We start from the raw sequence: 238,611 nt of genomic DNA, 5'->3' as shown, positions 1-238,611 counted from the left end.
TCATTATCCAGGTTACAAAAGTAAAGTTTGAAGGAAATAATGGCCATTTTCTGTACTTTTACAACATAATCAATTAAGAAATAACTTACACTATCCAGGAACAAACTTGTGTTACATAGTGTAATAAACAAACGATGCTCTGAGTCACACAATAGTTTATTCGCTTTAAGATGTGGATGCGTTATAACGGTAACTGCCCTGCCCCTTGGTGTGGATTGTGGGGTGTTGCTGACTGGCTGTCTTCCTTCTTTCAGTAGGTTTAAAATTAAGATCAACGACAGATTACTTTAGTAGCTTTACCATAAATTACACAACACAAATACTGTACATCTGTGTCGATATCTTTGTTTGATCACACCTGACACTAATTAAATGTGACTTTCATGTTCAGTTAATATTACTAACCGATTTCCAGTGGCATCAGTGCATAGATCCACGTGTGAAGTATTCATGACGTCACATTTGCATCCTGAGAATGGAGAAAATTAAAACTTATCCGTGACGGGAAAGGGAGTAAAAACGGGAAAATCGTGACCCCTGTTGTAAAGCTACATGCACACAATATAAAAATTTCTCGAAGTTTGGGGTTGCACATAGCCTAATAAAAAAGTTTTTCCAGTATCATTCATGCAAGCAAGAGTTTCATTATTGTATGATGACGATCATTACTGTGTCTTTTGTTGTTATAGTGATTTATAACAACCTTTAATTATTAAAAGTCTATGGTAGCTTATGGTGGATAGTTGGAAATACTGTAGTAAGTGTGGTCCTTTTCAAGTACAAACGCCGAACAAATTAAACTGAAACATCGTTATGTGAATAGCAAGGTAGACGAGTCATTTGTGTAAAATTAAAAGTGAAAACAAATTGTGAAATATCCTGTATTGAGGTGATAGTGAATCCAAGTTAGTCTTATAAGTTACAGAAATGGTAGACAGTTGATCCTAAATGTTTCTAAATTTTGGGTTTATGTGTTTTAGTTAATAAGGTTTCAATTATTTGTTTATTCTACATGTTAGGTTTGTGGTTCTGAAAATGTGTCGCGGTTTTCCTGTGACGAGTGTTTTTGTGTTCTTTAAGTAGTTTGTTAATGTCTAGTTTCGCCAATATATTGTGTTTTTATATGGTTTCTGGTTGTGGAGATTTGTCATATATATAAATATATATTTCACGTCATTTCTTTGATTTTTGTTTCTGGGATAAAAAGGAATTCGATATGAATATTTATATTTCTTTAAGGGGAGTGCTTAAATTACCTATGAATGGAATTGTGCCAGTGGTTATTGTATGATTGTTTTTGTGTATTATTATTTTGGGTGTTAAATTGGTTACGGTTATAATTAGTTTTCATATGAAACTGACTTGTTATTAGGTGAACTGTTCTAATGGTGAACTTTTTCATTGGTATAAAACATTTGGTTAGGTGTATGATTATCCCATCACGCTAAACACTGTAGGCCAAACAAAATAAACCTTTTGGTATGCCTAGTTTACGGTGTACTGTGTAACTAGAGAGCTAATTTATTTTTCATACGTGTGTCTTTTGTGTATATCTTTGCGTTGAAACCATAGGATAATCGGATCATGGTAACATTTAGAAAGTTAATGGAGCATTTTATGTTTTCTGCAGTTAATGTCTGTGGGTGTTGTTTGAGTAGTGTATAAATCGTGTTTGTTTTCCGTTCGAAGTGAAACCACAGCAAACGTTCACGTCATTTTAGCCAGTATATTGGTTTGTTCATTGCTTGTTGTTCGATGTTGTTAATGGAAATAGTGGCTGTAATTCTAGATATAATGTTTCTTAGGTACAACTTCACGTATTTGAATAATGTATGATATGTGATATTGGAAACATACCGTTATACTTAGTCTGCTATATATAATTACAGTTACTCATTATAAACTATGTTAAATTTATCATTGTCTACTATTTAAGTAGTTTTTTATATATACATATATTTGGAGATAAGCACATTTTTTGGGGTTCATTCTTTCATTAATTATTTTATGTTTAGAGACAGATAATTTGTTTTTATTTCAATTTTTTATTAGTTGTTGATTTGGAGACATTTAGGGGAATTGAATTCTGTGTTTATTGTGTTTCAGGAGGTTTCTTTATTTTGATTAAGTTTATAAGTACCTGCTTTCGTTCTCTTAGCTGACGATACACGATGAGAAATATTGAATAAAAAATGTTCAATCTTGCTATTTTAGTGATACGTTAACACAAAACCGCCATATGGCGTTCGACGTAAAGCCCACTTGACTGACGTCACAGTTCTGCAGCTGTGAGTGTTTTACGTACAGATGCCATCAAGTTTTAGTATTAATATTGCGTATTTCTTGTTACTCATTAGTACTGACAATTGTATCAAGAAAATACAAATCTTTAAATTGAACACGTTTTTCAGTATTTTGCTTCCTTATCTCTGTCGATTAAGATATAAATCTAAGAATGTATACATGTTACTCCTGTGTATGAAGCTGACATAAAATACAAACTGTGAAAACAGACGTAACTCGCAAGTGTCTAGAGAGCATTGTAGTTCTAAGGTTATTTTAGAAATTGGCTTTCGCTGTCAGTACAACAACAATTTATTGAGTTTTTTTTTTAATTTAAGACTTTAAGTGTTAATAAAATTGAAAGCGTCCGTTTTTCTAGACAAATCCTTCCTTATTCATGGATAGCTGGCATAAGTAAAAAAAACAGAAACTGATAGAAATATGTTATAAACCAAATACTACTTGACCAGTCTTACTATAAATTCGTATAATCTAACGGAAACCAGTTTGATCACATTCAAGATTAAGTTCTACAATTAACGAGTTAATGTATTCTTTTTAATATACTTTTTTTTACCTCGTTTAATTATCTTGTATAATCTGACGATTCTTCCGTGTATTGTCTTAAATTATGTATGAAGCTGTTCAGTACTTTTATTTAACAAAGAAATTTCCGAGATGTATTATAGAATTTCCTACCAATCTCCAAATTGTTCGTTATCAATATTTAACACATTTAACTTAATTGTGTATTAAAATTGTGGCAAATTATTTTTATATAAACACAGAAAGACATCAATAATGGTGGATAATGTATTTAAAGTTTTAATAAGGGAGAGTTAATTATGGAAAGTGTAATACAAAAACATTTAATAAGGGCACGTTAATAACAGCAGGTACAATATTGAAACTTTAAATAAGGGTACAATAAGGTATTAGTCATGAAAATAGATTTTAGTGTATAAATTAACACTTTTCTTCCAATTCGGAACTGAAATACATTTTATGATTACGTCTAAGAGCTTTCGTGAAACTGCATGCGTCCCGGTAGCTCAGTGATAAGTTGTGCAGTTTACGACTAAAATTCGGGTTTTGATATTCCTATCAGACAGAACACAGGTAGCCCGTTGTGCAACTTTGTGCTTAATAATAAATTTCAGAAGAAGACTATCTATCATGTGTTTAAATAATGGTCTGTATATTCTACGTGACGTCATACGTTTGGATAACATTACATAGTTTCTTAAACGTACTGGCTTCAACGGTGTTTTCGTGTTAAAACTTAAATAGAGGCAGAAGTGAATCACTTACTCTGAAACTTTACGTGCATGTACAAACAAGCTGGTTTATTTAAACCGAGAAAGTCACCAAATGAAGTTTTGAAGCAAGTAATTTTGACGTCTTATACTCTTCCAAGTTTATTGTATGTCATCTTATTAGCTGTTGCCATTTGATGTCAGTTTTTTATACAAGTATTTGATAAAATCAGTATAAAATTAACGTGAATATTACGCGTGGAGTGCAATACTTGGTATCCAACAATCTTTGCTTAACATGCATACCCTAACTCTAATTGTAACAATATTTTACCAAACGTTGAAGTAACAGAATCATTAGACAATACTTGTAGTTGGCACATACTATCAATAGGTGGTTGAGGCACTCGACTGCTAATCTGAGGGTTGCGGGTTCGAATCCCCGTCACAAAAACATGCTCGCCCTTTTAGCCGTGCGGGCGTTATATAGTTACGGTCAATCCTACTATTCGTTGGTAAAAGAGTAGCCCAAACGTTGGCGGTTGGTGGTGATGAATAACCACCTTCCCTCTAGTCCAACACTGCAAAATTAGGGACAGCTAGCGCAGATGGCCCTCGTGTAGCTTTGCACGTAATTAAAAACCAAACAAACTATCAACAGTGCAGCTCCTAAACCTTTTCTGGCAGGCTGCTATTAAAAAAATCTCTCATGTATACAATTCAGCCTACAAAAGCGAATCTGTGAGTCATAGTTGGGTGAATATGAATTATGTGGAGTTGACAAAACAAAACTAGATGAAGTGCGTTTCGATTTTTTTCTTTCATTTTATCTAAACTTCATGTAAGCAAGATACCCAAAAAATGAAAATTCATTGTCGGAACAGTACGGAAAAATGAAGGCATTACAAACATTATGTATCAGATTATCTTATACGGTATTGAATACGTTATAACGAGTTTCGGTTTTCATCTTGATGGCCTACATGATAACCCTGATCTTGAAAATATTCCATTGTAAAGGCTTTCATGTTCATAGTTCACCATTCTTCCCTACGTGGTTTTCAATGATGTATCTAGCATACAAGAGCAACGGTTTTCCAACGCCCGCTTCAACAGTTCGATTGCGCAATGTTCTAAAACTTTACCGATATGGTTTCGTATGTCATGGTAGCAACACCAGTTTCGTTCTAGAGCTGCTGAAAGCATGCGACGATTGAATTGGAGGTATGGTTGGAAGACTTACCTTAGTGTGCCCTTCGGTGGGATAGCGGTAAGTCATCGGATTTACAACACTAAAATGAGTCTCCTCACTGGGCACAGCAAATACCCTGATGCCATTTTGCTATAAGAAAAAAACACGCACACATAACAACTCCTTGGTCAACAGTGAACCCGTGTCCTGCTGCTATAGTATCCAGTGGAGATCCTTTTTAATTGTGTCGTATATTGTTTCCTGGTGCACGTGGGAAACTTTTGCAACTACGTTTTGTATTCGTGAATTTTTACTTGTCGCAAGACGTTGCACTTTTCTTTACCAAAATTTGTTACAGTTCTCTTTTTAGGTGGTCCTGGTACCACAAGTTGACTCGAACTCTTTTTGCCTTCGAATGCTGTTAAGTACAAGAGATATTTTGGTCTTATAAATTTTAAAATCTCGATGTGAACGCATCTTTATAATTGATTCTGTGAATCTGTTCCGACGGAAAGATTGTAACATATCCCTCCAAAAAGTGACCAGTTTTCGGTGGTATCACACGATCTGCGAAACGCTAAACAGCATCAAAAAGTCGTCTCTATATATCTCGTTCCACAGCTAATTTGGCCTGGCATGTCGGAGGCGTTATTATGTGATGGTCAATCCACTATTTAATTATAGTAGCCGAAGAGAGTTGGTGATGAATGGTGCTGACTAGCTACCTTCTATTTGGTTTATAACTTTTAAATTTGTGAGAGCAAGTATATATAGTTCTTGAGTAACTTCACGTGAAGTTAAAAAGAAAGATAAAAACCGCCGCAACTTTATATTGGCTGTGATCAGGGGGGTAGCGAAGGGGAGGGGGTTTGGGGGATAAACCCCCCGCCATGGACCCAAACCTTTTAGACAAGTTCAGTTCCCACCTGTGAAGTTTCATAAAGATCTGTGATTGCATGGCAGATAATTTCACCACAACAAATGCAACAAATGGTCGAATGGAAATTTCTGATTGAACACTTTTAATATAGCAAGTTTTGTCAGAACCAGAGAAATACAATCGAATATCTATGAAAGTCTCAAACGTCTGTTCGTTCTTGCCAGGACATCTACAACACAGTTTGGTTCAACTTTAATATCACGGTGAATGTATAATGAGGCCAGGACATTCAATCGATCTTCAATGGTGGTATTTCTCAAATACGTTTTGAGTCTTCTGAGAGTTGAAAATGAACGCTCCACTGAGCTGGTTGACACAGGCAGCGTGGCAAATACTTTCAACAGTCTAGAAATGACTGGGAACATTTCTGCATTGCACATTGCATATGCATCTATAACATTTTTGGTCTGTTGTTTACAAGTGATTTGTACCAAACCCTAAGTTCACCTACTGCAGCTAGTAAAGTGCTGTCAGTGTCAGCCTTGTGTATATTGACCAACTCTTTAATTTGATCACATTGTTGTGCTGTAGGTTTTGACCGTTCTGTGGTAGATCCTGATGATAGTAAACACATGAAGTTTGTAAGGAGAGTTTTGTGACTGGACAGTCGGTCACATATTCGTGAAAGAAAGTGATCAACAAGTGGTACAAATACAACAATACGAAAATACTCCTCAGAGCTAGTGGTTTGTGGGTTAGCACGGTACATCTGTCTTTTAGCCTGCCTTGGCATTATGATGTCAATTTGAAGCTCACTACACAGAGTTTTAGTCTCACAGAAAATGTTTTTAAATTCATTCACAGTATTATTTTTGAGTGAACGCATTAAATCTTCCACTATTTCTGAGTGATGCATCGCAGCACCTAAATCAATCTTCTGTTGCTGCAGTAAGTTGCACAGAGGTAAACTAAAGGAAAACAATTTAGAAATGGTAAGTAGAGTGATGATGAATTCTGGCTGTGTTATAGAACACAACAATTGATTGGCTTGCGTGGCAGAATCCTTGTCTTGCCAACCCGATATGGTCTCAAGGGCATCTGCAACTGCATGGATTAATTCTAGAAAGACAATGACTGAGTCATGCCTTTCAACCCATCGGGTGGGGCAGAGACCTTTCAAACATTTTTTTTTCGATTCAGGTGCTTTATTCTCCACCGAAAGAGCCAAAACGTGCTTTCGTTTGGGTGTATTGAGAAAGTTTTCAATGCTAGAAATTACTCCCATGCAATTTCGCACAGGAACTTCTTTATAAGCATCAGAAATTGCCAAATTGTCCCAGTGTACATAGGGTGCAAGTGGGAATTTATCAGTTATGTGTCTCTGGACACTACTGAATTTCCCACTCATAGAGGCAGCACCGTCGTACCTTTGTCCTGGCAGGTAAGCCATGTCAATACCATATTTTGTCACATTGGTTATGAAAGCATCAGCCAAGTTTCTGCCTGTCGCATCATAAACAGGTATAAATTGCAAAAAATCTTCTCTCTTTGCAACAGAGTTGTCATTGGCATCCAAATATCTAACACAGCGAAACTGTTCAATGCCTAAAATATCTGTTGTTTCATCAGCTATTATTGAGAAACACTTTGCAGCATTAACCCTGTTGACCAAAGCATCAAGAACATGAGTATTACAGGCATTGATGATTTCATTTTGAATTTGAGGACTCAGATACGTAGCATTCCTCTTTGTTCTCTTAAGGCTTGCTGAAAGCTTGACATCACCCTTTGCCCTGTAGTGCAAAATTCCTCGAAAATTCCCATTATTATTGATGGGTTCCTCATCAGTTTCACCAACAAACATTGGACCAGAATCATATTTTTCCCTCAAAGCTAAATCCTGTGAATAATACTGTCAATACAGTATCAATAATAGGCATTAAATATTGCCGGTTCTGTTCAATTTCTTGCTTGTAAGTTGCATCAAGCTACAAGTGCACAGATGAACTTGTGTTTACGATCTGTAGAAAATTGTTAGTTTTTTCCATTGCTGTCTTGGTGGTACTGTTTCAATTCATGTGCCTTGAAGTCTTCAACAGCCTTCTTCCAGTTTGTGTATGGAAATTTAACTAGTTGTTCCAATTTATGGCTTCCAACACCAACACCATCAGGACCAAAAAGACAGCAGTACTTGCAGAAAGCACCTTTTGCATGTTGACTGTAGAGTAGCCATCTCCACTGTGAAAGCCAACGATGCTGAAAACGCAGCTTTCTTGGACCACACTGGGGGAAAACATAATCACTCCCTGGCTTCCAGGCATTCTCAAGGAGGCATTTTTTGGTTTCAGCGTTTATCTAAAAGAGACAGAAAGACATGGTTCTGATTAAGTTATTTTGCACACAGGAAAGTTTGTTATGAGAGTACAATAACCTCGAAGAGAAAGGCTTAGAGCTGTACTTCACAGAGCAGGCCTAACATCCTGTGGCTGTAGGCCTACAATCACTAGCAATGAATATATTCAGTCTAAAACTCATCAGAGTGTTTGCATGATTTTTAATACAAAATTAATATAATGAGAAGTCGACTTACCTGTTTACCAATGCTGACATCATCAGAAATGTAATTTCCAATGTCCCAGACTGGACCTGAGGTGGTAGTGGCAGCACTGGTAGAAGGCCACTGTGATGACTCTGACAATTCAGTTGACAATTCTGATTCAACTTGATTGGCTGCAGCAGATTGCTGAGGTTCAGCCTCATGAATGGGTTTAAAGAACCCATGCAGTGTCTTTTGGTTTTTCAGGCTTGACATAGTGAATAATTGTTTATCGCAACTTCTGTTTGTCAACGTCACATTCACAGTACCATTGACTCTATCAATAGTGAATTATTCACTATAGATGGCGCCAAAGGCACTAGGTTAGTGCCATGATGCTGCCAGCCTGCCACGGTGCCACCCACTGTTTATTTGTGAAGTTAATTCTTGAAATCCAGGGAATCTGAACATACACTGTCCATGATATTTGAATACAGATTATAAACACTATACATATATTTTGCACTCTCCTGAGTGACTCTATATTTTATATGTTGATGACAGGACTGTAGGCCTACTTTGCTGGGCTTGATAATTTAAGTTATATATATAGGCCTATATATTTATTTATGATTGAAAAAATAAGACAAACACCTCAGTGTGGCATTCTGAAATTTGCCAAAAAGGTGGTCTCAGAATGCATAATTCAGGCTTTTCTTTTATGTTTTTATTAAAAAAAATTTCGGAGGCGCATGCCCCCGGCCCCTCTAGCATGGCTCTGAGCCTTGGGGCGCTTGCATTAAGCACTCAAACGACTACTACTCAAATGGCCATTTCTGGCTACGCCCCTGGCTGTGATTATCATGTGACTTGCTGATTTTCATATTCAAAATTGTTTTTATACAAAGTTATCAATCGTATAGTGAAATAAGATGCTTAAATATTAAGTTTACTTCTATTTAAAAATAAAACATGAAGATATCTCTGAAGAAGCAGTCGTTTGTGACATGTAATACATTCATTTTCTTTATCGCATAACACGGTATATTGAGCAAAGTTATAACAACAACAAAGTTAAACTAAATAATCTCCTCAAACATAAAACGTTTTACAGTATCTCTTTGTAAGAATATTTAGTTTGTTTGTGTGGTTTAAGCACAAACCTACACAATAGGCTATCCGTGCTCTGTCCATCAGGAGCACCAAAACCTGGATTCTAGTGTTGTAAGTTACAGACACATCGCTGTGCTGCTGGTTGGTTAGAACATTTTGTTTCGTAACTATATGATAATTTCAGTGTTGACAGAAAACTCTTTCGTAGCAACCAGCTTGTAATATTTTACTAGGTTATTTACAGGATATAATTTTACTGAATACAAACTTAGAACCCTACCCTGCATATATTTACTTTATTTGTAGAGGCTTTTCTCACTTATAGTAAGCTTTAAGTTCAAGTTCATATTAAAAAAAAAAGAAGTAGTTATTCTTTACTGTTTTTTGAACACACGTCTCTTACATTTAACATTTTCTTTTATGACTTAATTGTTTTACATATGTTTACATTGGACCAGGTTGGTCAAGGCGTTCGATTCGGAGGCCCGGCATGGCCAAGCGTGTTAAGGCGTGCGACTCGTAATCTGAGGGTCGCGGGTTCGCATCCCCGTCGCGCCAAACATGTTCGCCCTCCCAGCCGTGGGGGCGTTATAACGTTACGGTCAATCCCACTATTCGTTGGTAAAAGAGTAGCCCAAGAGTTGGCGGTGGGTGGTGATGACTAGCTGCCTTCCCTCTAGTCTTACACTGCTAAATTAGGGACGTCCAGCACAGATTACCCTCGAGTAGCTTTGTGCGAAATTCAAAAACAAACAAACAAACAAACGTTCGACTCGTAATCTGAGGGTCGCGGGTTCGAATCCCCTTCACACCAAACATGATCGCTCTTTCAGCCGTGGGGGCGTTATAATGTGACACACATTCTCACTATTCGTTGGATGAAAGAGTAGCCCAAATGCCTAGCTGCCTTCCTTGTCTTACGCTGCTAAATTAGGGACGGCCAGCGCAGACAGCCCTCGAGTAGCTCTGCGAGAAATTTAAAACAAACAATGTTCACATTATTCCTTGAAAGATTTGTGTTTTTTCAATATAACTTATTTTTAACGATTTCTCAATTCGAATATTATTCTAGTCTATCAGGTCGAAATATTGGATGGCTCTACGAAAAACAAAACAAAAAGTGAAACAAAGTTACTTCGTATTTTTTCTGACCGTTTTAAAAGTTCTACATCGTGTTTATTAACGTGATTTTATGGCTGACTTAACATTTACAATCCCGCTAACAGGATTTGTTTTTGTTTAATTAGGTGTTCGTTACGTTTCCAACATCTCACAATCTTAGAGTTTCTGTAATTGGATCAATGTTTCGTTACAGGGTTACCTATCTGTCGTCTCCAACTGCTGCCGTGCCCTAATTATGCTCATTTTAGGATAAGATGCAAGTTCAATCACACTAGGATTAACATTAGCAAAATTTGAGATGTAAAATAATTGATTTCAAACTTGATTATACGAACGTTTTTTCCTCATATTTTTGCCCGGCGTGGCCAGATGGTTAAGGCACTCGACTCGTAATCTGAGGGTCGCGGGTTCGAGTCCCCGTCGCACCAAACATGCTCGCCCTTTCAGCCGTGAGAACGTTATAATATGACAGTCAATCCCACTATTCGTTGGTAAACGAGTAGCCCAAGAGTTGGCGGTGGGTGGCGATGACTAACTGTCTTCCCTCTAGTCTTTCCCTGCTAAATTAGAGACGGCAAGTGAAGATAGCCCTCGCGTAGCTTTGCACGAAATTCAGAAAACAACAACCAACCACACCAAACACGATCCCCCTTTCAGCTGTGGGGGCGTTAGGATGTGACGGTCAATTTCACTGTTCGTTGGTAAAAGAGTAGCCCAAGAGTTGGTGGTGATGACCAGTTGCCTTCTCTCTAGTCTTTCCCTGCTAAATTAGGGACTGCCAGCGCAGATAGCCGTTCTGTGGCTATGCGCGAAATTAAAAAAACAAACCATTTTCGTTAAAATTATCACTAAATATTTTATCATTGTAAATAATCACAAATTGGGTTAACTCGATAAAGAGAATAATGCGAGAAGAAATAATAATAACTGACGTCATCGTACTTGTTGGTATAGCAATACTGATATTCCATCTTTAAATTATTTTGTTTAAAAAATTTCCAGTTAATCTGTTACATGAAAGTTGTGAGAAAAAGTTGTACCAGTTGGAAGTTGTTTTTTGTCTAAGGGAACCATTCATCAATAAATAATACATCTTTGATGGTTAGCTGTAACTGAGTGAAATATCAACAACACTAATTTACCATTAATACAAATATAATATAATCAATCATAGATGTAATCGCATTGCACTAAATAAATATCCCTTCCCAAAGAAAATAGCGGAACAGTCATGAAAAGGCTATATTTGGAGCAAAATAACTGGGAATAGGACAACTAAAGTTCAGGGAGTTTCACGTATCTTGCAGATCACATAATGAGTTTATGGACGTTTCCTACTGCCTGTATTACAAATATTATGGCTTGGTGTGGACAGGTGGTTAGGGCGCTCGTCTCGCACAATCTGAGAGTTGCGGGTTTAAGCCCCCGTCCCATCACATATGCTCGTCTTTTCAGTTGTGGGGGCGGTATGATGTGACGGTTAATTCGACTGTTTGTTGGTGAACGATAAGCCTAAGAGTTGAGGGTGGGAGGGGATGAGGAGATGCCTACACTCCAGTCTTACACCGCTAAATTAGGGACGGTTAGCGCAGATAGCCCTCGTATAGCTCTGTGCGAAATTCAGAGTAAACGAACAAAAATTAGCGTGCCTTTATTATAAGCTTCGATATTGTACCTGCCATAAATAATGTGTTCTTATTGAAAGTTTCGTTATTACACATTCCATAATTAATGCGCCGTCATTAAAAGTTTCCATATTGTACATGCCATAATTAATGCGCCCTCATTAAAAGTTTCCATATTGTACATGCCATAATTAATGCGCCCTCATTAAAAGTTTCAATATTGTACTTGACATAATTAATGCGCCCTCATTAAAAGTTTTAGTATTGTATATGCCATAATTAATGCGCCCTCATTAAAAGTTTTAGTATTGTACATGCCATAATTAATGCGCCCTCATTAAAAGTTTCAGTATTGTATATGCCATAATTAATGCGCCCTCATTAAAAGTTTCCATATTGTACATGCCATAATTAATGCGCCATCATTAAAAGTTTAAATATCGTACCTGCTCATTTATTTTATTTATAGAGAACTTTCTTACTAATAGTGCGGTCGATGTTAATGTTTTATTTACTGTTACGTTTTTACAAGTAATATATATTTCACATCGCAGTCATTTGTAGGTTAATGTGAAAAACAATTTTATTCAATTTGTTTTTGGAAAAACGGCAAGTGAGTGACTTGCCAATAAACAGCTAACTGAAACATAAAAGAACATACAAAGCTAATTTCTTCATCGACGTATGGGAATATTTTCAGAATTAATAATAAGACACTGTGCTTCCTTGTTCTTAGAACAAAAAGTAACATCATTCTCATAGGAAGTATTGTGTTATATATATATTTCCCAGTCGTTTGTTTCTGACTTCTGACAAAGCAAAATTAGAACATGTGCAAACATAACCTACAATTGAGTTATATAGCTTCAAATGTTTCGTTCTTTCGCCTTCAGTACGTGGTTTCTAACGTAGTTCATTAATATATATATATATGGGACTCCACGGAGAGAGGAAACGTATATTCAACAACGAAACTCTAGGTATAAGGTAAATAATAACAATAAACACAAACTATCGCCTGTTCTTAAGTAATATAAATCAATTTACGTTAACAAAAGTATGACACAAAATATTTTAAACATTTACCTAGTTACTATTGTAACTCATGCAGATTGGTCATTTGCGGTAAAACACTCTATTTTGGAGATGTCGAGCCGGATTCGAATCCGTGTGATAACGCAAATATTCCTCGTACTTTAACTTATGTGTGCGTTACAAGAGTCAGTCTTTTTCCCACGTGTTAACGATACGGAGTTACTGACTGGCTAATTTATAAAGGCCTTCAACCCTAGTTTTGGTCCCCCTCTGGTACAGCGGTAAGTCTGAAGATTTACAACGCTAAAATCAAGGGTTCGATTCCTCTCGGTGAACTCGGCAGGTAGCCCGATGTGGCTTAGCTATAATGAAACATACAAACCCTAGTTTTGAATTATTAACGTTGATATTCATAACGCTAGTCGTAATGTTATTCTATCGGAAGGTAAAGGTAGTTCACTTTATCATTAGAAGAACGAATTCTTTTTTTAACATGTTTGTACGCAAATAAGTTATGGAAAATAAATGTTCTTGTTTTTTATTTTATTTTTGAGAAATATGACATTTACGAAAATCCCAACTGAATAAAGCCAATTAATTCTACCTAAACCAACGTAATTAGAAGAAAAAAAACGTTATTTAATTTCTCCTGCATTCGGTATTAATGACTGCATTTATAATTATATTTCAAATCACTAATCGCGAATATTTATTAAAACACAAACTAAAATTAAATAGATTAACAACAGTAGGAAAGAAAATCTGGCTGTTCTGTACCTTCCGAAATGGGCTTGGCTATGCCAACCCTCAGATTACGAGTCGCGGGTTCGCATCCCGGTTCGCGCCAAACATGCTCGCCTTCCCAGTCGTGGGGGCGTTGTAATGTGACGGTCAATCCCACTATTCGTTGGTAAAAGAGTAGCCTAAGAGTTGGCGGTGGGTGGTGATGATTAGCTGCCTTCCCTCTAGTCTTACACTGCTAAATTAGGGACGGCTAGCACAGCTAGCCCTCGAGGAGCTTTGTGCGAAATTCAAAAACAAACAAACCTTCCGGAATCTATAGACGTAAAACATGTAGCTAAACTCGTTTCCAGTTCTCTAAAAATGGCCAATCAGCAGCGAGTTAATAAATTTTTATAGAATGTTTGTTCGGTGCTCTATGCTGTTGTATCTGGCCGTGTTCTGTTGGTTGATTAGGCTTTCTCGATCACTCTTGGGGTTAATAAGAAAACTGATTGTCCCAAGAGTGAATAAGCTCGTTACATAAAACCTTAAATAAAGAGTTAAAATAAAATCAAAAGTTAAGTCAAACCAAGCTGCTCAATGGATTTAACTTAATCCTCTTGAGACATTATCCTGAAATGTAATAAAGTGTCTTAATTTTAACCGTGTAAAATGTTTTTGTTTAGAATTTTAATGGACTCCACACATATAATTATCAACTGATGAACAGAATCTGCAATGATGATCAGTCGGGCCAAGTTTAAAGCTGTTTTTTAACTCAAAGTGATACACGTTCTTTATGTCCCATTATGGCCAGGTTGTTAGGGGCGCTGCCTCGTTATCTGAGGGTCGCGAGTTCGAATCCCCGTCGCACCAAACATGCTCGTCCTTTCAGCCGTGTGGGCGTTATAATGTGATGGTAAATCCCACTATTTGTTGGTAAAAGAGTAGCCCAAAAGTTGGTGGTGGGTGGCGATGACTAGCTAGCTGCCTTCCCTCTATTCTTACACTGCTAAATTAGGGACGGCTAGCGCAGATAGCCCTCGTGTAGCTTTGCGCGAAATTCAAAAATCCCAATATTCATATCAAGATGTGCTATCACGTCCAATGATGCGCAGGTTTTAATCGGTGTTTAACAGAATGTTACGTTTAGAGATATTTGAGATAATAGGTGTAGACAGTTCTCTGACGTAAAACAAACGGACTAAGACAAAGGAAGATTCGACCAATGTTATCAAAGCATAAAGAAAAAAACTTCTTACGAAACGTATCTAATTTTAGTAGGAAGTAGCCAAGATAGTTTCGAAGTTTTAATAATTCTCAACTAATACTGATTATAATATCTGATAGAATGGATTATCGAGATTGGTTTTGATTCACAGCTCGGCTGAAACAGTAAACAAACAAACTTTATTAATTTGGTTTTTATGTAAGAAGCAATCACTGAAAAGAAAGACCTCTTCGAATATCAATAAATAATAATCGAATATCAATCACTGAAAAGAAAGACCGTTTCGAATATCAATGAATAATAATATAATTTTATTAAAGCGACAGTAACTTCGCTGAGATTACAACAAATATTTTATTAACAGTGCAGCTAATGATTTATCAGAATGCTTAAACTTTTCACCAGATATGAAAAGAATTTTTTATTTTTAAATTGAAATTGCACATATATGTAAACAGTTTTTTTTAGATTAACCCTAGAGTGGATAAGGGAAAGCTCCACGAAAAATGTGTCATTAGGTCTGAATTTCGCGCAAAGCTACACGAGGGCTATCTGCGCTAGCCGTCCCTAATTTAGCAGTGTAAGACTAGAGGGAAGGCAGCTGGTCATCACCACCCACCGCCAACTCTTAGGTTACTCTTTCACCAACGAATTGTGGGATTGACTGTCACATTATAATGCCCCCACGGCTGAGAGGGCGAGCATGTTTTGTACGACGGGGATTCGAACCCTCGACCCTCAAATTACTACCTGGTCATGCCAAGCCTTGTCACAAAGAAAATCTGAAATTCACCTTAGTGTTAATCACAGTAATAAAAGACAATGCTAGTTACAATGTTTTCTAATACCCTATTTGGACTTGATTATACAGCAAAGAAAACCAATAACAAGACGTTGAAAAATGTTTACTGTCAAATATTTCTAACATCAATAATCGAATTTCAATAAAATATTGTTGTTTAATCTCTTATATAGGGGGAAAAAATCGAGCTATGCAATTACTAATTATGCATATGTTTCACGTTTGCGAACTTTGAACCTGACATTGATGGCTCGAGTTTTGTTGCCTTAAAGATGCCCTCCGCACTATGGAGCCTTGGTTACGCTAGAAAAATGATGAAGAGAAATCTAGAGGTCTGAAGGTTTCGATTTGGTTGACAAGCTGTTCTCCATCCGCCCCCCGCTAGTACAGCGGTGATGTCTCCGGATTTACAACGCTAAAATCAGGGGTTCGATTCCCTTCGGTGGGCTGAGCAGATAGCCCGATGTGGCTTTGCTATAAAAAAAAACAAAACACGAACTGTTCTCCCTCTAGTGTTTAGTTTATCAGTTCAAAATTAAGGACGGGCATGCGCAGGCCATCTTTGTGTAATTTTGAGAATAAATTCTAGAACAAACAAATAAAGTTATTTCAATAAAGGGTGTGGGCTGGTCCCGTGGTGACCACGGGAAATTTGGAGCTGGTGAGTTGGGTTCGAATCCTTTCTATACAACATTTTAAGGTGTCAGTTCCTTAGTATTGAATGGTAGACTACTATTGAATGGCTGCATTTCCTTTGGTTAATTGTGTAAAATTAGATAGCTTTAGTAATTAATTCATAAATACAAACTACCATGTGAGATGACTTTGATGATAAACGATTTTTGTTTGTATATTTGTTTCCTGCTAGCTTTCCTGAGGGCTAGAATTCAGGGATCTAATCTCTCCAGCGGACACTGTAAATAGCTCATTGCGTAGATGCGCAGTAAAACAGGTTGTCTATATACTGAAGTGCTTCTTTGTTTGTATTAAGCACAAAGCTACACAAAGGACTGTTTGTGCTCTGCCCACCATGGGTGTCAAAAGTCGTTTCTAGCGGTACAAGTCCACAGACGTTTCGTTGTACCAATGGGGGCGAGGGACATATTGAAGTATAAACAATACCGTAAAGAATGACCATTCTATTTGCGTTTTGAATTAAATTTTCAACACTTAAATAGGAAGAAGAAATTCTCGAATATGTTACTGACAATACGTAACGTTTTTCTTAATAATTTTTACGACTGTTTTAATCAGAATTTTGTTATCCAATAAATGGAAGTTAATCGCGTAGATAGAAGTTTACAACGAGAGTGATATTTATTCTTTTGTTGTATATATTTACTCACATTTAGAGGTAATGAAAACATGAAATGCCGGACTTCAGAATCTCGATTTCTTTAATAGAAAACTTGTATTGGATCTGAGGAACACACAAGGAAAATTTGTGTTACAAGCCACTTCATCGGTTACACAAATTAAAAATTGGAACATTCTTAACAAGACGACAGAAAAAACTGTGAACCAAAGATAAACTTTGTTTGTTTTGTTGGACTCTAGGGTTAACGTGGGCGTTCGTCGTGAACTCACTGTTCTCACAGAACGCGATATTCTGTACTCCTTAGTTATTTTTCTTGAAGAGTATTTTTTAGAATTAAATCTGCACGTTGGGTAACCCTATACAGTCTACTTATAATTTTGAGTTGGAATCTTACCCAACTTTTAATACTAGAGTTTTGAATGGTTTCCACATCGGTCGGTTTTGTCAATTTGGTTTATTACTTCCCTGCAGAACAGCGGTAACTCCAAAGATTAACAATGCTAAAATCAGGGGTTCATTTCCCCTCGGTGGACACAGCAGATATCCCGTTGTGGCTTTGTTATAAGTAAAACGCACACACCCGTGTAGAACATGCCTTGAAAGTGACGATTCGTTTTCAAGTGTGCTGTTCGTAGTCTCTTGTTTGATCGTGTAGGTTTTTGTATTTTTATTAGATTACGGTTTTTAAAATAATATTATGTTTTGATTTGAGATGTAGAAATCGTTTCATACTTTATTTGCACAGTGTTCACTTTTGTGTTGTTGTTTTTAGGACAAATATTAATTAGTGTTTTACTCACGAAATCTCAGCCGCTTTCCAATTAGAGATATATTGTAACAATGCCTCTTCCACTATACGATAACTAACAAAACTTCCAGGCGGCTCTTAAGAAAACCCGATTTTTTTTTCGCCATGAATATGGGCCCGGCATGGCCAGGTGGTTAAGGTGCTCGATTCGCAATCTGAGGGTCATGGGTTCGAATTCCCGTTGCACCAAACATGCTTGCCCTTTCAGCTGCGGATACGTTATAATGTGACGGTCAATCCCGCTATTCATTGGTAAAAGAGTAGCCCAAGAGTTGGCGGTGGGTGGTGAGAACTAGCTGCCTTCCCTCTAGTCTTACTGCTAAATTAGGGACGGCTAGCGCAGATAGCCCTTGTGTAGTTTTGCGTGAAATTGAAAAACAAACAAACCACCAATGTGTAACAGTTGTTCATTGTAGTGTTAAGTGATTTTAAAATGTAGAATTCAGTTTATATATACATATATATAATGGCAGTGACTTTGCGGTAAGTCTCACAGCTTAGTTTGTTTGTTTGTTTGTTTTTTGGAATTTCGCACAAAGCTACTCGAGGGCTATCTGTGCTAGCCGTCCCTAATTTAGCAGTGTAAGACTAGAGGGAAGGCAGCTAGTCATCACCACCCACCGCCAACTCTTGGGCTACTCTTTTACCAACGAATAGTGGGATTGACCGTCACATTATACACCCCCACGGCTGGGAGGGCGAGCATGTTTAGCGCGACGCGGGCGCGAACCCGCGACCCTCGGATTACGAGTCGCACGCCTTACGCGCTAGGCCATGCCAGGCCCTCACAGCTTAGAACGCAAACTATTATTCGGGTTTCGATACCCGCAATGGGTAAAGCACTGATAACCTTTTTAATTAACTTTGTACTTAACGAGAAACAGGGATAAGCATAAATTGTTTAAGGCATTAAAACCTATTTTGTAGAGAGCACGTGTTTCCCATGTATCCCTACTCGTGTATCTCAGAACAAATTCCATACAAGCAACTATCTACCATTTTTTTTAAAGAAAGAAACTTTTTATTTTAATTATTCGTGTGCATCAAATTGTTTGTGAATCTTATTAACATATGTGTCACTCCCCCCTTCAGGAGCACGGAGGTATGTTTGCGGACTAACAACGCTAGAAACCAGGTTTCAATACCCGTGGTGGACAGAGCATAGATAGCCCTATGCGTAGCTTTGTCCTAAAACACAAATAACACCAACAACAATGTACGACTAATTGACAAAATAAACAAAAAGTGCCACATCCGGCATGGCCACGTTATTAGGGGCGCTAGGCTCGTTATCTGATGATCTCGGGTTCCAATCCCCGTCATACCAAAACATGCTCGCTCTCTCAGCCGTGGTAGCGTTATAGTGTCATGATCAATCCCACTATTCGTTGGTAAAATAGTATCCCGAGAGTTGGTGGTTGGTAGTGATGACTAGCTGCTTTCCATCTAGTCTTACACTGCTAAATTGGAAACAGCTAGCGCAGATAGCCTTTGTGTAACTTAATGTTACACTTATGTGTAACATAAATGCCATCCAGATCGCTATTAGTGTTACTGGTGACTTTAGAGTTCTCCATGTATTTAAAAAAATAAACCAACAAAATGCTGTAACAGGCAAAAGCATTATTTTTCAGTACGACGCAGTATTACTTACTATAAGCATATGCATCTGTATTTATTATTTTAAAGAAGACATTTCATTTTGCCCTTAGATAAAGTATCGTGATGACATCTGAAAAACAGATCAGTATTCGTACACTGATGACTGCGTGGGCAGTTTTCAGAAACATTATATTTAGCTATTTATATGTCAAGCTATATATGGATACGGATGAACCTAATTACTGTATTTCAACGCGTTGGTTAGGACCTACTTTACAGATATATTTAAATGAGTTTCGTCATTCAATATGTACGTCAACATAGTGTTTATCAATCGTTAATTTTACCGTTCACGACGACACAGTACTTCCGTTCATCCGTGATGTATTAAAGGATGTCGTTGTAGTAGAACACACTCCTAATAGGAGAGTTTTGACAAACGATATACTCTATTCTTCTATTTACCGATTTAACTGGAATAACTATGAGACCGCCCACACTTAGTGCACAGTTCACTTATTGGGTGGATAAATTAATCATCATTGTTAATTTCTGTAAACAAACCGCAATGATGAGAGTATCGAACGCCGAATCTTGGCATTGTGTGTCAGTGAAAAGTGGAAAGTCCATTATTTTCTCTAGTCATAAACGGCTCTCACCAAAAGTTCTCGCCCTTTCTGCCGTGGGGGCGTTATAATGTGAGTCGATCCCACTATTCGTTTGTAAAGAGTAACCCAAGAGTTGGCGGTGGATGGTGATGAATAGCTGTCTTCCCTTTAGTCTTTTACTGCTAAATTATGGCGGCTAGCGCAGATAATCCTCTTGTAGCTTTGCGCGAAATTCACAACAAAACTATATGAACTGCTGGTGGACAAATACTTGTGGATTAAAATGTGTTATTAAAGTGCAAACGACAGCAATAATTATAATTATTATGGCGCCTAGGATAGACCCCCTAGTGGCTCAACTGTAAGTTTGGCTTGGTTTGGTTTGAATTTCGCGCAAAGCTACACCAGGGCCATCTGCGTTAGCCGTTCCTACTTTAGCAGTGTAAGACTAGAGGGAAAGCAGCTAGTCATCACCACCCACCGCTAACTCTTGGGTTATTCTTTTACCACCGAATAATGGGCTTGACCATCACATTATAATACACCACGGCTGAATAGGCCCGGCATGGTCAGGTGGGTTAAGGCGTTTGACTCGTAATCTGAGGATCGCGAGTACGAATCCCCGTCGCAACAAACATGCTTATCCTTTCAGCTGTGGGGGCATTATAATGTTAGGGTTAATCCCACTAATCCTTGGTGAAAGAATAGCCCAAGAGTTGGTGGTGGGTGGTGATGACTAGCTACCTTCCCTCTAGTCTTACACTACTAAATTAGGGATTGCTAGCGCAGATAGCCCTCGTGAAGCTTTGCGCGAAATTCAAAAACAAACAAATTACGGCTGAAAGGGTCAGCATGTTTGGTGTGACAGGGATTCGAACCCGCGACCCTCGGATTATCAGTCGAGCGCCTTAATCACCTGCCCATGCCTTCAAGGGTAAGTCAGCGGGCTTTGCCCAGATAGCTCATTGTGTAACTTGATATTGGGCTTTATAACAGAAAATCAAAGAAATGTAGGTTTGTTGCAAAAGTCGTTATTTTTACAGTTTTTGCCACGAGATGGAGGTTATACATTTAGCTGAAGATAATTTTACTTAATTCACACGTAAACAAATTCTTCTTCTTTAAAGTATGTTTTATTTCTTTTTTGTTTTGCTCTGCAGATAAATATTCCTGAAAACTGCAAAATGTTTTAAACTGTGAAGTATAAGTTAGTTTTTGAGACGTAATGTGTTGTGTTTGGTTTACAAACTAATTATTCAAGTACTATAATTAGAAACTCCTTCTGTGGCCAAACATTATTACACGTGTGTTCGTTATCAAGCTAGTGTAACTTATGAAAGAACGGTTCAGTTCTATTAAAATAAACATCTGTAATTTCTTATATTATGAGTCATGGCTTATTTAAATTTAATCGTATGTTTAGGTTTAATATCAGAACAACGTAAGGGGTCGCCTGTGTTGTGCTTATCACGGGTAATGAAACAAATATTTTAGTGATATCGTTTGTTTTGAATTTCGCGCAAAGCTACACGAGGGTTATCTGTCTTAGCCGTCCCTAATTAGCAGCGTAAGACTAGCGGGAAGGCAGCTAGTCATCACCATCCACCGCCAACTGTTGGACTACTCTTTTACCAACGAACAGTGGGATTGACCGTCATATTATAATGCTCACATGGCTGAAAGGGTGAGCGTGTTTGTTGTGACGGGAATTCAAACCCGCGACCCTGGGATTACGAGCGGAGTGTCTTAACCACCTGGCCATGCCGGGCCTAGCGATATCGTGTAAGTAACCACAGGAGAAGTTATTAATTTGAAAAGCTGCAGGTAGCAACTATTGGATTTGAGTAATGTTTGAACGATTATGCATGCACATTTGTTTTATTTTCGTGGTTTAGATATAATTCTCCAACGTTGCCCTGTTAACTCTTTATTATACATGCGCACAAAGCTAAAACATGAAAAACGTGTAATGACGAAAATAAACAAGTGATTCCTCAAATGAAATATCTTTTGGTCAGACTGCAGCGTAAATGTTTCTCCACGTCTGAATCTTTCCCATGGTAACGAAGTCGCAGTACGAACACACGCAAACTTCGCAAACTCAAATCGTTTGTGGTTAAACAGCCAATACAGGCGACAGTTAGAACTAACACTGGAATCATGTTATGTGACAATTTTATACAGCAGATCAGTGTGTTGAGAATATTTTATTTACTATTTGGTTCAGCACCTGCTCTAAGTAAATCTGTATTTCAGCCACGAAAAGTAAACATTCCTGGATTACTTCCGTTGTGGACCAATATCTAATCCACCCAGTAAAGAGTTAATAAAACCTGCAGCGCTTTTCGTATTCTAAGAGGTTGTATAGTGAATATTATAGTCAAAGAGAAGTCGCTTTGACACGGTAATGCATTAGATCTACTGTTACCAAGGTGAAGGTAAGATTCTCTGTTTAAATGCTTTCCATAAATGGTAACTTTTACTACAGAACAGGAGAAGAGATAAAGTTGACAGTGTAATTATAAGTATGTTTGAAATACATAGGATAAAGAAACTGTTCCTTATCCGATGTCTTAATTGGTTTTTCTTTGGTTCATTTATGATGGCTGAAAGACGAATTTACTTTACATTTTAGTTCAAAAGAACAGCGCCACCTACATTAAAGACAAAGTTTTTGTTTTTTTTAAACCTGTTTTCCACTGACCTGGTGTGGGTTTACAGCATAAATAATATTAGTTCAGTTTTACTTTATTCGTTGCAGGCCGCTTCGGATGAAACATTTCGGATTGACTAATATGTTGTACAGGTTCACCGAGCATGGCTCTGATTTAAAAAAAAAACCAAAAAACACTTCTATTGAAGTGCTACATCTTCTGTTTTTGTTTAGTAACAAATTTATGAGCACTTAACGATATATGCAAGTCCAAATAAATGAAGCTTATATATGGTCTTGTGACATCGCATTTCTTTAAAAATCAAGTCCCTAAAATCCAGAAGGTTACTGACGATGTCTCTCTAAAATTGAGAGCCGAGGGGGGACCAGTGGTCATCACGTTGGACTTTTGGGTCATTGTGTGTTCTAAGAGTGACGATAAAGGCGAGACGAAGAGTTGAGTGGTGTTGACTAGCTGCTATCCATCTTGTCTATCATTTAGTTGCTTCGAGAGTTATGAACCTTGGATGCTGCCTGTACTCAGAATTGCTTCTGATGGGTGTCAGGTGTGTTTATGAAGATGTTTACCAGAACAAATAAAATAAAACATTTTGACGAAAATGTGAAAAGAAAGAAGGCAATATATACAGTGTCTCGAACAAAATAACGCCGGTTTCATGGCTGGTTAAAACATATACATCTAATGCTAATATTAAAGAACGTTGAACATATATATGCTTATTTCGCTTCTTATTAATAAATGTGTCAGAGAAGAATCGGCGGTAATCATTAGTTTCTTATTGTATCAATGTATAGTTAAGGGTTTGTTTGTTTGTTTTGGAATTTCGCACAAAGCTACTCAAGGGCTATCTGTGCTAGCTATCCCTAATTTAGCAGTGTAAGACTAGAGGGAAGGCAGCTAGTCATCACCACCCACCGCCAACTCTTGGGCTACTCTTTTACCAACGAATAGTGGGATTGTTCGTAACATTGTAACGCCCACACGGCTGAAAGGGCGAGCATGTTTGGCGCGACCGGGATGCGAACCCGCGATCCTCAGATTACGAGTCGCATGCCTTAACACGCTTGGCCATGCCGGGCCGTATAGTTAAGGGAAAACGAGAAAGCGAAATAAAAAAAAACACCACCAAAATGGGCAAAATACAGCACAGAAGTGGACGAGCGCCCAGCTTCGCTATTTCAGAAGTAATTAGATTCTCGTCCACGTGTAACTTAGTGTATCGACTTTGATTTAAACTGTTCACAGAGATAGTTCTACATTATTTTAAATTCTCGACATACAGTGTTTACTACTTCTTTACAAGTCTAAGTATTATTCGAGGAAGTGTTTAAAGCAGCAGATGTTCGAAGTTCGATTCTGGCGAACGAGTCACAACGCCCTCTATAATAATGAAAGCGGTTATTAAGCAGCCAGTTATTAGTTTTAGGTTTAACGTAATGTAGTTTCTGTGAAGAACGTAAGACTTCATGCTGTACCAAGTGATCAATCTTGAAAGTCTAGTGAGATAAACGTTTCACGCAAAGAATCAAATTATGGATTGTTAGAAAGCTTCATTGTAATTTTCCAAAGGTTTGAGCGAATATTAGATATGTTGTGAAAACAAAAGCATTTCAATTAAATACGTTTTATTATTCATTTCACAGCACACGTTGTTTTGTGTAATGTTTTTGGTTTGGTTTGTTTTGAATTTTGCGCAAAGCTACACGAGGGCTGTCTGTGTTAGCCGTTCTTAATTTAGCAGTGTAAGACTAGAAGGAAGGCATCTAGTCATCACCACCTACCGCCAACTCTTGGGTTACTCTTTTACAAACGAATAGTAGGATTGACTGTCATATTATAACGCCCCCACGGCTGAAAGGACGAGCATATTTGGTGCGACGGTGATTCGAACCCGCGACCCTCGAATTACGAGTCGAATGCATTAACCACCTGGCCATGCCGGGGCCTATAATCGTTCTTTTATATCATTTATTGGAAACGAAACACTAATTTACTCGAAGGCTACATCATGTTATGGATTAAGCGCCGTACGTGACGGTTATCAGTTTAAAATAATTGTTTGACGAACTTCACTTCGATAATTCTGAGAATGAATTTAATAATAATAAAAGCCTTCCGTTTCGTGGAATTCGAATTTTGTAGTATTAATATTCTAAACATAAAAACCAGTGTTCGACCTCTGTACATAGATCTGTTTCTTGTTTTGTACAGTCTGTGTAAAAAATGAACTGTAACAAACAGGATGAAAGTTAACTGGTGATATGAACTACTCATTACAAAAGTTTACCTAGCGTCCCATCTGGGGCTGAGATTATGTATGTAAATAAAATTCTGGAATTAGATATTTTTTTTAGACACAATGAACTTTAACGCGATTAGTTTCCATTACTGGTGATTATTTTCAATTAGAAATAGGGATAATCATAGCCGTTAAAGTTGTGTCTTGGAATAAACTGATTATTAAATGTTCACTAGAAATGAAAAATTCCCACGAAAACAGAAGATATGACTAGTGATACAATCTTGCTACGCCCCTCGTTTGTTGGTCCATTAAGGCTTCATATGAAACCACACCTTCACACACGCACACAGATATATATTACAGATAATATGCTTTCATCGGCAGACTGCTCGGACATGCGCAAATGAAACTGAAACTACATGCCAAACTCGCACGTTTACCTCCGCGAGCAGTCAAACGACGGGTCCATGTATAAAACAACAATTATCCTGTTCTGTGTCAGTTAAGCAGCAACATCCAGATTCTAGTCCCAGTTAAATACGATCTAATCCTTTCGATATATATTTCATTTACACGTGGAAACGACAGAAACGCACAGACGTTAAACGAAAGCAGCTTTTCACCAGTAAATAGACGTTGGTAACCACCTTCACAGTTCCTCACGATTACTTTAAGGTAAGTGAACGCTGAGAGGGAAGGAAACATTCGGTTTATTTGACGGACTTGGCTGCGCTATTGTGATATAAATGCAGTTTGTTAACTTCGATAAAGTTTTACTGTAGAATTTGAAATTATCAGTGTTGCTCTTTTACTTCTTAAACGTTAAGAAATGATATCTGTCTATCTATCGCTCTATCCGTCTATCAGTAACATCAAATGTTTTAAAATTAAGCGCAAAGCATCACTGTGGGCTATCTGTGCTCTGCACACCGCGAGTATCAAACTCCGGTTTTTAACGTTATAAGTTAGCAAATATACCGCTGTGCTACTAGGGGGAAACGTCTGTTTATTTGTTTGTTTTGAATTTCGCGCAAAGCTACTAGAGGACTATCTGCGCTAGCCGTCCTAAATTTAGCAGTGTAAGACTAGAGGGAAGACAGCTAGTCCCCACAGCCAACTCTTGGGCTACTCTTTTACCAACGAATAGTGAGATTGACCGTCACATTTATAACGCCCCCACGACTGAAAGGGCGAGCATGTTTGGTGCAATGGGGATTCGAACCTGCGACCCTCAGATTACGAGTCGAACGCCTTAACACATTTAGCCATGCCGGGCCCGGGGCAGCATCAAATGAGTTATTATTATTCTGTTATATCATTACGTGTTAGGGAACTTTGCGTTTGATACCGGCACGTGATATATTTGTTTGAAAACAAAGCCATTTTAGGCTATCTGATGTGCCCGCCGCGGGGAATAGAAACCCAGATTTTAGCATTCTAAAAGTGTGAATGTAAACTTATCACCGTACCATCGAAGGAGGGGGTGGGTGGGCGAACGTGATCCGAAACGTCTAATGTGTTGAAAGTAATACACACCATGAAACATAAAGTTTATCACCGGATAATATGGTCCAACTTAAATAGTGGAATTTCACTGTCACTTTTTTTAACGCATCAACGGCCTTAAAGTGAGAAACATGTTTTCTCAACAAGAAGTTATGAACCGCGAATTCTCGGATTCACAGTGCGGGCACGCCAGTCAGTAGGCCACCTTAATCCTGCTACAATAATACCATTATTTTCTAAGTGTTTCAATTGTTGCTAAAAGTCACTAACATAAAAGTGATTTGAAAAATTATATACGTAGCTAATCCTATCTTATTTTAATGCTGTACCGGTACCAAGGGTTATGCTGTGTCAAAGCCTTGAATAGTTTGTTTTTTGAATCTTGCGCAAAGCCACACGAGGGCTATCTGCGCTAGCCGTCCCTAATTTAGCAGTGTAAAACTACAGGAAAGGCAGCTAGTGTTCACCACCCACCGCCAACTCTTGGGCTACTCTTTAACCAACGAATAGTGGGATTGACCGTCACATTATAACGCCCCCACGACTGAAAGGGCGAACATGTTTGGTGCAATGGGGATTCGAACCTGCGACCCTCAGATTAGGAGTTGAACGCCTTAACCCACCTGGCCACGACGGGCATTTCTTTGAAGAGATGATACTGACAGTTGTAGTAGTTTTTATTTTGTTAGGCATAAGGGTTAGGTTCAGTGAAAGGTTGAATACTTTTATTTAAAAAACGTTCACTTTGTGCTAAAGTTCATTTATATTTGTATGTTGAAGTAATTCAAATTATTTGTCCTTTGAGAAATATAAATTTTCTCTGAATAACCAATGGCTTAGATTAAGTCACACGTTTTTAGTTCTTAAAACTATATAGAGACATCCCTTAGTCGGTAGTAAATACAATTTTTATAACACAGCGAAAAATTGTACGTCAAAACAACAGTATCGGAAAGTTAGGAAAGAAACGACCTTCACCCTCCAGATAAGTATAAAAATATATTTTTATTTAAATCAGTGTTTTGCTTCTGCGACTTCTTCAGGGCTAATGTGCATACATAACTGTTTTGTATATTAACAGTTATCTTAAGAAGCTGTAGAGATCGTTTTTTTTATCAAAGTGTGTAAATATATCCAGTATCCACTACAAAGTTTGAACGACATCTGAAATAAATACTAAATATTTCTAAATGTCTTGTAACATTTTCAAAAATCAATAAATGCAAGTTTCACTGAAGTAAAATTATTTCGCCATTTTCCGTATTCAGTTTTAATGAGTTCCTTTTGAGTTCGTAAACGTAACTCTTACAACTAAAAAATCAAGTGTCTTTTGAGCTGTAGTTCTGTTACGACGTGACTTAATACGTGGTAGTAGCTGTGGCTGGGGAAAGTGGGATATAAGATATAATCATACCAGTGGGTCATCTTCCCCTAGTTTGTTTGTTGTTTAGCAGATTTGTATGCTCATCCCCTAAACCTTGACTGGTGTGGCCTACTGGCTAGAGTGCCGAAGTGTGAATTCCTGCATTTATGGTTCACGTCCCGTTCCTGTTAAATTGTGCTCCATACAGTGACAGTGAAAAAAAAACACACACTATTAGAGTAGAGTATCCCAGGATTGGATGGTAGGTGCTGTTTACTGTTTGACTTCTTTCTGGTCTATCAGCTCAAAATTAAAGACAGCTAGTACAGATAGCCCTTGTTTAGCTGTACTCGAGCATCCGAAACAAACGGATGTATTATATACCATCTAATGATGTCAGTGGTTGTCGTATTAACAAAGACAACCGATTTGATACATAATACATTTCAAGGTTATGTTTCTGGAAGCATGTTCTGCTATTTGCATGCTGTTTAGCATAACTTATGTGGCTTATAAAATTACATGTCATTTGAAACGTTCAACATCGTTTCAATATAACCTTTCTCAAAGAAATGTTTAAATTGAACACGTGTAGTGAAGTTCTTCAGGGAGAATTAAAACCTTCATTGGTTTAATCTTTAAACGTGAAGTTTGTTTTAACCCAAACCTACAAAACAGTAGTCAAACAAAAAAACTGCACAGTGGGCTATATGTGCTGTGCCCATCACGGATATCAGAACCGGGTTTCAAGCGTTATAAGCCCGTAGACTTACCTCTGTTCCACTGTGAGTCTAAATTGAGGGTTTTTTATTGGCAGGTCATTAGAGTATTTACTATGAAGGTGATAGACGATATTTAGTTCATTTGGTTTCAGTTTTCTTATCTTGTACACGTGTTCGTGTTTTAATAACTTTTTTCGTCTTGAAATTTGAAACTCAAAACTTTGACGTTTTTACTTAGGAAATGTTTGGAACCAATAAGTGTTTATTGAAATTCACTGTATTCTATAAGCCTATGCAACTTAAAATATTTAACATAGGAAGCTGCACCTCTAACGTGAAGGTCAATCTTTGTTTTAATAATAATTTGTGAACAAGGTAAATTAACTACACACATTACAGCGAAACATACGCCAAAAATTAATTAGCGTATCGAACTTCATATAAGAAAGTAACTAACTACAAGTACTTAATGTCATAAAACCAACGAAAAATATGATAATTAATGTATCGACTTTTACTCTTATGGAATATATTACATGTACATTTATTTAAGATAGGTTTGTTTTGAATTTCGCGCAAAGCTGCAAGAGGGCTATCTGCGCTAGCCCTTCATAATTTGGCACTGTAAGACAAGAGGAGAGGCAGTTAGTCATCATCACCCACCGCCAACTCTCGGGCTACTCTTTTACCAACGAATAGTGGGATTGACCGTGACATTATAACGCTCCGATGGCTGAAAGGGCGAGCATGTTTGGTGTGACGGGGATTCGAACCCGTGGCCCTTGGATTACCAATCGAGTGCCTTAACCACCTGGCCATGCCGGGGCTTTTTATTTAAAATATCTCTTGTTTTACTTTGTGTTTTCATATTCAAGAATATCGTTTTATTTCATTTCTAACCCTAAATCAATATGTTTTGATTGTATACACACATCAAATGAAATTACTTAATGTTTTTACTTTGAAGACAATTATTTAGGTCACAGTAATGTTTGTAATGAGGTTGGCTTATTTGTATCTTATTTGAATGGTATTCATATCTCAAATAAATTTATTTTTGGTACTCTCATACTGAAATAAATCGGTATCGTATTTGTGTACATATATCAGTTGACGTTAAATTGTATAAATCGTAACACTAATGAACAATATTGTAATCGTTAAATTGTAACAGTAATGTAAAATATTGTAATCTTTGAATCGTAACACTAATATAACATATTTTAATCGTGTTTGGAATTATTAAAACTTTATGTTCATTTATTTGTGTTTAGTTTGAACTTTATATCTGTCAAAGCCAATATGTAAATAATTTATACATAATTGAGTGTTGCTATACAAAACTCTAGCGTCTTATTACACATTTATTTTCTCATAAGTTGTCGTTAAGTCCAATGGAAATGATAAAAATAAAAAAATGGACCACCATTTATTACATAGAAAACTAAAGCGAAAAATAAAATATCCATGGTTACTCTAGTTTTATTGTTTCGAGCGCACGAATAATTTCAACGCACATATTTGACGTAAGAAAATAAAGTGTTTTACGATACAGTATTTTGTAAGAGTTGTCATAAAGCCAACGAGACGTCACAACCAGTAGCAGATGAACACGCGAATGTTAACTATGACGTAATCTGACAACATCACAGCGTACGGGCAACTGGAGACAGTTGGAATCGTAACGAAAATCAAATAAAAACTAAACTTTGTTTTTATAGATTCGTTAAGTCTGAATAAAGCGAATGAAAGCATAACACATTGTTAAAGAACAGTAGCATATGTGTTGTAAACGGGTTTACATGATTCATTATTAATACCTTCGAAACAAAATAATAATAACATTTAGAATACCAAATTAAATTATGTGTAATTCTATTTTTATTTTGGAGTTGTATCTTTCATGTTCTGAATTATATTTAAAACTTACAAGGTTTCTTCTTGTGTAGTGTTGATTCAATCAAAACATTTCAATGTTTCCTATTTCCAAGTAGGTTCATAATATTCCAGACCGTTATCGTTAGTCGAAGTTTATTTCAAATGTAATAGAAGATAATCTCAAATGAAGCCTTGGAAGACAAGGTTTTCTCAGAGTAGATTTTTATGGAGTTTTCTTACATGACAGTTGTGTTTGAAATTACTTTGAAAAACAACACAATAAACTATCATATTAAACCTTGGAAAGCTGGATTTTTCTTAGAGTGAATTGTTCAGTTTTCTTACATGCCAGGTTTGTGTGAAAGTACAGTGAGAAACAATACAAAGTGAAGATGAATCCCGAAGATAGTTTTCTTGCAATAGGCTGTATTTTGAAGGTTTGAACCAAGCTGTACAATGGGCTTTGTTGTGAAGGTCCAAACATTACTAGAAATGTAACATTATTTGATATCAATATGGATATTAGGAACTACTGAACGCTAGACGTGTATCTGATTATGCTTATTAACTTTTACAATAGGTAAAAGTTATTTTTGCATTGTTAGTTCAGTACATAGGTTTAGATTAACATAACTGTTGGTTTGTGGCATTAATGTTCGATTAGTCAGTTTCCTATATGGAGTTAGCTTCATTAACTTTTCATATTTTTTCTGATTTAAAGAATTAGTCTACGTTTCTTATTTGTATGAAGAATGTGTTTCCTGTTGGAGAAACGTACACACACACACACACATATATATATGTATATGTATATGTTCAAAAATAATTAGTTTTTGTAATCATATAATCAATCGAAGAAGGAAGACAGAGTGTAAGTGAGGAAGTCAATAGAGTCCAATGTTATGGCACTAAAATATTAAACAGTAAAATATGAAGTTCCAATAGAACATTCGATTTTCCATTTGTCACTGAGGTATATCGGTTACTGGGAATTCTACTTTCACCATCAGTAATTAAAGGAAAGGTCTTGCTTAACACGTCTTCTGAGTTGATGAAGGAAATGCTGTGGATTTGGTTTACCTCGATTTTCAGATAGTGTTTGATAAGACGCATCACAAAATAATTGTTACAAGATTTTTGGGATGATTAACTGTATCAAAGATACTGCAGTCTTACAGGGAGATTTAGATCATTTGATGTATTGGATCAATACATGACGTATGATGGTTAACTTTCCAAAAGGTAAGCTGATGCATGTGGGTTTTGACAGTTCAAATGGGAATACGTTTAATATTGTGGTTGAAGAAAACGATCCTGCTGTTGGGATAGAAACATCTGTATGTCATCTAAACAGTGTATTGTAGCTACCAATAGGGCAAGGATTTTGGTTAGTGTATATAGAAATATTGAATACAAGACAATATATATTGTTATTTTACTGTACTGATCAAGTGTAAGGCTTCATTTAGAATACTGTGTACAGTTTTGGACTCCTTTCCTCAAGAAGGTTTGTTTGTTTGTTTTTGATTTTCGGGCAATGCTACACGAGGGTTATTTGCGCTAGTTGTCCTTAATTTAGCAGTGTAAGACTGCTACTAGTCATCACCACTCACCCGCCAACTCTTGGGCTATTCTTTTACCAACGAATAGTGGGATTGATAGTAACATTATAATGCCCCCACGGCTGAAAGGGCGAGCATGTTTGGTGCTACCGGGATTCGAACCCGCGACCCTCGTATAACGAGTCGAACGCCTTAACTGGGCTGGTATCACCCGAAATTACAGTTCCAGCTGGTGGCATGGTTTCGTTGCTATGTTACCGTAATCAATAGGAATGTGTTTACATTTTAATGTGTTTCGAACACATCTACCCCTACTATGTATATCAATATAGACAATATGGAAGTGTATGTAAAGTGTATTAAGGGAAAACTAAAAAGAAAGATCTAGAAATAAAGGGAAGAATCATAAGCAGTTTCTTGTCCAGAATAATAAAATCCTTATGAATGACAACGTTTCACACTTGTGGCTGCAAATTCAATAAAGTAAGCTTCATGTTGAATTCACTTGGTGAAATGAATTGAAGAAAGACATTGAATTGTTTTTGAATGTTCAAAGAAAAGCCACTAGGATAATACTTGGGATTATCCTGTGAGAAGAGACTGAAATCTTTAAACTTGGTTTCTCTGGAGAGAAGAGTGAGATGAGATTTGATTGAGGTGTTTAAGATTATTAAGGGCATTGACGATCAAACTATTTTTTATATATCAGTGAAATCAAGGAGTCATAAATTCAAATTTTGGCAGCGTAAGAGCCATCTGCAGTTTAGACAGTTTTACTTTTTAAACAAGGTAATTGGCTTTTGGAATGAATTGCACAAGGATAGAGGAGGCAGAAAATTCGAGTTCACTGAAAGATTGCATGAATACCTGAGTAGCAACAGATGGTTACAGTTGGGAGGGACACTTTTTATGGACTAATAAGTTCCTTTTTTTGTTACTTTTAAAGTTATAAAATTACAGACAGGGCATATCGATTTGAAATAATTCATAAGAATAAACTAATAACATCTTATAGAACTCCATATTGAAATATATAAGATCACTGCGTGAGGTTCCTCGCTGGTACAGTGGTAAATCTACGGATTCACACACACACGCATTACAATTAGGGGTTCGATGTGGAAACACACACTCAGTATGCGAGTACTATACATCTTAGTGTATTTCAGAATGGCTGGTACGGGTATTAACACTTTTATTGATAAGCAGGGAAAATATTTCAACGTTCCTAGGTCATCTTCAGGTTAACAAAGGACTATACATATCAATACTCCATATTTACATACATTGGCATATTGATTAAACCTAATTTATATTGGTCAAACGTCGAGCGATCAAAAGTCAGTTGTTGTTTTTTTTTGCCTAACTGACCACGTAATGAATCTAGTAATTTAATAACCTTACAAATGATGTAGACAATAACGTTTGTGCTTAATTAGCTGATGAAAGCGACACAGCTGTAATTTGAGTTGTTGTTATTGTAGCAAAGAAAATCAATTATTCTTTAAAGTTGTTCTTGTAAAATCGATGTAAAGAATTATTTCAACAAACCCTTGAATAATCTAGCAGTTGGAAAGTTTGTTTGTTTGTTTTTGAATTTCGCACAAAGCTACTCGAGGGCTGTCTGTGCTATCCGTCCCTAATTTAGCAGTGTAAGACTAGAGGGAAGGCAGCTAGTCATCACCACCCACCGCCAACTCTTGGGCTACTCTTTTACCAACGAATAGTGGGATTTACCGTCACATTATAACGCCCCCACGGTGAAAATGTTTGGGGCGACAGGGATTTGAGCCCACGACCTTCAGATTACGAGTCGTACGCCTTAACATGCTTGGCCATGCCGGGCCCCAGTTGGAAAGTGATTGAAAGTTTTGTTTTAACTCTTTGAACTTCCTTTGTGCCTCTGGATACTTCGTGCTCTTCTTCCTCTGTATTTGATATTTTACATCGTGATTGGCTATCATCCAACCAATCATGCAGTGCCCATTGAGCGTAACGTCTAAAAGTACGAACTGTTATACAATTCGTATCAGTATTAGTGTGGCGAATGCGTTTATGGCTCCCAAGAGGGAAATGCCACGTAACAACTTGTAGAAATCAACGAGCAGTAACACGCATAATGGAACGAAATGGCTTTAAAAGATGTGTAACTTCACAAAAATCACTTCTCAGGAGAGATAACCAAACCGGAAGAGTAAAATCAAAATTCAAGCAATGGGATGAGAAAAGGCAAAGGATGGCGCTCGTTACCGTTGTAATGAAAATTGTTTAGGAAAGGAACGTTTAACAACAATGGCCTGTTTGAAGGAAGAGATATCATGGTCAGTGAAGCATGCTGGGACATCATAAGACATGTATCCCAGCCAATGGTGTTGAGAATCTATATAAAACTAACACGCAATTTGCTATCAATCACGTCGTTTATTGAGGAAAAGAACCTGCTGGGCAGATATTTGTCTTCCAAGAAGACATTTATTCTAAACATACACCAAATAGCCCACTTGTTTCGCTTTATACTGAGCAACGAACAGAGGCCTAGCATGGTCAGATGGGTTAAGGCGTTTGACTCGTAATCCGAGGGTCGCGGGTTCGAATCCGCATCACACCAAACATGCTCGCTCTTTCAGCCGTTGGGGCAATATAATGTGACGGTCAATCCCACTCTTCGTTAGTAAAAGAGTAGCCCAAGAGTTGGCGGTGGGTGGTGATGACTAGCTGCCTTTCTTCTAGTCTTACACTGCTAAATTAGGGACGGCTAGCGCAGATAGTCCTCGTGTAGCTTTGCGCGAAATTCAAAACAAACAAACATGTAACACAATACGTAGTTAACCGCGTATTTTGTGCTCAGTGGTTACATGAGGGAACAGTTAAGTATCTGAAAACAGTACTATAATTTCCATCAGGATGGTACTTTGTATAATATGGTTGCATTATTCTCCGTTTTTAATGAGGAAACGACCATCGACCAGGATTTGATTGTTCAGATCCTGTGGCCGTCTAGTTAAAGTTAATAATGTGAAATCATTCTTCTTAAATGTGTTATATTAGAATCTAGCTTTCCGCGAAATTAAAAAACGAACAAACAAACAAGCAACGAATAATAAAATGAATGATAAGTTGCAGCGACTCATTGTGACACATGTGTATACTTGTGCAGCGACTCATTGTGACACATGTGTATACTTGTGCAGCGACTCATTGTGACACATGTGTATACTTGTGCAGCGACTCATTGTGACACATGTGTTTACTTGTGCAGCGACTCATTGTGACTCATACATGTGTATACTTGTGCAGCGACTCATTGTGACTCCTACATGTGTATACTTGTGGAGCGACTCATTGTGACGCCCCCCGCTAGTACAGCGGTATGTCTCCGGATTTACAACGCTAAAATCAGCGGTTCGATTCCCCTCGGTGGGCTGAGCAGATAGCCCTTTGTGGCTTTGCTATACGAAAAAAAAACACACTCATTGTGACTCTTACATGTGTATACTTGAGTATTTCCATAATCATATTCGACACTGCAATGACTTATTATAACTCCTATATGTTTGTACATGTGCGTTTATGTTATTTTTTTCAACACTGTATGTCCTACCTTTTTTATTTTACCCCCCCACTTTTTAATCACTTTTATTTTGGTGTTTCTTTTTACTTTTAACGGTGTTTACCCCTCACTCTCACTTTAGTTATCCTTCGTTTTAAAAAAAATATTTCTTACGTTTTGCGATGTAACTTTCTTTCAATATATTTTTTTATTAGAACATGTGAGACTCGGTACATAATTCTATAACAGTCTCTCAGGGCTGTAAACTTTAACTGTTTTTCATTTGCATACCTCCACATGTTTCTTTTGTTAAGTGTTTAGCACAGATGAAGCTAAGTGTGTCTATTAATTTCTATCTTATAACCCCGTCCGTGTTATTCATGTATAAATATTTAATAACATTAAAACACTCAAGGAAGTCTTTGGTTGTTTTTTATATAGAACGTTTTAGGTTTATTTAACAAGACGGTAAGTTGTTCAGTTTCGAAAAATAATATGCAAATTATTAAATATCTTATTGCAAAGTAATATTCAAACAAAAACATACTTGGGAAATGTACATATACTTACCATTACCTAAACCGTGGGTTATAAATACTAGACTTCTTACCTACAAATGTTCGTGGTTTCGATTAGAGTTTAGATTGTCTACAGTACCACTTGAATTGCAAACAAAGAAAACACTAGTAAGAATAACATCTTACACCAGATATGACTGTATGAAAACTCCTTATAGGCGCGTTCATTGGACTTCAATGGCATTTGTACGTATATTTGCTGTTGGATGTTTGCTTTTTTCTGTAAACAGTAAAATTTTGTAATTAAAGTTTTTAGTGACGCTTTCGATAAACGAAATAAATTATTGACGTTTTGATGACTGTCATTACTCCAATAAACACAGAGTGTAACAACAGTATCTTTAGATCGAAAACAAAAGGAATGCTTGGACGATTTTGCCAATTGCTTTATTAAAAAAATGTCCAACTACAATAACTTCAATTATAACTTTTTAAAACCTTTATTTCTATTTCCTTGTAAACATTACGGATTTTCCCCCTTTTATTCATTCTCAATAAGATACGGTTTGAAGGATGTGATAAGTATCTTGCTGTTGAAATCAACAATCCAATAGGAAAGGCCTTGGTGATCACAGCTCTTATCTCACAGTCCGCGGAGGACGAGTTGAAATCCCCTTCGCCAAACATGCTTGCTCTTACAGCTTTGGGGCGTTATAAAGTAAGCCCATTTGTTGGTAAAAGAGTAGCCAAAGAGTTCACAGTGGGTGGTTTTAACTAGTCAGCAACCTCCCTTCTAGTCTGAGAGTCGCGGGTTCGAATCCTCGTCACACCAAACATGCTTGCTCTTTCAGCTAAGGGGGCGTCATAATGTACGGTCAATTCCACATTTCTTTGGTTAAAGAGTAGCCCAAGAGTTGGCGGTGGGAGGTGATGACTAGCTGCCTTCCTTCTAGTCTTAGTACTAAATTAGGGACGGCTAATGCAGATAATCCTCGTGTAGCTTGGCGCGAAATTCAAAAACAGACAAATAAACAATCTTTCTAGTATCTCACTGCTCAATTAGGGACGGCTGGTGCAGCTTTATTCGTAGTTCAAATCAATTAACAGAAAAATATAAACGTTTGAATGAAGCATATAGAAAGTTTGTTTGGTGAGACTGGGATTCGAACCTGCAACACTCAGATTACGAGTCAAGTACCTTAACTACTTGGCCATGCCCGGTCCTATAATGTAATGTTCTAAGGAGAAAAGGATTTCAAGTTTAAAAAATAACCTTTTGTGATTAAGCTCATGAAAAGATAAAAACATTAGAGCCGGTAATGACAAAAGAACTGAAATAAATAGACAATTAAAAACCTACAAATAATTTAAATCAAATTAACTATTATTAAAAATAAATATTTGAATGAAAACAATTTCGTCTAATTCAGAGATTGAAATAAATTTTCAATAAGTTATTCTTGCCGTATCTTCTGAGGGAATCGAACCTAAAATTACGGTTATAAATTTTCAAGTTTATCGTTTAACTACCGGGAAGCCCGGCATGGCCAGGTAGTTAAGGTAGTCGACTCGTAATCCGAGGGTCGTGGGTTCGAATCGCCGTCACACCAAACATGCTCGCCCTTTCAGCCGTGAGGGCGTATAATGTGACGGTCAATCCCACTATTAGTTGGTAAAAGAGTAGCCCAAGAGTTGGCGGAGGGTGGTGATGATTACGTGCCTTCCGTATAGTCTTACACTGCTAAATTGGGGACGGCTAACGCTGATAGCCTTCGTGCAGCTTTGCGCGAAATTCAAAACAAACCAAACCAAACTGTGATGAAGGAAGCCAGTATTAATTTGATCTTAAAATTTTCGATGAGTTGTTTTTCATAACTCAGGCTTCCCCACTGATTTAGCGGTAAGTCTGCAGACGTACGACGCTAAAAATCGGGTTTCGATATCCGTGGTGACTAGAGCTATCTGCATATAGTGTTGTGCTTTATAACAACCGAACTCATAAACTACTTTTGTTTTTTTTTTTTTTTCTGAAGAAGGAAAGTCGAATCAGTGTAATAAAAATATATACATATTTAATACTATGGTTTGATAGTATGAAATAACCTTTACAATGTTAAACGACTGTTGTAGCAGGAAAACGCATTTTGGACATATAAATACACACGCACGATGGTGAAGTTTACGCATTAAAGGTAGTTAATTAACTTGCTAATTACTGTTAGTCAGTAATTTCTAAGACAGGTTTATAAGCGCGTCTTTTGAAGCGTGCCAAATAGACTTGAACTTAAAAAAGTTCCAGTTAATTTCGATTTGCATATTAATATGACGCTAGGAACAGGAATACATCATTTCAAGATATTACGTGCGTATGGTAAGAAATATGTTTAGACTTAGTAAGCTTATAATTTATGTGGGTATTTAATACAGTTAATTTGCAAAGAGTTACTCTTCTATCTATAACGACATTCACCTTTTTAACTTACAAAAATATTAAAATTTATCTCTACATGTGTAGCTAATATTTCATCTACCTTGTTTTTTTCTTTGTTTTTAAATAAATTTCTGTCCAGTTTGGAAGGGTTTAGCTGTGATAAAATTGCAGTGTAGAAAAATGACTTATTTTATTTAACATTTTACGATAAAATATAAACAAAAATCAATAGCACGAAAAAAACAAAAACAAACTTATTATTTATCTTCCCCAAACTTCAGAAATGGTGGAATGAGGACCACCTTAGTTGCTAAGGGCCAGGATGTGAGTTTATCTGATGAGTAGGTCAGGACCACCTTAGTTGCTAAGGGCCAGGATGTGAGTTTATCTGATGAGTAGGTCAGGATCACCTTAGTTGCTAAGGGCCAGGATGTGAGTTTATCTGATGAGTAGGTCAGGACCACCTTAGTTGCTAAGGGCCAGGATGTGAGTTTATCTGATGAGTAGGTCAGGACCACCTTAGTTGCTAAGGGCCAGGATGTGAGTTTATCTGATGAGTAGGTCAGGATCACCTCAGTTGCTAAGGGCCAGGATGTGAGTTTATCTGATGAGTAGGTCAGGACCACCTTAGTTGCTAAGGGCCAGGATGTGAGTTTATCTGATGAGTAGGTCAGGACCACCTCAGTTGCTAAGGGTCAGGATGTGAGTTTATCTGATGAGTAGGTCAGGACCACCTCAGTTGCTAAGGGTCAGGATGTGAGTTTATCTGATGAGTAGGTCAGGACCACCTCAGTTGCTAAGGGCCAGGATGTGAGTTTATCTAATGAGTAGGTCAGGATCACCTCAGTTGCTAAGGGTCAGGATGTGAGTTTATCTGATGAGTAGGTCAGGACCACCTCAGTTGCTTAGGGCCAAGATGTGAGTTTATCTGATGAGTAGGTCAGGACCACCTCAGTTGCTAAGGGCCAGGATGTGAGTTTATCTGATGAGTAGGTCAGGATCACCTCAGATGCTAAGGGTCGAGATGTGAGTTTATCTGATGAGTAGGTCAGGACCACCTCAGTTGCTAAGGGCCAGGATGTGAGTTTATCTGATGAGTAGGTCAGGAGCACCTCAGTTGCTAAGGGTCAGGATGTGAGTTTATCTGATGAGTAGATCAGGACCACCTCAGTTGCTAAGGGCCAGGATGTGAGTTTATCTGATGAGTAGGTCAGGATTACCTCAGTTGCTTAGGGCCAGGATGTGAGTTTATCTGATGAATAGGCCAGGACCACCTCAGTTGCTAAGGGCCAGGATATGAGTTTATTTGATAAGTAGGTCAAATATTTTTTTCTCTACATGACTATTTTATTTTAATTAAAACATTAACAAATAAAAAAATACATTGAACGTAATAGTATATTCCTTGCTGAAACTGACATACACTTTTGTTAAATAAATATTAACTGACATACACTTTTATTAAAGGAGGATTAACTGGCATACACTTTTGTTAAATAAAGATTAACTGGCATAAACTTTTGTTAAATAAAGATTAACTGTCAGACACTTTTGTTAATTAAAGATTAACTGGCGTACACTTTTGTTAAATAAAGATTAACTGGCATACACTTTTGTTAAATAAAGATTAACTGGCGTACACTTTTGTTAAATAAAGATTAACTGGCATACACTTTTGTTAATTAAAGATTAACTGGCGTACACTTTTGTTAAATAAAGATTAACTGGCATACACTTTTGTTAATTAAAGATTAACTGGCATACACTTTTGTTAAATAAAGAGTAACTGGCGTACACTTTTGTTAAATAAAGATTAGCTGGCATACACTTTTGTTAAATAAAGATTATCTGGCGTACACTTTTGTTAAATAAAGATTAACTGGCATACACTTTTGTTAATTAAAGATTAACTGGCATACACTTTTGTTAAATAAAGATTAACTGACATACACTTTTGTTAAATAAAGATTAACTGGCATACACTTTTGTTAAATAAAGATTAACTGACAAAGTATTGTAAACCAATAAGTTTAATGATATTTTAAAGAGCTCTGTTTTGATGTCTGAAACCTAATTTACAAATTAAAAGAAATGTGAAATAAAAAATGTAAAATTATAACGTGGATTTTATCATAATATTGGCATTAATGTTTCATCTAGTTTTATGGCAAACGCATTGAATTAAAAACAACAAACAAACAATATGTTGGATATTACTTAGCAGTTTTATTACAAAATTTTACTATTTTCTCCTGATACTTTTTAACAGTTTTATAAACACTCGAATTTGATGCTTCACAGTTTATCTACAACACTCGTCAGTGTGTTTTTATTGTAGTCTATAAAATTAACATAAGCTTTATGCAGTTACGCTTAGGACTGTGACTTATTTATATAATTTTGATATATATACTTCTGTTTGATATGTTTATTCGTTTATTCTGTTACTTAGAAGGCTTTTAGGCATAGTTAATATATATACATGTATGTATACACCCAACAATACTTTCGCGATAGCTGTTACGATGGTCAGGTGGGTTAAGGCGTACGACGTGTAATCTGAGGGTAGCGGGTTCGAATCCCCATCGTACCAAATATGCTCGTTATTTCAAGCATGGGGTGTTATAGCGGTACGGTCAATACCACTCTGCGTTGGTAAAACAGTAGCCCAAGAGTGGGCGGTGGGTGGTTATGACTAGCTGCCTTCGTTCTAGTTTTACACTGCGAACTTAGGGATGGTTAGCGAAGATAGCCCTCGTGTAGCCTTGCACGAAATTCAAAACAAACGAAACGATAAACTTACCATCACTTCCAGTTGTTGTCCGTGCATCTGTGATAAAGAAAAATCAACGGTGGATATTAATCATTATAGTTTCGTTGATTGCAACGTTCAGAAAGTTTGAATTTACATGGAAACTGTATCACAGCGAATTTGTTGAGAAATATCATAATACATCAAAATGATTACCTATGTTGAACAATCAAATACGGGTGTTTTCGTCACAACTTTGATGAGTCATACGGTCGTAACTCAAGAAAAGATCTTGGAAGCAAGTATTTTATTATTATTTCTATCGAGTAGCGATGGATGTTCTATGCAATACACTGTCTTAGTTAGAACTTGGTTATAGTTATCAGTATTTCATGTTTTACTGTCTTTGGTTAACCAACTCCACAGTGCTTGGAATCTTTATTAGTATTTCATGTTTTACTGTCTTTGGTTAACCAACTCTACAGTGCTTGGAATCTTTATTAGTATTTCATGTTTTACTGTCTTTGGTTAACCAACTCTACAGTGCTTAGAATCTGTAGGTTTAATGGTTAGGTTGAATAACTGGTTCGGTTAAGTATTACTTTATATAAGTAATTTATTTCATCAAACGCTATTTTCAGAATAGTTTAACTACAATGTTTGTCCTTCCTTTATTACACCTTTATAACTAAACTTTGTTAGATTAACAAGAGTTAACAAAATTCAGTACACGAGCTGTTGTTATATTATCTGTACTTTGAACAATATCCAAACTTAAACTGTCAGTCAAAGGTCAGTGCGCTTGTTGATTTTTAAGCTTGGCTACTTTGGACAAATCAAAAGCTTCCTCTTCGCCATTAGCATAGTCTAGTTCTTAGGTTTACTTTGGATAGGAAACCACGTCATATTCATTGCCTAATTTTCAGGTTTATCTTGGATAGGAGACCACATCACATTCATAGCCTAGTTTTCAAGTTTACCTGGGACAGGGGACCACATCACATTCACAGCCTAGTTTTCAGGTTTACCTGGGATAGGGAACCACATCACATTCATAGCCTAGTTTCAGGTTTACCTTGGATAGAAGACCATATTACAATCATAGCCTAGTGTTTTTGGTTTCCGTTAGGTTGAAGGTCACATTACATTCATATCCTAGTTTTTAGGTTTACCTGGGATAAGGGACCACATGACAGTCATCTAGTACAAGCGAACAAAGTTGGAGCTATCTCTAAAACTAGGATTAGAATCGTGTTTTCATTCTAATACTTTTGTGTTTGTCAGAGAAGACAGTCGTACAGGGTTACCTTTACATGAAAAATATACCTCTGGAGATCGTTCCTTGCAGTCCACTAGTGACACAGCGGTATGTTTGCTGACTTATACTGCCAAAAACCTGGTTTCGATACCCGTTGAATAGTTTTGTGCTTAATAACAAATGACAATAGTGTTCTTCCATTGCTCTCTCCAATGTTTCGATACCTATGGTGGGCAAAGCACAGATAGCCCATTGTGTAGCTTTGTGCTTAATTATAAACAAGTAAACAAGGCTTTGCATTGAATTAAAAGTAATTAAGACTAAACTAAATATAAAACAGAATTCTCAATATGTCTGTCTGGTGTTACAAAGTGTTGTTAAGAACTGCCTAAGTTCATTTAGATGAAATTTCTAGACGGACTCAGGTGAACTATTCGAAGATCGAATTTAAAATGATGAAAAAGAGGAGGAACGAATCGAGTTTTGCAGCATTTAAATGTTATCATCTTAATATTAGGAATGAGGACTCAGCTAAGAGACGAGGTCGTTACCAAAATACCTGAACCAATCACAAGGAAGATGATTACATGTATAGCTTTTTTTTTTTTTGATGAACGGTTTATGTGTTACGGCTCAAAATAGTGGAAGAGGACATCCCACATCCTTATCTATAATATTACATTTTAAGTAGATACTGTGTGTTTCTGACCGCTCCTGCCAAGGATCAAGTAGATATTGTCGGATACTGCCAATAGTTGTTAATGTTTTAACAGTCGTATTTATTCATGTCAAATTGAAGGCCCCGGCATGGCCAAGTGGTTAAGGCACTCGACTCGTGATCCGAGGGTCGCGAGTTCAAATCCCCCTCACACCAAACATGCTCGCCCATTCAGCCGTGGGAGCGTCATAATGTGGTTGTCAATCCCACTATTCGTTGGTAAAAGAGTAGTCCAAGAGTTGGCGGTGGGCGGTGATGACTAGCTGCCTTCCCTCTAGTCTTACACTGATAAATTAGGGACGGCTAGCGCAGATAGTTTTCGTGTAGCTTTGCGCGAAATTCAAAACAAACAAACCAAACTTAGCCAAGTTGAAATCAGGCTGGGAAGTCCCCCGTTTAAGTGTAGTTGTTCTAGGTAGCTATATAAATTAGTTTTAAAATGGACCAACGAACATTTTTGGTGCTGAACTGTGGACGTTTTGTATTTTTTTTAAAGAATAATTAATTCATAACAAATTATTTGTTATTAAAGTATGTAATACTTTAATCACTTTATTCACTTGTTAATAATAAACACAAAAAGAAAGACGACATATCACATTTGTGGTACAGTGATCGCCCTGGCAAATATTTACGACTAGTATATATTAGCGCGTGGAACGATCCGTAAATGTCCACGTTTGTGTTAGCACGTGACATGATTAACTCAGAAATTTTTATGTAGATTTTCACTCCATCACAGAGAACGTGCTATAGAGAATAACGAGCGTGGAGTTATATGGGATGTGGTGATCCTAAGCTATGAGATTCTACGTAATCCAAATTTGACTCTTATGGGATTAATAGGTAAAACAATACTATAAGCGTCTAAACACAAACTCTTTAGATTTTATTTATTGTTATACTGCCAACCGCTGCATGTTATGAACTATCCTGGAACACGCAACATCCCAAACTGCATTTAAAGAACTTAAAGGATAACAACATACACACAAAACAAAAAAAGGGTGGAAATATGAAAGAGTAATACGGTTTCATGTCAATGTGTTGAACCTTGAATAACATACTAATCATGGGTCTATTTGCATACATGATGGATGTTCCTTCCAGTATAGTTTATTGTGCACGTTATCAAGGGATTAAAGTAAGACCATAGGATATTAGGCACAGAACTTTATTAACGTATATTAACGAGAAATGTGTCCATATATATGCTATGTAACTGTGAAAGGAACACCAAGTTTTAGTTATTTTATAGTCTACGACGGTTAGCTTTATCGTTTTTAATTTCATTACGGTACGCTAACTTAGCAGTTTGTGAGATAAGTGGAGTTAGGGGAGTTTCTCAGGAAGTCGTTATGGAAGTGCTTCATGTTAGATGTCGATGCGAGAAACTTCCAACAGTATTAAATAAAGGAAGTTGTAATGATGTAATTTAAGGCCTTTGACAGATAGTTTATAGTGACAGTATGAATACCTGATAAAGTTTAGACAACATTCGGTCAATGAACTGTATTAATTATCAATGTTCTTCTTTGGTGCTTGTTCGTGAACCTGAGAAAGTTGTAAATATATATTTTGTGACCCCTGTAAACTTTATAAAATAAAGCAAAAAAAAAAACAACATTTTACAGGATAATCCAGTGATAATTTTAACTTTTAAAATTACATAACTTTGTTCATTTTCATCTGTTAAACATTCATATATCCTCTAGTGACACAGTGGTATTGTTGCTGACTTACAACATCAGAAACCGGGTTTCCACATCTGTGGTTGGCAGTGCACAGACAGTCCATTGTGTAGCTTTGTGCTTTACTGGAAATAAACAAATGAAATCTCTCGTATTTTCACACGCAAAGGTTGTACAAATGTATATTCGTGTAAGACCTTAAAATTCATGACCTTTAATAAACGTTACCAATACTATGATTTCCATAGCATCATTAAAGCGTCACAGAAAGAATATATTTATTGATTTGTGTAGCCGGTTTTAGGAAAGAATAACGTAGTTTATTGAAATGGTATCCAAGCGACCGAGGTAGATACTTCTAGTCGTCTTTATTCAACTTCTTAAGATATCAGCAACCATTCTCGTCACGTAGGGTTTACTAACACTATTTCATAAAGTTATGTGGAAAAGCTCGCTTATAAGTTGATCATAAAAATAATATAGAGGTCTGCTCTCTTTATTGTTCGATTGGATATATATGTATATACTGCTGGCCAAATTCTTAAGGCCAATGAACATAAAGAAAAAATATGCATTTTGCTTTGTTAGACTCAACCACTTATTGAGTAGAGCTTCGAAAGATGAAAATAAGAAAAAAGAAAATAAAAATAAACTTTTTTAGCATTTTATCGGGAAAATGTGAACACTATGAAATTAGCCTAGATACCAGCTGGTCAAAAGTTTAAGACCATACCAAAAAGAAGTCCTAAACAGGGTAGGAAATACCCAACAAGAGGTCTCAGTAGTGAGTTTCACGGCTGTCATTGCGAATAACTTTCGCTTTGGCGTGGTCGATATAAGTGTTTGCAGAAGGCTGGCTGGAATGTTATTCCAAGTGGTGAAGATGGCTTCACGAAGGTCATGCACTGTTTGGAATTGACGTCCATTTCTGTAGACTTCAATTGCCATTCACCCCTAAATATTTTTAGTGGGGTTCAGTTCGGGCGAAAACGATGGATGGTCCAAAAGAATCACGTTATTCACCATGAAAAAGTCCTTTGTCCTGCGAACATTGTAGATTGCAGCGTTGTTCTGCTGAAAGATCCGGTCATTTCCACACAAGTGAGGGCCTTTAGTTAAAAAAGATGTTCTCTCAAACATGCCAATGTAGCCAGCTGCTGTTTGACGCCCTTGTATAACCTGAAGCTCCATTGTTCCATGGAAGGAGAGAGCATACCAGATCATGATGGAACCTCTTCCACTGTGTCGTGTAGAAAATGTCTCCGGTGGGGTATCCTTATCGTGCCAATAACGTTGGAAGCCATCTGGTCATCCAGGTTAATTTTTTTCTCATCAGAGAACAAAACCTTCGTCCACTTTTCTACGTCCCATGTTTGGTGCTTATCAGTAAAGTTTAACCGAGCTGTTTCGTGCTGTGGAAGGAGACGTGACCTTTGAAAACATTTACGGTTTTTAAAGCCTTTTTCCCGTAGATGCCGTCTTATTGTTCTTGAGCAGAATTCTGCGTCTGTAAGGACCTTAATCTGGTTCGACGATCGGCTGGTGCCTTGCCGGACAACCCGTCGAATCTTGCTGCTCAACGTCGGCGAAATTTTCTTGGGCCGACCACTTGAAATCCTCGTTCCGTATCCCTTAGGGTCTTTTAAGAAATTTGCAATAGTACTTTTACTACGCCTAATCTCTGGGTGGCACGTTGAGAGATACCTTGCTTTTGCAGCTCGACAATTCTGCCACGTTCAAACTCTGTCAACGTTTTAGCCTTTGCCATGTTTTTACCCAATGTAACACAGGAGATGTCAGAGGGAGATGTTGACAACGCTAATGTTTGAACACAAATGACTAAATTTCGTTACGTGTTTACCGATTAACGCTTCGTTTCGGTATGGTCTTAAACTTTTGACCATCTAGTATTTAGGCTAATTTCGTAGTGTTCATTTTTTCCCTATTAAATACTAAAAAGTATTTTATTTTTATTTTCTCTTTTCTTAATTTCATCTTTCGAAGCTCTACTCAAATAAGTGGTTGAGTCTAACAACGCAAAATGCATATTTTTTTTATGTTCATTGGCCTTAAGATTTGGGCCAGCAGTGTATATACCTAAAATATCTATATATACCTAAAATTTAGAGTGGTAGAATTTATTCCCTTTTGTTAAGTTTAGAGAAGCCAAGAAAAAAAAATGGTGTTATAGAATTTGTTCAAGTCTTATAATAAAACATAATGTGTCATAGAGGCAAGTCATATGATCTAATTACATCATGACTGAGTAGGATATAATTTATATATGGTTTAGTATGATCTAACTACCTTATGGCTGAGCTGGATATTACCTATAACTGGTTTAGTATGATCTAACTACCTTATGGCTGAGCAGGATAGAACCTATAACTGGTTTAGTATGATCTAACTACCTTATGGCTGAGCAGGATAGAACCTATGACTGGTTTAGTATGATCCAACTACCTTATGATTGAGCAAGATATAACCTATAACTGGTTTAGTATGATCCAACTGCGTTATGGCTGAGCAGGATAGAACCTATGACTGGTTTAGTGTGATCCAACTGCCTTATGGCTGAGCATGATAGAACCTATAACTGGTTTAGTTTGATCTAACTACCTTTTTTTTGCAAAAGCTGGCTTAAAATATTGGTTAACATATAATTAAGTATAACATTCCAGAAAATTTGGTAAAAAGGACCCTGCCATCATTTGGTTGAATAGATAACGTAAGAGAATAGGGTAAAAGGAACGTTTTCATTTTGTGCTCGAGTGCAAATGAATATTAAAAACGTTAATGAGATTAGGTATCTGTGAATCACAGTGACAAGAGATAATACAAAAAATAAATAGAACTGCAAGCAGATGTAAAGAATTCTTGAACTTAAAATATTTTTCAAGTAAATGAGAAGTCACCAGAAAAAACTAAAATAAGAAACATATTTTTAGAACCAGCTGTCCTATGTAGACTGAAGTATGGTAATTTCAATAACTCCTATTACTGATATCGTAAAATTAAGAACAATGAGATGAGCTGGGCATGTTGCCAGGATGGAATACAATGTACTTCCAAAGACTGCTATGTTTGGAGGACCATATGGTAGGTGACTTAAGGAAGATAAAAAAAGATGGCGAGATAATGTCGCAAAATATGCTTTTCATATTGGTAAAGAAGATGACAAATGGTCAGAGGCTGCACAGTACAGGGAGAGATTTCACATGAAAGAGGCCAAAGGACTGACAGACATGAGTGCCATTAGAGTGAGTGAGCAGTAGAGTGCAAAATAACACAGAAATAGGTTTAAAATGACATATAACGGAGAAGTGATTATAGATGACGTATTTACTTTGTAGTGGAGTAGAATATGTGATGGAAGTGGTTAAAAAGGACATATTTACCGTATGTTGGAATACAACATACAAAGGACATATTTACCTTCTGTTGGAGTTGGACGTACGAGGGACGCGGTTAGAGAAGAAATATTTACTGTGTTTTACCTTTTGTAATCAGAAATTTCTCAAGTAATATATGTATATATACAGTTTAAAAGGATTATATTCTGTTTCGCAAATTAAAAAAAATTATATATTATTTCCAAATAATAATTCAGTGGTCATGTTAGAAAACAACCAGAATATAAATCAGTCCACTCGTAGAACTTTTGTCTATGAAGCGTATTTACAATGCCTGTTCATATGAGTAAATGGGTTACATAAAATAGTACGGTGGGATTTACAGAATAGTACTATTTTGTGAAACCAAAATTGCCTACCTGAAGTTTCAGACAACCTCCTTTTTCGAAAGGTCAGTTTATTAAATATTTCATGGAGTTAACATAAAAATTTTCAAGTTAATGATAATTAATTAACGTGCCCAAAAAATGTTCAAAGTTGTGGAATTTCTATTGTGTGTAACAGTCTTCTTTTGGCGTAGGGATTTTTGGAAGGATTACAAGGACCAGCTCTCCTTTATTTGTTTTTACGAATAAGTCTTGCATAAATGTGACATATCATTAAGGAGATTAGTAGCTTGAAAGTCTCTTAACATGTAAGCACATTTCGAATTAACTTCACATTCAATAACTTACTCATTGTTACTTTTGCAAAACGTATGCGGAGTAAAGGTTATTTATTCAGTTGGACTTTAACTGTTGTCTGGATGTATATGTTGATCAAATGTCAAGAAAAAGACAATTATTTTCAACTTAACATTGTCATATTAAACGTCATTTACTTTCCAAAACTTGAAATCTTTAGCCTAAAAGTAAACAGCAAAAAAAACAACAAAAAAAGCAAAAAAAAACGATAGATGTCATAACTCGAAATCACATTTCTTGTGCACGTTCCAAGGTTACGTGTAATAGGACTTTCGTGTATAGCACTTACATAATGCAATAGTAATCAGATATTGGCAGTCGTTTCATGTTTAGAGGATGTAAACCACGCGTGAGAAGTCAGTCTTTTTCAAGAAATTATTGGTAATACCATAAACAAATGATACACGATATATCAGTCACGTGTTAAAAAGCACGAGTTACTCAATAACGTAGTGGGTCTAATTCGTCTTCTTTAAAAGCCTTCTTTTGTTATTGTTGCTGTTAAAGTGCAATGGTACGCATTTGGTCTCTGCTCATAACGGGTATCTAAATCCGATTTTTAGCATTAAAACTCACGGACCTACCGTAAAACCACAGGGTAGATTAACTTTAAAAGCCTTAAAAATAGGAGAAAGAGGCCCAGCATGGCTAAGTGTGTTAAGGCGTTCGACTTGTAAACCGAGGGTCGCGGGTTCGAATTCGGGTCGCACCGAACATGTTCGCCCTTTCAGTCGTGGGGGCGTTATAATATGACGGTCAATCCCACTATTCGTTGATAAAAAGAGTAGCCCAAGAGTTGGCGGTGGGTGGTGATGACTAGCTGCCTTCCTTCTAGTCTTACACTGCCAAAGTAGGGACGGCTGGCGCAGATAGCCATCGAGTAGCTTTGCGCGAAATTTAAAACAAATAATAAGAGAAAGAAGTGATATAAAGGATCCTAGTTAGTTGAGGGTTAAAACTAATCCAAAGCTCACGGAAAAAATACAAAGAAGCTACTTTTACAGAATTTCACACAGAGAAAGTAATAGTTTCCTATCATCTTCGGTGCCGTAGACGAGATAACTCGTCCAAGCAGATCGGTAACACAGTGCCACGGACGAGTTAATTCTTTCTCAATAATATTTAACTTCAACGCTAGATGTCAGCACCATACATACATTTGACCTACTTACAAATTGTTTCACTTTCGATCCAAAATGGCATCACGAAAAAGTTACAAAATGAAGAAGCATTAAAATTGTATTGTAGCAGTCAACAGGCTATAATTATTTTCATCTTTTGGTAGAAGTTACTTTGCAAGGTAGAAACAGGGTGATATTTTTACAGTGGTTTAAAGTTGAAATGTGTGTGAGTTTGATTTGTTTTGAATTTCGCGCAAAGCTATACGAGGGGCTGTCTGCGCTAGCCGTTTTTAATTTAGCAGTGTAAGATTAGAGGGAAGACAGCTAGTCATCACCACCTAACGCCAACGTTTTTGGTACTCTTTTACCAACGAATAGTGGGATTGACCGTCACTTTATAACGCCCCCCACGGCTGAAAGGGCAAGCATGTGTGGTGCGACTGGGATTCGAACCCGCGACCCTCGGATTACGAGTCGAGTGCCTTAACCACCTGTCCATGCCGAGCCAGAATATTCGTAAGAGGAGAAACACTAGGCTATTTCTATTAGAAAACTTTGACAAATCAGTTGTCCACTACAATATTTTATTATGTATATATTTTATGTTAGAGAATTAAGACCACCTCAGTTGTGATACGTACGACCTTGGACGACTTTGCTCGTAAAAAGTAAACATTCCGCCACGCCCTTTGTTCCATCGTTGCTCTTAATTGTGGAAAGCTAGTCCCAGATTCAATGTTAGGCTGTGAAAATCATTTTCATGTATAAATGTATAATACTTTTTATAGTTTCTCACCTACAAACCATTATTTTTTCTATAATATTGTTTCATACAGGAGGGGTGCTAGTCCCCCTCAGCAGAATTTTTTACTCCCTCAACTATCCCATGAAAAATATATTATTGCAATATTCCCATAGATACACCAACATAACACAAACAAATACACTTGATACTTTTTTAAAATGATGCGCACTATGTGTGTATTGCACTTAGCAACCAATCAGCGCAGTTACACCGCATGTTCCAAATAGCTCGGGAACTCCCTTTAGCGATTTTCTTGCCCAAGGCAGGAGGCTGGACCAATTGAAACGAGATGAATTCAATATGATAGGAATGTCGAAACCTTGGAGACCAAAAAAAAGGCTAACGAACGCGTTAGTTGATACATGTACATAAAACTGTATTCAGCATCAACAAGCATTATCTATTTTATTTTTACAAACAATCTAATTGATTGCAGTCCATAATAATGTAACGAATTGACGCCATGTAGTGGTACAGCGGCATGTTTGTGAACTCACAGTACTGGAAACCGGGTTTCGATACCCGTGGTTGGCAGATCACAAATAATTCATTGTGTAGCTTTGTGCTTGATTCTAAACAAATAAAGAAAGAATCTAAATGAACAATACAACTGTTCAGATTTACTCAAGAAAGTATGTGCGCTGCGTCCACAAATGGGATAGAACATCGAATTATAGTGTTTTCAGATTTTAATAAAGAAAAGCTTGGGATGGTCAGGTGGGTTAAGGCGTTCGACTCGTAATTTGAGGCTCGCGGGTTTCGAATCCCGGTCGCACCACACATGCTCGCCCTTTCAGCCGTGGGGCGTTATAAAGTTACGGTCAATCTCAATATTAGTTGGTAAAATAGTAGCCCAAGAGTTGGCGGTGGGTGGTATGACTAGCTGCCTCCCAGTCTTACTAATTAGGGATGGCTATTAGACCTCGTGTGGCTTTGCGCGAAAGTAAAGAACAAATAAACCATAAAGAAAAATCAAAGGTTACAATCTTCATTTTTTCTGATAAGGTAATGTGGAAAGATAGCAACTTCTCACGTGGAAGAAAGGCTGAGCTGTTCAAGACGTCATGCATACCACTGTCTATCGATATAAAAGTAACTTCCTTTCAATCCGAGTATCAGATATAAATTGTTGTTATTTTCGTTAATATTTCATATACCACTCGCAATTTAATGAATTTACCCAAGAACGTACACACGCGTTCCATGGAAACTTATATTACTGCATCACTTTAAATCTTCTCAACTGCCCGCATAACAACAACTGAATTCACTGTAATAATAAGGTCTTTATCCTATCAGACCTTTTACTGCTCTTTCGTTCTAGACGATTTGTTCAGACATAACCTGAAGTCCGTTACTGCTCATATAGTAATAAAGATCCCAAGTAGTTCTGACTATGAAAAATAAGGCTTAAAGAAAGTTGTTCTGTTTCAGACCTTGTGGATATATTTGAAACACGTTTCTGGATGTTACACCTTTAAGAAGTGAGTGTATCATTTTAAACTTATAGAAAATGTTTAATTTGTTGGAAGCAACAAACGTTATTATATGATGTAACATATTTGGAATATTAGTAACTAAAGTACCTAATGAAAGATAATAATGTTTACTTATTGACTCATTAAGGGTTTTACTAAATAAATATATATATATGCGTAACATCATTTCATTTTCACACATTCTCTGCTTATGATACTAACGACAAAGCCTTTGGTTTAATAACAGAGCTTACTTGACTTGCTGGGTTAAAACGTATAACGCTGTTTATATTAGTCGTTTAGAAGATATAAGTTTCTAAATGGGTAATATGTGTTATGACGTAGAAATACTTTGAAGAGGATCCCGAGAGTTGGTGGTGGGTGATGATGACTAGCTGCCTTCTTTAAGTTCTATCACCTCAAATTTAGAAATTAGCTTGCGTAGCTTTGAAGCTTTGCACAAAATTCAACAAAGTCTTTTATTTGTCTCAAGGACCCCACTTTTAAAGTTAAAACAAAAAAGATTTATTGAAATAAAATTTTTAAACATATTTTAAAAGCAAGAGATTTTTGTTGTTTTTACACGTAGAATGACGAAACGTTCTTTTAATTATATTTGTAAAAACGGTTTGTTTAGGTTGAGAAAATTTTTTACGTAGAGGAGCGAACAACGTTTCGACATTCTTCGGCCATCGTCAGGTTCGATAGCTGTCCAAATCGCTTGTTACTAGACTCCAAAGTTACTGCGATATTGCATTGTTGTAAGCATAATCTATATGAACAAAAGACTTTAAGTGCAAATTCATTGTATTCAGCAACAACAACAAAAAAATTAATTCCAGGAGATTATGTTTTTTTCTTGGAACTTTCGCGCTCACCGACATCCCTACTTTCAACTTTCAGATTGGATAGAACCCAATAAAAACTTTAACTTTCTAAGTATATCCACGACTCCAGATTACAGTGCGCAGTTTTTTCTAACTCCAACGGCATGCGAACCGTGGATCTTTGAATTCAAAATTTAAGGACGCTTGCCACTAGACCACGCCCACTACTTATAACTTTGGCAATACCATGATGACTAAATAAAACTATATCTATGCGATGATTGCAAGTTAAATGTAGTTAGCTGCTAATTGAATAGAGTTTTATCTATAAAAAATATTCTAGTGTTTATTTCAGTCTTAGTTTGTTTTGAATTTCGCGCAAAGCTACTCGAAGGCTATCTGCGCTAGCTGTCCCTAGTTTAGCAGTGCAAGACTAGAGGGAAGGCAGCTAGTTATCACCACCCACCGCCAACTCTTGGGCTACTCTTTTCCCAACGAATAGTGGGATTGACCGTCATATTATAACGCCCCCACGGCTGAAAGGGCAAGCATGTTTGATGCGACCGGGATTCGAACCCGCGACCCTCAGGTTACTAGTCGAGCGCCTCACAAACCTGTCCATGCCGGGACCAATGAGATATTTGCTCGTTTTGAGATGTTTCGAGTCTAACGCCTTAACACACTTGGCCATGCCGGGCCTTATTTCAGTCTCAATCGTACGCTTTACTTTGATCGTATTTAGTTCCTGAATTATGTAGAGGGTCGCGGGTTCGAATCCCCGTCGTACCAAACATGCCCACCCTTTCAGCCGTGAGGGCGTTGTAATGTTTTAGATGTCACTCAGATTTCTACTATCACGTATGTAGTAGTTAAAGAAACATTGAACGAAAAATGTTACATTTTAAAGTAGCTCTACTTACAGTTATGTCTCGGACAAACAGAGGTGTGGGTTTTTTTAGCACTTGGTTTTACTTTTTTACGCTATTACCAGTCTTCTGTTTTGATGAAATACTCACGTATTTCAGAGTATGAGATTTTATTAATAATGCTAACTGTCAGTGTGGCAAGTATCTGGTCATAAAGTTGATGGAAGTGAAGCCTCGCAGTAAATACTCCCATATAAGTAATTACAGCAGACCTTACAAAATATTTAACTCTACGAATAACAGAAAAACAGACATTTTATCGTAACTGTAGATACGTAACTCACAGTTAGAGCTGTTTTTGGGTGAAATTGAGCGTTTTTGAAAAGAACGAACGGTCTTCATCAGAATAAATACGGAACTCACTGTTAACCAAAGCTTTCTGTTTATGAGCCGCTTTGTTGTCTGTTGCAGTTTGTGTGTTTTATTGAGCACAAAGCTACACAAACGGCTATCTGTGCTCTTCCAACCACGGGTATCAAAACCCGGTTTCTATCGTTGTAAGTCCACAGACGTACCGCTGTGCCACTGATGGAAGAGCGCCTGTTATAGAACTTGACGATGTTACGGAACTAAACCGGTACAGGATGACATATGAAAATACACGTTTTTAAACAAATATACACACACGCACACGCATCTAATTTAATCATCACAAATGTATGGTTGTTTGTAACTTGTTTTTAATAAAACTAACTACGTCTGTAGAACGATTTTCATCAATTTTAACTAGTGGGAAAATTTCCAAGAACATTAGAATTTTTGTGTGAGGAAAAATTAACAACGTGTAGGTAGAGAGGCGTTTGTATAGATTTCAGTGAAATATAGCTTGAAACGATTTTCATGTGAAAATACCCTTTAACAAAACGATGGAAAAATTTGTTAAACTTTGAACTTAAATTTAAGTTTGCTGTACGTTAAGTCCTCCGATGAGAAAACGGTAAGTTACGAACATACAACGCAAAACCTGAGGTTTGATTCCTCGCGGTGGACACAGCAGATAGTCCAATGTGGCGTTTTTCCTGTCTTAGAATTACACAAGGGCTGTTTGCGCACAGCTGTCCCTAATTTTGCATTGATAGTTTCGTTTGTGGTTTTGGATCAAAACTACACGATCGGCTATTTGTGCTTTATTCATTCAAGATTTTAAGGTTAAAGGCCATAAACTTAAAGCTGACCTCCCGGGAGACTTGAACTGATAGAGTAAAAGGGTTTCTTCTTTTGTTTACTTTTGAAATTTGCGCAAAGCTACACGAGGGCTATCTGCGCTAGCCGTCCCTAATTAGCACTAGAGGAAGGCAGTTAGTCATCACCACCTACCGGCAAATCTTGGGCTACTCTTTTATCAACGAATATTGGGATTGACCGTCACGTTATAATGTACCCATGGCTAAAAAAGGGGAGCATATTTACTGTGACGGGATTCGAACTCGCTACCCTCAGATTGCACTCGAGCGCCTTAACCATCTGGCCATTCAGGGCTGACTAAAAGGAGGGTCTATACCACCAATCACCATCTCTTAGGCTACTCTTGTTTGACCATCACTGTCTTAGTGTGACTGTTGGTTCTTTATTTATCGCCCTTTCAGCCGTGGGGTGGTTGTAATACACGGTCAATCCCACTATTCGTTGGTAAAATAGTAGCCCAACAATTGGCGGTGGGTGGTTATGACTAACTGCCTTGTCTTTAGTCTTACACTGCTAAAGTAGTGACGGCTAGCGCAGATAGCCCTCTTGTAGCTTTGCGCAAAATTCCAAAAACAAATAAAAATATTTATTTATCCGTACATTACTGTTCTGAAAATTCTGTAACATTTTTTTTGTAAACACGGGGACAAAAAGAGAAAATGTAAAGCGGTAATTAAATTTCTTCTTCTTTAAAAGCTGCAATTTACGAAGAAATTTTACGTAAGTTTATTAGTTTAGTGCTTTGGTTGTTGTTGAACGATTAAAATACTCTTAGCCTCAGAGATGTTTGCCTCCTTGGCCAATCAGATTATTTTAAAAGACGAATGTACTTCCCAGTTCAGCAAACTAATGTGTGTTAACATTCTTGCTTTTAATTATCAAATCTTAATAATAAACAAATTAAGTTAGTACTTTTGAGTCCATTTAATCTATAAAAATAATACAACTTAAACGTAACTCGAATGTTTAGGAATATTTGGTCGTCTAGTTCGCTCTGCGTTAATGATAAGCGAAATAAGACAGTAATAAAAATAAGAAGGAAATAAACTCGGGTTTTCAATTAAAGTGGTGAATGACGAAAATAATTACTTTTAGAAACTTCAGAAGAATCAGTAAAACATTAAATAAATATTCAGAAATCGGAGTGAAAATGTCAGATAAGGTCTCTATAAATGTAATTGTTTTCACATTGACCAATTCAGCAGTCTTTCTAGCAGAGAACATTGACCTGCAACACGAGCTTAAGATAACACAAATGTAGATCATATGGATATACGTGGAACATATTCTAAAGCAGTTGTTAGTGTCATATGAAAGGGCCTGGCATGGCAAGGTGGCTAGAACGCTTGACTTGAGGATGGCGTTCGAATCCTTTCAGACGTGTGGGCGTTGTAATGTTAGGTCAGTCCCACTACTCGCTGGGAAAAGAGTAGCCTAAGAGTTGGCGGTGAGTGGTGATGACTAGCTGCCTTTCTTCTAGCCTTACATTGCTAAATCAGGGACGGCTAGCGCAGATAGCCCTCTTGTAATTTTGCGCGAAATTCAAAACAAACCAAACATGTAACGATCTCACCAGTAATTAGTGAACTTTTATCAGCACTGACGACATTTCTGTTTAATTTGTTGTGAGACATATTATTAGGGATTCCGTAAACCAGCAAAAATTATGAACCTACAAACAACTGGTTACATAAATAGTTTAAATTAAAAAGCCGAGGGGTATACTTTAACCGGTATTTTAGTGTTAGTGTTGTAAAGAATGAACCTGTTGTAGGTGAAATACATGGATGTTTCATGTAAATAATAATTACCAAAGTAGTAACATATTAAATTCTAGGGTTTAACATACTTAATCTGTTTTGATTTCACTATCTGTGTAAGATTATCTTTTAGGTTTCGAGTATGCCTATCTTCCTCATGTCCAAGTTTCTGAATCGTAGTAAGCTACTAGAAACTAGATTCAGTGATTTTAAATGGCTATTAAACGTATACATGCTATCTCTCTCTATATGTATGTATGAATAGGAATTATTCTTAATATAGTTTCTTAATGTTAGGTTATAAAATATATTTTGTAATTGAGAAACGAAATGCCTTCATAAAGGTATACAAAAGTATAATCTGTGTTTCCCTCTAATTTTTACACCCAGAAACACTTAAAATATTTGAGATTAACATAGAACTCTCAGATGTCGCTGTTTTGAGTGTTTCTTGTGACGAAACCATGACCAACTTGTACAATATCGATCTGCTGTTTGTTTGTTATTCCTTATACACACAGAAAGTCATTCTTTAGACAGAAAGACGTAATGTTATTGGAGACACATCTTTACAAAACTTACCATGTAAATTGGAAGAAAACGTAATAACTTGTCTGTTGGTTTTTCTTCCAGCGATTCTACAGATATTCGAAATTGCTACCGCACGTTCTAGTATTGGTTTACTTTGTTGTTGTTTTTTTCGTTTTTATTTAAGATTTTACTTTTCTTTCAAACTAATGAAACCGGGAACTACCAGTGCTTTACTGAAAGATAAAGCGCCCGTTACTTGGTAACTCTGTCACGTTAAAGTCTTAGAAAAATGAAAATAAAACACTAAACGAAACGTTTATTTGCAAAGCGTTTATTATTTGTTCAATTAAACGATATTTTACACACACAATGGGCTAAGTGGTTAGGTGAGAGACCCTCTGTGGTTCGGGCAAAGCCATCCCTGATTTTAAACTGCAACCCAGAAGGAAGGCAACCATTCGGCAAGACTTGTCGTCCAAAGCACATTACAGATCATAAGTCTTGTTCAGGAAAATACGGATGTGGCGAAGGGAAGTCTTGTTCAGGAAAATACGGATGTGGTGAAGGGAAGTCTTGTTCAAGAAAATACAGATGTGGCGAAGGATGTTTACGAACTTCTACAAAGTGAACTTTCCTTCATCCTTCATCATCCGGGGGGGGGGCGACGAAGTAGTGTGAAATGGTAATGTGAATAAAAAAATTCTTATAGTTATGGTGAATGAATAAAAAAAAAGAATGTATTGTACCCCACCCTCCCGGCGGATCCTCATGTTGTCCATCAAGTTTATTCCCACATGCAGACTCTAGGCATTATCCGTGTTAACTGATCTTTGTAACACTCTGCTCGTTGATACATATTTCACTGATATAACCTATCTCGTTTTGCTTAAACAGAAAAAAGAAGGAAAAGAGATAAACTCAGTACTTATTTAGTATACTATGATTTTCAAACACTATTTATCACGTTGAAACTCTCTTAAATAAATCCAGTGATTTTCAACGTGTCTCAAGCAAAACTTTTGTTTATTACAAACCTCACACCCTGTCTTTCTTTAAACACAAGAATACGCTTATTAGAAAATGATAGTTTACCAGGAAACCTTTAACTTTGATATATATGTAGTTTTGTCTTTTGAATTTCGCGCAAAGCCACTGGAGGGCTATCTGCGCCAGCTGTCCCTAATTTTAGAAGTGTAAGACTAAAGGGAAGGCAGCTAATCATCACCACCCACAGCCAACTCTTGGGCTACTCTTTTACCAACGAATAGTGGGACTGATCGAAACATTATAACGCCCCCATGGCTGAAAGGGCGATCATGTTTGGTGCGACCGGGATTCGAACCCGCAACCCTCAGATCACGATTCGAACTCCTTAACCCACTTGACCATGCCGGACCATATATATATATATATGCTTATAACGATATTGATGGATACTGTATGATAGTTAGTGTAAATGGTACTGTATTGTGTGATATAAAATATCCTCTTTTGATAGCTCGATTTTAAACTTGGAAGGCTAAAGCATTTAAAAAGATCTTTTAAGATTTCTTGATCTTTCGTTTACAAGAGACTTAATGAAGGGAAATGTAAGGAGAAACTGAACAAATGAGACCAAGTGTACTGCTCAAGTCATCAGTTTACATACAATGCACATCCAGATTGATCTGAAACGTTTCGGTTCCAGATCTCTGAGCAATACTGATGAAACTTATTTGGCAAATTTGAAAAGGAGTGTTGTTTAATCCAACTAGACGAAAGTCTTTGAATTTGATCCGCTATAAAGCTTTATTATACTGCTATTTCCTAGCTCAATACCCCTATTACAGGTTTTATAGATACAGCTTGAGAACTCGATAGACTGACCAATCAAGCTTAGTTTATGTGTATTTTTCATACGTGGCGTTACGAGTATTATTCCTTCTTATTTGATGATATTAACGAGCGAACGTTTTGTTTTGACTGTTTTGATTGTTGAAGCGAAGATGTGTATTTCTAGTAGGGCCAAAAAACAACTGATTCAATCATTATTAGAACAGAGGTTTTGCAGTGAAGACTCTGTAATGTATGCAGTTCGAGTACAGAACCAATTTATCTAGAAATTCACCTGCTTTTAGGAAGGATAAATAGAGAAATAAGAATATCTGGGCATGTTAAGCAAAGGATAACCAGGATAACCGAAAACTAACTGAATGAAGTTATAACATATTTGTCAGACGATGTATGCAGTAAGACATTGCTGGTCATCATGATAAGTTAAACTAACTCTTAAACAATGGCATGTCCTCACTTCTAGGTGTGTTAACTAAAAGACAACCGTTTTTCAATCGACAGCGTATAGAGGCTCTCACGTCGCTCATTACTAAGAAATATTTTTTATATAATAACAGAAAAAGACGATTAGCGTACGAAAGGTTTAAGATGGAAACAACTATTACATCCCTAACCAATGATGCCACAGTAAAGACGTACATAACAAACCTGACTACGCTGTTATTTGAAACAACCAACATATCTGTGAATATCATGCATACAGCTGAAACCCTCTGCTATTCTGGCTACGCTGGTTTTGTGTTTTGTATTTTTAACAGAGGTTTTTAATAACAATAAGCAAAAAAACTAAACCAACGGTAATAAGGTAGGCTGCCTAAGGTAAGTTTGGTTTGTTTGGAATTTCACGCAAAGCTACATGAGGGCCATCTGCGCTAGCCGTCCATAACTTAGCAGTGTAAGACCAGAGGAAAGGCAGATAGTCATCACCACCCACAGCCAACTCTTGGGCTACTTTTTTTACCAATGAATAGTGGGATTGACCTTAGAAATTTAACGCCCTCATGGCTGAAAGGGCGAGCATGTTTGGTGTGAGGAGGATTCGAACTCGCGACCCTCGGATAACGAGTCGAGTGCCTTAACCACCTGGCCATGCCGGGGCCTGCCAAAGGTAAGTTTAAACAATTTTCGGGTAAAGATAATTATGGCCAAGCGTGTTAAGGCGTTCGACTCGTGACGGTCGATCCCAATATTCGTTGGTAAAAGAGTAGCCCAAGAGTTGGCGGTGGGTGGTGATGACTAGCTACCTTTCCTCTAGTCTTACACTGCTAAATTAGGGACGGCTAGCACAGATAGCCCTCGAGTAGCTTTGTGCGAAATTCAAAACAAACAAACAATTAAGCTCTTCAGAACCACGTAGACTTTTGAACTATCCATAATTTTCCATGTTACTGTGCAAGCATCGAACAAATCTATATGGCAGCTTTAATAATCATTTCGATTTCGTCGCTTATACTTCTAATTTAGATCTTAGCTTTAAATATTTCTAAACCTTGTACCGTGTAGCTCTGTGTAGATTTTTTCCACCCATTCCATGAGCTAGTGATAAGTTTCCAGACTTAAAACTCTAAAATCGAAGTTTGATTCCCTACCGTATACAGTGTGAATATGGTTTATTTTGTAGCTTTAGGCTTAAAAACTAAAATAAAAAATAATAAATAACACGGTTTAATGATTCCTCAGTATTATTGAATAATAAGAAAATATGTCCGCTGACCAGTGACCAATAAACACTGGAGTGAATCTATACATAGGTTAAACAATTTGTTGTTGTTTTTTAATTTTCGCACAAAGCTACTCGAGGGCTATCTGTGCTAGCCGTTCCTAATTTAGCAGTGTAAGACTAGAGGAAAGGCAGCTAGTCATCACCACCCACCGCCAACTCTTGGGCTACTCTTTACTAATGCATAGTGGGATTGACCGTCACATTATAACGCCCCACGACGGCTGAAAGGGCGAGCATGTTTGGCGTAGGGGGGATGCGAACCCGCGACCCTCAGATTACGAGTCGCACGCCTTAACACGCTTGGCCATGGCGGGCCTAGGTTAAACAATAAAAAAAAACAATGAAACGTAAGTATTGGGCTAGTATTATAATATATATCGTCAAAGTTAGGAAATATCCAACTGAACGGTCTGTTTCTTGACCATATAAAGTTACTTTTAATTCGTTGACCGACACATTGATCAAAAGAGAGAGAACATCAGTGGTTCAATAGAAAAAAATGTGCCATTGTTTACTATACGTTCTAGATAAGGTAAGCCTGCTTTCTTTCCAAGATTGGTAAGCTATTACTCATAATCTAGGTACGTACCTCTTCTAACCCTAAACAATTAGATGTGAAAGCAATCAATCGATAATTATATTAGCGAGGAAATGTAGGTGCTTTCGTATTCATGTAGATTAATATGAAACAAAGTTTTAGTGTATGTTATTAAAGCCCCTTGCGCTCAAGAGCTCCAGGTAAACGAGTTATAGTTTTATTGTGAGTAAAATGCATAGAGTGTAGAACAAATAGTAACGCAGAGCACCTAAAAACATTAGGGTTATCAATAATGCATTACATATGTTTAAGTGCATATTTGTTCTGCGTATTACAAAGTAAATAACATAATACACGTTTATAACATTTTCGGTATCGTTCAGTATACTAAATTACAGGCTTTTTTCTTACACAATATATTTTTCATAGACGTTTTGGGTTATACATATATATATATTCTTATAGTAATATAGTTGTTTTGTCTATAGATACGAAATATTTTTTTCACGAAAGCACAGCTCTTCTGTCATATTAATATGTTCTTCTTTTTGTATTTTAACAAGAAAGCCTGAAAGAAAATCACCATGTTCAAGACGGTTACAAACAGCAAGCTTCACACAGCTTGTAAGAATAGCTTTATTGTGATACACTGGTGCCAGTTAGTGTGTAATTTAAATCGTAACGAAGCTTCGACGTGTTGTCTTACAAGCTAAACACAGTAGATGTTTGTATTTAATTTAACACTGGGTTTACACAAATAATATAGATAGTGGTTAGCAATATTCATTGAAAAATAATTTAATGGAAAAACTCTTGGAATGTGGAAACCATTCAAACATCTATTAAGTCTAAATCTGTAGATTTGACAGCTAATTTGTAGGCTATAACGGACGACTGTGAAAAAAGTAAACCAAAACCAAAACGTGTATTACAGAGTTCTGAGTTTTCATTTCTTAACAGTTTATTTAATCCACGAGTTTATATAAATGTGTCAACCATTAAACAATGAAATCCGTTTGGTCATCCTGGAGAACATAACTTGAATTAAAAGAAATATGGCACTTAACTTAAACACAATTCCTGGTTTGTAACTCTTTGTTAACCTTATTGGTTAACTTCACATCAGTACATCATCGTTCACTTTCTCCTTCAGTTGTGTGATGCGGTGTTAACATGTCGTAAAATATTGTTTTTGACCGTGAGATGTCTGTGAAACAGGTTCGATCCATGATTGTCTCATTATCTTTTCTTGACAGGAAAAAAAAACAACAACAAAAACGATCGAGATGAAAAACTTACTAAACTTTAAATTTTAATGGTTTTGTATTGTGATGTTAGCTGTTTGATCTCAAATCCTCTTGAAATTTAACATGAAGATGAAACTTGAATGATGAATATTACTGTAAAGGACGTAGCGCATATATCAATATCCATGTATGTAACCAAAATTACACTGTTATCTGTTTAATGGCAACACAAAGAATAATCCATAAACGAATTCCAAACTGGGTATTTAAGATTTAGACAATTAGAGAAATAACTGTGATATGCGGAACAACCAATTCTTTATAATTTAACAGAATTTTAAATAAAAGTACTTACCTCACAGTAAGAACACGACTTTCAATAGGATTGTATGTGAGGGTTTGATTATATCATATCATGATGGAATTCTTGCTTGAATGATACTTGAAAAATGTTTTTATTACGCAATGTACAACCTTCAAGATCGCGAAATTTTTATTCTGTGTACATGTAGATTTGCAACAGGAGTCACGATTTTCTCGTTTCGCCTCCGTTTCCTGTCACGGAGAACCTTATGTTTCTCCCTTCTCAGGGAGCAGATATAATGTCAAGAGTACATTACACGCAGATCTAATGTACTGGCGCCTTCTATATAAATATAATAGTATTGCCAGTCGTATGTCCATTTAAATACGTCACATGGTGTGGATGGATCTTCATTCACCAAATTTGGTATGGAGGTCTATTAGGTCCATGGGGAGATACAAATTTTTAATTTTGCATTTTGTTGTTTTTGGAGAAACAAATGTTAATGAATGCTCACCAAATTTGGCATGAATGTTTGTTGGGCCCAAGAGGAGATACATTCAAACTTACGGTTTCACATTTTGTGTTTTGGGTTCTTTTTAAATTATACATAAATGAAACAACTTTTCATGTTCTAAGATAACCTTTCATTAATCATGAATTTATATAACTTCCGTCCAGGATACGGGTACTTCAGCGAGTCTTCATAATTATAATTTTTAAATTTGGTACCGAGAAACTGGAGTTCTTATGAATTATTTTTTCCAATAATTGTCATTGTGTGTGGCTTTTAGCAAAGCCACATTAAACTATCTGCTGGGTCCACCAAGGAGAATCGAACTCCCCGATTTTAACATTGTAAGTCCGACTACTTACCGCTGTCCCACCGGGGGACACTTTTTCAATCAACTGTTAATATTTTCAGTTTATATCAGTAAAATGTATTAGTTTTGAGCTCTGTACATTGGGTCTTGATTTATCTTTCATTTATTTTAATTAAAACCCATCTGCCATTTATCTGCCCAACTCACTAAATGATCTAAATCCTTTGTAAACCAGCAGCATCTTTTTTACAGCCAGCAACACCCAAGACATTAATATCATCTGGAAATATAAGTAGTTTATTGGCCATTCCTTCATCTATGTTATTGTTGTAAGTAAAATAGAGTAAAGGTCCTAAGACTGAACCTTGAGGTACCCTACTTGTGACATTAATCCAGTTCGACTAAACTCCATTTCAAAGGAAATAATTATATATCAGAAATTAGATATTGTTTTGCCATTTCATATATCGACAGAGATAAATAGTTTCTAAGAATATCGTTAAAAATTGTTAAATTTGTAGGTGAAATTCAGTGAAAATAAATATATAAATATATTAGACTCTGGTGGTTGGCTTTTTTGTTGGGCTGCTTTATTTATTATTATTATGTATTTTAGTATTTTACTGTTTTGTTTGTTTGTTTGTAGTTAAGCGCAGAGTTATACAATGGGTTATCTGTGTTGTCCTCACTACGAGTACCGAAACCCATGCAGTGAGTTTCTTATGACAGTCCCCCGCTGGTACAGCGGTAAGTCTATGGATTTACAACGTTAAAATCAGGGGTTTAATTTCCCTCGGTGGACTCAGCGGATAGCCCGATGTGTCTTTGCTGTAAGAAAACACACACACTCCTTATGATAGCGGTATGTCTGCGGACTCAAACCGCTAGAAACCGAGTTCCGATACCCGTGGTGGACAGAGCACAGACATCACGTTGTGTAGCTTTGTGCTTAATTCTAAATAAACAATCTCCATGACCGAAGAACATAAACCGAACACACTTACCACACCGTACTTTCCAGAGAGGAAAAAGGATCCTTTTAATGAAAATGTTCATTTTTCCCCAATTAGATATGAACACTGCGATCAGTAATTACCAACACAAACAGCAGGCTCTAGGGCGTCGTTTCTGCTAGTATAGAAATTATCGTACTTATCATTAGAAAACTATGCAATAAGTTGTTTTATTCTTTCGGACAAACATACGCTAAAGCAATCTGCACGTAACAATCTCCAGTTTTGAAATGATAGGTTCATTTGAGACAGAAGGGAACCTACGAAATAATAAGCGTGCATATTTGTTCTGTGATTAGGGGCGTCATTTGAGGGAACGAAAGGTTCCCCTGGGAGATTAGCAGGGAGTCATAAATGGATTTCGGTTAAAACATTTTTAATTAGGCCAAATTATCATGTGTATGTGAATTATGCCATAATATAGGGCTTCACCAGGATTGAGAGGCCCACGTGATCTCTTCCCAGGTCTTTTCGAAATGACGCTCCTGTTTGTCATAGCTAATGTTCTGTAAAACGTATTTACACACACACACACACACACATATATATAGAACTTCAAAGTTCACTCTTCAGGAAGTTAATACAGGAAGGAATAAGTCTTATACTCTACAGTTTTCTTATATATATATATATAAGATACATACTATTGATTTTGTTGTGTGCTGTATTATATTTAACGAAAATCAATATCAGAGGCTATTGTATCCGCTCACTAGATGGCGTTTGTAAATTGTTACTTTTGTTTTGAATTGCGCGCAAAGTTACACATTAGCCGTCTCTAATTTAGCAGTGTAAGACTAGAAGGAAGGCAGCTAGTCATCACCACCCACCGCCAACTCTTGGGCTGTTCTTTTACCAACAAATAGTGGGATTGACTCTCACATTATAACGCCCCCCTCGAGCTTAAAAGTGCGAACATGTTTGGTAGGGCGGGGATTCGAACCCGCGATTCTCGGATTGCGAGCCGAGCGCCCTCACTACCTGGCCATGCCGAGGCCCGTTTGTAAATAGAAAGCTTCTATAGTGGGCGCAGCTTCATATTTGTTATTGTTATGTCTAATTCTCATGAAGGCTCCTACATCTTTCAGCGACATCACTGCAATGTCAATTAGGACAGCAGCCTTATATTAAATATGCATATTTCGCGTAATGATTCTGTATATTGTTTATGGTGTGGAAACAATGAGATAACAACATAACTTCTTGCTTCGGTCTATCTCTCACTTTGTCAGAAAATTTAATTAAACACTGCTGGCTCAGAAATTGCGAGAAAATATTTTCTACCCATGTAGTTACGGTTCCTTCTATCTTTAACCCTTAAACAGACTGAATGTTGCAGGTAGCAGCAGTAACTTATGATAGCCGCCATTTAGGGGTTAATGAATTCAAATTTAACCCTATTGTACATCTTAACTAACATCGTAAGTCACACAGAAGTGCTGTTTCTGAATACTCTTACGTCCAAGTAACAGTCTAAATAAAACATGAAGTAAATATTTTCGGTTCCTCATATTTCGTAAAAAGTAAAGTTTTGTACAACATAGAATTATTTAAATACGAAACTGAAATAAAACTTTTTCCCACCGTATTTTTTTATAATGTGCGCAATAGAGCGTTAACTTCATTAAAGACATCAGACGCCTCAGTTGTCACGATGCAGACCCCAGTGACACAAGAAAATGTCCGCAGACTTGTGACGCTAGAAACCGTGTTTCGATACCCTTGATGGGCAGAGCCCAGATAACTTAGCGCTTAACTTCAAAACAAACAGATTCACCGTACTTTTGCGATAAGCCTCGAGACTTATAAATTCCAAATTTCGAGGCTCAATACCTGCAGTGGGCACAGCGTAGATGACTCATTAAAACAGCGTTGTAGTAAGAGAGACAGTATGACTGATACTGTTGATTTGAAGTAGATAAGTATTGAAAAGCTATATGTTTAATATTATATCGTAGGATAAACTGTGCACTTTACGATTGAGCTTTCTGTTTCCTATATAACCTAAGCCTTTTTTGTATTTTAAATCTCCACTCGTGAACATTCACTGAATTAGACAATATATATATATATATTTGTAAGAGTTCTGTTGCTTATTATTTCCGATTTCCAAGGAACTTCAGTAGGCTATCAAACGGTTTAAAGTTTTGTAATGAAATCTGTTTAGTAGTCAATGTTCACTTCACGTAGTACGATTCATTACTTGAGAAATAGCTTTTCACGCCAGTGATATTTTTAAATATGTAATGTTTTACATACCTTTAAGTTTCAAATAGAAGAAAGAAAATCATCATTTAGGATGTCCAATCCTTTGACACTTACATATAAACGACCTTAAACTGATATTTTGTAATGCATAAATGGAGTAAATAATAAACAGTAGGTCACATAGGTGGCTCTGTGGTTCAGAAAACGTCTCTTAATTTGTGTGAAGCGATAACAACTTGATATTTAGAGCATAACTTCGATTAGTTGAGGACATAAAAATCTGCGCTTGCGTGAACGGATGTAAATCTTGGCTCTAAAAACACCACCTAGTTTCTTAGATCTACCGCTGAGGCGCGAACTTCGTCGTAATGCACGTTTATCGTTTTCGAAGAGCAGAGCGAAATAATTCTTCGCATTTCGAGCGTAAAACATTTATTTACGAACACAAACAAATCTTTATTACGAAAACTACGTTTCGTTCTTGAACCCGGGAAGGCAAGGGCCTATGGTGAGTTTTCAAAATTGTTTTTTTCTGTGTACTCTAGAATGTTTTCGCGATTATTTAGCACATTTGCACTTGTAAACGATAGTCGTAACTGTTTATTTGTTTGTAGTTAAGCACAATGTTGCATACTGAACTGTCTGTGGGTATCAAAATTCGATTGTTAGTGTGAAAAGGCTTTAAACTTAAATGAGTCACCAGAGGGCTCTGATAATTGTACTTTTTAATATACGTCATAAATAGTAATCTAATGACTCACAAGTAATATTGGTTGGTTTTGAATTTCGCGCAAAGCTAAACAAGGGCTATCTGCGCTAGCCGTCCCTAATTGTACAGTGTAAGACTGAAGGGAAGGCAGCTAGTCATTACCACCTACCGCCAACTCTTGAGCTACTCTTTTACTAACGAATAGTGGGATTGACCGTCACTATATAACGTCCACTCGTCTGAAAGAACGAGCATGTTTGGTGTGACCGGGATTCGAACACGTGACCCTCAGATTACGAGTCGAGTGCCTTAACCACCTGGCCATGCCGGGGCCTCACAAGTAAGAATAGAATATGATAAAGATATTACCAGTATATCTAATACATTTTTTATTTATCAGAGTAAACAAAGTTCAGACTTCTGACATTTTAATTTATTCTTATCGGAAATTGATTCATTGTAAATATAGAAGTTCGATATTAAGCCTTATCTCAGCTTCAGCGGTACTGCTGTATTATTTTACTTCATAACATTATAGATATTTAAGATACATTATTTTACGTTAATTTAAATATCTTGTTATTTTTTCTAGTAACAAATAACTATCTTGTTGAGAGTATGTGTAGTTATTTCCGATGTGAAGCGAGTACTTCAAAAAGTTTGTTTGTAGTTAAGGACAAAGCTACACATTAGACATTATGCTCTTTCCACTAGGGGTACCGAAACCCGGTTTCTAGTACTATAAACCCATAAACATACCGTTGTATTATGGGGGGAGGGGCTTAAATAGATTTCAATGACTGTAATTAGTTTTTAACTTTATATATAAGACTATTAAAGAAATGATTACACATATTAAAAAAAACAAACTACAAATACACTTACACGAATTACACAGACTTGTTTATGTAATTTACACACATTCTGTGCTTCAATAACGGGAATTTAGCTTTAACTCGTTCTGTTACTTGAACTCACACTGCATGTTGGAATCAGTAAAACGTTTCTAACCGCCTTCGAATAATGATACATAAAACAGCAGGTAGTGAGTGTATAAATAACACTGTTTTCGGTAATTTCACCGTACGATATTATAGTGTAGTACAAATTATCTTCATCTACATTGTCGAGAATAAAGCGTGTGACTTACTTTGACGTTATACAGGGTGTTCGGAAAGTCACTGTGCAGTTTTGTAATCATATTCAGTCTGTTTCTTTGTTTGTTTTTTTGGAATTTCGCACAAAGCTACTCGAGGGCTATCTGTGCTAGCTGTCCCTAATTTAGCAGTGTAAAACAAGAGGGAAGGCAGCTAGTCTTCACCACCCACCGCCAACTCTTGGGCTACTCTTTTATCAACGAATAGTGGGATTGACCGTCACATTATAACGCCCCCACGGCTGAAAGGGCAAGCATGTTTTGGCGCGACTGGGATGCGAACCCGCGACCCTCGGATTACGAGTCGCACGCCTTAACACGCTTGGCCATGCCGGGCCCACAGTCTGTTTCAAGCCAGCAACTGATAGCGGTTTTTAGAAACAAAATACGCGTATTGATGCCAACGGGGGTAATTTTCAACATTGTTTATAATTGTCATTCATATTCATTCTATATTGCACAGAATATGTGTAAATTACAAAAACAAGTCAGTGTAATTGGTGTAGGTGTATTCTATATTGAAACATGTCTGTTAATAAATATATAAGTGCACAGTGACTATCCGAACACCCTGTATAATCCATCGATAAGATTGGTCTTGGAATTTAAACTAGTAGAAACATTTGGAACCTTAAGCCTAAAGTTAAAGAATAAACTGCAACTTGTATTTCAGAACGCATAGAAATAGCAATACAGTGTTGGCTTTCAGCTGAGCTATCACAACGTTTAGTTTCATTGTCAGATACTGTCTTTTGTTCTCCTTTCCTTTCTCTGTTATTGTATACTTTGTTCTTTTTGATGTTTTAAAAAAAATATTTTCTTCCGTTTATTTCTCATAGTTTTAGTTTATGATTCTTCTTCTGGTTTCCCTTAAATATTGTATTTTACGGTTTTTTTACAATGGCCGCAAAACATTTTTATGACCTCTTGGAAAGTGTTTTTTTATCTCTCACTCTTTATTTCTTATTTATTCTTCTTTCTTGTGATACTACTATTTGTAAACGTAGATATTTCGTCAAATACAGTTTTTCAGTCCAGCTTTAGTAATCAACTCTCTCTCTCAAAAAAAACCTTAATCAAAAATGAAAAAACAACAAAAACAGTTTTCATATCTTGTGATAGTAGGTTATTAAATTTCTTTTATACGGCAGGTTATACTTTCGTTAAGGTTTGGTTATTTAGAATTAAACACAAGGGTACACAATGGGCTATTCATGTTCTGCCCATTCACGGGTATCGAAGTCTGATCTCTAGTTATCTGACTAAATTAATTAGAGCGCCCCCCGCTAGTACAGCGGTATGTCTACGGATTTACAACGCTAAAATCAGGGGTTCGATTCCCCTCGGTGGGCTCAGCAGATAGCCGGATGTTTGTTATAAGAAAACACAGTGATTTCTAGCAGTGAGAATCGGGATCTATTCCGCTGTGTTACTGAGGGGGCGTTCACAAATGCATGACGTATAAAAAAACATTCTTTCTCTGTCTCTACCTTATTAAAGTTGTTTTAAGGTTTGATTATTTAATTTTTTCTTTAATGTTTTTTCTTCCCTTTTCTATAAATATTTTTTTAAAGCTTTGAAGTTTTCTATACAGTAGAGAACATTTTGTTTTAAACGATTCAAACCTAATTCACTTATTGTATATGAGCGGCGTAGTGTTAATAAAATAGGTATGGCCAAGTGGTTAAGGCGCTCGATTCGTAATCTTAGGATGTCGGGTTCGAATCCCTGTCACATCAAACGTGCTCGCCCTTTCAGCCGTGGGGACGTTATATACTGACGGTTAATCCTACTATTCGTTGGTAAAAGAGTATCCCAAGAGTTGGCGGTGGGTGGTGATGACTATCTGCCTTTCATCTAGTCTTACACTGCTAAATTAGGGACGGCTAGCGCAGATAGCCCTCGTGTAGCTTTGCGCGAAATTCAAAACAAACAAACGAATAAGATGTTAACTATTTTGAAACACTGACACTTGGTTTAAAGATATTCGAAAGTATAATTCTGTTTTATTCTTCGGTACGCACATAAAATAAATATTTCAATGACATTTATAATACTAAAACTGTTCATTAAAATTTTTATTATTAGAAGTTTTACCGGATTCGTATTTTGGTTCTTTGCTTGCGTTTATTCTATTACACTACACGTTATTATGTTTTCAATTTTCTAAAATTGTTTTCATTTAGGATTATTTTCATTCTGCTTACGTTAATTCTTCTTGGGTCTTTATATTTTATTATTATTATATTATGCTATATTATATATATTATTATTATATCATATTATTATAATAATATAATAATAATATTATTATATTATATTATATTATATTATATTATATTATATTATATTATATTATATTATATTATATTATATTATATTATATTATATTATATAGTATATATTATTATTATATTATATTGTATATATTATTATTATATCATATTATTATTATATTATATAATATTATATTATATATATATTATATTATATTATATATATATTATATTATATTATATTATATTATATATATTATTATATTATATTATATATATTATTATTATATTATATTATATATATTATTATTATATTATATTATATGTATTATTATTATATTATATATATTATATGTATTATTATTATATTATATTATATTATATATATTATTATATTATATTATATATATTATTATTATATTATATTATTCTTGTGAAACAAATTCTGCGTCTAACTTGACAGCTCTCAGCTTTACTTCTTTTATCTTTTTGAAAATCTAATTTTTCGCTGGAAGAGCAGTAAGCCTTCGGATTTACAACACTAAATTCAGGGATTTCGTTCCTCTCGGTGGACACAACAGATAGCCCGATGTTACAAGAAACACACACACGAAACTAACATTTTCCTCATTCCATTTTCTCTGAATTTCAAAGCTTCGTTTTCTAACACAGTATATTTATCCTCTTGTTTATTTTATCCACTTCCACGTTCTGAATCACTGAGTAGAATTTCTATTTGTTTCACACGTCTCTTTATCAATCAGATGTTTTTGTTTACTAAACGATTAGACCCGACATGGACAGGTGGTTAAGGCACTTGACTCGTAATCTGAGGGTTGCGTGTTCGCATCCCGGTTGCGCCAAACATGCTCACCCTTTCAGCCGTGGGGGCGTATAATGTGACGGTCAATCCCATTATTTGTTGCTACAAGAGTAGCCCAACAGTTGGCGGTGGGTGGTGATGATTAGCTGCCTTCTCTCTAGTCTGACACTGCTAAATTAGGGACGTTTAGCGCAGATAGCCCTTGTGTAGCTTTGTGTGAGATTCAAAACAAACTGAACCAATCATTTAATGTTTTGATTTCATTACATTTTTTGTACAGGGATATACGAAAACAATGTGGATACATTTGCCATGTTTGTGTTTAAGTTGATGTATTCATATTTACAATTTTTATAGGATATAATGAACACATTTCAAGATTATAGATCCATGTTACGTCTCTCTTTATCTGTTTATGGATCATTCGATTATTTGTCATAAAAATGGTAATGAATCCCGTGATGAATTTATTGTGTTCATCCGCTCAAAGAGCCGCGAAACTGTATTTACTTGCACGAAAAGTGTGCCTGGAGATAAGCTGTCATAACCAAAGACAAACAGAATGTACCAGTCTTGTTGCGTAATTAGAGTGATCAAGTTGCTCGAAATTGAACCTTGTAGTGTAATGTTGATAGCAGGGTTATATCTGATGATTCGCACGTTACTGACATCTAGATACGACATGTAAACTGCCAGAATTTCATCACTAGAGTAATTTGAACCACGGAGTGATACAGGCTAGAAACTGTAATTGCTGATTGTTTTTACGATATAATAGACATAAGTTGACACAACTTTCAAGTTTTGTATATTAAATTCCTCAAACAAATTCTACCATATATTAATTAGTGATGTTAGTTTGAGAAAAATAATAAACATACCAGCTAATTTTATTTATTAGATTTACATAATACGAATATTCTAAAGCACAAAGTCACAGATTTGATATATTCGAACTAAATTAAATAGATATTGTATTAGAAAGTGACTTTCAATTCTCGGTGGACATTGTTAAAAATAATAACTTTTTTTTTTGTCCTCCGTCCAGATTTACAAAGGTAAATGCAGGGGGCTCGATTCTCATCGGTTGACACAGCTGATAGACCGATGTGGCGGCCCGGCATGGCCAGATGGTTAGGACACTCGACTCGTAATCCGAGGGTCGGGGGTTCAAATTCCCGTCACACCAAACATGTTCGCCTTTTCAGCCGTGTGGGGCGTTATAATGTGACGGTCAATCCTACTATTCGTTGATAAAAGAGTAGCCCAAGAGTTAGCGGTGGGTGGTGGTGACTAGCTGCCTTCCCTCTAGTGTTACACTGCTAAATTAGGGACGCGGCTAGCGCAGATAGCCCTCTTGTAGCTTTGCGCGAAATTGAAACCAAACCAAACCGATGTGGCTTTGCTATAAAAAAGAAAACACTTTAAAAATAACAACCGTGATGTCCTAAGTTTAAACAGTAGTCCGAAATTAGTTTTAAATTAAGCTAAATATGTTTTGTTTGTATTTTGGTATTAAATTTTTTCCACCTGCATGGATTTTATTTATTTAATGAATCACTTTAAAATTAGCATAAATACCAAATTTGTATCTCTTAGGTATAAAATGAAAGAACATCTAAAACTCTTGATTAAAAAAACGGCTAAGACAGTGTAATTGTGAAAAGTTTCTATCGTCTATCAATCTTCTTTTGTTTTCATTTGTAACAGAAGCTACGATCATCAAACTACATTTTTCTCAAAGAACATTCGGGAAAAATATTAATTGCTAATTGTGTAATACGTATGCACACAAGTTCAGGATACTTTTTTTGTATCTCAGAACGGCTGGTATGGGCATTAATACTTTTACTGATAAGGAATGAACAACGTTCCGAGTTGCATTTAAACATAAAGTTACATAAAGGGATATCAGTGCTCTGCCCAACACGGGTATCGAAAGTCCACAGATTTATCTCCGTGCTACTGAGGGGGGAAGTTCGCATGGGTTCAGGTTTGGTTTGGTTTATTTTGAATTTCACGCACACGAAGACTATTTGCGCTAGCTGACCCTAATTTAGCAGTGTAAGATTAGAGAGAAGGCAGCTAGTCACTACCACCCACCGCCAACTTTTGGGCTGCTTTTTTACCGACGAATAGTGGGATTGACCGTAATATTATAACACCCCCACAGCTGAAAGAACGAGCGTATTTGGTGTGACGGGGATTCGAACCCGTGAATTTCAGATTACGAGTCAAGTGCCTTAATCACCTGGCCATGTCGGGTCACAAATGGATTAAGACTTAACCAGAAGATATGATCTCTTAAATTTATAAATCTGCTCGAGTGAAAAAACAAAGCACCAACTAAACAACGTTCTAGGAAATGTGGAAATGCAGAAAACCTCATTTATTCCTCTATGATGATTGTTTAAGAAGAACTTAGCATTTTTGCCCCACAGTTACGACAGCCGATATACTGTCGTCATTTATTTACAGGGAGAGATAAGCTAGTTCCAGCATTTTTTTTATTTCTGCGGTACTTTTCTTTGCACAGTAAGTTAAAAGCCGATTCTAAATATATATATGTAAAGCAAATGAGGAAGATAACGTCGAGTAATCCCGTAAATTAAGACGTAAAGCTACGCTTTTCAACTTATAGAGACCCCCTCGAGACAGAAATTCTACGTGCAATACATTTATTGGTATTGTTTGAGGCCCCCTAGTTAATGTGAGACCCTGGGCTTCAGCGCGGTAAGCCAATGCCTCAGTCTAGGATTGGTATTTGGATTGGAATTCCAAGAATATGGTATAATTTAATGACAAATGTAACCGAATCAGAGCCGTAAGAAGCGATTCATGGTATATATAGCTGTAAGTTATGTATTAAAACTTGTTTCTTTTAAAATCAATACATTACTTTCCGTGTATGCAGTATTTACTGTTAAAAATGACTCAAGATTCAATCTCATAGTTTCAAACTTTCAGTATCTTCTGAGGGTATGACCTCTAACCCCTCTAAAAATAATATTATGGCAATGGTTTGATCACTCTAGAAATGCTTTCAGTGAATGACAGATTAGGTTTATACGAGGGCTGTTCAAAAAATACGCGGACTGACGTCATAAAACAAAATGTACTTTATTTAGAAGTTACATGTCTGGGACCCCTTCAAAGTACTCTCCTCCCGAACACACACACTTATCGCAACGGTGTTTCCACTTGTTGAAACAATTCTGGTACGCATTTTTGTAATGTCCTCCAGCTCCTTCGTCGCATTTGCCTTAATCTCGGGAATCGTCTCAAATCTTCTTCCTTTCAAGGGTCTTTTGAGTTTGGGGAACAAGAAAAAATCGCAAGGAACAAGGTCAGGTGAGTAGGGGGGGTGGGGAAGAACAGTGATCGAGTGTTTGGCCAAAAACTCACGAGTTCTGAGGCACATATTTCGCGGCAACGCGGTGCATCTTCAATTTTTCGGTCAAAATCTCGTAACAAGATCCAACTGATATCCCACACTCTTCAGCAAGCTTCCTGACAGTCAGACGTCGATTTGCCCGCACCAGGGTGTTGATTTTGTCGACGTGTGGGTCGTCAGTTGACGTGGAAGGACGTCCAGGACGCTCATCATCTTCAATGGACTGTCGACCATCCTTAAAACGTTCATGCCACTTGAAACATGCCGTACGATTCATAGCAACATCACCGTAAGCCGTGTTAAGCATAGCAAAAGTTTTATTCGCAGATTTTCCAAGTTTAACACAAAATTTCACAGCAAGTCGTTGCTCCTTCAGGTCATTCATTCTGAAATCTGCCAAACGAAAAAATCGCACTTCACTTAAAACCGCGTAGCTGATACACAAATGAAGATATCTGCAATCGGGAAATGGCGTCGTAATCAGCTGATCTGTGCGAACCTAGCGACGCCAAGCGGATTCCCCTGGAACTAACTGGACCCGCGCAATTCAAACAAACCTCGTATGTACTTTTAATATTACAAAATACCCCAGTCAACGCAGATGTCTGACTTACACGTGTACAGAGTTTAAATATTTCATAAAACTAGCCAAAAGTACAAACGTTCTTGTCCTGTCGCCACCTAGTAAACATTTCAAATATCAGATAAACAGAGAGATAAAATGGTTTAAGCAAAATGATTGTTTTTGTTGACAAAATAACAGAATACAACGATGTATGCATATATGTTTCACAATTACGTGATTTCGTTTCAGCAACAACTGTTTTTATTATTCAGAAAATCTAGTTTTCAGTCATTTACAGTTAGTCAGATGAATTATCATGAAAACTGAAAGAAAACGTACCGCTTTTTATATTTTAAAGAACGTTAAATAACTTTATTTTGTCTTCCAAAAAATCGGATTTAGTAAGACTCGCCAAATCCGGTCTGGTGGTTAGGGAGCTTGATTCGAATCTCGTCACCGAACGAGTTCGCCCTTTTAGCTGTGGGGCTTTATAATGTGATGGTTAATCTAATTTTTCGATGGTAAAAGAGTAGTCCAAGAGCTGGTGATATATGGTGTTGACTAGTTGCCTTCCTTCTTATCTATTATTTTAAAATTAGGGAAGGCTACCAAAGACATCACTCGAGTAGTTTTGCGCGAAATTCAGGTCTGCAAAAATATAGAGCTTCATGACGAATGAACGAATCCTTTCTTTAGAACATCGAGTTTGATCAAAAACCATAAACATAGAAGCCAAGGCAACCATCCAGATAACATATTATTTTTGGTTAAATTAAATCGAGGCATTAACGTCTAAAAGTTAAAGTTATATAAATGTTGCCATATTTTTGCTTAATCATCAAATATGTTAAAAACCCTAATTCAAATGATATAGATTTTCCATTTTATAGGGCAATACATTTAAATTTGTGATAGAACGTTAGGTTTTTTGTTGTTTTTTTAAAGTGCATTCAGCAGACAGAAACGATTAGGTGACTATTATGCAAGTTAGCAAAAACAGCTAAATCAGCTCTAATGAATACTTATCAAGGTAATTGTAAATAATATGAGTTTTTATTTCCTGAAGTTTCTGATTTCTGTTCGCAGATGTTTTTATAACAGTTTTATTTTATTGTCTTTTGAGTATACCGTGTTTTTCATCACATTACATTGTTACAAAGACGTGACATTTTCTTAAGGTAACACGTCACATGAAAGTGTGAAAATTGTGGATGTGAAAACTAATATATATTTTTTTTTTTACAGGGTAGCTTTCAAGTTGGAATACAATCATTTGTTCATTATTTTATAATCACTTTATAGACAAATAAAGTGTTTTACATCCTGTTTTAAAACAACAAAATCTCTCTTAAGGGAAAAACGTGAGGAATTGAGAGTCATATTAATAGTTTACTAAAAAACCAACAACTGATTAAAACAGATTGCTGTGATCCCTGTTTATTATGCTAGCTGTTCCAAAAAATGTATTCAGCTTCATTACAATGTGTTTAGGGGTCAGAGTGTTCTCTTTCGTAACCATAAATTGCACTTTGCAATTTCGTTGAAGGTGTAGTTTCGAAGCCCGTTGTTGTTTTAAATGTTTTGCTATGGAGGATATACAAAGTTTTCTTTTACGAAATATTGTTTTTTTTAGCTCTGTATTTGTTAAAAACTTCGTTTACCAATACTCTTTCTTGGAAAAGGCTGTAACATATACCTCCAGCCATAAGTCTACCCAAGGCAGCATTGTGCATTAAAATATCAAAAATTCATCGTGAAACAAATATATAGGTGTTACATATTTCGCCCGTATTGCCATGTATTAGCATATACAAACTATTCTTATAAAGTTCGATTAACTCTGTTCATTATACTTTGTTCAGAACTACCTAAAATTGATGCTGTATTGTAAAAAAAAACAACAACACACAAATCAAAAGAAAAATAGTTGGTTAAAAGTGTTCATTGTAAGTAAAATATATAATTGGTAACATTAGTGATCGTAACGGTATCAAATAGGCAAAAAATCTAATTTTTGTTGAGGTTAAAAACTTCTGTTAAGATATTTGTTCGTAATGTACACGTGATTTTGTGAAGTAAACACTGTTGTTAGATAACAGTAGCGTGGGAATTCTGGAGTACACAGTGTTGCTGATCGGTTATCACTTCTGTTATTCAATTTGATATTTGTAAATAATCATGATTAGATTACGATTACTTTAGTTGGATCATTTTTAGAAGAAGAAAGCGCGAAGAATGAATGATTAAATCTTTGCAGAAATCAGAGTTTTGAATGAGATGTTATACCAATACATAAGCCTAATACAACTAAACTGTAATTAGATGTTATATCAATACATAAGCCTAATACAACTAAACTGTGATTAGGTGTTATACCAATACATAAGCCTAATACAACTAAACTGTAATTAGATGTTATATCAATACATAAGCCTAATACAACTAAACTGTGATTAGGTGTTATACCAATACATAAGCCTAATACAACTATAATGTGATTAGATGTTATACCAATACATAAGCCTAATACAACTAAACTGTGATTAGATGTTATACCAATACATAAGCCTAATACAATAAACTGTGATTAGGTGTTATACCAATACATAAGCCTAATACAACTATAATGTGATTAGATGTTATACCAATACATAAGCCTAATACAACTATAATGTGATTAGATGTTACACCAGTACATAAGCCTAATACAACTATAATGTGATTAGATGTTATACCAATACATAAGCCTAATACAACTATAATGTGATTAGATGTTATACCAATACATAAGCCTAATACAACTAAACTGTGATTAGATGTTATACCAATACGTAAGCCTAATACAACTAAACTGTGATTAGATGTTATACCATTACATAAGCCTAATACAACTAAACTATGATTTCAAACCAGTTATTGTACGAGTAGAAACACAATAAACAAGATTTGGGTTTTAGATATTAATCTGTTTCAAAACTCATTACAACAGTTTCTTTCTTAAGCCTGAACTTTTCTTACATACCAGTATAAGTCTAATAAAGCTGGGCTGTGTTTTAAGTATTATTTTAACAATAAAAAACCCCTGAGGAACGAGGGTTTGTTTCAAGCATCGTCGTGTTTTAAGTATATTACGAAACCGAACAAGGCTTAGCGGGAATTCTCCGTACGTTATGTTATACAACTAAATCATAGTCTTAAACATTATTAACTAAAGATTCAATTTTGCAAGCTGAACGAACCTGCAGAAAGTTTTTATAGTAACACAGAATATAGTTTATTGAATATTTTGCCCGGCATGGCCAAGCGTGTTAAGGCGTGCGACTCGTAATCTGAGGGTCGCGGGTTCGCATCCCGGTCGCGCCAAACATGCACGCCCTTTTAGCCGTGAGGGCGTTATAATGTGACGGTCAATACCACTATTCGTTGGTAAAAGAGTAGCCCAAGAGTTGGCGGTGGGTGGTGATGACTAGCTGCTTTCCCTCTAGTCTTACACTGCCAAATTAGGGACGGCTAGCACAGATAGCCCTCGAGTAGCTTTGTGCGAAATTCCAAAACAAACAAACTTGAATTTTTCTGCGCATAACTGTTTTAAAGTTAGTCATAAAGTGCGTTTCATTTGCACTAGATCCACATTATGGAGAGTTATCTAGTTTTTATCGTGTTATATATGTAAAAGCTTATACACGTAAATCTCGCTTTAATATATCAATTAGCCTATCAGTGGCTCGGCATAAAGTCTCAAGGCTTATGGCGCTGAAAATCGGGTTTCGATAGGAGATCGTGGTGGGCACAGCACAGATAACCTAGTTGAATTTCATGCTGAACTACAAACAAACATACGGAGGTACTTCAGTGGACAAAACTAGTGCTTGTGAATATAAAACTATGCCTAAAAGAGGCACATTTAAGCGTATAGATGTGCTTTAAAATTATATCTTAAAACGTGATATTTTTATCATCACAAGTATAAATGATTTAAGTCGTGTCGGCATAATCCTAAATATATTGAACGTGTTCAGAGAAGTGGCTTAATTTCTGCATTTGGAATCAAACTCATGAGTTTATATTACAAAATTTCGTCAAACTTACCAGGTTAATTTTGGTACTAAAAAGTATTTTACAAACAACAAAGTTCAAACTTATATTTTAATGTCTAAGATACCTCATGATATACATTGTACAGAAGAAACACATTGACACTGTGTAATGGCTTTTTAGGCCTAGTCTAGTTGATCGAGCGCTCGACTCAAAATCCGTGTGTCACCGAACATTCTCGTCCTTTCAGTCGTGGGATCATTATATTGTGACAGTCAATTCCACTATTTGCTGGTGAAACGGTAGCCCAAGTTTTGGCGTTGGGTGTTGCTGACTACTTGCGTTCCCTCTAGCCTATCACTGTTAAAATACGGACGACAAGCGCAGAAAGCCCTCTAGTGGCTTTGCGCAAAATTTAAAACAAAACAAACAAACGTAAAAGTGTAATGTTTTAAAGAAGTAATTTTCTATTAGTAAAATTTTTATGTCACATTTCTCTCTTTCTAGATTAATAGAATTCAATAGCGTGAGATCGCGTAATAAATCTACCATATTTATATGTTATTATTCTCACGTACCAAAAATTATATTTTGTTATCTTTTTGTATTTTTTTTACGATCATCGTGATAGGTAAAAGTCCAATAAAAAACTGTGTTTCTTTAAACTGCGTATTCTTACTGAAATAGCCTTGTCCAAAACGGTTTAGCTGAGTGTACAATATTATAGGGCTTACTTTACTTGTCATTTGAGTTGATTCTGTTTTGTACAATGAACTAAGGCTATCTTGGGCTTAGAAACTCTTCTGAAAATAATAAAACGGCAGAAGAACACCAGAGTGGGAGTATAATAAACTGTGAAGAAATTCAATTTTGTATTTTGTTTTTAATTTAAAAAAAATCCAAAAGCTACATAGAAATAGTAGTGAATATATATATAACTACTGCAGACCATTGAAGAAAGCTTTTAGAGAAACATTTAGAAATGCTTTTAGAGCGGAGTCAGAAATTTAGTGTATTTATACAAACTGTTAAGGCTTACGTTTTAATTTGAAAGTTTCACTTCGCATGCCAATAACATAAAGAAATATAACGAACGCAAATAATTAGGCTTAGCTTGGTAATATGAAAATAATACTTTCGAATATTATTATCACTGTGTTAAATGACGTAACCTATTTGTTACTACTTTGGCTGGCTTTTCCTCTTTCTTTTTTTTTTGTTTCGAGAAAGCTTTCTCATGTTTCTGTATGGTTTTGATGATAGAAAGGAGGAAGCAGTGAAAATCATCTTATAGGAAAGTTTTTGATTATCTCCCCCTGCCACGAAGGGAAGTCAACTAATCAACATCACGTGCCACTATCTCTTGGGTTTTTCTTGTTCTGAACGTGTAGTGGAGGTTTATTAGCCTCAAGGAGTCCAAAATATACAACACTTTTTTTTTCGACAACGGCTGCGAACCACGAGCCTTCGGATTCAAGTCTGATTATCTAACCATCGGGTCACGTTCAGCCCGTATCTTAGACGTAAAATCAATTTAGTCTCTCTTAAAAACTAAGCGTATATGCAACACACAGTATAGAATGGAATAGTAAATTTATTCTAATTTTATCTGAATTCAGTCTGTGACATTTTTACAGGAACACATGTTCATCTGGAAGAAACTTTATTAATTCATTGACTAGGTCGCTTTTCAGTGGGTATTATAGTTTAGACATTTTTAACGAAGCTTGTGTTTTTTCTGTTTGAAAAATAACTTTCCGAACAACCTAACGTAACATGGAAGATGGGTAATAAATTTTTCTTTGTATGAAAATCTAGTTTCAAAGCTGTAAAAGTAATGACACTAATAATATTTTCGAATATTATGATAAATGCTTCATACTTGCCAAATACGTTACAACGCACTAATTCTGCCAAGCTAAACGTTACGGCTAATTAAACGTATTTTATTTAAATACTAGTAACGTTCTCCAAATATGTTGTTTGTGTTTGTTTTACTAAGCAAAGCGACATTGGACTATCTGCTGTGCCCACCGCGGAGAATCGAACCCCGGATTTTAGTGTGTCCTTAAACTTACCGCTGTCCCAACATAGACTTTCTGTATCGTTGTAACTATCACCTCCTTTTTACATGATTCAGGATAATTTCATTGCTTATTGTAATTAAAACTTTAGTTGTTCCTAATAATTGCCATAAGGGAAAACCTTTTTCTTTTTATAAAGAATTTCTATCTTTAATATGTTTCATATGTATATATATTGATATGTTAAACGAAAACAGTCGTTTTGATCTTTTGACTTTCTTGACTTAAATCGTGTATAAAAACATGTTCTGCCATATTCATGAGCATTCTTTTGGCAAGCCATTACGCACTGTTTCTCTTCCTGGAAAACATCACGTGTCTCATTACTTCCTGTTGAAAGTTTTCTCGCTGACGCTGATGGTGCTATTAAATAAAGATTTATCTAACAGATACCTTAGTCAGTGTAACTATCTATCTTGAACATCAGAAAGCCAAATAGAATTACTGTGATGAGATAGAAAAAAGAACTATTGAACATTTAAGACTTATTAGCTGTCTGTTGTAAAATATTTTGTGCTATTAGAGATGTTAAATAACATATGTTTCTTACTGAAAAAAGGTATTATATACAAAAATTATACTAAAATTCTACCTGACTCGGTATGACCAGGTGGTTGAGGCGCTTGATTCGCAATCTGAGGGTGGTGGGTTCGAATTTTCTTTTTCCCAAACATGCTAGCCTGTCAACCGTGTGACAGTTAACCCCATTATTCGTTGGTTAAAGAGTAACCCAAGAGCTGGAGGTGGGTGGTGGTGACTAGTCTTACATTGATTAGTTAAGGACGGCTAGCGCAGATAGCCCTCGTGTAGATTTGCGCGAATTTCAAAACAAACAAACAAAACACTTGCCGCCATCTTTATTTTAATACTTAGTGAATCGCTGATTAGAATGATAAGTCATCTTTAGGGACTAAAGATATATTTCGTGGAAGTAGATATTAAAACACATCGTTACAGTTACCGATGTTCACATTGGTGATTGTGAATTTTGATTTTTCTATATTATAGGAAATGAACGTTACAAACAAAACAAACCAACAGACCATCCCTAATAATTCCTTCTAATACTTGTTGACCCAGCCAAGAAGAAAATAAATGACCTCGATGCCATCGTGGCGATTAGAAGTAACGTGTGACGATGACCAAATGTCATCTGAAGATCAGATTGCTGTTCTTTGTGACGAGAAACGTCCAGCGCCCAGATGCAACGTAAGTAATTTATCATTCACAGAAGTAGAAGAATGGTTGGATAGACATCATGAAATCGCAGCTGATTACTTCCTTCAGAAAGTGGATATTACTTTTATCAACCGATGGCTGATGACGCATGGTTTTTTATCCATTCGCGAATACATCAGCTCACGACGGAACTCCGACACACTAGTCATTAGTGACGAACAGTCGCCCGTGGAAAAAACTTCCGGTTATTTCAGTGACGGACCAGAACTAATGACAAGTCGACGTTCGAAGTCAAAAAAGTTCCTTCGCCAGAATTTCGCTCGCTCAAAGAAGAAAAACGTATTTCGGAACTCCGAGCCAATCAGCCAGAGTGCCGATAGCCCAACCCACGCGAGGAGAAACAGTCTCAGAGATTTCAGGAGGTTTCTTTCTCTACCTTCTCGATCTATTCATATTCTAAATCTCCTCATTGAATCCAAAGTTCGAATACCTAGATTACCATCGAAAGGGGTGGAATCAAAACGCGAACTTCGATTTTTAAATGAAAGACAGTTCTTCTTGGAAAGTGTTCAAGAAATAGCCCATGACCTAGACGTTAAGAGTCTGACCCAGAAAATTATTACCAACTTGGCTGTACTTTTGGACAGTGACTGTGCGTCTTTATATGTTATTGAAGGACCGAAAAACAGGAAAATGCTGGTCTCTAAGGTATTCGATGTGCACTGTGGAACAGGCATTTTTTTACCTGGTTCAGGAAAGGACGATGAAATCAAAGTCCCATGGGGCACTGGAATCATAGGTCACGTGGCAAACACGGGGGAGACAGTGAATCTAACGAATACTAATGAGGTAATGTCGTGATTTAACTTTTTTAACCTAGAAATTATTAAAATAGTTTACTTTACTGCATTACTTTTCTTGGGATTATTTTGTTAAAAGCAGATAGTCCTAAGAAGTGAAGGTTATATTGAGTTTAATAACGCACTCATTGAGTTTAGACCGTAGAAGAAATATTTTATTAAAGTAATCAGATTACTTATTCAAGGAAATTCTAAAAATATTTTTAACAACGGCTAATGTAGTTAAAAGAATTATTACTTATTATTAACATTGTATTGCAGTATGCATTAGACGATTAATTAGTTTAACCATTAATGTAGAATATATTGTTTCATTTTCTTTACTCGAGAATACGTACACCTGTTGTCAAGAGTATTTTATAAAACATTACCATGACAATAACAGGCTAAATCTGCTCTAACTGTAGGATCCAAGGTATAATGACGAGGTTGATAAGATACGTGGCTACACAACAGACACGTTACTTTGTATGCCCATCAGAAATGCTGATGACGAGATTATTGGCGTTGCCCAAGCTCTAAACAAAAATCTTCAAAATGGCGAGCAACAGTTCACTGAAGAAGACGAAAAGGTAGGATTACTAAACGTTTGATCCGCAGTTCACTGAAGAAGACGAAAAGGTAGGATTACTAAACGTTTGATCCGCAGTTCACTGAAGAAGACGAAAAGGTAGGATTATTAAACTTTGATCCACAGTTCACTGAAGAAGACGAAAAGGTAGGATTACTAAACGTTTGATCCATAGTTCACTGAAGAAGACGAAAAGGTAGGATTACTAAACGTTTGATCCGCAGTTCACTGAAGAAGACGAAAAGGTAGGATTACTAAACGTTTGATCCGCAGTTCACTGAAGAAGACGAAAAGGTAGGATTACTAAACGTTTGATCCATAGTTCACTGAAGAAGACGAAAAGGTAGGATTACTAAACGTTTGATCCATAGTTCACTGAAGAAGACGAAAAGGTAGGATTACTAAACGTTTGATCCACAGTTCACTGCAGAAGACGAAAAGGTAGGATTACTAAACGTTTGATCCGCAGTTCACTGAAGAAGACGAAAAGGTAGGATTATTAAACGTTTGATCCACAGTTCACTGAAGAAGACGAAAAGGTAGGATTACTAAACGTTTGATCCGCAGTTCACTGAAGAAGACGAAAAGGTAGGATTATTAAACGTTTGATCCACAGTTCACTGAAGAAGACGAAAAGGTAGGATTACTAAACGTTTGATCCGCAGTTCACTGAAGAAGACGAAAAGGTAGGATTATTAAACGTTTGATCCGCAGTTCACTGAAGAAGACGAAAAGGTAGGATTATTAAACGTTTGATCCACAGTTCACTGCAGAAGACGAAAAGGTAGGATTACTAAACGTTTGATCCACAGTTCACTGAAGAAGACGAAAAGGTAGGATTACTAAACGTTTGATCCATAGTTCACTGAAGAAGACGAAAAGGTAGGATTACTAAACGTTTGATCCGCAGTTCACTGAAGAAGACGAAAAGGTAGGATTACTAAACGTTTGATCCACAGTTCACTGAAGAATACGAAAAGGTAGGATTACTAAACGTTTGATCCATAGTTCACTGAAGAAGACGAAAAGGTAGGATTACTAAACGTTTGATCCGCAGTTCACTGAAGAAGACGAAAAGGTAGGATTACTAAACGTTTGATCCACAGTTCACTGAAGAAAACGAAAAGGTAGGATTACTAAACGTTTGATCCATAGTTCACTGAAGAAGACGAAAAGGTAGGATTACTAAACGTTTGATCCATAGTTCACTGAAGAAGACGAAAAGGTAGGATTACTAAACGTTTGATCCATAGTTCACTGAAGAAGACGAAAAGGTAGGATTATTAAACGTTTGATCCACAGTTCACTGCAGAAGACGAAAAGGTAGGATTACTAAACGTTTGATCCGCAGTTCACTGAAGAAGACGAAAAGGTAGGATTACTAAACGTTTGATCCATAGTTCACTGAAGAAGACGAAGAGGTAGGATTACTAAACGTTTGATCCACAGTTCACTGAAGAAGACGAAAAGGTAGGATTATTAAACGTTTGATCTGCAGTTCACTGAAGAAGACGAAAAGGTAGGATTACTAAACGTTTGATCCACAGTTCACTGAAGAAAACGAAAAGGTAGGATTACTAAACGTTTGATCCATAGTTCACTGAAGAAGACGAAAAGGTAGGATTACTAAACGTTTGATCCATAGTTCACTGAAGAAGACGAAAAGGTAGGATTATTAAACGTTTGATCCACAGTTCACTGCAGAAGACGAAAAGGTAGGATTACTAAACGTTTGATCCGCAGTTCACTGAAGAAGACGAAAAGGTAGGATTACTAAACGTTTGATCCATAGTTCACTGAAGAAGACGAAGAGGTAGGATTACTAAACGTTTGATCCACAGTTCACTGAAGAAGACGAAAAGGTAGGATTATTAAACGTTTGATCTGCAGTTCACTGAAGAAGACGAAAAGGTAGGATTACTAAACGTTTGATCCATAGTTCACTGAAGAAGACGAAAAGGTAGGATTACTAAACGTTTGATCCACAGTTCACTGAAGAAGACGAAAAGGTAGGATTACTAAACGTTTGATCCACAGTTCACTGAAGAAGACAAAAAGATAGGATTATTAAACGTTTGATCCATCCTAAAAATACTGAACTTAAGATGTAGTATCGCCTGTTTTGATTTTTTCGTGTGTGTGTGTGGAAGTAGGTGTATTTGCTTAAATGTTTGGATTCCATATTGATTAAACACACTTTGGAGCAGTTTGCTTTGTACATGGCCATAGTTCTTTTATTACATGAATGAGAAAAATTGAAAGATATAAAATACAAAGAAGCCCTTGACTGAATGACATCCATCTTTGGCTTAGAGCATACTATTTAAGGAAGTAGATATTAAAGCACATCATTACATTCTCACGGCCCCGGCATGGCCAAGTGTGTTAAGGCATTCGACTCGTAATCCCAGGGTCGTCGCGGATTCGAATCCCCGTCACACCAAACATGCTCGCCTTTTCAGCAGTGGGGGCGTTATAATGTGACAGCCAATCCCACTATGCGTTGGTAACAGAGTAGCCCAAGCGTTTGCGGTGGGTGGTGATGAGTAGCTGCCTTCCCTCTAGTCTTACACTGCTAAATTGGGGACGATTAGCGCAGATAGCCCTCGAGTAGCTTTGCGCGAAATTAAAAAACAAACAAACAAATATATCTCATATTTGACAGCTGCATCCCAGGATTATTAGATGTCGATCCCCTTTTACCATCCTCGCGAAGATATTTTAACTTTAGTTACAAATATTCCAATATGAGTGAAGACGATGTATCTACTTTTATCGTTTGTTTGTTTCTAAATTTCGCGCAAAGCTACGCGAGGGCGATCTGTACTGGCTGTCCCTAATTTAGCATTGCAAGACTAGAAGGAAGGCAACTAGTCATCACTACCCACCGCTAACTCTTGGGATGCTCTTTTATCAACGAATGGTCGGATTAAGCGTCACATTATAATGCCCCATGGCTGAAAAGGCGAGCATGTTTGGTGTGACGGGGATTAGAACCCTTGACCTTCAGGTTACAAGTCGAGTGTCTTAACACCTGGTCATGCCGGGCCTATCTACTTTTATTTATGTTAGCCGACACACGTGCTTCTACTTTCTTTAATTTAAATTTTTTGATAATTATTTATTTTTATATTATTCCTGCTACTATAGCTAACGGATGTCAGAGGACATGTCATCACATTCATTGACTTACAGCCAACATTTTAATGACATACTATTATAGGAATATGCGTCAATAACCTCAGCATTAAATCGTAGTTTATAATTCAGATTATAGTATTATACATTATTTCATTTCTTGGTGGTCATGGGCTGGGTGCAATGTACCCAGGTCGTAATTAAAGAGTTAAGGAGCAATGAGTTAAAATACAGGTTGGTTACAAGGACATTTGGACTCGGCAGGTCAAAATTATATTAAAAACCTATTGTTACTGTCCTTTAGCAAAATTTACTATTCTAATACGTAAAATGTGGCACGTTAATATTGGTGGCCATTTTGAAGGTCAAAGGGTTAAAATATGGATTAGTAACAAAAATATTTAAATTTAATGCACCTAAATTACCTTTTACCAATTTTTTATGTCTTACAAATTTGTCTTTTCTGATAATCTAATTATTCTATGATCATATTTCAAGTGGGTATCTCGAAAAGGTATACTTAGAAATATGAAATAAAACACTTCATATCTATAATTGGTATATGTCATGACAGGAAGTATGGCGAATGAATATACCCCAGGGATCCTAGCGACAATGGTGTTAGAAGTCGAATATTAAGCTGTATTGTGAGCATTTTTGTTTGTCTATATACATTTTTTTTTATATAATACTTTCTTGTAGCTTATTATGACATTACTTTGTGCTGCTAAATAAAGATTCGAGTATTCATTTTGTAAATAAATGGTTATTGTTATCACATTTAACCCTTTGAGAAAGTTACGTCGCTGTTATACACTCTTCAGACGACGAGTGCAGATTGCTAAAGCAATGATAAACTCTACAACTGAAACTGTTGGATATATATATTTCAGCTCGCCAAGGCGTATTTAGAGTTTTGTGGAATTGCCCTAACCAATGCTCGTCTTTTTGAACTGTCCCAGAAGGAGTACGAAAGAAACAGGGTAAGATAATAAATTATTACTTTCTTTGACGTCAAGACGTACTTCTAAACTGTTTTTCCTTTATTCGAAGCTTTTAAGATATTAAAAAAGAGCTGTTTCGAATCCCAAAGTACCAGAGTCGATAAGACCAAACGACTGAAAAACGTACTTTGTGAAAACAAAATAAAATATTAAGGGTTGATTTACTTATAAGTCTCTATGCTATCAAAAACTGGATGAAAAACATTATATTATAATAAATTTCCGACTTATCTTTGTCGTTTCGGATTTATGTGACGAAACTCCGGAACGATCAAATATATTCAATTAAACAAAATGTTTTTGTAATTTTTGTTAGTCGCTGTTGGAGGTCGTCCATGATTTGTTTGAAGAGCAGACATCTCCAGAAAAAGTAATTCTCAAAATTATGCAGAGGGCGCAACGGTTGGTGAAATGTGAAAGAGCAGCCGTTTTACTTCTTCACGAGGGAGCTGATGGCGAGGTTTGCAAGAAGTTTTCTTAATTTCTTGAGAGAAAAGCACATGACTAAACTTTTTTCTCATCTTTGTATCGCCGTACTATACGGCATGCATTAGTAATTATTGTAAGTATTAAATACAGACAATAAGCAAAAGTCCCCAGTGACGTGACAAATTTAAGTTAATCTAACAAAAGTACCCATCCATACTGATGAGAAAAGTGTCAGTTAATCTACTAATTTATATTATTTCATGGACTTTAAGAGGTTAATTGTGTTGGACTCTTGGTTTCACTCACAACTATGGGCTACTTGTACAACTCACTACGAAGAAATAGCTGTTAGCATTTCAGTCATGCTAAGAGCCGCTACACAATAACATAGGGTAAATCTACACTTTTATTTTTGACTTATCTCACACTTTGAAATGTGAATGATAGTGTAATTAATTCCTAACAGTATAGTGTAGAATATACTGTTTGTTAAATAAAATTTGTCGTAAACGCCATTTCAAAAGTGAATGTTGAGTTTTCCTGTGTGCACAGCTTTTCAAACGGGAGACAGACGAACGTTCTGACAGATACCAGATTTAAGATTTATATATATAGATATATATGTGCGTTTGTGTGTCGCAATACTGTATTTAAAAAAATATATATATTTAGTAAACTGTCTGTACTGACATAACTAGAACTATTTATTTACGGCTAGCTTCAGAAAATACACTTGTTTGACTTTTAACATAAGTAGTCATGGATATTTGATAAAAAAAATAATTGTGTATGCATATCACGTTTCATGCCTTAGACTAACAAATGACTATTCTGTAATGACAACCCAGTTTTGCAACATGTTATCATGACTACGATAAAAACATTATATTCGGGGTTAGATCTGATGAAGTCAAGGGTCGAATATTTCTTGAAGTATAATATATAGTCAAACATAAAAGTCAAATATTCTAATTGAGGTGTTATTTCACTCAAAAAAATACTGAAAAATATCCGATCCCCACAGAATGAAATACGATATATTTTAGTGATATTTATTTAAATATTATTTAAAAGGTTCTGACATTTCTTTTTTATATACGACTTTAGCTGTTTTCCAGATGAGTAATTTTACATCTTCCATTTTTCTGTTAATTACGTGCTGATTTTTGTATTAACATAACTAGTCTGTGTTTTAATATTTTAACATTTCTTGCAGGACGTGAAATTTTCAAGGACATTTGAGTTATCTTCTTCTCCTTTTATACCATTCTCGTCGGAGATGAGGTTAGTTAGAAATCATACTAGTATGGAATTCTTGCTTATATGATACTGGAAAAACGTTTTTATTAAGCAATATGCAACCTCATACTTTGCGAATTTTTTATTTTGGGTGTAGTCGGGGTTACGAGTTTCCCATTTTGCTTTCGTTTTCTGTCACGGAAAGCTTCATTTTTCTTCATTTTCAGGGTGGAGATATGACGTCATGAATACGTTACACGCGGATCTAATGCACTGGAGCCACGAGTAATTGGCTAGTTATAATAAAATGAATTCTAACTCCTTGGGTGTGTTATGAAGACTTCAGCAGACTGATTCGTGTTTAAACTGATTTGATGTGTCACAGAGAATTAAGTTTAATATCTCTAGTGTTAGACTCCCGCATAAATTAGTAAGTGAACTGTGTGGAATCACTGAATACCGTGATAAAATAGCAAAATTCAAACCTTCCAAAAAACTTAATGTTCAAGAGTATTGCGGATAATAGTATGAAATATGGAGTTTTTCCCCATAAAATAGCGATTTGACGGCGTCCACTGTTCTAAAAGGGGGTGGACTGTGTCCACCCTTGAATCTAACACCGAATGTCTTTTTTTTTTCACGATACGATTTTAGATCTTATGAACCATTGGCTTAGCGCTTCATGGTTCTGATAAATTTTTGTTAGATCGCAAGAATAAGGAAATTTCAAACAAAATAAAACAATAATAATTTATTTTACGTTGTATTGTGCTACTATGTTAAGATAGAAACGAATGAAACGTAAGATTTTGGTAAAACGAAAGGTTGAAATCTCTTATCTTACAGCCAGCTAGTTTCAATGATCCTGATGGTGGTAATTGTGTTATCGAAACCAGTTGACTAATAATAAATATCTTACCTTTCATTGTGCCCCAAAACGTCAGTTCTTGTGTTTGTTTTCACTCTTAAAATAAAACAATGTTAAATAACAGTTACAACACTTTGTGATTTCCAAAGAATAAATACACGCACAGAAAGGATACTGAGTTCTTCGTATAATACGATAACATAAATCACATCTCACACGTGTATGGCAGATCTTTGCTTCAGGCTACAGTAACAGTTTGCTGTTTAAATGTCATGCGAATTTTTGTGATAAAAGGCAAAAGACGTCGTGATTTTACACTTTATAGTCGAGGAAATGATTTATGTTTATGTTTAGAGACGTCGAGGACGATTCACTGTAACCTTTTTTGTTTTTATTGTGTTTTATATATTTACGTCACTAAATATATATCGTCGAATATAAAATATTTCGTCATGTTTGCTACTCTAGTTCTGTATCGTCGACGAAACCCGAGATTTCTTCGGCTCTTCTTCGATTTGCCAAACGAGTTGCTGCCACAGGAGAAGTACTTAACCTCACTGATCCTAGAAAGGTAAGTGTATCGGTGTCAAGGGTTGAATTCTTTGACAGCCCCTACGCCCTAATATTTCAGGTTGACTCTGTGACATTTGTTATTGACATAAACGTTAACATTTCTAGTTGTTAACTTTATGAAGAATCGTGGAGAAGTACAACTTTTAGGTTGTACTTATAAATCTATGACAAATCCTAGACAGTAAAATATTTCGGGTTGACTTTGTTACATTTATTATTGAAATAAACATTAAAGTTTCTGGCTGTTAACTTTATGAGTATCTTGGAGAAGTAAAACATTTCGGTTTCTAGAGATGTAACGTATTTTGAATTCTAAGTGTTTATGACATTTATTATAGAGAATAAACATGAACGTTTCTAACTGCTAACTTAATGACATATTCTAGGGAGTTAAAACGTTTCGGTTTCTATTGGTTGCCCCCCGCTAGTACAGCGGTATGTCTCCGGATTTACAACGCTAAAATCAGGTGTTCGATTCCCCTCGGTGGGCTGAGCAGATAGCCCTTTGTGGCTTTGCTATACGAAAAACACCCACACATTTCTATTGGTTAAGTCTGTGATAGAGAAGTAAAGTGATTTTTTACTTGTAAATGTAACTTATAGAGTGTAAAAAGTGCGCGTTCCGGAGAGATATATTAGTGTTAGTGGTGGTTTGTAAGTTTCTATGTTAAACACTTGATATTTCGTCCATTTCTTTGAAATGGCTTTGATAGCAACGTTATAAAACAACAACAACTAAATAGCACGAGCTATATATATAAAAATATCATGGTCGATCTGAGGATCGCGGGTTCGCATCCCCGTCGCGCTAAACATGCTCGCCCTTTCAGCCGTGGGGGCGTTATAATGTTACGGTCAATCCCACTAGCTGCCTTCTCTCTAGTCTCACGCTGCTAAATTATGGACGGCTAGCACATATAGCCCTCGAGTAGCTTTGCACGAAATTTAAAACAAACAAACAAATTAAATGGAACATTGATCGGGAAGAGGGTATTCGTGTCAAACACATTTGTAAAGCGAGACTCTTTCCTTCCCAAGCTGGTGTAACGATTCACATAAAACACCTCTTAAGTAATTCACGAAGAAATGTCTGAGCTACAACTTGTTTAAACATCTAAAGTATAATTTTAATCTATATTTTTGAAATACACACAAAAATAAAAACTAATATAATTCTGTTTACACAACGGTAACAAATCTTATTTTTTTACGATTTCAGTAGCATTTTTCGTTATATTTTTCTTTTGTGTGCGTGTGTGTTTTCTTAAAGGAAAGCCACATCGGGCTATTTACTAAGTCCACCGAAGGGAATTGAACCTCTGATTTTAGTGGTTTTTTTTCTCCTATTACTACACGTGAAAATGTTGAGGGTGGGAAACGTTTTCTTATAATGTGTATTATTTAACGGGAAGCTAAGACCAATAGATGGAACAGATATGTGTAGCTTTATTACTTGTTCACCGCTGGTACAACGGTAAGTCTACGGATTTACAACGCTAAAATCAGGGGACCGATTCCCCTCGGTGGACTCACTCCCCTGGTGTGGCTTTGTTATAAGAAACACACACACGCTTTATCACTTTACATACAACACTTACTAGCAATGTATCGATATATAAAAAGGAAAATGCTGGTGTTGAAAAGAGTTTTTCTTTAAATAACTCATGAAAATTAGTGCAAACCGAAGACAAGCGGATTTTGTTACCATCCGACTGCTATCCTATTTAAGAAGTAAAATTAAATGTGAATGTTCTGCACTGTGTTCCTATCCTATATTGATGGTTTCATCATCATCTCGTGTTAGTCATAAAGATGAGTAATGATGTCTGCATTAGTTAGTTTTCTATTGTGATGTTGTGGAAGTCGTAGGAGTAAAAACTGGCTACGGTAGGTTTCCACAAATACGCCCGGCACGGCCACGTGGTTAAGGCACTCGTGATAAACGAAATAAATTATTGACGTTTTGATGACTGTCATTACTCGAATAAACACAGAGTGTGACAACAGTATCTTTAGATCGAAAACAAAAGGAATGCTTGGACGATTTTGCCAATTGCTTTATTAAAAAAATGTCCAACTACAATAACTTCAATTATAACTTTTTAAAACCTTTATTTCTATTTCCTTGTAAACATTATTGATTTTCCCCCTTTTATTCATTCTCAATAAGATACGGTTTGAAGGATGTGATAAGTATCTTGGTGTTGAAATCAACAATCCAATAGGAAAGGCCTTGGTGATCACAGCTCTTATCTCACAGTCCGCGGAGGACGAGTTGAAATCCCCTTCGCCAAACATGCTTGCTCTTACAGCTTTGGGGCGTTATAAAGTAAGCCCATTTGTTGGTAAAAGAGTAGCCCAAGAGTTCACAGTGTGTGGTTTTAACTAGTCAGCAACCTCCCTTCTAGTCCGAGTGTCGCGGGTTCGAATCCCCGTCACACCAAATATGCTCGCCCTTTCAGCTGTGGGGGCATTATAATTTTACTGTTAACCCCACTCTTCGTTGGAAAAATAGTAGCCCAAGAGATGGCGGTGGGTGGTGATGACTAGCTCCCTTCCCTCTAGTCTTACATTGCTAAATTAGGGACGGCTAGCGCAGATAGTCCTCTTGTAGCTTTGCGCGAAATTCCAAAAACAAACAAAAATCCGCTAACATTCTATATAGAACTTTAGGAAGCGAATGAAAGTGAGTGGTTATTGATTTTTTTAGCCAATTTTATAAAAGTGTATATAACTAAAACCTGACTATACTGAATTATTTGATTGGCTCTTTAAACCTCAATAAGTTGCATGCTCTCCCAGTTGATATGTGGGTTTTTACTTCGCTTCTTTTAAAATAACTCTCCGAATAATCTGACGCATCTTGGAATTATAGTTTCATAGTTTTAGAAATGAGGAAAATAATATGTTTGACTATTGTGAAAAGTATTTAATATTTGCGACATACAGTACAAGGCACTGATTTCGTAAGCGGAGTCAAAATGAGGGCTAATTACATCTATTTTAATTTGTTTTAATCGGACAGCTACATTGAAATATCTGCCATGTTTACCGCAGAGAATCAAACCACATATTACAGCATTACACGTGCACAGAGTTATCGCTGTTCTTCCAAGAACACACTTGAAATAAATGTCTCAAAGGCTCCAGTAGAGTTTGAAAATTGTAATAACTTCAATTACTACCTACCATGGTGATCATTATGGTGTTGGGTACTGGAGATGGAAGAGCCGGAGTGCTTGCGAATGTAAAAAACAAAATCATTCTCTAAATAACCGTATTATGGTCATAATCAATCCGGTTATTATAATAATATTTTGTAAACCTTTCTATTCTTATCCGAGTAAAGAGTTTTATGAGATAAGAGAAATCGACTTTTCATATTTTTTACGGTGAACTTTTTACGTCTAAACATTCCTTCTTTAAATTTGAAGAGACCTCTCAACAATAGCTTTTGTATCTCGTTAGAAGGGATTTACACTTCGTGCTGTCTTCTCAGGGGGCGTTTTATTCCTGAGCGGATTTCAGAGGAGCGTTGACGATTTCTCTTGACAAGTAAGAGAACAGACATACGGAAGAGAAAGGCATTTCTAGATGCTGCAGAAGCTTGATAACTTTTGAGCTAACAAATTGATTATTTCGAATGGAGGACACATTCGAATATAAGATTTTCATATTTATTCTTCATTATTAGTAACCTCTAAGGAAATCAATGTTTCCTTCCAGTTAGGGTTGTTGTTTTTTTATGAGCGTAAAGTGCACGAGAGTAAATAAAAATTAAATCATTGATTAATTAATTTGTTTTCACAGTTGTGTGCGCTTATATTTTAATTTATTTGGTAATAAACACTTCATTCGTTTAACGTTGAAATTTGTAATAAGAGAAAACACTGACGCAAAACATTAAAAAAAACCCAATAAAATCGGAATGGTTTTGGAACTTGAAGGGAATTTTGTACAAGTGTACTCGACGGCTATCTGCGACACCAGTCTTTAATTGTGGAAGGCTAGCTGGTCAACTCCACCCACAGCCAACTGATGGGCTACGTGTTAATAACGAATGGTGCGATTGATTGTTACATGGAACGCCCTTCCCTCGTGGATGAAATGGCAAGTATGTTCGGTGACGGTGTTCGGATCTGTTACTCGCAGATTGTGAGTGGAATGTTATAACCATCAGGCTTTGCTATGTTCCAATCTTTAATGTTGAAGTACCAACCAAAGGAAAGAAAGATTTGGTTATTTCCTTTCATACATATACCTACGCACAGCCGGGAAGAGTCGAAAGCATTACTGTGTGTGTTTCTTATAGCAAAGCCACATTGAGCTATCTGCTGAGTCCACTGACGGGAATTCAAACCCTGATTTTAGCGTTGTAAATCTGTAGACGTACCGATGTATCAGCGGGAAACCAAAAGCATTAAAGACAGTTTTGTTTATATTGTATTTTATATTTATGGTAAGGCTATATCCCGTTGTTCTGAAGTTTAAGTTACCGACCATAGGGAAAACAGCCACTCAGCAGTACCCTAACATCCATCATCCACGTTAAGGGTTAACTGTCGTTTTTATAACGCATCAACAGCTTAAAGTGCGGAGACTATTTTGTGGCATCGCAAAAATTCGAGCAGAGCTCGTCAGCTCCAAACCCCAACTGTATTACATGGGGCAACACGCGCTTCTATCAGTTTTAAACCCCAAGTCAACCCCAAGGTTACGGCAGTCATGCCTGATTTAGAACAACTGACCAGAGAATGGAACCAGTTACTAATACCTGCCGCCTAGCAGGATTCATTGCCATATGTCCACCTTATCAGTGATAAGTCTAAGAACTATCAACGCACAGATCCGAGGTTCAATTCCTCGTGTTGCGCAGAGTGCAGATAGTCATTTGTGTAGCTTTATACTAAGACAACAACACTGTCATATTTGTGACGCTTGTAGAACTAAAAGTACGAACTACATTGAGCGGAATACCACAGTTTAAACCTCCCTTTTCGCAGCCTAGTAACAGATTTTATGGTCAGAAGTATCATTTATATTACAACACTATCGATAAATTAGTTTCACTTCTTATCTCTAGGTTACTTTTATCAAATCAGGAGTATTGGCAGATCAGCAGTATTGGCTATTATACTTAAGATAATTCTTGTTAATTTCAGATTTTTAATTCGGCTTATTGGTTTAGAACTAACCTCAATCTACTAAAGTGGCCAAGCAAAGTACAACTTGCAATGGTGCGGGAATTTTTACTTGGACATTGACCTAGAAAAGTGATAATTTTCCAGATTTTTAGTTATAACATTTAATATATCTACTTTTATCTTGTGTTATCTCTGATTCAACTGTTTGTCTGTTATTTTATTACAATGACATTTCTGCGCTGTTAGCTCAGTATATAGACTTAGGACTAACTTAAGCCTCGTGGGATGGCTAATCCTCATAAGATGTTATTGGTTTTACGGTTGAAAATATTATGAGCAGCGAAGGTACCCAACTGATGAAACACCCTGGACATTATATTAAACAGCAATGTTAATTACTAGGTATATATTTGTAGTTGTCATCTGTGTAAGTGACTTACTTTGATGAGAAGTTAATATTAAACTAGGAAACAGTAACAAAACACTTGATTAACGTAAAAAAAAACGAATATAAATTGAGATTTTCAACATTTTTAAACTTACACTGGTAGATCATATAATCTCGATCATTAACAATTTATTATCACGAAAAGTGTACGTTCAAGTTATTGTAAATAGTAACTGGTTTAATTCTACCCTTTTGTATTTTGTATATTCCTGTATATATGTCGAATCCTTATCCAGATACCTGAAGGATCTGGTCGTCACATCCGGTCACTCTTATGCATGCCTATCAGAGACAGGGATTACAGGATAATAGGTATGCACGTGGTTCGTAATTTCCGGGTGATTTTGTGATAATTATCCTTTCTTAGACTTTCAGAATATATTTAATTTTTAGAATATCACATTTTCATTTAAAAGCAGCAGCATTCTGTTGTGTAAAACAGTATTAAAAATATATGAAATAAATATTAAATCAAAACAGTTTGAATAAAAGATGAACAACAAGTTGTGACACCGTATTGCAGCGTAACCGAGTTTAGAATGTTACTATAACAAATATATTTGCTATATAGGGGTCGCTACGATAATCAATCGAACTGATGGTCTTGTTTTCGATGAAAATGATGAACAACTTTTCAAGGTAAGAAATTAATTTTAATTATGAATTGAATAATTTAATTAATTATACTTCAGAGTTTTAAGAAAGCCTTGTTGTCTCAACCACTTAAAAATCTGTGTTTCACGTTCTCAGCCATTAGCTATAATGTTAAGACGTAAGGAAAGAATCATATAGGAAATTATTTTATTTTTTAAAAGTGTAAAACTTGATATGAAGAGTAAAATTCTGAGTTATAAATTAAAATACTGTGGATATATATGAACGCTGTTTTCACCGAAAGCTACACAAGGGCTATCTACACATACTTATGTTTGATTTGGGTCTAATAAACTAGAGTATTTGTTTGTTTGTTTTTGAATTTCGCGCAAAGCTACACGAGGGCTATCTGCGCTACCTGTCCCTAATTTAGCAGTGCAAGACTAGAAGGAAGGCAACTAGTCGTCATTACCCACCACTAACTCTTGGGATGCTCTTTCATCAAGGAATGGTGGAATTGATCGCACATTATAACGCCCCACGGCTGAAAAGGCGAGCGTGTTTGGTGTGACGGGGATTCGAACCTTTGACATTCAGGTTACAAGTCGAGTGTCTTAACACCTGGCCATGCCGGGCCTCAACTAGAGGGAAGGAAGATAATTAGGCAAACCCACCGACAACCCTTTGACTAATGTTATCTTTTTGAATAGTGGGATTCAACTACTATAGTTATAACGAACACTCAATCTTAAAGTACAGAATACGTAGAAATTCAAAAAACAAACAAACCAGGGAAGTTGCTTTTAAACCAAAGTTCTAAACTTTAAATGATTGACGTGTAACAAACCATTGCATGATTAAGTCTGATTATATTGGCCATTTTCCTACGTTATTAACTTACAAATCATATTCAAGGGGGCGTGGTAAAATTTTACTCACAAATGTTTTTGTTAAAGCACGAAAAGTCTACAATGGTCCGTCTATTCTCTGCCAACCGCGTATTTCGGAACCCGATTCTAATCAGTATGAGCCGTTAGACTTTTCCGCTGATCCGCCAGGTGGCTCTGCACAGACAAGTAGATAATTATAGAAATAATTTATAGTTTGATCATTGAGTAATTAATTATTAATCCCTACAACCGAATTAATTAATCAGAAAATATTATTTATGTACGTGATTTGGTGAACAGCGATGACACAAAAGGTTCACTCTACGATAATTACTAAAGATCACACCTGAGCAGGTGATTCACGTTTCTGTGATTACAACTGCTAGTAAGTACGGCCTTTTGATAATGAAATGGTTTACTATAAACTTAGTCATCTGATTAAGGGCCATTGTTTAATTTGTATTATAAGTTCCAAGCGTATTTTCTATGTTTTCGATAACAGTGCGTTTAATATACGCTACTAATATAGCGACTGTTTCTCTTGTACGTTCGTTTCAAGAGTTATTTTTAGTACCAAAAATAGTTTGAAGTGAAACCTAATGTCGAGTTGTTTTGCATTTATATTTGTTTGCTTTGTTTTTTTTTGTTGTTTTTTTTAATTTTGCGCAAAGTTACACTAGGGTTATCTGCGCTAGTCGTCCTTAATTTAGCAGTGTAAGACAAGAGGGAAGACAGCTAGTCATCACCACCCACCGCCAACTCTTGGGCTACTCTTTTACCAACAAATAGTGGGATTGACCGTCACATTATAACATACCCACGGCTGAAAGGACGAGCATGTTTGGTGCGACGGGGATTCGAACCCGTAACCCTCAGATTACGAGTCGAAAGCCTTAACCCATCTGGCCATGTCGGACCTATTTGTTTACAAACTAGAATAAGTCACATAACACCAGGGTTCTAATAAAAACAAAAGTAAATGTTTATTTCGGAGGAACACTTTCTGATTACAAACAGCTGCTATCTTAGGAATCACTGTAGCAACAGTGTAATCACATTACACAGTTGCACCCCTTCCCCGATGGCACAGAGGTATGCCTGCGAACTTCTACTGCTAGATACCCGTAGCGGGCAGGACACAGATAGTTTGTTTGTTTTGGAATTTCGCACAAAGCTACTCGAGGGCTATCTGTGCTAGCCGTCCCTAATTTAGCAGTGTAAGACTAGAGGGAAGGCAGCTAGTCATAACCATCCACCGCCACCTCTTGGGCTACTCTTTTACCAACGAATAGTGGGATTGACCGTCACATTATACGCCCCCATAAACGGCTGGGAGGGCGAGCATGTTTAGCGCGACGCGGGCGCGAACCCGCGACCCTCGGACTACGAGTCGCACGCCTTACGCGCTTGGCCATGCCAGGCCAACCACAGATAGTTCTTCATGTAACTTTGTGCTTAATAATAAACGACAACAATATATTACATAGTCCACTAACTGGCTGTACGCCAGTGGATGGCTTTAGAGGAAATTGTTTACAATCGTATTTTAAATCAAATGTCTTAATGTTGTTTTAAATTGCTAACCATTGTTACTGCTCTTTTGCGAGAGTTGAAACTAATTAATTTCAAGGGTTGTACCTGACTCGTCGGCACGAGGCCCCAGGCAATGGCTCGTGCTTAAGGGAAGGACTGATTATAAGATGAGAGACCCTACTCGAATGTACGGTTCATGTTTTCGTGCATGTAGTTTGCTCAAGTAGTGTCGTGTCATTTCTTCGATGGAATGTTTACTGAAGTAAAGGAATAATTAGTTCAATATTTCCTTTCAAGTTCTAGCTGTATTCTTTCTCTCCTAGGCTTTCACGTTATTTTGTGGACTTGGAATCAACAATACTTTGATGTACAGTGAACTGGAAAAAGCTATGGCTCGCCAGAAAGTGGCAATCGAGGTACGTTCTTTGATAAACCTGTAGTAATTAGGCTGACGAAATACACAGAAAGTTTTGATTTTTTCATACTGTAAACATATTATTGATGCTTGTAATTAAACAGAAAGATACACAATGGGCTATGTGTGCCGTGCCCACCACGGGTATCGAACACTGGTTTTTACCATCATAAACCCTCAGGCATCCCTCTGATCCATTAGAGAAGTTGTAACAACTAACGAAAACGTTCTTAAAGAAAAACCATAAACAATCCTAAAGAACGAACTGTTTGGTGTGTGTTGTGTGATTAGATACTTTACAAAGTGTTATAACACTTTCATTAGTGTTAAACTTTTCAAATTAGTTGTATGAATTATGACGTAATCAACATAACATGACACTTTGACGAGTTATTTTCGCACATAATTTAGATGAGCAAGAATGAATGAACTCAATGACGATCGTACACTGAGTTTTCGAGTATCTGGATTCACGTGCAATTAACACGTAAGCAAGTTGTTTTCGTGTCTGTTTTTTCTCGTGTAGGTAATACCGTCTCTTGTACTGTTTCAGGTGATTTCGTATCACGCTACGGCATCTCCAAAAGATATGAAGAAACTTCTAGTAAGTTATTATTTTGATGGTTGCTATTGTACTTTTATTTTCATGACAATATTTCCACACTTCATCCGTACTTTAGACTGTGCGGATTTCATATGAAACCAGAACTGTTTAAAAACAGCGTAGAATTCTGGCACGAACTTTAAATGTCCTGTTATGAGAGTCAATTTTGGTATCTGATACGCGTATCAAACACCAGATTTTAAAATCATCAGAATCGTATCTACAACACTGTTGTTTTTTCCATATATATATACTGATATTTATGAGTTTAAGGCTGTAGGTGGCTCTGATGTATCACTCCTGTCACTTGATAGAGGATCTAACGGCTGCAGAGCAGATGCGAAACGCGGAAGAAAATCAGCTGTCACGTGCGGTCCAAATTGACGTTATGCGCAACATCTGTCACTTGTTACGGTTGATGAGAAGGTAGTTTTAAATACTATATATAATATTTTCCCATGAAAGACAGGAATGAATAACATTAGAGCAGTTGGGTTTTTTGTTAAAGAGTAAAGCCACATTGGGCTATCTGCTGTGTCCACCGCGGGTAATGAAACCAAGTATTTTGGCGTTGTAAGTTTGTAGGTTTACTACTGACCCACCTGGGACGACTTATTTGTACCTTTACGTATTACATGCGATTGTAAACAAGTTAAATATAAAGATATATACCTAGGTTAATGACTCCAGACAATTCTTAAAACGTTATGAGGTACACAGATGTTATATAAACAGATAAATCTAATAAAACCTAGAACTCTATTAAATATAGAACTTTTAGAGTCAGTTAAGTTCGTGAGCTTATACAGAAATGTAAGGGCCCACTTTGGAAGGAAATCTGAGTGTCACAATTACTAAAAGTCTGGTTTTATATATGAAGAGATATCTAACCATTTGACAGATTTCTGCGCTAGAGTATTCGAATATCATGAGTATAATTTTTAACATATGTTTTCTGCAGTTTCTAGTCGCACATACCGTTAATTTAAATTTGAGTGACACATGCGTATGCAGTGTAAAAAATTATATGCAGTCTCGTCGTTTATGTAATAAAAGTACTTGTGGAAAAGCGTTACACGTAAAAGATGGATATTAAACTGTGTTTACAAACTGGTTATCTCGAAGGATTAAAAGTCTGAGTTTTTAAATTACATTTTGCGTAACGTAAAACTAATAGATGTTAAGACGGGTAAATAACTTTGAGATCAATCTAAAAATAACATTTGTGAACAAATAATCATTTGTGGTTGTTGAATAACAGCTGTCGTAGCTTTGGATACTGTTACCATAGCGTATTTAGCACGTGTTTTAAGTAAAGATTGCCTTCAAATGCTTATAAATACATCATAATTTTAAACAAAATTATCGCTGTTTGTTAAGAACAGAGGGTAATGTAAGTCTGCAGAAATACCACTGTGGGGGCTGAAAATGATTGCATTACCCAGTTAATTTTAACAATTATTTTATTTCAATACTTCCCAGAGTCGCCATCTTTCGGAAGCTAAAGTTTTGCAGCTGACGAGTTTGAAGTTTGATGACTTCTCTTTGACATCGGATGAAATGATAATAGCATCTATCCAAATGTTTCGTGATTTAGGGCTTTTGTCACGTTTCAAGATAGATGAAACTGTGAGTAACGTTTGTTATAATACTAAAATGAATATAATTACGTAATGTCGAATCATGTATAAGATTAGATTCTCAACTAATTTACATTTATATCAAGTGTTGCAGGTACCTTACAGCTTTGTGTTGCAAAGAATGTAATTAAACTAGACAGGGGCGTTAGCCGTTGCTAAGAGATTAATTAGTAACATGGAACGTACAATACGTAGGCGTTATTCGATAGGAAATTGACACTAAAATGGAGAAATAGACGAGATTTGATTTTATTTAAAAATACTTTGTCGGAAACAATAAATTATTTATTTTCATTTTAGGACTTCTTTGAAAGGAAACACTAGGTGTCTCTGGATGTACGAAAACCGACACAATAGTGATATTTTATAAAACTTACATTCATAAAACATTCACCAGTCGGATATTTTTTACTTTACTTTGTTCCATTATTTCAAGTTATCAGATTTGAATAATTTAGTTTTACCTTCCAGTTTTATGATAATAATTTGTTTTTTTTAGGTGCTTTGTCTTTTTCTGGCGACAGTGAGAAAAAACTACAGAAATATTTCATACCACAACTGGCGGCACGCATTCAGTGTTGCCCAAGTCATGTTTGCAATCCTTATGGTGCGTTATTATGTATTAACTTCTTAATTAATTAAACAATCAATAAAAGTTTGTAAATATTGTATAAATCACTCGATAATTTCATTTTACTTTGTTATTATGTCTGTAATAAAAGTGGTATTGGCTAAAATACAAATATTTAATTAATAAATCTGTTCTAAAGGTTACCAACTCGAGCGTGTTAAAGTGTGTTAACTATTAGTATTTCTTAAAGCTGCATCTTTCTTTATTGTTTTATATATATATATATATATTAATTGAAGACGTACCACCAACACTAAACTGAAATGTATCAAACTCTATGGCCCGGTCAAAGACAATTACGGTTCAGTCGTTATTAATTCTGAGCAACTTAATAAAGAGAAAGCAGCTAACCAGTAGCACCTGCTATTACAGAGTCTTTTTTTGTCTCTTTGAACCGAATATATTGATTGCCACTTCTATAACGCGCTCACAGCTGAAAGCACGCCTCTAACCCTAACACAACGACAAGTTAAATAGGAGGTCACGCCCGTTTTATACCATGAGTCATTAAATATAAAATTTCCTTGCCGATGCAGTGTGGTCACGTAATAATACATTAGGCCTAACTTACCAAAGACTGCAGCTTTCCAGGTTTTTATTACTCAACGCTGTAATACAAGATATGTGTTATGCCATGTTTGAACAGAATGGAAGCATCGAACAGTCCATACTGTGAACTTGATCTTTATGAGATTCTTCAAGAAACGAACAAAAACAAAACAAACAGAAACATCGTTAGCTATAATCTTAGATAAAAAGACTAAACTCATCTCACAACAGAGTTGCAACAGGTTAGTAACAACATGGTATAAGAAAGTATTTAACGAAGTTTTGTTATGGTTTATTTAGTTAAAAAAGCCTAAAAAATGTATCTTTTATATTGTTTATAGACAAACTTTCTCTAACTTTTATATTGTTGATAGTTACGGATATTAAAATTAATCTAATTTTTAAAACAATGTTCATAACTTTTACTTTATTTATTCATAGGTTTTGCAAATTAACTTTTTATATTCATTTTTTTTATTTGCGTTGCAGTTAGTGTGGATGTTTTGTTTGTTTGTTTGTTTTGAATTTCGCGCAAAGCTACTCGAGGGCTATCTGCGCTAGCCGTCCCTAATTTAGCAGGGTAAGACTAGAGGGAAGGCAGCTAGTCATCACCACCCACCGCCAACTCTTGGGTTACTCTTTTACCAACGAATAGTGGGATTGACCGTCACATTATAGCACCCCCACGACTCAAAGGGCGAGCATTTTGGTGCGACGGAGATTCGGACCCGCGACCTTCAGATTACGAGTCGAATGCCTTAACCACCTGGCCATGCCGGGGCCTACTTTGTTTGACCGAATAGTGGGAACTTACTGTCTCCCTACGCTCCAATGTGTGGAGCATGTTTTTTGGTGTGTTTTTTTTTCGGTATTGAATGTCGGATTATAAATCGACGGGTTCATAGTTCGGATATGCTAACCTTACGACCAATGTGCGATCTTTACAAGTTTCCTCTTATAAATAAAGTTGTTACTGAATTTGAATGTATGTCTTTAACAGAAATGTTGTATAATTTTGGACGAGTTTTCAAGAGACACGATCATGGTTTTTCAGTAGAGAATGGTTGACGAGACAAGGAAGGTACTCTGTTATCAGAGTCAGGGGCGTAGATTTTGGGAGGATGGGGATATGTATCCCCCCTTCATTTTAGGTGGGGGGTATGGTGCATACAATCACTCCCCCTACAGTTTGGTCTGTTGAATTGTTTTATTGAATCACAGGTCTACAAATTGTGTGTTTGTTCTTGTGATTCTCGTGTTCTTACCAATCGAATTACATAATTAGGCCTAGATGTAGGCTTTTTCAGTAGCCGAAATGTACATCTTTAATATAGGCGTGCTTCTAAGCTTTTCGATCTAAGCGATAGTTCGTAAGTATCAGTCAGTAGGCCTAAGTATGCATGCAAGTATCGTGGCAACAAGATTACTCTGTGACTGCATGTTTACAGCTTTCAGATTCACCTAATAAGAGATTACCAATTTGCAAATTGAACAGTACACATAAGTGGTTATAAAAATCATCCCCCCCATCAGGTGTAAAAAATCTACACCCCTGATCAGAGTAGACACTTTTGGAATAATGCAACTAACCTTTGATTTCAGAACTGTGGTCTCAAGTCTATCCTGGCAGATCTGGAAATTCTGGGAATGATGGTAGGATGCCTGTGCCACGATCTCGACCACAGAGGAACAAATAATGCATTTCAACAAAAGTAAGTGTGGTAATAAGTCAATCTTTGCTGCTTAAATCCACCGTCTTAGTTTCTCACTATCTATATTGTAGGTTGACTGATATATTAGGGTTTTACCGTGATCGAACACTTACAGTTCACTTATTTTGCTTCCATAGAAGTGGCTCAGCGTTGGCGCTGCTGTATGGAAACAAAGCTACCATGGAACAACATCACTTTAACCACGCTGTTATGATTCTGTCCAGTGAAGTAAGTTACCAATAAAATTTATCAAATAGTGCCTAGTTAACATATAATACTTTGTTATACGCTAAATATACTTTAGCGCAAGAATGGCTGTTGCAGTTGAAGATGTTTAATGCTATGAAAGATATGTATACCAAGAATTTAATAAATTTATTAGTTTGTTCGTTTTCTTTTATAGCAAAGCCACGTTAAGCTATCTGCAGCGGGAATCAAACCCCTTGTTTGAGCGTTCCGTAGACTTACCACTGTGAACCTGGGGGACTTAATAAACGTATATTTATATAACGGTTTACTAAATCTGTAAAACTTGTGTACCCTAAAAGTTTATTTGAGACACAAATTACGGTGTCTTACCAGTAAGGGGGGATCTATAAATCTAGAAAAGTACTGGCAGTATATATTAATAGATGTTAGTAAACCTATATAATTTCAACTAGAACTGAACACAAGTATTTGAAACAGGGCTTTGTATTAATCTGTTTTTCTCTTATGTTTGTTTTAGGTTTTAATTTCTTATGAAACAAAGACGTCACAAACAATATAGATTTATTTTACCCTAAATACATTTTGATCAAATATAGCTAAGCACAAGGTTACATAACGGGCTATCTCTGATGTGCCAACCGCGAGTAGATATGCCAACCATTATGATTAGAGCGTAATCATTACGATTTTGGTGTATACATTACGACTATACGCTCATACAGACAAATATTACGACTTGTTGCAACTCCCAAATTATTATATATTCTATAGATCTATACAATAAAGTGATAAATTGTTCTTCCAGGGTTTGAAAGGGGCGAAAAGAAAATTTCTAGGGAGAAACAAATAAATTTTGATAATAAATAAAAGACACAGTCCAAATGGCTACTTGCGATAATCATGTTTGTGCTTGAAATAATAAAAAAATATTTGTATCTCCGACGTCTATCAATAGTTTGAGTGCGGTGCTTCTCCATAGTGGGTACGTGGGGAATCTATAGTTACGTCATCAGTGCTTGTCAGCCAATCAGCGCTCGCGTAGATGGGTATTTCTCGTTTTCTAAGCGGCATAGAAACACCAATGCATCTTTCACAAGATGGAAAAAAAAAGAGGCCTCGTTCACCAGATTGTCTTGTTTCTGTCAAATCTAAAAGGACTAAAACTGTGAATCAAAAATTTAGGAAAGAGTATAGTGCAAAATATCCGGTCATTGCATCAAAAGTCAGTGACAGTCATGCGTTTTGTACAGTTTGTCACATCGATTTTTCTGTGGCGCATGGCGGGATAAACGATTGTTCCAGACATATAAAATCAGCATCTCACCAACAAAAGGCTGAGGCGAAGACAAAAACGATGCAGATAACGACATTTATGAGTAAGAATTCAGAATATGAAACCATAAATGTGATGTTCACGCAATTCGTCATTGTTCATAATTTACCCCTAGCTGTAGCCGATCATGGAGGACATCTATTGAGAAAAATGTTCCCAGACTCTGATATAGCGAAAAAACATGGCTGTGCTAGAACCAAAACTACAGTCATTGTACAAATGTTGGGTTGTGAAGATGACAAAATGATTTCAAGCATACTTACTAACAATGTTTACAGTTTCGCCACGGATGGATTCACAGACATGGATGACTCAAAACTGTATCCAGTGGTTGTACGATATCTGTACGGGCTCTGTCTACAATCATTACGCTCAGTCATTTGAAATAGTTGGCATCTCTGCACGAGTATTGAAACCCGGTTTTTAGCATTAAAAACCTCGGATTCACCAGTGAGCTAATGGAATGGGGAGGGGTAAATACATTAAAAAAGTCTTTAATGACTATTTTTATGGTGTTAAGTTTGGAATGTTAGCTGAAGAATACGACCCTTAATAATCAATGTTCTTCTAGAGATGATAATTTATGTTGATCTGTTTATCCTGTACAGGGTCACAACATTTTCGCCACACTTATCCCTGATGAGTACAGCCGAGTTATGAATATCCTGAAAAACTCTATTCTTGCCACTGATCTCTCTACATATTTTCAGTGAGTTTTTATAACTATTTTTCCATAACTGTCATTAGTTACTTTCAGTTATTTTAAACCATTCCATTGTTGTGTTGCTGTACACTTGAATTTAGACTAATTTTAGGAATCTTTTAATGGACACAAACTTTATGGAAACAGTTAAAGATTCCGTGACATCAGTTGTTCTGTCCTCTCTCATTGGTTAGCATATGATCTTTGTTTTTTACTTGTTCTTCAATTTGAATTGAACAGGCTTCGAAGCAGGTTCTTCACACTGGTAGACAATGTAGAATATAGATGGGAAGAAGAGGAACATCGAGAGGTTCTGAAGAGCATGCTGATGACCGCCTGTGATCTGGGAGCTTGTACAAAACCGTGGCCAATTCAGCAAAAGGTAAGAACCTCTTGGACTATAGTGATCTCATACGTTACAAGATCATTTTGGCTATGATTAGTTCAAGAAACGGAAAAAAAGCCTCTGAAACCTCGCCAGGTCATAAGTTACAAGATCATTTTGGCTATGGTTAGTTCAAGAATAGGAAAAAAAGCCTCTGAGACCTAGCCGGGTCATAAGTTACAAGATCATTTTGGCTATGGTTAGTTCAAGAATAGTAAAAAAAGCCTCTGAGACCTAGCCGGGTCATAAGTTACAAGATCATTTTGGCTATGGTTAATTCAAGAAAGGGAATAAAAGTCTCTGAGACCTAGCCGGGTCATAAGTTACAAGATCATTTTGGCTATGGTTAATTCAAGAAAGGGAATAAAAGCCTCTGAGACCTAGCCGGGTCATAAGTTACAAGATCATTTTGGCTGTGGTTAATTCGAGAAAAAGGTAAAAACCTTTGATATCTAACCAGGTTATAAGTTCCAAGTTAATTTGTCTAATACTTTAGTACACGTTCATTCAGTCATACTTGAGATATTTTTATACATGTCACAGGGAACTTGAAAGCTGTCCTAATTTAACATGTTATGTTGATATTATGAAAATCGTTTTCAGTCTTTTAGGTATATGCAGAAGAAAATCTTGTATTGTTTATTTGTGGTCCAGCATGGTCAGGTGGGTTAAGGCGTGCGACTCGTAACCTGAGGGTCGCGGGTTCGCATCCCCGTCACGCCAAACATGCTCGCCCTCCCAGCCGTTGGAGCGTTATAATGTTACGGTTAATCCCATTATTCGTTCATAAAAGAACAGCCCAAGAGTTGGCGGTGGGTGGTGATGACTAGCTGCCTTCCCTCTAGTCTTACACTGCTAAATTAGGGACGGCTAGCACAGATAGCCCTCGTGTAGCTTTGCGCGAAATTCAAAAACTAACAAACAATTGTTTATTTGTAGAATATATAAGGTACTTTTGTAACTTTTTTGTGGATAGTAATATCATTTAGAAAAAAAGAAATTTCAAGAGTTTATGTTGTCCTTATAATTATTAAAATGCTTTCAAATAGTTATTTACTTTTTTCATTAGGTAAAGTAAAAATACATTTTATAAATGCCCTTTTTTTAAATAAGGAAAGGTAGGTTTAACCATTAATCCAATTTGGACTGTTTGAAGTATTTCTTACCTGTAAGATAACCCAGGTTGCTTTGCGCCATGAAACGCCAAAAACCTTCCTGTACGGAACTTCATTGTTTGAAAAACTTTTACTTAAAGTATAATTAGGCTTAGCTGGGACCGACTAACTTAACGTGTTTTGTAAAGTATTCACGAAAAACGATCCGAAGGGAAGTTTGATCAAATTATTGTTTCCTCATAAAACTTTCTAATCAATAATTCAAGCACTGTGTCTACTTTGATATTGGTTTTAAATATAACTGTAATTCGAATATTCATTCAGAACAAAGCCCAATACTCTTAACAACTAATCTAACGTAACTGGAATCGTTTGTAAAAAAAAAAAAAAGGAACATAACTGTAAATTTTGACGACATGGAGAAATGAAAAAAACAAATAGTTTATCACTTACATTATTAACAAGATAATTATTTTAACTTTTAGGTTGCCAAACTTGTAACTGACGAATTTTTTGATCAAGGTGACAAGGAAAAGCTGCAGTTAAAAATCCAACCACAGGTTTGTTTATTGGAATATTAATAAGTAGTTTTTTACTGTATACACATCATAAATTTGATGTGTATACCGAGTCTTACCAGACTCATACAAAATAACAATTAAATCGGTTTGCCCCAGGTTTTATAACTTTAACAAGTTAGTGGTTTGTTTATCATTCAGTGAGTTTATCTAAACAGCGTCTAAACCATTGGTGGGTCTATCATGTCGCATTTGGCGTAATGAACCCTGATAAGGAAGGGGTAAAAGGTCCACCGTGCACTGAATACAGAAAGGCTTATAACGTGATTGACATATTTGTATATTCTTTACATAGAATTGTATACCCTTTATTTAAATACGGTTTATACTGCTTTAACTTTGTGGAAATTAAAATGTAAAAGCGCATCGAAATAACTGCTACATACTTTGCAAGTGTAAATAAACAATAAACACTAAGTTTTTTCGAATAGTTGCTGTTTATGAACGTGTTTTCTGAAGCGAAGATTTCTTCCCATTTTTCCAGGCTTTGATGGATAGAGAAAAGAAACACGAACTTCCTCAGATGCAGGTGACCTGGATTGATACAATATGCCTCCCGTTGTACAAGGTAGGACAAGACACAACACTCATATGTAACTGTATTCACAAACATCAACAATCATGAATCCACTACTCTTATGTTTAAAATTTACGAATAGCAAGAATTGTTGTCCTTGAATGTAATTGTTTTAGTAAATAACTATAATTACATTTACATATATTTTACAATATTTAGTGGTAATAAATTGAGTATTGTAAATGAATTAGTTTATGTCAACTGATAGCCAATTAATTAATTATTATTTCACAAAGTTTTCAGTTATCTTCGGTGTACAAAGTTATATTATTTTTCTTCATTTCTATGCCATAACGCTTTTAAGTATCTCGTGCCATTAGCATGTTATACGGCCTGGCATGGCCTAGCGCGTTAAGGCGTGCGCTTCGTAATCTGAGGGTCGCAGGTTCGCGCCCGAGTCGCGCTAAACATGCTCGCCCTTCCAGCCGTGGGGGTGTATAATGTGACGGTCTATCCCACTATTCGTTGGTAAAAGAGTAGCCCAAGAGTTGGCGGTGGGTGGTGATGACTAGCTGCCTTCCCTCTAGTCTTACACTGCTAAATTAGGGACGGCTAGCATAGATAGCCCTCGAGTAGCTTTGTGCGAAATTCCAAAACAAACAAACAAGCATGTTATATAAGTGGAACAATATAAAGAATCAGTGTGATTATTCAATCAGTTTTAGAGCCAAGGGCGTAAATGAATATAGAACACTTAATGACCTAATAAGAAAGCTCCCCTTAGTTAAACAGCAAGTGGTATTATATTCAGAACTTACTTAACATTACCTCGAGAGTCGTTAGTTTCGAGGTACAAAAGTATATTCTCATGATCCAGTGAAGTCTTGTCAACACCATCCATTATCGAGCATTACGAATTTCTTTGTGTCAATAGACAGTGCTCTCCATAAAAAGTAAAATAATATATCTTTATTTATTATAGTTTTAGATACTTTGAAAACTTCCATGTAGATTTTCTCTCGTTTTATCTGTAGAATTTTTCATAGTGAGAGTTGTTTGTGAAACACTTGGTTTATACGAGGGCTGTTCAAAAAATACGCGGACTGACGTCATAAAACAAAATGTACTTTATTTAGAAGTTACAGGTCTGGGATCCCTTCGAAGTACTCTCCTCCCCAACGCACACACTTATCCCAACGGTGTTTCCACTTGTTGAAACAGTCCTGGTACGCTTCTTTTGTAATGTCCTCCAGCTCCTTCGTCTCATTTGCCTTAATCTCGGGAATCGTCTCAAATCTTCTTCCTTTCAAGGGTCTTTTGAGTTTGGGGAACAAAAAAAAAATCGCAAGGAGCAAGATCAGGTGGGTAGGGTGGGTGGGGAAGAACAGTGATCGAGTGTTTGGCCAAAAACTCACGAGTTCTGAGGCACACATTTCGCAGAAATGCGGTGCATCTTCAATTTTTCGGTCAAAATCTCGTAACAAGATCCAACTGATATCCCACACTCTTCAGCAAGCTCCCTGACAATCAGACGTCGATTTGCCCACACCAGGGTGTTGATTTTGTCGACGTGTGGGTCGTCAGTTGACGTGGAAGGACGTCCAGGACGCTCATCATCTTCAATGGACTGTCGACCATCCTTAAAACGTTCATGCCACTTGAAACATGCCGTACGCTTCATAGCAACATCACCGTAAGCCGTGTTAAGCATAGCAAAAGTTTCAGTCGCAGATTTTCCAAGTTTAACACAAAATTTCACAGCAAATCGTTGCTCCTTCAGGTCATTCATTCTGAAATCCGCCAAACGAAAAAATCGCACTTCACTTAAAACCGCGTAGCTAATACACAAATGAAGATATCTGCAATCGGGAAATGGCGTCGTAATCAGCTGATCTGTGCGAACCTAGCGACACCAAGCGGATTCCCTTGGAGCCAACTGGAGCCGCGCAATTCAAACAGTCCGCGTATTTTTTGAACAGACCTCGTAGACTTTTGAGTGATATTAAAGGTTTTACTTTTTAGAAATATTTGTAAACCGTTCTTTTATATAGCTTGAAATTCCAAATTTAAAAGATAATATGTACAAGCACAGAATATAATATTATTTTTGTTTGTTAACACTATTTTTACTTAAGGCCTTGTCTAAAGTCAACGCCGGTTTTGTGGAGATGGTAGAGGGAGCTGTGGACAATCGGGATAAATGGAAAAGTCTTGCTTCACAAAGAACCAGCCTGACTAACGGAAATACGAATATATACAACAAGGACACTGCTGTATAACTAACTACAGAAAACTTTCATTGTAATTTTGGTGTTTAATGCCACATTACTTCTTTTTAATTTGTTGTTGTTGGTATTCTCGGCACATTGAGACGTTACCCTGAATGGGCCAAACTTATCTGACACCCTCCCTCAGAATTAAACACGTAAATTCACGTGAACTATACATTAAGTAGGCCTATTATTTACTAAGTTGAAATGCGTTTTCAACCAACTGTGAGAAAAGTACTTGAATATATATTTATTATTATCCGCAGTGACTTTTGGTAGAAGGCTTGCATATATATATATATATATAGGTCATTACGAAAATTTTTAGTTCTTCTGCAATAATCGAACATAAAAATGAAACTCAAAATAACAGAAATCAGTTTCACAAGTTAATGTTTAATCCGTATTCCCTTGACACAAATCAGTTTCACGAGTTAATATTTAATCGGTATTCCCTTGACACAAACCAGTTTCACAAGTTAATGTTTAATCCGTATTCCCTTGACACAAACCAGTTTCACAAGTTAATGTTTAATCCGTATTCCCTTGACACAAACCAGTTTCACGAGTTAATATTTAATCCGTATTCCCTTGACACAAACCAGTTTCACAAGTTAATATTTAATCGGTATTCCCTTGACACAAACCAGTTTCACAAGTTAATATTTAATCGGTATTCCCTTGACACAAACCAGTTTCACAAGTTAATATTTAATCCGTATTCCCTTGACACAAACCAGTTTCACGAATTAATATTTAATCCGTATTCCCTTGACACAAATCAGTTTCACAAGTTAATGTTTAATCCGTATTCCCTTGACACAAACCAGTTTCACAAGTTAATATTTAATCGGTATTCCCTTGACACAAACCAGTTTCACGAGTTAATATTTAATCCGTATTCCCTTGACACAAACCAGTTTCACAAGTTAATATTTAATCGGTATTCCCTTGACACAAACCAGTTTCACAAGTTAATATTTAATCGGTATTCCCTTGACACAAACCAGTTTCACAAGTTAATATTTAATCCGTATTCCCTTGACACAAACCAGTTTCACAAGTTAATATTTAATCGGTATTCCCTTGGATTTCAGTACTGCTTCACATCAACGTGGCATACTTTCAATGAGTTTGTACAGATACTCCTGAATGATTGACAGCCATCCTTCTTTGAGTACTTCAAAACGTTCATATTCTGTGTTTGGTTTACGCTCTTTTGTTCAACTCAGCCCATACATTTTCAATCAGATTGATATCAGGTGATTGACATTCTATAACATCAATTCATTTATTTCTTAGATATCTTTTAACGACTCTACAACTACAGATAAACTTGTTTGATCATTTTGTAGGCTAATTTGTAAGAAGACGCTCTAAGAAACGTCAGCAGGTACACAACACTTTTAATGACAAAATGTAACTAAACTCATGAAAAGTTCAGGTACTTAACAAAACACAGTGTTAGAATTAGGGTTAGAGATCATATTTGAACAGATTTCGTCGAGTACGATCTAAAACCATATAGTTTTACATATTTCTCTGTTATCTAAAAACAATTAACAATATTTTCAAAGAGGCCACTTTTTTGTCCACCCTTTGTATATATAACAAAATACTGTAATATTCAGGTTTTCCTCTTCATTATTAAATTCTTCAACCAGTTATAAAGGGAAGGTCTCTCTTCCCTTTATAAATTTACTGAAAATTTTATTGTCTTCCCTGAAATCACGAAACATATTAAAGAAACTAATAGGGAACTGATATTCCAGTGTTTTGTTATTGTAACCACGTGTGAACCTTACTGGTGTTATATATATATATATAATACAGAGAAACAGTGGATTTACTGAGATATTAATTACCTTCCTTAAAAACAACAATAACCAATAAACCGAAACTTAAGCAGTCATTGGATTACAGATTGTTCCGCTATAAATGAAATCATTGTGTCTGTGTCAGTTTGATTTCAAATGTAAGAAACAACTGTTTCGTAATTCACGGCAGGGTTAAACAGCTTCATTTATCATTTATAAACATCAGGCAACACGAATTTAACTGTGCTGATTATCTCGTGACCCACATTTCTTTAAAATACATCTAAGGTTAAGTAAGAAGACAAACTTTTATATTTGTTTATTATTCCTACCCAGTAATCTTGAAGTAAGGCTGTATTTATCGAGGGTTCAACACCACGCATGAGTTCGCTGTTACCAAATATCCAAAACTTATTTCAATCAAAGTAACGTACCGACTCGAAAGTTCATAAAGATAATGAGTTATTTCAAACCTAATTTTATATCTTTTCTCACAGATCTGTTGTGAGTAATTCTTGATTTGTTTAAATTATTTCATTTTTATTGGTATCGTTTTTGCGTAAAGACGACATAATCAGTGTTGACGAGAGTGCAGAATAGAAGATGGATTTGTAATTATCAAAATTATGAACTAGTTTATTATATTAAGTAGTTAATGAAACCATGTATCACTCGTGCTGCATGTCCAGTTATTTACTTTGAAATTATAAACTATGGTAACTTATTCCAATGTCTTTGTTACAGAACATAAGATAAATCTTGTAGAATTTATTACATCACGATTTCCATTTTGGCACTTTATCGAAACACTAACATAATATGACATTCTTCATACAGCTTGTTGGCCTCTCAAAAATCATTTAACATTAAATCACAAAACACTTCTATTTTATAATGCAACTCGTGCGACATTACAAAATATTCCGCACACTATAAGCCATGGGAACGTTAGAAGAATGACAGTCAGTCCCTTAGTGTAAATGGTGGGTGGTAGGGTCCCACTGACTGACTGCCTTCTCTCTGGGCCATTTGTCCGCAATTAAGAACGAAAGTAGATAACCTAGGTAGCTTTGATGAATAATAAAAAAAAATTCTTATATTCTTATGACTTAAGGAAACCTCAGTTGATTAATTTCCCAATTTCTTTATCACGTGAATGAAAATAAACCAATTATGGTACAATAATGGAACATGTCCAGTAAATATATAAAGAGTACATGTACTTGGTTAGAACAACTCCTATGATAAATTATTTAACTGAATGTTATCTAACCATTTACGAATCACAATAAGAAATTTAATGACTATTAAACCTATAGAATAAAATTAATACGGATATTAAATGTAATCCTCCAGAACACATCTTTTGTCGAAATGGCGCAGGTAACTGTGAAACTATAAGTTTGTATTAAGTCTTGAATATTGAGTAACTAATTAAGAAAGGTATGAATTCAACATTGTTATCGTAAAAGATGCATAACTAGTGAAGTCAGGATATTTAAAAGGTATAATCTTAGTTTTTACCACAGATAATGTTGAATAAATTATTTGGTTGTAATTTATATATATTAGTAAAATCTGCATATATATTTATCATTAAATGGAAATATGAACTTTCTTTACAAGTTTGTTTTCAAAATGCATGTAAAATATGCTACAATAGGGAAATAAAACTATTCTTAAGCCTAAATGCCTATTGTTTGTTTATTTTTTGGAATTTCTCGCAAAGCTACACGAGGGCTATTTGCGCTAGCCGTCCCTAATTTAGCAGTGTAAGACTAGAGGGAAGGCAACTAGTGATTACCACCCACCGCCAACTCTTGGACTACTCTTTTACCAACGAATAGTGGGATGGATCGCCACACGACTGACAGGGCGAGCATGTTTGGTGTGACGGGGATTCAAACCTGCGACACTCAGATTACGAATCGAACGGCCCGGCATGGCCTAGCGCGTAAGGCGTGCGACTCGTAATCCGAGGGTCGCGGGTTCTTGCCCGCGTCGCGCTAAACATGCTCGCCCTCCCAGCCGTGGGGGTGTATAATGTGACGGTCAATCCCACTATTCGTTGGTAAAGAGTAGCCCAAGAGTTGGCGGTGGTGGTGATGACTAGCTGCCTTCCCTCTAGTCTTACACTGCTAAATTAGGGACGGCTAGCACAGATAGCCCTCGAGTAGCTTTGTGCGAAATTCCCAAATAAACAAACAAACAAACAAATACGAATCGAACGCCTTAACCCACCTGGCCATGCCGGGCCAAATTTCTACTGAAACTGACGTTAAAATGTTACGAAACAACAATAAATTATTGAACACGTAATTACACAGTTACACAAAAGCGAAGTACAAATGGTAAAATATGGAATTACAATACAGTGTTTTACTGAAGAGTATTAGTTGTTGAATTATACGATATTTTTAGTAAGGTTTCGTTTTATTTTTATGCTTTAATTTTGTTAATTAGTTCACCCCCTAGTGCGAACTCACACCACTAGAAGTCACGTTTCTGATACCGTAGCGGGCAAACTATGTAGCTTTGTGGTTACTTCTAAACAAACATCCATAATCAATCCCAAGAAACTTGATGGATTTGCGCTAAAGTGGCGAGACATCCAAGGATTATCATACGCTAATAAAAATATTTTGTGCGCATCTTTCACAGATTATTAACCACAAAATGTACCTAACACATCTTTTTTTTAAACGTTTCACTAAAATTTTATTGAAAACATGATGTGGAGTTAAAATATTAGATTGATTAATTTCAAACACAAATTCGTATGAAATGTTTTGTTAGAGGAAAAACAACAACAAATTCTTGATAAATTAATTAAGACAAAAAATAATTTAAATTACTACAACTTATGTTTGTGAGCACAAGTTTATACAATAGGCTATCTGTGTTGTGCCCACTCAACTCGCAATGTGAGGGTCGCGAATTCTCGTTCCTCCAAACATGCTCATCCTTTCAGCTTTGGGGGCGTTATAATGTGACGGTCAATTCCACTATTCGTTGGTAAAAGAGTAGCCCAAGAGTTGGCGGTGGGTGGTGATGACTAGCTGCCTTCCCTCTAGTCTTACACTGCTAAATTAGGGACGGCTAGCACAGATAGCCCTCGAGTAGCTTTGTGCGAAATTTCCAAACAAACAAACAAAACAAACTACTAGCGCAGACAGCCCTCATGCAGCTTTGCGCGAAATTCAAAACAAATCAAACAATGTTGTGCCCACCGGTGGCTGAGTAACAAGTCTTAATGGCTACAACGCTAAAATGTAGTTATCAATACCCATGGTGTGCAAAATACAGATTGCTGTATAGGTTTGTTATTAATTACAAGGGTTAACTACAATATAGCACCTGTTAAACACGTAATGCAATAAATTGTGACAAAACATTCGGCTAAATATCATACACACAAATCTTGGATTGATTTTCTTTCTTTTCAGGAACTATGGGTAGGATCTTCTTATTAAATAAACTCTGTTAGATTTACCAAGATGATGTAAAACACGTGCCCTTTTTTTACAAAAGTGTTTTTCAGTAACAATAAACCAAGTAAAAAATTATACGTATTGTAAATTATAAGTTGAATAATAATAAGAGGTACAAAAGTTTGATGTAAGAAAAATAAAAGATCAATGAATAGTTAGAGGTAGAAACCATGATGTTTAAATGGTAAGAGATGAATGAATAGAGATAGAAAGTATGATTTAAAAATGGTAAGATAACAAACTGGCTATGATACGAAATACTAACACAACAATGTTTTTTTTTTTCGTATATTTAACCTCACATGTGGTCTTACAATGTTTATGAGAAAACAGTAGAACTAACTATTTACAAACAAATTCTAAAATCTTGATTTTTCTTTTGCACAACTACTCACGTTTGTCATAAGCGAGTTTAGAATAATCTTTAGTAGATATTTAACTTTATCTCTGGTCGTTCATTTCTGCAGTTATTTATGATCTGTTGAAAGTAACATATCAGACTTAAAATATCCACTCACATTTTTGAAAGAAGTTCCTTACTTGAAAACAACAACACTAATAACAACAAAAACATCGTAAACAGAAAGTTGGGTATGAAGTTGAGATTCAAAAATTCAAATTTGAGTTTCTATCAAAATTTCAGAGAATACATTAAAGAACAGGCAAACATATAGTTTTATTTCACTTATTAAAGATTATTTCATAGTTTTACACGTTTAAAAATAATTTTATTAAATTATATTATTGATTTTTACTTTTGGAATAAATTTTATGTTATTTTCTATTGTGTCCAGTGTTCTATTGCGTATAGTAATGTTTTAAGTTGTGACGTATTTCTAATTTCCTCAAAAGATGACACTAGTGACATGAAAATAATTCTTGTAATCCAAGACTTAGTGAGCAAAATTATATAAATCAATTTTTTTTGCTTTATAAAACTAAAAGGTTTAACTAGCCATACACGTTAACTGTATATTGTTATTTACTTATACAATAAAAGATATATTTTTATGTTTCAAATACATCGAAAATTAATATAAAACAAAAGCAATATTAACTTAATTTCGATCAGAAAAAGTTATGTACTTGGATCGAACACAAAATTCAACATGGCACTTGGCGTAGCTAATTAATATACTTTTCTTATCTTTCTTCTATAAATGATGTTTCGTTAACTGGATACCATTACAGTTCCCGATGATTTTTATTTTAATCATGAATGAAATAATTTGTTCAATCTTTATTTATTTGTTTTTTCAATATTCAAATAGCACCACCTTTCAAATAAAACAAATTTAGTGAAAATAATTTACCGGTGAGCTATGAATATTTTAGATCAATTGATATTAAATGAAATACATTTGTATAGTTCATATTAATTTTTCATCAAAGTATTTAACAATTTTTCAAAACTGGTGTTTTCACGAAGATCTTACACCAACGGCAATAGATTGTAAACCTTAAAAAAACACACTAAGATATATAATAGAAGTGATTTAAAATTATCAAAAACAATGCCAAACAATTTAATGCTAGGCGAATAATTAATGATCAGAAAATAGTAGAAATAAATGCAAACAAATATGTTCTGCATTTTCAGGTAAAAATTTATAGGTAAAAATAATTTAATCGCATAAGATATCTGCTAAAAGTTGAAAAAATAGCGAGTAGGGAAATTACTTATTTATATTCTATTTCCAGTTATTTGAATCATTCTATTGGGATATTTTCACCACGTTAAAATAATCCAAATAACCTGAAGTGATATATTTTTCAAAAATATTTCCGTGTAGATTCCATTTTTTTTTCACTTAATGAAAAAATCTTGAAGGGATTTAAAAAACTCTGGCAGGCATACAAATTACTCGCCAAATTTCACTTAACATAACATTTAAAAATGCTTATTACACTCAAAACGAATTTCAAATATTTATAAACACAAATTTCCCAAATATTGGAAGTTGAAATTAATTTCCAACACAAAATAGCATCCACTTATTTTACTAAAAATTAACGTTTTTCAAATGGCAAAATTTAATTTAAAAGGTTTTGGAATTTTATATTCATTTTAAAAATTTCTTAAAATTTATTTTTTATATATGTGGATTTTAAAGGATATCACAGATGGAAGTAAAAGACATGGTTGAACTGTTACGAAAACGATGAAAATAATACATTGGGAATATTTCTAGTTATCCCTTCAGAAGTACTAGCTGGGGTACCTGTACCCTAGATGGAAGTTTTGTAAATTCATGATTAATGAAAGATTAGCTTATAACATGAAAAGTTGTTTCCTTTATATATACATAAATTAAAACGCCCATAAAAACAGCAGAACACAACATGCGAAACCGTAAATTTGAATGTATCTCCTCATAAACCCAACAAACCTTCACGCCAAATTTGGTGAAGATCCATCAACATGGGCAGAGTAATGGTAAGAAAAAACCCCAAAAAACACTTGTAAAAACCGCAAAATGCAAAATTAAAAATTTGTTTTTATTTCTCCATGGACCTAATGAGCCGCCATACCAATTTCAGTGAAGGTCCATTCACACCCTGTGAAGTATTTAGATGGACATATAACAGATAGTACTATTATATTTAATTGATGGCACCAGTGTATTAGATCCGCATGTGATGTATTCATGATGTCATTTGTGCACCCTGAGAATGGAAAAAAATAAAGTTTTCCGTGACAGGAAACGGAGGCGAAATGGGAAAATAGTATCCCTATTACAAATCTACATGCACACAGGATACAAATTTCATAAAGTTGGGGGTTGCACTTCACGTAATAAAAACGTTTTTCAGTATCATATAAGCAATACTTTTATATTGCTGGTATAATGATTAGATTCACAACAAAAATACCAAAACGACCTATTCCTTCAGAAGAGCATGTTTCTTTTAAGCTGACGCTTTAGATTCTAGCCTTCGTAAAGAGTTATACCACGTAAAGACACTTATAAAGGCATATAAACTCTTTACCAACTGAGGTTACAATTTCTAGCATTATTCTAAGCTTGCAGCGTACGAACGTAACATAACGTTTCAGGATTAACAAAGGGCTTAATTCGCAAACGAATTCTTTCTGGCAAAATCTAACATCTGTATCCTCCGGTCCTACCGTTCTCACCATTAAACAAGAAAAGACAGGATTACCAAACCCATATATTCCCATTACAATATAGGCCTGGCATGGCCAAGCGTGTTAAGGCATGCGACTCGTAATCTGACGGTCGCGGGTTCGCATCCCCATCGCGCCAAACATGCTCGCCCTTTCAGCCGTGGGGGCGCTATAATGTGACGGTCAATCCCACTATTCGTTGGTAAAAGAATAGCCCAAGAGTTGGCGGTGGGTGGTGATGACTAGTTGCCTTCCCTCTAGTCTTACACTGCTAAATTAGGGACGGCTAGCACAGATAGCCCTCGAGTAGCTTTGTGCTAAATTCAAAAACAAAAAACCCAACAACAATCCATTACAATATTAAACATTTCATTAAGATCCTCTTCGATTTATCCTTTCTCAACAGAAAATAATTTTAAAGATTTTAACTTGTCCGAATGTGACAGCTCTCCATTTTGAGAATAATCCTAGTTGCACTCCTTTGTGGAGCACTTTTCAACAACTGATATTCTTCTTAAAGTTAGAAAGGAGCTCAAGACTGAACACAATACTATAAAAGAGGCCTAACCAATGATGTGTGAAACGAAATTATAACAATCTTATATTTTTGTAGGTATAACCCAATATACTATTTGCTTTCCAACTGGCAAGAGCACACTGTCTGGAAGGCTTAGATACTAGTCGACTAAAACACCAAGATAACTGTTACCATAACATTGTTTAGAGAATTTCTAAAAGGTGGTAGTTATGGTAGCTCACATACATGACCTTGCACTTACCATAATTAAATGTCATATATTATTTATATGCCAATTCGCCAAATGGTTCCAATCATTCTCATAAAAAAATAGCAGCATCCTCACAGCAAATTATAGCGAACGTTTTAATATCATCAACAGACTCGATCATTTTGTTTATCAATTCCTTATCAATATTGTTAATGTATATTAAAAAGTTTAGTTCTTGTTAAACGCAAAGTTACCTAATTGGATATTTGTGCTGTTCCATCTCCCAGTGGCTAAGTGGTAAGTTTGAAATATTATAACTCTAAAAAAAAAAAAAGTGTGTTTCGATGCCCATGATAGGCACATGAAGATAGCCCATTGTGTGGCTCTGTGCTATTTTTTAACACCAAACAAACAAAAATCGATGGTGTGCCCACCACAGGCACTATGCACACGGTTTTAAGAGTTATATGTCTTCAGACTTACTGCTTAATCACTGGGGGCATATTAAAAGAGTGAAGCTTTCCAGCGCTAAGCTCTTAAGTACTCAAATTGTATTTACAATCGTTTTATTAGACTCCATTAAGTATACGGGCTTACATCGCCAAAATTCAAAATTCAATCCTCCGAGTAAACATAGCAGATAGCCAAGAGTGAATTTGCTCTGGAACAAACAAACAAACAATATATATAAAGATGTATATTATATACATGCACATATAGGTCAGCGAAGATTATCTATAAAAAATAAATTCGTAATTTATGAAACGAAATTACTGTCATCTGGTGATATTTTTAGCCCGCCTGCATAAATTTGACGTGTTGAACGCATTTTATAGGCTTAAAACTAACTCGTGAGAACTTAGTTGACTTTTATTTAACTTAAGGTTTAATAATCTAACATATTGGTGTTGTAACTTTTCTTGTCTCACAATGCTGGAGTTTTTGGATGATATAAAGCGTATGAATAAACGACAAGTAAATAAATTAATTATTAAATTAGTTAAAACTAACAGTAATAATATCGCTTTACCTTAATCATATGTATTCGCCGATTACGTTTCTGTGCGTCTCAATTCTTTGATTTTTTGTCTATTTTTTGTACTGCTAATACCATTACGACTAGTAGTAATAGTATTACTGTAATGTAACTAATTTTACTGGGTTGGCATTCCTGCTTTGTAATTGTATAATTTTGTTATATTAGGCCTAAATCATTCTAAAATCTTACCCCATATTTTATAGTATGTGGGGGAAGGTTACCTTGCTCACAAACATTTTGTAGAAAAAAGGAACAAAACTCGTATATACATATTAAAATGAGTTTAGCTCACGTTTGTTTCTTTTTAAGTACACCTATAAAATTTATAATTCTTGTTGTAGTAATACTATTGTTGATTCCATATTGTCAATGTCTCAATGAATTTAGTTATTTTATGGAATTACACACGTTTTTGGTATAAATTAAGTTTTGATTTTTTAAATTCTCTAAATATTCTTTGAATATTAATATAAAAATGAATTATTTCTTAATTTTCGTGAACATGTTTTTTCAATATTGAACTTGAAGTGTTCATTTTTCATCTTTAAAAAGTCATTACTGTCGTTGAATAATTTTTCTGAATGTCTAAGAATGTTAGAGCATTCTGAGTGATTAGGGTAGACACAAAATATTTTCTGACAGTAGTTAAATGTTAAAAAAAAAGTACATCTGTTGAAGCTAAGTGGTTGTAGTTGACGAAAAAATTAACATTCACAGACAACATATATAATAATTTCTTTTTTTTTGTAAGATGTTTGAATACAATATAATGAAAAATTTGTTTTTTTTCAGAGAAAATAACTTATGACAGTACAGTTGTATCAATGTTACATTAAGTGAAATGGTTAAATATTTGAATAGAGTTGTGTGATTAGTGGAATTTGCTAATCAGATTAATAACTTCATTAAATGATTTCACCAAGCTAGTTTTTCTCAGAGGAAAGTTAATTGTTGAAATAATTGAAGGTGATAATTGGAAACCCTAATTGCAAGCAACTTAACAATTAAAACTTTATTTGTAAATTTTAGCAAATATGTAATGTATCAGTTTCCATGTTGACAGAAACCCAATATAGGTAGAGTTATTAAATTCTGCGTGTAAGAATAAATAGATCCGGTTCTTACTTTTTGTATTTTAGATAAGTGCCGTAGCATAAGCATATGTAAGGAATGTTGAAATGAAGTTTTTTCAGTTTTATATGGTCGTCCAAGAGTAGTTCAACAGGTACTGTCCTGATGTGCTAAGGAATACATATAAAGTTCCTGTTCTATAGTATTTATTCTATGAAAGATGTGTACTAAACCTTTACATGGTATTGTCAAATTATTTGTATAATAGTAATAATTGAATGTGAAATGTTTGATCAAAATGCTTTCTGAAACTTCCAAGAATTATAATATACCACAGTGGTAGAGAATGATTAAACAAACATTTTTTAAAGGTTCAAATAAATATAGAAATATTCGCATATTCTGCCAACACGAAATTGTTTGGAATACAGAGTTAGTAATATTGTTAAATGGTACTTTGTTTTAGCAAGCTGGTACACTAAAGGTGATTGTTAGAATAGTAAGGAAACATTTTGATATGACATAAAAATGAATGCTGATAGGTAGATTTTGTTTGTTTTTTGAAGAGAAAGCTGCATTTAATAAATAATGTATTATCATATTTGATTATTTGTCATTAACTGGTTTTGTTAATGTGATTAAAACACTATTATTCTTTGTGCTGTTGAAGGCTGAAGTTTTTATGTACACCACACTTTTTATAGTATCATAAGAATTTCACTGGTGGCCTTTGTGAACTGATTTGACACTCAAACCTAGCTTTAATTTATTTATTACAGGTATTGAATGTTTATGAAAAAAAAAAGGTACAAAATACTTTATATAAATCCAAAATATGTGTAGCTAATGGTATTAGGATACCAGGATGTGTTAGTATGAAATATTTGTTATTTTTCTAATTAGGGTGATTAGAATGAGTAGATTCCATTTTACTTAAGATTTATTTCATTTTTTGTTTTATAGCTTATTTATCAGGTATTAAACTTTGGAATGATCGTATCTTCAGCGTTAATGATATGGAAGGGTTTGATGGTTGTTACAGGGAGTGAAAGCCCCATTGTTGTGGTACTGAGGTAATGTAGTGGAAATTTTATGTATTAAGGTTGTTGCAATGGTTAGTTTATGTTTTGAGTTTGTACTTAGAAGTTAGTACTTTCAATGGTTATAATTGTCTTAGAATGTTGCACACACAGAGTAAATAATTTAGAAATTTAAACATTAATTTAATATATAAATTTTTATATGTGTACAGTTCCAGAATTTGTATCATGGCAAACAGGTAATAGAATAGCAAGTGGTTGTAGTAGACATAGATAGCCTGTCTCTCTTAACACTGAAATACATGGATAGCCTGTCTCTCTTAACCCTGAAATACATGGATAGCCCGTCTCTCTTAACACTGAAATACATGGATAGCCCGTCTCTCTTAACACTGAAATACACTGATAGCCCGTCTCTCTTAACACTGAAATACACGGATAGCCCGTCTCTCTTAACACTGAAATACACTGATAGCCCGTCTCTCTTAACACTGAAATACACGGATAGCCCGTCTCTCTTAACACTGAAATACACGGATAGCCCGTCTCTCTTAACACTGAAATACACGGATAGCCCGTCTCTCTTAACACTGAAATACACGGATAGCCCGTCTCTCTTAACACTGAAATACACGGATAGCCCGTCTCTCTTAACCCTGAAATACACGGATAGCCCGTCTCTCTTAACCCTGAAATATTGGTTTTAGATGTTTAATTCTCAGATAACTTATTTTTAAGGATTTGTAAAATTTGTCCAGGTCTAGAAACTGCATTGTTATAGTGCTACTTTTAGCATAATATACTATAACAGATCACAAGACTGGATTAACATGAATATCAAATTGTTATATGATTCTGCTTCTATGATAATTTTTTTTGTCAGCACTGAAATTATAATTATGATTTTATCCTGTGCACTTTTCATCAGGCTCTCACAGTGTTTCTAATAACATTGAAATGTTTAGTTTTCTCAATTTTTATTAACTACACAAAATTGTCTGAAAATTAAATGAGTGTGTGTACATCATTAATATTTTGCTATTTTCTATTAATTTTGAATTAATGTGTCATAAACAACTCTATGGAGAAATAATTTTTTGTTCTAATAAAAACTTGTTGAATATTAATTTTATAGAATTCTTAATGTATAAAGAATGTATGTGCTTGGTTTTCAATATTAAGTGGAAGTATGGAACCTGCTTTTCATCGAGGGGATCTGTTGTTTTTAACTAACCACAAGGAGGATCCTGTCAGAGTTGGAGACATTGTGGTTTTTAAAGTTGAAGGTAGAGACATTCCCATTGTTCACAGGGTATTAAAGCTACATGAAAAGTAAGTTTTATTGAAAGGTAAGACTTAGAACCTTGAATAAAATTATAAAATTGCATGAATTTGTTGCAACTATATTTATTGTTGGGGGAGGGGTATTGTTGTAATATTGTTATAAGGTAAGACTTAGAACCTTGAATAAAATTGCATGAATTTGTTGCAACTATATTTATTGTTGGGGAGGGTATTGTTGTAATATTGTTATAAGGTAAGACTTAGAACCTTGAATAAAATTGCATGAATTTGTTGCAACTATATTTATTGTTGGGGGAGGGGTATTGTTGTAATATTGTTATAAGGTAAGACTTAGAACCTTGAATAAAATTGCATGAATTTGTTGCAACTATATTTATTGTTGGGGGAGGGGTATTGTTGTAATATTGTTATAAGGTAAGACTTAGAACCTTGAATAAAATTGCATGAATTTGTTGCAACTATGTTTATTGTTGTAATATTGTTATTTTATTGGTGGGCTCTTTCCAAGTATCTGATAAAAATGATCCAGTGTTGAGTTCATGTGATGATGAAAAATTGTTTTCTATTTATCTTTTTCCACAGTCTTAAACCTTATGGTAAATTGTAGACCATGTTTGCAGCCCCACTAAGTGTACTACACTAATTACACAAAATAACTTGATAAGCATGATAGCTAACGGATCAAAATAATTAATTAAAACCACACAAGCTTATTAAATCTATTAGCAAGAAACAACTACCTTTTAACTGTCATATTTGTAAATGACCATCAAATTTACTAGAGAACTTGAAATAAAATCTTTTAGATCTAAGTGTTCTAGGCCTGTCTGGTCTTAAAGATGTCATCACGACCTACGATTCCCTCTGTTAACAAAAATATAAGATCTTAAGAATGTGGATTTCAACACTGTCATTAGAGAGAGAGAGAGAGAGAGAATTAAAATAGAAAATGATATTGGACTGGAGATTGGTCATAACTGATAAAAGCAAGCAATGAATATTTTGCAGATCCATTTGTTAGGTTTTTAACATAAACTAACTTAATTATTCTCCTTACCAGTGTTTAAATTGGTATTCTTCATTATGATAAAATTATTTCATAAATACGTCTTTTAAAAATTGCCTTTTCAGGTTATATACTTGACATTTTAAGACAGATTTTGTTGTGTTACTGGAATGTGAACATGTTTGCAGCATTTTAGTTTGTAAGAGAAGTGAGTTATGAGTTTCTCAAAGGTAAACATTTTTAGTAGTTCTATAAATATTTTTAAGAGATGACATTATAAGTCAGGTTTTGTTTACTGGTACGAGAACAAGTTCGTGGTATTTTAGTTTGTTAAAGAAATGAGTTATGAGTTCTTCAAAGGTAAACATTTTTGTTTTAGAAATGTTTTTAAGATGGATTATATTAGAATATGTGTTCTCAGATACTAACTTTTCTGTGGTTGCGTTATTTTTTCTGCAATACGTCACCGTTATGATTTCTACACATCTGTACTTGTTTGGTATGGTTCACAGCTAAGGTATATTTATGTGCAACAAATAAAATATTTTTAATAAATCTTAGTATAAAAGTTGTGCATTTTATTCTATAACATGTGGGCTCTATTGTTAATTTTTTTATTGTTACCTGGTTACTCAATTGACAGTTTTGTGATTCTAAATGACTGTTTATTTATGATTATTGACTAAAAAGAGTAAAAATAAACTTCCTCACTAGAGAAGTTGTAAATCAAGTAAACAATAAAAACCTGAAACTGATAAAGGTGGGAAAAAAAATGAAAACGTGCTAAAAACTTTTGATTGTTAAATTATTTCGGAAATGTTTGTTTTTCTCAAAGTTTTGGTTGTTGTTTTATAGTTGAAGCTTTTCATACAGTAATCTGTTCTCTGGTTGATATTTCTCACGAAGTAATTTATATCTTGTGATTGATATTTCTCATGAAGTAATTTAACTTTTGGATCTTGATTTTCAAGCAGTAATTTAGGTTCAGGTTGATGGTTTTTCATGTAGAAGTTGCAAATGCCTCTGGTTGAAAACGTATTATTAAGTTGAAAGTAACAGTAGTGATTGATAGCACGAAGGAAATTTACTGAATGTTGTTTAGGGTTGGCTTATCTCTTATATTTAGTGTAAGGGGCTCTTTCTTGTTGTTGAGTTTGACCTTATTTGTGGGTAAGACTAACAAGTTACCAACATGAGAAAATTTATGTAAAGAACAAAAAAATGACTTGGAGAGCAGGTAATACAAAATGGATATTAAATTGAACAAATTCCAACAGTTTATATTTACGTTGCTCTCCATATTGAGATGTCTCACTAACAATTCTTCTGCTATACTTAACATCTTCATTCTTCATAATATTCAGTAAATCATTAAACAACTTGATTCGTAATAAACCCTCTATCATGAGATGCTGCGTAACATATACGTTACTAGACAGAGTAGGGAAAACATTTAGATGTGGATGAAAGTTCTCCACAGATGCTAAGGCTGACATTTTCTCGGAGGATTTACTGAAGAGTGGAAGGGCTATCTTCTTTTTTCTGGTTTTATTCTCTCTCTTAAACAATAGCTTTTTATATTTAATTAATAGGATGTTTGTGTCTTTCTAGGCAGAACCAAAATCTTAACCATAGCATGTGTTTCTTGGCTTCTGATTGTTCGTTAATGATGTTCTAAAATGAACCAAAACCATAACTACTGTTCCTATGTTCTGAGTTGTTGTTATTTCACAGTTCCAATAAGACATCACATCAGCATCAGAATATACTATCAACTTGTATATTTTCTTCCTCAGTTGTCGTAGAGTTTAACTTCTTACATGTACATCCTAGAATCTGGGTTACTCGGCCTCCGTCTTTTATGTGTTTTTTTTCCATACAATCCTTCTCTGGAGAAATCAAATTTAGTGTTTTTTATTTTGTTATAACATTAACCCTGAAGCCCCTTCTGAATGTTTTGTAAGATACTCACTGATATCTTGATAGTAAACCTTAACACTCCTACGAAAAGTGGGACCTAATAGGCCCCAGAGCAACTTGAAAGGTTATTAATATTAGGCTAATAATTTTGTATTTAAATGAAATTGCCATTTAAATCCATTAATGAATGGATTAACGAGATTCCCACTGTCCCTATCTACTATCTAGCGAAACCACAGCTAGGGGAACGGGCTTGGAGAAATCAGGACTAGAAACGTCTTTTCGTAGGAGTGTTAAATATCTTGTCATCCTATTAATTTAATGGCTTGTGCTTCCTGCTGTTAAAATAAATTGCTAATTTTGCTCTCTCTCTCTTTCTTTATTTGATGATGCAGGTTTTGAATGTATTTTCCAATTAAATGTGTTCTGTTGCTCAGAGTTTCTTCCTAGCTGTATTTGACAAGCCAGTTCAATTAGTTGCATAAGCTTTAGAGTGTTTTTCGTTACTTTGTTTGGTTAACTAATGCATACCATAATTTTCTAGGGCATTTCATTCTCTGCAAGTATTATCACTGAAATTTTATACTAAACGTTTGTGAATAAGCAATTGTTTTATTAGTGGAGTCTGTTAAGTGCATCATAGTATGTTAAACTGACTACTATGTCAAAAATATTGTGAGAAATATGAATGACAAAATACGTTCTCACCATAAGGATTTGTTAGAGCAAATTATATCTGATTGAACTCTGTATTAAAGTGGAATTTCATGACTGAAAGGACAAATTAATAACTTTAAGACTATTTACCTTTAAGTGGTGACATGACTGACTTTTGGTGGTGATTCCAAAAGGTACATAGGCATAAAGGCAAAACAAGTGGAAATATAAGATTTGAAGTCGATCAGGGAGTGTAAAAAGAAAAAAAAATGATAATAAAAAAGATTTGCTGATATAATTCAAACAGTTTGTTAAAATGTAATGCTATCAAATGCTGATATAATTCAAACAGTTGGTTAAAATGTAACGCTATCAAACTGTAGAAAGAACAGATACAAATCTTTTGTATAACTTTTATGTTGAAAATATGAAAGTGAAAAAGAAACACAGATAAATAAGAAGAAATGATAAAAATTAGTGTAGAAGTGTAATAAAAAAGAATAAAAACAGGTACAAGTATTCATATTTTATTTTTCATAGACACAATAAACAATACTATTCATAAACAGTATTTCTCTTTCAGTTTCTACAAGGGATATCTATTTATATTTCTTATTAATCTGTTTATTGCATCTTTTAGGGAAGACGGCTCTGTTAAGATTTTGACAAAAGGTGACAATAATTCAGTAGATGATCGTGGATTATACGCACCTGGTCAACTGTGGCTGAACAAGAATGACATAGTGGGACGTGCAAGAGGGTACGGGTCAAAGTGTTTTCAGACATGTTTAAAATTGACAGATTGGCATATAATTTAATTTCATTCATTATAGGAACAATTATTCTTCGATGTTAACCATATAACTGACACAATAATTGCTATTTAGTGTTGAAGTATGTAACCCTGTTTGTAGTATTGACAAATATAAATTGTTCATTGAGTGTTTAATGGTGTTTTTTCAAAAATATGGATATTATTCATAACTTCATTTTAAACTCGTAAAAGTTATCCACGTTATACATAACCTTGCCAGTTTACTAAGTCAATCAATGCTAGGCCAGTTTGTAGATGTACCAGTTGTGAAGGACGTGGACATGTAGTCATGCAAAAGCTATAAATTTAATGGATGGTTAGTAGATTAACCAACAAAGCTAGGCCTAATCAGTGCTGTGAAATATTAACACTGCAAGTACCAACTCTTATTTGATGAGCAGCTTTCAAATCATCGTTTCATTCCTATTTATACGAATGGTTTGAAATCAGGTGATTCTGTGGGCTCTTTGGTGTGGGTTGGTGGTTGCACACAGGATCCCTCTTTAGTTTCTGTGTTTGCTGCTGGACTGTACTCCATTTTTCTTGCCCTGGATCATGTAGAAGTTGTGCAGTATGTAAATTGTACTATTTATACTGACTCATTTAGCTCTCTCCTGACCCTGGAATTTCTGTGTCAGTTCTCACACTATTCTCTTCGATATTCAAAATTGACTGACCCATTTCTCTTCCCCTCGGTGTAGATTTCTGTACGTGGTGAGGGAACCTACCAGGGGAGGTTCTGTTCTTTCAGTTTACCTTCTCAGGTTGCCGTGTGTGGCAACCCATGAAGGGGAGGAGAGGATCCTGGTGGTTGAGGGGTCCAACCCTAACACACTACTTTGGGCTTAAATTCCTGTAAATGGGTGGCCTTGCAGTGGTCCCCCTTGGGTCAGTCAGCTGGTCCACTTGGGCTAGGGTCAGCCAAGTACCAGTGTTGGATGTTCTCAACTGGTGTTGTGGACATTGTATCTGATGCTGTTGTTTGGGTATTGTGCTCACGAAACCCTGGTATTGCTGCAGTGTCCTTGTTTGACATTATGGTGCAACTCATCGTAGGGCTCTATGGTGGGTGGGTGCAGTGGGCACTGAAATTTTCCCATTTTCATTATGGATATTTCAATTAAAAATATTAATAAAATAGTGTAAAAACAGTCTATAGGTAAACAACTACGTCTTGAAGATTCTGAGCAGCAATCCACACCATCTGTACCACCTGTTGTACCAAAATTTCTTATATTGCATTCACTTTCAGACAAACCTTTAGGGCAGATGTCTCCCTTTTTCATTCAGAAGGGACTAAAGGGACTTGCTGGCTCTCCAGAGTCAGTAAAGAAGCTTCAATCTGGTGATATATTGGTGGAAACATCTACATCTCAACACAGTGAGCTCCTCTTGCATTCCAAGGCAATTGGGGATATACCTATTGAGGTTACGTTTCATGCTACTTTAAATTCATCATGAGGAGTTATTGTTGAGAGAGATTTGAAGAACATTCCCAAATCAGAGATTCTCACTGGTTTCTCCACCCAAGGAGTTTCTGCAGTGAGACTGTCTCTGCTCGCAAAGATGGAATTATGGTGCCGACCAATGTACATTTATGTCACCATGTCCACCTGCCACCATCAAGGCAGGTTATCTTAATTGTAGAGTTCTCTTCCAACAGCAAAGACCTGCCCACTCGACCTAGGGCATGATCCATGGCAGTCAATCGACCTCCCTCGAATAAAGACAGTAAAAAAAAAAAAAGACATAGTTGTAAACAGAAGGGTTTTCCACCCAGTTCACCTACATATAAATAAAAATAGCCACCTTGATACAGTGGAACTGTCGAGGTTTACGTTCTAATCTGGATGACATCAAAACACTGTGTCCTACCATCCTGTATATGTCTTCTTACAGGAAACATTTCTGAAACCTTCAATACAGTCACCTTTTGGAAGTTCTTTTTGTACAGAAATGACAGGCTGTGTGATGGAGGGGTGGCACTGTTGGTTGATCAGCATGTGCCCACCCTGTCTTCGCCACTTGACTCACCCTTGGAGGCCGTAGCAATCTGTGTTTCCTTGGGTCGTACCATTACTATTTGTTCTCTCTATCTGTTGCCTGGAGAGACATATGATCAATCAGACCTTGATGCTCTCATTGAACAGTTGTTGTCTCCATTTTTAATCCTGGAGGACTTTAATGGACATCATCCCCTGTGGGAAAGTGCTGATATTGATAGAAGGGGTCACTCTGTAGAGTGTATGCTCTCTGATCACAATCTTTCTCTTTTCAATACTGGTTCTTCTACTTATTTTCATGCACCTAGTCAGTCCTTTACTGCTATTGATCTCTCAGTTGGCTCCCCTTCATTATTCTCCCATTTTTCTTTGAGGGTTGACAATAATCCATGTGGCAGTGATCATTTTCCTATAATTTTGAAAGAGATTGGCTGTGGTTGATGCCACCAAACTTGCGTGCCCTGGTGGAAGCTGGATCAAGCAAAACTGGCCCTCTTTCACTTCTCTTGCAGATATTGATTCTGCCATTGTCTGTCAGCCATCAGTAGATGGCTGTGTGGCAGTGGGAACTGACTGTATTATACAAGCAGATGCTTGGTGTATTCCTAAAACCTTGACACGTTTTTCACAGTATCCTCATCTGTGATGGAATCCTGTCTGCCACATGGCACGGAAGGCTCAAAAATGGGCCTGGGATACTTTTCGTAGGTATCCCATGCTCTCGCACCACATCGCTTTCTAGCAGGCCTGTGCACATGCTCGGTAGGTAAGATGTCAAAGCCAGAAGGAATCTAGAATTGCAGTATAATTTCGTCCTCCTTTTGATCTTACTCTCTGATGGCCAGGAAGTAGCTGATACCTGAGGCATCACTGACACACTAGGTGATAGCTTTTGCCAGATATCTAGCACTTCTGCTTCTTCCATCACCTTCTTAGCCATCAAGGTTCAGGCAGAGCAGACACCTCTGTCCTTTCAAGCTGATTGTCTCTATGACTATAATTGTCCCTTTACACTGGTGGAACTCAAACTGGCCCTTCATCGGTCTGACAGTACATTGGTTGGACCTGATGATATAGAGTATGAGATGCTGCACCATCTATCTCCCGCTTCTCTTACTATTCTTCTGCTTCTTTTTAACCAAATTTAGCAGGAAAATGTTTTTCCTGGTGCCAGGATATTGTCCTACTTTTTGTCTAGGCCTAGGAAGGATCCAACGATTCCCTCAAACTACCGTCCAATTGCTTTGACGAGCTGTCTCTATAAGACCTTAGAGAGGATGGTTAATGCTTCTCTCATTTGGTTCCTTGAATCAAACAACCTCCTCTCACCCACCCAGTGTGGGTTCCATCAACAGTGCTTCACCGTGGACTATCCGACTTGAAAGCCCATGAGAGAAGCTTTTTCTCAAACAACGTCTTGTATCAGTGTTCTTTGACGTTGAGAAGACTTATACAACTTGGAGGTATGGCATTTTGCAAGATCTCTATATATAGGTTACATGGCCATTTGCCCATTTTTATTAAAACATTTTTAAAGGACAGGAGATTCCAAGTTCATGTGGGTTCAACACTTTCCCATTCTTTTCTACAGGAACTTGGAGTCCTTCAGGGCTGTGTTTTGAGTGACACATTTTTCAGTATAAAGATTAATGCCATCACTGAACTACTCCCTCTTACTGTTGCATACGGTCTCTATGTCAATGACTTTCACATCACCTGTCAGTTGTTGAACATGAGGTATGTTGAGCAGCAGCTACAGACCGCCCTCAATCATTTACTGAAGTGGACCACGGCAAATGGTTTTTACTTCTCTCTCTCTGAAACCGTTTGCATGCACTTTTGTCGCTGACGGGATATTCACCCTGATCCCAAACTCCATATCAGCAATATTGTGCTGCCTGTGGTCCCTGAGACAAAGCTGACCTTTATACCACACATTAAGCAGCTATGGGTCAAATGTATAAGAGCACTGAACATCCTCTGTGTCCTCTCTTCCATCACCTGGGGCGCAGATCGATGTACTATGCTAAAGATATATCGTACTCTTGTTTGTTTGAAACTCAACTATGGATCACTGGTCTATGGCTCTGCCAGGACTTTGGCCTTAAAGATGCTGGACCCTATTTATCTTTAAGGACTTTGGTCCTGCACTGGGGCTTTCATCATTTCCCCAGTTCAGAGCTTATACGTAGTCTCATGACCCTTTTTTGCACCTTTCTTGTTTGCAGTCTTTACTATATGCTTCGAAATTTTGTTCCTTACCAAAGCAGCACATCTGGGAGTGTGTTTTTCTTCCTCAGTGGGCCAAACTTTTTCAGAATAGACGATCTGCCATTGCTCCTTTTGACCTTCATATTCAGGTGTAGTTGGATGAATTGGATCTATTTTTGGATAACATTGCTGTATCCACTGGTCAGCCCATCCCACCATGGCTTCTTACAGTCCCCCAATGTGACCTATCTTTCAGTCATCTGAGAAAAGCAGACACTCCTGATTGGAAATGGTTCGAAATCAGGTGACTGTGTGAACTCTGCCATGGTTTGTTGCGGTTTGGTGGTTGCATGCCGAATCCCCTCCATGGCTTCTGTGTTCACTGCTGAACTGTATGCCGTTTCTCTTGCCCTGGATTGCATAGAAGCTAAGCAGCATTCAAACTGCACTATTTATACTGACTTGCCATAGTTCTTTACTGGCCCTGGAATCACTTCATGTTAGTTCACGGCCTGTTCTTGCTGATATTCAAAATTGACTGGCTCAATTATCTTTAACACCTACCTCTATCCAGTTTTCTGGATACCGGACCATATCGGTATTCATGGGGCAAGCTCGCTGACACTGCAAGTAAGTCTGTTGGCTCTGGTGCTGGTGCTGCCATACCTGCTCCATACAGGGACTACGGCCCTGTCTTCAAGGCTCAGCTCTGTGCCAGTTGGCAGTCGACTTGAAGTGAGTAATGGGATAACAAGCTTTTTCAGATAAAACCTTCTATTACACTTTGGGTGTCTTGTTTTTATAAGGATTAGAGGAAATTGTCATAACTTGGCTATGCATTGGACACAGTTTTTAACTCATCATTTTCTTTTATCTGGGGCAAATGCAGCAGTGTGTTTTGTGTGACTCAAGTCACAATAGCCCACATTTTGTTGTCATGCCATTGTTACAATGATGAGCTATGTCATTATTTTGGACATGCTTTTACTATGGCTTTTACCCCTGACATTGGACATGACCATTTGTGATGGTGACACTGTCTATCTTAGTTGTGTTTTTAAATTTTTAAGTGCCATTGGCCTTTTTAATTCTATTTAATTATTTTGAATTAAAAATTGGTCTTTGTTTTGTTTTAACATGATTCCTGTTTACATATTTTAATAATTTTACTTTAATTTTTAATTTTTTTACCAGTTGTATAGTATAGTTTCCTTGCATCAATAAATGCCAAACAACAACAACACAAGCACTAATTGGGTCCACATGGACATCGTTGGCTTTTTAAATTATTTATGCACCATATTTCTTGATTGGTTAATGATCTTGTGCATGACGGTATTATTAACAATGCAGACAGAACTTCCATCAGTATTGTAATTATTTCATTACTTACTGCAGAGAATACCTAGGTGGACCCTCAGTAACTGTTTTTGTTGTCAGTTCTTTAAAGTGGAATGTGTAAAAGGGAAGAACTCTAAAATTACTCATTATGCAGTGTGTTAGCTTCGCTAGTAGTGAATAATTTAAAAGTAAATTGACAATTCAAGGAGTAATTTGTAGTCTTTATGTTTCATACTCTTTGTCTGATGGTGAGTCAGATGTATAATGTGTTTGTAATTCAATATATTGTGAACAATTAAATTACAGTTTTTACTGTAGTAGCAGATGATTAAGAAAATTTTATGATGTAATAATATCTCAAACATCTTACTTTAAGTATTCCAAAGTTTTCAAAGTGTACTTTAGTAATATTTAAAGACATCTTACTTTAAGTATTCCAAAGTTTTCAAAGTGTACTTTAGTAATATTTAAAGACATCTTGCTTTGAATATTCCAGAGTTTTGAAATTATAGTTTTGTATACTAAAAGACATCTTACTTTAAGTATTCCAGAGTTTTCTAAACTGCAAAAATTTAGACACAACGGCACCTCTCTGTTGTTTTTCTGATGTGTAGAATTTATTCCAGAACAATTTCAGGCAGTTTTAATTTCTTTTCTACTATATAAAGACCATTTAGTAAATTTATTAAGTATGAAATCTTATTGTTTTATGTTAACAATGAAAATATCTTTGAAATGTTTCTTTGTACTGTCACATGAGTTTTGTATGATTTTTAGAAAATTAGATATAACGTATCTGTTCAGAACAGATTGAATTGTTTTGCAGGTTTGTCCCATACGTAGGAATAGTTACAATATTAATGAATGACTATCCAAAATTGAAGGTAAGTTGCTCAAATATATTTTATTCTACAATGAATTTGACTGAATAATTGGGTTTATAAGTTAAATATTATTGTTTTGAGATAACTAATTCAAGCTTACATGTAATTAACTCATTTTGAATACTTCACTTTTGCATAGAAATGAGAATCTGTAAATTAGTCTTAAAAGACACAAAAATTTAGTAGATGATGATGAAGTTCAGTAGACTTGTTTATTGTTGCAACTTGTTCATGAAGAGAGTTTAAGAGTCTTGAAACAAAATGATTCAAACAAACTTTTGATACCTTACAGAATGTAGTAAAGATGTTGAATAATTAAGTCACATAGGTAGTTTGGGTTGTATTGTAAAGTTATGCAAACAGATTGGTTTGTATTATTAAGTTGTAGACATATTTCTTTAAATTTATGTAGACAGGATGGTTTGTATTATTAAGTTTTATAGATAGCTTGTCTGTATTTATTCATACCACTTGTTAATTTTAACAACACTAGTCAGTGTTTAATTTATGTTGACAGGATGGTTTGTATTATTAAGTTTTATAGATAGCTTGTCTGTATTTATTCATACCACTTGTTAATTTTAACAACACTAGTCAGTGTTTAATTTATGTAGACAGGATGGTTTGTTTTATAGATAGCTTGTCTGTATTTATTCAAACCACTTGTTAATTTTAACAACACTAGTCAGTAGCTGGTAGTGAGAAGATGTGTATTTATATAAAGTTTAAAACATTTTGTATTTCATGTTGAATTTCTTCATGTGTAAAAATGTGTATTTTATAAAACTTCCTTGTTAGTTCTTTTTTTTATGTGACCTCTCGTATACTCTGTAGCAGCCATGAAGTTAATGGAATCCACAACTGTGACGTGTTCACATTGAGAAAGCTTCACAATACTCTTTAATCAAGAAAAACACTTTGAAATACATTTTTATGTAAATGCAAAAGAATCTAAAAGTTTTAGTTACCAGCTATATTTTGGTGTTTTTGATTCTTATTTGAAGGATTTTCAGTATCACTACTGTTTAGAGTGTGTGTCATGGATTGTACGCTCTGCTCACTAGCTAAACATAAACACTTAGCTGGAACAAGTAAAGACATTTCAACATATTCAACCTGTATTTAAAATTAAAAACAGATGTAAATGTAATTGGAAAAGTAATGGATATTGTGATACTTTAAAAAACATTGTGTATTTAAGATTACTATTGAAAGAGAATTAATGTATAATGAAAGTCGGCTATGTTAGAATGTGCCTCGGGCATTTAAAAAGATAGATTTTAATTATATTCTTCAACGTTTCTTGAATTTGTTTAAAAAGAATTTAACACTATATTTTGTTTTATAAGTCTCAGATTATTATATTCTATCTATTAGTTTAAATGCAATTTTTTTTAGTTATCGATATTTACCAGTTGTCTCAGCTACGTTTGATGGTTCCAGTACCTTAATGTTTCATCTTTTGCTCATTTTATGTAAGAGATGTTATGTTTATGATTTGGTGTCTTTTTTTTTTTTCAGTATGCAGTACTAGGCTGTCTCGGACTGTTTGTTCTGGTCCATCGAGAGTGAAAGGAACAGAAGTTCAATACTGGAAGATGTTTCGTTGTGACTGTTCAGTATTCTCTTGATGAAAAGACAATTTGTTCCAAATTAGAAAAATATTAATACATTGATTCAAAATTTTGATCACAAGCATCTTACTGTTGCTTTCGGTTATGATTAATGTGATAGTCTAATTAATTTGTTGGTTTAGTTTTATTTTATGTCTGTCTGTACAAATTCTTTAGCTCAATCTTGACATCAGATGAAGGTTTGAATATTACACACACAAATTACAATTATCAGTTTATGTGCAGGTACAGCATCTTGTCATCAGTGTTTATCAAAGACATCTGCAGGGTTGTCCTTACTTGCTGACATGCTTTCTAAGATGGTCAGGGACAATGTGGCATTTGGGAGGACCTAAGTTTTACCTCACTTTTTATACCTCTTCCAACAACTATACATGTGCTGGATTTGTCAATGATGATACTTGTGTCTAAATAATTATTGACGTTTGTGGTCTAGGACGTGAATGAAGGTGTGTAATTATCCATTTTGTATTCTACTTTCTCTATAGGAAGTAGCTTGAACTCTTCATGTTTTAGAATTAAATCCTTTAGTTATGTTTTAGTAAATCGTTTCACAATATGTCGCTTTGGTCACAGCTACATTTCTACATATACTGTGCTCTATAAAAAAAAAAACAAAAAAAAAAAAAACAAAGCCTAAATTGTTTGGGTTGAAAAGGCTTAGTAATTTTAAAATATAATTTGATCAGAAAATAAATAAATAAATGTGGTTTATAGGTTTCTTAATTGTTTGTGAAGTGACATACCATATATGCTCTGGTACGTTGCTTATGAATTGGGTGAGTACATTAATTGGAACAGATACGTGATTTCTTATAAACCATACATAAATGATGTTTCCTTGGAGGTAATGGTTACTAGGTTAAACCAGTCTGTTAGGAATATTACTTTTTTTATTTATGTTTATATGAAGCTGTTAGAAGAACAGTATTGTAACAGTTGTCAATATTTGCATATATAACTGTATGTTAGATATTTCATTACAACTTTATTCAGGGATCTGGAACATGAGAACTGTTTTCTGAATGTGTATGCTACAGTGAAATGTGCTACTGTAAACAACTTAGGTGTTATTGTTTTAGTGAATAAACATTTTTTGGTATTTTTCCCAAGTTTAAAAGTTTATCCAATGTCTTATGATGGACAAACTAGTTCTTTAACTGGTTCCTGCATTATTTTCCATGTAATACTCTTACATTCTGTAACATACCAAAGGTTCGTATATATCATAAAGGTGAGACTTATTTTTGCTCACAAGCAAGTTATCAGTAAAAAAAAGTGTGTTTTAAGATTAAACTTGCTAGTTTTTAATGTGTTTTTGAATTAATTGTTTTCATTCTAAGAATAACATCATTGTTGCAGTTGTCATATAAGGGTGTAAACGTTATTTTGAAACTGTTTAAAGGTTTATTTCTAGTGAAACTAGGGTCTGGTTTCAGTTTATATATAAAATACTTAAGTGTTTCTTGTGTTTGTTTTTTTATAAGAGACTGATAAAATACTGACAATAGTTAAACATGGATTAATGTTACAAAAACATTACTTACTAAGCTTGGATAAACTATATTGTAATGGTATTTTAGTGGTAGATCTAACTATTTGTAATGTGTTAACAGCACTGGAACACTAGAAATTGCCAGAGATAATTAAAACCCTCCCATCATCATAATAATAACAATGGTGGTTCTTTAGATAAATTATACATGATTAAATTTCAAGATTGTTATCAGTGCTCACTTCTACTTTCCTAGAATTACTGATAATTTTGATTATTGTAAATCATTTTCTTTGTAATAAACTATGTGATGATTAAGACATTAAACTGGGCGGGTTATAATAATTCTATTTATCTACTGCTGGTGTACAACAGTTGTAACAACTGAGGAATTTCACATAATGTAGTAAAAATTATGAATTTCATGAACGTTTTTCATGCGTTTATTTTGTCGAAGTGTATAAGTAAGTAATAAAATTCTGTTGTGTTTATTCTGTTCGTTAAGTGTAAAAATTATTAACAAAATTCTGTTTTAATGACAACTTGTAGAGCAAATTTTTTTAACACCGCTAAACATGCTCGCCCTCCCAGCCGTGGGGGTGTATAATGTGACGGTCAATCCCACTATTCGTTGGTAAAAGAGTAGCCCAAGAGGTGGCGGTGGGTGGTGATGACTAGCTGCCTTCCCTCTAGTCTTACACTGCTAAATTAGGGACGGCTAGCACAGATAGCCCTCGAGGAGCTTTGTGCGAAATTCAAAAACAAAAAAAAACCAACACTAATAATTACATTATTAGAGAAACATTTATTTTCCTTCTTAGTGAAAGAGGTTGCGAATATAAGATTATGACGTCAGGTTCGGCATTTTTCAGCATTAGATAAAATTATTTGTAATCAAAATCCACTTTAGTTTCAAAGGAGGATAGGAGCGTCATATAGGAGTCCAAAATATCAGCTTCTGTGAAATAATTCTCATCAGCATGAGTTACCACATATACGAAATTTACGCCATGAGGAAGTACCCGAGATGAGTTGTTAATATGGTCAGGTGGTTAAGGCATTTGACTCGTAATCCAAGGGTTGCGGGTTCCAATCTCACATGAAACGCCCTTTCAGCTGTGGGGGCATTATAATGTTACGGTCAATCCCACTATTCGTTGGTAAGAGTTGGCGGTGAATGGTAGTGCCTTCCCTCTATTCTCACACTGCTAAATTAGGGACTGCTATCGCACATAGCCCGTGAGTAGCTTTGCGCGAAATTCAAAACAAACGAATGGTTAACACGCGTGTAGTCAGCCTTTATCTCCTGCAAAGTAACACAACAAAGGTGAAATCAAGACTGGGAACGCTGGTCACTGCTATAGTAACAGAGCAAACGGCACATAAGCTTAATTTAGTATATAATTTTACAGTTCAGTAAATTGATCAAAGTTAAACACTATATTCCAAAATAATTCGGAATTAATTTCTAATAAAGTATAAAGAATATTAATTGTTATTGGACTTAATAAAATAGAAAAAAGTTACGTGAATATAAAAAAAACATATTTCTCAAGTTCATAATAACGTAATTATGACTCTTATCTGAGCTGCCTACATGATTTTTAGCTTGTTATGTATAAAATTAGAAAACGCAACTGTATTAAATATAAGCCATGTATCGGATTTACTGTTGTGTATTCATTTTGATATCGAAGTTTGTTTTAGTTAAATATATATTTGGAAACGCATGTAACTTGTACTGTTAAATGTGCATTTCGAAATTCCCTCCTCTTCCCTAAATTTGTAAAAAGTTCTCAGTATAAAAATCAACAATATGTTATATATAAAAGCAGAAAATATTGTTGGGCCAACTGAAGTTTCGAGAACTTCGCCTTTACATTTATAAATGGGCGTGCCTATAGAAAGTGTATAATATATATTGCTGGTTTGCTACAGTTAGTATAAAATAAACCTCGGAAGCTATAACTGTGGTAAACACTTATTAGTCGGGAGACTACAGGTATCGAACCAAGAACGCTTGTAGATTTCTCACGTTATAAATCGTTTAACTTTAGTGAATTTTCTTCGGACATTATATAACTTCTGTTATGAAAAAAAAATAAAAAAATCGCGTCAGACCAGCCAAGAATAGAGCTAACTGTACTGATATGAACTCGAAACTACTTCGCTCGTTGTGAACCGTCGATAAAATGTTTAGTTCCAGATCAGATAGAAGACTCAATACTGTTTGCAAAACTTTTATATATAAAATCATGATTTGTAATAAACATTATTATAAATTGTATTATCTGCGTATTAAAATAGATTTGTGTTAAGAAAGACAAGAGTGTGTATCCATCTTGTTGACAAATATTCAATTAACTTTTAAATTAGATAAAAATTTCAGACTGTCTGAAACTACGATACGTAACAATCATCTGGAGACTCTGAGATAAATTTTAATATGTAATAGCCATAGCTCGTGTTTAAGAGCTATATAGAAAATAAAAAAGTTAAGATAATGAAATATGTCCGTACATCCTTCACTACCTTAGAGATAAACCGTTATTTTTTACTTGTGCAACAAGCATTGTTTGTCGTATCGAAGTATCTTCAAATCAGTAATTGAATATTTTACAATCAGACTTGCGTTAAAACTAAACTTTACCAGAAATGAATATTAGGGTCTTTAGTAATAAAAGGAAAAAAGAACGATACATATCTTATATCCATGATTAGAGCTCATAATAATATCTGAACGTTTATAAGAGTATTAATTTTGAGGATGAAATCACAAAACTCAGAGAAACGATCATTAACATCTGTTGAACAACTACTTCAGCCTAGCGCGTTAAGGCGTGCGCTTCGTAATCTGAGGGTTGCGGGTTCGCGACCGAGTCGCGCCAAACATGCTCGCCCTCCCAGCCGTGGGGTCATTATAATGTTACGGTCAATTCCACTATTCGTTGGTAAAAGAGTAGCCCAAGAGTTGGCGGTGGGTGGTGATGACTAGCTGCCTTCCCTCTAGTCTTACACTGCTAAATTAGGGACGGCTAGCACAGATAGCCCTCGAGTAGCTTTGTGCGAAATTCCAAAACAAACAACTACTTAACATCACGAACGCGGTAAATTTAAAAGACTTACCCTAAAATCCGGAGCTCCATTTCCTGTAATGAACACGAAAGATAACTCAATGTGGTTTTATTCTAAAAGAAAAACATCAACAAACAATTGCACGTCAACTATGCTTACTATTACTGGAAATAACCAGAAAAATACAAACATGGTTGGGCGTTCATTTTAAAATATCATTGCTACATTAATTAAAAGTCGATTAAAAAAAAAAAAAAAGTCATAGACGTTAAACCTCAATGCTTCTGAGGTGTAGTTTTATATTTTTCCAAACGACTTTATTTTGATGATAATGTTAGGAAAAAACGACCTTTGCACTCCCGTTAATTATTAAAGTACTTTTTATTTTAACCAACATTTCACCTCTTCGGTTTCTGCAAGGCTAGTATAATGTTTGAAAGACCTTATTAACATTTGCACTTGCTTCTGTATTTGGCAGAAAAATATAAAATAACGAAATAAAAGTAAATACAATTGCAAACTAATTATAGTTAGTTGCTGGAACGTGGGAAAAATAAAGAAAAGATTAAGCAATGTTTAACTCACTGGTTTAATTTGACATTTTAGCTTTTTTTTATAACTCACTATTTATTCATAAGAGGGCAGCACTAAATACGTCGAAAGCGATAGATATTTTAAGTTTAATATTATATTTAGTTTACTTTAGCAAGTAAAAATTCAAACTGCTTATGATTTGATGATTGAAATATTAAGAAAACAAAAGGGATATTTTTCTTTCATTTCTTTAATTTTTTGTTATCGATTCTTTGACATTTTATGCGTGGTAGATGTGTTTCCCTTATTTTTTTTGTTAAATTACGAATTTGTTTTTAAATACAAGATACAACTGCGATTGAAAGCGAAAGTAATTAATAACATGTTTCTAAGTTGTTTGCGATTGTGAATCTAAAAGATTAAGTGAAGCCCGTTAGAATGGGCGTGGTTAAGCAACACTGCACGTTGCAGTCAGTACCCATAGTCCCATAGTCCTAATTCTTTCTGTGCACCATGATCGCGCAGGCTCAGTAGTGAACCTAACCTCATAATACCTTCACTGCTTGTATTCTATCTCCTGTAACCTAGGTTCTTCTTTGGTCGACCACTTTCTGAATTGGAAATTCGACTACAGCAACAAATCAAACAAATTGATGACCGGATGCTGAGAGCTTGTTTATGGAGAAGTTGTGTTAGCTGCAATTAGTTTTTATTTTTGTAAGTGCTGCAAGCTGGAGACAATGTGGTAATAATAAAACAATCAAAGAACTGTCTTTACACTACAATTTCTCTTCTTGATCTTGAAACGTCACTGGTTTTATAACCGCCATACCAGCTGCAATATCACCGCGTTAGTACGATAGAACATCAACAGTAAGGTGGCTGAAGCGATAACGGGACTTGGAGGACACCGAGTTATGTGACTGACGAACTATCTGTTGTTCACAAAAAGAGAGAAAAAAAACGTTGTGGGAGAAGACTGGTACTTCTGTGCAAGCCACGTGATTGCGAACTCCCAATAAAAAATTATAATAATATAAATCATGAAATTTCTACTTACATTGTGTCTTTTCTGCTGTTGGAAGGTTCTGACATTTGCAGAGTCAATTTACGAGGAACTTGAAAACGATCCACATTTTTCTAGGGTAAGTGAAACTTCACTTGTTCTGCATTGGTGAAATTATTCGCATGAATCTATTAAACTGTTTTAAGTTGAGTTTTCCACGTGTAACGTATATGTTTTATTAAGAAGTGAATTAAGATAATATATATACAGCAGCTTCGAACTGCGTAACAGAAGATGAAACTGATACTCAAGTAGTGATTTACCCTTAATTAAAATTTGCCCAAGAAAAGTACGAGAACGTACTGAGCTCTGAGGAAATACGTTTAATGTGTCTTAATAAGATCAGACCTGGAAACAGCTGTCTTAGCGACTTTCTGAGTGTGACAGTGAATCGTTACAATTACAAAACCTTTAACTAAACATACACACCCTTTCAACTAGGCAGCAAAAATACTAACGTTATTCTGTATTTGAAAGAATTCACGAGAAGTATGTGTTATAAAGCTGAAAATTATGAAGACATGCGAGATATGACGTCATTTTTAATAAAAGCATTTAAACACCAATAGCATAACAAAATATATTCACTGATTTACATATCGTATCTCTGTATGTATATTTGTCTATTTTTATAGCCTGGCACGTAATTAAGTAGTTTAGAATGAATCACATAGATGATTATGATATATTGATCGATAGGAGGTGGTCAGTAATGAATCGCTAGAGGACGTAGCAGCCTCGTGACCACTAGCTACGCCCTAACATATTCCTACAGAGAGTTCCTATTATACATATTGATCAATATACGTCTCTCGCTTAGAGACGTCATTAAAGATACGAGATACAAAACAAACGGTTTGATTTTATTACATTTGCATTCTGTTTGTGTTGTTATCGTATCTTCCAACAATTCTGTTAATTTAATGACGGAACTATATGTGTTTATTAATTTTAATTATTAATTAATAGCCAGATTCACATGTAATTAATTCTCCTTTCTGGTCTTCAAACGAAAGTTTCTCTACAACATTTATTCCCCCGTGAAGAAAACAATTAACTATGTTCAAATTAAGGCTTTTATAAAGATTAGAGAAACTGATTGTTTAATCTCCGAGAGTTGCATGTTTAAAAGAGTAAATTTATCCTGGTGATTATAATATATACTTCTATACAACTGTCATCATACTGCACCACACTAAAGGGAAAATATTGATAATGTATATCGGATTAATTCTACCACAGTTGGCAAAGTGGTATATTTTATTCACTATCTTATAGAAGACTTGGTTCGATACAAACAGGTAATGTACAAAGTGACCATCTTTCAAAAAACAAGCCTTTACTGCTATTTTGTGATTTTATATGTGTGAAGGAAGAAATCACGATGCATTTGGAAAATAATACGTATATGAATCATTGTTTTAGATTCTAGGTGAGCCCGGCATGACCAGGGTGGTTAGGGCACTCAACTCATAATCTAAGTGACGCGGGCTCAAAACCCCATCCCACCAAACATGCTTGTCCTTTCAGCCATGGAGGCGTTATAATGTGACGGTCAATCCTACTATTCGTTGATAAAATGTAGCACAAGAGTTAGCAGTGGGTGGTGATGACTAGCTGCCCTTCCATCTGGTCTTACACTGCTAAATTAGGAACGCCTAGCGCAGATAATTCTCGTGTAGCTTTGCGCGAAAACAAAGAAACCTTTTAAGTATTAACAGTTAGGCATCAACGTTTGAGTGAAGATGCCACAACTATTCTGGTAGAAGTTCTTACATAATTTAGTTGTAGTCTCTTTCCGCTGCGGCTGTGTGTTCTTAACTTACTTTGAGAACATCAAGACCAGTTCGCTGTTCTTCCAGCTCTTTTATACAACGAATGGTTACGCTGCGTTACATCATTAGCAACAATTCTGGCACTATGAGTTTGAAAACAACGAGAACACAGTTCAGCCTGTATTTATAATCCAGATAGATAAAAAGCACTGGACATTTCACTGCAAAGAAATTATCCCAACTGCCCAAAATTGGTCACTTTTCAGCTCTTGTAAGCTTTGAGACATTTTGTGAAATGAAATATTTATAGATTAATCAGTCAGAACCTTAACAATGGTTCATGACTACAGGTCATGTACAACTGTGCTAATGTGTTTCACAGACAGACTTCCCACATAAGCCATAGTTGTCAATGCAAGGTTTCTGTCCTCGTGGTACTTTATGTAACGAATTCAATGTTTAATTGACATGGTCATATTTGGTCAGATGTTAGCTTGGAGGATGTTTGGATCTGATTACTTCATAAAATACTTGTAACAAAGGACTATTCGTACCTTCAAGATTGACTTTTCACATCTACAACAGAGAAAAGTTAAGATTAAATTCCCCACCTTTCATTATTTTATTTTATTTTCAGGAAAATATCGAATCTCTGAAAGTTTGACCTCCAATGTTGCCGGTGACAACGTTTTCAATAAGCCAATCACCGTTTTATGTGGAGCCTCACTTGTACTTTTCAAGTCTTAAACTTGTGTTCTCTCGTGCTGTTGTTTTCAGAATACAACTTCAAGACCTCTTCTTGATCGTATGGAAAATCTTTTAGAGTTCAACAAAACACGATAAGAGATGTTATTAAACTAACGCTATGAGATTGTTTGTTTGTTTTCAATTTCGAGCATAGCTACACCAGAGCTTTCTTCGCTAGCCGTCCCTAATTTAGCAGTGTACGACTAGAGGGAAGGCAGCTAGTTATCACCACCCACCGCCAAATTTTGGGCTGCTCTTTTGCCAACGAATAATGGGATTGACCATCACATTATAACAACCCCACGGCTAAAAAAAGCGAGCAGGTTTAGTGTGACGGGATTCGATAAGATAACCTTCCCAATTCCAGAATCATCTCAATAACCATTTTCTGAACCTAAAACAATAAATCAGTATTTTTTCTTAGCCAAGGAGAACAAAACTTTACACATTATTACAAGTGAGCCCTAACTAGTGTTTTGTACAGAGAAATGGTGACCTATTTTTACTTGGATTTCATGTTTAAAACTTGTTACTCTGCGCACTTGTATCAAAGTTTCTTCGTCATCTATTCCAACCATCTCTTAACTTTATCAGTCTCAAATTGGGTTCTTCATCATCAAATTTTAACATTTTATTTAATTTACCCACCACTGTGCCAAGATCTTCTCCAATCACGATATTCAGTAGGTTCTTATTTATATTAAACGTGTGATCCAATTTATGATAAACCATATACTTAGTACAATTACAGCTTCTTTCTTATCGACTAATCTAAGTCGTTCTGTAATACCACGACATCCCAAATACGATTACAAATACCCAATAATTTAATGTAATTGGCAAACCTTACTAAATTATTAATGAAATTCCTATCAATGTTATTCATGTAAAAGACTCAACAATGACCACTGAGGCACAACGGTCAGGCCTGAATCTACACGCCATTGATGGCAATATTTTGATTTTTTTCCATCAATAGTCCTATAATCCAATTAAATAGTTTCTCCTCCAACCACTACTGTAATAATTGTTTAGCTAATCTTCTGTTTGGCATCTAATAAAAAAACTTTTGAAAACCTAAGTATGACAAGTCTACACCCTTTCATTTATACAGATAATAAGACACGTAAAAAACAACAACAACATAAGTTAGTAGATCAAGGTTTATCTTTGAAGAATCTATTTGAACTTCATTTTATGATTTCTTATTTCATCAAGTGCTTTTGACAAGATTACATTTTCAGAGATTATAGAGTTTTTTGTTAGTGTCTAATAAAACAATAACAATAAATGACTTATAACTTCTGTGGCAATCCTTTTTTAAACAGGAGTAACAGTAGGAACTCTAGAATCCTATTAATATCATAACACTGAGTCATGGCTGTACATCTTTATAATCCTATTAATATCATAACACTGAGTCATGGCTGTACATCTTTATAATCCTATTAATATCATAACACTGAGTCATGGCTGTACTCTTTGGATTTATAACGTCATTATAGCACTAAATCAATACGACCTATTTCTCTTGAAGTAAATCGATATTTTGGTATAATGTTAGAACACAGTTTAGATCTGTTTGAAGTGTGTCGAAACAGTAAATGACTTTACTACTAACGTTGTTTGGATATGAATATTAGTATTTATTTTCCATGTTGGTTCAACTACTAATTTACTTTATTTCGTTACGTATGTAGACTTTATAAACGTTAATCTTTTTATTACGTACATAGGTATATGAACATCCAGATGTAATACATGTTGAATATATAATATTTAATTATATAATATATAATTTGTGCACAGTAGAAAAACAAACACAACAACATTCATTTCATTGGAAAGCGAAATATTAGTTTCCTCGTACTCAACTTTATGTGTTTTACTATTTTCCTAGGCCCGGCATGGCTAGGTGGTAAAGACGCTCGACTCGTAATCCGAGAGTCGTGGGTTTGAATCTCCGTTGCACCAAACATGCTCACCCTTTCAGCCATGGGGGCGTTATAATGTGACGGTCAATCCCACTATTCGTTGGTAAAAGAGTAGCCCAAGAGTTGGCGGTGGGTGGTGATAACTAGCTGCCTTCCCTCTAGTCTTACACTGCTAAATTAGGAACGGCTAGCGCAGATAGCCCTCGAGTAGCTTTGTGCGAAATTCCCAAACAAACAAACAAACAAACTCGCTCATAACTGTCCTGAACTGAATTCACTATGACGTTAAATATAATTTTACTCTGTCTTCTCAAAATTTTAATGGTTAATTGTTTGTTTGTTTTTTAAACAGTATCGAACGAAGATTATTATACAAAAGCAAGAGTCTTTCTAATTAATATTGTTTAATCTTGAATTTTCGTATACCAAGGCACTCTCAGCAAATCCGTGTAATAAGTTTTAAAATCATGACAATTTTTATTCGTGTGGATTATCTTCTACCGATGGCTCCTTTCTTCAAGTTACGTTGTGCTCTAATCTCAAACGCTCGTTTTCATTGGCGAAAGTAATGAATTAATTTGATTCTGGGGACCGTAGGAAGATCGAAAGAAAACTTCGTAATTATAACTCACGGAATATTTCTAACCGCAAACGTGAGTGAATAAAAATTGTAACAATATTTACTGGATATTTCTTTGTACTTAAATTAGGTATCTAACTTAAAAGCCAAGTATTTGTTTTTCAACTAATAAATTACAAAATATTTTCATAGACATTAAAGAGAGTAGATTGAACTATAACCTTTACTGCTTAAATTAACGACCCTTCAAAGTCACTCGACGTTACCAATGTAGTATTATTAAAAAGTAAATATACACACGGGTTTGTGCTGGTCGAATAGAGTAAGTTCGTAGGTTGTTTATTATTAAGCCTAAAGCTACATAATGGATTATCTGTTTCTGCCAACCACGAGCATCGAAATCTGATTTTTAACGTCATAAGGCAACAGATCAGTCACTGAGCCACTGGGGAAGAGGGTTGAAAGTGTGAGTGACTGAACAATTCCTTTGACATGAGAACACTTGATTTACTTGAACCTGTATGACTGTATTTTTAATTTAAAAACTTACTAATGGTAACACCTTTTGTGACACAGTTATTGTAAAAGGGAGGGAAGTGGTGGGCTAAAGTTTTGGGTGATTAAAAAAAAACTATTTAATATAAGTAGCGATAAAGTTACCCCCCCTTCCCCAATCCCCTCAAATCTTTGGACAATATTTTAAACTGTACAGGGATTGTAGAATCCAGTAACTGTGCTGCCATCTATTTAATTAATTTCTTATTGTTTTATTTTAATTTCCCTTAAGTTCATATCTAATATTTTTCTAAGCGGAGAAGTAATGATATATCTTGTAGTACGTTGACAGAGATGTCTTTTAGATGAAGCCAAACGTGTAAACTTTATGTATAAGGCTTCACGGCGACATTGCCCTAAATTATTAGGTCACGTGAGCTACCAGGGGTCTGCACGTACTATATATGTATCCATGGTTACATTTTCATCGATCGTTTCAGATGAAATATATGACCCACCATTCCTGTAATGCGACATCACTGACTATGCGGCTCCAGGGTTGTTTGGTTGGTTGATTTAGTGTTTTATGGCACAAAGTAGCTAGGCTATCTGCGCCAGGGTGACGACAACTTACAAAAGCAAATTTAGAACTCCTCCTGGATAGTGTTAATCGATAATAATCCGATATGGCCGAAATATAGAGATTTATACATATTAAAAGAGATTAAAATCCCTTTACACAATTCAACCAGCAATATAAGGTCAGTGGTTTATTTTATGTATGTACTAATATTTATTTATTCTGTTATTGTATAGCATGCATGGGTACATTTATGCATATAGAGATTACAAACAGATAAACTATCGATTTTCTGTGGACATCACCCAATAAAAAACAATTATAGTTACTCACATTATCAACTCGGCCCGGCATAGCCAAGCGGTTAGGGCTTGCCCTGTCAGCCGTGAGGGCGTTATAATGTGATTGTCAATCCCACTATTCGTTGGTAAAAGAGTAGCACAAGAGTTAGCGGTGGGTGGTGATAACTAGCTGCCTTCCCTCTGGTCTTACACTGCAAAATTAGGGACGGCTAGCACTGATAGCCCTCGTGTAGCTTTGTGTGAAATTATAAAAAACAACAAACATACATTATCAACTCACAGCTTCAACACCTACGTTAAAATGATGACTACAATGTAGTTATATAAAGATAAGTGGATTTATTACAAATGAAATCCATAGTTAAATCAAAATAACTAAAACGAGATATTATTAAAAATAATTATTAGAACAAACACTAACACAAGGTTTATATAACGTTCAACCTTGTCAACAAACACCAACACAAAGTTTATATAACGTTAAATGTTGTCAACAGACACCAACACAAGGTTTATATAACGTTAAATGTTGTCAACAAACACCAACACAAGGTTTATATAACGTTAAATCTTGTCAACAAACACCAACACAAGGTTTATATAACGTTAAATCTTGTCAACAAACACCAACACAAGGTTTATATAACGTTAAATGTTGTCAACAAACACTAAAACAAGGTTTATATAACGTTGAATCTTGTCAACAGACACCAACACAAGGTTTACATAACGTTAAATGTTGTCAACAGACACTAACACAAGGTTTATATAACGTTGAATCTTGTCAACAAACACTAACACAAGGTTTATATAACGTTGAATCTTGTCAACAAACACTAACACAAGGTTTATATAACGTTGAATCTTGTCAACAAACACCAACACAAGGTTTATATAACGTTAAATCTTGTCAACAGACACCAACACAAGGTTTATATAACGTTGAATCTTGTCAACAAACACCAACACAAAGTTTATATAACGTTAAATGTTGTCAACAAACACTAACACAAAGTTTATATAACGTTAAATGTTGTCAACAGACACCAACACAAGGTTTATATAACGTTGAATCTTGTCAACAAACACCAACACAAAGTTTATATAACGTTAAATGTTGTCAACAGACACCAACACAAGGTTTATATAACGTTGAATCTTGTCAACAAACACTAACACAAGGTTTATATAACGTTAAATCTTGTCAACAAACACTAACACAAGGTTTATATAACGTTGAATCTTGTCAACAGACACCAACACAAGGTTTATATAACGTTAAATGTTGTCAACAGACACCAACACAAGGTTTATATAACGATAAATCTTGTCAACAGACACTAACACAAGGTTTATATAACGTTAAATGTTGTCAACAGACACCAACACAAGGTTTATATAACGTTGAATCTTGTCAACAGACACCAACACAAGGTTCATATAACGTTAAATGTTGTCAACAAACACTAACACAAGGTTTATATAACGTTGAATCTTGTCAACAGACACCAACACAAAGTTTATATAACGTTGAATCTTGTCAACAAACACCAACACAAAGTTTATATAACGTTAAATGTTGTCAACAAACACTAACACAAAGTTTATATAACGTTAAATGTTGTCAACAGACACTAACACAAGGTTTATATAACGTTGAATCTTGTCAACAAACACTAACACAAGGTTTATATAACGTTAAATCTTGTCAACAAACACTAACACAAGGTTTATATAACGTTGAATCTTGTCAACAGACACCAACACAAGGTTTATATAACGTTAAATGTTGTCAACAGACACCAACACAAGGTTTATATAACGATAAATCTTGTCAACAGACACTAACACAAGGTTTATATAACGTTAAATGTTGTCAACAGACACCAACACAAGGTTTATATAACGTTGAATCTTGTCAACAGACACCAACACAAGGTTCATATAACGTTAAATGTTGTCAACAAACACTAACACAAGGTTTATATAACGTTGAATCTTGTCAACAGACACCAACACAAAGTTTATATAACGTTGAATCTTGTCAACAAACACCAACACAAAGTTTATATAACGTTAAATGTTGTCAACAAACACTAACACAAAGTTTATATAACGTTAAATGTTGTCAACAGACACTAACACAAGGTTTATATAACGTTGAATCTTGTCAACAAACACTAACACAAGGTTTATATAACGTTAAATCTTGTCAACAAACACTAACACAAGGTTTATATAACGTTGAATCTTGTCAACAGACACCAACACAAGGTTTATATAACGTTAAATGTTGTCAACAGACACCAACACAAGGTTTATATAACGATAAATCTTGTCAACAGACACTAACACAAGGTTTATATAACGTTAAATGTTGTCAACAGACACCAACACAAGGTTTATATAACGTTGAATCTTGTCAACAGACACCAACACAAGGTTCATATAACGTTAAATGTTGTCAACAGACACCAACACAAGGTTCATATAACGTTAAATGTTGTCAACAAACACTAACACAAGGTTTATATAACGTTGAATCTTGTCAACAGACACCAACACAAAGTTTATATAACGTTGAATCTTGTCAACAAACACCAACACAAAGTTTATATAACGTTAAATGTTGTCAACAAACACTAACACAAAGTTTATATAACGTTAAATGTTGTCAACAGACACTAACACAAGGTTTATATAACGTTGAATCTTGTCAACAAACACTAACACAAGGTTTATATAACGTTAAATCTTGTCAACAAACACTAACACAAGGTTTATATAACGTTGAATCTTGTCAACAGACACCAACACAAGGTTTATATAACGTTAAATGTTGTCAACAGACACCAACACAAGGTTTATATAACGATAAATCTTGTCAACAGACACTAACACAAGGTTTATATAACGTTAAATGTTGTCAACAGACACCAACACAAGGTTTATATAACGTTGAATCTTGTCAACAGACACCAACACAAGGTTCATATAACGTTAAATGTTGTCAACAAACACTAACACAAGGTTTATATAACGTTGAATCTTGTCAACAGACACCAACACAAAGTTTATATAACGTTGAATCTTGTCAACAAACACCAACACAAAGTTTATATAACGTTAAATGTTGTCAACAAACACTAACACAAAGTTTATATAACGTTAAATGTTGTCAACAGACACTAACACAAGGTTTATATAACGTTGAATCTTGTCAACAAACACTAACACAAGGTTTATATAACGTTAAATCTTGTCAACAAACACTAACACAAGGTTTATATAACGTTGAATCTTGTCAACAGACACCAACACAAGGTTTATATAACGTTAAATGTTGTCAACAGACACCAACACAAGGTTTATATAACGATAAATCTTGTCAACAGACACTAACACAAGGTTTATATAACGTTAAATGTTGTCAACAGACACCAACACAAGGTTTATATAACGTTGAATCTTGTCAACAGACACCTACACAAGGTTCATATAACGTTGAATGTTGTCAACAAACACTAACACAAGGTTTATATAACGTTCAACCTTGTCAACAAACACCAACACAAAGTTTATATAACGTTAAATGTTGTCAACAGACACCAACACAAGGTTTATATAACGTTAAATGTTGTCAACAAACACCAACACAAGGTTTATATAACGTTAAATCTTGTCAACAAACACCAACACAAGGTTTATATAACGTTAAATCTTGTCAACAAACACCAACACAAGGTTTATATAACGTTAAATGTTGTCAACAAACACTAAAACAAGGTTTATATAACGTTGAATCTTGTCAACAGACACCAACACAAGGTTTACATAACGTTAAATGTTGTCAACAGACACTAACACAAGGTTTATATAACGTTGAATCTCGTCAACAAACACTAACACAAGGTTTATATAACGTTGAATCTTGTCAACAAACACTAACACAAGGTTTATATAACGTTGAATCTTGTCAACAAACACCAACACAAGGTTTATATAACGTTAAATCTTGTCAACAGACACCAACACAAGGTTTATATAACGTTGAATCTTGTCAACAAACACCAACACAAAGTTTATATAACGTTAAATGTTGTCAACAAACACTAACACAAAGTTTATATAACGTTAAATGTTGTCAACAGACACCAACACAAGGTTTATATAACGTTGAATCTTGTCAACAAACACCAACACAAAGTTTATATAACGTTAAATGTTGTCAACAGACACCAACACAAGGTTTATATAACGTTGAATCTTGTCAACAAACACTAACACAAGGTTTATATAACGTTAAATCTTGTCAACAAACACTAACACAAGGTTTATATAACGTTGAATCTTGTCAACAGACACCAACACAAGGTTTATATAACGTTAAATGTTGTCAACAGACACCAACACAAGGTTTATATAACGATAAATCTTGTCAACAGACACTAACACAAGGTTTATATAACGTTAAATGTTGTCAACAGACACCAACACAAGGTTTATATAACGTTGAATCTTGTCAACAGACACCAACACAAGGTTCATATAACGTTAAATGTTGTCAACAAACACTAACACAAGGTTTATATAACGTTGAATCTTGTCAACAGACACCAACACAAAGTTTATATAACGTTGAATCTTGTCAACAAACACCAACACAAAGTTTATATAACGTTAAATGTTGTCAACAAACACTAACACAAAGTTTATATAACGTTAAATGTTGTCAACAGACACCAACACAAGGTTTATATAACGTTGAATCTTGTCAACAAACACCAACACAAAGTTTATATAACGTTAAATGTTGTCAACAGACACCAACACAAGGTTTATATAACGTTGAATCTTGTCAACAAACACTAACACAAGGTTTATATAACGTTAAATCTTGTCAACAAACACTAACACAAGGTTTATATAACGTTGAATCTTGTCAACAGACACCAACACAAGGTTTATATAACGTTAAATGTTGTCAACAGACACCAACACAAGGTTTATATAACGATAAATCTTGTCAACAGACACTAACACAAGGTTTATATAACGTTAAATGTTGTCAACAGACACCAACACAAGGTTTATATAACGTTGAATCTTGTCAACAGACACCAACACAAGGTTCATATAACGTTAAATGTTGTCAACAAACACTAACACAAGGTTTATATAACGTTGAATCTTGTCAACAGACACCAACACAAAGTTTATATAACGTTGAATCTTGTCAACAAACACCAACACAAAGTTTATATAACGTTAAATGTTGTCAACAAACACTAACACAAAGTTTATATAACGTTAAATGTTGTCAACAGACACTAACACAAGGTTTATATAACGTTGAATCTTGTCAACAAACACTAACACAAGGTTTATATAACGTTAAATCTTGTCAACAAACACTAACACAAGGTTTATATAACGTTGAATCTTGTCAACAGACACCAACACAAGGTTTATATAACGTTAAATGTTGTCAACAGACACCAACACAAGGTTTATATAACGATAAATCTTGTCAACAGACACTAACACAAGGTTTATATAACGTTAAATGTTGTCAACAGACACCAACACAAGGTTTATATAACGTTGAATCTTGTCAACAGACACCAACACAAGGTTCATATAACGTTAAATGTTGTCAACAAACACTAACACAAGGTTTATATAACGTTGAATCTTGTCAACAGACACCAACACAAAGTTTATATAACGTTGAATCTTGTCAACAAACACCAACACAAAGTTTATATAACGTTAAATGTTGTCAACAAACACTAACACAAAGTTTATATAACGTTAAATGTTGTCAACAGACACTAACACAAGGTTTATATAACGTTGAATCTTGTCAACAAACACTAACACAAGGTTTATATAACGTTAAATCTTGTCAACAAACACTAACACAAGGTTTATATAACGTTGAATCTTGTCAACAGACACCAACACAAGGTTTATATAACGTTAAATGTTGTCAACAGACACCAACACAAGGTTTATATAACGATAAATCTTGTCAACAGACACTAACACAAGGTTTATATAACGTTAAATGTTGTCAACAGACACCAACACAAGGTTTATATAACGTTGAATCTTGTCAACAGACACCAACACAAGGTTCATATAACGTTGAATGTTGTCAACAAACACTAACACAAGGTTTATATAACGTTCAACCTTGTCAACAAACACCAACACAAAGTTTATATAACGTTAAATGTTGTCAACAGACACCAACACAAGGTTTATATAACGTTAAATGTTGTCAACAAACACCAACACAAGGTTTATATAACGTTAAATCTTGTCAACAAACACCAACACAAGGTTTATATAACGTTAAATCTTGTCAACAGACACCAACACAAGGTTTATATAACGTTGAATCTTGTCAACAAACACCAACACAAAGTTTATATAACGTTAAATGTTGTCAACAAACACTAACACAAAGTTTATATAACGTTAAATGTTGTCAACAGACACCAACACAAGGTTTATATAACGTTGAATCTTGTCAACAAACACCAACACAAAGTTTATATAACGTTAAATGTTGTCAACAGACACCAACACAAGGTTTATATAACGTTGAATCTTGTCAACAAACACTAACACAAGGTTTATATAACGTTAAATCTTGTCAACAAACACTAACACAAGGTTTATATAACGTTGAATCTTGTCAACAGACACCAACACAAGGTTTATATAACGTTAAATGTTGTCAACAGACACCAACACAAGGTTTATATAACGATAAATCTTGTCAACAGACACTAACACAAGGTTTATATAACGTTAAATGTTGTCAACAGACACCAACACAAGGTTTATATAACGTTGAATCTTGTCAACAGACACCAACACAAGGTTCATATAACGTTAAATGTTGTCAACAGACACCAACACAAGGTTCATATAACGTTAAATGTTGTCAACAAACACTAACACAAGGTTTATATAACGTTGAATCTTGTCAACAGACACCAACACAAAGTTTATATAACGTTGAATCTTGTCAACAAACACCAACACAAAGTTTATATAACGTTAAATGTTGTCAACAAACACTAACACAAAGTTTATATAACGTTAAATGTTGTCAACAGACACTAACACAAGGTTTATATAACGTTGAATCTTGTCAACAAACACTAACACAAGGTTTATATAACGTTAAATCTTGTCAACAAACACTAACACAAGGTTTATATAACGTTGAATCTTGTCAACAGACACCAACACAAGGTTTATATAACGTTAAATGTTGTCAACAGACACCAACACAAGGTTTATATAACGATAAATCTTGTCAACAGACACTAACACAAGGTTTATATAACGTTAAATGTTGTCAACAGACACCAACACAAGGTTTATATAACGTTGAATCTTGTCAACAGACACCAACACAAGGTTCATATAACGTTAAATGTTGTCAACAAACACTAACACAAGGTTTATATAACGTTGAATCTTGTCAACAGACACCAACACAAAGTTTATATAACGTTGAATCTTGTCAACAAACACCAACACAAAGTTTATATAACGTTAAATGTTGTCAACAAACACTAACACAAAGTTTATATAACGTTAAATGTTGTCAACAGACACTAACACAAGGTTTATATAACGTTGAATCTTGTCAACAAACACTAACACAAGGTTTATATAACGTTAAATCTTGTCAACAAACACTAACACAAGGTTTATATAACGTTGAATCTTGTCAACAGACACCAACACAAGGTTTATATAACGTTAAATGTTGTCAACAGACACCAACACAAGGTTTATATAACGATAAATCTTGTCAACAGACACTAACACAAGGTTTATATAACGTTAAATGTTGTCAACAGACACCAACACAAGGTTTATATAACGTTGAATCTTGTCAACAGACACCAACACAAGGTTCATATAACGTTGAATGTTGTCAACAAACACTAACACAAGGTTTATATAACGTTCAACCTTGTCAACAAACACCAACACAAAGTTTATATAACGTTAAATGTTGTCAACAGACACCAACACAAGGTTTATATAACGTTAAATGTTGTCAACAAACACCAACACAAGGTTTATATAACGTTAAATCTTGTCAACAAACACCAACACAAGGTTTATATAACGTTAAATCTTGTCAACAAACACCAACACAAGGTTTATATAACGTTAAATGTTGTCAACAAACACTAAAACAAGGTTTATATAACGTTGAATCTTGTCAACAGACACCAACACAAGGTTTACATAACGTTAAATGTTGTCAACAGACACTAACACAAGGTTTATATAACGTTGAATCTTGTCAACAAACACTAACACAAGGTTTATATAACGTTGAATCTTGTCAACAAACACTAACACAAGGTTTATATAACGTTGAATCTTGTCAACAAACACCAACACAAGGTTTATATAACGTTAAATCTTGTCAACAGACACCAACACAAGGTTTATATAACGTTGAATCTTGTCAACAAACACCAACACAAAGTTTATATAACGTTAAATGTTGTCAACAAACACTAACACAAAGTTTATATAACGTTAAATGTTGTCAACAGACACCAACACAAGGTTTATATAACGTTGAATCTTGTCAACAAACACCAACACAAAGTTTATATAACGTTAAATGTTGTCAACAGACACCAACACAAGGTTTATATAACGTTGAATCTTGTCAACAAACACTAACACAAGGTTTATATAACGTTAAATCTTGTCAACAAACACTAACACAAGGTTTATATAACGTTGAATCTTGTCAACAGACACCAACACAAGGTTTATATAACGTTAAATGTTGTCAACAGACACCAACACAAGGTTTATATAACGATAAATCTTGTCAACAGACACTAACACAAGGTTTATATAACGTTAAATGTTGTCAACAGACACCAACACAAGGTTTATATAACGTTGAATCTTGTCAACAGACACCAACACAAGGTTCATATAACGTTAAATGTTGTCAACAAACACTAACACAAGGTTTATATAACGTTGAATCTTGTCAACAGACACCAACACAAAGTTTATATAACGTTGAATCTTGTCAACAAACACCAACACAAAGTTTATATAACGTTAAATGTTGTCAACAAACACTAACACAAAGTTTATATAACGTTAAATGTTGTCAACAGACACTAACACAAGGTTTATATAACGTTGAATCTTGTCAACAAACACTAACACAAGGTTTATATAACGTTAAATCTTGTCAACAAACACTAACACAAGGTTTATATAACGTTGAATCTTGTCAACAGACACCAACACAAGGTTTATATAACGTTAAATGTTGTCAACAGACACCAACACAAGGTTTATATAACGATAAATCTTGTCAACAGACACTAACACAAGGTTTATATAACGTTAAATGTTGTCAACAGACACCAACACAAGGTTTATATAACGTTGAATCTTGTCAACAGACACCAACACAAGGTTCATATAACGTTAAATGTTGTCAACAAACACTAACACAAGGTTTATATAACGTTGAATCTTGTCAACAGACACCAACACAAAGTTTATATAACGTTGAATCTTGTCAACAAACACCAACACAAAGTTTATATAACGTTAAATGTTGTCAACAAACACTAACACAAAGTTTATATAACGTTAAATGTTGTCAACAGACACTAACACAAGGTTTATATAACGTTGAATCTTGTCAACAAACACTAACACAAGGTTTATATAACGTTAAATCTTGTCAACAAACACTAACACAAGGTTTATATAACGTTGAATCTTGTCAACAGACACCAACACAAGGTTTATATAACGTTAAATGTTGTCAACAGACACCAACACAAGGTTTATATAACGATAAATCTTGTCAACAGACACTAACACAAGGTTTATATAACGTTAAATGTTGTCAACAGACACCAACACAAGGTTTATATAACGTTGAATCTTGTCAACAGACACCAACACAAGGTTCATATAACGTTGAATGTTGTCAACAAACACTAACACAAGGTTTATATAACGTTAAATGTTGTCAACAAACACTAACACAAAGTTTATATAACGTTGAATCTTGTCAACAGACACCAACACAAGGTTTATATAACGTTAAATCTTGTCAACAGACACCAACACAAGGTTTATATAACGTTGAATCTTGTCAACAAACACTAACACAAGGTTTATATAACGTTAAATGTTGTCAACAAACACTAACACAAAGTTTATATAACGTTGAATCGTGTCAACAAACACTAACACAAAGTTTATATAACGTTGAATCTTGTCAACAAACACTAACACAAGGTTTATATAACGTTAAATGTTGTCAACAGACACCAACACAAGGTTTATATAACGTTGAATCTTGTCAACAGACACCAACACAAGGTTTATATAACGTTAAATCTTGTCAACAGACACCAACACAAGGTTTATATAACGTTAAATGTTGTCAACAGACACCAACACAAGGTTTATATAACGTTAAATCTTGTCAACAAACACTAACACAAGGTTTATATAACGTTAAATCTTGTCAACAAACACCAACACAAGGTTCAAGGTTATTGTTCATAAAAGAACATTTAGCAGGTAGAAGACAATAAGTGTGTTGGCCACATTCCTTGATAAATATCACATTGTTAAATCCTCAAACACGGCTAGAAACACACGTTTATGAAAAATTTTGAAAATTCTAAAGTAAACATAAAATACTGACTTTAATAAATTAAAGAACAAAGAAAACGAAAAATGTATTGTCCGTATTACAGGTGCACCGATGTCTTCCAAATTTACCATGCGGTAATATTTCAGCACGTGTTTAAACCTCTGTTTACATAACTATAAACACCCATCGTTTGAGATCATTCTATTTCTTCATCTCTGTATAACGAGGCTTTCAAACTCCAGAATATTTAACAAGCTGACAAACGTTTACAAATGACTATGTGCAAGGTTTGAAATCAAAATATAGGAGGCAAAAATGTCTGACTTAACTATTGTGAACATCGTGTGTATGATATATCCCAGAGGAAAAAAGTGGGAAGCGATTGCCACCACTTGTAACCCACCACCAGAAATCTCACCTATGTATATGACTTTAACATACTGATTAGGGGCCCGGCATGGCCAGGTGGTTAAGATACTCGACTCGTAGTCTGAGGGTCGCGGGTTCGAATCCCCCTTTACACCAAACATGCTCGCCCTTTCAGCCGTTGTTGGCGTTATAATGTGACTGTCAGTCCCACTCTTGGTAAAAGAGTGCCCTAAGAGTTGTTAGTAGGTGATGATGACTAGCTGCCTTCCCTCTGGTCTTACACTGCTAAATTAGGGACGGCTAGCTCAGATAGCCCTCGAGTAGCATTGCGCAAAATTCAAAACAAACCAAACCATACAAGGTCCAGCTATGTAACATGCGTGTTTTGCCAGCTTATATGAACAGTTTCATACCATTTTTTTCGAAATCCAATTATTTGTTTTCACATCGAAATACGTGGTTGTAACATTTAGGCTTAGACTATTTTCTCCTTGTTCCGATGATGAATTATTCGATGTATCTATCTATTCTTTCTGCATATTTTCCTGTTTAGGAAATGCAGGTTGAGAATTTGAATAATTCTACGTTTGTATACGTACAATTGTAAAACAATATGAAGGTCATCATATGAAACTATTCCCTAAAAGAAAGAAGTAAAACTACCATTAAAACTACAAATTATCTCAATCAAAGTCCAGCTCGGTGTTCATGTTTAAAACTACAGCTTTTACATGACAATGTAACGTTCTCATGTATAATTATTAGTGTTTAACATGAATAATGAACGTCTGAGTCAGAGTACGAACAGCTGCTCCGTTGGATTCGAAAGAAGGAATAACATTATAAACGAGTTATTTCCACTCATGTGGAGAGAATGTTCTACCGAAACAAAGTAAAGGTCAATGTGCTAGAGTGCTAATGCTTTTAATACTCACATAAGTTAAGCTCTAAAGGATAACTTGGAACTGTGTATGTTTGTGTGTTTTTATAGGATAACTTGAACTTGTGTGTGTTTTTTTATTGGATAACTTGAACTTTGTCGTAATATTTTAAACACTCGACCTACGATGTGAACTTTGACCCCGGAATTTGTCCTTTAACTCAAAGTCTTTCTGGAAAATCTTATAAAATTTTGTTTTCAATCGAATTTCTCTGTTAATTATAATTTATTATAATTTTTATTTAATATATATATATATTAATTTTTACATTTTTATTGATATCCGTATTATTGTTATTATATTTCGCTGTTTATATTTGTTATTAATATTTTACTTTTCCAGTTCCCTTATCTTAATACACACTTTTGTGTGTATGACTCCTAATATTTTTGAACATTGCTTTCTGCACAAACACATTTCTATACGTTTTTATTATTTCAAAACTACTCTTTATTTTTTGTTTTCGCACTTCCGGTTCATTAGACATGCGTGATGAGTAACTTCCTATTCAACGACTACATGATCGAACGCTGTGATTAAAATCAGTGATGTCGAGAAATGGTTATTTATCGTTAAGTTTGATCATGGAAGATCCACTTCTGTGGAACTTCTCTTGAATTACTGATGAAAATAGTAATAATGTCCATTGTTCTTCTTTGAAGAATATTAAAATATTTTCAGATGAGGCTGCTGTGTTAGTATTGCATTCTTCTATAAGATGAAGTGTTTCTGGACTCTTACTACAAGAGTAAGTTGTTACAGTTTATCGATTTTTTACTCAAAACCAGTTTCAGAGCTGTAAACGTACAGATCCCACACCGTGATTCGTGACTTTACGACTCATACGTCACGCACACACTCACAAGGGATTTCTAACAGTTCGGAACAAATTAGGTGGTAGTGAACGCCTTGTCTAACAACGCTTGTCCTAGGTGGCGCCACGATGTAAGTTTATTTCACACACTCTTTGCTGAAATTAAATATAGAAACATTTCTGCGCTAAATTCTGAAGATTTAATAAAGTAAAGCTTTGTATACAATACTATTTATACACCCAACGATACCTAATATAAATTAGTTGATTTTAAACACTCTCTGTCGGATTACAACTTAATAAACAATCTCATTACGTAACTTTGAGAAAGGTTTTTTCTACAGTCTCTTTAGACGTTTTTCCAAAAAAACATGACTTGGCATGGCCAGGTGGATAAGACACTCAACTCCTAATATGAAGGTCGCGGGTTCGAATCCCCGTCACACCAAGCATGCTCGCCCTTTCAGCCGTTGGGGCGTTATAATGGTACGGTCAATCCCACTCTTTGTTGGTAAAAGAGTAGTCCAAGGGTTGGCGGTAGGTGGTGATAACTAGCTGTCTTCCCTCTAGTCTTACACTGCAAAATTATGGACGGCTAGCGCAGGTAGCCCTCGTGTAGCTTTGCGCGAAATTCAAAACAAACCAAAACCAAAAAGATACCGACATTTTGTACGAAATATTTTAATTCTGAAACATTGCAACATTATAAAAACACAAGAGGTGACTGAAGCTTACCCTGATGAGTAAAACTATAGCTTTTGAGTTACTGGGTCTTTTATTGTAGTGTTTAATTTATTTTTATAACATTACGCACAGAAATAGTTGACAGTAATATTGAGTGTTTTAATTGAATATGACCTTTGCCTTTCTCATTAACTGAAACTATTTTTATCTTGGAGTTACGTCGTACTCTATGTTTTGTCTCAAAAGTGAATCTTTTCAGTCTGTCTTTCTTCATATTTCATTCACTTATTAATTAAAACCCAAGTCGTTGTTTGATCGAGGAAGAAAGCGAACTTGCAATTCGAAGTTTCTAATAAATATAGCTTTTTATTTAAATGTTAGAAGTAGTTTATATCTTTTTCTGTATTTATTGGTTTTTATTCCATTAGAGACTTGCGAATAATTTTTCATATTTGTTTCCATAAAACTCGTTTCTTCTTAAACATACCACGTTCCGCATCGGGTTACCTAACTCTTAGAACTTTGTTGAGTATTCCAGGGTCCCTAGGGTATGAACAATAAATATATGCTTATCACTATAACAACACCAGCCAAGCATCTGTAATGTATCTAAACGTTTCGATGTTCAACATTCGCATATGTCTTTGGATATCGACATAATGCTGAATGTATTCTAATTGTGATCACCAACGTTAAACTAACGTGATAGACAATAAGTTATTCTACACTGTTTGCAAGTGAAGCCCTAAAAGTTGAAGTGCGTTTGAAGTACACTAATGTTATGATGGGCTTGGAGTGAAACCCTAAAAGTTGAAGTTCGTTTGAAGTACACTAATGTTATGATGGGCTTGGAGTGAAACCCTATAAGTTGAAGTTCGTTTGAAGTACACTAATGTTATGATGAGCTTGGAGTGAAACCACAAAAGTTGAAGTTAGTTTGAAGTACACTAATGTTATGATGAGCTTGGAGTGAAACCCCAAAAGTTGAAGTTCGTTTGAAGTACACTAATGTTATGATGGGCTTGAGATTTGAAACTGCCAGAGAAGTTATGGATTTACACCAAAAGTGTAGATCAGGGTTAACAAATGATAGTATAGAGTTCCTGGTTATTTACCTCCAAAAATGTTAGAGTTTTAATACGAGTGTTAACCCTGACCAATCAGTGAGAAATATGGATAACATAACACACAGGACATATACCTTTACCTGTTTACTACTAGTGATAACAGCATGTTGAAGAAAGTGTAGATCACATAACACACAGGACATACCTTTACCTGTGTATTACTAGTGATAACAGTATGTTAGTTGAAGGAAGTATAGATTACATGACACACAGGACATATACCTTTACCTGTGTATTACTAGTGATAACAGTATGTTAGTTGGAGGAAGTATAGATTACATGACACACAGGACATATACCTTTACCTGTGTATTACTAGTGATAACAGTATGTTAGTTGAAGGAAGTATAGATTACATAACACACAGGACATATACCTTTACCTGTGTATTACTAGTGATAACAGTATGTTAGTTGGAGGAAGTATAGATTACATCACACGCAGGACATATACCTTTACCTGTGTATTACTAGTGATAACAATATGTTAGTTGGAGGAAGTATAGATTACATGACACGCAGGACATATACCTTTACCTGTGTATTACTAGTGATAACAGTATGTTAGTTGAAGGAAGTATAGATTACATGACACGCAGGACATATACCTTTACCTGTGTATTACTAGTGATAGCATCAGGTGAAAGTTTTAGTTATGCTTAACGTATACGATGAAGCTGTGAATAATTGTTTTAAAAAGTCCATAACTTTGCTATTACACGTTTGTGATAGAATTTCTGACTTTTTGAAATAAAAGCAAATATATTAGTGTTACATTTCATTAGTTTTGGACATTGAAAGGTTTGTACGTCACCATATATTTACTATTATACAAGTTTTACAAAGAGGAAAATACTGAACGTAAATACTGAAAGTAACAGGGAGTAACTTAAGCAAGAAAATATGAGGGAATACTTTGTTCTATTTATTATTGCATATGGTTTCATTTTAGTTTTGCTAAAATAACACGAGGGCTATCTGTCCCTAATTCAGCAGTATAAAATTAGAAGGAATGCAGATAGCCATAACCACCTACCGCCAACTCTTTGGCTACTCTTTTAACAACGACTAGTGAGATTAACCGTCACATTACAACGCTTTCATGGCTGAAAGGGCGAGAATGTTTAGTGTGACGGAGATTCGAACCCCGCGACCCTCAAATTACAAGTTGAGTGCCCTAACCACCTGCCTATTGCAAACGGAAAAAGCAAAAACTTGAATACAGAATTAAACTCTACAGCTGAGACTGTTAGAACTCGCTGCCTATTTCTCTATATGACCATTTCTAAATTGGGGATCTTGGTACGAAAATGTTTTTCTACATATTTTGAAGTATGTTTAAGGGTTAGAGTTAATCTTCTATCTCTCGTTTTTATTTGTTAATTAGTTTTCCGAGGCTTAACGCTTGGATTCTTCTCCACCATAGAGAAGACTATTTATGAATATATATATATATATATATAAAAGTAGCCATCCAACCATATTTTAGGACAATTAAGTTTAGTATGGCGACAGAAACAAAATAGAAACCAGAACCAACTTTATTTGCAGATTTCCCAACAGGCATGTTTTATTGTTTGATAAAGATAATTAAAAGGCGGGAAACATTCTTAGTTTTGATATTTGGTGATGTTTGTTTGTTTGATTTGAATTTCGAGCAAAGCTACTCAAGGGCTACCTGCGCTAGCCGTCCCTAATTTAGCAGTGTAAAACGAGAGGGAGGGCAGCTAGTCATCACGACCCACCGCCAACTCTTGGGCTACTCTTTTACCAGCGAATAGTGAGATTGATCGTAACATTATAACGCCCCCACGGCTGAAAGGGCAAGCATGTTTGGTGCGACCGGGATTCGAATCCGTGACCCGCCTTGACGCGCTTGGCCATGCCGGCCCATATTTGGTGATGTAAATTGAACAAATATCCATCTTTCCGGGCCATTCTCGAGCTAAAAAGAATCTTAATTTTGAAACTTTTCGTTCGCAACTTTTGATGACACCTACATAACTTTCATAAATTATAAATACCTCAGCTCTTTATTAGAGAGATGGCTAGCAAGTTACTTGAAGCAACTGTCAATTAGGTTGTGTATACTGTGAGGAAAATTAATCGATAGGTTTTTTGTTCCACGGTTTCAATTAACAGCTCTCCCAAGAGACAAATTAAAATAATTTTTGTAATGGCGTTACTTCGCTTTTGATGGGTAATCTATTATCTCACATTTGCTAAAGGCATCCATGAATTACATTAGAGAGATTAAGAACACCCAGTTTACGTGATGCTGACACATATTTGCTGCCATTCTCTCATTGAGCTTACTTAACCTGATTGACAGCGACGACATGCGATTTTTGAATATATATTGTATGTATATAAAATCAAAATCAAGGATTGTTTGTTTGTTTTTAATTTCGCGCAAAGCTACTCAAGGGCTACCTGCGCTAGCCGTCCGTAATTTAGCAGGGTAAGACTAGAGGGAAGGCAGCTAGTCATCACCACCCAACGCCAACTCTTGGGCTGCTCTTTTACCAAAGAATAGTGGATTTGACCGTCATATTATAACGCCCCCACGGCTGAAAGGTCGAGCATGTTTGTTGCGACGGGGATTCGAACCCGCGACCCTCAGATTACGAATCGAACGCCTTAACCAACCTGGCAAAAACCAAGATTACATAGGTTAAAGGTTAGGTGGGTTAAGGTATTTCACTCGTAATCTGAGGGTCGTGGGCTCAAATCCCCGTCGCACCAAACATGCTCGCCCTTTCAGCCGTGGAGGCGTTATAATGTAACGGTCAATCCCACAATTCGTTGGTAAAAGAGTAGCCCAAGAGTTGGCGGTGGGTGGTGATGACTAGCTGCCTTCCCTTTAGTCTGACACTGCTAAATTAGGGACGGCTAGCACAGATAGCCCTCGTGTAGCTTTACGCGAAATTCCAAAACAAACATAATTTTAAGGCCAATTCAATGTGTCACCCCAAACAATTGAACTATAAATGTGTTTTAAAATTCACCAGATACATGGTGAGCACATCAGTAATTAATTACTCATTTTAATTATTATACTAATTTTCCCGTATTTCTAGTACAACACCATAAGATCTCAGTTTTGCGTCTATTTGAGTTAAATATAAATGCACTAGTATAGTTTCCAGGAAACTTGTTTCTAATGTGTTAGCATGTGCTGGGAGTGGCCGGAAAATTGGTTTACACATGACCACCTCCTTTTATTAGACTTCTATGGTGTTCAATAGTTAGGAAATGAAGCAACAGGGAACAGAAAAACTGGAACTTCTATAACAACTGAAGGATCAGTGATTTGACAAGTAAAAGTGTTGAATGTATTCTTACGCCATGAATATTTTTGAAATAGATAAACAGAGTGAAGTTTAACTAAGAACACGAACAATCAGTGAAATATCAGTTTTAAACAATACTGATTCAGAATCAAAGTAGTCACAATAACTAGAATGAGAAATGAAAATACAAACATAATATAGATGGTCTAAAGTCATGGATCAGACAGATAATTAAATGCTTCAGGAATAATTAGTTTGGTTTGTTTTGAAGTTCGCGCAAAGGTACACGAGGGCTATCTGCGCTAGCCATCCCTAATTTTGCGGAATAAGACTAGCGGAAAGGCAGCTAGTCATCACCACCCAGGGCCAACTCTTTTACTAAAGAATAGTGGGATTGACCGAAACATTATAACGTCCCCACGGCGAGTATGTTTGGTGCGACGGGGATTCGAACCCGTGACCTTCAGATTACGAGTCGAGTGCCTTATCCACCTGGCCGTGCCGGTCCAGTTCAGTGGAAGAGTAAACGGTCAATGCTCAGTCTTAACAGCTGCATTGCAAAGTCTTGAAGAAAGTGCGACACCTATTGAAGTCGTTTCAAACAAGTTAATTATTTCATATCTAACGGGCCCGGCATGGCCAAGCGTGTTAATGCGTGCGACTCGTAATCTGAGGGTCGCGGGTTCGCACCAAACATGCTCGCCCTTTCAGCCGTGGGGGCGTTATAATGTGACGGTCAATCTCACTATTCGTTGGTAAAAGAGAAGCCGAAGAGTTGGCGGTGGGTGGTGATGACTATCTGCCTTCCCTCTAGTCTTATACTGCTAAATTAGGGACGGCTAGCACAGATAGCCCTCGTGTAGCTTTGTGCGAAATTCTAAAACTAACAAACAGACCATTATATCTAACACCATCAGATCTTTATTTACAGAAGTTACTCATCTTTATACAGTACTGTGCAAAAATGTTACGACAAAGTCAAAAATTAGAGTTCTGGCTACTTTTAAAGAACAATAGAAGGTAAATCACAGATAAACACCAATATTGTATTAATCTTCATGTTTAGTACAGTACAAACTTAGTGGAAGTGTTTTAGTTCAGCAAACAGTTAATATTTTGTGTGTCTATCATTTTGTATTAATAACTGCTGGCAGTCGTTCAGACACATTTAATCAAAGTGTCCTTTGGGAAGTTGCTCAAAATGTCCCTTATATTCTCCCATAAAGATTCTTGGGAAATAACCTTTGATATGTTAAGTTTTTGATGTATCAAATTCTAGATCTGCTCAATTGGGTTGAGATTGAGTCTGTGTGGGGTTGTTGTATCAATCGAATAACTCCAGCAGATTCTTTTTTAGCCAAGTAATCTCTGTACAGGTTGGATGAGTGTTTGGGATCATTATCCTCCTGGTAGTAGAATCCTTCATCAATAATCTGCAAACCACTGGGTATACCATGACGGATCAATATCTGATGGTACTTACGGTGGTCCAGTATTCCATCTATTTTGAAAAAAATATCCTTTCTCCTGAGGAGAAAAAAACACTCATAAATCATCACACTGCCTCCCTATGCTTCATGATAGGTACTATGCATTGAGGTAAGTATCCTTCACCTTTTTACTGCTGGACGAACAGTCTGCACTTTGAACCAAATATTTCAAATTTGGACTCATCCGTTCATAATACCCTATCTCAATTACCAACAGTCCAGATTTGTTCTTTTTGGCAAATCTCAGTCTCTTGACAATGTTTAAGGTCAAAGTAAAGATTTTTAAATGACCACATATTCCATTCTCGTTAAGTCTCCTTGATACTGTAGATCTGGATACCTCACCGTTATTTGGATCAGTGGCACTCTTCCTTCTGTTCTGAAGGCTGCATGAATTAAGATACTTAACACAAATGTATAAATGAGCATAGGTGTTCTGTCTCTTTCTTTCATATTTTCAAATATACCTGTCTTGGTCTCACAATCTAGGGTCTACTTGACAGTGTTTGGGGAACCTTTCAAGCCTGTAGCAACTTCTCGAAGAGTCCAACCAGCATCACGTAAAGCTTCTGTGTGAACTCTCTGTTCTACTGACAATTCTATACAATTTTTTATCTGTGATATGACAACAAAACTTTATAAATAGTGTTAAACACTGTTTTTTTTATCAAAGTTTATTTTAGTGTTATTAAATTGATTTATTCGAGCATATACCAATACCATATGCTAGCTCATTTCTATATAGTTGAGACACTACAGGAGGTACCATTACAGTTATTTCAGAATCTAAATTTGATTAATATGTTCATTCCAGTTGAACCCTTATGACATGCCTTTGATACAAGTATGTGGGAATTCTGAAGAATGATAAATATTCTCACCTCAGTTGTCAGTGAAGCACTCATCACCTCAGTGTTGAACTTTATATTCTGTAACGTTATGGGAGAATTAGCTCCAGTAAAGTGGAGAGAATGGAAAAATATTCTTTTGTTCTAACACTTTTGCACGATACGTTATTTACATTTAGATATGTTGCATTGTAGGTACGACAAATAAAGCGAATGGTGCATATAGAACACTTACAACATATTAGAAATAGAGAAAAAGCACGTGCTTATTAGAGTTCCATAAAGTATTTTAAATTATTTAGATGGCCAAATAGAACACGTTACTAGAAGTGATGTAGATCGATACCTGGAGTTTGTACGCGGGGCGTTATAATGTGTCGGTCAATAACACTATTTGTTGGTAAAAGAGTAGCCCAAGGGTTGGCGGTGGGTGGTAATGACTAGCTGCCTTTCCTCTAGTCTTTCACTGCTAAATTAGTGACGGCTAGCGCAGATAGCCCTCGAGTAGCTTTGCGCGAAATTCAAAAAACAAACTAAAGTAACGAATTAAAACAAAACAAAATAAGTTATAGTTACTTTACCTGTTTTTAATTTTACATGGATAGGGTACAGACAATAAAAACACAACAGATACTTACCGAATAAAAGCAAACGTTTACAGGTATTTTATTCTGTTATGATGGGTATGACGAATACAAAATAAACCCTGTAGGGGGGGGGACTTACAATGGAGAGGAACTACACAAACTATAATGTTTTATTTAAAACAATGTCGGATATAAATGATAAAGTGTTTTTCATGTGACTTTAAAGTTTGCTACTAACACTAACGACAAACAGGTGAACTACCAGATGGATTTTTATTTCAAACTTTGTAGTTTTCGACCCTTTACTAGTGCACCACCTAGTTTAGGTAGGTAACGATAACAATGAGTCTCCGTCTGGGATGTTCATAAATAGTTTCCAGCCGCTAGGAATTTTTATCGGCTCACTGGTTTTCTATAGTTATTGTGAAGTTTTGTCGACAGGTAACTGAAAGCTTTTCACGTCCTGGTCTAAAGGCAAAGTCCCATTCGCCTGAAATTTTTTCTATATCCATCAGGAGCTAATCTTTTGTTATGCTTTCCCCGTTTCTTTCCATACCCTTACAGAAACTTCTCACTTTAAGAGACTTACCTGCTTCGGCCTTCTTACCCGAGAAACAATGTTCTACACCATAAAACCAGTGACAGACAATTTCGTTATTTTCAACCTTACCACTGAGCGCTAGCTCGCTCCGATTTTGAACCGTTCTTTTATAATATCCAGCAAAAATATTTCACTTTGTAAAGAACTATGTACACGGTTTATCGAGCTGTCATTGACTGGAGACTTGTGTGTTATTTCCAGTTTCTCGGACTATAGCTTCTGATGGATTATTTTTCCGTTAAGAATATTATTTGTCAATCATTCACAATGAGTCCCTACATGGGAAGAGTACAGGCAGCTCACTCTGTAACTTTGTGCTTAACTTCAGTAAAAACATATTATATACAAATGGAATTATTTTGCTTTGTGTATTCGGAGTATTTCATACAGCCTTAACACAATGTATCTGGTAGTAACTCTGTTGGTTGATTGTTTTTAACCTTAAATAAATACTTACTGTTCAGTCTAATAATCGGAAATGTATATTTTGTAGTTTTCCCGCAATTATCTTCGTGAATAACCTAGTAATTATTTTATAACATAACAGATGAACGTAGACTTTATTATTAGATATTCTACTTACACTGCTATTACATGTTGCTCACAGTGACCTACTGTTATTTTTATTATAATACTGCAAACATAAATCAATAATTACTGTTTTTACGCCATCTTATTCTTTCATTTATTTATTTATTATTTTTTTTTATTAGCAAACCATTTTTACCCTCGAGTGGCGAGCCCTGACGGCAGTCTTAAAGGGCTAACATGTTCGGTGACAGGAATTTTGAGCTCGTGATCCGCAGATTGCGAGTTGAGCGCCTTAACCATCAGGCCGTGCCAAGCCACTGTTTTTTGTCTCAATATTGCCAATAAATATACGTATCTTGCTGCTTTGCAACGTTGTTAATAAATATACACGTGCTGTTATTTCACAAGTTTCTAAATAAATAAACATATCTTGTTGATTCACAACACCATTAGTAAATAAGTACATTTGTTGATTTACGACATAATTAGTAAATAAGCACATTTGTTGATTCACGATATTGTCAATAAATAAACAATTATTACTGTTTACCGAAGTTTTCAATAAATCAACACATACTGTTACTTCAGGACATTTTCAGTAAATCACAATGTATTACTGCTTCACGACATTGTCAATAAATCAAGGTGTATTGTTGTTTTACGATACTGTTAATAAATCAACACATATTACTACTTCACGACATTGTCAATAAATCAAGGTGTATTGTTGTTTTATGATACTGTTAATAAATCAACACATTGTTGCTATACGACACTGCTCAGTAAATACACATGTATTGTTGCTTCACAGAGTTTAAAGAAAATAATCTGTCAAATTATATAAAATGATATATCAAAGTAAACTTTACACCTGATATTCTTTGAAACTCATTGTTGCTTCATAACCTTGTTAATAAATAAACATTTGTTAAAATGTTGTACATCTATCAGTAAAACAGTTTAAGAAATAATCATTTACTTATTGCACAATTTTAATAGTAAATATCCAATTCTATTTCCAGGCATAATCAGTTTTCTTGTCCATTAAAATAGAGCCAATCCATGGAATTTTTGAATTTTGAGACAACCTTAATTAAACTAGAAAACCTGAAGATTCCGATAACATATACCTATTTCACAAACCTATATATACAGTTTATGTCGTCTTCTCATATAAAAAAGTGTTATTTCTAGACTTTTAGAGTTTCTACTGACATTCTATTTTTTACTAAATTACCCCCAGTGACTCAGCGGTTTATCTGCGGACTTACAACGCTAAAAAACGGGTTTCGATACCCGTGGTGGGCAGAGCACAGATAGCCCATTGTGTAGCTTTGTGCTTAATTCAAAACAACAGCTTTTTACTAAATTCTCGGTAATAAATAACAAAACGTCTCTGTCGAGAACATAATTTTTTAATTTTATTATTATAACAAACGACTCACGTGGATACGATTACAGCGTCCTTAGTGGTGACTTTAGTTGACTAGGGCGTAAGAAATTAGTGAACAATAGCAGTTTTTTTAGTCTTAAATACCTTTACTTCACTGCTCTAGTAATTATCCGTTTTGCTTGAAAGTTACGTGATGGGCGTAGAAAGGTTAAAATACTAGATCCAGTCATGAACACTTCGTCATTGATATATAACCTTACTTAATGCTAAAGTGAACAAATATTAAATGAGTCGTTTGCAAAAACTGAGTTAATTTGTTACTAATTTAAACGTCTGACAAAGCGGACTAAAACAGTATTAAAATATTTACGTTACATCATGATGAAATATTATTGTACGTACTTCATCAACATCAAACAATACGTCATCAACATCAATAAGTTTCCTCCACAAACCGTAGAAAACATTATACACACACACCTAGACAGAAAGCAAAATCAACCAACTAAAGTAAATATATCTCACGAATCAAAAAAAAATCACGAAACCATATACTGCTGCATACCATATATTCCCGACATCAGCAGAAAAATAACCAACATTTGGCAAAAACTAGTAACAAAATATTACATTCCAGTTAATACCAAATTTATTCAAAAACCAGGCACAAAACTGAGGTCTATACTATGTAAAAACTACACTGACAAACACCACACCAACATTATTTATAAAATACAATGTGATAACTGCCACGACTTCTATATTGGAGAAACAAGTAGAAAAATGGAAACCAGATTTAAAAAACATAAAAAGTCACCTTCACACGTTTTCGAACACTATAAGTTAAATAAACACAACATAACCATAGAAAACACTCAAATACTAAATAAAGAAACAAATATAAACAAACGCAAAATTAAAGAAGCCTTACTTATAGAACAACTTAAGCCCAAAATAAACCAATACAAAGGAACACCTTTATATCTATATTAAAAAAATAATATAATAAATAATAATAATAAAATAAGTAATATAAAATTATATATTCAAATATCTAAGCCCGCCCTCTACATTCCGACACTCAGTTATACAACCCCTTTCAAACATGTGGTCAACTTCCGGTCAATTACTTCTCTCTTTCTTTGTGAACCTGACGATGACCGAAGAAGGTCAAAACGTTGTTCGCTCTTCTATGTAAAATAGTTTCTCAACCCAAACGAGCCGTTTTTACATATATATTTCTCTACAAGTGGGTTTTCTCGACATCACTGAGTTGTAAGTCTAATTAAACTTTCAAAAGTCGTAATTAGCCATTTAAAGGGAAGCAGCAATCCAAGGGATAACACTGTTGAAACTATGAAAAATTCCTTTATTCCTGTTAGTTACAAAACCAGAGAAACGACAACGTTTCTCTTTTGGTCAGTCATGTATTAAAACGACTCACAATTTGATAAAAATCGCTTATTATTTTTTATTATTATTTTTTCTTGTAACAATATTGCATGAACATTTAATTTTTATTTTCTTCGGTCTGGTAAGAGCTAGTAGTTAGGATGGTGTTGGTTAGCTGCCTTCTCTACTGTCCTTATCGCTTCAACAGTAGGGACAATCCATGGTGGAATACTTTGCGCGCAATGCAACAAACAAACCCAAATCATCTTCTCAATACGTCTACATGATACGTCAACGTTGCCTCTGGTTTCTTAATTTATTCAAAATTACCAAATGTGATTAGTCTCCTGTTGCTGTCTTAAATATGCAACAACAGCAATGAAAACGCTGGAAAGTATGCTGTTGTATGTGCATTTAAAGAACATTATGTGCAATGACAGGCACACAGTTACCATTGGCAACTAGTAGTAACCAAAGCCAAGCGTCTCGTTGTGTTCAAGAAATTAGATCTTAAGGATCAAATTTCATAAATACATATCGTGATGGTTACCTTTTAATGGTTTCCATTTTCAATAGTATAAATCTTTATTTTCGTTGCAAATAACAGCAGAGGCTTAATTTAATACAAAAACCTCAAATCAGAAGCTGTTATTTCATTTCGGACGGATATCATGGCAAAACATAAAGTAAAAAACTGCTTGCTTTATAACAATATAGCTTTCAAATATCTATAATATTTGGTCTCTAGAATTCAAGTCTAGCACTCATTGGCCCCCAAACACTTTCTGTACCTTGGGTTTATAGGCGAGTTCTTTGGTCAGACGACATTAGCTTAAGAATGGGCAGCGGGTGCGGTTCACCATTTACCTTCTCTATAATCTGTTATTTAAAACTTAGGGACGGCCTTGGGCTGAATGTGTGAAATATACGTAAACTGTTGATTGAAGGTGACATACGTTCGTTTAGACTTTCAATGTTTTTCAATCGTTGTGAAACCTAGTTCATAAGTTTAAAGTGCATAGCTTTAATTAAAATTTTCGTGATATTTTTGTTATGTCTCGTTGTCGTTGTTGTGAATGAACGTCAGAATAACTGTTGCGCAAAAGGACTCCAAAAGCAACCATTAGTTACTCAGCTGTGTCATATTTACTTTTGTTGTGTTGTTTAAGCTGTCTTTTATCATTGGGTCGTTTTTTGGTAAATAGTCCATCCAGATGGAAAAATATATAAAATGTTTCTCTATTTAAACATCTCATTTGTTATTATTATCTTTTCAATAAATATTTAAAACTATTAGTTATTATATGAAAGAAAAGGAGATAGTAATTAAATCAGTTAGTGACATAGAATTTTATAATCCAATGTTTTTGTTTTTTTGAATTTCGCGGAAAACTAATACGCAGGAAAATGCACCGCCATCTGTTGAATATGTTAAACAACACTATAATACGTTTCTGCAAACTTATTTCTTGGGATTCCTCAGTGACTGAGCAGTAAGTAACAGAACTTATTACGCTAAAAATAGGATTTCGATACCTACTGGGATTAGGTACAGAGGACAGACAGCTTATTGTGTAGCTTTGTGGTTAACAAGATGCAAATAAAAACATCTTTCGAGGGTGAGTAACACCTAGACTAAAAATAAAATAAAATAATAAATTAATGAATTGTTTTCATAAGTTAAAATATATTACATATGTCAGTTTAAGACGCAGAAATCAAATACACAGTCGTATGCTTGATGACAGCCAAATACAAATACATCCAGATGTTGTTCTGTGCCATTATGACATTCTAGATGAAAAAGATGTGAACCATATGTCAAAGGAACTTTTACGATACCAAAGTAATACACCCGAACATTTTCGAAAAACTGTCAATTTTTTCCGCAAGGGAAGTCCATGTTTTCGTCTTTATTTAATTTTTAAGCCTTATTTTTTTAACATGACCAAGAGGAAGAGGTCTCTTTGAACCTGACCTTTCCGGGTATAAAAGTTTCCAACACACCCAAATACCAAGAAAGAAAAAGCAAAACATGACCAAAGGAACTTTTAATATAAATGTTATATCAGGTCGTATGTTTTCTCTTTCAAGAAAACCAATATATATTTTGTGTTGAATGACATACTGTAAAATGCAATGGGCATCCAACAAGAGTTATTGGTATGAGTAAATATGGCGTCAGGATAGCGGTAAAGATAGAAAGTGTGAGAACCTTACGTAAAAACACTTTAAGAATATTGATTACATATCGGAAAAAATTATATTTGTTGAGCACTGAAAATTTTCAATGAGAAATTAAATATAACATTTAAAATAACGAGACGACGTAAAGTGTTCGGTGTAGTTTTATTACCCCACAGTGTCGGTAATGTTACCCAGACTAATTAGAGTAGTATGTTCCACAGTGTCGGTAATGTTACCCAGACTAATTAGAGTAGTATGTTCCATAGTGTCGGTAATGTTACCCAGACTAATTAGAGTAGTATGTTCCATAGCGTCGGTAACGTTATCCAGACTAATTAGAGTAGTATGTTCCACAGTGTCGGTAATGATACCAAGACTAATTAGAGTAGTATGTTCCACAGTGTCGGTAACGTTACCCAGACTAATTAGAGTAGTATGTTCCATAGTGTCGGTAATGTTACCCAGACTAATTAGAGTAGTATGTTCCACAGTGTCGGTAATGTTACCCAGACCAATTAGAGTACTATATTCCACAGTGTCGGTAATGTTACCCAGACTAATTAGAGTAGTATGTTCCACAGTGTCGGTAACGTTACCCAGACTAATTAGAGTAGTATGTTCCACAGTGTCGGTAATGTTACCCAGACTAATTAGAGTAGTATGTTCCACAGTGTCGGTAATGTTACCCAGACTAATTAGAGTAGTATGTTCCACAGTGTCGGTAATGATACCAAGACTAATTAGAGTAGTATGTTCCACAGTGTCGGTAATGTTACTCAGACTAATTAGAGTAGTATGTTCCATAGTGTCGGTAATGTTACCCAGACTAATTAGAGTAGTATGTTCCACAGTGTCGGTAATGTTACTCAGACTAATTAGAGTAGTATGTTCCACAGTGTCGGTAATGTTACTCAGACTAATTAGAGTAGTATGTTCCACAGTGTCGGTAATGATACCAAGACTAATTAGAGTAGTATGTTCCACAGTGTCGGTAATGATACCAAGACTAATTAGAGTAGTATGTTACACAGTGTCGGTAATGTTACCCAAACTAATTAGAGTAGTATGTTCCAGAGTGTCGGTAATGTTACCCAAACTAATTAGAGTAGTATGTTCCAGAGTGTCGGTAATGATACCAAGACTAATTAGAGTAGTATGTTCCACAGTGTCGGTAATGTTACCCAGACTAATTAGAGTAGTATGTTCCACAGTGTCGGTAACGTTACCCAGACTAATTATAGTAGTATGTTCCACAGTGTCGGTAATGATACCCAGACTAATTAGAGTAGTATGTTCCACAGTGTCGGTAATGATACCAAGACTAATTAGAGTAGTATGTTCCACAGTGTCGGTAATGTTACTCAGACTAATTAGAGTAGTATGTTCCATAGTGTCGGTAATGTTACCCAGACTAATTAGAGTAGTATGTTCCACAGTGTCGGTAATGTTACCCAGACTAATTAGAGTAGTATGTTCCACAGTGTCGGTAATGTTACTCAGACTAATTAGAGTAGTATGTTCCACAGTGTCGGTAATGATACCAAGACTAATTAGAGTAGTATGTTCCACAGTGTCGGTAATGATACCAAGACTAATTAGAGTAGTATGTTACACAGTGTCGGTAATGTTACCCAAACTAATTAGAGTAGTATGTTCCAGAGTGTCGGTAATGTTACCCAAACTAATTAGAGTAGTATGTTCCAGAGTGTCGGTAATGATACCAAGACTAATTAGAGTAGTATGTTCCACAGTGTCGGTAATGTTACCCAGACTAATTAGAGTAGTATGTTCCACAGTGTCGGTAACGTTACCCAGACTAATTATAGTAGTATGTTCCACAGTGTCGGTAATGATACCCAGACTAATTAGAGTAGTATGTTCCACAGTGTCGGTAATGTTACCCAAACTAATTAGAGTAGTATGTTCCACAGTGTCGGTAATGTTACCCAGACTAATTAGAGTAGTATGTTCCACAGTGTCAGTAACGTTACCCAGACTAATTAGAGTAGTATGTTCCACAGTGTCGGTAATGATACCCAGACTAATTAGAGTAGTATGTTCCACAGTGTCGGTAATGATACCCAGACTAATTAGAGTAGTATGTTCCATAGTGTCGGTAATGTTACCCAAACTAATTAGAGTAGTATGTTCAACAGTGTCGGTAATGTTACCCAGACTAATTAGAGTAGTATGTTCCACAGTGTCGGTAATGTTACCCAGACTAATTAGAGCAGTATGTTCCACAGTGTCGGTAATGTTACCCAGACTAATTAGAGTAGTATGTTCCATAGCGTCGGTAATGTTACCCAGACTAATTAGAGTAGTATGTCCCACAGTGTCGGTAATGTTACCAAGACTAATTAGAGTAGTATGTTCCACAGTGTCGGTAATGTTACCCAGACTAATTAGAGTAGTATATTCCACAGTGTCGGTAATGTTACCCAGACTAATTAGAGTAGTATGTTTCATAGTGTCGGTAATGTTACCCAGACTAATTAGAGTAGTATGTTCCACAGTGTCGGTAATGTTACCCAGACTAATTAGAGTAGTATGTTCCACAGTGTCGGTAATGTTACCAAGACTAATTAGAGTAGTATGTTCCACAGTGTCGGTAATGTTACCCAGACTAATTAGAGTAGTATGTTACACAGTGTCGGTAATGTTACCCAGACTAATTAGAGTAGTATGTTCCACAGTGTCGGTAATGTTACCCAGACTAATTAGAGTAGTATGTTCCACAGTGTCGGTAATGTTACCCAGACTAACTAGAGCAGTATGTTCCACAGTGTGGGTAATGTTACCCAGACTAATTAGAGCAGTATGTTCCATAGCGTCGGTAATGTTACCCAGTCTAATTAGAGTAGTATGTTCCACAGTGTCGGTAATGTTACCAAGACTAATTAGAGTAGTATGTTCCACAGTGTCGGTAATGTTACCCAGACTAATTAGAGTAGTATGTTCCATAGTGTCGGTAATGTTACCCAGACTAATTAGAGTAGTATGTTCCACAGTGTCGGTAATGTTACCCAGACTAATTAGAGTAGTATGTTCCACAGTGTCGGTAATGTTACCCAGACTAATTAGAGTAGTATGTTCCACAGTGTCGGTAATGTTACCCAGACTAATTAGAGTAATATGTTCCACAGTGTCGGTAATGTTACCCAGACTAATTAGAGTAGTATGTTCCACAGTGTCGGTAATGTTACCCAGACTAATTAGAGTAGTATGTTCCACAGTGTCGGTAATGTTACCCAGACTAATTAGAGTAGTATGTTCCACAGTGTCGGTAATGTTACCAAGACTAATTAGAGTAATATGTTCCACAGTGTCGGTAATGTTACCCAGACTAATTAGAGTAGTATGTTCCACAGTGTCGGTAATGTTACCCAGACTAATTAGAGTAGTATGTTCCACAGTGTCGGTAATGTTATCCAGACTAATTAGAGTAATATGTTACACAGTGTCAGTAATGTTACCCAGACTAATTAGAGTAGTATGTTCCACAGTGTCGGTAATGTTACCCAGACTAATTAGAGCAGTATGTTTTACAGGGTCGGTAATGTTACCCAGACTAATTAGAGCAGTATGTTCCACAGTGTCGGTAATGTTACCCAGACTAATTAGAGCAGTATGTTTTACAGGGTCGGTAATGTTACCCAGACTAATTAGAGTAGTATGTTTTACAGGGTCGGTAATGTTACCCAGACTAATTAGAGCAGTATGTTTTACAGGGTCGGTAATGTTACCCAGACTAATTAGAGCAGTATGTTCCACAGTGTCGGTAATGTTACCCAGACTAATTAGAGCAGTATGTTTTACAGGGTCGGTAATGTTACCCAGACTAATTAGAGCAGTATGTTCCACAGTGTCGGTAATGTTACCCAGACTAATTAGAGCAGTATGTTTTACAGGGTCGGTAATGTTACCCAGACTAATTAGAGCAGTATGTTCCACAGTGTCGGTAATGTTACCCAGACTAATTAGAGCAGTATGTTTTACAGGGTCGGTAATGTTACCCAGACTAATTAGAGTAGTATGTTCCACAGTGTCGGTAATGTTACCCAGACTAATTAGAGTAGTATGTTCCACAGTGTCGGTAATGTTACCCAGACTAATTAGAGCAGTATGTTCCACAGTGTCGGTAATGTTACCCAGACTAATTAGAGCAGTATGTTCCATAGTGTCGGTAATGTTACCCAGACTAATTAGAGCAGTATGTTCCAGAGTGTCGGTAATGTTACCCAGACTAATTAGAGCAGTATGTTTTACAGGGTCGGTAATGTTACCCAGACTAATTAGAGTAGTATGTTCCATAGTGTCGGTAATGTTACCCAGACTAATTAGAGCAGTATGTTCCATAGTGTCGGTAATGTTACCCAGACTAATTAGAGCATTATGTTAACATACTTCTTACTTGATCATTCCACTAATTTGATCAATCTAAATGATTGCACTGCCTGTTGTTGTCCAGAAGGAAAGAATTAGGAAGTAGTTCTTTTTCATGGACTTATACAGCCAAGTGTGTTTTTTTTGCTTTGTTTCTCAGGCGATATTTTAGTTCTTAGCTATCCTGAAAAAGGGTTCAGTATATAACGCTAAGAGTTAGCTCAGAAATAAAGAAAACAATCTAAGCAGTAGAAGCCCATAAAAGGAATTACTTCTTATTATCTTTGTTAAAGATGAAAATCCGATGGATTAAGGGTTTACATTGTTTGTTTTTTTTATTTCGCGGAAAGCTACACGAGGGCTGTCTCCGCTAGCCGTCCCTAATTTAGCAATGTAAGACTAGAGGGAAGGCAGCTAGTTATCACCACCCACCGCCACCTCTTGGACTTCTCTTTTAAGAAGGAATAATGGAATTGAATGTTACATTATAACGCCGCCACGGCTGAAAGGGCGAGCATGTTTGACGCGACAGGGATTCGAACCTGCGTCTCTAAGAGTACGAGTCGAGCGCCCTAACCACCTGGCCACGCCGGTCCAAATTATGAGTTTTGTATTGTAGTAAATATACTCAATGAGGCGCTCGGGAGTGAACTGAAGGTTTAGTATGTTTAGTGCGACCGGCATTCGAACCCGTAACCCTGAGATTACTAGTCGAGCGCCCAAACCGCCTGGCCATGCCGGGCGTGGTTTAATCGGAAAACGTATCTCTCATGTTTAAGAATGGAAAATGAGGTAAATATTAAACTACAAAGAACCATGGAATTACTTCAGACTGAAAAGGTGACGTTTCACGTTCGTTGTTATTGGAAACCAAGTGAACAATTGTTTGAAATGCTGTTAGAAGCTGATAATATACGACAAGTTAGTTCCTGTGACGACAGTTTCTTGCCTACACGAGGCAACACTAAAGAGCATTTTTATTATAACCCTAATCAGTATTTTTCTGTGACGTCTGTTCCATGTAAATATCAAGGATAACTTAACAAGGAAGAAGGCTGTACGCTCCGGTCACCACGGGTATAGAAACTCCGGTATCTGACAGTATAAGTCCGCAGCCACACCGCTGTGCCACTGTCGGGAAAGAAACAAAACGATTTGATCGCTATACATCTATTGATCAGTTGAAATGAAAATGTTCCCAATACTTATTATAGTCACTGAACCATAAAGTAATTAAATTCGTAATTATTAGTTTCCAAATGGCTGATCTCTATCGTGTATTTCATTTAGGACCTACTACACTTCTCTTAAATGTTAATTGCTGTGTGTTTTTCTTCCAATAGCTCTAAATAACAAAAATGTACCCCTCTTATCTGACCGAATTGACTAGTCGTCTCTTATCTTCATGTCACACGAAGCAAAATGAATTAACAAGAGTCTGTCTCTCGCCGAATAATGTATGACACTTAACTTAATGAATATCCTCGTATATTCATAGTGTCAAAGATTTATGTGAACAAACTTGCTTACTCGAGTAATTAATTTTGTTAACGTTACCCCTGAATACCCTATGTATGCCTTACAGTTTGTGTCAGTAGATTACATGCTTATAAATAGTTTATTTTTATTAACAAAAATGCTTTTCATTATTACTCTAATTGTAAAAAAAACAACTTTTCCTATGGAAGGGAGCTCATTTCAACCAGAAAGGGCAATTATTTGTTTTGAATTTAATGCAAATCTACTCGATGGATGAGTTAATTTAGCAGCGAGAGATTAGAGAGAAGACAGCTAGCTAACACCACTCATTACCAGCTCTTTGACTTCTCTTTCCATCAGATAGTTACCACCACTCATTATCAGCTCTTTGACTTCTCTTTCTATCAGATAGTTAACACCACTTATTATCAGCTCTTTGACTTCTCTTTCTATCAGATAGTTACCACCACTCATTACCAGCTCTTTGACTTCTCTTTCTATCAGATAGTTAACACCACTTATTATCAGCTCTTTGACTTCTCTTTCTATCAGATAGTTACCACCACTCATTACCAGCTCTTTGACTTCTCTTTCTATCAGATAGTTACCACCACTCATTACCAGCTCTTTGACTTCTCTTTCCATCAGATAGTTAACACCACTCATTATCAGCTCTTTGACTTCTCTTTCTATCAGATAGTTAACACCACTCATTACCAGCTCTTTGACTTCTCTTTCTATCAGATAGTTAACACCACTCATTATCAGCTCTTTGACTTCTCTTTCTATCAGATAGTTAACACCACTCATTACCAGCTCTTTGACTTCTCTTTCTATCAGATAGTTAACACCACTCATTATCAGCTCTTTGACTTCTCTTTCTATCAGATAGTTAACACCACTCATTACCAGCTCTTTGACTTCTCTTTCTATCAGATAGTTAACACCACTCATTATCAGCTCTTTGACTTCTCTTTCTATAAGCTAGTTACCACCACTCATTATCAGCTCTTTGACTTCTCTTTCTATCAGATAGTTAACACCACTCATTACCAGCTCTTTGACTTCTCTTTCCATCAGATAGTTAACACCACTCATTATCAGCTCTTTGACTTCTCTTTCTATCAGATAGTTAACACCACTCATTACCAGCTCTTTGACTTCTCTTTCCATCAGATAGTTAACACCACTCATTATCAGCTCTTTGACTTCTCTTTCTATCAGATAGTTAACACCACTCATTACCAGCTCTTTGACTTCTCTTTCTATCAGATAGTTAACACCACTCAGCTCTTTACTTCTCTTTCTTTCAGTTAACACCACTCATTTGATCTTCTTCTTCTTTCTATCAGATAGTTAACACCACTCATTATCAGCTCTTTGACTTCTCTTTCTATCAGATAGTTAACACCACTCATTATCAGCTCTTTGACTTCTCTTTCTATCAGATAGTTAACACCACTCATTATCAGCTCTTTGACTTCTCTTTCTATCAGATAGTTAACACCACTCATTATCAGCTCTTTGACTTCTCTTTCTATCAGATAGTTAACACCACTCATTACCAGCTCTTTGACTTCTCTTTCCATCAGATAGTTAACACCACTCATTATCAGCTCTTTGACTTCTCTTTCTATCAGATAGTTAACACCACTCATTATCAGCTCTTTGACTTCTCTTTCTATCAGATAGTTAACACCACTCATTACCAGCTCTTTGACTTCTCTTTCTATCAGATAGTTAACACCACTCATTACCAGCTCTTTGACTTCTCTTTCTATCAGATTAACACCACTCATTATCAGCTCTTTGACTTCTCTTTCTATCAGATAGTTAACACCACTCATTACCAGCTCTTTGACTTCTCTTTCTATCAGATAGTTAACACCACTCATTACCAGCTCTTTGACTTCTCTTTCTATCAGATAGTTAACACCACTCATTATCAGCTCTTTGACTTCTCTTTCTATCAGATAGTTAACACCACTCATTACCAGCTCTTTGACTTCTCTTTCTATCAGATAGTTAACACCACATTACCAGCTCTTTGACTTCTCTTTCTATCAGATAGTTAACACCACTCATTACCAGCTCTTTGACTTCTCTTTCTATCAGATAGTTAACACCACTCATTACCAGCTCTTTGACTTCTCTTTCTATCAGATAGTTAACACCACTCATTACCAGCTCTTTGACTTCTTTCCATCAGATAGTTAACACCACTCATTATCAGCTCTTTGACTTCTCTTTCTATCAGATAGTTAACACCACTCATTACCAGCTCTTTGACTTCTCTTTCTATCAGATAGTTAACACCACTCATTATCAGCTCTTTGACTTCTCTTTCTATCAGATAGTTAACACCACTCATTACCAGCTCTTTGACTTCTCTTTCTATCAGATAGTTAACACCACTCATTACCAGCTCTTTGACTTCTCTTTCTATCAGATAGTTAACACCACTCATTATCAGCTCTTTGACTTCTCTTTCTATCAGATAGTTAACACCACTCATTATCAGCTCTTTGACTTCTCTTTCTATCAGATAGTTAACACCACTCATTACCAGCTCTTTGACTTTCTTCTCTTTCTATCAGATAGTTAACACCACTCATTATCAGCTCTTTGACTTCTCTTTCTATCAGATAGTTAACACCACTCATTACCAGCTCTTTGACTTCTCTTTCTATCAGATAGTTAACACCACTCATTACCAGCTCTTTGACTTCTCTTTCTATCAGATAGTTAACACCACTCATTATCAGCTCTTTGACTTCTCTTTCTATCAGATAGTTAACACCACTCATTATCAGCTCTTTGACTTCTCTTTCTATCAGATAGTTAACACCACTCATTATCAGCTCTTTGACTTGACTTTCTATCAGATAGTTAACACCACTCATTATCAGCTCTTTGACTTCTCTTTCTATCAGATAGTTAACACCACTCATTATCACACCACTTAACACCACTCATTATCAGCTCTTTGACTTCTCTTTCTATCAGATAGTTAACACCACTCATTATCAGCTCTTTGACTCTCTTTCTATCAGATAGTTAACACCACTCATTATCAGCTCTTTGACTTCTCTTTCTATCAGATAGTTAACACCACTCATTATCAGCTCTTTGACTTCTCTTTCTATCAGATAGTTAACACCACTCATTACCAGCTCTTTGACTTCTCTTTCTATCAGATAGTTAACACCACTCATTATCAGCTCTTTGACTTCTCTTTCTATCAGATAGTTAACACCACTCATTATCAGCTCTTTGACTTCTCTTTCTATCAGATAGTTAACACCACTCATTATCAGCTCTTTGACTTCTCTTTCTATCAGATAGTTAACACCACTCATTATCAGCTCTTTGACTTCTCTTTCTATCAGATAGTTAACACCACTCATTATTATCAGCTCTTTGACTTCTCTTTCTATCAGATAGTTAACACCACTCATTATCAGCTCTTTGACTTCTCTTTCTATCAGATAGTTAACACCACTCATTACCAGCTCTTTGACTTCTCTTTCTATCAGATAGTTAACACCACTCATTATCAGCTCTTTGACAGATAGTTAACACCACTCATTATCAGCTCTTTGACTTCTCTTTCTATCAGATAGTTAACACCACTCATTACCAGCTCTTTGACTTCTCTTTCCATCAGATAGTTAACACCACTCATTATCAGCTCTTTGACTTCTCTTTCTATCAGATAGTTAACACCACTCATTATCAGCTCTTTGACTTCTCTTTCTATCAGATAGTTAACACCACTCATTATCAGCTCTTTGACTTCTCTTTCTATCAGATAGTTAACACCACTCATTACCAGCTCTTTGACTTCTCTTTCTATCAGATAGTTAACACCACTCATTACCAGCTCTTTGACTTCTCTTTCTATCAGATAGTTAACACCACTCATTATCAGCTCTTTGACTTCTCTTTCTTTGACTTCTCTTTCTATCAGATAGTTAACACCACTCATTATCAGCTCTTTGACTTCTCTTTCTATCAGATAGTTAACACCACTCATTATCAGCTCTTTGACTTCTCTTTCTATCAGATAGTTAACACCACTCATTATCAGCTCTTTGACTTCTCTTTCTATCAGATAGTTAACACCACTCATTATCAGCTCTTTGACTTCTCTTTCTATCAGATAGTTAACACCACTCATTATCAGCTCTTTGACTTCTCTTTCTATCAGATAGTTAACACCACTCATTACCAGCTCTTTGACTTCTCTTTCTATCAGATAGTTAACACCACTCATTATCAGCTCTTTGACTTCTCTTTCTATCAGATAGTTAACACCACTCATTATCAGCTCTTTGACTTCTCTTTCTATCAGATAGTTAACACCACTCATTATCAGCTCTTTGACTTCTCTTTCTATCAGATAGTTAACACCACTCATTATCAGCTCTTTGACTTCTCTTTCTATCAGATAGTTAACACCACTCATTATCAGCTCTTTGACTTCTCTTTCTATCAGATAGTTAACACCACTCATTATCAGCTCTTTGACTTCTCTTTCTATCAGATAGTTAACACCACTCATTATCAGCTCTTTGACTTCTCTTTCTATCAGATAGTTAACACCACTCATTATCAGCTCTTTGACTTCTCTTTCTATCAGATAGTTAACACCACTCATTATCAGCTCTTTGACTTCTCTTTCTATCAGATAGTTAACACCACTCATTACCAGCTCTTTGACTTCTCTTTCTATCAGATAGTTAACACCACTCATTATCAGCTCTTTGACTTCTCTTTCTATCAGATAGTTAACACCACTCATTATCAGCTCTTTGACTTCTCTTTCTATCAGATAGTTAACACCACTCATTATCAGCTCTTTGACTTCTCTTTCTATCAGATAGTTAACACCACTCATTATCAGCTCTTTGACTTCTCTTTCTATCAGATAGATAGTTAACACCACTCATTATCAGCTCTTTGACTTCTCTTTCTATCAGATAGTTAACACCACTCATTATCAGCTCTTTGACTTCTCTTTATCAGATAGTTAACACCACTCTCAGCTCTTTGACTTCTCTTTCTATCAGATAGTTAACACCACTCATTATCAGCTCTTTGACTTCTCTTTCTATCAGATAGTTAACACCACTCATTATCAGCTCTTTGACTTCTCTTTCTATCAGATAGTTAACACCACTCATTATCAGCTCTTTGACTTCTCTTTCTATCAGATAGTTAACACCACTCATTATCAGCTCTTTGACTTCTCTTTCTATCAGATAGTTAACACCACTCATTACCAGCTCTTTGACTTCTCTTTCTATCAGATAGTTAACACCACATTATCAGCTCTTTATCAGCTCTTTGACTTCTCTTTCTATCAGATAGTTAACACCACTCATTACCAGCTCTTTGACTTCTCTTTCTATCAGATAGTTAACACCACTCATTATCAGCTCTTTGACTTCTCTTTCTATCAGATAGTTAACACCACTCATTATTCAGCTCTTTGACTTCTCTTTCTATCAGATAGTTAACACCACTCATTATCAGCTCTTTGACTTCTCTTTCCATCAGATAGTTAACACCACTCATTATCAGCTCTTTGACTTCTCTTTCTATCAGATAGTTAACACCACTCATTATCAGCTCTTTGACTTCTCTTTCTATCAGATAGTTAACACCACTCATTACTCAGCTCTTTGACTTCTCTTTCTATCAGATAGTTAACACCACTCATTATCAGCTCTTTGACTTCTCTTTCTATCAGATAGTTAACACCACTCATTACCAGCTCTTTGACTTCTCTTTCTATCAGATAGTTAACACCACTCATTATCAGCTCTTTGACTTCTCTTTCTATCAGATAGTTAACACCACTCATTATCAGCTCTTTGACTTCTCTTTCCATTATCAGCTCTTTGACTTCTCTTTCTATCATAGTTAACACCACTCATTATCAGCTCTTTGACTTCTCTTTCTATCAGATAGTTAACACCACTCATTATCAGCTCTTTGACTTCTCTTTCTATCAGATAGTTAACACCACTCATTATCAGCTCTTTGACTTCTCTTTCTATCAGATAGTTAACACCACTCATTATCAGCTCTTTGACTTCTCTTTCCATCAGATAGTTAACACCACTCATTATCAGCTCTTTGACTTCTCTTTCTATCAGATAGTTACACATCACTCTTTGATTATCAGCTCTTTGACTTCTCTTTCTATCAGATAGTTAACACCACTCATTATCAGCTCTTTGACTTCTCTTTCTATCAGATAGTTAACACCACTCATTATCAGCTCTTTGACTTCCATCAGATAGTTAACACCACTTATTATCAGCTCTTTGACTTCTCTTTCTATCAGATAGTTAACACCACTCATTATCAGCTCTTTGACTTCTCTTTCTATCAGATAGTTAACACCACTCATTATCAGCTCTTTGACTTCTCTTTCTATCAGATAGTTAACACCACTCATTATCAGCTCTTTGACTTCTCTTTCTATCAGATAGTTAACACCACTCATTATCAGCTCTTTGACTTCTCTTTCTATCAGATGTTAACACCACTCATTATCAGCTCTTTGACTTTCTTTCTATCAGATAGTTAACACCACTCATTATCAGCTCTTTGACTTCTCTTTCTATCAGATAGTTAACACCACTCATTATCAGCTCTTTGACTTCTCTTTCTATCAGATAGTTAACACCACTCATTACCAGCTCTATTGACTTCTCTTTGACTTCTCTTTCTATCAGATAGTTAACACCACTCATTATCAGCTCTTTGACTTCTCTTTCTATCAGATAGTTAACACCACTCATTATCAGCTCTTTGACTTCTCTTTCTATCAGATAGTTAACACCACTCATTACCAGCTCTTTGACTTCTCTTTCTATCAGATAGTTAACACCAGATAGTTCATTATCAGCTCTTTGACTTCTCTTTCTATCAGATAGTTAACACCACTCATTATCAGCTCTTTGACTTCTCTTTCTATCAGATAGTTAACACCACTCATTATCAGCTCTTTGACTTCTCTTTCTATCAGATAGTTAACACCACTCATTATCAGCTCTTTGACTTCTCTTTCTATCAGATAGTTAACACCACTCATTATCAGCTCTTTGACTTCTCTTTCTATCAGATAGTTAACACCACTCATTACCAGCTCTTTGACTTCTCTTTCTATCAGATAGTTAACACCACTCATTACCAGCTCTTTGACTTCTCTTTCTATCAGATAGTTAACACCACTCATTATCAGCTCTTTGACTTCTCTTTCTATCAGATAGTTAACACCACTCATTATCAGCTCTTTGACTTCTCTTTCTATCAGATAGTTAACACCACTCATTACCAGCTCTTTGACTTCTCTTTCTATCAGATAGTTAACACCACTCATTATCAGCTCTTTGACTTCTCTTTCTATCAGATAGTTAACACCACTCATTACCAGCTCTTTGACTTCTCTTTCTATCAGATAGTTAACACCACTCATTATCAGCTCTTTGACTTCTCTTTCTATCAGATAGTTAACACCACTCATTATCAGCTCTTTGACTTCTCTTTCTATCAGATAGTTAACACCACTCATTACCAGCTCTTTGACTTCTCTTTCTATCAGATAGTTAACACCACTCATTATCAGCTCTTTGACTTCTCTTTCTATCAGATAGTTAACACCACTCATTATCAGCTCTTTGACTTCTCTCTTTCATTATCAGATAGTTAACACCACTCATTATCAGCTCTTTGACTTCTCTTTCTATCAGATAGTTAACACCACTCATTATCAGCTCTTTGACTTCTCTTTCTATCAGATAGTTAACACCACTCATTATCAGCTCTTTGACTTCTCTTTCTATCAGATAGTTAACACCACTCATTACCAGCTCTTTGACTTCTCTTTCTATCAGATAGTTAACACCACTCATTATCAGCTCTTTGACTTCTCTTTCTATCAGATAGTTAACACCACTCATTACCAGCTCTTTGACTTCTCTTTCTATCAGATAGTTAACACCACTCATTATCAGCTCTTTGACTTCTCTTTCTATCAGATAGTTAACACCACTCATTACCAGCTCTTTGACTTCTCTTTCTATCAGATAGTTAACACCACTCATTATCAGCTCTTTGACTTCTCTTTCCACCACTCATCAGATAGTTAACACCACTCATTACCAGCTCTTTGACTTCTCTTTCTATCAGATAGTTAACACCACTCATTACCAGCTCTTTGACTTCTCTTTCTATCAGATAGTTAACACCACTCATTATCAGCTCTTTGACTTCTCTTTCTATCAGATAGTTAACACCACTCATTATCAGCTCTTTGACTTCTCTTTCTATCAGATAGTTAACACCACTCATTATCAGCTCTTTGACTTCTCTTTCTATCTATCACCACTCATTAACACCACTTCTCTCATTATCAGCTCTTTGACTTCTCTTTCTATCAGATAGTTAACACCACTCATTATCAGCTCTTTGACTTCTCTTTCTATCAGATAGTTAACACCACTCATTATCAGCTCTTTGACTTCTCTTTCTATCAGATAGTTAACACCACTCATTATCAGCTCTTTGACTTCTCTTTCTATCAGATAGTTAACACCACTCATTATCAGCTCTTTGACTTCTTTCTTTCCATCAGATAGTTAACACCACTCATTATCAGCTCTTTGACTTCTCTTTCTATCAGATAGTTAACACCACTCATTATCAGCTCTTTGACTTCTCTTTCTATCAGATAGTTAACACCACTCATTACCAGCTCTTTGACTTCTCTTTCTATCAGATAGTTAACACCACTCATTATCAGCTCTTTGACTTCTCTTTCTATCAGATAGTTAACACCACTCATTATCAGCTCTTTGACTTCTCTTTCTATCAGATAGTTAACACCACTCATTATCAGCTCTTTGACTTCTCTTTCTATCAGATAGTTAACACCACTCATTATCAGCTCTTTGACTTCTCTTTCTATCAGATAGTTAACACCACTCATTATCAGCTCTTTGACTTCTCTTTCTATCAGATAGTTAACACCACTCATTATCAGCTCTTTGACTTCTCTTTCTATCAGATAGTTAACACCACTCATTATCAGCTCTTTGACTTCTCTTTCTATCAGATAGTTAACACCACTCATTATCAGCTCTTTGACTTCTCTTTCCATCAGATAGTTAACACCACTCATTATCAGCTCTTTGACTTCTCTTTCTATCAGATAGTTAACACCACTCATTATCAGCTCTTTGACTTCTCTTTCTATCAGATAGTTAACACCACTCATTATCAGCTCTTTGACTTCTCTTTCCATCAGATAGTTAACACCACTCATTATCAGCTCTTTGACTTCTCTTTCTATCAGATAGTTAACACCACTCATTATCAGCTCTTTGACTTCTCTTTCTATCAGATAGTTAACACCACTCATTATCAGCTCTTTGACTTCTCTTTCTATCAGATAGTTAACACCACTCATTATCAGCTCTTTGACTTCTCTTTCTATCAGATAGTTAACACCACTCATTATCAGCTCTTTGACTTCTCTTTCTATCAGATAGTTAACACCACTCATTATCAGCTCTTTGACTTCTCTTTCTATCAGATAGTTAACACCACTCATTATCAGCTCTTTGACTTCTCTTTCTTTCTATCAGATAGTTAACACCACTCATTATCAGCTCTTTGACTTCTCTTTCTATCAGATAGTTAACACCACTCATTATCAGCTCTTTGACTTCTCTTTCTATCAGATAGTTAACACCACTCATTATCAGCTCTTTGACTTCTCTTTCTATCAGATAGTTAACACCACTCATTATCAGCTCTTTGACTTCTCTTTCTATCAGATAGTTAACACCACTTATTATCAGCTCTTATTTGCTCTTTCTCTTTCTATCAGATAGTTAACACCACTCATTATCAGCTCTTTGACTTCTCTTTCTATCAGATAGTTAACACCACTCATTATCAGCTCTTTGACTTCTCTTTCTATCAGATAGTTAACACCACTCATTATCAGCTCTTTGACTTCTTCTATCAGACTTCATTCTTTCTATCAGATAGTTAACACCACTCATTATCAGCTCTTTGACTTCTCTTTCCATCAGATAGTTAACACCACTCATTATCAGCTCTTTGACTTCTCTTTCTATCAGATAGTTAACATCACTCATTATCAGCTCTTTGACTTCTCTTTCCATCAGATAGTTAACACCACTTATTATCAGCTCTTTGACTTCTCTTTCCATCAGATAGTTAACACCACTCATTATCAGCTCTTTGACTTCTCTTTCTATCAGATAGTTAACACCACTCATTATCAGCTCTTTGACTTCTCTTTCTATCAGATAGTTAACACCACTCATTATCAGCTCTTTGACTTCTCTTTCTATCAGATAGTTAACACCACTCATTATCAGCTCTTTGACTTCTCTTTCTATCAGATAGTTAACACCACTTATTATCAGCTCTTTGACTTCTCTTTCCATCAGATAGTTAACACCACTTATTATCAGCTCTTTGACTTCTCTTTCTATCAGATAGTTAACACCACTTATTATCAGCTCTTTGACTTCTCTTTCTATCAGATAGTTAACACCACTTATTATCAGCTCTTTGAGCTCTTTGACTTCTCTTTCTATCAGATAGTTAACACCACTCATTATCAGCTCTTTGACTTCTCTTTCTATCAGATAGTTAACACCACTCATTATCAGCTCTTTGACTTCTCTTTCAATCAGATAGTTAACACCACTCATTATCAGCTCTTTGACTTCTCTTTCTATCAGATAGTTAACACCACTTATTATCAGCTCTTTGACTTCTCTTTCTATCAGATAGTTAACACCACTCATTATCAGCTCTTTGACTTCTCTTCTATAAGCTAGCTGACACCACTCATTACCAGCTCTTTGACTTCTCTTTCTATCAGATAGTTAACACCACTTATTATCAGCTCTTTGACTTCTCTTTCTATCAGATAGTTAACACCACTCATTATCAGCTCTTTGACTTCTCTTTCTATCAGATAGTTAACACCACTTATTATCAGCTCTTTGACTTCTCTTTCTATCAGATAGTTAACACCACTCATTACCAGCTCTTTGACTTCTCTTTCTATCAGATAGTTAACATCACTCATTATCAGCTCTTTGACTTCTCTTTCCATCAGATAGTTAACACCACTTATTACAGCCTTTGACTTCTCTTTCCATCAGATATAACACCACTATTCAGCTCTTTGACTTCTCTTTCTATCAGATAGTTAACACCACTCATTATCAGCTCTTTGACTTCTCTTTCTATCAGATAGTTAACACCACTTATTATCAGCTCTTTGACTTCTCTTTCTATCAGATAGTTAACACCACTCATTACCAGCTCTTTGACTTCTCTTTCTATCAGATAGTTAACACCACTCATTATCAGCTCTTTGACTTCTCTTTCCATCAGATAGTTAACACCACTCATTATCAGCTCTTTGACTTCTCTTTCTATCAGATAGTTAACACCACTCATTATCAGCTCTTTGACTTCTCTTTCTATCAGATAGTTAACACCACTTATTATCAGCTCTTTGACTTCTCTTTCTATCAGATAGTTAACACCACTCATTACCAGCTCTTTGACTTCTCTTTCTATCAGATAGTTAACACCACTCATTATCAGCTCTTTGACTTCTCTTTCTATCAGATAGTTAACACCACTCATTATCAGCTCTTTGACTTCTCTTTCCATCAGATAGTTAACACCACTCATTACCAGCTCTTTGACTTCTCTTTCTATCAGATAGTTAACACCACTCATTATCAGCTCTTTGACTTCTCTTTCTATCAGATAGTTAACACCACTCATTATCAGCTCTTTGACTTCTCTTTCTATCAGATAGTTAACACCACTCATTATCAGCTCTTTGACTTCTCTTTCTATCAGATAGTTAACACCACTCATTATCAGCTCTTTGACTTCTCTTTCTATCAGATAGTTAACACCACTTATTATCAGCTCTTTGACTTCTCTTTCTATCAGATAGTTAACACCACTCATTACCAGCTCTTTGACTTCTCTTTCTATCAGATAGTTAACACCACTCATTATCAGCTCTTTGACTTCTCTTTCTATCAGATAGTTAACACCACTCATTATCAGCTCTTTGACTTCTCTTTCCATCAGATAGTTAACACCACTCATTATCAGCTCTTTGACTTCTCTTTCTATCAGATAGTTAACACCACTCATTACCAGCTCTTTGACTTCTCTTTCTATCAGATAGTTAACACCACTCATTACCAGCTCTTTGACTTCTCTTTCTATCAGATAGTTAACACCACTCATTATCAGCTCTTTGACTTCTCTTTCCATCAGATAGTTAACACCACTCATTATCAGCTCTTTGACTTCTCTTTCTATCAGATAGTTAACACCACTCATTACCAGCTCTTTGACTTCTCTTTCTATCAGATAGTTAACACCACTCATTATCAGCTCTTTGACTTCTCTTTCTATCAGATAGTTAACACCACTCATTATCAGCTCTTTGACTTCTCTTTCTATCAGATAGTTAACACCACTCATTATCAGCTCTTTGACTTCTCTTTCTATCAGATAGTTAACACCACTCATTATCAGCTCTTTGACTTCTCTTTCTATCAGATAGTTAACACCACTTATTATCAGCTCTTTGACTTCTCTTTCTATCAGATAGTTAACACCACTCATTATCAGCTCTTTGACTTCTCTTTCTATCAGATAGTTAACACCACTCATTATCAGCTCTTTGACTTCTCTTTCTATCAGATAGTTAACACCACTCATTATCAGCTCTTTGACTTCTCTTTCTATCAGATAGTTAACACCACTCATTATCAGCTCTTTGACTTCTCTTTCTATCAGATAGTTAACACCACTCATTATCAGCTCTTTGACTTCTCTTTCTATCAGATAGTTAACACCACATTATCAGCTCTTTGACTTCTCTTTCCATCAGATAGTTAACACCACTCATTATCAGCTCTTTGACTTCTCTTTCTATCAGATAGTTAACACCACTCATTATCAGCTCTTTGACTTCTCTTTCTATCAGATAGTTAACACCACTCATTATCAGCTCTTTGACTTCTCTTTCTATCAGATAGTTAACACCACTCATTATCAGCTCTTTGACTTCTCTTTCCATCAGATAGTTAACACCACTCATTATCAGCTCTTTGACTTCTCTTTCCATCAGATAGTTAACACCACTCATTACCAGCTCTTTGACTTCTCTTTCTATCAGATAGTTACCACCACTCATTATCAGCTCTTTGACTTCTCTTTCTATCAGATAGTTAACACCACTCATTATCAGCTCTTTGACTTCTCTTTCTATCAGATAGTTAACACCACTCATTATCAGCTCTTTGACTTCTCTTTCTATCAGATAGTTAACACCACTCATTATCAGCTCTTTGACTTCTCTTTCCATCAGATAGTTAACACCACTCATTACCAGCTCTTTGACTTCTCTTTCTATCAGATAGTTAACACCACTCATTATCAGCTCTTTGACTTCTCTTTCCATCAGATAGTTAACACCACTCATTATCAGCTCTTTGACTTCTCTTTCCATCAGATAGTTAACACCACTCATTATCAGCTCTTTGACTTCTCTTTCCATCAGATAGTTAACACCACTCATTATCAGCTCTTTGACTTCTCTTTCTATCAGATAGTTAACACCACTCATTATCAGCTCTTTGACTTCTCTTTCCATCAGATAGTTAACACCACTCATTATCAGCTCTTTGACTTCTCTTTCCATCAGATAGTTAACACCACTCATTATCAGCTCTTTGACTTCTCTTTCCATCAGATAGTTAACACCACTCATTATCAGCTCTTTGACTTCTCTTTCCATCAGATAGTTAACACCACTCATTATCAGCTCTTTGACTTCTCTTTCCATCAGATAGTTAACACCACTCATTATCAGCTCTTTGACTTCTCTTTCCATCAGATAGTTAACACCACTCATTACCAGCTCTTTGACTTCTCTTTCCATCAGATAGTTAACACCACTCATTATCAGCTCTTTGACTTCTCTTTCCATCAGATAGTTAACACCACTCATTATCAGCTCTTTGACTTCTCTTTCCATCAGATAGTTAACACCACTCATTATCAGCTCTTTGACTTCTCTTTCCATCAGATAGTTAACACCACTCATTATCAGCTCTTTGACTTCTCTTTCTATGAAATAATAGCGGAATTAACTAAGTTTATAAAGCTTCCATGGCTGAAAGAATGAGTAAGTTTTGGGAGGCCCCGGCATGGTCAGGTGGTTAAGGTTCTCGACTCGTAATCCGAGGGTCGCGGGTTCGAATCTTCGTCGCACCAAACAGGCTCGCCCTTTCAGCAGTGAGGGCATTATAATGTGACGGTCAATCCTACTATTCGTTGGTAAAAGAGTAGCCCAAGAGTTGGCGGTGGGTGGCCATGACTAGCCACATCCTCTCTAGTTTTACACTGCTAAATTAGGGACGGCTTGCGCAGATAGCCCTCGTGTAACTTCACGCGAAATCCAAAAACAAACAAGTTTCAGGGACTGAGTTGAAAGAATTTGATATTTGATTTTGTTGTCGTTAAGTGCTAACTAAGCTCACAAGTTATGCTATGGAGATACGAGCTAAAAGTTTGAATTGAAAAACCAACAAAAACAACGTGATTACAAGAAACCCACTTGAAGTCAAAATGTATCTCAGGACGGCTGGTATGGGTATTAACACTTTTACGAAAATAAAGCAGCGAACAACGTTTTGGTCTTCTCAGTTCATCTTCAGGTTAACAAAGAGGGGCTATTGATCTGATTGATGTTACGTTGTATGAGTCCACAAATGTCTTGATGAATGATGTGGGCTATTTGATAGTCTAGATTCAATTTTTGTTTCTGCAAGTCAGTTAGTTCTTTATATTTCGAGTTTAACACGGCATTTAGTAGTTTTGTTTCCATAAATCATGGATAATGTTTGTATACTGGTTGAAATTCTTGGATAGTTTTATCTTCACAAAATTAGGGCTTAGTTTTTCTTTTCTTCACTGTTGGATGAAATAAATGTTATTACTTCTGTTGATGATTCTCAGTTTAAGTTTCATCGTTTCGTTAGGATCGCACGAGCGTGTATGGTTAACAATGGCGTAATGTAGGTAAGTTCTGGCATAATGGAGTTTAAACAGATAACATCGTACACAAAGATACACTATAGACTTCTCGTATAATCACCCTGGTGAAGTAATTCTCGATGACAAGAAACCCACTTAAAGTTAAAAATGTATCTCTGGACAACTGGTATGGGTGTTAACACTTTTATTAATATAAAGTAGAGAACAACGTTTCGACCTTGTTAACGTGAGGATGACCTAAGAAAGTCGAAACGCTTCTCCCTACTTTATTTTAGTAAAAGTATTGATACCCATACCAACCATTCTGAGATACAAACAAAAGCAATACTTAGTGGGCCCGGCATGGCCAGGTGGTTAGGACTTTTGACCCACAACTTGACGGTCGTGGCTTCGAATTCCCGCCCTACTAAATATGCTCACCCTTTCAGCCGTTATAATGTTGGCAAAAGAGTATCTTAAGAGTTAGCGGTCGGTGGTGATGACTATCTGCCTTCTCTCTAATCTTTTACTACTTAGTTAAGGACGACTAGCGCAGATAGCCCTCGTGTAGTTTTACACGAGATTCAAAACAAACCAAACAAAAACGTGAAATCTATATTTTTCCAGTAAACACCTAGAATGTTTATTCAGCTTTTATTTCATATTAAAGTTCCCAGTTTCTCGAGTCACTCTGCCCGCGAACTTTAAGCTCCTTCCGTGATAACTACTTTGCCTGGAAATTTTAATCTGAGAGAATATAGGCACGTGCTGTGAAGTAGCAGTTTGTTTACGTAATGTTTATTAAGTACAAACTGCTCTTAGAAAGCTTTTAACATAAATATGAACTTGTATCTTTTATAACATAAGAGGAATTAGTGTACAGATAATATACGCTATATCAGTACACTTACTGCATTACTAAAAGCGAAAACTTCGAAAAACATCGATTTTAAGGTAATTAAATATTAATAAAAACAACGAAAAACAGAAACCCTGTATATGAATTTTCAAGCTTGGACACAAAAGTTTTCCTGTATTTTTTTTTTTTTTTTACACTTTATTGGTCGGTCCAGCATGGCCAAGTGATTAGGACGTTTAACTCGTAATCTGAGGGTTGCGAGTTCGAATCCCCTTCACACCACACATGTTCGCCCTTTCAGCTGTGGGGCGTTTTAATTTAATGGTAAATCACACCATTTATTGGTGAAAGCGTAGCTCAAGAATTGTCGGTGAGTGGTAATGACAATCTGCCTTCCCTCTAGTCTTACACTGCTAAATTAGGGACGGCAAACAAACAAACAATACACTCTGTTGTAGAGAAATTAAAAAAAAAGAAACATTCAGAGGGTTTAATAACGCGGGATTCCACTTTTGGTTGCTTCAGATCGTTACAATATGGAGTCTGCAAATCCCTGACAAATTCGATTCTTTCCTCGATGTTATAATATGATCAAAGCAGATTCCAAGCACTTAATATTTACCAGGTAAGGCTTATGGGATAATGGCCATGCTGTACTAATAATTGCTTTTATTACTCTTTCAAAAATAATTTTGGACCGTAAAAGACCTGATAATCAGAATCCGTACTCTTTAAAAGTTAGCTAAGCCTCACTTCTTTCGTTTGTTTGACGATGGATGTACTTTAAATAATACGAATCACGCTCTAAGCGAGAGGTTGCTGTAATAACCAATTCCTCAATCATCTGAGGACCTGGTCCATTTAAGTTCTGGGATAGAATGGAAGGATATTTAGACAGGTGTTTCAATATGTTTTCGTGTGCACACACTGAACGGAATTTGTTATTGTTTACGAAATAATAATTTAACCTGTCAGTTTATTATTATTTACGCTGTCTGTATATCACTGTTGAAAAGTAGTGGGTTTTACAACCCCTAATTTTCTAACATTAGACTATTCCAATGTTGGATATTTTTATATTTAATTCACTTGTTTTGAAATTATCAAATTAAAACTGTCTGAAACTGGCACTAAATTATTTCAATGATGGACACAGAAAAAGCGTATTTGTTAAGCCATCAAATTAAAACAGCATGAAACGCTAACACCTGATAATAGGAGATAATTGTTGTGACGCTGTGGTATGCACTTGAGATTTTACTGTTTGTGTTCACGTTTCGAAACGACAAAAAACAATCGGCAAATGTATATATATATATATAGTTGTTGTCCTGGGCAGCTGCTTGGTGGCGTTTCAGGCCACGCTGGGTGGTTAATTGGACATGATGGGATTATTATGGTTCCCAGTGGTTGGCAGCATTTCGCCCCTAGAAACATTACTTAAAATCTGTTTGACCTTGTGGTAAATTTCTGGTTGTCGTGCAATTTCAATGATAAGTTAAAACTTTGCAGTCAAATCGACACATTTTTCTGCAAAGGTCTGTGTGAAAACTATTTCGTCGTCACACATACGAAAAGTAGAGGCCCGGCATGGCCAGGTGGGTTAAAACGTTCGACTCGTAATCTGAGGGTCGCAGGTTCGAATCCCCGTCGCACCAAACAAGCTCGCCCTGTCAGCCGTGGGGGCGTTATAATGTGACGGTCAAGCCCACAATTCGTTGGTGAAAGAGTAGCTCAAGAGTTGTTGGTGGGTGGTGATGACTAGATACCTTCCCTCTAGTCTTACAGTGCTAAATTAGGGACGGCTAGCACAGATAGCCCTCGAGTAGCTTTGTGCGAAATTTCAAAACAAACAAACAAACAAAAAATTCATAATGTTTCAATGATATAATACATTTTTATTATGAAATTTGATAATTGTAATTTTATGCTATGTAATAAACATGTTACATAATAAAATAGTGGTGTTAAAACCACCAAACTTATTGGTAATGTAAATACAAGTTTCAAAAGTTCGATATCGTAAATAAAACGTAAAATAATAAACGGGTTATATATATATATATATTTAATATCGATATTTGTTTTAGTTAAATATACATTTAGAAATGCATGTAATTTGCATTTCATAAATTTGTAGAAGATTCTCGAGAGTAGGAATAAACAATATATGTTTAATGAAAACACTAGCGAATTGTTGGGCCAACGAAAATTTCTAGAACCTCGCCTTAAAGTTTATAAACCGACGCGTCGAGAGACAGCATACATTGCCGGTTTGCTATAGTTGGTATATTATGAACCTCGAAAGGTATAACTGCGATTAATACTTATTTATTGGGAAACAACAGGTATTTGACCAGGAACGTTTATAGATTCCAAACGTTACAAGCTGTTTAACTTCAGTTAATTACCATCGAACGTTAGTATTTATAATAAAACATTAGATAATTTCAGTGGTGAAAAATTCACGTGTGAAGAGCTAGCTGGCAACCCATTAAGTGAGCTGTACCGATATCAACTCGAAATTAATTCGCTCATCGTGAACCGTCAATAAAATATTTGATCCCAGACAGATAGAAGACTCAATACTGTTTGTATGTTTTGCGTATAAATAATTATTTGCCATAATCATTATTATAAATTGTATTATTGTTTCTGTATTGAAATATATTTGTGTTAAGAACAAAACTCTTGTTGGCAAATATCGTAGATTTAATACATCTCTACATTTAATTAACTTATAAATTTAAGTTACAATTTAACCCAGTTTCAGACTATTGGAAACCGTAATACGTAACATAACAAATCGCAGGCTTGTCAGAGATAAATTATAATACGTAAAAATATTTAAAAATACACTGCAGTAGTTTTTTCCTTTGTGAGAAGTGGTGACCTAGTGTGTAAGCAGTAAGTTAATACCTGCAAAGTAAAGACTGACATTTGTGGTGAGACGAACAGATATCAGGTGAGATAATTTTTTTGATTGATGTTATGCAATACCTAGCATTAACTCGCCTGATGATTATTCACCCTTAATACAAGTCAAGATCAAATGAGATTAATTTGTGGAGTGTGATAACACAACATCTTCCTAGGAATACCTCACTCTTTCCTGCCCAGTGGCACCGCGGTATATCTGCGGACTTATACTTCCAGAAACCGAGTTCGATACCCGTGGTGAGCAAAGCACATATTAACCTTTGTGTAGCTTTGGGCTTAATAACAGAAAAACAAACCTCACCCTCAAGACAGGTCAAGCTCATCAGGGATTAATTTCTTTTGTTAGACAAGAAAACGTTACCACGAGATATTTTCTACCTTCGAAATATAATCTAAACTTTCATTTTAACAACGTATGAAAGTAATCATAATTACAAAGCCCAGATAATGTAACATAAATATTTTACCATCTAATGGTCCATAATAAACCATTTTGTTCTTTTGCTGAGTGCCTTAAAACATATAATTTTTTTTCAAGTACGAGAAGAGATTTTTTTTTCTCAGAGAAAGTGTTTCTCAAGTTTCAACGGGATTCCTGCGCTGTTCTTCATCCAATAGGAAAATCAATATCTCCGAGAGTTCATTTTTGTCTTCACGCTGCTGGGCAGCGAACTCAACTACCGCTGGGAATGTTTCAAAATAATTTTTTTTTTAACTTTTGCGAAAAATATTACAGGGAATGGCAGCTCAGACTGTGATATTTAAGTGCAGAAAATAAATCAAGTTTCATTTTCCATTAAAAAAAACAAAACAACGTGTATATTGGCTAAGCCATAACAAACAGTAAAAGTACCAAAAAAGGAATTGAAGCTATGTTTTTAAAATCAGAAAATCGTCTTAACACAAACGTTGGCGAGGTATATTTTTTTCGTAAAACAATCAGTATCTGATACATTAAACACGGTGATCAACTTGTGCGTACATAAAACAAAAAGTTTACCTCCTTTAGGTCCATAGACATGTACCTCATTTTCTTCATTCTGTGGAGACACGACTCCATTAGCAGGTTCACACCAATTCTAGCGAGATCAGTCCAATAAGAACATTTCTTTTTTGTTTGTTTTGGAGCAAATCTAAAGATATCTTCTGTGTACATCATGATAGATTGTAGGCTTACCGCTGTTCCATTGGTGGACGGCAAAATGACTAAACACGAAACAAACAACCAATTTACAGAGTTATTAAAGTTTCAACAGCACGTGGTATTTTGATATTTCAAACTAATTTTTTTTTTTTTTGCTTGTTGTTCCTTACTAACTGAGATACGTGATAATAAACGAACCAGTTATAAACAATCACACACACATACTTTCACGTTGGACATTCAACGTTTTTTTGAGACAGGACATGCATCAATTGAAATAGTTGATTGTATTTGTTTGTATGTGCAAGACATTTCATGCTATAATGGACAAGTATACATGAATTATTTAGTGTTGCGTGCGGTTCAGTTGTCTTACTTTTCGTTTAACCAAAATACAGGCAAGAAACTTGTACAGTTACCTCTGGCTTAACCTCTGACTGAGTGAGGTTAGGCAGGTAATTTTTGTGTTTTTATCTGGAAGATTGAGCGTGTAGCAATACTGCTGAAGATCTTTAAAACTGTGTAACTTTACGCTAAAACAAATAACACATCGTTAAATTACCATATTTAGGTGGTTGGAACAGACGCATCGGAAATTCTGGGATGGGAGTTGGTAAGAGAAAGGGCAAGAATCCATGCAAGGTTTTCTGAAGACAGCTGTTTGAAAGAAACTAGTTATAGGTATCATATCATTGATGCGAATTAAAGAAGAAAGGATATTTTCAATGTTCATTAACATGTCTTCTTCTGAGTCCCAGAAGAACGACAGTGTTAGGATTAATGGTATACTAATGCCATCTATACAGCAAAACATTTTACCTAGTTAGTTTGCACAAAATTAGAAAAAACAACAAAAACAAAGCTACACGAGGGCTCTCTGCGCTAGCCTTCCCTAATTTAGCAGTGTAAGACTAGAGGGAAGGCAGCTAGTCATCACCACCCATCTCCAACTCTTGGACTTCTCTTTTACCAACGAATAGTGGGATTGACCGTCACATTATAATGCCCAAAAGGCTGAAAAGGGCGAGCATATTTGGTGCGACGGGGATTCGAACCCGCAACCCTCAGATTACGAGTCGAAAACCTTAAACCATTTGGCTATGTCGGGCCTTGCCTAGTTAGATAAAGAGGTGATAGCTCGTACGATTGTGTAATAATTGGTTTGTTCTGTTTTATCTCAAAGCTCCATAACAGGTAATCTGTTTAATGCCGGGCGTAGAACCCCGGATTTTAGCCCTGAAAGCCCATAAACCTACTCTTAACATGGTGTGGGAGTGTGCAAGAAACCAGAAGCTGTCGGGTATATAATATATATATATAATAATAAAAAATTTCAGCAAGACTTGAGTCTTTTTAAATTTTAAAACTAAAATTTGAAATTAAATTTAAATAATTGAAGTCCGTTTTTTTTATTCACGACTAAAAATAATGAACATAAAACTGTTATGCTTCTTGCTTCTCGTGTCGTTTGATTGTATATTTAAGAAACTTGACTCATTATTTTAAATTGCGGAAATTAAAAAATAATTGTTTTTGTACGCAGTGTAAAGGTGAAAACATTTTTCCTTACAACTGCGAGTTGTGAAAACAGAAGAACCTTTTATTTTAGTTTAGTGGGTTGTGTCAACAGAAGTATATTTTATCTTAGAACTATGAGTTGTGTAAACAGAATTACTTTCTTCCTTACAACATATACTTGTGTAAACAAGAGTACTTTTGTCTTAGAATAGTGAACTGTGTAAACAAAATACCTTTTTCCTTACAACTGCTGGTTGTGTAGACAGACGTACCTTTCGTCTTAGAACCGCAATTTTTTTTGTTTTTTTAATTTCGCATAAAGCTACTCAAGAGCTATCTGCGCTAGCCGTCCCTAATTTAGCAGTGTACGACTAGAGGAAAGGCAACTAGTCACCAACACCCACCGCAAATTCTTGGCATACTCTTTTACCAACGAACAGTGGAATTGACCGTAACATTATAACGCTTTCATGGCTGAAAGGACGAGCATGTTTGGTGTGAAAAGGCTTCAAACCCGCGATCCTCAGATTACGAGTCGAGTACCTTAACCACCTGCCCATGCAGGGCTCTTTAATTATAATAAAACATTAGTTTTCTTTTCATGTTTCTTGAAATAAACCAATGAACAATTGAATATTGTTTTTCAAAAGCCATCCATAATACTGAAATTAATTATAAATCAATTTTAATGTATAAGTTAATAAGTTAAAAGCTTTAGAGTTTTTCTTGCCTGCTTGCTTGTTTGAATTTAATTCGACGAACCCGTCATTGTCATGTGGTCAAGGCACTCATCTTGCAATCTGAAGATCGCGGTTCTGAATCTCTGTCGCACCAAACATCTTTGTTTGTTCAGCCATCGGCGAGTTATAAGGTCGCGGTCAATCTCACGTTTCAGTGGTAAAAGAGTAGCCCATAAGTTGACGGTAGGTAGTGATGACTAGTTGCCTTCCCTCTCGCCTGACACTGTTAAATAAGGGATGGCTAGCGCAGATAGCCCTCGAGTAGCTTTGCGCGAAATTAAAAAATAAACAATTTACCTTACCTAATCTACTAGGATTTGAAATACCAATGTTTAGACCAGTCGTTTCATTTTTTAAACATTAGTTCTCTATATTTTTAAATTTCACCATTTTCAATTGTTATAGTTGTTTTTAATCTCTATTCATTGGTCCTGATACATAAGTTTTGCCTTTTATTTCTTGCCTCATGACTCCCACGTACTTACAAATCACGTCCACCTACCTACTGCATTCTTGGGTTTGCCAACTTACTAAACTGATTTTAATCAAGAATTATTTTACTGAATGGAAAATGTTTTAAGTAGAACTTATATCTTTTGTTTTTTCACTACAAGAATCCAAAACATTTCTCCTAGTTAGATTATAGTAACATTGTACGCGTTTAACGAGACCACCTGCTGACTCCTATAAACACTTTGACGAAACTTCTCCTGGAAAATCCTCCTGATATCACTTGTTGTTTTTGTTCTCTCAGAGCTGCTCACAATCTTCCTTTCTCTCACACGAACTTCCATCTTTATGAGCCATCATTTACCACAACTCTTAAGATACCAATTTTCATTCCAAGTTTTTTATTTCGCTTGGGAAATAACCAAAAGTTCAGACTTTCCCGGAAATTCCAACTCTTTTCAGTTGCTCTTTACTGTTGTTGTTGTTTGGACGATTTCCCGAGTATTTGTTTAGCAGTATGAAGAAGGCGTTTTGTTTAAATATTAGTAGAACAGGCATCTCATAGTAACTGAGGTACCTACATTTAAAATTACAACAACGAAACATTGCAGTCGTTTGTCATGTGTTTACATGCCAGACAGGAATTATTATTAGTTCAATGCAAGGAGCTAGCTATAATACAGAAACATTCTAACTGTAGAATTTAGACAATATCAGTAGCGATTCCTATATAGTCTTAAAAGAAAGTTCAATTGGAAAGGAACTTTGATTCATTTTTTATTATCTCTCTAAGTCAGGCGTCTGTTTTTTTTTGTAAACTTAAAAAAAATTCAAAGTAAATACGTTATTATTTGTGTTTATTACTCTACTTAAGTACATGATATGATTGCCTACGATATTTTGCATATTAACACGGGGAGAACGTTTTATTTTAATTAATACAGCTGTCCTTCGGAGAATTTGTGCTATCGTGGTAGGGACATTACACTTCCTCTTTCGACAAGTAATTTTGTCAAAAGATGGCGCCACAAGGTGTTAAGTACGTGAGAGGAAAAACAACATTTACAAAAAAAGGCAGAAATTGTAGAATAAAGATAGCAACCGTTGTTTAACTAGTGTGGATAACTGGAATAGATTGTTTTTATATGTATGCTGATGTTACTTAAACGTTATTACGATAATAACTGAAGTACATATTGTAGGGTGTTAAGTGGAAAATGTACATAAATAATGTATTCTTAACCTGAAGACTACCTAAGAAGGTCTGAACGTGTTTCTGTACTTATTTTAATTAAACTTACAATACCCATACCAGCCGTGTTGAAAATACATTTTTTACTTCAAGTTGGTTTCTCGTCATCACGTAAATAAATCATATAAGTAACACAAAAATTGTCACATTTAACATTCGCTGTTAATTAATTGAATCATAAGTAAAGGTTCTAAACTTTGAGTTTATTGTTTTAGTTTGTTGAACTGGCCAATACAGACGAGCTTGTCCAAGTTCTATTAAAGAAACGCCGGGTGACAGTTTTCGCTCCCACGGATGACGTATTTGCTCGATCTCGCCAGTTTACACCAGAAGATCTAAAGAGACTGCCAACATGTCACGTGGGTGAGCAAACACGTGTTGATGTGAAATGATAGAAATTGATGCTACGTTTCTACTCATGACTACTATAACTTAGCTGTCCCTTTCTACACGCATTTTGATTAATTATGTCTGTAATAGTAACCAAAAATTATTCGTTGTTATTTATTTACGATGCTATTTTGGATAACTGAGAATGAATGACGTTTCAACTGAATTTTTAATTGTTCAGTTGAAAATTTTAGTAACAAAGTTGAGACCTAAGTTTTATTTCGTATGTTTAAATTTGTAAAAAAAATAATAATTAAAGTATGAAAATGTATATAAATTGTGTAACGTCTTCTCGTTAAATGTACCTTGGGGATAGAGCTAAGTCTTAGAATAAACAGCGATAAAATCAAAAGTTCGATTCCTGCCGGTGGACACAGCAGATAGCCTGTTGTGATTTTGCTATAAAATAAAACAAACGCTCGCCTCTAAATATGTAGCGAATTATTAAAAGCTGCTTCATAAATGCACGAAAAACTTAGCTGTAGCTAAAAGTGATATTACTTTAACTTATAAAATATGGAAATGCTTTTATTTTCTAAGTAACTGAATGAAGATTTTTACAATCTCAGTATTTAATTTATTTTTATTTTCATATAATTATGCCAATTATATTTCAGTTAAGAGAGTACATTGCAATTATCTCACAGGTTTGAATTATATTTAGTATGTTGTTTGGTGTGTCACGATAGCGAGAACTTGACAGTTTTGAAAATCTTTCTCAACATTAAAAAGCGCCCCCACGTGAATCTTCTAGTCTATAACCAATTGCAGCGCCCCATGTGTAATTTTTAGTACACAACCAATTGCAACAGCATTTAAAGTTATTGTTTCTTTAGGGCAAAACTTCGTACTGCACTCTGTCCACTGAAGTCGAACCTTGGATTTTATCGTTGTAACACACTTGGATACAAGTAAACTAAGTACAAGTCCATTTTCTTAACTAATTACGGGTGTTGTTTATGGAAGTGAAGTTTAAGCTAGTGAATGACATATGGATGTCTAATTTGTTAAAAATACAGTAGAGAATTTCTCATATGATAAATATTCATACTTAAATTGAACCCAGAAAGGTACAACGATTTGTTTGAGTGCATAAATTTTGCATATATAGCCATGAACAGTTATCCGATTTTGTATAATTATTTCTAAGGATTAAAGAAACCAATAATTCTGGACTTATTATCTTTAAATAACGTGTAGTTAACTAGTTTGTAAAATAGAGAGGGCGCTGATGAAGTTTAAAATATTCTCTTATTCATCTTTTTGTAAATCTATAGTAAACTGCTCTCAACAGTGAACTTAGTAAATTACGAATACAGACTTGCGACAATTAACCCTTACTTCTAAAGAAACAGTATGTCTTGTGGAATACACATTTACTTTCTACTTGTAGAGAGATGTCCGGCATGGCCAGTTGGTTAAAGCACTCGACTCGTAATCCCCGTCGCACCAAACATGCTCGCCCCTTTTAGCCGTGGGGGCGTTATAATGTTTCGGTCAATCCCACTATTCGCTGGTAGAAGAGTAGCCCAAGAGTTGGCAGTGGGTGGTGATGACTAGCTCCCTCTAGTCTTACACTGCTAAATTTGGGACGGCTAGCGCAGATAGCCCTCGTGTAGCTTTGCCCGAAATTCAAAAACAAACAAACTCAAAGAGAGCCCCCACACATGAAAGAAGGAATGAAAGACGAGAAGAATCCTCTATAGCTGCAGCACTTGAAGCTAGTTTAGATAGGGTTAGAGTAAATTAATCTATGAAAATATATTTTTCCATTTTTATCAGCTATATTTTTGTGCACCAGGAGTATTAAGCATAGAGCACGCGCGTATAACCGATTCAATTGATTACTCATTAGGATCTAGACTAACCTACCCTTAAATTTGAATTATTTTAGGCAGGATTAGAGTAAATTAATCTATCAGACTTTGGACGTGGTCAAGCAGATAAAACGAAACGGTTTGACCTCCTGAGTCCAAAACTGTAATTAGATCTCATATCAGTGAAGAGATAACGGAGCTATGAGCTAAAAGTCAAAAACTCGGAGCTGTTATGTCGCGGCTAAAACTAAGAAAGATTCTATGTTTAGAAGAGATGCTTATTTTTATACTCTAAGTTATCTCACGATATGTTGGTGAATGACTTTTGAGCTATCGTTACTACAATATTTGTAATTAACACCCAAACGTGGAATTCATTTGACACGCTGTAAGTTCTAAGCCATTATACCGTGGTTAAAAATCCAAATTTCTAAAATTGATTAATGCTTTGAAAACCTTTGGTAGGCACTGCACAGATAGTCTATTGTACAGCTTTTTGCTTAACAATAAACCCATAACAATAATTGTTTAGAAATATTTAGGTATCCATTCCAGTTCTTATGAAGACTCTTGTAGCCAATACCCAAGAGCCCCTGGAAACCTCTTAACCTCCAAACATAAACATTTAAATGAATGTATTTCTTTTGAACAATCACCAATCAACCAATTGTCATCAATATTCATGGATCTTGTTCTGGGAGTTCAAATGTGAAAACATAGTAGGTTTGGTTTGAATTTCGCGCAAAGTTACACGAGAGCTATCTGCGCTAGCTGTTCCTAATTTAGCAGTGTAAGAGTAGAGGGAAGGCAGATAGTCATCACCACCCACTGCCAACTCTTGGGCTACTCTTTTATCAACTTATAGTATGATTGACCGTAACATTATAACGCCCTCACGGCTGAAAGGGCGAACATGTTTGGTGTGACAGGGATTCGAACCCGCGACCCTCGAATTACGAGTCGAGTGCCTTAACCACCTGGTTATGCCGGGCCTAACATAATAGGAAAGAGCACACATCTAATATCAAGTAAACGAGTTGAAAATTACCATTTAGATTTAACAATTTTACACACAGAAAAATGGACAATTATTTGTTTCAGTACGTAAGTTATTTGACATCTAAATTATTAAATGTTCCTATGATGTGTATTTCAGACGAGCATTTAGAAATAAGTTTAAACAGTTTCACTCTAGTGGAGTAACTTGTGTTAATCATATCTTTCTCAGAAGAGACAAAAAGAGAAACTGAGTATACTTGTACATACAAATAAAATATGAAAACCTTAAGGAATGTTTTGATACTATTGGTGTATCTATTATTATTAATCACGCTTCTGTTTTCTTTAAATCAATATAAATTGTAAACTTTCCGGTTTTATCGATAACGATTTTAAGCTTAGGCGGTGAACAAATATATGGGGTTTTAAATTACACAGAATTGTCTTCTACCTTCACCCCTAACTTGAACACATTTTTGATTTTCCTTTAGTGAACATGGTAGTAACAAAAGATATTTTTCCCGGCTCTGTGTACCCGATATCTCAGGAAAATGCTCCACTATATTTTAACACAAAAGAAAGTTCTGAAGGAGACGAGAAGGTAAGATGTTTTGTTTTATAATTATTATTTTTGGAAAACAAAAACCGCACGCTGTATCGTCGTATATTTTAATATCGTGTGTTCTGACCATGATGGCAGGAGTATTTCGTCAACAATGCAAAGATTGTGGAAGAGAGAGACTTCACAGTTGCTGACGGTAGACAAAAAATGTACGTTATAGACGAAGTCCTGCAACCTTATACATCCAGAGAGTACCATCCGCACGATGCTTGGGAGTTTCTCAAGAATCCAAGTCTGTACAACATCGAAGAAGAACTGAGGTTAGTGGAATCTTTGCTCCAGGTTTAACAACTTCTAATGTCACTACAAACTTGCGAATAATGTAACGTTAGTTTCTGTAGCTAGGAAACGATAGTTGTTGTATAAACGTAATAAAACTCAACACAGATTCGTTGGATTCGCATTGTGTGAGGTTAGTTTATTATAACAAACACTACAGTGTCTTAAGACGCAGTAATGTGTGAAAATGGTTGTGTAAAAACGTTGCAACAAGCCACAAATATATTAGTCAACAATGTATTTCTTGACTGATTTGTTTTTGTATTTATTACTTCTCATGAACTGTATCAGGACTGAAGAATGGTAATTGTGTGGTTTTTGTTATTGGAAAACTAATGATAGTGATAGAGAATGGTTTAAATATTGTAAATATTCTAGCGAAATGGTATCACGTATAGAAGAAGAGAAGCAAGAAAATTTATTTACCAAAGTTGGAAACCACACCTACTTTATACCAGTTGACCAGGAACACAATGCAGATGGAAGCAAGTTCAAACGTATCGACAAAGCTGTGAGTATTTCTATTGTATGACAATGCTAGTATTGTTGTATAATTACGGATGTTAGATGCCTCTTTAGAGACAGTTTGTTTGGTTTGTTTTGTATTTCGCGCAAAGCTACTCGAGGGCTATCTGCGCTAGCCGTTGCTAATTTAGCTGTGTAAGACTAGAGGGAAGGCAGCTAGTCATCACCACCCACTGCCAGCTCTTGGGTTACTCTTTTAGCAGCGAATAGTGGGATTGACCGTCCCATTACAACGCCTCCACAGCTGTAAAGGTAAGCATGTTTGGTGTGACGGGGAATCAAATCCGCGACCCTAAGACTACGAGTCGCGTACCTTAACCATGCTGGGCCCTTTAGAGAGGACTTCAAAGCATTTTGAAATATTTCACCCAGCACCTGACACAGGGATACGGACAATGTCTCACCCATATATTGATTATATAGTCCACCTTTTTATTTATTTTTAATACATTATTTTGTAGACATCTGTAACGTTTGTTTGTTTGGAATTTTAGGTTTGTTTGTTTCAAAGTAAGAATTTTTTCAAGAAAATTACTTCAAAAGAGTGTTTGTTTCCAAGTGAAACATAATTAGATATTTAAGTTAGTAATTATACATTGTCTTTTTCAAAATGAGAAATTACACATCGTTGCAAAAAGTCTGCTCTTTGTTGCATAAAACTGGTTACAAAGAAATCGTTCTATTTTAATGAAACAATTGTCAAACACATTTTCCAGTCGAATACAAGAGACCTATTTTCCAAGAAGACTGGAAGATAAGAGCAATTGCCCAAAATTGAACCATTGCGTGGGCCGACACGGCCAGACGGGTTGACTAGCAATCTGAATGTCGAGGGTTCTAATCCCCGTCACACATGCTCGCTCTTTCAGCCGTCAGAGCGTTATAATGTGACGGCCAATCCTACTGTTCGCTAGTAAAAGAATAGTCCAAGAGTTGGCAGTGGATGGTGATCACAAGTTGCCTTCTCTCCAGTCTTACTCTGCTGAATTAGGTGGTCCTCGAGTTGCTTTGGGGGAAATTCAAAACAAACCACAACAATCAACTAAGCCTAACGTTAATTAAATCTTGCTTTACAAAGTCATTCTTATAACTTAATACCACCTAATATAAATGTTATCTGTGTGATTCAGCCCTCACTCTTAAAACTTATTGCCACCTCATATTTAATGTTATCAATGTGATTCGGCCCTCACTCTTATAACTTAATACCACCTAATTTTAATGTTATCTGTGTGATTCAGCCCTCATTATTATAACTTAATACCACCTAATATTAATGTTATCAGTGTGATTTACCACCATTCTTATAACTTATTTCCACCTCATATTTAATGTTATTAACGTGATTCAGCCCTCATTCTTATAACTTAATGCCACCTAACATTAAAATGTTATTAATGTGATTCAGCTCTCATTCTTATAACTTAATACCACCTAATATAAATGTTATCTGTGTGATTCAGCCCTCACTCTTACAACTTACTGCCACCTGATATTTAATGTTATCAATGTGATTCAGCCCTCATTCTTATAACTTAATGCTACCTAATATTAATGTTATCAGTGTGATTTACCACCATTCTTATAATTTACTGCCACCTCATATTTAAAGTTATTAATTTGATTCAGCCTCCATTCTAATAACTTAATACTACCTAATTTTAATGTTATCTGTGTGATTCAGCCCTCATTCTAATAACTTATTGCCGCCTCATATTTAATGTTATTAATGTGATTCAGCCCTCGCTCTTATAACTTAATGCCACCTAATTTTAATGTTGTAAGTGTGATTCATCCCTAATTATTATCACATAATACCACCTAATTATAATGTTATCAGTGTGATTCAGTCCTCATTTTTATAACTTAATACTACCTAATTTTAATGTTATCAGTCTGATTCAGCTTTTATTTTTATAAGTTAATACACCTTATTTTAATGTTATCAGTTGGTTCAGCCCTCATTCTTATAACTTAATGTCACCTAATTTTAATGTTATCAGTCTGATTCAGCTTTTATTTTTATAAGTTAATACAACCTAATTTTAATGTTATCAGTTGGTTCAGCCCTCATTCTTAGAACTTAATACCACCTAATTTTAATGTTATCAGTTGGTTCAGCCCTCATTCTTATAACTTAATGTCACCTAATTTTAATGTTATTATTGTGATTCAGTCCTCATTATTATAAGTTAATGTCATCTCATTTAATGTTATTAATGTGATTCAGCCCTCTTTATTATAACTTAATCAGTGTGAATATCTTTGTAGTCGGTGAGAACGATCTTAATTTCACATGTTTAATGTGAAAGACTTACGTTTACACCATTTCCAACTTTAGGTAATGAAGGGTCACATTATTCCTCAACATGTCTTGTTTACTAGAACGGCAGGGAATGAGGCCTACATATCTCGTAACCCTGAAGTGGAAATTAAGCTTCTGAACCAGACCACCTCTTCAACAAATGTTGAAACAAGTAAACTTCTCTACATCTATTCCATTTTTTCCACTGTTTACTGGATCTTTGATCAACTCATCTTTTATTTCATGGAAATTTAACGTTTCTCCTGATTAAATTAATATTTTGAAAACAATATGTAAATATCTGTAACAGTTCGATATTTATTGTAGTTCTTCGGGTTTATATTGTTTCAGATCAGGTTTAATTATTATGATAATATACAGATTGAATAGAATAACAACTCAAGTCTAACTTTCAACGTTTATATATTTATGTTTTGGAAGCCTGTTTTTGGAGGGCTTGGTTGCTTTATTTTCTTTTACATGTTTTTATAATTTTCGTCGTAAATATCTCAGTTTACTTACGTGGAATGTTAATACATTTTCAGTGTTTGTTCGAAGTAACACCCTGCAGGACAGCCAGGGTCATGAAAAAGGAGTAGTCCTGTCTAAAATTGTCCGAGGTAATATACCAGTAAAGAACGGGGTGGTCCATTTGATTCAGGATCCTCTTATGATCATCGACACGAGCATCCAGGAATTTATCCAGAGTGAATCTAGTGGAAAACTCTCGTGAGTTAACGTCATTGTAATCTGCTTCGTTGGAGGGATGAGGGATATTTTGTGTAATTCGTTTCTCCAAACGTTTTTTTCCGTACGAATTCTAATACGGTTAAATAATACAATAGTGATATTATCTATCCAACTTCTAATTATCTTTCAGCCGTGAGAGCGTTCTAATATGACCGCTTTGTTTGTTTGGAATTAAGCAAAAAGCTACACAATGGACTATCTATGCTTTGGCCTACTACGGGTATCGAAACCCGGTTTCTAGCGGCGTGAATCCGCAGACATAACCCTGTGCCACTGGGGAGCCAGTATGATGACCAGTCCCACGACTCGGTTTCAGTAGATCAAGAGCTGGCGGTGGAAGATGTTGACCTCCTGTCTTTACTCTAGTCTATCGCTTCTAAATTAGGGACGGGCAGGGTAAGCTGCTCTTGAATATAAAACAAGAAAATAAGCGATCTATTTAAAATAGAGTTGCCCTTCTGTCTGGAATTACAAGTTGTAGAAGTTCGAGTGGACCTATTTAAGGTTAAGCGTAAATAGATAAGAAAAATGTTTAAACGGTTTCTTTGGCAACCATTTTAATTTTTAACACCTTAATTAACTAATGCTGCCGAGAAGATCGATAGCAAAATACGTGAAGTCGACGCCAAACCAAAGTCATTTGTAGAGCAGGTACATTTTCATCAACTGAACAGTTCGTGCGTCACTTCCTGAAATATTATAAAGGAAAAGGAGACTGGTTGGCCCACGTGCCCGTCTGTAGAATTACTTTCAAAGCCCAATATTTCTGGCTGCATTTCTTCTATATTGAATATAAATTGATTGAATAAAACTATCTTGAACACGCGAAAAGTAAAAAAACAAAACAAAGAGAAATTGTTTGTTTTGAATTTCGCCCAAAGCTACTCGAGGGCTATCTGTGCTAATTTAGCAGTGTAAGCAGCTAGTCATCACCACCCACCGCCAAATCTTGGGCTACTCTTTTACCAAAGAATAGTGGAATTGTCTGTAACATAATAACGGCCCCACGGCTGAAAGGGTGAGCATGTTTGATGCGACGGGGATTCGAACTCGCGACCCTCGGATTACGAGTCGAACACCTTAACCCATCTGGCTATACCGTGCCAAGAGGGCAAAGGGAAAACTCCATGTACCTTGGTTTAAGATTTCTTGTACGAAATATGGATTTATAATGTATGATTTTTTTTTGTTACTAAAATAAATGATAAATAAATTTATGTGGGATATATATTGCGTGAAATATTTTAACTTGGCCATTTCTTTCACTAGGATTTCAACGTTATAATGGCTTCTTGTAACAATAAAAATCACAATACGATACCTGAAAGACGACTGGTACCGTCATATAAGTATCCTTGTTCACAGGTACAGAAAATGAACAAACAAAAACAAAGTTTTTCTTTGTTATTTCAGAGAATACATGAAGCTAGTTGAAGAAGCACTACCCGAATTTCATCTTGAATTACAAAGTACAGAAAAAAAGACGGTGTTTGCGCCTACTAATGAAGCTATCCTACGACTGGCACCAGAAAAACTGGCAAATTTGAAAAAAAATAAAACAGAACTAACAAAGGTAATTCACCACCAGAGGTCGTGTATACTGATAGATCTGTAGGTACTTTAACCAATCCTAAACACCTATTTATTTGTATCCATCCTGAAGCTTCTGAAATCCTCATGGTTTTATTGTAGTTTCCAATAAACTCTTGTAAAAAACAACTAAGGAATAAGTTTGTAATTATACTGTTAAAATAATAGTTTCGTTTTCAAACTCTTTTGATTACTGTGCTCAATTAATTGATAAATAATTAATATATTAAAAATATAAGAACTTATAAACACAGAAACAATAAAATAAATGAACCACAGAATGTAGGACGTTTATTTGTTTGTTTCTGAATTTCGCGCAAAGCTACTCAGGGCTATCTGCGCTAGCCGTCCTTAATTTAGCAGTGTAAGACTATAGGGAAGGCAGCTAGTCATCACCGCCCACCTCCAACACTTGGGCTACTCTTTTACCAACGAATAGTGGGATTGATCGTCACATTATAACGCTCCCACGGCTGAAAGGGCGAGCATGTTCGGTGTGACGGGGATTCGAACCCGCGACCCTCGGATTACGAGTAGAACGCCTTAACCCACCTGGCCATGCCGGGCCAGGAAGTTTCTAAATTGAAACATGAAAAAAACAGAAAGATAAAAACGTTTTATACTTTTTTGTCATAGTTTTAATTTATTATACATTTCTTATTGAATAAAATGCACGTTTCACTTCAGAATTGTTATTAATAAGGATGGAGTGCTTTCTTATAACAATGCCTCATCGGGCTATCTGCTGAGTCGACCAAGCGGAATCGAACCCCTAATAGATCTATGCAGTGTGCAGTATTTAATATCACAATGCAATCCCTTGACGCTATTGTTGGAAACAAACCCTATTCGAAGACTATAGTAGCCACAGATCAGTGGCTAAAATAAAAGGCGTTTACATGAAAAAGTCTAGAATGATATTCTGTTAATTTAGGTTTAATTCACTTCGAATCCCCATATTTGCATCAAATCAATCAATACTACGTTTTTACGCTTACATTAACATCTGAACCAATACGCAAGTTGAGCAGTAAGCCTATCACATACAGTCGTTAAGGCCATAGTGAATATGTCAGTATTAAAACACGTCAGGTGTTGAAACATGTCAGATTTTGAACGTCAAAGTTTCTGCCAATGAAGACAAACAACGAAATAAAAAAAAGATTTTAAAAATACATTAAGTGTAAGTATTTTGACAACTTAAGAGACTTTATTGATAAAAAATGACAGAAACCATAAATATTCACTCTAACTGTTGTTTATTTCGATCTGTGATGTATCACTGTCGTTGTCTTCTAGTTGCTTAGACTCCATATGGTCATGAAATCTGTGTCCACTGATGATGTATGGAAGGGACGTATTTATGACGCAATTACTGCAGATAAACAACGTAGCATGTATTTTCGTGCTGTTGGTGACCGAAAGAACAAAAGTGAGTAGCATTGCTCTTTGTATTTATAATATCAAAGCGATGTAATAAAAAATACAACAATAAACAATGTTATGAATGTTCACCCTATTGTTGGAAGTGCAAGATTGCCTAGGTAACACTGATCTTGTATTGACATTTTGGACTGGTTAGGCCATTACCATTTGTACATTTTGAAAATGTGTTACTATACACAACATTAAAAAAGTATTCAGGGTAAAGTCTGACTGGCATTAGCGCTTCCTATGAACAAAGATGTTGCATTTAAGTTTATGGACACTTAGATGTCTGATGTCAAGAAGGATAAGTTTTATACTATCTTAAAGTAATGTTTTATATCTAATGACGAAGTCTGTTTGTTTGCACCCTAACTCCTCCGAGCTTGTTGGGCCAGTCTCAGTACTATGGAAGATGTCTTAAGGGGTTAAAACTTAACTCTGTTTCTATTTTCTAAAACCTATTGGTTAACTACTCCCAGCCTATCGAGTCAAACCTCAAACATTCTTTTCAGGTCGATGTTTTATACAGTGTTGAATATTCTAAAGAGATTCGAGGGTCAAGTGAGAATGTTGCTGGATTTTCTTATGGTCAATGGGATGTAGGATGTTTAAGAGAGGGATCACCTTAAAATCTTTATTTGTTGGTAGACGGAAAGCAAACTGCAAATGTTATTTATGGAGAAGATTTGTTATACTTTTTGAAGTTTGAGATGAAGCTTATGTTTAAGTTATTACTTAGAAATGTGCCAATGTTTCAAAATTTAGATCATTTTAATTTCGTTTAAACACCTCTCGATAGTTGACCAATATGTATGTGTGTGTGCATGCACCACAAAAAAAAAGGATTGACCATGAGTACTTAGTTGGTTACATCAGATGTGCGTTCTGTTTGAGGGAGTAAATGTAAAGAGAGTATGACGTTATCAAAGAAAATGACACCATAGTTCCACTACGTGTCACCAGAGTGCGTATTGTTAAGGGCGGGTTGCCAGACCGTCTTGATGGCCGATTATGTAATAGTTCCACAAGGTGGAACCAGTGGGTGTGTGGTTAGGCTGCTACGACAGACGGCCATAATTCAATAGTTCTGCAAAGTGATGCAAGAGGGCGTGTCTATCTTACAAAGGGGTGATATCAGAGTTCTTTACCAGAAGACTTGTTACTATAGAAGGATTATGATGGATCAGTGTGCTTCAACATGACTACTTAGCACAATTAATGAGAGTTATTAGTTCATTAGTTCTGTACATTCCCTGATCATTTATATTTAAAGTATCCAAATAATGGTGTTTATTTAAAGTTCATGCAATAATTACAAACTTATTTAATTATAAATCACGTGATTAAAGATTTTCAGTGACATGATTATAATACAAAGAAATCTGAACACAATAATTTTTTATTCTTCAATAATTATTCTCGCAATAAAGAGTTTGCAATCTGATCTGTATAAAAAAAACTTATCTATTAAAGACTTACTTACATGAAAACGCTTTAAAACAAAATCGCGAACAAACATATCATTTTTATTCTTATGAGATCAAACTTTCGACAGGAGTTTTAGTTCTGACGCATGTAGGCAGCCATAATAGATACAACATGTGCAATACTGTCCACTGACACACACTGTTAAATTTACACGAATTTAGTTAATAAACGCAAAACAAACGCATTTCACGACAACTAAATTTAATCATACCTTTACATTCTCCTAGGCATTTACATCCTGAAAAAGGACCCTCAACACTAGTTTTATATATTTTTAAGTATTTATATAGACAAAAGTCTAGAAAAGACGTTTATTTAAATATCATGCAATAATATAAATTTATAGTTTCACTTGTTTGAGTTAACAATATTCGTATAACCTGATATATTTTACAAAGGTGGATGGTATTCTACATAAATATTGTGTTAGTAAAGAAAATTATTTTTCAATGTGTCTCAACATGAGATTAAACCATCAATATCCTAAGTAAAACTGTTATTTAAGGTAAGACTCTTATAGCAGTCTTAAACAAGTCATCGGTTATAGAAAACTGTTATTTCACGATAGAACTATTATAGCAGTGTTAAAAAAGTCATCCTAAGTAATACTGTTAAAGATAAGATTAACAAGTTATCATAAGTGTGTTTTCTTATAGCACAGCCACATCGGGCTATCTGCTGAGCCCACCGAGGGGAATCGAACCCCTGATTTTAGCGTTGTAAATCCGAAGACATACCGCTGCACTGTTAAAGATAAGACTATTATAACAGTGTTAAACAAGTCATCCTAAGTAAAACTGTTATTTAATGACAAAACTATTATAACAGTGTTAAACAAGTCAGTTTTTTCTCAAACATTTAATTGAATGAAACAAATAATTTAGAATTATCTGTCATAAAATAATTTTATCATACATAATGTTTATATAAATATCGAATGAATAAACATACATAATACAATTTTAATTAACTGTTAAACTCTGTACTAAATATGAGTAATCACTATTGTATAACAACAACAACTATCCATTTTCTTTATAAGTGTGTGAAGACTGAACTTGTACATTAGAGAAATAACTTGCATTACATGCGTGTTCAAAATCACAGTTTCAGGTTCGATATACAGTGAATGTTTGTTCCTTCTGACTGTTGTCATTAATATCGAAATTATACAACACCAAATACCATTTCATCTGTATTGGCTAAAGTAATTTTGGCCTTTTACTAAGGAGAGAGGGAGATGACAAAATTGAGAGGTCAACTTGGTCAGAGCTCATGTAAGGAATATTCGTGCATATGTGTGGACAGCATTGCGTATGTTTTGACCATTCTCATTGTCAACATGTGTCGAAGTAAAAACTCCTATCTGAAATTGGATCCTACAAAACGGTCATGGTATATTTTATCATGATTTTGTTGTGTAACGTTTTCATATTGTTATAGTAAATCAGATTGGAAAATCTGTGTTATAAGAACATTAATAAACAGTTAAAAAGAATTATCGTGTTCAGGTTTTCGTATTATAATCATTTTACTGAAATTCTGTAATCATTTGATCAACATTTAAAGAGTGAAATATGAAGTTTGTAATTATCAGATGATATATAAACAACGCCCTCTTGTAGACGTTTAACATATAGATGGTCACAATGAATTCGTGAAAAGAGTTAGCTTTTTTAAGTATACTCATGATAAAACGCGTTGATCTGTCATAATCCGTCTATAGTAATAGGCCTTCAGGTATCGAACTATAATATCACCCCTTTATAAGATAGACACGCCCTCTGGTAATACTTCTCGGAACTATTACGAAATAGCCCAATAGGACAACCCAACAACGCGCACCTAACAAAAAGCCAGCTTGTGTTGTTGTGGAAATATGACGTCATCATCTCACACCATTTTTATCCTCGCCTCTAAACTAATGAATCAGAGCGCGTGTCTGAAATAACCTGCTGATACTAACACGCGACTAAAAGGAATGAAATAAATATTGGTGGCCAAACCGGTAGTTACAGTTAAATCATTGATAATAATTTAACAACAAATATTAATTTATTAGTCAAATAGGCCGCACTTTTTTGTTCAACGTGGAATGATGGTGAGCTAAACGAAACGTGCTAACTAGTGTATTAATACTTCCTGTAAAATTATTATCAGTTCTATAAACGTAGCTACCAGTTTGGTTGGATTTAGTTTCTTTAAGTAGCACGTTCAATCTTTTCTTAGCAGTACCTATTTTTCACACATGTTTTTGATTAGATATCATGACTTGTTGTCAGTTCACATCAACCAATCACAACAAATAAAAAAGCGACACTCAGTTGTAACTTTATTATTCGGTTTGTTTTGTTTTGAATTTCGCGCAAAGCTACTCGAGGGCTACCTGCGCTACCCGTCCCTAATTTTGCAGTGTAAGAGTAGAGGGAAGGCAGCTAGTCATCACCACCCACCGCCAACTCTTGGGCTATTCTTTTACCAACGAATAGTGGGATTGACCGTCACATTATAACTCTCCCATGGCTGAAAGGGCGAGCATGTTTGGTGTGACGGGGATTCAAACCCGCGACTGTCGGATTACGAGTCGAGTGCCTTAACCAACTGGCCATCCTGGGCCCCTAATATTCAGAACAGACATATACTTTACATGACCAACCGGATCCTTTGAATACCTGATGGTAGTTGTTCCTCTCTATCGTAACGCCATGAAAACTAAAGTAATAGTTTCTGATTATCTCTCACGTACACTCCACAGAATTATGGATTTTCATTATTTACGTTAATTGTTTAAACTAATACCATATGACGCTAAACGCTATTTAATTAGAATGATTTCGTAAAAGTTAGCAAATTTATGCTTCAAATTTGGTAATGAGTATTACACGTCTACCTGCATGATTTCTTTGAGAACTTGACCAAGAAACTGTTAATCTAATTTACTTGGCCTAACTAATACTTAAGTATCAGCAAGTGCTTAAACTCGATAGTTTTACTGCCCTAATCCAGTCGTATTTGATCCGAATAACGGAAAAAAATTCATTAAAAACATTCCTTTTTTTTTTTAATGGAGCTGTTGTGAAAACATTAGACTGATAGCCCACGTGAATTTTTGCGTCGGCATGCCCAACAATTTTAGTCAAAATTAAGCGATTTTTGTTGAATATATTTGTACATATTCAGACTACATTTGACACCTAATCGTACCTTGTAAAGATCTGTTTGTTTGTTTGGAATTTTGCGCAAAGCTACACGAGGGACGTTTACATTAGTCGTCCCTAATTTCATAGTGTAAGACTAGAGGTAAGGCAGCTAGTCATCATCACCCACCGCCAATTCTTTAAGTGGTCTTTTACCAACGAATAGTGGGATTGACCGTAACATTATAAAGCCTGCACGGTTGAAATGGCGAGCATGTTCGGTGCGACGGGGATTCAAACCCGCGACCCTCGTATTACGAGTCGAACGTCTTAGCCACCTAGCAATATTGGGCCTGTAAAAATCTATCATTTTAACAAATTTAAAATTTAAAAACATTTATAAGATTTAAATAAATTTTCGTATTAAATAAAATGTTCGTACTTTTAGTGCGACAAAAAAAAATGGAAGAAAAAGGAAACTCAAGTTGATTTTATATCTTACACATTTATTCATTAATGGATTTTTCTGAAATTTGGTATGCGAAGTAAGGGTCCAGTTGAGCACATATAGTTCGATCTACAGAAATATGATTAATTGCTAAGCTATCATTCCTGTTAATAACAGTACGTCCAGGTTGTTTCAGCCACAGCCACAGTGCCCTGTATTTTGATCACATTGAAACATGGGATACTACAAGACTAAATAGTATTGCTTTAATTATTTAGGTTAAATGAAATACTACAATCAGACATGCCAAAGTCATGCAAGAGCTCATGATTAATGACCAAATATGCTATTTTGGATGATGTACACGTATTACTGAACTTATAGAACGAATAAACGTCAAATAACCAAATTAACCATTTATTTCATAAATCAGTTAGATTTTTAAACTATGGACTAAAATGTAACGTGTCAATGCAATTTATATAAGTGTGAGTTTATTATTATTTTTTAAAATGTTTTTTATAGCTTTAACACTTGAAGCTGGTGGAGTCAACGCCACCGCTGTGGAGGCTGATATAGGTGCAACCAATGGCATTGTTCATGTGATAGACCGGGTGTTAGGCCTACCTTATCAAACTGTTATGGAGAAGCTATCTTCAGATCCATATTTACGGTTCGAAGTGTTAAAATATGTTTAAAACTGACGTACATTTTAACAGCCAGACTGAGTGAAGTGATGTAGTATATAGAATTTCAAAAAGTTTTCATGTTATTCTTTCAAAAATTCAGTAATATTTGTATTATTAATTATACTTGTCAGAAGATATTCGTGTTAAGCCTATTATAGTTTCAACACTATATATATATTTGTTTCAGTTCCTTAGGACTTTTAGAGAAGCAAATGCAGTGTATGACGTTATGTTTACGACTTCAACTGTTGACGATAGCCTAATTAATGCTTATATGTTATGACAACAATGTTTAATTACATTTCAAACAGCAATGTAAACAACTGTTATGCCTTTTCTAAGAATTGTAAAGCATGATTATTAATTATAACACCACGCATTACTGTTGGAAATACACAAGTTATTCTATCTTTATAATGAAGAATTTAACTATAAATACAAGATCAATAATACGTTATTACGAAAAGGACACAGTTGGTAACGTACTCTTCCCACTACAAAATGATTTATTATAATATACACTTACCTCATCTTTCACACATGTATAAGTGGCTTATATTCACAGCTTGCAATTTAAAGCTGGTTGAAAAGTAAAATGTTTCTCTGTGTTGTTGTAGAAACCGATGATTAGATTAGTAACAGAGGTTTGTTTAGAATTTCGCACAAAGTTACACGAGGGCTATCTGCACTAACCGTCCCTAATTTAGCAGTGTAAGACTAGAGGGAAGACAGCTAGTCATCACCACCTACCAGAAACCACAACGGTTTGATAAAATTTAAGATTTTCTTTAATAAAGAATATTTGCGTTCTTGGAATTTTAATAATAGGGTATTTGTGTTTTTATGTTTTTGTTCTGATAATCTTTACGTTCCAAATATATAATGAGAAACGAACTAATATTTAAGATGTAGAACTGAAAGAGGCAAAACAGGTCAATGGGAAACTTACAGTTAATATATTGCTTTATGAATACATATATATATATATATATATATATGAGATATTTATGTATTATACATATTTATGGTTTATGATTAAGATTCAAAGTCCCCGTTTTCATATAAAGCATCCTCTGTTGTTCGCAGGCAAACATTTGAGATGGGGCGTTACGACGACTGGAACTTAAATTTGAACAACAGGAATAAACGTTTCACTTTCTTTGCGCCGAGTCAAAAAGCATGGGATGATCTCCAAAGCGAAATGCCCACTGAGTATAAGCAGATGTCTATGGATATATACAGCTACCACGTGCAGAAGGCAAGACGTTTATTGTTTGTTGTTCTAAAATATTGTCTGAAGGTTTCAGTACTCGATCTTTTTATGTGTTATTTATACAGTTATTTTAAATTTACAAACTTTTAATAGCATCTACTGTTTGTTTGTTTGTTTGTTCAGTTTTGCACTTCTCCACTCATGGAATATCAGGGTTAGTCATCCCTAATTTTGAAGTGAAAAATTAGAGGAAAAAGTCAGCTGGTCAGTACTAACAATCGCCATATCTTAGGCTTTTCTTTTTGAACTCCGCGCAAAGCTACACGAGAGCTATCTGTGCTAGCCGTCCCTAATTTAGCAGTATAAGACTAGAAAGAAGGCAGCTAGTCATCACCACCCACCGTCAACTCTTGGGCTACTGTTTTGTCAACGAATAGTGGGATTGACCGTAACATTATAACGCCCCCACAGCTGTAAGGGCAAGCATGTTTGAGCGACCGGGATTCGAACCCGCAATCCTCAGATTACGAGTCGAACGCCTTAACCCAACTGGCCATGCCGGGCTTCTCTTAGGTTACTTTTTACTAATGAATAGTGGGATTGACCGTCACATTATAACGCCCCCACGGCTGAAAGGGCAAGCATGTTTGGAAAGATTGGGATTCGAACCCGCGACCCTCAGATTACGAGTCGAACGCTTTAACCCACCGGGCCTTTCTTAGGCTACTTTTTACTAATGAATCGTGGGATTGAGCGTTATGTATAACGCCCACACGTCTGAAAGGGTGAACATGTTGGGAAACAGCATCTTTTACAGCATTTTAAGTAAAGATATGTATTGATAAGCATGTTTAACCATCTCCTTATTTTTAAACTTTAATCGTATTGTATTTGTATCTTCGAGGAAATGGATTTTTTTTAAACAAAATTTGTAGAAGTTTCTGTTGGATAATGTGCAATTTTGTTTATTGGTAAAAAAATAACATTATGAGAATGATTTCAGAACCTCAAAAAATAGTTTTGAATACAAAGTTTATCTATATATTTTCAAAATAGAAGTGTTATTAAAAACTATTTTACTTGCACATAAAATATGAGAATGATTTATTAAGCTATGATACATTATTTCAGGCCTCATATTTTCCATGTAGCACAGCTATGAATTTCGAAACTAGCGACCCCGGTTCGAATTTGTGTGATATTTGACTAAACACTTTAAACTGTAAATGTTTTATAGTGACGGTCAATGCATTAGCGTGAATAGCAAGAGGTTAGGATTCCTCCGGTTAATATTCCAAAATTAGGGACGGCGGTTATTTAACTTGTCATAAATAACCAAATACATGTATATTATTTCACCAATGAACAAAATAACACATTAATCGTGATATGAAGAGCTGTTCATCTATTTCACTTTTTAGTGAGACATAGGTGTTAAACTCTCGCTCACAGCGACATCTTTGTAGGTGCTTACAACAGTTTTTCTTTACTCAGATTTTAGACAGGCACCTGATTGTTGGTAAAGAAATATCTGCTAAAGAGCTGGAAGCTAAAGACAAGATTCAGATGGTTCGTGGAGTTATCAACGTGAAAAGAGGTTCCGAAACAGATGGTAAGTATGAACAAATACGTGAAATACAGTTAGAAATAGTTACAGATCACGTATTTAGTGTTTGGGCATACTTGTTTGTAATTCTGTTACTTTGCACACGATTCCTTTGTCCAGAACTAAGTAATATTTGAAAACAGTAAATGAATGTTTAATATGAAGTGTGAAAATTATCTCCAACAGCTGAAGAAAGACTTGGACAAACCTTTCTCTTCAATTAGCTTTAGCTTGAACATTTCAGTCAAAACATGAGAGTTTCCTTCAAATAATGTTGCTAATCTATATAAATTTATACCGTAACATTTCATAGCATGACTTATTGACAGCAAGGAATCATTTGTTTCTTCTAGGCTGTCCTTTCACACTCACTCTTGGAAAAGTAAAAATTTGTATGTATGTATGTGCTTCTGATATCAAAGCCACATGAGGCTATCTGCTGAGCCCCCGAGGGGAATCGAACTCCTGATTTTAGCATTGTAAATCCGTATACATACCGCTGTACTAGCGGGGGGTAGTAAAAATTTGATTAAACCTATTTGTTTGTTGAAGTATCGATTCACCTTTAAACTCCTGAACGTGCTGCCCTCTATAACTGTCAATAGTAACTCATTCTATAAGTCAATTATCTTTTAGCAAAATAAATCTGTCGTAACTAGACCGTAGACTGCAATTTCTAAACATTAAATTGCCGTCCGCTTGTCATAATACTCTCATAATATAGCACAAAAAAATCAGAGGTCATTATTCAATCCACATCTGGTAGAATATTGTAATCTTCAATAACTATCACCTCTTACCTTTCTTTACTTTGTGAGATAAAATCTCCATACCTGGAATCACCCAAGAAGCTCTCCTCTGAACCATTTAAAATGTACAGTGAAAGAAAACGAAAATAAAAAAAATGTCATATGTTTTGACGATTAAAAATAACAAAAGATATAATTATATAATTATTTCTACATTTTCCAGTCAATATACAATAAGATAAATTATTAATGGTTTTACTCTTTCCGTTGGATAAAAAAAAATCTGACATTTTCATGAATAATTTGCCTTTAAATTCTGTTGAACATGAGATTTTTTTTAAAATTAAGGTGACATTTTGCTCGTCAACTAATTAATGTGAGATGTAGCTTTTGAGTTTTAACGACTGGTTCATAGAGAGAGATATTTTTTTTACTTTTTGAAGTGTTTTCTGCCCCCAAAAAAACCAAGGTGCTCTCCAAGTGCCTTCTTGTTTCCCACAGTAAAGAACAAAATATATATTACAGATTAATCATGATAATCATTATAATATTATTAAACCACTGAGGAGAATGAACTTGGGTGGGTCAGAGTGAAATATGGGTATCGACGAACTACCCCAGTACCCCCTACCGGTGGTTTTGTAAACTTTAGAAAACAGATCTCTTAAAAATAGGAAATACCTAATAATAATGCAATGTGCTTGTGTGGAATTCTTACTCAAGAGTATTTGAAGTTGGTTACGTACATTTCATTCATGAAATGTATGGACAATAATAGGTAAATTGTCTTCTAGGAATAAAGAATATGGAAAAATGGCATTAACCTGTTGACTGCCAAGTATTTCAGCTGCTACAATACAACTCTAATGCTTCTTCATTTTGTAATTTTTTGTCGTGACGCCATTTTGAATCGAAAGTGAAACAATTTGTAAGTAGGTCAAATGCATGTATGGTGCTGACATCTAGCGTTGAAGTTAAGTATTATTGAGAACGAATTAACTTGTCCGTGGCACTGTGTTACCGATAGGTTTGGACGAGTTATCTCGTCTACGGCACTGAACGGGTTAATGTTTGAGGAGAACATGGAAAAGCGAAACGTATCTACTCACTGTCAACAGATGGCGATTTAGTAATCTTTAGCGAAATCGTTGTTAGCACAAATATTCGTTAACATTTGATGAGTGCCTTTTTTTTCGTTTAAGAAACTTAGGTGAATTTAAGTGTTAAAGCGTGCATAACAAAACAAGAAACTGCACACTGTAATCATGATGTGTTATGATATTATATGAATTGTGCATTGAGTAAACTTGGGGAGCTATAACACAAAAGGAACCGCGCAACGTGTAAACTTGAGGTGCTGTAACTGTAAATCTCTATTTCTTCCATCGATTTTGTGATATATGTGTGTAATTTAGATTAGCCAATGTTTAACCTTCATTATCAGAGGCGTAGGTAGCACTGCAGAGTTGTGAGTGGGTGTTTTGGTGAAAATAAAAGGTAGTCCTTTTTGTTCTACTCAGAAAATGTGTGTGAATATAAAGTTTTAATTTAAAAAATAGGAAGCCAATGGACGTTTTAGAATATGCCAATAGTAATTCGACTGTTACTGGCCACGCCGCTAATTATATATGTTGCGTTAGATTGACAACTATCTGTAATTATCACCTGTATTATCATTTTCGTTTCCATGTATTTTCAGAGAAATGTAACTAATGTATTTATTATTTTTTCGTCTAGCCCTATACGTTGAATGGGAAGGTATTCATGCAGTCATCACTCGCCCGGATGTACAAGCAACTAACGGAGTCATTCACGTGATCGATCGTATCCTCATGAAACGTCGCGATATGATGCGGACAGGGGGCGCTTCTTGTAATTCTCCTTCTATTTTGGCAGGTCTCTTTGTTGTAGTGTTGACGTTACTGTTCCGTTTGTAAGATGTACTGGTTTCCGTTGTCCCACTTCTTCCTCCTACTTGGCTACGTTGGCGATGTGGGCCTAATTTACTCAAATATAGAATACTAGTCTGTACGGGTGTACGATCCCAGATTCCATTTGTGGGATTTATTTTATCATCTTATAACATATAAATGAGGTTTAAGGGAAACGAAGCGTGTGAAAGAAAGAAAGAACAAAAAACACTCAATACCAAATCATTTCTAGTTGCTAATTCGTACAATAGGTGGCTTATTGGAAAACTGCCAGATAGGGTAGACATTAAATCTTATATGTGGCTTTTTGGTACAAAACTATATATGATACATACCAGCTTAAATGCGAGTTGAAACGTAAAAATAAATACAAATTGCGAGTAAAATAAAAATAAAAAGTTGCTAAAATAAGTAATTACTAGAAATCCAAGGATTTTTCTTTTGTTTTCTTCCCATAGTGAAAAACAACAAACTGTAGTACAGTTTCATTAAATATTTTGACAAAAAGACGTTCATATATATATAAAAATAAGTCTTTTGCTTAGATGTAAGATTTCTCAAATATTTTGGATAAAAATATGTGAATAATTAATTTGTAGAAAGAGGAAAATAAAAATAAGTTATGAGCTACCGGATTAAGATCTGTCATCGTCTAATATAAAAAAAGGTCTTTGAAGGTTATATCTGTAAGAGAAGCGTCCAGTTCTTGTTAAATATAATTTATTTGTAACGTTATTTCTAAGCAGGATTGTTCGTTTCTTGTCTAATGTTTCTTTTGTTTTATTAGTATTTGATGACTCAGTGAGTGAAGGTTATCACTACACTATCTTACTATATTTGGAAATAAAAATTCCAGTTCTCCAAAAATGAAACTATGAAAAAGAGGCGTGCGTTATTATGCCGCCATTTTGAAAGTCGACGTGCACGCTAAATATATGAAAACGAAATTTAAAATCACAAAGAAAAGTAGCACAAAAGGTTTAGGATAACGTATTATTTTGTTTGTAAGTATACAAAATGATATAATACTTTATTACCATTATACCTACTGTCTCAGTAAAGAGGTAATAGTTACGTTTACCCCAAACAAACTGTAAACCATACTTGTTAAATGTGATTTTCTTTCCATCTACACTTTATTAAAGATCGGTTACTTGAGTTGGTTATTATTTAAGGACAACATAAAACAGCTTGGGTAGATCGTTACATTTGTAGAGTTAAGGAAAATAATTTTTTTATTTCATAGTTCCTTCAGCAATATAAAACAACGAACAAGTCACACGAACAAGTGTATTTGTCGTTTATTCACAATAAAGAAATAAATTATTCACTTTTTTCTCTAGCAAGAATGAGTGCATACTTATATTATCATAAATCTGTATTACGTATAAGTATTTGGTTTATTCATAATTGTTAATTTGGATAATTAGATGAGAAAGAAAACTTATCAAATACTTACCATAAGTATTAAGTTCGATCAGGTTGACCAATAGTGTATCAACACTTTATTTACGTGAGTTGTTTATTTTACACTGGATCCTTATAACTCTGAGCTCATAAAGGCGTCACAAAAAAGCGCGCGCATTCGCATGTTTCAGTGAACAGTATATATGTTTAAAAGTTTTGGTCCGTGAGAAACAAGTGATGTAATAATTTATTATTTATGTGAAGGTGTATAGAAATGCAGACTACACAGCGTTGTTGCTATTTTATTCAGGATATAAATTCTCTGTAAAAATAAGAAAACAAACAAGAGATGTTTGGTTTTTTAAATCCTTTTTTTGGAATTCTTTACTAGTTGATTAAATACGAGTAAAAATCAGTTAGAGTTATTCTGTTGTATCTTAAATAGTTCTACTTTAACAACGATTGTATTGACAGAGTTATGTGTTGTGTCAACTCAGATATCTTATTTTTACACACACACAACAAATCTCCTAAAGCCGAACTGTTGGCCCTCTGGTAATATTAATTCCAGTTGTAGGAAAAAAAAAAATCTAAATTTAATTATAAATTAATTAATTGATTGAGTCATTCACAGAAGTTTTAATCAGAACAAATGTTTCTTAAATCGAAAGTAGGTGGCGTTGTGGTAATGTCTATTTGTTGACCAATCAGTTTTTGAAAGTATCGATAGCTATTTTACTACATTATATACGAATGTTGGATTGAAGATAGCGTGTAGACACGTGATGTGAAACTGATATTAGCATTTCATCATAAATTATCGACAACTAACTATGCGGTATAAATACGGTTATTAGATGTATGGAAGCAGGCCTTCGTTGGTGTACATAATACAGAGAAAATCTGGTTTACCAGACAAGAAATGACCTGTACCGTATGTTAATCATTTTATCTTTGATCTTATTTGTGGTTTAAATGTATTTTCTCTAACTGTTACAGAATTTTGGATCTTAAGAATATACTAATGTGTAACCAAAATGAAACATTGTGAAAGCAGTTAATGAACGTGTTAACGACTTTATAACATCCAACTACTTGAGTGCTTACGCGTTAACACTTCTAGGAAGCCAAGATATTTAGTGTAAGAAAAACTTTGATTGATCAAAAGCTTTGGTACTGAGAGAGATATGTAAGGTTCTCATACGGAAGTTTTGGAGTGTATACAATAGCTTGGCTTCTTCAGCATTATACACGTGTGATAAACAAAGGGCTAATGATCTTGAAAAGTTTATCGTAACACGAAAAGAATATTAGATACTATCATATTTCCTGTGCTCTACCACTAGATGTCGCCTTAGCATTTAGATTGTTATTATTAAAATACTTACAAAATTGGGTTTGTATTGTTTGTTTGTATTTATCAAACGGAAAAATAAGAAGATGAAAAAAAAACTATTTCGAATAACGGAAACTTATCATTGAGTGTGTTGAGTTGTGTAATAAAGATATGCAGTTTGTGTATCGAAATCCATGTGTTGTATGTATTTTGTGAACATTGTTCTATTGTTCAATGTGCCTGAAAAAGTTATGTAGAATTACTATTACCATCTATACAAAAACACAACAGGTTAAGACTTGTGACAGGCCTAGAAAGTGACCAACAATCACATTGTCCATCTTTTTTTGTCTTGCTTCAGTTAGTATAACTTTATAACTGTTTTATCACTAATTTCAGCTTAAACCTAAATCTATTCACTCTGTGTATTTCTGGGCAGCGCACGATGTTATTGCTTGGTCGTAGTAGCGAGAAGTAATAAAAAAGCTTATAGTGTAAACAATGCTATCATTATTTTTTGAAGTTAGCTTTCTTACGAAAAGCTAGTGTTCCTTTAAAAAGCTTAAGTTCAGGGTTAAACAGGAATTGCCAATAAAAGATGAACATTAGATGACTGCAACATTAGATACTCAATGCTTTGTACACTGTACAATCGCTGTGTTTAGGGAACGGATGATTGCATTATTTTTAAATTGAAAGAGTAAAGAAAAACAAAACAAATAATATTACATTTTATTACAGAGGTACATATAATACGCTATATTTTAGCAAGAGTAAACAAAAACAAAAACGTCACAAAACATGTCATACGAACATTTTGTGAATATGATACGATGTAGGGATGCCAATGCTAAACCGAATGCAAACAAGAATACAGGATTGATACAGTTGTATGTAAATCATTTTTATATTCGTTTTAAACGTGTATGGGACCTGTTTTATATCTCGTCCCTAAGATATGTGTCCGGCAACGGTCAGTTAGAAATTTTTTGTTAATCTGAAGATCACCTAGGAAGGTCAAAACGTTCTTATCTGCTTACCAATAAAAGTGCTAATACCTATACCAGTCGTTCTGAGATACATTTTTATTTCAAGTGGGTTTCTCCGCATCAAGAAACTGACATTGATTGTTGCTGAACAATTCGAATTTTGGATTCATCCTGTTAAACTCGTCAACACCACTTTGCTATTTTACTATTTGTTGTCCCATATCAACATCTTGGTTTAGCTATCTTTTATGAGCAGTGACCTGCGAGTAGCTATTCGTCTATTAAGATTACTTTAAATCAATATGTGTTTTATTAAGGTCTGTACTTGACCGTCGTCCATCTAGTAAAGAACAAATCCGAGGTATTGTAGATAATGTTTGAAGAGTTTGGATCTTTCACCTCGACGAAATATATTATTAACGAAAAAATTACATATTATCTTAGACTTTTTCATACAGCTCTTACCAAAATATAATTTTGCCGAAAGTTGCCACATGAAGTCTCTCTGATCAGTCAGAATTTTGATTGCTATGTGCCATGTTTCAGTTTTGAGAGCCATAACTAGACAAATATTACTACTATTGGGCATAGTGTCACGTCACTATACCAGTCTTGCGCTTTCTGATTAGACAGATGACAACCAGTTGCTGTGTAAGCAGTTGACACGTGACTTTTCTCTGCTGTGTTAGGTTTCACACAATAAATAAATTATACTCTCTTAGTGTTTGCTTATTATAACCCTCTTCCTGACCGTGTGTATAAATAATGCTCACGTGTAGAAAACAACAAAACAATCAGCCCAAACAAAACAAATGTGTATTTTGCGATAAAAGCATCGAACTTGGCACATTTTAACTGCATGTTAAGATGCTTATTTTTAGACTGGGAGGAACCAGGAACTGCACCCTATATGTCAGGCTGAGAAACAGTTAGGATGTGTGTGTTTTCTTGTAGGAAAGATACATTGGGCTATCTGCTGAGTCCATCGAGAGAAATCGAACAGTTCAGGAAATGACATAATTGAATGGTTCGATATCGGCCACCAACAACAGAAAGACACTCAATCCTTTAATTAATAAAGTGACTGGAAAATGTACTTATGTGATTTTTTTTTTAAGACAGAACTAGAACTAAAAATATATTTGATCACAGGTTTCTATAAAACAACTTTATTTACACGAATTACTATCAGTAGTTGCTTAGCAGAAAGAGACAAGAACTACAGACACGTAAATTCATACAAAATCAGTTAAATATTTCACGAGTCACCTGAAAAAGTGTATATTGGTCTTTCAATTCTTATCTTGACACCTGATACAGCTGTACAAATTTATTCAAGGTAATAGTACGATGTGTTGTGTATTTTACTTCTGAGAATAGAAAATTCACACCTTGGTTCGTATACAATACTATTTAATATGATGCGAGACATCACGATTGGTTCTGAGAGCACGTTACGTCACACGAACGTGGGCCAATGTGTTGCAGAGTAGCTGTCTTGTGTTTGCATATGCTACGGGATCTGTTTTTGGAGCAACAGCACAGGAGCTTATAGCATGCTTTTGATGTTTCGGTAATGGTTGTCCACTCAGACTTGCATATTCCGTATTTATTTTCACTTATCTACACTTAGGAAGGGAAGGAAACACAGGTGCTGGATTCTGTGTCCAGATTATTATGTGTTCATCTTGGTAGGCAGCTCACTAGATCCGTTGTTCAAGCCCTGCGTACGTAGGAAGAATTCCTATTGGTACTTCTTTGGGAATAACTTTTTTTTCTGTTTTACTGACATCAGTGTACATGCGCACATGTGCTCTCTCTCGTGCACTCTTCTGACACACGATTAAAGGCAGAAGCTAGTCTAAACAGGGCGTCAGTAAACCCTGGTAAGTCATTCCATGTTTCCTAGGCGGCTTTATTTATTAGGCACAATAGGTACAGTGCCTAGGGCCTAGGAAAACTATGAATCCGTGAAAATTTTCCTTAAAAGTTAATCTTAGAGGGCCAATAAAATAATAAGCATATAAATACATATTTTAAAAACTTTATTACAACTTTAAGTTATACGATGTGTCTTTGTATATACGCATTAGTTCGTGTACTTACATTAACAAAAATACACGTCGATATTTAGCTACAGTGTATTAACGCACATAAACAATAAGTAGACATTATACTCACATAAATACTTAAATTTCAAACCAGAATTTATAATTTATATATCTATAATTTATATAACTTTTGTTTTAGCTATACAGCTGGTAGGGCTAAGGAACAGAAGGTGCCTAGGCCTTACGATAGTCTTGATTCAGCACTGAGAGTAGAAATACATTGATTGGCCATCGATAGTTATGACTTCCTTGTCCTGTTTTCTTAGTGAACTGATGACATACTGTGAAATAAAATCTGAGTCATTTCTCAACCTCATCCACATACCAAAATTTTTAACAATTAACAGTTATGGATGCAGAACCAGTGACATGTCTACTCATCCCTTCCCCACGTTTCGTTCTGGCAGTGCCTTTTAGGTTGTTAGGGGTACCTACCTGTCTCAAAACAGGTCAAGGCGTTTCACTCGTTGAAGATATATTTTGACACATGGGTTGAACACATGCTGAAAATACTCATCATATGCTTTTGTGGTACCTGGTTTTACCATCTGGATGGTAACTACTTCGTCAATGATTGTCCAGATGACATCAGGGGGCTGAGAAGTAGCCTAAACTAGTCCTTCAAGGCAATCTACCAGATTGCTACTAGTGCCCAGATGGAGTGTTCCTCCTTGTGGCAATGATGGTGGCCACATTTGATTCTTATGGCGAAAGAACAAATTTAGCCTTCCATCTGGAGTCTAACATGCAATGTACATGCGTGAGAAGAGGCCCAGGTCTCCTTTCATTGAGGTCAGTTGCTGCTTACCATTTGTGACAGTCCGGAACTTCAGAAACAAGGATAACCTATTGCGTGAAAAGGCATCAGTTATTGGCTTACTTATTTAAATGAGGTGACCTTTGGTGAAATCCTCTTACTGGTTTTGGTTAATCATCTCTGCATCCTGGAACTGGTTACTACTTTTATGGGCAGCGGGAAGCCAATATGTTTTACGTTTGTTTGGTATTATGCACAAAGCTACACAAAGGGTTGTCTGTGCTCTGTTCATCACGGTTTCTGACAGTTTAAGACCGCAGACATACCATCGTGTCAGTGGAGGCTTTATGTTATTTATACTACGTACATCAATGGCAGTCTCCCGCTGGGACAACAGTGAATCTACGGATTTACAATACTAAAATTAGGGGCTCGATTTCCCTCAGTAAACACAGCAGATAACCAGATGTGGCTTTACTATAAGAAACACACACATACATCAATATCAATTGAATTTTGGACACCGGTACAAGTAACGTTACATAATGATAGGTTGTTTAAACCAGTGCGTTTTTTTTGTTCGCTTATGCAAGACATTTATTATACATAAACTTAAACAAATGATGAATCGTCAAATAGATCGTTCTATTTTTTTATGTCGACAGATTGTCTAAAACAAAGAAAACAGTGTGACGTATTTACACATTACTTACCGAATTTAAATGTAACATATTTACAAATAACTTACCACATTTAATGTGAGTAACGTAATAAGAATCACATTTTTATATTTTAAAACATGTTTCACGAACTCTGAGCAGCCAATATACATGGTGACCACTTTAGACTCCTGAAAACTTTATATACGGATGCAATTTAAAATGCTTTCCATTCTTGAATGACTAATT

At 35.5% G+C, this 238,611-nt stretch overlaps 3 protein-coding genes across 8 annotated transcripts; all 3 read left to right on the top strand.

Moving 5' to 3' along the window:
* The first annotated feature begins 25,474 nt into the window (after positions 1–25,474).
* Positions 25,475–117,100, top strand: LOC143231836 (dual 3',5'-cyclic-AMP and -GMP phosphodiesterase 11A-like). Of its 5 annotated transcripts, none has more exons than XM_076466512.1 (20): positions 25,475–25,726; positions 83,470–84,489; positions 84,908–85,072; positions 89,103–89,192; positions 89,530–89,673; positions 90,859–90,926; positions 92,218–92,320; positions 98,151–98,226; positions 98,486–98,553; positions 101,255–101,347; positions 101,900–101,950; positions 103,433–103,579; positions 104,090–104,197; positions 106,373–106,482; positions 106,620–106,710; positions 108,634–108,734; positions 108,969–109,110; positions 110,714–110,788; positions 111,291–111,374; positions 113,459–117,100. In XM_076466512.1, exons 2-20 carry the CDS (start codon positions 83,557–83,559, stop codon positions 113,600–113,602), a joined length of 2,793 nt encoding a protein of 930 aa, XP_076322627.1. In that variant the 5' UTR covers positions 25,475–25,726; positions 83,470–83,556; the 3' UTR covers positions 113,603–117,100. The 5 variants fall into 5 exon arrangements, with proteins under 5 accessions (XP_076322627.1, XP_076322629.1, XP_076322626.1 ...); XM_076466514.1 differs by lacking the exon at positions 25,475–25,726 and adding an exon at positions 39,754–39,894; XM_076466511.1 differs by lacking the exon at positions 25,475–25,726 and adding an exon at positions 67,676–67,927.
* Positions 117,101–123,553: 6,453 nt separating this feature from the next.
* LOC143231835 (signal peptidase complex catalytic subunit SEC11A-like) lies at positions 123,554–141,670 on the top strand. Its single transcript, XM_076466510.1, has 6 exons — positions 123,554–123,734; positions 125,833–125,942; positions 127,092–127,241; positions 131,438–131,557; positions 137,993–138,050; positions 139,572–141,670. Exons 1-6 carry the CDS (start codon positions 123,690–123,692, stop codon positions 139,620–139,622), a joined length of 534 nt encoding a protein of 177 aa, XP_076322625.1. The 5' UTR covers positions 123,554–123,689; the 3' UTR covers positions 139,623–141,670.
* A 3,605-nt stretch (positions 141,671–145,275) lies between these two features.
* LOC143231834 (fasciclin-1-like) lies at positions 145,276–231,612 on the top strand. 2 transcript variants are annotated; one of them, XM_076466508.1, is made up of 13 exons: positions 145,276–145,933; positions 209,353–209,500; positions 212,835–212,944; positions 213,044–213,225; positions 213,623–213,755; positions 216,111–216,246; positions 216,620–216,803; positions 218,238–218,397; positions 219,714–219,846; positions 225,441–225,588; positions 226,691–226,862; positions 228,312–228,429; positions 230,910–231,612. In XM_076466508.1, the coding sequence occupies exons 1-13, from the start codon at positions 145,832–145,834 to the stop codon at positions 231,107–231,109; spliced, it is 1,926 nt and encodes a 641-aa protein (XP_076322623.1). In that variant the 5' UTR covers positions 145,276–145,831; the 3' UTR covers positions 231,110–231,612. The 2 variants fall into 2 exon arrangements, with proteins under 2 accessions (XP_076322623.1, XP_076322624.1); XM_076466509.1 differs by lacking the exon at positions 209,353–209,500 and having other exon boundaries at positions 145,795–145,933.
* The last annotated feature ends 6,999 nt before the right edge of the window (positions 231,613–238,611 follow it).

The sequence above is a fragment of the Tachypleus tridentatus genome, chromosome 11, assembly GCF_004210375.1.
Source record: "Tachypleus tridentatus isolate NWPU-2018 chromosome 11, ASM421037v1, whole genome shotgun sequence".
NCBI classification, from domain to species: domain Eukaryota; kingdom Metazoa; phylum Arthropoda; class Merostomata; order Xiphosura; family Limulidae; genus Tachypleus; species Tachypleus tridentatus.
Note: the sequence above shows the minus strand (reverse complement) of the source record. Positions and strands in the feature narration are given on the sequence as shown.

Excerpts from the sequence above, each read along its gene's own strand:
- LOC143231836 (XM_076466512.1), top strand. The coding sequence starts at position 83,557 with ATGACCTCGATGCCATCGTGGCGATTAGAAGTAACGTGTGACGATGAC. Across the intron at positions 98,227-98,485 it reads CAGGGATTACAGGATAATAG|GGGTCGCTACGATAATCAAT; the intron begins GTATGCACGTGG and ends TTTGCTATATAG. Across the intron at positions 111,375-113,458 it reads TATGCCTCCCGTTGTACAAG|GCCTTGTCTAAAGTCAACGC; the intron begins GTAGGACAAGAC and ends TTTTTACTTAAG.
- LOC143231835 (XM_076466510.1), top strand. The coding sequence starts at position 123,690 with ATGCTGGAGTTTTTGGATGATATAAAGCGTATGAATAAACGACAA. Across the intron at positions 123,735-125,832 it reads AGCGTATGAATAAACGACAA|CTTATTTATCAGGTATTAAA; the intron begins GTAAATAAATTA and ends TTTGTTTTATAG. Across the intron at positions 127,242-131,437 it reads GTATTAAAGCTACATGAAAA|GGAAGACGGCTCTGTTAAGA; the intron begins GTAAGTTTTATT and ends TGCATCTTTTAG.
- LOC143231834 (XM_076466508.1), top strand. The coding sequence starts at position 145,832 with ATGAAATTTCTACTTACATTGTGTCTTTTCTGCTGTTGGAAGGTTCTG. Across the intron at positions 212,945-213,043 it reads GTTCTGAAGGAGACGAGAAG|GAGTATTTCGTCAACAATGC; the intron begins GTAAGATGTTTT and ends CCATGATGGCAG. Across the intron at positions 216,804-218,237 it reads GAATCTAGTGGAAAACTCTC|AGAATACATGAAGCTAGTTG; the intron begins GTGAGTTAACGT and ends TTGTTATTTCAG.